General features: G+C 42.1%; 18 protein-coding genes and 2 long non-coding RNA genes across 28 annotated transcripts in view; 7 read left to right on the top strand and 13 right to left on the bottom strand.

Moving 5' to 3' along the window:
• Positions 1–279, bottom strand: part of LOC139220387 (uncharacterized) — a 922-nt gene extending 643 nt beyond the window's left edge. Inside the window, exon 1 of the long non-coding RNA XR_011585764.1 lies at positions 140–279. This is a non-coding gene — a long non-coding RNA (uncharacterized lncRNA). The remainder of the gene's footprint in view (positions 1–139) is intronic.
• Positions 280–7,189: 6,910 nt separating this feature from the next.
• On the bottom strand, positions 7,190–14,644 carry LOC139214776 (rac GTPase-activating protein 1-like). Its single transcript, XM_070845701.1, has 17 exons — positions 14,568–14,644; positions 14,122–14,230; positions 13,331–13,533; positions 12,966–13,117; positions 12,713–12,782; positions 12,529–12,582; positions 12,240–12,317; positions 11,906–12,020; positions 11,622–11,770; positions 11,313–11,477; positions 11,132–11,227; positions 10,750–10,948; positions 10,440–10,545; positions 10,133–10,265; positions 9,905–10,013; positions 9,583–9,691; positions 7,190–8,669 (listed from the first exon to the last, which is right to left on the bottom strand). The coding sequence occupies exons 2-17, from the start codon at positions 14,207–14,209 to the stop codon at positions 8,597–8,599; spliced, it is 1,899 nt and encodes a 632-aa protein (XP_070701802.1). The 5' UTR covers positions 14,210–14,230; positions 14,568–14,644; the 3' UTR covers positions 7,190–8,596.
• A 3,949-nt stretch (positions 14,645–18,593) lies between these two features.
• Positions 18,594–21,819, bottom strand: LOC139219963 (major intrinsically disordered Notch2-binding receptor 1-like). Its single transcript, XM_070851986.1, has 3 exons — positions 19,816–21,819; positions 19,129–19,347; positions 18,594–18,788 (listed from the first exon to the last, which is right to left on the bottom strand). Exons 1-3 carry the CDS (start codon positions 21,817–21,819, stop codon positions 18,594–18,596), a joined length of 2,418 nt encoding a protein of 805 aa, XP_070708087.1.
• A 2,045-nt stretch (positions 21,820–23,864) lies between these two features.
• Positions 23,865–31,818, bottom strand: LOC139215451 (evC complex member EVC). The gene is made up of 20 exons (XM_070846425.1): positions 31,601–31,818; positions 31,404–31,517; positions 31,078–31,164; positions 30,461–30,684; positions 30,282–30,366; positions 30,090–30,188; positions 29,859–29,987; positions 29,405–29,566; positions 29,090–29,306; positions 28,043–28,191; positions 27,656–27,754; positions 27,354–27,566; positions 27,103–27,212; positions 26,699–26,900; positions 26,335–26,559; positions 26,075–26,210; positions 25,569–25,671; positions 25,327–25,453; positions 25,124–25,217; positions 23,865–25,028 (listed from the first exon to the last, which is right to left on the bottom strand). The coding sequence occupies exons 1-20, from the start codon at positions 31,778–31,780 to the stop codon at positions 24,880–24,882; spliced, it is 2,904 nt and encodes a 967-aa protein (XP_070702526.1). The 5' UTR covers positions 31,781–31,818; the 3' UTR covers positions 23,865–24,879.
• Positions 31,819–33,582: 1,764 nt separating this feature from the next.
• On the top strand, positions 33,583–43,370 carry LOC139214448 (limbin-like). The gene is made up of 21 exons (XM_070845312.1): positions 33,583–33,759; positions 34,087–34,143; positions 34,304–34,490; positions 34,611–34,711; positions 34,887–34,952; positions 35,062–35,196; positions 35,458–35,597; positions 35,732–36,056; positions 36,134–36,373; positions 36,612–36,787; positions 37,310–37,469; positions 37,608–37,784; positions 37,915–38,225; positions 38,606–38,780; positions 39,706–39,849; positions 40,428–40,655; positions 40,808–41,025; positions 41,127–41,214; positions 41,304–41,479; positions 42,572–42,673; positions 42,913–43,370. Exons 1-21 carry the CDS (start codon positions 33,583–33,585, stop codon positions 43,331–43,333), a joined length of 3,804 nt encoding a protein of 1,267 aa, XP_070701413.1. The 3' UTR covers positions 43,334–43,370.
• Positions 43,371–44,163: 793 nt separating this feature from the next.
• On the top strand, positions 44,164–46,427 carry cytl1 (cytokine like 1). Its single transcript, XM_070847361.1, has 4 exons — positions 44,164–44,363; positions 44,473–44,517; positions 45,313–45,459; positions 45,555–46,427. The coding sequence occupies exons 1-4, from the start codon at positions 44,217–44,219 to the stop codon at positions 45,654–45,656; spliced, it is 441 nt and encodes a 146-aa protein (XP_070703462.1). The 5' UTR covers positions 44,164–44,216; the 3' UTR covers positions 45,657–46,427.
• A 9,294-nt stretch (positions 46,428–55,721) lies between these two features.
• msx1a (muscle segment homeobox 1a) lies at positions 55,722–56,861 on the bottom strand. The gene is made up of 2 exons (XM_070848742.1): positions 56,368–56,861; positions 55,722–56,210 (listed from the first exon to the last, which is right to left on the bottom strand). The coding sequence occupies exons 1-2, from the start codon at positions 56,798–56,800 to the stop codon at positions 55,792–55,794; spliced, it is 852 nt and encodes a 283-aa protein (XP_070704843.1). The 5' UTR covers positions 56,801–56,861; the 3' UTR covers positions 55,722–55,791.
• Positions 56,862–91,334: 34,473 nt separating this feature from the next.
• LOC139208437 (uncharacterized) lies at positions 91,335–94,053 on the top strand. Its single transcript, XR_011585182.1, has 3 exons — positions 91,335–91,475; positions 91,864–92,032; positions 93,938–94,053. It is a non-coding gene; the product is annotated as an uncharacterized lncRNA (long non-coding RNA).
• Positions 94,054–121,386: 27,333 nt separating this feature from the next.
• On the top strand, positions 121,387–140,828 carry stx18 (syntaxin 18). Its single transcript, XM_070843172.1, has 11 exons — positions 121,387–121,574; positions 131,820–131,887; positions 133,956–134,071; positions 134,582–134,659; positions 134,841–134,907; positions 135,004–135,098; positions 137,127–137,218; positions 139,184–139,242; positions 139,746–139,815; positions 139,902–139,982; positions 140,117–140,828. Exons 1-11 carry the CDS (start codon positions 121,422–121,424, stop codon positions 140,210–140,212), a joined length of 975 nt encoding a protein of 324 aa, XP_070699273.1. The 5' UTR covers positions 121,387–121,421; the 3' UTR covers positions 140,213–140,828.
• A 1,026-nt stretch (positions 140,829–141,854) lies between these two features.
• Positions 141,855–146,111, bottom strand: LOC139216322 (neuronal vesicle trafficking-associated protein 1-like). 2 transcript variants are annotated; one of them, XM_070847417.1, is made up of 5 exons: positions 145,933–146,111; positions 145,490–145,643; positions 145,081–145,197; positions 143,518–143,628; positions 141,855–142,625 (listed from the first exon to the last, which is right to left on the bottom strand). In XM_070847417.1, exons 2-5 carry the CDS (start codon positions 145,616–145,618, stop codon positions 142,425–142,427), a joined length of 558 nt encoding a protein of 185 aa, XP_070703518.1. In that variant the 5' UTR covers positions 145,619–145,643; positions 145,933–146,111; the 3' UTR covers positions 141,855–142,424. The 2 variants fall into 2 exon arrangements, with proteins under 2 accessions (XP_070703518.1, XP_070703526.1); XM_070847425.1 differs by having other exon boundaries at positions 145,490–145,623.
• Positions 146,112–150,677: 4,566 nt separating this feature from the next.
• LOC139212536 (transforming acidic coiled-coil-containing protein 1-like) lies at positions 150,678–249,320 on the top strand. Of its 4 annotated transcripts, none has more exons than XM_070843058.1 (14): positions 150,678–150,780; positions 156,085–156,164; positions 172,281–172,390; positions 174,558–175,953; positions 176,870–176,933; positions 177,554–177,743; positions 178,172–178,236; positions 178,839–178,970; positions 179,077–179,153; positions 179,260–179,303; positions 180,345–180,508; positions 180,606–180,712; positions 180,840–180,960; positions 182,122–183,757. In XM_070843058.1, the coding sequence occupies exons 4-14, from the start codon at positions 174,629–174,631 to the stop codon at positions 182,185–182,187; spliced, it is 2,355 nt and encodes a 784-aa protein (XP_070699159.1). In that variant the 5' UTR covers positions 150,678–150,780; positions 156,085–156,164; positions 172,281–172,390; positions 174,558–174,628; the 3' UTR covers positions 182,188–183,757. The 4 variants fall into 4 exon arrangements, 3 of the variants coding, with proteins under 3 accessions (XP_070699159.1, XP_070699158.1, XP_070699157.1); XR_011585366.1 differs by lacking the exons at positions 150,678–150,780; positions 156,085–156,164 and adding exons at positions 170,282–170,772; positions 249,307–249,320 and having other exon boundaries at positions 182,122–182,381; XM_070843057.1 differs by lacking the exons at positions 150,678–150,780; positions 156,085–156,164 and adding an exon at positions 157,341–157,421.
• Positions 155,864–164,204, bottom strand: aggf1 (angiogenic factor with G patch and FHA domains 1). Of its 3 annotated transcripts, XM_070843061.1 has the most exons (15): positions 164,019–164,204; positions 162,904–163,003; positions 162,602–162,810; positions 162,223–162,354; positions 161,890–162,090; positions 160,614–161,061; positions 160,317–160,428; positions 160,106–160,157; positions 159,903–160,004; positions 159,654–159,819; positions 159,400–159,479; positions 159,176–159,303; positions 158,878–158,977; positions 158,513–158,773; positions 155,864–156,350 (listed from the first exon to the last, which is right to left on the bottom strand). In XM_070843061.1, the coding sequence occupies exons 1-14, from the start codon at positions 164,202–164,204 to the stop codon at positions 158,519–158,521; spliced, it is 2,271 nt and encodes a 756-aa protein (XP_070699162.1). In that variant the 3' UTR covers positions 155,864–156,350; positions 158,513–158,518. The 3 variants fall into 3 exon arrangements, with proteins under 3 accessions (XP_070699162.1, XP_070699171.1, XP_070699161.1); XM_070843070.1 differs by lacking the exon at positions 160,614–161,061 and adding an exon at positions 161,634–161,703 and having other exon boundaries at positions 155,864–158,773; XM_070843060.1 differs by having other exon boundaries at positions 155,864–158,773.
• On the top strand, positions 185,665–215,848 carry loxl2a (lysyl oxidase-like 2a). Of its 2 annotated transcripts, XM_070837988.1 has the most exons (14): positions 185,665–185,686; positions 188,482–188,795; positions 191,814–191,989; positions 200,074–200,282; positions 202,181–202,397; positions 203,562–203,745; positions 206,059–206,210; positions 206,291–206,458; positions 209,534–209,699; positions 210,017–210,257; positions 210,486–210,601; positions 210,774–210,910; positions 212,262–212,373; positions 214,221–215,848. In XM_070837988.1, exons 2-14 carry the CDS (start codon positions 188,513–188,515, stop codon positions 214,289–214,291), a joined length of 2,232 nt encoding a protein of 743 aa, XP_070694089.1. In that variant the 5' UTR covers positions 185,665–185,686; positions 188,482–188,512; the 3' UTR covers positions 214,292–215,848. The 2 variants fall into 2 exon arrangements, with proteins under 2 accessions (XP_070694089.1, XP_070694098.1); XM_070837997.1 differs by lacking the exons at positions 185,665–185,686; positions 188,482–188,795 and adding an exon at positions 190,687–190,843.
• r3hcc1 (R3H domain and coiled-coil containing 1) lies at positions 212,745–220,834 on the bottom strand. The gene is made up of 8 exons (XM_070838010.1): positions 220,494–220,834; positions 219,672–219,809; positions 218,390–218,879; positions 217,656–217,831; positions 216,890–216,960; positions 216,692–216,787; positions 216,369–216,508; positions 212,745–213,709 (listed from the first exon to the last, which is right to left on the bottom strand). Exons 1-7 carry the CDS (start codon positions 220,589–220,591, stop codon positions 216,399–216,401), a joined length of 1,179 nt encoding a protein of 392 aa, XP_070694111.1. The 5' UTR covers positions 220,592–220,834; the 3' UTR covers positions 212,745–213,709; positions 216,369–216,398.
• On the bottom strand, positions 221,614–224,599 carry LOC139208360 (golgin subfamily A member 7-like). The gene is made up of 6 exons (XM_070838022.1): positions 224,555–224,599; positions 223,912–224,034; positions 223,676–223,828; positions 223,445–223,546; positions 222,772–222,830; positions 221,614–222,479 (listed from the first exon to the last, which is right to left on the bottom strand). The coding sequence occupies exons 1-5, from the start codon at positions 224,561–224,563 to the stop codon at positions 222,783–222,785; spliced, it is 435 nt and encodes a 144-aa protein (XP_070694123.1). The 5' UTR covers positions 224,564–224,599; the 3' UTR covers positions 221,614–222,479; positions 222,772–222,782.
• On the bottom strand, positions 225,823–228,482 carry rplp0 (ribosomal protein, large, P0). Of its 2 annotated transcripts, XM_070844862.1 has the most exons (8): positions 228,462–228,482; positions 228,067–228,173; positions 227,769–227,944; positions 227,444–227,531; positions 226,790–226,936; positions 226,469–226,654; positions 226,224–226,364; positions 225,823–226,044 (listed from the first exon to the last, which is right to left on the bottom strand). In XM_070844862.1, exons 2-8 carry the CDS (start codon positions 228,118–228,120, stop codon positions 225,892–225,894), a joined length of 945 nt encoding a protein of 314 aa, XP_070700963.1. In that variant the 5' UTR covers positions 228,121–228,173; positions 228,462–228,482; the 3' UTR covers positions 225,823–225,891. The 2 variants fall into 2 exon arrangements, with proteins under 2 accessions (XP_070700963.1, XP_070700971.1); XM_070844870.1 differs by lacking the exon at positions 228,462–228,482 and having other exon boundaries at positions 228,047–228,173.
• LOC139212604 (paxillin-like) lies at positions 232,167–265,971 on the bottom strand. The gene is made up of 11 exons (XM_070843079.1): positions 265,846–265,971; positions 245,991–246,172; positions 245,770–245,855; positions 245,095–245,234; positions 244,783–244,972; positions 243,900–244,047; positions 237,575–237,733; positions 236,440–236,613; positions 235,143–235,224; positions 234,888–235,036; positions 232,167–233,585 (listed from the first exon to the last, which is right to left on the bottom strand). The coding sequence occupies exons 1-11, from the start codon at positions 265,856–265,858 to the stop codon at positions 233,319–233,321; spliced, it is 1,590 nt and encodes a 529-aa protein (XP_070699180.1). The 5' UTR covers positions 265,859–265,971; the 3' UTR covers positions 232,167–233,318.
• LOC139219566 (uncharacterized) lies at positions 239,535–242,591 on the bottom strand. Its single transcript, XM_070851480.1, has 3 exons — positions 241,569–242,591; positions 240,329–240,598; positions 239,535–240,008 (listed from the first exon to the last, which is right to left on the bottom strand). Exons 1-3 carry the CDS (start codon positions 242,055–242,057, stop codon positions 239,535–239,537), a joined length of 1,233 nt encoding a protein of 410 aa, XP_070707581.1. The 5' UTR covers positions 242,058–242,591.
• A 2,380-nt stretch (positions 265,972–268,351) lies between the features above and the next one.
• Positions 268,352–276,692, top strand: LOC139220411 (coiled-coil domain-containing protein 63-like). Its single transcript, XM_070852514.1, has 9 exons — positions 268,352–269,041; positions 272,054–272,176; positions 273,108–273,289; positions 274,085–274,269; positions 274,434–274,645; positions 274,728–274,802; positions 275,427–275,574; positions 275,851–275,964; positions 276,625–276,692. The coding sequence occupies exons 1-9, from the start codon at positions 268,352–268,354 to the stop codon at positions 276,690–276,692; spliced, it is 1,797 nt and encodes a 598-aa protein (XP_070708615.1).
• A 1,990-nt stretch (positions 276,693–278,682) lies between these two features.
• Positions 278,683–281,513, bottom strand: myl2a (myosin, light chain 2a, regulatory, cardiac, slow). Its single transcript, XM_070838306.1, has 7 exons — positions 281,440–281,513; positions 280,620–280,712; positions 280,014–280,089; positions 279,723–279,827; positions 279,552–279,630; positions 279,297–279,345; positions 278,683–279,140 (listed from the first exon to the last, which is right to left on the bottom strand). The coding sequence occupies exons 1-7, from the start codon at positions 281,440–281,442 to the stop codon at positions 279,036–279,038; spliced, it is 510 nt and encodes a 169-aa protein (XP_070694407.1). The 5' UTR covers positions 281,443–281,513; the 3' UTR covers positions 278,683–279,035.
• Positions 281,514–284,127: the final 2,614 nt, after the last annotated feature.

Below are 284,127 nucleotides of genomic sequence, written 5' to 3'. Positions count from 1 at the left end.
TAAAATACTAAGGTGGTTAGAGTAGATTTTACAGAAAACACAAGCCATAAACATTGGTAAAATCCCTAAAGAACAAAGCTGTTTTGCTGTATCCTTAATTAATTATTCTTTTTTAATCTGTATTTACTTGTGCTCTTACCTGAGTGTTCAGTGTCACCGCTTCTTGTTTCAGTTTTCCCTAGGTCGTGTATAGTGGCGTAGTCAGAAAGCTCAAAATCTTGTGCCATGGTGATCCACCGTGAGAAACTCTGGGCTTAAATTCACAGTTATTCTGACAATGCTGAGAGTCTCTACACTGTCTGATATATATATAGTGGCTCTCTGGGGATTTTTCATGCCTCTAACAGGAAGGAAGTTGGTATTAGATTTGAGGAAACACATACTGTAAATGTAGAGTAAGATTTTGTTGTGAATCAGCCTCTGGAAAGACAAATTTTAGATGTATGAGAGACCCGATATCTGTACTTCATCTGTATTGTATCATTCTGCTTTCACTGTGTATAAAAACTAATTATGGGTCAATTTGGTTCACACTCTTCTCATAGAGATCTCAAAATACTCTTCATGAAAGTGAAAGGAGAAATAATTAATTAAAGCTTTAAACCAAATGGTCAAATCTTGTGGTAAATTGATTGGTAACACCGAGCATTCAATTTTATCTGGGGCTGCAATCAATGTTGTGACCCGACAGAAATCTTTCAGGGTACAATTTAGCTCTAACCAGTTAAAATGGGCATTTCACTCCATATTGCTTGTTTTTGACACTTTTGTCCAAGGAATGGCTAAATCTAAAGGGCAGGTTGCCATGAAATATAATAAACCTTTTCATTAATGACACTCCATGAGCTTTTGTCCACTGCTGCCCTGAGGCCATAGGTCAACATTTTACATGAGTTATTTCCAACTAACGTACAGCTGTTTGTCCGAACAAACAGACTTTATGTTTTTAATCTTGATGAATCTCTAAGAATGCCAACATTTCTATGGAGAGCTCACCCTTGGTCCCGTACTTAAAGCCTTTATTGCTAATTGAAAAGCAACAGGTGTTGGTGCCAATGTGAGGCGTCAGTGGTATAATGACTTAAGCATTCTGAATGGTGGACAAAACTATAGGTGGTGTTTCACAGACCTTTTGTTTTAATATACAGAATAACTCCCATGGTTTCAACGCATGGGAAAATGTTCCCATTGACCCTTTCAAACCTGCAAACACGCAATAACGTGACACTGAAAAATGTAGTTGTATGATTTTGTCATGAAACATTGCTCTATATTACCATTATCCAGCATAAAAAGGAGGAATAACCTCATGCACTGTAGCAATATTATGACAAAAAAAAACTTCTACTTGATTTCAGTAATCAATAATGCAACATATTTATGGGCCGTCTGTAAAATATGTGCTCATGTATCACAACAATCTGAACCCAACAGTGGAAACATAATTCATAAATATATTTCAACTAAATGGAATTATTACATTTGTTGAATGCTACAACACAGGACAGCACATTCAGAGCCCATTCTCAATTTAGCACATGCAGACACACTTTTGTTTGGCATTTTCAGTAAGAAAACGAGATCAAAAGAAAAGTGACAATAGTTGGCTGTGGTACATTTAGTGGCAGGTATCAACTAACACGTGTGATAAAAGGAGAATGCATGTGTATGCAAATGGATGTCGACCTTACAGATAAGATTAAACCATGAACATGTGAATTACACATGTGATAGGCACCTACATGCTCTGTTCAGCTGACATTTATGTATGAACTCTGATTCACCCAATTTAATATTTCCCTAGAGGTGAAATCCAGGGGAAGAAGATGTTAATACCTGTCACCTGAGCAGGCTGCCACAGTAAAAGCACAAGTTTATCACTTCAAATTAAAGCTTCAGTGGCGCAAATAATACAAATACTGACGATACTGTACCACTCCCATATCCTAACAACCACAGGGGAACCGTAGCCCACATGATAGAGCCGTGGAGATGGGTGAAATTAATGGGTGTGTTCGGCTAAAGGAGAGCCTCATGACACCGAGGTGGATTTCAGGGTGCAACAGTGCAATCTAGTGGCCAATAGGAAGACCACAGGAACCACTGAAGAATCTGCTCAGATGGAAATATTTTTTGTGGTTCTTTCATTGCTGGTTAGAGTTTTGAAAATTGTTTAAAAAACTGATTAAATTTTAAATGGTCTTAATATGTGGTACCACAGTGACCTGAGGGCTTTCCGATTCTAATGCTACAGGTTTGAATAGTGCTGGTTTGTGGGGACATCTGCCTTTTTGCTGTGGTGAACCATCATGACAGGAGCTCCAGATTATTTACCATTGCTGCAAAGGTTCAACTTCAGGTAACAACAAAAGCAGTTATGCGAGTGGTGTAGTGACACGGTACAAGTGAATTTAATGAACAGAGGCTTCAAAAGAGATGAGATGTGGGGTGTGCGGTTTGAGAAGATATGAGTATATCATATATAATAACTGTGTATACAGTATTTATAGCTGAGCCCATCCATGCAGAAAAAAACAATTCCTAACTCAGAGGCACACAAATACCTGCACACATGGTCACTGCACACATTCACTAGAAAACATTCAGCCATTCATGCACACAGCCCCTCTCACACTATTCCATACCATGCATCTGTGCCCACACAGTCACAATCAATTACATGAATTCAGATGCACTCATGCAGGAGGGCACACACAAACAACAAGCTGCATGCGTACAGGTATTTTAGGTGTGTGTGTGTGTGTGTGTGTGTGTGTGTGTGTGTGTGTGTGTGTGTGTGCAGTTACATGTGAGAGCTTGGTTTCTAAAAACAATACATAAATCATGGAAACAATGGCAGCAGTCAGTGGAGTGTGTGTGTGTGTGTGTGTGTGTGTGTGTGTGCGTATGAAGATGCACACACTAGTGGCATCAGTGTTGCCAACCAGGCCATGATGTCACTCTGCTGGCAGGAAACTTATCACTGAAGATTTTTATTTTCTTTGAAGATTTTTTTAGCTGCGCCGTCGGTGTGGCTTCAAGGGTGGCAATTTTGGCCTGTTGGTCAGTCCGCTCCTTTGATCGAGACTGAAATATCTCAACATCCAAACAGATATCCACAAAATTTTGAATTCATGGTTCCCTGAGGATGTATCGTCATGATCCCCTGACCTGGCCACTGGCGTTAGCAAGGCCAATTTTTAGTTTTGAGTGAAATGTCTCCGCAACTACTGCATGGATTGCCGTGACATTTAGATAGACAGATGTTATAATGCTAAATTAACAATAAGAAACAAATAAGAAGCATTATATTTGTTTAACATTAGCTCGTTAGCAGTCATTCTGAGCATGCTTGCATACTAATATCAGTATTTCCCTCAAAGCACTGCAGCCCTCAGTTAAATCAGCCCTTAACAACGTCCATTTTTTGCATTACATCACCTACTACAGCATGGTCAGCGTGCCGTGTTGTTTCTGAACACAGAGGCTTCAGACATTGCGCGCAGTTTTGTCTACATTAAACAAGATGACCAAAGATTCATCTTTTTAGGGGGAAATGAGCCAGATGTGGCATGTTGTTTCTCATTAGTGCCAAGCAGCTCGCTCTTTCCCCCGTTATAACAAATACGTTGCCTCGGCTGTGTGCGTGACAGCTGGAGATGAGTACTCAGTTAAGTGGAAGAAAATAAATCAAAGCACTTGCTATCTTTTTGTGATGATTTGTCTAATTTTTGTCTGATATGTCCGGGCAGGTGGGCGAGGGGGGGGTATGAGATGAAGAAGGAGTTGGGGGGTGGTGGTGGAAAGGGGGGAGAAACAGAGCAACTCAGAGAGAGAGACAGAGAGAAAGTGTGTGTTTGGACCAGCTGCACAGCAAATCTGTTTATTCTGCACAATTTGGCATCAAACACAACAGACTGCTGAGTGCTTGCTACTGCTTGTGGTGCCCCATTAAAATGGAATTTATTGCTGCCTTAAGAGCAAGCCCGAATTACACATTTTTTCCTCTCCGTTCCATCCTTCTCCCTCTCTTTCTCTCTCTCTCTCACTCTCATTTGCGCTTTTTCTTTTGCTCTGCCTGTAGTGATGGTGGTGGTCTGGGTTTTTTCCCCCCCCACTTCTTGCAGCAGCTGTCAGACAAGTCGTCAGAACGGCTCATTACAGACCCAACCAGGCAGGTTTGGCTGGCATGCCCACCTACCCGTCAGCCATCACTGCCATCTCCACTCTCACCTGAATGAGTGGCGCTCACACGACACATTGGAGAGAGCCTGCACTATCATTGAGTGTGGTGGCGTCACATGCCGCTATCACACAGTATACCCTTACAGATGCTAAACCATTTTTGTGTTTCATTGTCCTTCACTTCCCCCTCAGAGGCCAGTCACTTGGTTGAAAGGTGCGTCATATAAACAAGCAAGAAGACATTCGTGTCCTTTGCAGGCGGCCCACATTACATGGGTATTTTTAAACAGTCAGTGTCACATCTCCATTTCAGCTGCATCCAGGAGACTTATATTCCCTTAAATTCCCCGTTTAAGATTTTAGACACATATCATCACCCTGACCACATGTTGCCCATTTAATATGCACTTGCACCCAGGCTTTGAACTTATGCTGTAAAGACAATGTGAACTCGGAGGCCAGCATTTCGCTCCATAAATCTCCTCAGCCAATGATAAATTCATATTTAATGACCACAGCTATCGCCTAGGAAGGAGGAGCCTTCTTTCATTATTGCCTCTTTCCCCTGCTGCTTGGTCGAGATAATTGATTTCTCTGTGGTAACAAGGTATCGACCACGCATGGTAGCCGGCTAAGACGGCAGTTCGATTCAAAGGAGGGGTGGAGAGGGAGCAGAGGGCAGAAAAAAATAGAAGGAACGAGGGATGAAGCAGAGGAAGAGATAGAGAGAGCAAGAGCATTGAAAGCCAACAAGCGAGACAATTATTTGCAGTTAAGAAACTCGCTGGCTTTAGGTGGGTGTAGATTGGACAATGACTCTTGTCTTGTTTTCGGGGCTTTTATGAGAGCAGGACATAGTTTGGTATTTCAGAGTTGTATAGTTAATTCACCAAATGGAAAGCATATTGATCACACAATCTGTCACTGGAAACAGTGTCACAAACAGATCTGGAGGACCACGTTTCAAGCACATGCTCAGCCTGCTATGGGAGCGAGATATTGGTCCAGGTCTTCATGTTTAAAAATTTGCAGCATTACCCTTTTCTAAACCTGACCAACTGCTCCTTCTCCCCAGCCCATTTTTCCTGTAATGTCAAAAGCATTTCTGCATAACTCCAAAGCCAAATCCACCAGTAAATCTTCCACACTAGTGACGACATTCTACAACAACACAGCAAGAACATAGAAATGCCCCCGAGCCAAGTGGCAAAATATGTAGAACTCTGCATTTGATGTTACAAATGTAAGTAGTCGTGTACAACAAGCACAAGCACCATTTGTCTGGTGGTTAACTTGCCTTTTTACTTTAACAAATGTATTGATACATGATCAGATGGGTGGATTTGACTGGCAGTTATTGAGTCAACATCTCCGAGGTGCTGACATTATTGGCCCTGGCCTGAGGCAGGCAGCGCTGCAGACACTCGCTTCACGCTGCACAGCAAAAGCTTTTCAATCAGTCAATAACAGCGATAACTAAACATCATGAATTGAATAACGTATTGATTGTATTCAGCTTTCAGAGATAGTAATAGTTGCGCTGGTTCCTTCGGCATCACTGCCTGCAGCTCACTGTATAAATAGAGGAATTAAATAGTGCTGTTGTTGTTGTGTGTTTACCAGCTTACATTGTAATTTATTTAAGAGCTCTTAATTGGACTAGTTACTCATTTGGCCCTCGTTGGTCCCACAGCAGAGTGGAGCTCTATCACTGCACACTGGGGCATGCTGGGATATGGAGCTACAGAGACACACTGTACACAGCCAGCTGTTTGATGTCTGCAGCCGCCGAGCGTATGCCGCACCGTACAGCATAAATAAACACACAATCCCCCGATGAGAGGACAGATCGACACACAGGAGACCTTATTCCAGGCTAATGAACTATTAATGCTGATTTGAAATTCAAACACTTTTTTTGAGGGTCTTCTCTGCAGTCATTCATGGCTCTTTGTGTGTGTGTGTGCGTGTGTGTGTACATGTGTGTGTGAGAGAGAGAGAGTGAGCGAGGGTCAGTGAGAAAGAAAGGAATCGAGAACAAACTAATTTGGATGAACTCTGCACACCATGTTTTCATTTCTCCCCCCAACAGCTGGGCTTAAATCTCAAAGGGCCTCATGTGTTGTTGAAGCTCTGTATTGAATGGGGGCATGTGAAATGTATGTCAATGGGTTCAGCCTGGCTTAACACTCGCCACTGCAACTGTTAATGGAATAACTATAAGATGTATAAATGATCCCTGCTTTAATTCACAATAATGTTAGACCTCATCGCCTGCCCACTCAGCCCAATAGATTATGGAAATAGCTCTAATGACTATTGGAACAATGAGCCAAATTGCATTATCATTCCGCGCCACGTCGGCTTTGGAATAACTGGCGCTGTGCTTTTGCTCTTTCACTGGAGATGTGAAATGACAATGGCCAACACTTACACCAGAAATATGAAGATGGAGATTGTTAAACATGAATGGAGGGTCCAGGCTGCGTGAATTAGGCTCAATAACATACTCCAGGTGTCGGAGGTTTTTCTTTTATGTCGAGTTTCTGGTGATTAAACGCACACATCTTACGTGCCTGCCTCACATTCAACTTTGATAGTGAAAATTCATTTAAAAAAATTTTATCTCAAGACACTTTTCATGTAGAGCAGGTCAAGAACTCGCGTCGAGAATCCCCACGAGCAAACACATGGTGATGGTGGCGAGAGTAACTCCCCTTTCATGGGTAGAAACCTCAGACAGAACCTGGCTCAGAGGCGGGCAGCCATCTGCCTTGACCAGTCTGTCACAGACAGAAGTTTAACAATTATATTACTAATATTAGGCATATGACCAGCAGTGAATAGTAGGACTAATAATGGGTAACGAGTCACATGCTCTATGGCATCATTTCAGCTGAGTTCCTCACCACACGTGCACATCTCATGCATGAACATCCACCAAGACAAAAGAACCAGTCTTTTGATGTTTTATTTTGAGCTCAACCGTGGACTTATTTGAGCTTATTTGAGCCAAGACAAAGGAAAGAACATTAACATTCAGTCCATAAAATCTTGGGTGAAAGTAACTACATCAGTTAGACATTTGATTAGAGAAATATAACAATATAATGGAATAAATGTATAAGAAAGTATAAAATATAAAACAGTATTGCTGGAGTGGAATGCACATTCCTTAATTAGCAGGCAAAACATGGCTGGTTTTGGTTTAAATGACAAAATACTGTGAATCACTGGCAACATGAACATTTCTCCTCTAAACAATTAACACTTAAACCAGTGATGTCATCATCACGCCAAAATCTGGAGCCGTTAAAGGTGACAGTGAGAGAAAAGAGAGGAAGCAAACACTTCTTGTGCATTACTGATGATGTAACTGTACAAGAAAGCTACTGTGGATACAAATACTTAAAACCAAGCATGCATTTCACATTCGTAAATCAAAGAAGCTCCAGATTTTATTTTGTGATGATCACACGGATGTAAGTTTCAGATCTCAGGCTCATGAGAGAGAAAACACTGGCTTCACAGTCCTTAATCACAGGAATAGCTTGCAGTATTTCCAATGATGCACTGGTTGTGGTGGGTGTCAGTAATACTGACTGGTTGGTAGGCTTGCTAACCAAAAGTGGTGCAGCAGCAGCCTCTAGTGGTGGCGACTCCCAGGGAGCAAACACATTTACTCCAATTGTTGCACAGGTACAGTGCAAAATGCAACATTACCTCCGGTCACGATCAGTGTTTACATTGCAGTGTTTTTTTAAGTATAGAAATTGTCATGATTGGAATACGTCATAGCACACAATCAACATAAATATAAAGAAAAATGTTAACTCATAAAAACAAATAAGGTGTCAGTTTCAAGACAGTGACAAGGCAACCAAAGCTAAACGACAACGAGACACTGGCCAATAATCAATTTTTTTTCTCCCTCTTTGTTCAGTTCAGCTGTGCATTAGACGCGTGCCCGAGCACCCCTGTCGCTGTGGTTACAACCACGGGTTCAAAGATGGGCCAGCACCAGTCAACACACAGCTTTTGAACATCAAACCCAAGTGTTAAACACAAAGCAGCTCCATGAACTGGCTTCGAATGGTTGCTTGATCATTAAAGCCTTCAAACCCCATACAATCAAAAAGATGTTACCACAGTTTTGGTCAATAATAAATCATTAGTAATCAAGGATATAAAAACAAACGTAAACACTTGTGCAGGAATCTTTTCAAAGAAAAAAAAATCTGGTTAGAAAGTCTTGCATAAAATACTCGAATAGAGAGACTCAGTAATAAAACTGTTACATGCTAAAATTGCACAGTAGTCTTCCCACATGATTATATGAAAATACATATTCAGTTATTGCAGTAAGTAACCCAGAAGTACAATACAGGGGAACTAGTTCTCTCCCTTGCCTTTACTTGAGCCGTGGAGAAGCGAAGAAGCCCTGGCAGTTAGAGGCAGATGATGCTTTGCTCTTGCTCCCAAATCTAAGGTTGGGGAGGAGGGAGGTGAGGGGGGGGGGGGGGGGGGGGGGGGGCAGACAGACAGGAGAATTTTTATGAAGAGTCATTTTAGCAACCGAAATTGGCAAGACAACTGAGAAGACAAATGTTTAGAGGTGAAAAAAAATCCTAATTTTTATGTGGACAACTGAGTTAGCCTCATTTGCTTGTAGATTATTTGCCATGACCACTGGATCTTTTAGTTCACAGTTTGTGACACTATGCCTTGAGCTCAAGCCTGCAGAAGTTCAAGGCTTTTTAAAGTTGAATTTTGACTTTTTAAGTGCTTAACTGCTCTTCCAAGATAAGTTTAACCTGTATTTCTAAGAGTAAACACGTGCGAGCACCTTTTGCATTAAACCAGACCCTTGATTCCTCAGTATCAAGCTGTTTACATAAGACCCTGGTAAATGTCATGTCTCAGGCAAAGCTTAGGAATGAAAACGAGAAATATTTGTGAGCCTGAAAAGTTGCCCAGGATGAAATTTGTATGATGTATTATCAGTTTAAAACTGCCCTGTGCCTGAAATCAGGCGTGGTGCCTGAAATCTTTAGACTCTGAAAGTGTCCCGTGGATGGGAAGATTCCTTTGTTTTAGTGCCTAAATGGTGTTTGTGCTTTCGTTATTAAGATAACAGTCATATGAGTGACGATCATAGTTTTCACCAGCACACCCAGCAGTTATTAAAGATAACTTTATCCAGGATTAACAGATTCATTCCCAACTTGCTTTCACTGAACAAAAAGATAGCTGGGGGATCATTAACAAGATGATGTGTTGTTGCTAATGTCACTGGCTTGGATTAGGCTAAGTGACTTTTGAAAAATGTGGCCCTGTTTTTTCCTCTGGTTGCTATTAAAACACTGTAAGAAAGTGTGAGAGTGTGAGAGAGCTTACATGCTGGTGCTGGACAAGGTGTGCTTCATGCGCTGGGACAGCGAGCTGGAGGAAGGCGTTTTGGCCATCATCTGGTGCTCTGGAGTGGTCACCGGTCCCAAAATGCTCACTACAGATAAACAAAAGTTTAATACATCGTCAGTTTAACACAGCTAAATTTGACAAATGTAAATCAAAAGATCAGAGCACAAATCATAAAAGTCATTTCATGTTTACTATTTGCAAACAGTTTCTTAAAACACAATAGAACACACTGCATTATTCTCATGCGGAGGAACATTTATCCTTAGTTACCACCTGTAACCAACTGTCTGTGATTTACCTTTGTGGTCTGGAGTATCAGTGAGATGAGCCATGTCCATGCCCACATTATCTGGATAAGCAAACTGGCCCCAATAGCCTGTTGGAATGCTTAGCAACCGCTGTATAACCTAGAGAGACATCAAATAAATCCAATTATTGTGGTCAAAACCATTGTAAAGAACAGAAACACTCACCATAGCCATATGTTTTAACTACTTTAGACTTGATTCTTTCTCCTTTGCTTTACCCTTGGTTGTCTGCTGGTGTCATTCAGGATGGTCATAGGGTCTGGGTCTGGAACAGCATGACCCACAAGAGTAGGACCGAACACCCTGGCCAGGTTGTTTACGTCCATCTTGGTAGCCACACTCTGAGAGACCCTGGGAAAAGAGAGAGGTTGAAGATTTCATATAGTCTTAACTACAATGAAAGTTAATTTTTCCTGCAGAGACGTAGAGGGTTACAACATGCTCGCTGGTGCTTATCTCAAACCTTGGAAGGTAATGAGAGCAGATGGGTGTAAAAACAGATAAAACAAATTTAATGAAAATTACTTTTGCAGATGGATCATCAAGCAAGCCAGAGTGTCTCGGTTGGGTTGAGGCAGCTCACTGATGGTCTGATACAATATGGCGAGACTGTTGTCATCATCCTGGATTTCTGGAAAAAGAAAAAAAAAAAAAAAAAAAAAAAAAAGAATTAACACCAGTCATGTAATATTCATATATTCATGCACGTGCCTGTTCCCTCTAGCTCCCATGAAGCCCTTTAATTCACTCAATTTAAATACTTGCTCTTAAAAGAATAGAGCACAGCACCTACAGCAATCTTCTATAAGCGATTCTACACATCCCGCAGACTCACCGGCTGCTTCCATGAAGGCTTTGTTGAGGTGGAAGGTGAGCAGCGGCTCTGGAAGCTTTCTGAAGAAGTCTTTGAGGACACCTGTAATGACGTTGATGTCTTCTACTTTGTTAAGCGGAGGCAGAGTCTTTCCTCTAATCAGCTTCTCCTTCAGCTCTTTCACCAAGCGCTCGTGGCCAGACACTCTGTACAGGCCAACCTGGGGGCAAGAAAGAGATAAAAGAAACCCTCAGCTCTCAATTTCTGGCCGCCTGTGATACCATCCTGCTGACTGAAATTACTAATTAGATAGAATTTATCTACTATGATCGCTCAAGTGTTGGGATCAGAGCATCACACGGAGGTGAAAAGTAAACTAGGACTTAAATAAAGGCTGTCTCACCTCATGCAGGCCTCGGTGTTCAATCTCCTTAATGCAGTAGACAACCAATACCGGGATCATTGGGGAGGTGACTGGAGCAAAGTCAGCCAGGGTGGCCTGCTCAAAAAAATGCATCGTTTACTATGAAAGTAACATGAAAACAATAAAAAAAAAAAACGATGAAGCAATGAGACAAAAGTACCTCTATGTTCCTGATGGGAGTGCTAACAGCTGGGGGAATACAGGGCAGGGGACAGCAGTCACGACACTCTGGGTGGGTCACAACCCTGCAATCCTGGCAGCGAAGGAACATCTTGCCAAACTTTGTTCTTCTTCCACATGGTACGCAGAGCTCAGACTTGATCACCTTAGTGATAGAGGGAACACGGCCGAAGGTGAGGAGATGCTTCAGGTAGCACTACTTCAGCAAGGCTTGTAGTGTTGATGCAGATAGACGCACACGGTCTGAATCTGAAATGCTTCAATTCGACAACGATAAGTACAGTCTTACTGTTTTGGGGATGAAGTGGTGCTTCTTCCCTCCTCCATTAGCTCTCGGAGTTCGGAGATGAGGTGGGAAATCTGAGACTGGTGTGCTGGGAGCCTCACTGGCAGTCTCAGATTGGTCAGTAGTGGTTGTATCAGCCCATGCTGGAGCAACTGTAGACACAATCACATGTCGGTAAAATCCCCAAACCAGCGAACTCAATTTCATGTAGACACTGATATTGCAGTCCAATTAATTTAGTCATTTTGCATTTTAAGATTAGAAAAGGAGATCTACATAATTCTCACCGCTCTTTCTGCTGCGTGTCCAGTAAGGCACAGTTTCAATGGTGGACACGGCCTCAATAGCAACTCCATTCACAGGCATAGTGATGGTCGTTTTGGCCACTATAGACTCATTGATCTGAAACATAAAAGAGAAAGATGTTTAATGCTCAAACAAACTGATGGACATTAGAGTTGGTAATAAAAAAGCATAGTTGAGGTTTCCCTCTTTCCTTTATAGCCATTTTATGTCTTCCAATTTAATAAGCATTATCACCCAAAGCTGATTTACAGACGTTGATTGTTTTTTTAAATGTTAGTGTTATATAATACATTCATCTGCAGAGGTCAGCGTTACCCTATCTGATGTGCGTCCAGTGGAGCGAGGTTTTTTCACTGTCTGTGGAGGAACATCGGAGAGTTTTCTGGAGGAACGCTGTGGATTAAAATGTACAGCAACTTTCAAAAACACTTTCTCATGGACTGCTGTGTGGACAAAGCTGTGCTGATGTATAGCAACAAATGAATGGACCATGAATCAAACCACCAACTGCCTTTACACCTGACTGAAAAAAAAGTTATCAAAATTCATTATGAATGTACACAAACAGTGAGATATTTAAAATGTGACTGAAGATGCAACTCACTCGTTTCTGGCGTTTCCGAAGTCTCACAGTCTTCATCGCAGAGGAATCCCAGTCCTACATGAAAAGTGGAGACATGGCCTTACTGGCATTCACTGAACTTAACTTACTAAAGACTGTTGTCCCACTATCTGATCCACAACTCGGCATTTCTCCAAAAATATACAGTGAAAGTGCAACAACATACCAGAGAGTCGTCGGTTTGGTCATAGCTAATGTCTGACAGCAAAGAAGCCGATTCATCAATGGTAGTTAACCTGTGAAAAGGATTAAATTGATCATTTAATCTTCCTTCGTCCATGATCAGTTGGAGAATGACACGATGTCCTGGTAAACTGTACAAGGTTTAATATAAGAACTCATATTTCACTTATTGAATTAAGTGTACAGTATGTTGCACCTCTAGCTGTTTCATAAAAACCAGACAAGGAGGATCTGACCTTCGACTGGTGTTGGGGTTGCTTTTAGCTGCTTGCGCTGCCTGGGAGTGGGCACTGAGGAAGGCCAGGGCGGAGCGCTGCTCCTCATTCAGGTGGACGCTGTTGCCATTATCTGATATCAGCAGGTCCCGGATCAGCTGTAGCTGACGTTCCTGTTACACCCCCAAACCAGCAGTGTGACAGGGAAAGCACATGAAAAACACAAACAAATACAGAGGAATGCATTATTTAGTGATAATAAACAATCACCACAAAAATGATTCAGGTATCAAAACGACAGACACAGTAAGCTTTACAAAACAGGGATGACATTATCTACAGATTAACTTTTTACATGTAGATTTATACGTATTGTTTGCACCAACCAGCTTCTCATAGACCGCCTCAGCCTTCTGCCGTCGGCGGATTTCCACATCGACCTGATTGCGAGCATGCTTAAGTTTGACCTCCAGGGCTCCCTTCTCGGTCTCCGTTTTGGTCAGCACCTCTTTACAGGACACCAGCTCCTCACCTACCCGCAGCCACTTCTTTCGGCATTCCTCAAAGTTCACTGCCATCTGGAGGAACTCTGAATAAAACGACAGATAAGGAGATTGTTGAATTCCTGCTGTGCACACTAAACTACATTCCTATGCGGTGGTCACGTGTAATGGGCCTCCAATATTCCAGTGGTTGGTGGTGGAAATGATGCAAAATACCATTAGATGGAGGACAAAGGACTGAGTGCTCTGCTGTAAAATCACCAAATGATTAACTGTGCTTTACTGTTAGCTAAAATGGAAATGAATGGCATTATCAGGCCTATTGAAATGGAAATTTTTACTACACCCTGATAGCTACTTCACCCCCCCTTTTATGTCAGGGGCTAAATTATCAGTTTCCACAGCGTGGCTGTAGTCTTGGCCATGTCTGCCTTTATTTACCAAAGAGTGCCTCTGCTCTCATCGTCTGTGGCTGATAGATCACTGCACCACCTGACACATTTTAGGATGGAAATGCACCCCAAATCACTTCTTCTGAAGTTAGCACCAGCTTCACCGCACTAACGCTGCATGAGTAGTTACATTTCTGTGTGTTTCACCGACACACAAGTGAAACACACAGGAAACAGGGACAGAGGTGGCACATACCAGAGCAACGTGTGGAAATGACTTACGTGGTTCAATGCCCTCATTCAGACCGTCGACCTGGGCTCTCAGACTCTGAAACTGGTCGTACAGGTTCACCACAGTGGACTCCATCATGTGTCGGTGCAGCTGGGTTAGCTAGAGTCGACATGGACTTGTATTAGTGGAGAAAGACAGGCGAGGTGGATGGTAATGCTAGTTAGTGTTACTTTTAGTGTGTTCACGTTAAACGTTACATGACCAACACTTGTTAAATTCCACGCCAGTGTTTTAACCTTTAACCTTTAACAGGTGAAAAGAAACAAATAACTTTATATCGCTAAAGAAAAGAAATCTAACTCATTGCATGCTAAGCTTGTTAGCTAAATCAGTCACACCATGTTTAACGCATGCTAACGTTAGCAGGTCTGTGTCGACCTGCCTTCGCTAACTTACCTATCGCTACGTTGGTCAAAAGAAAGTTTAGAACTTTTACCTGAGCAATAAAGTCTCTGTGGTAGTGTGGCTGACATATAATGTAACAAGGTCCGATGTTAACAGCAGAGTTTAGATGGTTTATTCCCACAGCAGCGCCAGCGGAGCCACACCTGTCTGACAAAGTTTGCAGATTCTTCTTCAAAGTTCAAAATCAGCGCCGGTTTTCTTCTTCTTCGTCGGTTGCTGCTGCTGGAGGCGGGAGCGCTCTACCGCCCCCACACAGCCCAAGTGTGTAACTGCAGGCGGCGGTGGTGATACATTGACAGGAGCCTGATGGGTCCCAACATAACAAATATGACATAATGTGTTATATATGTATTAAGAAACATATCTATGATATTATGTGGCACCATTTCGGATGACACCAGGAGAGGAAATCTGCACAGCCAGCAGCATTAAATTAAACTTCATGATATAAACAGATATGAGCGTTTAAATATATATAGATTTTATAAATGTATATATAAGTACTAGAATAAGAGGGTCTGTTTTTAATTTTTTTTACATTTTTCGTCATCACACGTGCATACATTTTTTATTAACTTGACCCACTGTTTAGGTTATTCATATTCATTCATAAATTATTGTAGGTATATTAATATCTGTCTATTTTTTTCTTTTGTCCAATTCGAAGCAGTTCATTTACTGCATTCCTTTTTGAATTAAACATCAATTTGGTTAACACATTCATATGTAAAGTTTCTTTTTTATATCTGTCTATCTTTTTTATAGTGTTAAATTTATTATTAATTATAAATTTATTTATAACCATTTCAAGACATCAGAGGTCCCTCATAGCCTACATTAGAGTGGGACATGAGGGACATGCATAATACATTATATTGCTTATGATGACAAAGTGAATCTCGTCATCTACTGTATATTTTAGAAAGACAACGAATCACACACAGATGGGATTTCTGGGGCAAAATTGGGATGGATCTGTGGTTTTAAGGATTTCTGGAGGTTTCTGAAATGAGGTCTGAAATAACTTTCAAAAATATCTGCTTCTAACTTGTTAACTGTACCTAGTAAACTCGTCAATGATATCAGCATGGATATAGAAGTAATTCTAACACACAAAAAAATAGGGCAGTATTGCTCGAGGTGATTCGGTCCAGTATCTTGTGCCTCCTGGTTACATTACCGTGTATCAAAGTGTGCTGTACAGTGTGGTGAAATTATGTGTGAAATCATAAAATCCTTTGAAGCAGTGCTGTGTCCTGTTGTCGTGGACCTGGCACATGGGATGCACACAACAGCATCATTAATCAGCCACGGATGGCATATCTGGGTTCAGCAGAAGCTCTACTAGTTTAATGAGGGTAACACACACACACACACACACACACACACATGCGCGTGCACACACACACACACGTATGTGCCCGGACATTTTTAAACAACTTAGCATTAGACTGTAATTGATTTGTGTGTGCTTGTGTGTCTGATTTAGCATTACACTTGTGCCCAGAGCATTGTGTGTGTTCTGAGGACTGCATGCCCATTAGAGTTGATTTGAGATAATAGGATCTGTCAGTCAATATGCGCTCTCTGTCTTTATCAATTATTCATCTCTATATGTGTATTTCCTCCAGTCACGGATCATTTAACAGCCAGAATTTTCTTTTTTACACCAACACTCTCTGCCCTTTGTTAAACTGAGAGGACAATTATTGCGATTTGCAAGTGTAATCTGGCATCAGCCAAGAGAAAAAAAAATATTACATAATTAATTTTGCGGTGCAAAGCAGAGCCTTTTTTTCAACGTAGTGTTTTTAAATGTGCAATATGGTTATAACAAAATTTAATTCGGTCTTCATTTATTATTTATAAGATCAGACAACATACTGTAAAAGGCACGTTACCACTTTGCTGAGTTTATTCAGACAGGCAACATAAGTCAAAGTACACCCCCACGGTCAAATAAAGCATTGCACACCAGTAACTGGAACACCTGCACATAATATCTTTCATTTACAAGCCATTTTTAAGACAGAGTGTTTACCTGAATAATGAGTTCACAGATTATCAGCTGTCTGTCTAAAAGGTGCATGGATGTGACAACAAGAAGGTCCAAATTTCAAAAGTGCATCTCAGGCTGTGAAAAAGGTATCAGGAAGCTGTAATGCACGAAGTTTCAGAGGAAGCACCCGCAGATTGTGCTGACTACAGGGTTAGGCCTCTCCAGTGGCACCGTTGGAAGGGTAATGGATCCACAAACAGCCTCATGGGGAACACTTGGCAGATACACATCTACTTAAGAGGATGCATTGAAGCAGAATGCATCCTCTATACATCCTGTGCACATTTGTGCACACAAAGCAAAGTGAAGTTTAACAGTCTGGATACAGATAAAGAAAACAAGCATTTTGATATAATATCTTTTTTTAAATTATACTCATGGCTTCTGTCCATTTTGGTGTATGTATACCCCATAAAAAGAGAAAAGTGCTTATCCAATGTTGAAGAGAAATAAATTAATCTCTGTAATCACCTAGCAATGCAGAGGGAGTGGACAAAAACATAGAAGCATGTAGAAAATTAACGGCAATCCAATACATTCTCCCTGCAATAAAGTACTGAGATAGTGACAGGTGTTGAATTTCACTGTTTGATCATTTTGAGGCTGTGGTTTCTGATGGGGCTGTATTAGATTACAATGTAGTATAAAGTGTGTCTCTTATTTCAGCCAGACTGTAATGCACACTGTACGATGCAATACAGCCTTAGAGTTCAATCAACACTTCTCTGACAGAGCTTCAACAAAAAAGTGAACATTACAAGCTTCACATGTTGTTTTTATCGCAGAAATATTATGTTGGATTTCATTATATTTTAAAAGTGTACATATTTTGTGTCAAACCCCCACAGATTTTACAGTCTGGCACCAAACACTTTAAATATAACGTCTCCTGAGTCAACAGGATGTTTTTACAAAATGGAATGTCACTGGCAAAATTACTTAAATCATCTGTGAAAGGACGGCAGATGAATCTGTTGCTGCTAAGTGAGTGTGCAGGTATGTGGAGAAGCTCTGGCCAAGAGACTATAGTGAAGAGATAATGCGCATAGGTGCACTCCAAACATCCCATCAATTGAATTATAAGTGGAATATTCCTCTCAGAGAGTGTTTACGGGAAAAGGCTCTCTCTTCCTTCACGGCTTCAACAACAACAAGATTTTTATCTTCCATTTTTTTGAAACCTGACACTTGGTAAACACTCCCAAACACCCCAAACACATTCATAAGTGGATCAAACATTTTACAGTTTGAAAAATGGGAGGGAACTCTATAAAAATATTATTTTTATTGATTTAAGATTGTTTGAGCAGTATGTCTTGTTGCTTAAAGGAAGAATATTGAAAATAAAACCAAATAACAACGCTCCTGTCCACAGAATTGATGAATATGTGTAAACTGTAGATTATGTACTGATAAAACTATTATCTTACATATTAGTGAAATAAGCCCTGTAGTGTCCTCAAGGGAACAGCAAGAAAGAGTCGGGCAGTGCTCAAGGCTGAAGCTGACTCGCGATGCATTTGTAACAGTGAAAATAAAAAAAAAGAAATTGACTCTTTTGCATTGGCTCAGTATTACTAGTTTCAACATATCCTCTCAGAGCTATTATAAAACCTTTATCCTGACTTCCTTTTGCAGCCACCTGAAATGATTAAAAGCAAGCGTCATGACATGATGACAGTAAATGGGAGAACTTGACATGGGAGGTTACTTACAATTTGTGGTAACTGCACATGGGAACGACTCAGTGTGATAAAATAAGCGATGACTTGAATCCTCCTGCCGTTCTTAACTCATAAATAATGGTTCTGCATGCAGAGAAGTGTAAGGAGGTACTGAATGTTAACTGATCACCGATCCAGCTTTAGGGTCCTTGTGTCTCTCGTCTACTGATCTCCATGAGAATGGTGTGTAAGTTCCTGGGTACAGCACAAAGCTGCTGACAATAAATAAATAAAATGACAACAGGCAGCGGTGTGGGGCTTTCTGTGAGGGTCTTCACGACCCCACGGTGCAAATGGGAATGACGATGATGAGAATGATAGCCACTGCAGTGGTAATGAGTGCAATCAGCTTGCAGATCTTGGCCCGGCGGAGGTCAGCCTCCTTACGCCTGAGGAGAGCGTCGTAGCCTGGAGTGTAGATGTCGTCCATCCAGAACTCCATGTTGTTGGGGTTCAGAGACTCCTGGCCCTGAGGAACGGGATGCCAGGATTAAAGATTTTTGAAGCAGATATAAGCTCATGTGGGTGAAATACAACTCCTCAAACTAATCTAAAATGTTTTAAAAAATCAAATATTGTATAAACATTTGTGCTATGCTATCATTAGCTTGTGAGGACTTTTATTTCATAACACAGAGTTGTATTTTACTTGATTTGTCTTGAACCTGCATGATGTATTTATAAAAACAAATACTGTTTTTGTCATTTACGCACTACAACCACTGACTTTATCTAAGACACATGATATGAAAGAGAGTGTAATTTAATGTTATATAGCCTATTCAAAGTCTTAAAATCTTAAATCTTACCTGTAAGTCCAGAGGGGTGATTCGTGCCTCTCTGTCATCTACAGTCCATATGGGTCTTCCCCTCGCTTCAGCCAATCTGGGGTCCACAATCTTCCCAGAGGTCAGCCCACCGGTCAGACTGCTGTCTTTGTGGCGGAACAGGGACGAGTTAAAGACTTGCTCCACCAGGTTGGAGGACTTTTGGGAGAGTAAATTCGTTGTGCTGCCTGATTGATCTGCCTGGAAGGAAAACGGGCCAGACACAGAATTTATATATTCTGTATTTCCAACAATACCCATGGGAACCTTTAGAAATATGTGAAATTCAGGCAAAGTTGGCAATATTAGTTTAACTTAACACCACCACTACATATGCATCTCAATGGACGAGCTATGTTTCTTTGCAGCTCTGGCCAAACAGTGTAAAGGTTTAAACTAATACCCCACAAAGTGTGGTATTAGCTTGTAAAACAACCACATAATTACATGTGTCTACCTAACAGACCACAGGGCCACCTAATGGATTTTGTGGTCGCGCGGCATAGTTATACACATGGTGGAAACATTGTACTTATTGTATTTAATACTTCTGCCTTCAAAATGTACTAGAGATGAATTTATGTAAGAACAGATGCTCATGAAGAATAACCTGTCTCTCATCTTAGTTCTTCATGTATCATGGAAAAGCATAAAACAAAATTACTCTACCTGTCCAGTTTTTCCATGTGAACCTTTGCCGTTTTTCCTTTTCGAGAATGACACTGTCCAGTCTTTTGCAGAGGTAGAGACATTTATTTGTTTGGAATCAGATGCACTTTTCTCTTCAGGCTGGGTTTTGGAGGCACGACGAGACATTGCATCTTTCTTCCCTTCTTTCCCCCCTCTTGAATCGGCCTGACCTTTGCTGCTTTCTGTTTGCTCCCCGGGAGTGTTCCATCGGCTCCAGTCCAGACTACTGGTGCTGGTCCCAGGAAACAGATGCCCAGACGCAGACAGAGGCTGAGGCTCTGATGACTCAGAAGGGGTTATGGGTTGGCTCATAAAGGAAGAGACACCACTGAGAGGCTCCAGCCATCGCCCGCTGGACCCCTGTCCAGCACTACTGATAGGCTGCTGGATCTTTTCATCCAGTCGCTGCAGAGCAGACAGCACCTGGGAGATCTCAGCCTTTACATCGTTCAGTGAGTCCAATTGTCTTTCTATCTGGCTCATACGGAGCAGCAACTTACAAACACTGGCTTTGAGACCATCATCGCTGCTTTCAAGGGAGTGGAAAAGCCTTTGGAGTTGACCTAGGCGGCCACGTCTGGCCTCGGGGGTGTCCTGGTTAACGGCCCCTGATCCGTCACTGGGGTGCAGGACTCCTGTGGAGCCACACATGCTTATGTCATCTAAGAAACGAAAGATGGCACTGATGTCATCCTCACCAAACTCAGGGTCGTCTAATGAGGTCATGAAGGAGAGGCGATCAGCGTGCACCAGGCTGCGGAGGCGCCGGGTGTCCGGTGGGTCTGTCTGGGTTCCCTGAGCCTTGACATCGCTTCCACCTGGCAATCCACTATCGCCACTCTCACCTCCCGAGGACCCCCCCAAATGGCTGATAGCGGGCGTCGATCGTCTTGGAAGTTGCCCAACTTGTGATTCCATCCCCAATCCAACACTGCCCAGGCCTATCCGATCCTCCAGACTGTGACTCTTGTTGCTCCAGATGGGCCTCTGGTTCCTGGGAGGCTGAAGGTGCCGGGGGGACCACTCTGGGATCGATCCGGGTCCAAAGTAAGTTGAGTCCTGTAGGTCATCGAGGCTCTCGTGTTTGGTCCGCTGCTCTGGCGATTGGTGGACCGGTGTTGGTGAAGGGTAAGGATTTGGGATCATTTCAAAGCTGTGATTGTCAAAGCCTTTCTGCCCCTTGTTGGGACTGGGAGACTCACTGCTTATAGTCACCTGGGGTATCAGAGGCAGCTGGTTATGGAAGTCCTTTCTGAAGATGTTTCTTCTTTGGTCGACGGACGATCCCTGTTCAGGTTCAAACACCTCCACGGGCGCAGAATCTCCACTAGACTCACTGTCTGTCTCCAAAGGCAAGTAGATATTCTTCATGACCTCGTTGGGGATTTGACCACTAGGGTACAAAAGTGTGGTGTGAGGCAAGTCGAAAGAGACAGCCCTCGTCCTGACTGGGGGGGAGGACACAAGTGACAGTGGATCAGGGGGAAGACTATTTCGCTTGCGAGCTGAATAATTAGGTCTTGGAAACAGCAAGTGCTGGTCGACAGGCCTGCCACTGGACTCGGAGTAGAAACGTGCTCTCTCCTGACTAGAAATGTTCAGCTGGTGGATTCCTGGCAGACTGGGGCCTGGGGACTGATCAACAGGGAGGACCACCGGGGTTCTTATTGGTTGGCTGTCATCAAGGGCTCCACCCGTCATCTGAATAAGATTGAAGATTGTTACAATGTCAGCAGCGACGCCTATGGGCGATAGCCCCTGGCCTCTGGTGGAAACCCGGTCTCTGAAAAGTGTAGCTGGGAAACAGGGGTCCCGGCTGGCAGCAGCAAACAGCAAACTCCTGAGCTCGATGAGGTGCTCCAAGTCAAAGCGGGTGCTGACCATGCGACAGAGGTCCTGGAAAGTCAGCCATTGGCGCATGTTGGCCAGTTCCTCCAGGATCCCCAGAAGGACCCCAGGGTATTCCTGCTGTAGGTTGGCCATGGCTGCTCACCTGCGAGAAAAAACAAGGCAGTTAACAAAGAAAGGCCACTTCATTTTTATACCACCTCTAAAACAACAAGGTAATTGAAAGCCCACTGCAGAACACATAAAAAGCAACTGAGACAAGATATAAAAGAAACAACATAACTAGACACAAACATGTTTGCAGGTGGAATAGCCAACTTTTTCCAACATTTAATTGTAATGTAAAGTGTAATTATAAAAACAATATCATTAATAATACAGTGCGGGTGTAATATTGTTTATTACATGTTGATCACAATAATAAAGTGAGAACAAAACCCGATGGCAGGTGGAATATCAAACTTTTCCCAACATTTACCCAACATTACATGTCGATAAGAAAAATAAAGTGACAAACCATTGTTGATATTATGTATTACTAATGCATGTTACTATTTGTTTATGAATATATAACATTATTATGCATCATTATCAATAATTATATTATTTAGTAGTAAAAATACACTCACACTGTTCTGTATTAAATGTAGGCTAACTGGGTGTCTGCTCTCCACCAATTTTGTGTATTTTTAACTAAGTTTCACTTAGTTACAATATGAACACTGTTTCAGAGTTTTTACTGTTTCTCAGTCAGCATGTAATTAGTTCAAAATATGACAATCAAAGGAGACTTTTTCAGCTCGGACGGAAAAAGCCCTTTTAGAGGGGAAACTGGAAAGCGACCTTATTTTGAGGCCCTAAAATAGCCGATCATCTGATGTGATGACGCCGTCTCACTGCGCACATCTTTACCTCACCGGACGTTTTTATTCTTCTCATTTCCATTAACAGCTTGAGGACACACTCGGCTCTTTACTGGACAAATGTGGGATGAACCGATGAATGTACTAACATGCACTCAGTGACTTTATTCCAGGCACCTTTGAAAACGAAGACGAGGACAGGGCAGGACATTTTCTTGGGAAAAAAGCGCAACAATGTGTGCCGAGAGTCCCCTGTTGTGTTTGTGTATCAGCTGGAACAATATCAATGACATGTCAGTGTTGCAAATGCAATCTGGGTCGGAAACATCTCTCTTAAGGGTTAGGTTAAGCGGAGGTGATCCGGGGAGAAGCTCCACTTACCTGAATCTACTGAGAGAGAATCACAGTCACGCCTGCGTCCATTAAAAAAAAAAAAAAAAAAAAGACAAATAAAATCCAGTTTTACGCAAACAGCGAGGCCATGTTCCAAATAGATCCGGGACGGCTCATACTGTCACACTCCTTTCATGGGCTTCTCCGTTTGTAGCAGCGACTAGCCCACAGCTCAGGCAGGAGAGGAGAAAATTAGAAATCAGGTCATCTTCCCACAAGTCCCTGCAGTCCCCTAAGGGACCTCAAAATACATCCAAACGGTTTCCCCTCACCACAGATCAGCGACGACACATGCAAAGTCAACAGCACATTTCTAATTGATACACAGGAGGAGAGACACACTCTTGGCAGGACACTCCAATGTGTGTGCATGGGTCAGGTCCAGCAGCATATTTTCTCAGGGTGCCATGGCAGTAATTGGTTATGTGTGCATGTTGAGCATATGAATAAAGGACAGATTAAAAATTTATGTTTGCTAATTGACGCTCCTGAAAGTCCAAACTGACAGTAAACCATAAGGTCTGGGGTAAATTGCCTGCTAGATTGCTGCCTACACACAGGACTGTCTGGCAGACTTCAGCCGCTCGCAGACTGCTCACCATTACTCTGCATTATCATCCATAAAGGGTTGTACTTAAAACCCCATTAGAGCAAGAGAAGGGCCAAGCTTTCATCGCTGAGTAGCAGCACTCTGCTAAAATCAGAACGGACAACTCTAATTCATCTTACAACTCACCGAGCAGCACATCCATCATACCATGTACTCAGGGATCATTGGGAATCAATGCGGTGAATGTGCCGTGCAATGAAAAGCAATGTGGGTGTAGGTATGGGCCTGTAACATGGAAGTACAAAAGTTGAAAAATGCATTCAAAAGTTAATATTCCCTTCATTGCTACATTATTTGATAACACATGACAGAAAATATGGACTCATCAAGGATTAATGGATTGTTTTTGTCATTATTGCGACACTTCAGAAACCGACTTCAAGCACAACACTTCTAGAAACATAAAAAGTAGACTGGACAGTTCATTTACACATATAAATTATTTATGTCTATATAAATTGGGGACGGATTCCTCTTGCTTGAAGGATCACTCCATTATTAAAGCTGGGCATTTTTACTTATTATGGGTTCAAAGCGACTGGTAAGTACAAAACATTTTGGATTTGGTCCTGTAGGTCACCTCAACTGACAGTCGTGAACAGGCTATAATGGCTGTAATGTAATCCTTTGGGACAAGACTGCCAGTCAAAGTATGTCTTACAAAGGCTCAGATTGTTATTTGAAGCACCTGACAACTTTAAATTACACAGATTGTTTCAACAGAAACAGCAATTATATTGCTTTGTTCAGTGTCACCAAACTCCATTGACAAAAACAGTTATTTTACCTCACAGGACATGGAAGCCTCTAGTCTAGTTGCTGTGACTTTGGTGTTAGTTTGGATCTGAATTAACTCTTTAAAACTCAAAAGTCACACAATAACACCAACAAACAAGCCGCTCAAGGCAGCAGTAGACCAGTAACTCTTGTGTTCTGCAAGGAATATAACAGCTCGCTGTTGCTTAGCTGTTTCTGGTTAAACAAAAAGGATCTTACAGGTCTATCTCTGTAGCGATGCTTTCTGTAATCTTGTCAGACACTTAGAATAACAATCTGAGTGTGTCAGTGGCAAAAAAAAAACACTTCTCGTGGATGTACTCTGACTGGCACTGTTGCCCTGAAGGATTGCATTACAGCTATTGTAGCTCGTTTGCAGCCTGTTCATAGATGCTGGCTGATGTGATCTACTTACAATCAGATTTAATAAGTAGGCGTTATCCTGTAATGCAAACAATCCTGACAGTCCTCCCTAACACCAAAACAGGTACCAACAGACAAGTATTATTCTAGTACATTACTTGTATCGGTATGTAAGCATTTGTTAAGATTTCAGCTGTGATGAGATTCTTGTTCTCTTTTCTTCTTGGGTTTTGATTTCACCGCTGGAGTTACAACCGTAGGAGTCAGTGAAGGATTCAAGGCCGGATCTAATGCTGGGTTCAGAGAAAGCAGGTCCAGTATAGCGACACTCTCATTACCTGGTGAAATAGGGCATTGTGAGGAACGGAGACAGAGACAGAGACAGAGGAGTGATGTGTACATATTTTTACTGTCTGAGGCAAAAGGTGTTTACCAGCGTCCTCATCACCGCTGGGTTCTGGATCTGGACTGTGGAGAGAAACCCGGGCCAAGGCTGCGAGCTCGGTTATGAAGCTTTCTTCTGCCTCCTAATGGACACAGCAACACAGTGCTTACAGAAAATAACTATGCAAACATTGTACATCGAGTCATAGCCCTATCACCAGATAGAGAAGTACGGACATGAAACGCACTAACCAGCAGCTGCGCTTTGACCTTTTCCATGATCTGATCCTGGACTACTTTCTTCCGCCTCAGTTCCACACATGTCATTTCCTGTTCCAGATCACACTGCTCCAACATGCTCCTTTTGTGGAGTTCAACCCTGGCACACAAGAGGACAAAGAAACAACCCAATTTATTCTCATTTAATCATAATCTATTTAAGACCGACGAAAAACTGCAGTGCAGAACGGCAGTGTGGTGCGTGGTTGTTGTACCTCTGTTGAAACTCAGCAGAGGTGGGTTTCTTGCCCCAGTTCACCAGCTCCCTCAGCAGGGATCTGTTCAGCTGACTGCTGCTCTCAGGTTTCTCATTGACCTCTGAAGAAAAGGTTCACAATTATAAAATTAACACACAGTAGTCTTTGTAACTTGAAGTGTTTTATAAACTCAGAACTTTATCTACTTTATCTACATGCTGCCTTAACAGAGAATAATAAGGTTGGTCAGTTACAGCTCTTGAAAGATTAATATATATGTATGTTATTCGTCAGCTATGCTCCAAATCAAACATAATCCCAATAATCACTGATCAGTGAATATTTATCTGGTGACTTACTAATAAATGATTGTAAATGTAGCATCCATTTGTGTAACACTTCACATATGTTACAACCATTTTGTCTTGATAAGGAATAAGGGTGCAGCAGTTACAACGTCAGTGTCAGAGTTAATGCAGATGTGGACATGTTGATGTTTGTTGTGACTGTGATTGTCTTCTCACCCTGGTTTATGTTTGATTGATCCAGTTGGAATTTTTTGATGATGTCCTGTAGGTGGGAATAGTAGCTTTGGACCAGCGCAATGAGAGAATCTTTGGTCACATACACGCTCTCTGAGGCAGCCTCCGTCAGGTGGTGCTGATGAGAAAAACAAATGTTACTGTGATGTGCTTAGCAAACATACCTGAAGCAACAGAGAGTTGATTCTAATTCATTAGAGATTAATAACATAATCGTCATAGAGGATTAAACCAAACTCTACCTTCAAGCATTCGTCCTGTTTTGGGGACGTCTGTGACTCAGTGGCTTGGTTCTCCATCATCTGCTGGATGGCGTGGCTGAGGGTGTTGCCTAACGCCACCTGTGCGTGGCTCTGAAGGATCTCCGTCCCCGTTTCCAGCTCAGACAGGAATTCCTGCTGGAAGCTGTGGCCCACCAGCTGACTCTCTGGACCCAGATGCCTCTCTGCTAGGCTAGCGCTGCTATTCTGCGATTCACGAGGGACGACAACCAAGTTAAACCTGTTGTGAACTGGAGATGCACTGTGTTTTGCAGAAGTTTGTTTATTTGGTTTTGTTTTGAGGTGCTTAAATGAATGTATTAATAAAAGAATATATTTTTCTCACCTTGAGTGTTGAATTGACACAGGACTGGCTTTTACTGGGGTCTTCCATTAGCACAGCTCTAAAATCACTCTGAGAGAGTGCCTTCAGCTTGGACAGCCTCATCTCCTTCAGCATGTGCAGACAGAAGTGCCTGACCACAAAGTACCTCTGCACCGCTACCAACAGGTGCTCATGTTTCCTCTCTATCAACCTCCCCACTTGGCTGAGAAGAAGATTATATTGCATTATTTCCAAGTAACTAATAAAAATTGATTTAGACACTGTGGAAGTGGATGTGGCCACATAGAGGAAAGCTGTATTGTAAATCTGCTGTTAGTGCAGATGTATTTTTTGTTTACATCAGCCTTTCTCTCACTCTCTCAATACGCCATAAATATTTTCTGACGGAGATCTTCCGGTCTCACCTGTTGAGTGCGTAGCTCTGTCTGGCCACCATGGCTTGGAGGATCTTCATTTGTTGCTCACTGAGATGTTTGAGACAGGCCTGCACCAGAGCCATCTCCTCACTCCACACCTACAGAAAAACAAGCTTAGTTAGAAACAATGGAAAGCACTTAGTACAATTTAACTGAATGGATTTACATTTAAGAGAAGTGAAACGGTGTTGAAGAATGACGGTGGGATACTCATTGATGATCCACCAAATGTTGTCTACCTGTCCGTCTTTGCCCAGCTGAGCCCTCATGTCCTCCAGCTGCAGCTTGGCAGTGTGCTCAGCCTGCTGCAGCTGAACAACCAGCTCCTGCTCCAGGTCCACCCACAGCTTCTCACAGCGCTCAGCGGAGAGCTTTGACTGGGAAGGCACAGAGGTGAGAAAGACGTCCTTGGCGAGCTCGCCGAGCCTCTTTGACCAGGAGGTACGGAGTTTCTAAAGATACAAAAACACGCATAAAAATAACAGAAATACACTCTCCTGAGTATGCTCACAAATACAATTTATAGTATTCGTTCTTATACCTTCCAGTGGTCACAGAGGGTTTCAGCCGTCCTGGTGTCCTGCTGCTGCTCCAGGTCAGAAATCTGCTGTCTGTGTTTCATCAGCAGCTCCTGGTACACCTGGATGAAAAGTTACAGCTCAGATTTAGATAAAAGTGGATGTATCTTAGGCTTTTCTCCTTTGTCTTTTATTCTATCTATATCTATAATCACAAACAGCAAATCTAAGAGCACAGAAGAGACTTAACAACCAACAAAGACGAGTATGAAACAGGAAAGTCTTATAACTGCGTTGTCATACCTCCACATTAATTAACTGCAGGATTCTACAAGCTGTTGCTTGGCCTATTTATTATGCAACACTAATTCCTGATCTACGAATTGCGGTAAGAGCCTTGGTGTTCTGACCTTGGTGAGCTGCTGTAGGTCAGCATGAGTCTGTCTCAGTTCCAGGGCATGGCTCTTCTCTTTGGTCTGGCTCCTCAAAAGCTTCTTCCGCTTGGACTCCATTCTGCTGCACTTGTCGTTCATCAGCTCCTTTGTCTTTCTCGTGCACTCTGCAACATGATTCACCAACATTTGGATGAGCTGGACTAGTTGAACATTTCTGAAATGACTTCAGTTGGTAGAGACAGCTGGATCTAAATGTACAATAACATGGATTGTTTTTGTAATAAGTAGTATGTGAGCAAAGACATATTGAGAATTAACTATACAACTATTACTACATCAATCTGTGTTTTTAAAGCCTTCGAGGAGTTATGATGTGATGTTGAATTGCAATTTACTTTTTCAGTGTACTCACTTTCTGCCTGCCTCTAGATCAACATCCTATATACCTTCCAACATTTTGCAAAATAATAACAGTGATAAAGTAACATAGTTCAAAAGATTTTTCACCACAGCTGAAAAGTAAAAAAAAAAAAAACAGAAGATGAAGTGCTTGCCTAACTAATGCAAACACTGTTAATATAAACATACTTAAATATACTATACCTTCTATTACACAGCAGATCAGCAGAAACAATCTGTGTCAAGTGTGAAGATTGTGCATGAGAGTCTGGGATGCTGTAATAGGTATGGTATTCTGTGCTGTCCTGAAAGAACCTGACCTTGTTTAAGGAGCTAAAGAAAATTCCCAGAAAATGGTCTATTTTGAGAGAGTACGTCATTTCAGTTTGAAAAGTAGGCTAGACATTGTCCACAGCTACCTGCCACCAGAAACTAGTCGTGTAAAATGTGAGAAGATTACACACACATTTGGTCACCATTTGAAAAACTGTTACTACACTTGTTTTTTTTCATTTTTCACTTTTGCAGTCACCCTCCTTAACCCACAAAATGCTTGCTACATACTATAAAACAATCTTTTTTGCATTGTCTTTGGACCTGATAGTGTCTTGCAGTGAATTTCCTTAGCTGAAAACAAAACCACTTTCACTGTGCGGGTCTTACCCTCAGTGCACTGTTGAAGGCCTTCGCTCAGAGTGGCCTGAACCTCTGAAAGTATCTTTTCCATGTGGCTGAAGGTCAAGACGTCGTCGCTCGTCAGCTGCTCCAATGTTGATGCTATCAAGCCCTGCCTCAGAGACACTTCCCGCTTAAGTAAAGCAGGTTGGGACTGAAGAAGCCCCGTCAGCTCCTCCCACCACAACAACCTCTGCTGAATCCTCTAAGAGAAACAGAAACAGACATGTTCAAGGTTTTCTTTATGTTTATCCAGTTACTCACATAATGACACAAAGGAACCATTAGCTAGTACTGCTTCACCTTTAGATCAGCTACTTGTATGTTCATCATGTTGTTCTCTACTAACAGCAGAGCCTGGATGAGAGAGAGAATCACATCCTGGGCTTCATCAGGAGACAACACACTGGTCTTCTTCAGCAGATGCTGGGACAAGTCCTCCACCTGTTTGCTGAAACGTCTGGACTGTGAAGAGACATGGATATTATTTTTCTCTTCAGAACTGTCAGTGTAAATAAAGGTGGTCAGACAGAGTTATCAATCAATCTTTATTTATATAGCGCCAATTCATAACAGTGTTATCTCAAGACGCTTTACATGAAGAGCAGTTAAGACCAAACTCTTTAATTAAGAGAGAGACCCAACGACTCAGGAATTCAAAATTAAAGGATTCAAGAATCCCCACATGAGTTATATCATTAGTATTAATATAACTGTTAAATAATGTGCTTTCCAGGGTTTTCTATTCAGGTTTTACCACTTGCAGGCCACGCTCAAGAAGATCTTTCTGAGCTCTCTCTATTTCCTCCAAAGTGCAGGAAGCATCATCATTTTCCTTGCTGGCGGTGTGGCCTGTCGGTAACTGTTTCTTCAGCTCATTCAGTTCCTGAAATAACAAATGACAAAAACAAAAATAACAATTTTTTTCACAACAAAGAGCATAAGATGAGCACAGAAAAAATTGTAAATAAAATACACTTTGCTCTACCTTTTCTTGCATTTGAAGAATATTCTTGGAGAACTCAGCATCATTTTTGTCTTTTGGAAAACGACAGGTGAATATTACTTTCACCATTTGAAGAAAAATCTATAGCAGGGGAAAAGTAACACAGGAGAATAAAACAACTTTCTGATCTTTGACACATTTTATTAAATATACTTAAAAAAGACAAAAACTCACCAGATATTTTTCCTCTTGTAGCTGGGAACAATGTTGTTGTATATCTTGCAGGGCCAAACAGTAGAGGCTGATCCTTCCCTCAAAACTGCAGAGATAACAAGAGTATTATCTCTTCGAGAAAACTTCTAAGATTAAGGTGTATGGTTAGGGCTTAACGTTTACAGACTACTGGTTCCTACCCTGGTTGTATCAGTGTGTGAGGGTAGTGAGAGACCCTGGTGAAGCTCTGGTTCTGCAGGCTCTTGGGGACCAGCGAGGAGGAGATAAACTGACTGCTGTCGTCGTTGTCCTGCTCTTGACTCAGAGACTCTCCGTCCGTGGAGGAGCATGAATCCTCGTTAGGCATTGCTGGCAACTTGGAGTGCTCATGTAGAGATGGGTTGGACGCCCCGTCTGCTAAAGGCTGACAGATGCAGCAAAAGGTTTCAGGCCAATTTCTATGAAGTAACTGAAGTATCATCATTAACCAATACATCATATTATTCCTTACCGATGCTCACTCAAATATGAATTGTTTTGCAAAAGGTTAGTGTTTTCTGTTATGCTACCACTTCTGTTAAACAGCATTGTGAATTCTGTCAAACTTCTTCTCTAGTTTAATACCTTTTAGTCAGTTCAAAGTCAAACTATACATTAGATAATTACATCTGCTGCGCAAAAACATAGAAAGACCTTATGAAATCAGTGACTGGTCAAAACATTTAAGCTGATATTTCAGTAGCTTAGTAAGGAGTCTATTACCTTGTGTAGTTGTATTGCGATTAATTTAAATGTTTTATATTCACGATAGGCTTACTCTGTATTTTTGGTTGATCGGATAAACCACCTTTGCCCTGGAAGCAAATGCAGCCACATCATTGCTGATGGGTGGCTGCTTCTTCTCCTGGACAATGAGTACACAGATTTAACAGGTTAGTTAAGGAGGAGAGTTAATCAGTAAACATCAAAAACAGGTGACCCTGAATGAAGCATGAATAACATCCTGTGCAATTCTCAAACATCATTAGTTTCCAAGTATTTGACATCATTTTACCAGTATAGGTTTCATGTAACCATGACAAACACCTGTGTAAAGCTACATCTAGTGTGAGAAAGTGTCTTGGATGTTAAAGAGGATGATACTTTATCATTAGTGGTGCCACTTTGAGCCTCCTTCCTGCAGTTGCTGACACAGTCACTTTGGTTGTTGTCTAGTTCCCCATCGTCAGGTTCAAGCAGCCTCCTTGCATTGTAACCCTAAAGGGCTCACACATGAATACACATCCAGGAAAAACGAAATATAATGTAAGGTGATGGGAGTGAGGTTGCTGTTTGCTTACTTGTCTCGTCAACAACAAAGGCTTCAGGCAGAAGACGTACAGCAGAGCAGCAGCTAATATCCCTGACAGCCCTCCACACACTGTAGACACAGTCAGCAGCCCTGTGTAAATGTGCAGCGACTCGACGAAACTGACCAAGACATCAGTGCTGCACCCCGCTATCAGCTCCTGCTCTGCCATTTCTGGTCAAACTGTGGAGAAACTAGCGTTCAGAAGGATAACATGATGTCGGCGACATCCTGCTAGCTAACTTTAACAAAAACTTAAGTACTCGAGGAAAGCACTTAGCTGCTAGCTGGAGATTTAAAGCATTTTTACGCTAAAGATTAAACGTTTACAAACATTTGTAGCGTACGATTTGAAACAACATCTTCTGGCAAAACTTTTTTTCTTAATTCCAAAAATGGGTGGACGCAGATTTAGGAGGAGGACCAAGCTGTGTCAAGACGAGTAGAGCTATATAGAATGAGACCGGAAAACAGGTGAATCTGCCTTCAAAATTAAAGCATGACACTGTTCAGTGGTAGAAAGTAGCGGATTAACAACGTTGATGCCAACACAGGCGACATGTATTAATAACAAAAACGTATTCCTTTTGTTTGTTAGCATCTTTATGTAGTTTTGAAGTCAAATCACCACACGGGCTCCCCTATGTTGTTTTAATTTGAAAGCCACGACCGGAAACACATTCATGCACTTGTTATTTAAACCTTGTTTCTCGTTCTTCCAAACTTTTGGAAATGTTTTCTGAAAGTTGAGCAGCAGCAGCGGTGATTATGGAGCCTGTGCTCGCGTATAAATCTTTGAAACGGCAAATATAGGTCCTCTGGAAACACTATCTCATACGTAAGATGTTCTTGTTCGCCAGAAACGCTGCTACAGTTGAAGTTTGTCAGGAAAAAGCAGTGGAAATGTCTCCGTTGTCTTTTAGCAGGAGCAACATCCAGAAACAATGCAGCCCGTTAGCTAGCGGCTCTCCTCGGTGAGAGAGGCACATCGACGTACGAATGCGTCAGGTGTTAAACTTTATCGTGAACACGGTCACGATATGGTCGTTTATCTTGAATGTGCAGGTGTCGTGCTTGTTTCCACCTCCTTTACATCGCCGTTGGTGTCACAATGTAACCCGGCGAGAGACTCGTGTGTCGGAGGACGGAGCTGGACGGCAGCCTTGTAATGACGGTTCATGTCAGGATGCATCATGGCACACAACACTACCGCCTCCTCCTTTGTCGGAGAAACACGAGGTGAGTGGCATAATGGTACAGATAAATAGCACCGGCACTTTTCAATGTCCAGTACCCAGAACTGGTGTAACTGTCCTTTAATCTCTGCATGTTCTTCAACCTTACTGTATTGTATGTAGTCAGGCCTGTAACAGGGATGTCTTTGCATTGAACTGGTGTAACTGTCCTTTAATCTCTGCATGTTCTTCAACCTTACTGTATTGTATGTAGTCAGGCCTGTAACAGGGATGTCTTTGCATTGAACTGGTGTAACTGTCCTTTAATCTCTGCATATTCTTGAACCTTACTGTATTGTACGTAGTCAGGCCTGTAACAGGGAAGTCTTTGCATTTGAGATGTACCCTTGTTTATGCACGTACGTCACTGGATAAAGCCATTTAAGACTTGTTCATAGTAGCAGTTATCCTGTTAAATATCCAATGCTGAATGCTCCTTTTCCATTGCACAGAGCCTCTCCAGCATCTGTGCAATACAGCATGACCCTGGTGGGAAACCTGCAGAGCTGACATTGCTTAGGATGGACGGTTTGTTCTTTTCTTTTAGTTCTAGCCATTTAACAGCAAATGTCAAAAACATGATATGCATACTATTATAGTAGAGGTCCTTAGTGCACTAGTAAGTCTTAGTGTGTATGCATATATGTATTTAATTATTTATTTGTTGTCGATTTCAGCCTTTGTGACTGTGCTTTTACTCAGGCTGTTCAAACACCCTGTATTTAACCTGACAGGTACAATGGAAATCAATGGGCCCGTGGTGTTGGTTGCAGAGGGCCCACTGTCTTCCTCAGCTCCCGCCGGTCCGTGGGGACACTCCTTTTACGCTTCATTTACCTACATGTCAAACATCTTTCACCCCCGGAGCCGCAGAAGCACACTCACTAGATACAACCCGGGCCACACTTTGCCACAGGTGTGTTTCTATTTCTAAGGGATATTTAGGTTGCTGTAGTTTTTTGTACACTGATGTATATGCAGATGAAGTATTCAATTCACCTTTTCATTGAAGTGGTAATTAATAAAGTTGTTGATTTCTATAGTTCTGTAGTGTAGTTTTTCTCCTGTATACCTGCTGGATACTGGCTGTTTTAAAATAAGGTTTAATAAAATATGTATTTGTTGTCTCGTCACTCACATACCAAACAAACTGTTAGATTATTGCTTCGTATAACATCCAATTCCCATATGTATTTATAACATTGCTTTAGATTATTCAAAGAAGTGTTGAATGTTTCTGCAGGTTCAGAGTGTGGCCCCTCCCTCTGCATTTGGGGTCAGATTTCACAAGTGTGCACAGGTACATCAGTATTATTGTTTGAGTTCAGCCCATTTTATCTAAGTACGTTTAATTCCAACACAATTTGCCAGACCAATTATTTTTTATTTTTTCTTATAAGGCAAACTTTAAAAACCATCCAGTGACTCACACACTTCCTGCTTGATCATGTGGTCTCCAGGTGAAGCTCAACACCGATCCTCCTCAGCTGATCTTCTTCCTGTTGATTCACAACATGGGCCCAGTGGGTGGCACCAACCTGTCTCAGGTGGCTATCCGGGACTCCATCTCTGGAATAGCACCCCTAAAAACTGAAGGCAGGGTGGTGGAAAGGGGCTACCAGACGTTTGCCATTGATACATTGTCTGGTATGTCTGGGAGTCAAAATGACCCTACATGTCTGCTTTGGACTTTTAAAATGGAAAATATTTGAACTTGCTGCAGCTGCATCCTCAATAAATAACACAATATTGATTGTACTTCTTCAGCTGGATCCCATATTGTTGTCAATTATACTGCTCACATAAGGAGTCATAAGAGTGAAGTCCTGGACCTTCCAGCCTTTCTCACCTTCTCTAACGCCTCGCAGGTATTTTTTCTGCTTCCCTGTTTGTGCTGTTTCTAACTTGATAAGCAACTTCCCAAACTGACCATTTTACTGACCAAAATAGTTCATCTGTTATTTTTACATGTCAATATTTGCAGTATAATAAGAACATTTTCTGTTGTCTTACTCAGACTACTTTTCTATCTTGACTCCACAGAACGATGTCAGTATGTTTGGTCCATTAACAGCTAATCTAACTTTGAGGGTGAATTCCACAGACAGGGTAAGTTGTGGACGCGCCCTTAACTGGAAACAAACCTGTAGCTTCAAGCATTTGTTTGTTCATAATATTGATTCAATGAGAAGTCTGATGTTTCTATCCACCATTTTAGATTTATCCTAACCATGGGGTCCATTTTGCTGGATTTGTTGTGGGGTTCTTTGTCACGCTGGTGCTGCTGTCACTGGGGTTTCTGGCTGTGAACCTGATTGGTCCCAGAACCAGGCTGAACCTCCTTCAGCAGAGGGTATCACACATTTAAAAAAAATCCATGTGTTTGTTTTTGTATGTATATTTAATTTGTTGATTACATATGATATATATTTGTGTTTCCTAATGCTCTAAAAATGTTGTAGTTGTTTGTCGTCCATACAGCGTTTGGCAGTTTTATTGACCAGCCATGTTATTTTAAATAACTATTTTTTCACACTGATGTGAGTATGTGGTGTTAATAATTTTAGGTTTATGATTCAGTTCAGGTATATATTAATATATTGTCTTGCCTCAGAGAAACCGAGGTGATTCAGACCCAGAGTATGCAGACTGCAACATGAGTGAGACCGTGAAAGATGAGGCAACATTTGAGGACAAGATGGTTGACATCATGGTGCTGGAGGATCCCCAGAACATGTGCCAGGCTTTGGAGAAGTGAGTTGATCAGTCAAGAGCAAATTAAATATCTCTCTATAGATTTGGTGTGCTTAAATGGAACCAAAACAAATGTCATTGGCTTTTTGCAAAAAGCAGATTTACCCTGCTTACTCTACATTTCTCCCTGAAAGCCTTGAAATGTCTACACTGCTGCGTGCCACCAATAACCTGGAAGCCACCCGGATTCAGGTCTACAAGGACGTCATGTCCTCCCTTCTGGGTGCCCTGCGGCCACGGGGCCAGGCCAGCACCCAGGCCCAGCAGAGGCTGCTCAGTGTGCTCCACGGACAGCTGCTGGGTATGGAGGGCCGGCTGAAGGAGGAGCGAGGGGCCCGCATGGCCGCCCTGGCTGGCCGGTGTAACCTGGAGACTCGGGAAGAAATGGAAGCAGAGCACCGCAGAGAGGCTGCTGAGAAGGCCCAGGCCGAGCTGCTGTGTCAACATGCAGACCAACAGGTAATGATTTGTTAATTTTTTTACTTTTTAGGGAAGTAACCTTTCATTTAACTGACCTGATTTTGTTATGTTACTAGGAGCTCCTCCACTGTAGCGTCCTTCTGGAGAAGCTGCACAAGCTGAGCCAGAGTCAGCTCCAGCGCATCCTGTTGGTACGACATGAAGAAGCCTCAGCGAAGGTCCAGAGGGAGATTATCGAGTGGCGCAGGGTGGAGCTGCATAAGATTTTCTCAGAGGAACTGGAGGAGGCCACCAGGATGGGCGAGCTGGAGAAGAGTACAGCCAAGAGTCTTCAGCACGATTACTTTGCCTGTCAAGTGAGGAACCAAAATAAAAGCTGCAATGCACATAATTGTGTATAATATGTATGTGGTATTGATTATTTGAGATGCATACATGCAAAACTGACACCTGCACACATGGCCAAGAAAGCGTGTAAAACAGCATTTGACATTTATACATTTGCTTCATTTCAGTAACCTATATTTGTGAATATCAGTACATGAAGCAAAAAAATGAAAATACATAATGAGACATGTCCTCTTTTCTGTCCAGGATCAGCTGGAGGAGGTGCTAGATGTGGTCCTTGCCAACCAGCGCTATGTGCTGGCTGAACGCCATGCACAGAGGAAGTTCTTGGTTCACAGCCTTCACAGCCTCAACAGCCTGATTTCGGACACCTTCTCCAGCACCTCCAGCAATTTGGACAGCTGGTTTGCTCACATCAGGAGGTTGGTGCCTATTAAAGTTACCAGTGATGGCATCACGTGATGATCATTTGACATGTAGTTGTCTGTATGTTTGTTTGCTTTTCTGGCATTTTACAGAAAATACATACATGTTATCAGTTTTGTCACCAAATCAACCTTTTTAGGCAGCTCCTAGCAAAATAATTAAATGAACCAGAGTTGTTTTGTTTAGCTTTTTTTCGCCAAATATTCTTAGTTTTTCTTTTTGTGTAATTTCTTTCCTTATTAATACATTTAGTCATTCCTTAGCCCTATCCCTTCCCTACAACACATATATTCAGCATCCTCTCAAATTGTCATCGACACAATGAATTGATGAATATATTAATATGCAATGACAATTGATACATTCCATCATAGACTCAATTCACATACCAAATATCTGTATTTACAGAGATAACTGTCCCTCTTTTTTGTATATTTTTTTAGATTTCATTGTGTGCCCTATGTTGCCCTGTGCTGAGAGTTGTGTTTTAGCCTGGCATGCTTTCATCTCTCCACCAGAGGGAGCATCGTGCCTGCAGAGCAGATAGACCAGCTGCAGGAGAGGGCCCAGAAAGACTTGGTGTTGGTGAGGCAGAGACTGGATGAGGCTCTGATCCAAGAGAGGAGAGCTATGCGCTGTGGGCTGATTAAGAAGAGGCGGGAGCTCATCTCTGACATGGTGAGGAGATCGTGCATATTTAGGGGTTTATTTCAAACACCTTCATTCATTGTGGCTTGATATGACAAAACCTGTTCATCTCATTCCTTGATTAGTATACCTGTTTTAATCCTGCCTCCTGCCTCCTGCCTTCTCCAGCTGCGGGTCCATAAACAGAGACAGAAGGATCTGTCGAGCCTGTCCAGTGGTTTGGAGGGAAGGATAGATGTAGCCAGACACCTGCACTGTTGGCAGAACTTACTGACAGCTCACAGTTTGGAGCTAGCAGAGCTCATCAACAACCTTGACGAGGAGGCAACTGCTGACATCCGCAAGGTGCCACTCATACAGTACACATCAGGCACATTCATGACCCAATTACTTATATTATATATTAAAAACCCACACAAACATATTATTGAGCATGAGTTTACTCCCCGTCTTGCTTTCTGTACCTGTTCTATAGATGACCATGCGTGTGATCCAGGGTGCCATAACAGAAGTCAAAGCCATCCAGCCCTCTGCAACCCAGGCCCTGCTAACAGTCCTGCCTCCAGGAGCGCAACGCTCCCTGCTGCAGGTAGAACCAGATACAGGGCCAGCACAGGCCCAGGGGCAAGGAGCGGGTTCCCTCCTGCAGGGCCAGGAAAAGCTGCACCAGGAAGGCAAGGCAGCCTTACGCACCCTCAGCTGCACCAGGGAGGCTCTGCGGGAGGCCATGGAGAGGGAGCTGCAGGAGCAGAGTGAGATCAGGGCACACTGCAGAGCTTTCTTCAGGTTAGTGACATAATAACACCATAATTCATTTCAGAGGATTCAAATACAGAAAAAAAAACCTGAGTTTATATTTCCACTAGCCATGGAGAGCTAGAGAATGAAGAAAAACAAAATGTATGGGGAAATTTCAAGCACTTTCTGGATAATATATCTATTTTACAACTGGCTTTTTAAGTTCAGGGCATCATATTGGGATATTCCCAACAGCAGAAGGTGATAGATGCTAGAAAACCCTAGAAAACAAAAATAATACCGTTCAGGATTAATGTTCTTCCACATTTTCAGCTAATGAAAGTACCCCCAACACGGCCATGTAAAGAGGTCATGGTGGAACGCCGGTGTGTTTATCGGTCAGTCTTCCTTTTCTCCTCCTGTCCCAGTTGTTTGTGTTCGACGCAGTTGACTCTGTGTGAAGACGACAGGCTCAGGATGAAACTAGAGTTTCAGAAGTGTCTGTCTGTGATGGACCGGTGCCTGGTGATGCCCCACGCTGTCTCCAGAACCAAACTCCACACCGCTCTGGCAGCTTGGAGAAAAGAGAGCGAGCAGCAGATGGTGAACACATAATTACACATTATTAAATTCTGTGGTTTTATTCTTTCAAGCTTTGTGTGTAGGATTAGGAAAATACTGCAAGTGGTAGCATCCACTAAAAAGCCACAGTGACAGACACACTGCACACCTCATTACACCTTTTAGTGTAATACTTTTGCCTGTTTTATAGCTGAAAATAATTACCTTACCTTGCCTTTCTCACAAGTTTTAAAATGAAATCAGCAAGAGCTCATATTATCCACTCTATTTGATTGAAAATGCAGGTGGAACACTTTGAATTGCTCATGAAGTAAAAGGTCAAAATTATTTGAACTGAGCCAAACCAGACTGTAAAATAATATAACTTGTGTTTTTGCAGTGAATTTGTTTGATTGTGAACAATGTTCTGAATTTAAAATTGATTTAAATTATAAATTAAAAGGAACATAAGAGACAGTGATCTAAACCACACATCATTGTATCAGTGTCCGTATCAGAAATCCCCCATTTTCAACATCAGAATATATTCTGTATGTTTTTGGAATATATCTGAGCATTAAGAGCTCAGTTGACAGGATTAAAATGTTTCTCCTGTAATTTCTCCTTCTACCCGCTTCTTTTACCCTGCGCCAACTTTGATGATGTAGATACATTTTTGGTTTAAATTCCCTCATTATACAATTGTAAAGGTAATTCAAACTTGTGTTCAACTGCAACAGGATATGATGGTGATTTTAATGTTTTCTCAAATGAATAAGAAATGGAGAATGGCGACCACCAGTGCAAACCACACAGCAATTGGCCTCAATTGTGTGGCGGCTGGACTGCTGCACATTGTTATTGAGGAATAATAAAGGGCTCCGCAGAATGATTTCATTTCTAATCAACATAACAGCTTTCTGGAGTCATTTCCCAACCACCTTAATGGATAATGTGGTTTGTGCAGACAAATATGCAACCCAAGGGCAAAACCAGAGAGGCCAGACAGAAAACAGACACATCTGACCTGCTGCTATTCCAGAAAAGGCTGGAGGACCGAATCCAATTATTTGAGAAGGAAAAGGAGATGGAGAGTGGCGTCATGACCAAGGTAAAGCTTTTTTTTTTATTGATTTCTATACTGTAAGTAATTTTTAAGGGCAGCACTTTGGTGTGATGGTGATGTTGCTTCACAGCAAGAAGGTTCCAGGTTAGTGGTAGGAATGGGACCTTTCTGTGTGGAGTTTACATGTTCTCCCACGAGTTTGTGTTCTCTCAGAGTTCTCTGGATTCCTACATGCAGTTTAGACATGCTGATTAGGCTAAGTGGTCACTCAAAAATTGGCTGTAGTTGTGAGTGTGAGAATGAATGGGTGTCTGTCTCTGTGTCAGCCCTGTGATTTGACTTGGCGACCAGTCCAGGGTGTACCCAGCTTCTCTCCCAATGTCAGCTGGGATTGGGTTGACCCTTAAGGATAAGCGGTATAGACAACGACTGAATGAATGAAAGTCAATTTCATCACTGAAATGCAAGAAGGGATGAATGTGTTCATTTTATATGGCACAGAATCCTAAATGTTTTCAATAGCTGAAGCTATTCCCTTAAAGTAAGCAACTTTTGACTTCTGGTTTAAAGTTCAACATCTAGACCACAAAACGACTGAAATACATCCACTTAAATTCTGCCAGGTGATGGAGGAGATGCGGAGGGAGAGAGAGGATGACCTGCGCTCTCAGGCCGACAGCCTGGCGATGCAGATGGCCAACATCCACTACCAGAAGGCCGAGAGGAGGACCAAAGTCTTGGAGACGTCCAGAGCGATGCACACTCTGCACAGCCTGCTCATTCAGCAGCTCAGAGACAGAAAAAGCCTGGAGAGCCAAGACATGGCCCAAACAATACAAGACCACTGCTTGGTAGGCACTGCTTGACTCCAACTTAACCTTTGTGTGCTGTATCATCACATGGTTGGAGGGCTGCTCATGGGCTTTGGCTTTGCTCTCAGGCTTGTTTTCCCTAAATAAATCTATTAAACTTTTATTAAAGTGTAATTCGACTCATGTCACAGGGCCTAGAGGAAGCCGAACAACAGCTTCAGAAGGAGAGGATAGAGTTGGACGGCCTGCAAATGTCTCAGTCAAATCCAACAAAGAGAGAGGACTCTGAGGGAGAGGAGGAAAGCGAGGAGGGGAGACTTTTTCAGCTGCGGCAGGATTGCAGGATGACGTCCATCCTCCAGGAGGCACTCTACAAGTGTGAAGAGGTCATCACGCTGTTGGCTGAGAGGTTAGCTTTCATGTCAGTGTTATCTCTGGAGTAAGGAGGAATGTTGTGGATCCTCACAGGACATTAAATTTTATAGTACTGAAATTCTCTGGTGTTTTCAGGTTGCAAGAAATGACTGCCAACAGTCAAGCCATGGAAGACCTAAAAGAACAAATGGCGCTCAAGAGACTTTATGCAAACTGTGATCAGGTCTGACTGCTTTTTTCCAATGTTATATTTAATACAAACCGAGAAAACCTGTACTTAACGTGGCTCTACACCCTGTTCTTCATCTCCAGGATCTGGAGTTTGCGTCTCGGCTGGTGAAGCAGAGTCAGGTGTCTGCCGAGGCTCTCCTGGAGGCCCTGCGCCTCCTCCTCCCCACCCTGCCTGAAAGTGAACTCCTTTCCATCACTGACGCCCTCTGCCCCAAACAGCACCCTGTTTCATCATCTGCAGAGCAGGAACACTCGGGGTAAGAACAAGGTTCAGGATCTGCAAGTTTCACACAGTGTAAAGTCACAGTATGTGAATGTGTTTGACTGATGAGAGGTGAAAGTTATTGTTGGTCTAGTAGCTTTAAATATATCAATTTCAATTTGTACAAAATCTGTCTGGTTTTTCAAATATGCAAACAAGGCTTTGGGTTTGGTTACTGACTAATGTGCATAAGCCAACAAAAGCTTCTGCCATGCACTAGTATCTTAGTTCTGGTTATTTTCTTTCCCGACTTCTTCAAGGGAAAAAAACAATAGAACAACTCAAATATAGTGGAAACCTTTTTGCCTCCAGTGCGCCGCCAGAGTCACCGCGTTTTTAAATTCTGTGGTTTTAGAAAGCAGTTTTCTGAGTGAAGTCACCGATTAAATAAAAGTACATTTTAAACGCAGCAGCTGGCTAAAACAGATTCTAAATATGAAACACTGATTGAACACAATTCCACAAGGGTCCTTTTCCCTGAGCCAAGATGGAGAGATAAATGATTCTGCTCGTCGTTTAATTTCCCTCTCTTCCTGTTGCACTGGAACACTCATGTCTGGCCCCCGCTGAGTTTGGATTACTTTACTGATGAATAATGTCTCATGCATGAGGCTTCTTTGGATGGGAGGCTGTGTGGCCAAAGGACAACGGGATGAAAATGTTCTGTTTGGAACAATATTCTAGACATGTGTTTTTCTTTTCTTTTGCCTCTGCTTTTAGTTTGCAGAATAGAATTAGCCAATTCTTTAAAATTGTTTTAAATCTTAAAGTGAATTCAAGTAAACTAAGGCTGAAATATTACTGAGATATTATAAAAAATAGCCTTGTGTGATTTTGAATTTGTAATTATCCATATTTAATTATCAATTTGACAGGCCTAGCATGGTGAATCTTACTTAGAAAGATTATTGAATCTCTTGTACTTGAATGGAAAAGGTCACATAGCTCCCCCCTTAGAGCCAGTTAAAAAGATATTGCAGTGTGTCAGACAGCCAGGCATCCTTGACCACTTTTTAATCAAAGCCAACGCAGAGATTGTATCGCAGTGACTGTATTTATAATATATCGATGGCCTTTTTTTGACCAGGTGTGCCAGAGGTCTGAACAGACGACTTCTTGTCAAACTGAGAGAGGATGTGGTGCATAAAAATATTCTAAATACACCAAGCTGTGCTGTGGAAACAGAGCGGTGAGTTCAATGCGTTTCTGTTCTGCTACTAGCTGCTTTCTGAGGACTTGATGTTGCACTATCACCAAGACTAATTTGTAGTTTAGTGGTCCAGAACATCATTGCCAAAGCCTTTTGCTGGCGTGTGATATGCCTTTCATCAGTTGCATGGCTGGGCTGCAGCGACCACATGCATGAGGTAAGCACTGTAGCACTCCTATCCCGCTAACAACAGCTCCTTTGTCCTCCAAATCTCACAGACTCCAGGAAAAGAGGCAAAGCCTGATGGAAAAACTGCTACCCAGATCCCGGCTACCGGCTCCAAGAGATGTTGAACCACTAGTGGTTGAAGAGAAAGGAAAGGAGGGCAGCCTTACTAAAGCACAGCAGGCGGTGTATAACGCAGCCATGAGTGAAAACACAGGTACACAGCAGCACAGTGACACTGCTAAAGACAGGGTTGTGGACACGGTGAATGAAACATTACACAGAACGGCAGAGGAATACACGATGCCACCCTCTGCCAGCACTGCACTGGGTGTCCCCGCTGCTGGAGAAAGGTTGTTTGTGTTTCGGGATCCACCGGAATCATGTGACCGCTCGGATATCCCTAAAAGAAAAAGGAAAAAGAACTTCCTCAATCTGAAGAAAGGCTCAGTGGCTCCAACAAACCTACTTTGAGTCTTACGAAGTATTTTTAAAGTTTTTTTATTCTTTTTTTTATTTTTTATGATGATGGTACTTTATGATGATGTAGGATAATACTAAAATCCAAAATGAAACGGTAGGTTTTCTACATAGCACAAAGATCTAAATGTATGTAGCATATGGCTTTGTTTTTAAGTAAAGGCAGCTGAGTAACTGTTTCCAGTTTGATTTGCAAGGTAATCTTGTATCTTTTAAATGGTGGAGACGGTCCACTAAAGTGCAGACTTAGTAAAAAAAAAGGTTACACTTTGCAAATGGGTTTTGTGGAAAAGAACAGATGAACCATTCCTACAGTATTAGTGTGTACTCCTGAAGATTAATGTCAAAGACTCTACTGTTCTTGTTTAAAACTCCAGATATTACTCCAGTGTTTGTGGTCCGATGTGAGGACCCTGCACCTCCCTCCACTCAAGATGAGCAGGTACATGAAATGTTGAATCTTTCATGCGTAAAAGTTGAAACTCATTCTGTAAAATAAACATTTTTATGTCGCTGGAAACTCAAACTTCATTTCAACGATCATTAATAGCTGTCATGAACGACCTTGGTTTTACGAATCGACAAGCCACAACACGGGCCGAGAAGAAAGTTTGAAAATATTTGGCTGTGTCATCACCAGAGGAGCTAAATCACGCCTGGGACTTGGAGCGCATGAACACAGTTATTTCTAAACACAGCAGACCCCCCAAATGTTTTCCTCAGCCTCGCTGCGCTTCCACGTCATCGTCCATCGCTTTTTTTTTTTCCCCCCCTCTCCTGCCTCTGCTTCTCCATCCTCAAAACTGCTGCAAGTCCTCCTCTGCAGCTATTTGAAACAGCGACTGTCGCCGCAGCAGGAGCAGCGCATTAGTCCGACATGAGGCCGGGACTCGCCGCTCTCGTGTGCTTCTTCAGCTTCGTGTGGCTCTCGGACTGCGCGCCTCCGACCTGCTACTCCAGAGCGCTCGGCCTGAGCGAGGAAGTCATGGCTCTGCTGAACAAGATCCACACCTACCACCGCACGGTGAGCACCTGGACGTCGATGGTGTTGTTGAGGAAGCGTTAACCATTTCAGGCCCGGTGCTGTGTATCCTAATGACGGCGTTGTGTTTTTTTTTTTGTGGTTGTTGCAGAAAACGTGTGCTGAGGTTCTGCCGACGATCTTCATTGATGTGCATGTAAGTTTAAATCAATGTACACTGTGTGGGGATGTAGTGGGCTGCTGCACGTGGATTTGGGGGCTTTTCCTCCCACTAACAACCACTTTTATTCTCCTAATAACAATTTTCAGTCATTCCAGTTCAGTTAACCCTTTCAGTTCTAAAAAATGTTGTCCCCCCCCCCCCCTTATTTCTAGACTAATTTGAAGTGAATAGTTGCAGTCAGATTTATATATTCACGTAGAGTTTAGATTTCCCCAGAAATCTCTGCTACAAAATGTTTTCTGCCAGAGTTGTGAAGGCGTCAAATATGAGAGCTTGTTACAGAAAAGAGACCAAATCAATCAGTGCAATGTCTTTGAGCTCAGGAGGTCATTGTTAAAGGGCAACAACAAAGATTTACTGGACTAAAACAAAGCTTTCTGACTTTCTGAGGGGTCAAGGGTCAACAGCTAGAATATGAGCAGATCACTAAAGCATCATAATTAATAATACTGGCAACTATTCAGTGGCTGTTCAAGTGATCCTTGCTTTGCTGTAACAACATGAGCTGAGGGATTACAACTGAGTTAGATAGATAGATACCTGAGATAAATCAATGGCCAGCTTGTATGTTTAAGGGTTCATGAGAATATTTTAGAGCTCTAAGTGTCAAATCAAACGATCACTTGTCCTACAGGAGGCTGCAGTCTGTAAATACCGCTGTGCAAAAACTAAATCTCTGGTAAGAAACTCATGATGAGATTTGTGAGGAGTTCTAAGTGGTACACAGGTGGACGCTGGTTTTAAAAGAGTTGTTTTCCCTTTTTCCAGAACTCGTGCATCACGACCAAACTCCGCGACTTCCTCTACGTGGTGCTGAACCATCCGGACCAGTACTGCCGAACACGACCCAGAATGGTGCTGCTGAAACGTAAAATCCAGAACTTGTACTCCATCATCACTAGAATCTGTTATCGGGTAAGAACGAAATGCCTGCAGTGTTTTTCACCTTGAGATTCTTGTTTTCGAGCTTGAGGGGCTTGATCACATACATGTCTTTGTTTGGCTGGCAGGACCTGGTGTTCTTCACAGATGACTGTGAAGGTATTGACACTGGGCACAGCACCCCTTACTATGCAGAGGACAGGCTGCAGCTACTGCAAGAGGAGAGATGAGCACCACGCCGAGCAGATGACAGACGCTCATTGGTCTGTTACACTTCATAAAAACACACCAGCAATATGTAAAATGGTAAACGCATGTACTATACACACCACAGCCTGCACCGTATTAGATGCATCATAAGCCACACACACAGCGCAGTTTCATGTCGTACCCAGCTGGCTCTGCGTTAGCTGCAGACTCATGTTAGCGGACATGTGTGGCTGCATTCCAGCAAAGAGTGCAGAACTTTCCACAGGAAATTTGCTGAATGCCAGCCATGCCGATGAAAACCTTGAAATAATAAACCAATAAGCGATGCTTGTGAGCCGGGCTTAACCGCTGCTTACTTACCAGGGCTGATCAAATCTTCGTGTGTCATTAAGAGGAATATGTTGTGTTGCCATAACCCTTGGTCTGACTAACATGTCTAAAAGGAGCACTATACAACATCTCGTAAACATTTGGAGACTTGAACATGGTGGTCGAAAATGTTATGTAAGAAATAGATGTCCCAGGCGTTGCTTCCTCGTCCTGGGTTGCACGTTGTGTTCCTTCAGAATTCTCTCACATACAAAGTTTTTTTTTTTATTTTTTTTTTACTATTTTATACCAAAGAAGTCAGCCAAACAAATAAATACTTTCCTGACCTTAATCATAACAGATTAAAAGTAATAGAGCCATCAGTGTCATAGACATATTAGAAACTTGCCTGTTTTTATGTTTACTTAATGACAATCTATATATATCTCACATTATGTAATAAAACTTCTCTTTATGTATCAGCTTGTTTTGTTCTCTGAAGTTATTTCCAAACTGGCTGCCAGTTGATTCTGGGAAACACTACACAAAACTGGCCCGTATCCAGTCTGTGAATCAGCATGATGTCCTTTTCTAAAAGGATGTTATTTTCACTCGGAGTGACACTCTGTAAAGTTTTTGCTCAGCAAAGTTTTGTAGACACAGTTTTAGACTTCTTTTAACGTTAGTCATTAATGGACTAAAGCGCACTTCTATTTTAAGTAACCATGGATTTGGCACAAAAGCCTTTTCTCTCAGCAAAGAAAAATAAAATGGTGGTTGTGCCGATAAAACGTGACTGATGAACTGTGAGTGAAGCGCTGTGGCTTCTACCCAAACTACAGTCCCAGTCCTCTTGTATACAGTACAATACATGAAGTTCTGACTCATTACTTTGTCTTATTTCTCCACCAGTAGGGTTTTCTGGACAAATATTGGTGTACTACCATTATTTTTGATAAGTGTTGTTACTTGCTGGGTTTGGAAACAACTCTCTGATTTAACTTGCGGCCTCTGCTGCCCTCTGTTGGCCAGACCGTGATCTGCATACAGAAAGGCAGGCAGTTGATGAGTGTTGCATGGAGACACATTCAGTGTTTTTGAATGTGTGATATTTGGAGCATTTAGACCTTAAATGTATAAAAAAATGTCTTGTTGTTCTCACTTTTTTGCAATGGACAAAGTGTTTGATTATTACATGATATGTGCTGCTTTTTGCACGATTCTTGACGTCATGTAATCCATGTTTTGAATACCTGATTCTTGTTATGGTGTTCTTGTGAAGTATATTTCACTTGACTATAACAGTGTCAAGGATGCCTCAAGTCAGGCCCCCGCCGACGGTCAAAGGCCTCCTGCACAGCAGCCTCACCGGCCCTGGCAACAATCCCTCCTTCCTATGGAAGCCACTGACTTCCATTCATGTCAGTGCCATTTGAACACCTGCATGATATTAAATTGTCGGGACCTAAATTCACTTGCAACAGGTGATCGATCCCAGTTAACATTCAGCTGATTCTAGGACTCTCCAGCATGACGTGGCTGCCAAACGGTAATATATTTAATGCGTAAGTTTCCCAATGTGCACATCTGTGTCTGTGAACCATTTATCTTCTGAATTTGTCTTCCAGATAACATACAGCGGATCATTAATGAAAAGTTTTTGGCAACTCTCTCTCTCAGACTTATTGCATCACTGAAGATGCTTCTCAAGAAGGCATCTGTTCGCTTCTGCATTATGTCAAAATCACCTTCTTGATATGATTGATTGTCATTGCAAACAAGCATTTACACCTAGAATTCCTTCCTTGCATATTTGCTACTTTACCATAGTGAGCCACCGTTTCTATTGCTGCTTTTACACCTTGTAATAATACTTTATGGAGATTACACAAAGGGCAAAATGTACGGAAGCCCTGAAGGGCAAGTGAAGGGGAAAAAAACAATCTTGTGATGCATTTTCCAAGTCTTCAATTTCCAGCTTCTGTTATGTCAAAGTGCAAGACAAACTCTTGTGGCCGAAATGAGTATTACAACAGCAAACACATCCTGGGACAGCTAGTCTGCCAACACACAATATCTCATTTACTTTCTGATATATTTTTACTAAAAACATTTGGATTACATACCCGAGACACACAGAGAACACCACCATATAAATGATTAAATAACTTCAAATACATATTTTTAGTGGACATTTAAATCTTTAAGTGTCATGAAGTCTCTACTCACAAGTTTATAATACGGTACAGAGTTTCTTACAAGTCCTTTTTTCTTGGTCCAGTTCAGAGCTTCACTGGTCCACATCTGTCTGTCATGTTAAACACTAAGGACTCCATTTTTTTTTTTCACTTTTTATTGAAGATCCTTGTTGAATTCCCTGGTGGTTCGCCACATAAAATGACTGCACACGTATTTGTTTTCTTTACTGTCTGTTCTTTAGAGGGGAAAACACTTATTATATTAAACAACTATTTAGATAAAAGGGCTTTATTTTTTTAAATTCTAGATTCATGATTGGCTCTTTTATTCTCCCATTTCTGTGGTTCATCTTTTCTTTCCCTTGTCATCCATTTTTTTAACAGGTTTTATTACTTATGTGTATACTTAAAATCTTCTTATCATTTCTACCCTGAACATTAATTACAGGTTGGGTGTCATTCCTTCCAAACGAGACTCCCTCTGTTTTGTCGTGGTTTCGTTTTGCACCAAACATCTTTGTTCAGCTGGAGGTGTTCATTTATCATATCCAGTTCATTTTGAGTCTTAATTATAACAGTAATATCATCGGTTCTGTTGCCACGCAGCCTCGATTCTCTTCAGCAGTGGATTTCTTTGAGAAAATCTGGAAATAAGAAGGTGACAGCCTTGTTTGACATCTCTCTCTCTGTCCAGTTTTCTGTTCACATTAACCTGAACTGTGGATTAACTACAACAATACAATCTCGCCCAGACCGGTGAGCTTTTAACACCTCCACCAGGTATAAAACGAAAGGCTTTCGTGTGGTCTAAACCTCTGATAAAGAACTCATCCCGCTGTGGTATTAGTGGTTATAGCTCAGCATTCCTAAGATATCCCACATCAGCCTTCCTTTAACATCACTCGTCTCTTCTTCTTTAGTTCTTTTTTAATCTGCATTATTTAGTCACTGCTTTTCCAACAATTTTATAATCTGTATCAGTGAAACGTGCTTAAAATTGGTTACTTCATGTGCATCTCCACTCTTGTAAACGGCTGATTTAACCCCATGATCGAAGGAGCCGTGTAGTTTTACCTGCTTTTGACACTGAAGTGCTTTACCTTTATTCAACTCTGAATGCTTCAAGGTTTGTAATGGCCCCACCCAGCAAATGTAGGCCGACCTCGTGCATTACAGTGGGTTCAAGGAGTCCTCTTAACTTACACTCATTTGTATTCGCCTTTTCATGCATTTGTTTCCCACAGTTCCCTAACAGTTTCCCTTTCACTTCAACAGCAACAAACAATATTTTTTATTTAGTTTCTCTTTGTGCTGGTTCACCAAACTGTGAGTGTCACCAGGATTTGCTGGTTTCGTTTCCTTGTCCTGTCAGCGTTCCTGACATGTTCTGCATCACAGAGACGCCTTCGACGGGGTAACAGGACACTTCACATTCATCCTCGGTGCTTCTGGCTTTACTGATAGCATTGATAGCTCGTTGGGCCTTCTCTGTCTGATCTGTTAAGCCTGCAGCAAGGCTACATGACATGATGCAGGGAAGCTGAGAAACTGCTGGGGATGACTAGAGGTCACTTGCTTTCAGCGGTCTGGAGGATTGTTGTGACACCAGTCCCAGTCAGGACCAACACACACTTCTGGGGGCTGACTGAGAGGTGGGTTCCTCACAGATTTACTGTTTTGGTTATACTGCATGTTCAAGGTTTATCCTCAATGTGGCAGTGCCTTGATGTGTCACAAGGTGGCGCTGGTTGTCATATTTCCACAACAGATGAGGGTAGTTATCCATTATTTTATGCTGCTGACCGCAGTTTTACAGCCTTTAACAGCTCTGTGTGTTTTTTTTTTTTTTTGTGTTTCACAAACAGTAACAATTTCTAGATTTGCATTTCTAGGTTGAACTTGTCAGCAGAGATGTGCTGAAATGTTGAAACAGGAGTGAAACCTGCAGACATTTTGGTGAAAGGCATCCAGACTGTCACCTGCTGTGATTGACACCTGAGGAAGAGAGGTCAGTGACACAAAATGTGACATTAAATGGGAATTAAGCGAGAGCAAGTGGCTTCACATAGATTCTCAAGCTTGTGGTGATGTTGCAGCGTCTTATCCAACAAACAGAGTTATATTGTTGTGATATCATGATCCCCAGCTGTCATTTGATCGCTCCTCAGACTTTCACTGCTCCATCCTTCCTGTTGCAAAGACTGAATTAATCCTCCAACACATACTAATCATTTTATAATCATTAACAGCCTGTGGTTTAATTTGAGCTCGGCCCATATGTTGCAATAAGCATTTTTTTTTTTTTCTTTTCGTGCCAAGAATCGTGTCCTTGCACTTCTGAACCATCAGGTCTGAACCCCTCACTGCTAATTAACTAACCCTACAAAAATGAAAATGTTAGCAGCATGTGGCTTGTTAAGACATCAGCCCTCGGTGCGGTTATAAAGCTTAATTGCTGTGCTTGTTGATGATCATTAGAGGGCCGTGGAATCCACGTTATTTTCTATCATTAAGGCAAAACAAGAACAGAACATTTAAACCGCAGGCGGGCCAGGTGATTTAAAAATGTTAATGTTCTGTGACACTGCACCAAAAATGCTAAATGCTGCACAATAAAATAACAACTCAGCCGAAGGGTGACAGTAATCATTCTCTGCGTTGTTGAAATAAATTACCTTGTAAAGGACAGATCAGAAACCTATCGACATTAAAGGCTCGGTGATGCAGTTTGGGATCCAGTTTTGTTTATGGGGTTTTCAGGCAATTTTCCATCACATTTAGCACTTTTATTGCGTCTTAAAAGAAATGTTGCCTCATTAGTCCACATAAGAAAATGTTTCCCTCTTAATTTCCAATAGATGATTGGCACACACCATGCACACTATTGCAAATTACGCTGCTCAGTGAACTTGGCCGTGGATGGATTATAGTGCTCAACACAGTCAGATTCAAGATTCTCCCACACAGGCTATTAGACCACAAGCTTCCCCTCCTGTCAACAGTAAATGTACCTTACAAGCCAACAATTGTTCCATTTTATTTACACCTTGAAGTAATTATTTGGTGAGGGGGTCACCACAGGACCTCTGTTCATTGGGAGATTACTCTGCTGGTTTCTCACTGGTTAATAAATTCAGCCTTTTAGTGGAAGTGGCCAAAGTCTGCCGAGGCAATAAGACACCGCTGCCCTCTAGTGGACATTACAGGCCGCGCACGCAACAAAATAGGAGCTTTATAACATAATTCTTTATTAATACATCAGCTTTAGTTGTAGGTTCTGCTTGTATGCAACCGTTTTTATTAATAAGTCAAGCTGATAAGCAGATCAGAGTCAGAATAAATGAGAATAAATGACAAATGGAGTCAGAAATGTGGTTTATTATTCTGTTATTTATTATTATGGACAGGCCTGTTGGGTCCACGCCGTCCTGGAACTAAAAAGTCCAACTCAATAACATGTTAATGTCTTTCCCTTAACGTTGACTGTATGAATATGTGAAAGCTGGCTCCACGCTCAGCTTGGTGCATTTTTATTTAGAATAAATCATCGTTCTAATAATTCCTATATGAGCACATGTGTTTTTCTGCAGCTGAGTGACTTTATAGGTCTTTTTGTGCAAGCGGCCACAAGACATTGGTGATGATGGCCGTGTTTGCTGGTGGCTGATCTTTGATTTATAACGTTGTAGCTGCGCAGTAAACTTGAACACAGGCTGCCACAGTTCGGGGATGTTGGCATTATTTTTTTATTTTAAATGGCATTTGAAATTTTTACCGTTTTTCTGCGACCGAGCATCGTTCTCTTCACCCAGCCAAGCTTCCCTCTCATATCTAATAGGACTGCAATTGTGTTATTTATTTTTAAAAAAATATATGAGGAGTAATTTAATCGAAAACGTGCATTTTATTTGGCCTGAGATATTTTCATAATCAGACAACTAGACAAACAAGAAATGACATCATTATGATGAAGGTTGAATCACAGCATCCTCTTGTTCAAAGAGCCCAGTGACTCAGAGCTCCTCTTTAACTGCTTTTTGCCATAATAATTAAAAACAAAAACAAAAAAAACCTAATTATGATCTCATGGTTTATTCACTGACTGTCCACATTTGGTTTAAAAGGCCCAAAGCCAACATGTAGGCCTGTTCAGAGGAGATATAATATAGTTAGAAAGTAGATCCATTCAGGCTCGGCGCATGGATACAAGCGCAAAGATGATTTTATTCGGGTAGTTTTTAAGTTATCTGATGATTTTTTTTTAGTGATGTCAACGTTTCTGTTCTGTTACTCCGGCTCTGAACAGAAGGTGGTGGTGTGGTCTGAAAGAAAACACTTGTGCTTGTGTGTTTTCATAGATTTTGGTTTGACTTTCTCCACGCATTTCAAAAGGTTATGACGGACGTGTTTAGTGTTTTGTACGTGATTTAAAAAAAAAAAAAAACCTTTTATAAAAGCTTGTATTCACCCCTAAACCTGCCAAAACTTTATCTCAAATGTTCCATAAAAATGAATTAAAAGCTCCTGGTTATGAACCTTTGAACATCCGGGCCACCATACAGACTGCAATACATTAACACTTCATTTATCTCAATAATAGACAGACTATTATGAATGCAGACATTCATGGACGCAGCAGTGAATTTAAGATAAAATTCGTGCTTTAAAATAGCAAAAAGTTTCAAAGACCCAAATAACGTTGATGCATCTCTAATAGAAACTTCCATGATTTAACTCAAATCTTTGTATTTATGGTAAAAGCTTCATTAATAATCATACAGGTTAAATAGTGCGTTGATACATTTTTGGTGAATATAAATTTGTCATAAAAACAAAAATGTTGAAAATCAACTTGGGGCCCAGATTTATATTTTACTGGTTAAATATGTTGAAATAAAAGCGTTAAAACTTTAAATCACACACTAATTTATTTATCTAAAGTAATAAACAGATGCTTTCTTCACTAATCTGTATGAACTCAGTTCATAAAAAAAAGTGTCACAACACAGGAGAGAAAAAGAGACTAAAGAGGTTAAAGGTCTGTAAACACCCACAGACTCCTGCTTTAATATCATTTATCTAAGCTGTAGAGGCGACTCCTAATAACCCATTTTCTATTCTTGTGGGGATCAAGGGTTTTTTTCTTTTTTTTTTACTGCGGAGTCAAACAGCCTCCTGTGATCTTTTGGACGATATAAACTAGTGAGTTTTGTTTTCTCTTTTGCCCCTGGCGAGCCGGAGAGCCGGGGACAAAAGACTGAAAGGGGGCTGAGAGAATGGATGGATCCCCTTTGGTCCTATTGTGTCCACTTCTCTCTGCTGTTTTCAGACCGAGCGCTCATCCGTGTGATTTCACCTCATTGTCGAGAGATTCTCTATTAATTCGTGGCTCGGAGGAATAACACGCCAAATAAATAAAAACACTAATCTCTCCGAATTTAAATGGATTCTTCTAGACTTTTTTTTTTTTTTTTTTTTTTTAATATATAAGAAACGAATGAGGAATAACGTGTATGTCTGTGAGTAAATCCCGGCTGTCTGGGCCCTTGTTCAGGACAGGAGCTCGTCTCTGCTGAGGAGGAAATCACAGTGCACAGAGGAGAAGTGTTGCCCGTCCCAGTCCCCCGTTGACATTTTAGGAATGATAAAAGTTCCGCCTTGCCTGGAGCTACAGCCTCGCTGGAGCCGGCCTCCGTCTGCGGCAGATTGCCTTTGCTCATTACAGCAATTATTTTACTCCAATTTAACCCCTGCCTGAATGGCAGAGAACTCAAGAGAAAGCCTTTAAAGCTGCCGTGGAGTGGCCTGTAACCCCCCCCCCCCCCCCTACACACACACACACACACACACACACACACACACACACACACACACACACACCCTCCCCTATCTGATCCCTTGTTTTGTCATTTAAGTCTTCCTGGTGGCACAAAATGACTCAGGGACACAATATTTGCTTTATGTGCTCCAGTAAGCTAATATGTTTAAATGTGTCCTCTCCATAATGGAGTGTCACCGGGCTCGTTTTACACCCCAAACGCTCCGTAATGACCCCCCCCCCCTCCTCCTCCACCCCCCATCACCACCACCACCACCACAGTGGTTTGCTTACAAGCAATTTAGCCCGGAGAAGCAATCTCCAATATTTAGGCCCATCGGTGTGTTTTGAAGTCAGCACAACTGGTTGCAACCCCCCCCCCCCCCTCCTCCTCCTCCTCCTCCCACCACCTCACTCCTCCACCCTCCATCTCCACCCCCTAAACTCTACTGGCGCCAACAAAATCTGGGTTAGTTGTTTCAGAGCAATAGGCAACAGCTGTAGCAATACATTCCACCAAATAACATGACAAGTTTAAATTCACGGTGCGCAGCCAGGCTCAGTGAGAAAAAGGTCTAATCACCTGAGGAGAGGAGGACTGTCACTGTGCTCATGGTGTGGCTCACAAGAGCCTCTTAGCTCGGTCTTCAAGCTGATCAATATTCTATTTTAACACAGTTTAAGAGGCCTGGTAATAATAATCCATTCTGCTTTTGTCCCCAACTTTTACGTCTCAAGATGCAAAAAGTTGAAGGCCTCACAGCAGGCCTTAAACTGATCCTAAAAATAGATAAAGAATAATAAAGAATAACTATTATCTCAAGTTTTCATGCAATATTTTTCTTTTTCCAGCAGACTGTCTGTAAGATAGATGGCTGTGAAATGGGTCAAATGTCGGTGCTGCAGGCGCCACGAGTGTCAGGCAAAACCAACAAGTGCGTAATGAAAAAGAATAAACAATTTATTAAGTTATGTCACAAATATATTCATAATATAAATGAGGATATTCTTCAAATATACATTATTTTACAGTACACACATCCCTTCCGAAGGGAATCATTCCAACAACAGACAGTGCTGTTATAAAAACAAATGCTGTGGTTCTCCAAATTCACAAAGAGCATTTATTGACACTGGATTCACTAACCCACTGCAGTTCCGCATTGATATGAATGCAAAAAATAATAATAATAATAAATGGAAAAGTATGGGGGGTGGTTTTTTGCCGGGTGACAGCAGCCCAATGATGCGATGAGACACAGTTTAAGTTTTAGAGCTGCGCAAAAGTCTCTGACCACTGATGGAGGCTGTGGAGGAGCCTGTTTACCAGGCAGCATGGAGGCACAGCAGTGGGCTACCTGTGGCACAGCCTTGTGCCCATTCGTGGCCAAATGTGCTACATTGTTTCCCACCTCTGCGCCGCAAAAATGTCCAATCTTTTAGTCGTTTTAGTGTCACACTCAGATTATTGTCTCAAATCAGATTTTCTAGTGTCAATGCGTTCCGTTGTTATCTCAAAGTCCACTGACAAAAACACACCTAAGACTCGAGGTGGAATGACTAAGAAAGTTGGATTATTTTTGCAGTGTGTGAACTTACTGGCGAGGTCAAGAGAGGTGGATAAACTTCAAGGTCCTCAGAAGGGGGTCTGTTTGGAGGTCTTGGCCCCCTGACAAGCTGTGACACTGCGCTCATCGCCAGGACGCCTCTTTATTTAGCACAGTGTCACCTCGGCTGTCCGAAGCCTCCCCCCCTCTCGCTCGGGGCCCTCAGAAAGTAGTCTAAACCCCCTCGCGTCCCACAGCGTGTGCCCCTCGTCCTGCGTCCCTGTCAGGCGAGGTGGTACATGCTGTATCCGACGTGCGCGGCGTACAGTCCCACGGGGGAAACCGGCAGCGAGTGCCTCTGGAAAGGGTGCGACCCGGCGTAGGACGCGGGGACGTGCGCACCGAGAGGAAAGGAAATCCCGAAAGCTGGAGGCAGCATAGGCTTGGCTGCCATTTTCAGTTTTTCAAGTTCTGCCTCCTGCAGCCGCTTGGCTTTGGCTCTCCTGTTCTGAAACCAGATTTTGACCTGCGTCTCCGTCAAGTTGAGGGAACTGGAGAACTCTGCGCGCTCGGCGATGGAAAGGTACTGCTTCTGGCGGAACTTCCTCTCCAGGGCCAGCAGCTGGGACGTCGTGAAGGGGGTCCGGGGCTTTCTGTTGGTCTTGTGTTTTCGCAGTGGACAGGCAGGAGGACTCAACCTTCCTGTAAGAGGACAGCACGCTTTAATTTAAAACCTCGGGGATGCGTTGCGTAATGCCAAACCTACAAACTGTGAGTGGGTCTAAACATGTCTAAGAACGTCACGGTACACACATTTAACTCAGATATTATTTGTATGATCTAGTGACACCAAACTTACGTGGAGGCGTGGGAGAAAACCGAGGACTCTGTATCCATGAGGTCCTCTCCTGACTGTCCGGGCTCTCGGGTTTAATCAACACGTCCTCTGGCATGTTCATGATGTCGCCCACTGAGAACGAGGAGCTCATCGCTAAAGCAGGAACTGAAGTATCCAGACTACCGAAAGTTCCCATCCTTGCGCCCTTTCCCAGCGCCTGGGACGTTCCGGGAACGGACGTGGCATCCGGGGACGCCACCTCTCTGCTGGGCTTCCTATCAGCCATCAGTGCCTCGACGCTGAAGGGCAAAATAGCAACTTTGGGCTTCCCGGTCTCCTCCGCGGGGCTCAGGCTGGTCTGCATGTCGCCTCTGCCGACGAGAACCGAGCGGGGAGGAAGATCTTCGGTTTTCAAACCAGCGGTCAAAGCTGACATGGCGATCGATGGGGCCATACAGGTCCGGCCGGCACGGGTGAGGGGACTAGTCGACTCTCGTGGGTGTAGCTGAAAGAGTTACACAAAGTTACTGCGGTGCGCCCTGGGGTGACGGTATCCTCATGTTTATGTGACCAGATTGGAGCGCACGGCTGTAATAAGGCAGGCGTGGAGAGAGAGGCGGCCAATCAGAGGCCAGATGGGCTGGTCCCTGCCAGACTCTCAAGAAAAAAAAAAAAAAAAAAAAAAACTACAGTGGGAAAGTTAACAATAGTTACTACTTCTTCTTTTTTTTTTTTTTCCAAACAACCAACTTCAGATAAACACAAACACAACAAACTCTTAATGAGCCATAGTTTCATCCAGACTAAATCCCACAAAATGACGCTTTACCCCATAATTATATCCTACATTAAGTTATTGATATTCTATAATTGGGGCTATGGGCATTATTTCTATTATTGCTCACCATGTTTATCTTTAATAACCTCTCTGCCCCAAACGTTTTGACATTCAGACTCCTATGATGGCTGACTCTGACCATGTGCTAAACCTGCTGAAGGGAGCCTTGGATGTTGCACAACAGTTTACTGCGCCTCTTTATGTGATGAACCTCTTGCAGCGCGCTGTTTATTGATGGCTGCGGGGCTCTAATCAGATTGAAGCACACAGGCCTTCGCAGTCATTTAGGGGTAATTATCGGGCTTGGGGGAGGGATCACTAGGATTTTTTTCTCCCCCCCCCCCCCTCCTCCTTTTGACTACATCCATTAAAGTCAAAAATTATGTGGAGTCGGTGGGGGCAGAGGGGAGGAGGCAGCGTGGAGCCAGGGAGGGATTTAACCCAGGACTGTCATTGATTTACCTGGCCATACCTCATGTACCTTCTCATTATCTGCAGTCCATAAAAAGAGGGGGATTTTTTATTGCTTAGAGAAAATATGTCACTGGTTCTGTGTGCTATGCTTCTGATGAAAGGATGAAAAAGCACGCGTAAAAGTGTGATTTGATACCAAAAAAACGTGCTCTAAACTTGATAAAATCCACTTATCTCAGAGGAAAAACACGCAAATAGATGACATTTGTTGTGCTGTGCAGCCAGTTCTCAGGAAAGCGTCTGCGTTGCTAATTGCCAAGCATAAACAATCTGTCACGATTTGTCAGTCTCCCTAATGGGCAGACAAGTTATGTTGTTTTTAGGCGCCAGCAGCGCTCGGATCAAAGCGCTCGGCTTTAGGGAGACTATTGAAGAAGTTGAACCCGCACCGAGAGCGCAGCACCGCCTCCTCCTTCACCCGCCCTAGCCCAGGGACACTGAGCCATTCAGCCTGAAAAATTAGCTTTTTCTCAGCCGATCGCACGCCATTTCCATCTATTCAAATGAGCGCTACGGTCGGTGTGATAGCAGAAGAAAGCGGTCAGCGTCCACTGGTTGCTCCCAGAGTCCCTCACCGACGAGGATTCCTCGGTGCGTGTGTTTCCCAAGATACATTATTTACACCGCAGATCCTTGTCTGGGGAGCTCTTATGGCTTTGTCCAGTGTGTGTGTGTGTGTGTGCGTAAACACAGCGTGGATCGTTAGACCTAAAAACCAACCCTCCTCTTAATCTACCTGTCACTGTGCCATCGCGTTATATGGAGGGAAATTAAAAGTAGTTCCAAGAAGCAGCGCCTCATAAAACCTGTTGTGGTGTCTTGGCTGAAACAGCTGACGGCTTCCTTCACTTGAATCGCAATTAGCATTCAAGGTGACTCAGTGGTTTACCTGTTTTGCATGTTTGGGCCATGAAGATGACAGATATGGTAAATAATTTGCTATTAGCTGAGGCCATTGTTAGGCTAATATAAGAAATGTGCCGTGAGGTCTTTTATTTTGGTAATTCAAGAAATAAAAGGAAATGAGGCCTGGAAGTTTTATCACTTTATAGATTGGATTTAAAATAATGTTAAAGGTAACAGAATAATAACGTTTTTCAAGTCATTTCTTGAACCACAGGTGGGCCTACACACACTTCCGGTTCATTCACATTTAAAAACGCAGCCTCAGGTGTTTTGTCTTGTATTTTACAACAGATCACCTGGTTCCAGTCGGATCATATTAAAAAGAGAAACGTAACACACAAATCTTAATCTGTCTCCTGCTCAGCAGCACATCCTGTGTGCGCGTGCGTGTGCAGGTAGCAGGCTCCTCTGCGCAGCTGCGGTGCGTTTGGAAACACTTAAAGCCTCCAAACGGGCGGCGTTGTTCCGGCAGCTTTGAAGTCACCGGAGTCTCCGGGCTCCCACGTCCGTCTCAAGCCCCCTCTGCTCGGGGCTCAAACACTTAACCCGTCCCCCCAAGCCGGAGTCGTTAAACGGGTCTGCGTAAACACTCACCGGCACACGTGAGACGCATTAAAGCGCGCGGTGCTGCTTGAGGTGCATCATCATTTCTTTTTCTGCCACTGATGTGTGCACGTAAATCAGGTTTGATTGCAGGTCTGTGATTAGATTATTATTCCCACTGCATTTCCCCCATGTTGGACACATGGGTTTGATGACCACAGTCTGATCTGATGTGAGGTGATGAGAGCAAAACCACCCTTTTGTCACTCCTCAGCTGCTTGATGGATTTATTTATGATCTCGCCTAAAAGTGGATCTGATTTAACATCAATTTAACCTTATTGTGGGCTTTTGGTTGCTGTCCTCGGCTCCAGTTTATTTGTCTTGTGAACAGAGGTGCTGGAAAACAATGTTGCTGGTAATTAGCATCCCAAACACTGGCCTTTGAAGAAGACTGATAGTCCGTGGAGAGGACGATTACCATACCGTTTTATTTAAATCCAGAGGCAACAAATGAGGGCCGAGCTGAAGTACAAAACAACTGTAAGGCTCATCGGGCCTTTATTTAACTTTCTAAACTACTTTGATTCCCAGTCAGGAGGCAGTGGCTTCAGACAAAGGCCCATTGTTGCCTCCTCTGAAAGTTGTCTTAACCCTTTTCATGCAAGGTCTGTCAATTTAGACTGTAAAGACATTAAAGGGAGGATCGGTGTTAAAAGGCGTTTTTCAGGCAAAATATTTGCACTTGCTGCACTAAAAGACTCTACTGGTGGACAATGACATCGCCCATGTGAGTATAACTCAAAAGATTTAGATTTATAGTGAGCTCTGCGCCTGCGCATTGGAGATACTGTCTGACGAAGTTAACTTTATTAGTCCAAATTTCTGATCATCTGAGCAACATTTTTGGTGATTTTGAGTTAATTTGAGAGACTTTACGACGCACCTCAGAGAGATGAAACACACCAGCCGGCAGTCCAACCCCAAAGTCTCCATAATTATACATAATGTATCCTATTTCAAAGCAATTAGCGCAATCAGGCGGATCGGGGCACTTTGCTGCCAGTGCGTAACAATGCCTCACGGTCATTTAAGCTTCAGGATGCCACTCACACACTGTGGCTCACAGGTCCGCCTGCAGACTGAAGCGCCTCAGTCAGGCCGAGCAGGTGTATGTGTGTCCACAGTCAGCACCTGGTTTCCCAAGGAGCCGGTTTAGAAAACAACGCTTGTAATACCTGTTAATACAAATGCATACAGGTCTGCTTCAGTTTTGACATACAGCAGCCCGGATGGGACATAGCAGGGGATTATAGACTTCGCTTAAAAAAAAAAATTAGAAATAAATCCTGAATCCAGAGGTGTGTGGCAGTTTTAAAATGTATGAAATATACTATGAAGCCTGGTACTGTAGCTTTTTAAAAAACATATCAGGCCCTACATTAATAATAATTTTATATAATAGGTCATATTTATTATTATTGTCATACCCACTTATCACACCTTACTGTAGATCACAAGTTAAATATAACTCTAATTTTTAAAAACTATTTAGCAGCACTTATTTTTATTTCTAGCTTCTGATGTTTGAGGGAGAATCAGCCTAAAGCAGCTCGATGTGAGTCCTCCAAACCTGAGCAGGGAAGCAGCAGCTCGCAGGGAGACGGAGGCGCTCCGGATGACGGTGATGAATTCATCTGAAGCTCCGGCGATTAAAGCGCTTCATACGGGACCCAGAGAAAGAGGAGGAGGAGGAGGAGAAATAGATGTTTCTCTCTCTCTTTACCCCCCCACCCCCCCCTTCCAATTATTAACTCTGCGAGTCACTCAGATCCACCGCTTAGTGAACTTTATTCCTCATTCATCTCCCTCACCTTTCCCCCGGCTGACAGGCGGGATGAATGTGTCCCACGGTGATGATAAAAACCCTCTCGCTGTTCAGGAGGGAAAAAAAAGCGCCGTCGCCAGCCTAGCGGGGGGGGGGGGGGGGGGGGGCATATTGTTAGAGGAGAGACATATTTGCCCGGCATCGCCTCAAAATCACACGGAAATGATGCAGGATGGTTGTTAGAGAAAGTACCGACATCCCGACTCTGATATAAACCAGCTGAAGACCGGAAATATTGTCTACTGTCCCCTTTTTTTCTCCTTTTGGTTTTATAAGGAGCGCGTTTTGGTAAGAAGTTTAGTTTTTAGACACGTCTCCTGTCTGTGAACCGGGTCCGATGCTCGCCTCTGATTGGCTGTCAAAACCGCAGCAGCACTTTAACAAACACCTGTGACCGCATCACTGTTTGTTTAAATATTAATGCGCTAATTGAAAAGCACCACCGTTACTGCAGTGACACTGAGCTTGTCTAAGGACTATCATGTCTGTCGGAGGAATATCATTCAAAGTAATTAACCGAGTAGGTAATTAGGCTCTTGAATAAATACATTAAATAAATATGGCAACTTATTAATAGTATATTTAATATCGGTACAATAGAGAGTTTAATTAATCTTAACTCTTGTAAATTGGTTGTGTGTTTTAGCATTTTCAATCTGCATCCAAAAATCAAGACATTTATCTAAAAAAGCACGTGGAACTTGCACAATATAATTTCCGGTTATTATACATTAATATTAGGGCCTATTGTAATACAGTCTCACTCATGTGCACTTCTTAAAAGAAAAAAAAAATACAATTAAATATTTTGTTCGTTTGATAACATTTAAAAATAAGATAAAAAGCACACATCAGCCTGTCATTGACTACATATTCAAATTATGCCTATCATTATTATTAGTAGCAGTAGCAGTGGTATTTTTCAAGGCCCTTATTTCCTAAGTTCCTTTCAAAAGGATAAAAAATAAATGTATTTTATTTATCATATATTTTTTTAAAATCATACAGGCTAAGATAAAAATGTTAATAGAATTATTAGATTAGTTGGTCGACAGTTTCTTCTTGAATGGAAAGCAGTCTGAACCCACACACACACCCACACACACACACACACACACACACACACACACACACCCTCAGTCAGATAGGATCACTTCCCCTCACACCCTGACCTCTGCATGACTTTAAAATCAAAATATTTTCATCATGTGAGCGGCGGTATCAGTTTCGGTGCCTGCCGTTCATTCCTCTGTAAAACTTAGATAAAACTGCGGCTTTTAAATTTACAACATTCCGCCGTTCAATCAAAGACATCTCAATTACCCGAGGTATTGGTGTGAAATTGAATTATCGCTCCTTTATTTCTTTCAGGCCATTAAACAGGAAGCATACTAAAATCATTTGCAAATCACTGGCCTGGGTAATATGATATAGTTCATCTAAATGAACTGATTAACTAATGACAAATCGTGGGATTTAGTTTGATAAGTCGATCATGTGGGCTTTTCAAACGCCGAGTGCGCTTGTTGATTAGAAACTAAATAGAGTCCTAAATGAAATGCTTAATAAGCGCATAACAAGCAATAGTTCTGAGCAACAAATCATTTCTCTAATCGGGTATTAAAAAGATGCTTAATGATGATGTAAATGATGTGGAGCATCAAAACGCTGCCCTCCATATTTCCCAGCGCTCAAAACAAATTGCAGGAATAAAGAATACATATTCAGTCTTATTTTAGAGATTTATTTTGGAAATACTGCTGCAACCACTATTTATGATACTGCTGTTATTATTATTATTATTATTATTGTTATTATCATTGTTACACAGTAATCTACTATTCGCTAAAAAGCCAATATCATGCTGTTCATAATAATAATAATAGTAATATTAACGATGATAATGTAAGCTTCAAATTGAGTGATTTTTATTTTAAAAGATGTGTTTATATCTTTTTTTTTTACAGTGCATACATTATACAATTCTTTTCTGCAATTTGAATAAAATCATTAAATATGAGAATTTTAGTGTTGCAATGGAAGAAAAGAAAAAAAGATAAAGATGACAGCACCCTTAATGTGTAAAACCAGTAGGTATTCTGTTTTTATTTGACAGTAGTAAGCATGATATTAACTAAATGTCAAATGATTACAAGTTGTTATGATTAATATTTCCTCCGAAGATACCATCAATAAATTCCATCTCCAGTAAATCACTTTTCCTTTACAAAACCATAATCATTTCCCATTTTCATCAAGATAGGCGAGAGTAATAACTGTACGTAATTTAGTTGGAAATTAATTCTGTGGGAACTGACATCAGATAAAAAAATTGGTTTTGAAATGTAATCATGAGGATTTATACAGTGGTGTGTGGTTCAGCCGTTTTAAAATATCACTGCAAAATCTCTGCCTTGGCCTTCCAGTGACACCATGTACATAAACTGTCCTTCACAAAAACATTAAGCCCGTCATTTTGTGCTGTTCCCTCCCGTGTCAGATCTGACCAAATTAAAGCAAACCAAAACAACAAAGGGGGGGCAGAATCAGGGGCTTTGTCTGGGAAGCTGTGTTGTGGACGGCGAGCCGCTGTGTGCCCTGTCCCTCAGATCACGGCGTAGCAGACTTGGCTCCATCCTAATCTCACAAGTCTCAACAGTCTGCAACTCAAGTTTATCCAGAGGGGGTTGAGCCTCTCGTAGCCCCCCATCACCATCCCATTTAACCCGCCCCTGTCCTCCTCCGCCTGCCTCCGCCCAGAGGAACACTCTGTCAGTGACCCCTTGCTGACTCTAGCTGCCTAATCCTTTAAATGTGGGCAAAGCCTGAAATGATGAGGAGTTGGGATTTTTTATACAGGTGACGTCCTTTGCCTCTCCGTGCTTCCCTGTGGCAGCAGGATCAGCCTACAGACACATCCTCTGGTTGTACTGGGTCAGACCGCAAACCGCACAGCGAGCCGACTGCAGCGGGAATGTATTTGTGCCACATTCAGCCATGTAGGCCACTACTGTGGGGTACTGTGAGGTACTGTAGGGTAATGTAGGGCACTGTGGGGTACTGTGAGGTACTGTAGGGTAATGTAGGGCACTGTGGGGTACTGTGAGGTACTATAGGGTAATGTAGGACACTGTGGGGTACTGTGAGGTACTATAGGGTAATGTAGGACACTGTGGGGTACTGTGAGGTACTGTAGGGTAATGTAGGACACTGTGGGGTACTGTGAGGTACTGTAGGGTAATGTAGGACACTGTGGGGTACTGTGAGGTACTATAGGGTAATGTAGGGCACTGTGGGGTACTGTAGGGTAATGTAGGGTACTGTGAGGTACTGTGGGGTAATGTAGGGCACTGTTGGGTACTGTGGGGTAATGTAGGGTACTGTGAGGTACTGTGGGGTAATGTAGGGTACTGTTGGGTACTGTGGGGTAATGTAGAACTCTGTGAGGTACTATTGGGCACTGTGGGGTACTGTGGGGTACTGTGGGGTATTGTAGGGTCATTCACTTCTGTAGGGTACTGTGGGGTGATGTAGGGCACTGTAGTTTAGTGGGGTACTGTTGAGTACTCTAAGGTCATACACTACTACTACTACTGTGGGGTGATGTAGGGCACTGTTGGGGTACTGTAGAGTACTGTAAGTTAGTGGGGTACTGTATGGTACTATAAGGTCAGACACTACTGTGGGGTACTGTAGGGTTGATCACTACTGTAGGACACTGTGGGGTACTGTAGGGTTGATCACTACTGTAGGACACTGTGGGGTACTGTAGGGTTGATCACTACTGTAGGGCACTGTGGGGTACTGTAGGGTTGATCACTACTGTAGGGCACTGTGGGGTACTGTAGGGTCGATCACTACTGTAGGACACTGTGGGGTACTGTAGGGTTGATCACTACTGTAGGACATTGTGGGGTAGTGTAGGGTTGATCACTACTGTGGGGTACTGTAGGGTTGATCACTACTGTAGGACATTGTGGGGTACTGTAGGGTTGATCACTACTGTGGGGTACTGTAGGGTCGATCACTACTGTAGGACACTGTGGGGTACTGTAGGGTCGATCACTACTGTAGGACACTGTGGGGTACTGTAGGGTTGATCACTACTGTAGGGCACTGCGACACTTTATCCAGTTAAAGGGAATCCCTCCTTACAATGAAGTCTGATCAGGTTTCATTCTGTTTGCTGGGTTCTTGGTGAGATATAACGGACACTGTGGTGTATTGAGGCCAATGAGGCCGTGCTGCTGGAGATAAATCTGCCCTGCAAATGGCCGAATGACTGAGATCACTAACATTAAAAACACACTGAAGCTCGATGCCTAACTTCACTTAAAAAGGAACCAAATGCATTCAGATTTTTTTATGCGTTATTAAATGTGGGTGCAGTGAATGAGTGCAAACAGCCTCCTCAAGTTCAAATTGCGTTGTGCTGCCTGTAGTTTGGCTTGACAGTTAAAAATCTGGTCATTTAAAGAATAGGGTGTTGCAACATCTTGCTAATCTATGCTGTTTGTATTCAGAGGTCAGGAGGCATTTGATCTAATTTAAAAAGACACTTCAGGGTGTTGTCACACACACACACACACACACACACACACACACTACAGTCACAGCTCTTCAAACAGTGAGCTCACTCCACTTGTACCCACCTCCTTCCACCACCCCACCCCTGTCCTATGGGAGACATATTTAATTTAATTAAGGCCTGTCAACGCTATTGATTTTGGCACTTTCAATTATGGCCCAGCCGTTTATGGGCTCCAAGGGCTGTGGATCTACTGATCTGTGATGAGGGGGGCCCTATCAGCGCGGGACCACATGGACGAGGAGCCTCTCTGTCTTCCTTATGGCCCTGCGCTGTCTGCAGGGACACTGACATATGGCTGTTGCCTCGGTCCCACTCCCCTCCTGCTACCCATAATTAATCCCTCATTAGACAGGTCTTTATTGTTTAATTTGTGCCGTTCGTAATCAAATTGGGCAGATTAATTGCTACAGAATTTAGAAACGGGGGTGAAAAATAACCACTTTTAATTGCCTTCAGGTTTTATGACGCCCGGGGCTCTTTAGTGAGCCATCACTGGACATGGTGAAATATCTCACACCCCCAAGAATCTTTCTACATCAGTTTTTGAGTGATAAACGGTTATTGGGCTGCTCTTTTTAGAAAGCACGGCTGCTTAGCAGAAGCTCATTAAAATGTTTCTCTGAGATATATTTCCCCTTGCAGTCCTAATTGCAAAAGTCAACCTTACAAATTCTTGTGTTTATTTATGGTCATGGCCTTTTGCTTATGTTCTGTTTGCCAGTGCTGGCTGGTCAGTGTTTTGCGTGTGTGTGCGAGAGAGAGAAGGAGTGAGGTTGAGTAAAGTCTTTGAAGGAGGTGTATAAATGTGCATGAGAGAGATAAAGTGTTTATGTGTGTGTATAAGGAAAATATTCATATATACAACTTAACAACTGGAACTCTCATATTGTAGTTTCTTCGTAGCACAGAGGGGAAAAGGGATTTGGATGAATAGTGTTAGGTGTGACAATAAAACTGTAACAAGCTATTTGCTTGACACATTTTTACAGCATATATTTAAGTGGTGACTAAAACACCAGTAGCTCCTAACACTTAATAAAGAAATACTTTTGTACGCTTTGCACAGGCACCTTGTAAATGCAGTTCTAAGACAGATTTAAGTGAAAGCAGAAATGAATGTTACAGTCAGTTTGTGTGGGTTATGGTTCACAGAGTTGACTGAAAAATTAAAGGTTAACCTTTGTTCTATGTGCCGAATCTATAAAATGCTTGAGTTTTGTAATTGCAAAGTGAGACACCTGCACAATTTAAAGCCGCACTGAGTCTGAAGCTCATTTAATTTTATTTAAAATAAGAAAAAAATTAAGTTTTTTTTTTTTTTTTACCTGAACTACTTCAATATTAGTGATCTTACTGCATAAAGAAGTTAAAATATGACTACTAATTGTACATAATTGCAAAGTTGAATACATGACTAAAGTCGTTTCAGTAGAAAACTTGAATGCAACAATAAATACGCAGACTGTGCGTACTGTGCATATGTAATGCAAGACAGGCTGGGTGTGTGTGTGTATGCAAAGTGTCATGTTTCAATGACATCATTTAATGAGAGCACTGATGTCAAAAGTGGGTTAATTGCGTCGGCTGTCGTGTCACCATACACCTTAGCAATTATAGCGTCACTCAGCGATTATGGTTCATTATCTCTCTGAGAGGCCGGCAGTCCAAACAATGAAGTCGCACAAACTTATGTACTAATTGCTTGCAGACACAACCAGACGTGTGGAGCCGGCTGAAGTGGAATATATTTAGCTTCTGTTGAGTGCGTGGGAATTATGAGGGCGAGTTACACAAATATGATTATTAAATTTCACCTGATGGACAGATGAGCATAGTGAGAAGTACAAGTGTGCTATTTAGTGATGGATCTAGGTGGTAACTATGGTGTAGGAGGACAGGATTGGATGGCTTAGTGGAAAATACTAAGCGCCACTTCAATGGCGGAATTAAGGATAATTCAGGGAGGGATATCGACTCTTGTGCTGACCCTTTTTTAGAAAGAAAAGTTGAAGAAAAGTTGGCTCTGCTTTGAATCATTAAATCCAGAGTGGACACAAGTGATCTACTCATATTGGAATTTCTGCGGGATGTGATGTTATTTATCAAACTAATCTTAGTCCACACCGTAATCCACATTTGTAGGTAAAAGTTTTCCTGTGGATGAGCTGGTACTGTCCACCATTTTGTGCCCTCACTAACCACTTTGCCCTCTCTGCACCACTTGAGACCTTATAAGGCAGCGTGGATTCCTCCGGCTTGCATGCTTCACATTATCTTCACATCCCCCTTACTCAATATCTCTGATGATTATCTTTGTTGAAGTTGAGGGCCATGACCAGGAGCCTCGGTCCTTTTATGCACAACTGGATCTCGGTTTATATTTTCTGTGTCACAGTGTAACAGTTGTGTAACTGCTTTTGTTTCCAGCAGATGGTTGTTCACTGTTATTGTGAACTAACTCTGAAGTGATTGTTTGGAGACTTTTGCAGATTTAGTTACAATTTATTGTATCTTACTTCAGCAGGTTCAGATGTTTTACAGGAAGACGTGCTTTCAGAGTTATGATTGCACCGGCCAGGTGATGACAATCAAACACAGACAGCATTATTGAATAACTTTTATATAATTACACTTCAGCTCACTTGGCCTGAAACTCTTCTCAGAAGTTGAAAGCAGTTTAGCAAGTACCAAGCGGCAATGATCCAGGTCATGTTAGGCATGTTTTAAATTTTGCTGCACTTGCTAATCAACTCATGTATCAACAGTATTTTCCTGAATGAGTTACACTGAACAGTCTCTGTAGAAACATTTAAAAGTTCAGTCCTGGTTATTTGGTGAAACTTGTGGCTGCTGGTTGTGGCTTATTCTGGGAATTCATATATAATCAGCGTTTTTCCATCATCTTGCCGTGTGAAACCTCGATTTGAAGCTGCACGAGGCGCAGGTAGTTTTAGATAAAACAGCAGGATACAGTAAAAGTATTTGGTCATTTTGCTGAGAGGTTGGGAGGTGTGCAGCCTGTTGAATACAGCTCTTCAGCTTCACAGCTTCAGTTCACTGTGTTCAAATACTTCTTTCAATATTTCAAACCGATCCGCCGTCAGAAAATGCAAAAAATAACAGTTTTGTTTGTAGACGCATTGTCGTTAAAGGAAGCTATCCGCCGTAACCTCTGTGGCAAATACATTACATTTTCTGTGATGGCTTCCTGTATTTCGCTGGTTGAACACTTTTCATGTGAACCAGTAGGATGTATTCAGATTGCCTTCGCTAACTTAATACAGCTCTGATACAGCTGTAGGAAATGTAACAATATACAGCGAGGATGATATTAATGAGATAAGATTACAAATTGCAAAACTGGATTAGATGCATACATCATTTCTTTTGATTCACTTGCGTGATTTTAAACAAGTATTTTTTCAATAAGCACAGGAACGGCGGACCCTGCCACTCACAATGAACACTACTTAATCACAGAATGTAACTATAACAAATGGCCGCTGCAAAAAAATCAGATCATGAACTGTACTCAAAAATGTAATTTAATTTCTTGAAAATCTTAAAGATTATGAGTTTAATTTTAGATTCCAAAACACACACACAGGCAAACACGCACACTAGAAACAAATGTATATGTGCAGACTCATTGTGAGACAGGGTTGCATAGCTAATTATAGCTGTGATGGCGAGGCCCGCTCCTCGCTGTGTGGTGGAGCCACAGAGGCTGCACAAACATCTCCTCAGAGGCCCCGCTCCTTGTTTAATGAAACATCGCAGGGGCCTTGCGAATGCACACAGAGAGGCACTCCACAATCTGACGGACAGTGTCACCGGGGCCATGCCAATTATGTTTTCAGCAAAAGCTCACCAACCCCTCTCCCTCCTTCATCTGTACCCCCTCCCCATCCCACACCCCCCCCACCCCACCCCTCCCTGCCCAGACATAGAATAACAGGACAGAGATATGATTACTAATCTGCCCCCCAAAAGCTAAACACTAAAAATGTTGGGATTTGTTTGTTCAGTCATCAAGAAGTGTTTCAAACTGAAGTGTGGGTCTGGAGGGGTGATGGTGTAATGAGAGTTTGCAGCTTCAGATGTTTGTTTTTCTTCTGATTGGATTGCGTGAGGCTTTATGTGTCTCCGAGAGCTCACTGGTCTCGTTATTGCTGTAGCAATCTACTTTTAATAGCAGCAATTTGTTGGGTATACCAGTCATGGACTGTAAACAGGATCACAAAGACACACTTAGTTCTGGACAGGGTAATGTAACACAGTAATCACGTTTTCTGACTTGGTGGCATTGTGATGTATTGTATGTCATGTCTGCTGTTTGGGATAAATCACTGCAGGAGGATCTGAATGTCCTTCATCCACCTTGTGTGTCTCTGCTCACAGCTACATACAATAAGTTCGTCCTCTCTCCACCTCTGATTGTCTCCGCCGAGGGGGCCTCTGCTGCTCTTTCCACTTGGATGAGAATGTGATTAAGTACTTGTCTTATGGATTCATTCAATTTGCTGGCAAAGGTAGTACATTCACCTGACAAGAAAGCGTGGATATTTCATTCGTCAAATTCTATATTGAATAGAAAGGAGACATCACATGTGTAGCTGAACAGAGAGCAAGAGACAGGGGAATAGAAGAGAGAGCAGGTACAGAGGGGGGGCTTTGAAGGTGATTTAGCCTCTGGATTGAACGTTAATGTGATCAGAAGAATAGGTACCATGGGTTATTGTCTGCCAGAATAAGAGCCTTCTCTCTGTCAGTTAGACCTCCACATTCCTGAAATCATCAGCTCAGCATTTATGGGGTACTTGCAGTTGGACGAAAAAGTAATTGGAAAGGTCTTTTATTCATTTTTTCTATTTATATGTAACCATCTAATAGTAAAGAATATGACAAGTTTGGACAAAACAATGGCATTCATTCATATTATAGTCATATTTAATATTTTCACAAGGTATTTCGTGTGGAGCTAATACTAATTCTTTAAAGTACAGAGACTGACTTGGCTGTTTAAACACAAGAGATACAACCCTGTTTTCACTAAGGAGGTGAGCTTGTGGCTTCCCCTTTCTGTCTTTATTCTCTTGTGCAACGCAGCAGGGGAGCCACTCAACCAACAATGGCAGATAAACCTACATGTATACAAAGGCAAAAGGGCCTGTAAATGAACAGCGGAGGGCCTCGGAGTGAGAGACGTGGTCATGTCTTTATTTTTGCGAAACAGGATTAGCGAGCCAATGAAAGGGGATAGCACACAAAGTGACACGATTATGGTGTCAGTTTCACTTTACAGTTTGAAGAGTTCCCTCTTCTCCCTTCCAGGGGAGGAAGCTCAGCTGAGCCCTGCCCCCGGAGACGAGATCACCTCAGCCGCTCACTAACCCGTCAGACGGCGGGCTATGAGAGGCTGACACGAGGGCCTCTTCCACTTCTCCACCCCCTGCAGAACACAGCTCATTGGGCATAAGAAACACAATTAAATTCAGCTAAAGCACGACCACTGACTGCTCGGCTGTAGCCTAATAGGCTTAAGGGGGGAAAATAAATCTAATTGCGTGTTATTGGTCTGAAGTTAATCCCCCATGGTTTGACACTAGACTGAGTTTTGGCGGGTGTGCGAGGCATGCTATGTGGCTCTGCAGCAGCTCAGGATTGACTGAACGAGAAGAGTTTTGGCGGTAACAAAGCCAAAGGGCTGCACTTGACTTCTGACAAGGGCTGAAAACCTCTAAAAAGCTCCTTAAGTGGCCTGTAAGTCTTATCGAGTGCACACTCTTGTATGAAGTGAGCGCCTTGCGAGTCCACACACCAGTGAAATGACGATGTCAGGACCACAGTGCAGGGTGATTTCATGAGGGGTGAGGGGATTATGAAAGCTTGACAATGTTCCAGTGACTGCATGCGTGGGAGGTAAGAGGCAGCGTTATGAATTAATTGTTTCATTACACAGTTTTGAGACATATTAGATTGGATTAATATACAATTACTCTGTCCACCAATGACACCCGATCTGATTTCTAAGGGCTACGTTAAACGAACCGAAAGTTATATAAAACACTTAACTTGCTGCTTGGTTTCAGAAATGGTTTCCAGTCCTGAAGCAATCCTGTGAACAGATTGTATTTTCTCCAGTCCCACCATAATTGGAGCCTCACTTTTGCCCTTTTGTACATATTATTAAGTTGTTAAAACTATCAAGTCAGAGGCTGGGCATTTAACCACATAGCCACACGCATTGTTAATCCTTTCTGTTATTTCAACTCGACAAGATTTGGCCCCTCTCAAGGTTTTTCTGTAAGTGCACAATACCTTTCAGCTGTGTGTATGGTCATGGATGTGCTGGTGCAAGATGGCTAAATAGCTCGTGGTGCAAATAGGACCCAGACGATTGAGCTCCAAAGTGGATGGAAACAGTTTTCTTACTTATTTACTTTGGAACCATCAGGAAAACCACCTATTAACTTCCAAGCCCTTCTTCTTTGGAAGATATAAGTCTGTCTTTAATTTAGTAAGCACTTCAACAACTCACTTTTCACAATGAGTACTAATAGTTCTCTCTTGGATGGCAGCCCTGCGGCATGTGAGATTCGCAGCGTTGTGACGGCCTCCTTTGCCTCAAGCAAGCAACACGGAGACAAGTCAGTTAACCTGAGACGACATTGCATTCGGCTCTTTGCATGAAGGCCTCGACTTGTTCCCCCCCGCTGATTGGACACCATTGCCGGACACTGAAACTCCAACCAGGCTTACTGGTAACTCCCCAACAGTGGAACAGCAGTAACGAGCGGCCACTTCCAGTTTGTGGCCACTTCCAATATTTATCTTGGCCAAAGCTTATTGTGTGAAGACATGGAACTATCCATTAGAGTCTTAAAAGAAATCTTCAAAGGCTTTTTTAATTGTTAAGGTGGGAAAAAGTGAGCAAACCTGCCAAAGAAACAAAATATAAAACCTTATTCTTAGCTAGCAGAGAGGCCACTTGTGCCACCTGGACTGACTGATTGAGGTAATGCTCTTTAAGGGAAAAATAAAAAAGTGTTGACAGTCATAAGCACCCATTGCTTACTCAATACAACAAACTCCCAGAGAGCATTAGCCAAGCAATAGCCAAGATTCACTGGCCAGACCATCCAATCAGGTTTTCTCTTCTCTCATAAAATTACATGATAATATAACTAATCATTCACTTCTCACTTTCCTGTTCGCGGTGAGTTAGTAGCAGGCTGTGTTTTCTTTAGCTCGAGTCTTCAGTTTGTCATTTTATGGCACAAATAAAACTTTTTTTCTCTGTAAACAATATAGAGAAGTAAAAGTGCTCATGACTGAGTTTGCATCGGCTGAAAATGGCCAAAAACGAGTACTCAACATCACCATTAATGTAATGGGGCACTTCCAAATTCAGCATTCATTCAGCATTGTTATCATGTCTTATTGTAACTTCATGTTGGCTTTCACGTGTATGTTTAGATTGCATGTGATCACACACCATAGTATGATTCAGAAGCAGCATAAGGTCATTGGTCCTCCGCACAGACATTACACACAGAAAGAGCAGTAAGTGCTTATCTTGTTGAATGGGAGTTGGCAGTCGATAATTAGCACAATCAGCCGTGTTGTTCTAAAGGAAAGAATCTCCTTGGAAGTAATGCTGAGTCTTTGATCACAGCCTGATCACCTGTCTACTTATCTGGACTGTTCTACACATGAGGCCTCTGTTTAGTGTTCAGATAGCGTCTTTGTTAGCCGAGTGGCTTCTTCCTTTGTGTGGTCAAGCATGGAGCAGATGAGCCTTGAAGAGAGAGTGGCTGGACTTTTGCGGTGAATGCGCCGAGCATCGGTGAAACCTGAAGAGTGCATCAGGACACTGATAAAACCCAGATTTAGTGCCGCTCATAAAACACAAGGCAAATTGTGCGCTTATAGCTATCTACCTCAGGACCTGGTAATAGGGTCCACTAAATTTCCATCTCAAATACCACTGCCAACTGAGGTGGATTCCCTCACTTTTTCAACTCAGTGTGTGGGGGGGGGGTGGGAGTTTTGATCTTTATTATTCTTCCTAAAAGTGAAAACAATCCTGCCTTTTACACAAGCTTTTTATGAAAAAAAAACCCACTTAAAAACATACATTGTCTTGTAATCTCTACATGTTAATTGGCTGATAAGAAAAACGTGAAATGTTTAGACAAATTCTGCATCTGCATTATCTGCATTTCAGCTAATGCATATATAAGCTTCAATATTGAAAAGTACACACTTACATACTGCAAGACCAAAATATGCAAGCTAAGGGGTAATAAGTGTTATCATTGGATTAGCTGGTTCATAAGCCTCCTTTCCGCTCTCATAGCTCTGGAAGAAAAGTCCTTTCACACGCAATTGAACCCAAAGTTCATATCCTTACACATCACACCAATTATCTCAGTATCCGGTTATATAGAGCTTTTAAACTTGAGGAGCACGGCTAACTCTGAATCCAAACTCTTGGAGGAGTTCTTATTCTTCCCCCTCAGATGTTCATTGTGACAAGCTCAAATAAAGGAATTTAGATAAAATGAATAAAATAATTATTATTTTTCTATCATTGCTCTCTTTATGTGAAATGGATATGTGAAACACCAATCAACCCGTTTTATACATTCTAAAATACTAGCGTCATTAATTTTAATGATTAATTTCCATTCCTTGAAGAATAATATATTCTCCAGGTATGTTTGTCACCAGCAGCACATTTCTCATTGACATCTGTTTCTTCTAGCGTAGTCTAACACCATCATTTCTTAACCACAGTGCAACAGTAGCCCAGCAGTGATGGTGTGGAAACAAATGTGGCAACAGATTCAGCCTCGGGCTCAATTTATGGCTCACTGAAAGTACGGAGAGAAAAGACAGCTGCACTTCCTGCAATTCCCAATGAAGCCCCAAAGTAAGTTAATTATGATAATTACAACTTTCATCAATTCACCGCCGCAGCATTTGGATTTCCTTACTTTACCTCTATTTCTGAGACAGATTTCCTCCTCAGTCCACATTTTCCCCCTCTCCCACTCACCGTTTCTCCCCCACTCTCTTGTTTCACAAGAATAAGGGGAAACAAGAATATTATTACGAGTAGTCAAGCGGGTAACTGCAGCCACGTTTTTGAACAATAATGGGTACGATGCTTTGTCGTGACCCTTGAAAATAGCTTGCAGTAAAAAGTAAAGTGAAGGCGGAAAAAGGAAAATACCATTGGGGAGTTTTACATGCACACAATACATGTAAACATATCAGTTTATATTTTAGTCTTCATGTCTGTGTGTGTTTAACAGAAACAGAACTGCAGAGACCGGGGGAGAAAGCGAGTGAGGCTGAGTGAGAGAGAGCAGGAACGTCCTGTGGTATCTAAATGATTACAATGAGTCCCTTTCAAGCCGTATCGCCCATTGCTGTGACTTGATATGATTTTTATCAGATGCTGAAATGCTACATTACCAAGTGGGCAGTAAATTATGTCTAAACCAATTACAGAGGGACCCTGTGCGGCCCAACGGCCACAGAGGGCCAAGTGGGAGGGAATGAGGGAGGATGGAGGAAGGGGGGAGGCAGGAATGAGAGAAGGATATGATAGGGTGGGTTTTGGGGGGTGAGGGGCATGGCTGGAGTTTGTCTTGATTAGTGGAGTCTGGGGGCACATGAGAGTCTGGCGATAAGGCAGCTTGCAGGGAGTGTGTGTCCGTGTGTGTGTGTGTATGAGAGAAAATTGCAGAAGAAATGCACATAAACAAAGGTCAGCGTGTGTGTGTATGTTTCCTCGTATGTGCGTGGATAGGCGTAGATTTATGTGTGCGTTTAGGGAAGGTGTGTGTCTGTCAGAGGTCAGAGAAATCAAAGCAGAGAGTCATGGGAAAATGTGTTTCAAAGCTGCCCCTAATAAAGCAATAAATTAGCCCCAGTTGCCTAATGCTAGTGGAGTGAAACTGCTGAATTGGTTTCATATCTCTGGCCAGAGAATCAGTGCATATTCCCTTTTTTATCGTCTATAAAACGAACCTGAAATATATCAACAGAATGGCTGTGTTGCTGTAGTATTGTGACACTTAAGAAAAACACATTGAACATATTTGTCCCATGAATTCTGTAATATCTTCTGAAAGTCAAAACAGGCAGTTGAAAGTATTTGCACAACATTTAGATGTTATTTTTTTAACAGCTCACTGTCTTCACAGTTTAAGGTCAAACTGACATTAAAACTGTTTTTTGCTAAGAAATTGATATACATATTTATATCCTTGGTTTGGTTTGACTGTATTTATTTGATAGGAATCCAAGGGACAGGTATTTTTGGTTACGACTGACAATGTACAGGTAAGTTCATTGGTGGGATATTTATGTGGGAGGCATTAAAATGGTTCATTCCATCACTTTCCAACAGCCACACAGGCAATAATCCAGCTGGAGGATCAATGGTGTTAGCCGTTACTTTGTCCCATCTGCACTCCCTACGTTATAACCTCTAACTACCCCATGAGTTTGTTAGTTACTCAGTGTCGCACTTCTCCATGTCGGAAAGTGGAAGCTATCTGTTTAACTAACGTGAACGAAAAGTAACATCTAGTGGAAATCAGATCTTTGGCCTGTGTTAGGTAGCTACTTTAAGTGAAATACAAAGTTATCAGGGCTGAATGGACACACGTCTGAAATATATCGCTATATTACTAAAGCTTTGTTTGCTTGTTGAGAAAGGGGTGAAAAAAAAATTTTGCAGTAAGTTTTGACAGCTGGTCATTTGCCATCACTGTAACTGGACCCAAGAAAAAGAGGCAGCTGACACTAGCTAGCATTCTTGCGTGTTGAAAAAACATGATTGAAAAGTTACATTCAGTGAAAATCAGTGCAAACATTAGCTGCCAAATGTTTGATGTTGTAAGGGGGCACATTTTAAAGGGTCCTAAGTGGCTTATGGTTGCTTACTCACTATGTGTTACGTGCTAGACGTCATACATCAGTGTTAGCTACAGGGCTATCGTGAGCGCCTCCCTGCAATGCCGGCCCTAAAATGTCAACCACCGCCAGGAGAAACGGCCAATCAAAAGCATTTTGTTTCCACAAATATGTCCAAAAAAGGTTTTAAACCTCTTTTTAAAAGTGGAAAATTGTGTGCATTTGCTGCAGTTTCATTACGAATTACATGACCTTCTCAAAAAACAAGAGAATTTAAATTTAGGTTTAACTTTAAGTAATGCAATACCTCTGAACTTAGAGATGAAAAGGTGTGTGTGTGCGTGTGTGTGTGCATGCATGCGTGTGCATGTGTTTGCTTGTGTGTCTTATCCTGTCCATCTGCTCTAATTTGTTTATTCCCATCCTTTTCATAAACACCATTAGAGGGCAAATAGGTGATCATAAACTGGAATGACTCTCCCTCCCATTACGCCAACAATTAAGATAAAGTGAGGAGATTCAGCAGAACATCTTTATTGGCCTCCGCAGCTTTGAAGACAAATGGAATAACTTTCTCTGGTCTCTTCTGTGCCGCTGACTCTGCTGGACGGTGCAATGTGGCTCAGTGATTTATTCATTCAGTGGGTTTTGTTGTCATATGGGGAAGATCAGTTGCAAAGTTTTTATGCCAATGGTTGATAATAATAAGTCATAATAAACAATGAATAATCAGAAATTCCTGCAGCAACCATGTTAAAGTACTTGAGACTGTTGAGTCTGTTGTGATATACTTTACCCTTCATACTTTTAAGGCTGTTTATAAATTTTCTATTTGTGCACTTCATTTATTCCACTATAACGTTATTGGCCTGTCATGTTCAATTACATGTTCTATACACGATGAAGTGCAGTTTCCAGTTAACCGGCAGACAATAGTTCATATGATCAGAAAAATGAATTACTTTGTTGTTTAAAGCCACCTGAGTCATAGCAGAGAAGACAAGTCTTTCATCCTACAGCCAACATTAGTTTTTTCCTCTATTTTTGTGTCAATTTTCATTGTTAAAGCATGGGCTTTAAAACTGAAATGAAAATCCCCTTTCATTGTAATGTTTATTCTGCCTTTTCCCATATCCGCTCCCGCTCCGTCTATGGCCTCCCACCCCCGTTCACCATATTCCCGGATGCGAGCGGCTTGGAGCCAGCGATAGACTGCAGATGAAAGGAGAGAAAAAAGGGGGAAGATGGTAATGAAGCGGAGGGAAGAGACAAGACGTCCCTGTGGGGACTCTGATGCCTCTTGGGGCTTGTTTCGCTGTCAGACCACGCTGGCCCCCACGTCCACAGCTCCCTGTGGAGAAGATGTGTCAGAGGATGTTCTGGGTCAGCCATGGGAAGAGGCCATGTTTCAGCAGATAACGACTTTCCGCCAAATTACCGCTGATGCTTTTGATGTCGGGTGAGTAAATAAAAAGAGAATTAGCTACAACCAAAGACTAGAAACTGTTGAAATAGTCTGAATCCAACTAAGATTTGAGTAACTGAGCGCTCACACAAACACATACAGGCTTTGCTACTACAGCATGAGGAGATGAAAGGTTTATTAATTAATTAACAATGTCCTCCGAAGTCAGCAAGTCTTTTTCTGTGGTGTTAGCCTGACAGCTTCTGTGAGTGGCAGGCGGCACCATGCTACGTCATACTGTGCGCAGCTCTGCTTTTGCTCAACAATTTACCACTTTAAAAGGCCCAATGGCCAATCTGCAGACAATCGTCCCCTGTAACACTATCTGGGCCCTGCTGATAAAATGCAGATGTGGCTCCTCTCAATGTGAATTTGTGACCCATTAAGTAGAGCCCCTCCTCTTTCCTCACCACTCCATCCCTCCTCTTGGCAAAGACTCCAGACCGCCTTTTCACATGCATTCCCCAAAAGCAGGTATGTGGATAGTATCAGGCTAACGAGTCACAATGGTGAATTTGTTCAACAAGGAGCACCGCATTACTTAAATCCAAGTGTGGCTCTCCCTCTCTTTGAGATCTGCGGACCAGATTGGCACGGTCTCCCCAGCGTCTCGTTTAGGGACGGACAAAAGGTGAATTCAAGCGCTCCCTTTGAGGTTCACAAGACCTGACTCTGGTCTATTGATGTCAAGTCTCCCCTTAGTCTCCCAAAATGTCTCCATTGGTCAGCCGTCGCTCCTGTGTCTCAGACAAGCTCTGCAGCAGTCTGGTTGTATTTCAGTTATAAGAACTACGAAAGAATCAGGAACAAATTGCATCATATTGATAGAATGACTCAAATCCACGTGTGCAAACCGGTGTCATGTTCAACTGGTTGAACGTGTGGTAACTTTCCCCACAATTATCCACCTTTATCACTTTGATCTTGGTCATAACCACCCTCTGCTCTGCTCTGTGTTCGACGGTGTACACGCTGTGTCTGTTTGTTTTGGGCGATTGGATTTTAATTGCAGAGTCATTTAGAGCCAACAATAGGACAAGTTTCACAAGGTTGCACAACGAGCCCGGTGTTAGTGGCTTTCTGTATAGCCAAGAACTGTACTCTCTGTTGGGAATAAATGGTAATGTTTTCTATGACATCGCCATTATGAGATGCCTAATGGTGTGATGGATTGGAGAGAGCAAACAAAATAGAAAATACATTGATTTTTATTTTAAGTTAAGTGTATAAATACATGCTTAACACATTACATCATGTGGAGTTGTAGTGATGGTAGCCACACACAGCTTTGATTTGTCTTCTGTACTTTCAATTTAATCAAAAATCTTGTGAATTTGCTATACTAAGCTATTTATCATCCTTCAAATTCAAAACAAGGGAGCTAGTCATTTTGGCTCCCACTGAGACAATAAAACATGATCGGGGGCGGATGAGCAGTAGATTCATGGGTTTGAAGAGTTATCAGACTCCAAAACATGGCGCAGTTCTTTATAATACCATGAATAAAGACTTTAAATCCCTGTAAAATCACCACAGCAAAAATAATTTAATCTTTTATCACAATGATCGGAAGGGAAATAGTACAATTACTCCACTTACATTACAATGTGATCTACCAGGAATGTGCCCTTGCATATGTTTGACTGATCATTGCAATGTGTTGGCAAATTAAATTCTTGTGTTTCAGATAAATTTGAGCCTCTTAAATTTACATTGATTCATTGAAATGAATGAGAATTTTTCACACAGTGCAGACACAGTCTGTCTGAATATGGCCTACAGGCCTCTGTAAGCTGCTGTTTGAATTTGTGTCAGGGAATCTTTTGGGCATCTGGTGGGGGGGGCAATTTTTGTAACTTTCCAGCAATCATGTTGCACAGCGGTTGGACAGGTATGCAGAGGTTAGAAAGTATTCAAGATTTAAACGTCACTCTGAAGCAATTTTTTTTTTTTTTATTCGTCACTGTTTGAATGCCTTTGAGGACAATCTGTGTGAAAATGTGCATCTTCATCTGTTTTATTTGTTTGATTCATCATGTCTCACCCCTCTTTTGCCATTAGATGCAGTCAGAGGAGACTTTATGCAAACTATTTCTTTTTAGCCGGCAGTTTGAGCTCAGTAGTAAAATCGCTGACTACCTGGATTACTTGTGTCTTTTCAATGGAGCTACGAGCTAGCAGCAGGGGTGAAGCAGGGTTGTGGCTGCCGTTGAGCTAACTAACTGTATCAAAATAAAGTCAGACCCATTTAAGCTAAATGAGTCACATAAAGTCACACATATACACACTGGGTTCTAGTGGAGTGCAGCTATCACACTAGGTATGCTATGAGTTTCTTTCTATATTCATAAGTAGTAAATTGCATTTCATGACTTCCATATAATTCCAGTAAATTTTGTTTTGACCACCCTGACCGCTTCTGATTTGAAAGCAGCCAAATAACAGTGTCTCAAACTGTTTATACTGACCTCATTGTTCAATTTGTAAAGATCCCCCCTCATCTGTGGCTTGGCCCAGCGCTGCCTCTGGCTATGCTTTTACATACTCTCTGATCTAGCTCATTGCACCACTTCACTGTGAATAGAGAGAGTTAAAGTCGAGCTCCGGGGTAACAGAGGAGAGCATTATGGATGAGCAGCCTGTGAAAAAGGCCCTTTGAAAAAAGGCCTTTGACAGTTTAATTGGCCAAATTAGTCACGATATTCAAATCGCCTCTGTTGACCAGCCAATGACTGAAGTGTGTACTACTGCCGGCTGAGCCAACCACAAAACTCTGTCCAGATTGCAAACGAGACACATTAGGCTTTCCCCTCTTGCCAGCAGTCCAGTGGCACAGCACTTTCAGCCAGTGCAGCTCCTTCAAAAAGTTTCATTGCTACTTTCTGGCTACATGGAAAACATTGAAAACTCCTTTATAATATCTGTCAGCTCCCCCAGTCTCCAACATAAACAGGTGTTCCACCCAAGTCAGTGTATTTACTTATGTCAAAGCAGTGCTTACATATACAGACACTCAACACACTTTTAACATTCTCCTCAACGCTACAGTCGAGCAGCACTTGGCATCAGCGTCTGCGGCCGGCTACACTGTTTCAAGAGGACAAATTAAAGCCATATAATTTGCCTGCTGAAAGACTCGCTCTGTATCGCAGGTGTCGAGGCCCAAAGCAGGCGTTAACTCCCTCCAGCCCCTCAGACACACACATGCGGTGCGTGCTTACACTAACATGTATGTAAGACAGCTACAAAAAATATTTCAAGCAGTCACTTAAGTCCCCATAGCATGGTTAACGTGGTTGTAAAACATGCTGGTCTGCACATGGCTCCAGCTTGTAATAACTGGTGATGACAGTAATATGAGTTTGTGTGTGTGTGTAGATGATGTGTGTGTGATTGTGAAAAATCTGTATGAATGTGTCGTTGCAAAGAAAAAGATGACAGCTTGTAGCCTACACGTTTTAAATACATACTTTGAATTAAAGATTCGTTTGTTTCCATTTTTTTAAATTTCCAATGGAAGTCCAATACTCACTCTCCTTTTAATTCTATTTCTGGTCTCTACCAACTCCCAGGAGAATAAATGTCTGCCATTTGATGCTGGGCAGGTATTGTACAGTTAGTTTGCTAAAAGCTGAAAGGAGAGTGGACCAGAACAGAGAAGTTGTACATAAACAGGAATGTAACAACGACCATTTGAGATCTTATATGAGGTCATGTTATAACTTTTTATTGGTCATAACCAGGTTTGAAACACTCAAAGCCTGTGCTTGCTGACCATATCTGGTAGAGCCGGCCTGGATGCTTCAAAGCTTCGAAACTTCTACCATGGCCACGGTAATCAATGAGTATTCGCATGGTTCTTACCTGACTGGATTTTTCTGCATTACTGTAATTCGTCGCTAGTGAAGGGCTGGTGCTGGTTTGAAGGGAGTGACCGATGTGAAAGTGCACAAAAAGAAGAGCAAGGAGCAGAAGAAAGAAAACGAGTGTGTTGACAGTACAGTGAATGAATTAGCGGGATAAGTCCATTCTTAAACACCCCCCACCCCTGTCAAAGCTTCAGATATTCACGTCTAAATCTCAGTGGAGCTTCAAAACCCCAAAATTGGTATTCAGGACAGCCTTGATATCTAGCAACCCACGCTGTAGCCACAGACAGCAGAGGAAAGAGGGCATGTGGAGCTCAGACCAGTCTTTGTGCTAAGCTAGGCTCAGCACACGCTGGCTGCAGCACCTTAAGAGGGCTGGATAGTATCCTCCAAGATGCCTCCATCTCTTTCCAATGAAAGCTGCACACCAGCCAAGCCAGGAGAGTTCCTGTCAGCTCTGCTCTGAGCACACATTAATGACGCTACAAAAGTTTACTGATATGGCTGTTAGAGGCTTCTTAATTTTTATTGGATCTAATAAATTATTATATTTCAAAGAGTTGCCTTGGAGTTTTAGTGCTGCTCAGAAAAAATAATTCATAATTTCCTTATGATTATATATAGAAAAAGTATTTTTGTGCTTATGGGCACCACGTGACCTGCAATTCTCACTGTGTCCACAACACCAGACAGCCCAGAGTTCATTCGGATTTTATTTATATAGCCCAGAATTACATTTCACAATTTGCCTCATGAGTTTTATAATCTGTACAGTGTACAACACCCTCTGCCCTTTGACCCTCAAATAAAAACTCCCCAACAAAACAGGGAAACAATTGGGAGAAGCCTCTGGAGGAGCAGCAGTGGAGGGACCCCCCCCCCAGGACAGACAGGCATGCAATATATGTCATGTGCTGCTCCTGGGGGCTTTTCTCCAACTCCCTACTAAGCACATGGACACAAGATTAATATGGATCCTCTTATCTCTGTCTCAGAAATAAAAAAGGAAAATGAGCGTAGTCGCTAAAATGTTGAACTATTCCTTTAAGAAGAAAGCTTGGGGGAGAAAAAGTGGATCCAGCAGGGAGGGAAGAGGAGAGGATGAGAGAGAGAAGAAGGGGAGGAAAAGCGATAGAGCACCGAAATGCCTAAAGTAATAACCCTTATGAGACAAAGGCGAGCGCTCCCCGGTGTTCGTATGTGTGATAATGTGGCTTGGCCTTCAGCCACCGCCAACAGTTGAAGAAAGCACTCGAGAGGAGAACAGAGGCTGTCCCTTCCACTTACCTCCCCCCACCTCCCTCTCTGACTCTCTCTATATAAATGCTTGGCAGTTTTACGCATGGCTGGGAGCAATTTCCCACAATGTGTAAATTAGTCAATCTCCCAAGTCAGTAAAGTGGCCTTTGATGGGGAGGACATTAATGAAGTGTACCATTAGGCCTCACATTTGTATTCTTAGGGGCTCTCCAAGCTTTTGATGTCGCGGGGCCCCATGGCTGATTATCCACATGCCAGCGCTGCATGCCTCTGTTACTTAGACGAGAGGGAGGGAGGGGAAGAGAGCGAGAAAGCAAAAGATGCTGGATGTTTAATGTTCTCTCTCTTCTTTCGCTGCCCCGCCGGACTGTCCACACTGTCCTGCTGTCCATTTGAAATTGGCAAGAGAAAGAAAGAGAACGAGGGAAGGCGTGGAGAGAGGGTGAGCGGTCCAAGAAGTGCAGTCTAGGAGCTGGACTTCTCCCTGACACTTCAAAGAGCTGTCTGGAGTAAATTGCTGTGGACCGCTTCATTCAGAGTAGAAGGGCTTTCCCTTCGCGGATGACAGTTGCATGGTGACAAAGTTCAATTGGCACTGGTAGGAGTGGAGGAGGAGGGAGGGGAGGGGGGTCCAGATCAAAGCGGGACCATTGTAATGGTTTTGTTCCGTGGAAAATCGCTTTTTGTCCCCGGCCTTTTCAAGCCAACTCCTGGCTCCAGTCAGGGTAAATGGGATTTTTAACTCCCTTGTGTGGGTGGAAGGGCGAGGGGAGGTGGAAGAGCAGAGGGAGGGGAGATTCGTAGCCTCAGGGTAAGGAACTCAAGACCCCCCCAACTCCCCAGCCCTTCCCTCCTGCTCCTCCTTTAACCCCCCCATCCGCCCTCTGACAATGCAAGGCCAACTATGTTGACGTTATTGAGCCTTTCATCTGAACTCGGCATCATAATCTTCACAGAGAAAGTTTAGCAGAGCAATTGTGCAATTACCTTTATTGTGATTACCAGAATTGGACAATGACTTATGTCCTGAAACAGCTCTCTGTGGTGCTCTCATCTGCACTTCTTTGTTCACACACACACACACACACACACACAAATTCTCTCTGTCCACCTTCATGTCTGTCTTTCTTCCTTCCTTTCTCTCTCTCGTTGACAGCCTTACACACAACATCTCATTTTTTGTGGAACCTGAAGACGTCGATCTCAAATAAACAATCAGCATCTATCTCTGAGCTCCATCTCCTCCTCCTCCTCCTCCTCCTCCTCCTCCTCCCACGCTCCCTTTGCTCTCATCTGTGCTTTCCTAAAACAGGAGATGTGAAGTCTCTGTCGTCAACTTGCTTTGAGTCGGTACAAAGGAACACATCAACATCAGAACTGTGACGTGGGAAATGATATTGTTTATTTGTCCTCATGGGCACGTTTTTAAAGTCAAACTAGTGGCAACGCTTTAGGGATTTTCATAGGATTTCATTGACCTGTTGGTTGCTCTGCTGCTTTGATCCAAACTGAAATATCTCAACAAGAACTGGATGCATTGTCATGGAATTTTGTGCAGACATTGACTCGATCCATTGACTATTACACTATATCTGCTTAACATCAGCGTTTTATAGCATCGTCAATGTGAACACGTTAGCGAGCTGATGTTAGCATTTAACTCAAAGCACTGCTGTGCATATGTACAGCCTCAGAGGACTGCTAGCATGGCTGTAGACTCTTGTTTCTACCTCTTATTCCCTCTAATTTGCGCACCTATTTCTACATTTTTAATGTCTGCTTACTAAATTAAAGCAATTAGCAGATTTTGCATCAAATCTTCAGATTTCCTTAAAGCACATCACTGACAGTGACTTTTTGACTGACTCTAGACTGAGTACCAAAAAGTGTGTGTGTGCGTCTGTATGCCTCCGCACACACAAGGTATGAGGATATTTTAGTAGCCAAGTGCGTCAGACAGAGCTTGAGCTCGGTCTGTGTGATTGACTGTATGAGTTGCTGGCCAAATGTCTCCATTTTTTCCCTTGAGCTTGGGGAGAAAAGTGTTATTTCTTCAAAAGCCCCATTTGAGAAACCCCGCAAGCCTGTAATTGCAAGGGAAAAGGCCGGACAACCTGCCAAGCCAAACACTTGAGAGGGAATTGGAAATATTGTAAACAGTAGAGTAACCCACTCACAGTCGAGACCGAGACCGGGGGGGGGGGGGGGGGACGTGGGGGCGTTGGAGGGCTGGAGGGTGGTTGCAGATGAAACATAGAGTGTGCAAAAGAGAACTGCGTACAGATTTTTATGCATCAACGATGACAACAGCTCACTGTCTCCTTTGAAGCTCCACCACAAGGGGCACCTCTATTGAATCAAAAATAGGCCCGATGAACAGTATTTCCTCTACAAACTAAACATGAAGATAGCCGACGGCCACACTTTCTGCAAAACCTGAAATCAAAAACGTCTTATTCTTCTTATAGCTGTCAATTCAGCGACGCCTCCCCCTCCCCACACTTTTTGAACAGTGAATGTAGTTTATGATCACCAGTAACCTCTTTTATGCGTTGACACAACATTTTTCTTGTGCTGTCAAATAAAAGCGAGGGATTATTTTTCTAGCGCGACCCCATTTTCCCGTCTTAATGACCCGAGCTATGCTCTCCTGGAGTAGCAACCATTAAAACCCAGTTTGGGTTCATTGCAACTCGGCAGTTCTGCGGGCTTATTTTTTTCCCCCTCCCTGCTTTCTTCACTCCCTTTTTTTTTTTTTTAACCTTCCCCTTTTAAAAACCAAAATCCCCCGACACCAATTAGAAGGCAAAAACGGAAATCTTCGACCAAACATGACATTTACAGGCTAGAACTCAAGACTTTTAACAGCTCCCCCCCGCCCTCACTCTCAGACACATATTATGCAGGGGCTCATGTGCAACACACACACATTGGATTTGTTGTAGCTGTTGAGCTATCAAAATGCCAAATCACTTCATTTTTATGAGTTATATCCTCATGTTTATTGTTCGATGTTCAGAAAAGAGTCGGTGACTTACAAGAAAAAGGCTGGCAGGTTTTTCAACCTTATTGAACCCAAAGGTAGCACCTTGTATTTCGTTTCTCTGCAGCTCAGCAAATTAATTCTCCTTTCACTCATTTCTTCTCATGTCAGACTGCCACCCTCAGCGTCCATCTGTGTCAGTCTCCACAAAATTACATCTACATGTGTCTGTATGCCTGCACTTTGAGCAGACTGGACCACAGGATTAAATAAGATGGAAACACATCATTAACTCAGACCTCCCACTCCTCCCCCCCACCCCTCCATTCTCCTCCCATACCCAGGACTACAGAGCGTACACAAAAACAGTCGGGTAATTACTGATAATTAAATCAATTACAGGCAGTCTCTGCCTCGCCAGCTCTGGATGGCGGCAGCCGTGTCAGAGCGCTCCAAAACATTTGAACAGCACAATCCAAATATTCTCTGCAAGCTGTTTTCACTGCGGAGCAAATCATCCACCAGCCTCGCTCTGACAGCAGCAGTCAGCGTGGCCGTGTGGGCAGTGCCAGCAGGCGGCAAGGCCCTGATGAGCTTCAGCATTAATGATGAGGTGATTACTCTGCTTTTCCTTCCTGCGGAAGAGGCTCTGCAATTTCATCCCAATCATAGTTCGCTTTGAAAGGTTTTTGGACGACTGTAAAAAAATTGTGGGGGCAATTAAATTGTTTTTACTCTTTTTTTTTTCAGATCACTATCTGGTGCTCTTGCAGTCATGGTTGACAGAAAAGAGATAAAATGGACCATTTACTGCCTCCTTTGGGGGTGGGCTCAGGCAGGGAGAGGGAGACGCTGCAGGGCTGGGGAACAGGATGCTCTGCTTCTCCCTTTCAGAGCCTCTGAGGGTCAAATTTTCTTTCACATGCAGAATTTTGTCTTGAATTTGACAAAAATTTATTTTTGTTTATTGTTAAAAAATCTTGTGAGTACAAGTAAATAAACAACAAGTAAATAGAAACACAAATGTTCGCAGTACCAAGAGGAAAGATTGTGCCAGCTGTCTTTTAGTTGGCTTTACAATTGCTATTTACGACGAAAGCTGATTTATGGAACGCGTTGATTTTAACAGGAGTTGAAACAAGTTATGCAATGTTGAATCATTTTCTGTGGCCTGTGGTGCCAGTGTAAGCAGCATTTTACTCACCAGTCTTGTGTGGCATTATTAGCTGTGTCTGATGTGGAGCAGTGGGGTAAGGAGGAGGGGGGGTGGGTTTATCAGATGCAGATTTGGTGGGTAAAGGCAGCCACAGTGGGGAGTGGCCACCAATGTCTCTGTGTGGTTTTGATAAAGATAGAGATTTATGCTCTTCCAGTGTTTATGGGTCTGGGCCATTGTGGCGATGCCGACTCAGACCTGCCGCCACTTCCGTCTCGACAAGCCGGGAGGGAAGCGGATATTGTTAACGGCTCCCTTTCCTCGTACCCCACCTCTTCCACTCTATCACCCCCATCATGCCAACTGAGGGACAAACAGTGACAGGATGTTGGCTCGGTGACTTGTCACATTCATACAGTGACCCCACTGATAAAGCTTTTACCGTGAAGAGGTTAAGATGTGACAGCTGCAGAGAGGATTTCCCCTGGGTGTCTCTATCAGATCACTGTCTGTTTTAAGGCTATCACATCAAACTCAGACATCAATTTCAGAGTTAATCATGAAGGCCTCATTCACATTCAAAGGTCAGTGGAAGGGGAAAATGAAACATCGGGTCTTGCACATCTCTCTTTCTGTGGATGATGGAAAGGAAAAGGGAAAGATTTTGCAGAAATGCTGATTTTTAAAGAAACAATTCCAGTATAATAAATCTGTATTGTGGAAATTTTTTATCAAATTCATTGGGATTTTATCATACGGGTCAGCATAGGGACAACCCTCATTTTTGAAAGAATGCAACATGTTAGTGGTTAAAATGTCAGAGTGAAGCATTTCTCCATAGCGGATCTGTCCTTAGCGGAAGCCTTTTGCACTGCAGACTGACATTTGTTGCAGATAGCCCACAGAGGCTTCAGTCGGAAGAGCGAGGGCGCAGAGGGCAGGAGGGGGAAGCAGTGTGCCGCTGCGCTTGTCCCCCCTGGCTTATTGAATTACCTAAATGAGCAGAGGAGACCAGGCTGGGGCTCTTAGTCGTTTGAAGTTTACAAATCATCCTGACTGCTCTGGGGCTTGAGGGGGACGTCGAGAGGGAGGGAGCGGGTGGGGGGTGTCTTTTGATGCCTTAAATAAAAACATCAGGGAAACAAACAAACAAGGGAGAGAAAGGGGATAAAGATGAAGACGGTGCAGAGGTGGTAAGGAAACACCACGTTACCCATGGAAACTTGGGAACGGTGATGGTTGAGAAACCACTTCCTGTATATGATGGGAAAATTGCATAAGTTCAATGTTGATGTCTGGGCAGACTGGGGACTCAGTGTGTGTGTGCGTGTGCGTGTGTGTGTGTGTGAAAATATAAGGGTAAGTAAGTACATGAGTAATAGTGTATGAGTAGTAGTTTGAAGTTTTTTGAAAAACACTTATTCACGTTCTCGCTGTGAGTTACATGAGAAGACTAATACCGTTCTCATGTCTTAACAGTAAATTTACATCCAGCAGTTATCTTAGCTTAGCATAAAGACTGGAAACAGGGAAACAGCTGCTCCAGTTCTGTGCAAACGTAACAAAATCTGCCTTCCAGCACCTCTAAAGCTAATGAACATGTTATATCTTGTTTGCTTCGTCTAAATAAGTGTAAAAATGGCCCTGTGTGGGCTCATAGTGGGTTATATGCCAGAGTATTTCTTTGCTGGGTGCAGTGACTCTCTAGGGTCTCCACTTGCCTGACAACATCATGGTGACGACACCGTCATGTTGGTGGACTTTGTTGCCTTTGAAAGAGCCTGGCTAACACTTGACCCCAGTTTTCAGTCAGTCTTCATGCTAAGCTAAGCCAATTAGCTGCTGGCAGTAGCTTCATAATTACAGTACGTGAATAATTGTGGTATCAAACTTCTGATCTCACTCTCTTCAAGAATGCAAGTAAACATATTTCCAAAAATGTCAGACTATTCCTTTAAAGCACATAGGGGTCAGAAACAGTTTGGTTGTTTGTTTTTTTCCCTGTGCATTTGTAACTTGACTGGTGCTTTGTTCTGCGCATCAGTAGCCCGTAGAGAATTTTGCTTTAAGATCTATTTTTGTCTATTCGTACAAAACAGATGGGAAGAAATTCCGTGCATTTCATTCTAGTGTGAATCCAGACTGAAAACTCGCCGTCAAAAACAGAACAGCCGAATAAACTCACATGAAACATTTTTAAACCTACAATGTGGAACTTGAGTCTTCCCCCTCCTGCAGTGAGAGTAATTACATAAACACTGTCCATGTGATCTTATGACGTATGCCAAAATATGGAGATATTTTATGTATCCAAGACAATAATCCATCATGTATTTAGAGTAAATGTGATAACTACACAGCTTACTCCAACTATCCAAACTTTTCTTTGACACTTCCCCCACCATATCTTTGCTAGTTGACCTAAAATGCATCACTACTTATGCGCAAGTGCAGGAATGTCAGCGTAGACACCAGATTTAAAAACTGCGCTATACTGTGAAATACAGAGAGATTTAGAGGCTTAACCATCATAGTACGAACTCGGTTGGCGAGGGCGTGAAAGTAATGGAGGTTTATTTATAAGTACAACTCCTGATCTCCAGCCTTATGTTCTGATATCAGTTAGAAATGAAATGGAGAAAATATGTATATTTTATACATAATTTGTCTTTCCTATTACAAATTCAGCGTTTTGAGATAAAAATGTCACTTTGAAGTGGATTTTCGCCCCCTAGCAATGCTGACCACTGTGATTGTTCTGTAAAAACCAATCAATAATTGATTGTGCCTGGACATGATGAAGAAAAGACAGCATGTTGTTTGTACAATCAGGGGCCTTTTCCAAGCTATTAAGTGGAACTAATTAATTATGGCATGGAAATGCGTTAAAATGTCTCTCTCCCACTGAAGACAACATCCATTTTAAGAATGGAAAACCCTGAAATGTAATTAGTTACATAATCATGGCAAAATAAGGTTGACTTGATTCAAACCATATTGTTCACATTGCATGTCCCCATTTCCCATTTCCATTCCTCAAAGCACCCGTAATACAGTATTTTGTTTTCAAAAGATATTTACCGTTCTCTCTGGCTGTCCCATTTGCAGTTGATTTTTTTAGATTCATGAGGCCGGCTCATTTATGTAAAACACATGCACACACGCTCATGACCAAAAAATGACAACGGGGAAAGAGTGATTTTAGCATACAGATTACCAGGAGGTCAATCAACAGCTGTCTGGGGACTGCAGGAATCCATTTCAACTTTGTGACCTGTTGGCTCCGAGTCTCTGCAACCACGCGACTCTGCTCTAATTGGACGACACAATGTCTGGGAGCTCTGAGGCTGGACAGAACTCACGGCAAATTACCGCTCACTTCCTGTTCAATCTGAGCGGGCACTCCAGCCGTCAAGGGAGCTGTTGGACTTTGAAATGTGTTTGCTTAGCTTAGCAACACCGGTAACCGTGACCCCTGTTGTAATGAAGAATAATTCACCATTTTGGAAAGTTCATTTTTCTGCATGCCTTATTTACAACAGCAACATCCCAGCTGTGCATGGAAGTGATCCAGTAATGTGAACGGGTAAACTGAAATGGCACTTATGAGATTTAGTGCTTGAAATGATCTTTTTTAGCTTAGCAGAACGGAAATGTTTAAAAATGTTTAATGATCTCTCTTTACATTGAAAGATATAGTTATAATAAGTATACTTATATAGTAGTTGTTTAACAGGGACAATAAACATAGGGGGAAAAAATAAACATATGTTATTGCTAGCTAAGGCTAATTTGCAGCTTCTGTTTTTTTTTTTTTTTAATTCAGAGTAAAACAACTAAACAAATAAATGAATGAAACATATCCAGGATAAAAAAAAGAGGTGCATGTATATGTGGTATGTCTATGTTTGTATGTGGATGTGCATGACCGTATGAATAGATGTGTTACACTAAAGTGTCTTTTATTGAGAAATTACAGTTCATCATTTAAAGTAGAAGTTACAGGTAATGCATGTGAATAAAAGTGGATCTCGCTCAGTCTTTATTTTTGTTCCGTGCCACCGCGTTGGCTCCTGCAGGCTCCGTGTCTCCGTGCTGCTGCCTGGTGAAAGCAGCGTCCAGTGGAAGAGGATTGGTAGTGACATCTGGCAGTTTGATAAAGTGGATTTGGTTTCTTAGGGGCAATTCCAGGCTGCTCTCCCCGGGCGCCAGGCCTACTCTGGTTAGTATATGACTTACATGTGTAGGCTGCTGAGAGGGGAGGACTGGTGTGTGTTTGTGTGTGTATGTGTGAGAGAGAGAGTGTCAGCATGTACAGTATACAGTATATCTAAGCAGGTATGTGTGTTTGTGTGTGTGTGTGTGTGTGTGTGTGTGTGCGGTTTGGTGTATTGAGCAGAGGGGAAGCGGTTAGTTCAAATGGAAAACAGCAGTCCCTCCACCATTGACATTAATGCAAGCCTTTCATCACCAGCTCCCCTAAAGCATGGCCTCTCTCCTTCTAATTTACTTTAAACACACACATTAGTCTCATCACTAAACGCTAATGGCTCTTTATGAAACAGAGGTCTATTTCCCATTTTTCTAATGAAGGCCCTATTTCCCTGCAGAGCCTCCGAGTCCGGTCTAATCCATTGCTGAGATGGCTGATCCGTCCTTCCATAACATCCTCCACCAGAGTGAAGACAACAAACAACATGCAGGCATGTCCAAATACAGAGGCCAGCGCTCGCTAACATGTAGCCGTTCTTCCTTCACGACACATGGTATACATAGACGGTAATACACACTCTCAGTATCCTCTTAAGGCTAACTCCTCTTGTCAGCTTTTTTCTTAAGAATTTGAAGTTTTACGGGACTTACCCAGTTTTTCCCACAATTTTCCAAATGCCATGATCTTCTGGTATTAATATGATACATAAACAAAAGCCTAAATCATCTTCATATCTGCTGGCATGAAGCTGCTTTTGTGACTTTGTCTAACTGGATAAGAGGGCTTCTGTTACAGAGCCAGAAGAGCTAAACAGATAACTATAAAGATGAAAGCACCCCTGAAAATGATATGTCAATGCAGCACTCAACAAAACAATATGTACTGAGTGGAATCTGCAGTCTCCCTAAATAGCAGCACCGAAATAGGAGTTCATAGAGCAACTGATTTAAATTGCAAAATATCCTTTTTTTTTTTTACTGTATTTTGTTCTTTATGTGGCTTCAAAACTGACTGATTATCCCTGCATCTGTCCTGAGCGACTGATTTATGAACATGTTGTGGGTTCCGAGGTTTGCTTTAGCATTGGGCCACATGAAAGCCGAGGTGAAGGTCAATAGCACAGGCCCACTGTGGCTATGAAAACATCACGGGTGTTTTCTCGCCAGGGCTCACACGAACACGCTGGGCTCAAGGACAGACCACGTATTCTGCAGTGCCACCATCAAAAGGAGAGTTCGCCCCAAAAATGTAAATAGGATTTTTCATCACCAGGCAATTTCACGAGCACCTTAAAGCAGGAATACAATCCACGACGTGACTGTGCGTCTTTCACACAGCCGACATGCTGAAGAGGCTGATCTTAAAATATTCTGTCAGTTCACATCAGAGCTGCTGATTTAAAAAAAAAAAAGTTATTGTTTATTTTTTCTTGTTAATCATATAATCACTTTACAAAGTAAAAGTCCTGCATTTAAAATTTTAAGCACAAATACAAAAGTATTAACAGAAAATAAGTGTTTAAAATATCAAAATAAAAAGAGTATATTTTTGTTAAAGTGTTATGTTATTGGATAATTATTACTCTGGGATGAGTAACATTTTAATATTGCAACTTTTAAATGGTGAGTGGTTTTATATTATATATTTTTTAGAGTTGTTTTATCAGGAGCATTAAAATCTTAATCTACAAAGTTACTAATAACTTTTGCTGTCAAATAAACATAGACGGTGGTGGAAGAAGTACTCAAATAAGTCTGTGTATGCAAGCAAGTTAACTAATAGCTGCAGCTGTCAGATAAATGTAGTGGAGAAAACATGTATTTCCACAGATATGTAGTGGTACAAGACTATGAAGTAGCATTGAGTTGAATCATTTAGTGCAATCTGTCTGACAAATGCTGTGTTTGAGTATAATTAAGTCCTAAGGTGAGCAGTGGCTGTAACATGAAACCGTAATTACTTTGTAGGTTACAAAGAGGCTGACAGTCAATAGGCTCTGTGAAAAATGTATTTATTAAGCAGAAAGCGTGATCACTCGGCCAATATCTTACAGGAAATTAAGCAAATGTTAAATGTTTCAGTGTTACAAAGATTGCTGGAGGAACTTATAGTCCACAGTTTCTTACCTTCTTAACATTTCCTTGCATAATTATGAAAAAGACGTCTTTAAATCCCGTTTGAAAATGCCACACTAAAAGTAAAAAAAAGCCAGAATATAAATGTATGATACACGTGTAGTGGTTACAGAGGAGTTTACATCCTAGAAAGGTTTTGATTTGTAAAATCTGAAGCTTGACATTGTTATGAATTTCTTTCATCTCCTGTCCTGTCCACTTCAAAAAATATGTTTCACTTACTCACCCATTTCTCTCTCTGTGTCTCTCTCTCTCTCTCTCTCTCTCTCTTCCTCTCTCTCTCTCTCTCTCTCTCTCTCTCTCTCTCTCTCTCTCTGTGTCTCTCTGAGGGATCAGGAGGAAAAGGATCTCCAGTCAGGCCTTACCTCACCCGTGGCATTGGAGGGGGAATTAAAGGGCTTAGTTCTCTCAACTTGACCCCACTCCTAATTACTTGTCGGATAAGTCTTTTGGCTCCTAGCAGAGTGTTGTCCTAACCTCCACTTGTCTGCTGTGTGTCCAAACATGGAGAAAGGAAAACACGTTCCAGTGGAACAGGGAGCTTAGCCTCCACGCCGCGTTCTCACAGAGCCAAACACCCCACCGCAGGCTCCCAGGGACCCACACAGGTTAGACTGAGGACTCCTGCTTACCTCGGCTCCTCTACTCTGAGGATGAATGAGTGGTGGGAAAAAGTACGAGTTCTGTGTCTAGGATTTTATTTTGAAATGTGACGATAGCTCTTTGTATTTTTGCAACCTATAAATGTAGAAATGTAAAATTCTACTTTTTCTTCTAGAATAAAAAAAAAAATGATTCCCCTCTATGAAGCAGAATAAAAGAAGCAGCAGAGTTGCGACAGATAAACTGTACAATGGAGGCAGCTGGCTGACCTATAGGGAGCATTTTGAAGCACCGTTCTCCTTTTAAAAAAAAAAAAATCTGTGACAGGCACCAGTGAGTGGAGGCAACCTGCAGCGAATTTGTCTTCGTCAGACCATATTGTCTCAGACATTTCAAAACCTTTTTTGGCAGCCTCCCCTGTAATTATGGCCTCTTCAAAGACGATGATCAGTGCAACAACTTAGTGTGTAATAGACGCTAATGGTGGATAATAACACTGGCATAGAGAGAGAGAGAACTCCTCTTTTAGGCGTTTCTGACGTGACTTTACACTCAGCCGGAATGTGCTGCGTTTTTGTTCTTTTTAGGAGTGATTTATAACAGTGAGACATATCACTTTTAATTCCTTCGCTTCGCAGTGAGTCACGAAGCACTTTCTGCTTAAATTAGCACACAAACACGCAGCAATTATAATAAACTAAGGCTGTGGAGGTTCATCATTTTTACCAAAAGAGAAAATTAAAAAGCCCCAAATCCTCAGTTTAGTTACTGATGGTATCTCCTCAAGTAAACCCCCCCCCCATCCTGCTCTAACCCTGGGAAAGCGCTCTCTGAGATTACCATACTTTCAATCATAACTCAAAACAGGGATTATCGGGCTCAGAGATTAGTTTTTAAATAAGAGCTCCCCAAACCTTTTAAGGTATGTCATCAATTCTTTCCAAATACAAAGCGATAAGGAACTTCAGTGGAAAAGGACAATCCTCCAGGGACTGGATAAGTTAAAGGAGGGGAGTTTATTCCATTATTGTCTAATAGCTTCCATAACCATCACCCTTTACCCCCGATAAAGTCTCATTGGCCTGAGGATTGGGTCTGGATTACATGGTAGCTCTGCTAATAATGTCAAACACATGAAGAGGCCTGACCCTGAAACTCACCCATCACCACAGCGAGCAGAAGGTTACCGTTTCACCTGAGCGTTAAGTGTAACACACTGTGGTAATGGGAATATAAATAGCATAAGGATGTAGCCTTCTCAAAGGTTTTAGAAATGTGTCATGCATCAGTAATATGTTATGCACAGTATGTGAAACATGTTTTTACAGCATATTATATCATAGAGTAATTGACATTTTATGGCTTTGACAGAGTCGTGCCTAAACAGAGACAAGATATCAAGAAAGAACAACCTGAAGAGCCTCTGCCTTTTCTTACACTGTTCTACTGTGTGTGTGTGTGTGTGTGTGTGTGTGTGTGTGTGTGTGTGTGTGTGTGTGTGTGTGTGTGTGTGTGTGTGTGTGTGTGTGTGTGTGTGTGTGTGTGTGTGTGTGTGTGTGTGTGTGTGTGTGTGTGTGCGCATACCTCAGTTCGTGGGCTACAGCGCTGTACAGCTCCCCCCGGGGCTACACTGAGAGGCTGGTGCCAGAGAGTCTCACCTTGTCAGGTGAGCCTGGGAACATGCTCATACTGCAGGCATTTCTTCCACTTACTCACACACACACACACTCGTGCACTCACATGTGTGTATGCACACAATGCTACCCACATCATAAGCTAATGAGCCATTATATTGTCATTAGTGTTTTATTTGCACCACCCTGTCTCTCAGCAATCTTTCACCATTCACATGCCGATGACTCAGAAACTAAACAGTTTTTGCGGATTTGAGTGCATGTGCGCGTGTGTGTGTGTGTGTGTGTGTGTGTGTGTGCTTTCCGACTCTCATGTGCACAACACTTGTCCTATTGTGCAGGTCTGCATGCTGCACATTTGTTGTCCTGTTTGTGTGCGTGTGATTGAGGGCTCCTGTCTTTTTTCATCGGTATGTGTATGTTCTTGGCATGTTATCTGTTTCCATTTGTCAAAAACAGACAAACTGTGAATCCATCATGGTGTCCACTGTGAATCCAGCTCAAGCTGATGTTTCCCGCAGGGCCTCAGAAATCATACATGATTTAAGTAGACTTGAAATTTGTTTGGGGAACATCTACTACATAGAGCATGTGTTTATGTACATAGCACGTCATTATCTGTGCATCTTGATTAGATTCTCCAGCGTTTCTCATGTTTGTACACCTAAATAAGAGAATATGATGGCAGGACCACCCAAACAGAGCAATCACACATGTAAAATCAGAAAAGGGATGCTCATTATGTGGCAGACAGTGTGACGCTCTCTCAGTTTGCATTTGGAAAAAAAATGAATATGCTGTAAATACAGTAAAGATTTAATGAGGAATAAATGCCATAACTCAGGTAAGTGATTTATCTTTTCACATATAAGAGTTCACAAGAAGGTTATATGTTTGATCATCTGTCAACATCATCTCCTGACAGCTGCTGCTGTGCTAATTTCTCATAATGCTGTCTGTGTTTGTTTCCAAATGATCCCACGCTTTTAAGGTACGATATTGTAAGTTAATAATCTTGTCATAACAAACAAATGAAACCACAGCGTGATTGCTGTTGCACCTGGAGGGGAGGATGAGGGAAGCCGACGCTCACACCGAGCAGACGAGCTCTCCCCAGCGTCCACACTGAGGAATGCAGCCTTTCCTCGCAGTGTTGACAATAGCACTCAGTGTAACCTCGATTCCTCCCACACGCCAAAACACACATCCACAAGCTGCCATATATTCATCAGTGTTAATCGTTGTTGAGACTGGTTTAATCTCCGTATAAACTTCACATGCAAAAATACATTTTAGCTGTTTAAACAGCTAAAATGTTGATATGATGAGAACAGCCACACATGTACCGATGGTTTACATGGAGCATTTAAAAGACGCATGCAGAAAAGGTTGCTCATCAATTTGAAGCATGCCTCATCAAAACTACTGCATGTATGAGTTCCCATCACCTTTGCTGGGAGTCCATTTCCACATCTAGACTGAGCTGCGTTTAGCACTAAACTGGAATAATCTGCAAAAGCTTTTAACCCTCTTTTTCGGTGTTGTGTTTATATCCAGTTAAAACCTCCTGTGATTTTATTTTATGCCTTAACTCATCTTAAATACATAACTGACAAACGCTGGGCTTGAGAAATAAGTGATTATTCAGATTAACATTTGTTTGTGATTACTGTCACAAGAGCTGAGATACATCCTGCAGTGATTTTTTTTTTTGTGGAGAGTCATGTGGCTAATCCTGAGTTGTCAGGGAATGATTCAGCATTAAGCAACAAGGTAATAATGCTCCTTTCGTGCCAACAGGCCACTCTCTCTGCTCATGACACATTGTTTTTTCCCCAAAAAATTCTCCTTCATCCTGCCCTCCACTAGCAAAGGCTGATTTTCCCTCCGTTTAGAATCCACATAAGATATTGCCCAGTGTTTCTTTTGTGACAATACTAAAGCAATAATTATGAGACCAACACAGTATTTTCATCATTAAAGTGCAGCTGTGATGGATGTGGCTGTTTCAGAATTTGAGTTTAGCCTTTAATTACCTTTGAGTGATTGGTTTCCTCGAACAAAGCACAATGATGCTGTTGAGGAAGACATAATTAAATAGCAATTCTAATTACAAAAAGCAGCGCATGTGATTCTGTTGTTCCCTCCTAAAAAGGTTCCTTGGTTAGAGTCAGCTCATGTAAAAAAGTCCAGGAAGCATTTATGAATATAGTTTATATTTAGCTTCATTCAAAGCTGGCCCGGCTCTCATAGCCAGCACCCCTGTGAGTCACAGTTTCAACATTACCTGAAGAAAACTTGGCAGAGCTGCTCAGCAAGCGATGGAAAATTAAAAAGCCCAGTCAGTGCCTATGGGTGAGAAACAATTATGGGTTTGTGTTCATTACAATGATGTACAAAGGGAATGAAAATTCCTGAGCTAAGGCTTTTACCATCAAAATGCCAAGAGTAAAATGAATGTAATTAAGCCCACAAATACCTCCGGCTTTTGTAACAAAGCTGTTTTACTGCCTTTAGCAGCATGCGAGTACTTTGCTTAACACTAAGTGGTCAATGCAAGAGCTTTGGCTGGGAGAGATCCGTCATGCACAATACAACATGTTATTGCATCTCGTTGGATGTTTGTTTACCAGTCCTGAGATATCGGTAATTTAGATACTATAATGAATTTAAGTCTCCATAAACAGAAGATTTGTGTTTATACATCTCTTCCATTATACAGCAGTGTTGTGTCACCGTGTAGGAATCACAGATTCCCTCGTTTGTTACAACATCTATAACAATGTCTTTTTGTCTCTCTGACAGAGAGAGGGAGAGTGAATGTTACAAAAAATGTGTATTAATACACATTGAGAGATGTCCACTGCTTTCATGAGGGTGAATACACAGTGAGGTTTAATGATTCCCCTTATTAAATCAATAGTAGAAATTCATTTATTCATTTATGCACAAATTCAATGAGAGATTTTGATCTGATTCATGTAAAAAAAAAAAAGAATCATAAAAGCTAAATATACTGTCAACTATTGCTGAATAGAACTTAAATGGGGGGTTTACATGCGTTTGTTTGTATGTCTATGCAGGCTCAGACGCCCGCCTGCAGTGCACACAGCCAAACCTGTTCCCTCAAACCATAAGGGCTTCGGAGTCTCTGATCACGGCAAAACTTTTTCAAAAAACACTTTCTGTTCTTTGCTCAGAAGATTTAATGTGTCAATAGTTTAAGTTCTAATCTCTGTAATACACTAACAGGCAAAGCTAACAGGCAAAAATCAGAGTGAACCAACCGCAGCATGACGTATGAGTACATTTATCATATACAAATTAGATTTGCATAATAGTAAAATGTGCTAATGAAATAATACAACCAGAAATTACACAAAGTCACGAGGGTAATTTACTCAGTGAAATTAATGAAAGTTAATGACAATATAAAGGAGAAGATGTCAATATCCCACTGATATACGAGACCACGGTAGCAGATCGTTTACTTTAATTTAAATCAGTGGGACGCAATATAGAATGATTCAAATCACTGAAGCAGAGGGACAAGTTTTTTTATTCCTCCTATTTCTTCTTCTTCCTTGTTAAAACCTGGTTACTACATTACTCATGATGCAACTCGCCCGCCAACAGTTTGCTGTAAGATTCAAGTGTGTTATGCTGATACTAGCTAATGAAGCCTTGGAGGGAAGCGGGCCGTGGAGGTCTGGTAAGCGCACTTCTTTCTCAGATTTTTCTTTTTACTTTTCATGCTTTTCATTGTTCATTTTTCAAACTTGTAGTCTTCCGTCCTTGCTGACGCTGCCTTAAGTGAAGGAGCCACAAATAGGCTTTATATGATTATTTTCACAGATGCAGTGGTACTACCCAACACCTGTAAAGAGGCTTTGGTGTGGAGAATCGGTACAGCTCTCCAGTAAGCACTGAGCATCTTTTAAGAGTTTATGAACAATGACACTAACCTGTCAGATAAGATGATATAATATGCTGAATATTTAAAGAGGTGGATGGAGAACACTTATCACACACTCAAAAGAATGAAGGGATAACTACCATCTCTTTTTTCAGTGTTCCCGAACAGTTGTTTCAGTGTAAACAGCAGATGTTTGCACTGACTATGTTACACACACAGTTTGTTATGTCTGGTGGATATCAGGAGGTCACAATGAAAATAAAGCACCAGCGTACCATCCATATCACCCTCGGGATATTTGGACACAGTTTAAACTTTGCTGCTTAGGCCTGAGCACTCGTGTGAAAACAGAAACTCAGCTGAATGTATGAAACAGGGGAGGAAGCTCTGAAGTAGCTGTGTGTGTGTGTGTGTGTGTGTGTGTGTGTGTAGCGCCTTTTGTTGAGCATGGGTGTGTGCTTATCTGTAAACATTACTAGCATTTTGTATCTGTTGAGGTGGAGTATTAATAAGCTGATATCAGAGCGGCAGTAATGGAGAAGGAAACCACTTTTGAGTTGGAACAACAGATATCTCCAAGCCTCATAGACACAGCATGCTTTATTTCATGTGGACTTTATCAAACCCACACTGAAGCGTGCCCTTATATCTGAGCTCTACATTTCCCCCAATTGAAGCTCTATTTCGATCTGATTTTCCTCTCTTTGATGTTATGTTCATATTCTTCCTCCTCCCCGGCAACATGTGTCCCTCGTTACATCACGTCATGCCAACGAACAATCAGTTTGTCAAAACACATCTCCAGGCTCCCCGAGAAGGGACGAGAAAAGCTAGTGAGGGGAAGAATGGCTGGAAACAGAGGGGACTGTCGGGAGTATTATTAAAGCAGTAACAGATAGGTGCTCTAAGCATCGCACGGCCAGGGGCTCCAGGGCCTCGCCCCTAGCACCTTCTCCTTGATGTTAGCACCGGGCCGCTGTGGGACCGGATCGGGGCGGCTCATTGAGTGACAGCTTCAATAAGGCTAATTACAGTGGGCTGCAGGGCCCAGTTATGTTGTCTGGCGACTCCACCCACCGTGGAGCCAGAGCGACTGTGTTAACTATGGTGATAGACCAAGGTAGGCATCAGTCAGCCACTGCTGGACCTCACAGCAGTAAACACACACACACACACACACACATTCAGGCGCAGAGGAGTACACACAGGCTTGTTCATCACCTCAGTCATAAAAACATAAACAGACACTTTTATTATAACATAAGTGACCCTCACTAATTTCTACATGTTCACACCTCTACACACACAGGCTGTTTTTACTCAAAAAGATGCTAATTTTCGTTTTAATGATTCACATTATGGACAGAAGAACAGACAATGTTTCATTTCAATGTGAAACTTTTAAAAACCCTATGAGAACAATATTTGGTACATGTGCTCTACTTGAGTATTTTCGATTAATGCGACTTACAGTTCTGAGGGACATATTGTACTCCACTACAATTATTTAGACAGCTTTAGTGACTTTATTGAGGTTTTTTATTTATGGCCTTTTAATTTATTTGACAGTGATTGTAGAGAGAGAGAGAGAGAGAGAGACAGAGGGGAAAGGCAGGTGAGAGAGAAGCAGTGACATGCAGCAAAGAGGTGAGGCTCGACCAGGTGATCTACTGAGGCGCCCTGGTAGTTTAAAGATTGATTTAAGGTTCTACATACAAAACATACGATGAGCTTATAAAATACTATTAAAGATTAAACTACACAAGTCTATATTTGCACATGTAGCTTACACATTTAATGCATTAGTAAGACTACTCTATTAATATATAATAGCACAGTCACAGGGGGGCATGTGTCTTCATTATGAGCACTTTTACCCTCAACATTTTTTCTCTTTTCCCTTGAATATTAATCTTTTATTTCATAAAAGTGAGAAGTTTCTTTATAATGTTATCAAACGTGGTGTTTATTTCAAGGTTGCCCACCTCTGTAATAAAACACTGTGAGGAATAATTGTGGGTATAATTTTGCAGCACTGAGGGAGATTCAGGCAGTTTAAGCTTTATCCTGGCTACAGCAGTCATTTTGTATGATCGGTGTGTGCATGTGTGTGTTACACATGCCAAACTAAAGACTAAAGAATACAGTGTTTATATATCTGAGTGTCATTGGTTTGGCGTGTTTGCAGTGTGTTGCTGTGTGCGTGCTCATCTCTCCTCACAGTTATCTGAGAAATCTCCACGTCCTGTTTCTGTATTCAGAGCTATCGCTGATTTGCCAAACACAACATTTTCTTAGATATGTTGTGACATTTTTAGGAGATAAAACTCCTCATAGCCAGAAGCCAAACTGCTTTGCTTCCCGTAAGTCTTGCCTGTTTATATAAAACCTGGAAATTATGCTTAATTAGAATTCTGCTTAATGACTGTCATTAAGGCATATTGTAATTCATTATGGTACGTTGTAATTATTGGTTGCTCATCACAATAATCACGGCAGCATGTCGTTTCATCCATCATTACGTGGAGTTTTAGTTTAATCAAGAACCTGATGTTTTTCTGGTGCCGCGGTCGGACCACCTGAACTAGTCTGGCTCTTTGAAGAGGATTTAAAAAGTTCTGAAAATGAAATTGGCTCATTCGTGAGAGACATTCATGTTTTGACAGTTTCACTTCACCCGTCAAACTAACCTGGGATGCTACATGACACCTCAGCAGGTTGAAGATGTTCAGCCAATGTGGCAACAGCCAGCAGGAAAGTGATGTTTGTGAAGTTTGTAGGCCACTGTGGGAGGCTCATTCCACAGTGGAGCCAGGAGTGTTTAGAGGCCTGTTGTGTCTGGAGTCTCTCAGGTCACTTTAATATCAGCCCAAGGCCTTGAATTGGCCCCCATGTCGCTCCAGCAATTACAGGAGGATCCCCCTCGTCCTTCCTCCTCCCTCGGCTGCTCTTCCTCACCCTGTTGCTTCAGCCTGCCATTTTGTTGTGTCTACTCAAATTCCTCCTCTTTCACTTTGTTCTCTGGTTCTCCATCATTTTTTAGTCCAACATTAAACATAACTGATGCTTAACACAGAGTATGACATACTCTGCCCAAAATCTTAATTACTGGGCCTCCAAACATTTAGCATCTTTGCATTTGCACAGAAGATTTGAGCGAGAACTGTTAACCCCGAGTCCATCATCAACCTTTTCAACCATCTCTCTCTTAACTCAGTGTTTACTCAATCACTGATCTGCCAGTAAACCAAGTTCCTGTCTGTGTATTTGTGTTTGAGTGCACACAAGCCATCCCCGTGAGCTTGCGTGTATACAATAATGCTTTTAGGGGATTGGGCCCTGCGTTGGGCCTTTTAACTTCAGTCAGCGCTGCATCCTGATATCCCGGTGTGACTGGTTTGAGGGGGTAATTCACTCCACCAGAAACACAGGCTTTTAGAGGTTCCACATGTGCCTTGGCACCAGACAGAAGAGAGGCCAGTAGGTTTCATTAATTGTGGCAGCATTCCTGTAGCGTTGTCAGGCGGTTTTATTAGTATTAGCTTTGCCCGCAGGCTGTCATTATGCCTCATTTAGAGGCAGAGCCCTTCCCATGGCTGTCAGCTCATAACTGTTTGAGAATATTGTTAACCACTAACAACTTAATCATTAAATCAATAAAACCAGTTTAATATTGTGAACTAATTGATCCAATCAGCCAAACTTAAAAGAAACCACTGGATAGATTAGAGTGAAATCATTTTCAGGAATACCTGCAACAAGCTGCTCTAATTTTCCCTTGAGAAAAAACAATTAAAAAAGATCTCACTGTCTCAAAGTTTGGAGAAAAAAACACAAGAATCAACCGTCACAAATTGCAAATGAGGATTTTAAAAAGCCAAACTATGCATGCCTAATGTGCTCTTTTACAGAGATGGAGTGACAAAAATATTTGCAAGTTTTCCTTGTCAATCATCCCAGAAGAAATGTCAAATGCTCCTTTAATCCAGGCAGCTCACTGGGTGGATTCATCGGCGCAATCATCCTAATAACAGTAAATCCACAATAATTGACATGTCAAAATTACTTGCAAAAATTGACTTTTTTTTCCTTTGACAGACTGAGATGATCCAGCAGGCTGGAAATGAAAAGCAGATTGATTGTTCCAGCAGGCATTAACCTCACCTCAGGTCAGGCCCAGCTACTGAAACAGCCGCGCTGCTGACTGGTTTGATCTGAGCCTGCTGACAAGGTCAGCTGTAACTGGCTGAGAGGTTGTCATGACTGACTGCAAAGCGCTCCTGACTCATCTGTGCAATCATTTGTCAGCATGTCTTGTTGCTCAAATGTGAGGGTTGGTTGAAAAAGGGCCAAAAATAACTGAAGATGACATCTGATAGTCTTTTGTTGGCAAACAGAGCAATTTATAATCCTCAACAAATTGTTTTCAGAAATACTGAAAATGATTAAACTTTTACTTTGGTTGAAAAGAAAGCATCGAAGGCTTGTGTCTGCACTTTACAAATATTCAATCTACTTTTTGATTTTCTCATTTCTGGGATTTGACTTCTAACCAACATCATGTGACTTATTCAAGCAAAGAAATGTGACTAGTTAGTAGTGCTTATTGTGGTCGTCTGGACATGATTTGTTTGCACCAATAAAAGCGGGCAGGAATTGTTTGTTTTTAATGACCATGTTATCCACCATGGAAGCATGAAATTTTATGTCTTTTTTCCGCTGAGACCTCCAGAATCACCTCAGGATGAGATGATGAAGCTGAATTACATTTTATTAGAAATATATTTTGTTGTTTCAGCGTATGAGTAAACATTTGACTTTGATCGAGTGTGTTTATGTGTTCATTGCATGCGAGCGCACGCATGATCTGTTTGTTTTTGCAGAACTCTCAGCCACTTCCAGAAGAAACTCATGAAATCCTTATCCTATATCATTATGGGTCAGAGGACGATCACTGCAAACCTGCATGGACACATCATGCTGTAAGTGGCTGCTAATTCACATTTTGTGTGTGTGTGTGTGTGTGTGTGTGTGTGTGTGTGTGTGTGTGTGTGTGTGTGTGTGTGTGTGTGTGTGTGTGTGTGTGTGTGTGTCTGTGTGTCTGTGGGATGGGGGGTGAGTCCAGGCTCCCTGCTCACCCGGTGGTTTGCTGTCTCTCTGCATGGAGCTGAGATGTGAGGAGTGAACGAGGAGAACTGCCGCCTTCCCACTGCAGATCAAATGCACATCAGGCGGCGCGAGGACGACAAACAGTCAAAACAGAACCTGATCTCGGGGGCAATTACCAGTGTTTGCTTAATCTTTGAAACATGCTGTCGAAAAACCAGGGTCAATGACACTGTTTGACTCTCCCTTTTTCAGCTGGGGCGAGAATTGGGATTATTACTCATTAGGACTTCACAGTTTGGTGTTTGGAGATGTGGAGTTAAAGGGGGAGTTTTTGTGTGTAGGGGGGTGAGTGTCAAGGCATGATTCACCCTGTCAAACACACAGAAGAGAGCAGAGTGGGTTGACTGAGCGGTGTGTGTGTTTGTGTGTGTGTGTGTGTGTGTGTGTGTGTGTGTGTGTGTGTGTGTGAAGGGCAAAAAAGAAAGGAAAAGGGGATAAAAGGACAAAAGGTTCATAAGATGCTCAAGTTAAAGCATGAATTGGTCCCAGTGGACAACAATTAAATCACAAACTCAGTTCAGTTTCTTAATTTTCTTGTCTGCTTTCAAAGTTGTGACACTGACACTCTTTCACTACTTTTTATCGTTAACCCGCCGGCTGTCCTTTCCCACCGATTCTGTTACCTGTTTGTTACCTCAGCATCAATTAAAGCTATTTGAAACCTCAAATCCCCGCAGGCTACTGCACCATACAATTAAGGTGGCGTGAGACCTGGGTTTGCTCCACACTAATTCCACACTGCATTTAAATGATGGTGTCGAGGGCCCTTGAGGGTTGTGTGAATGGTTTTATTGGATAGTTGAGGATTTATAATTGCCTGAAAAAGTAATTACAACTAATTCCACCCAGCCTTCAGGATATTAGCTAATGCGGTATTTAGCTGAAAGCTGAAGTGTTCAGTGAAAAGAGTTGAGGGATGGGGATGAAGTGTCTTTGAATTCATGTTTGAAACAGTGACAATGTGATATGTGGATGTGACCTTTGGGACCATTTTTATTCATTAATCCACCCATTATCACAACAAAGTGACTTTGGGTTAAGTTCGTGCACTCACAATACCCACAATAACCGGTCGTTGCAGGAAAACTGGATATGCACACATAACTATGACAAGCGGGACAGGCTGGGATCATTTTTATTAATGCAGGCTGGGAATCTGACTTCAGCCCAGGACGACCTCTGTAAGTAGTGTTGAAATATTTTCTCCTCAGGTATCTTTATATTTCAGTTTTTGGATGCTTCAAATAGCAACCTGAGGCTATCATGTCTTTTGTTTTTTTTATTTTCACCATCCTCCAAAGCTGCCTCTCATCTCTACTGTTTCTCTTTCTCTTGTCCCCCATCTCATCTGCGCTGTCCACTTTGGTCTGATCGTCCGACTTTTCATGTTTCACGTCCAGTCTGGCATTTTTAGGGATGTGTCTGCATTCCCAAAACCACAGCAATTAGGCTGATAAATAGAAATGTATAATTGCCAACAGAAATGATGGCCAAAGCTGCAAAAATAACAGGCCGCCCGAAGTCACCTGCCAGCCTGCTAGCTAGCTGCTGTCCCGCTAGCTTCTGTAACTCAGTGGTATCTGTCACTCAGTCTGGAGATTTAGTATCATATCCTATTCTAGGTTACATTTTTTGTGATTTTAACAAAGTTAAAACATTTTTTAATTGTTAGCACACAAGAAACTACAACTCCCATGACTCCCATGACTCCCACTCCTTAAACGTAATTTTCACAGCTTTCTAGCCACACTTCTCAGCCTGAGACTCGCCACTTCTGTCGAGCTGGTAAAGTTTAACACGCCTTGGTCTAGGGCTTATGGGAATTAGTGTTTGTTAAAGGCCACCAACATTATTAAATAAAGTATGATTGTAGATGGTTTTCAGATGTTTAGCATCAGTTTGTAGACATGTGGAGTGAAGCACACAGCAAACCGCTGAGAGAGTTTATGTACCATGGCTGGATTTTTAGTAATTTGAGTTATTATGAATGTTAATGTGATTTTGAATGAGGTTTTCCTATTTTGGAACAGAACACATAAGTTCGGTTTCACTTTGGCTTTCTGTGCGCCAGAATTATTTTATACCCGCTTACTAAATTCAGGAAATGTGCAGACTTTTCTTTAGCCTGTTTTTACTGTTCCTTCTTCCTGCTGCAGAGGAACTTACTCACACACTCACACACACACACACACACACACACACACACACACACACACACACAAACATCTTGTGGTCATGTAGTGACTAACCCGGGGGATGAGAAGAGGCTTCATGCTGACAGGATGTCAGTGCTCAGCGGGAGATGGCTAACTAGTGGGAGCATCAAAGAACGGCTAAATCAGCTCCCTTCCACCGCAGCACAGTCACCGCATTCCTCCAAGGTGCAGATATGAAAGAGAGCGTGTGCTTTGTAGACTCAAAAACAGAACAAATTCAATTGTGAGATAAGATTTTAGTGTCTCTGGCAATAAAAGTTCAAAACTCTCCATTTTTATCAATGATTTTCTCCTCAAACTTTCCATAATTCTCGACCCCTTGATACATTTTGCAACACCGTACATGTATCAGTACTTACCAATACTGCGTCTAACAGTGCAGCTGTCTTCACTTTGTAGTTTACTGTTGGCTCTTTTCATTACTGTGGCAGCAGTAATACAGTAACCACCATCCTAAAGAAAAGCCCATATACCACTCAGCGCACACACCGAGGGGCCCTGTGCGTGTATACTTCCACCAGTGTGGAACGGTAAAAGTCGTTGGAAAGGAAAGGGAATATAATGAGACATTTATTTGGTGACAGCTTCACTCACTGCGCCTCTGTTTCACACCCGTATAAAGAGATGCCATAAATGACAAAATGGAAGTTGTGAACATGGACAGCACTTTGATTTTAGAAGCAGAAACTCTCAGTCTGAGCTCTCTGTGGGGTGGAAGTATTTAAGGAAATGTTATTTTTTGTCCTAAAAAAAAAAATGGATAAATGTGTTTTTCATGTTTGTTTGCATTCATACAAGTAACGGGTCACTTTTATAACCCTCCCTCCCTTTTTTAACACAGAGCAACTGTGAAGTGAGTCAACATTGACTTTATTTCATCCAAAGTGGGTTTTTCCCCTCTGCGCTTCATAGCCTCACTATTGTGTTCTCGCTATTCTCATTCATCCCAAACTGCCGCCTCGACCCCGGCTCTCCCCTGCCAAGCCCGTCACACAGCCAAACAGGACCTGCTTTGACTGCCACTTAATTACACACCGTTTTACTCCACAGTTTACCAGTCAAAAGGAGGGGCCGGCTGGGGGTATGTGTGGAGGGGTGGAGGGAGCTGGGTTGGGGGCTACGGGGGCCCAGAGTGTCCTCTCCATCAATGTCAGCGGCCCCCACAAAGGCCCTCATGACAGAGGATGAGTAGTTATAATGCCGTGGCCTTGCCTGCCGCTCAAAGTCACCCCATTCCTAATTGCCCTCAGAGATGGCAGATAATGGAGGGGCTTTGAAGTGAAAATGGCCCCTAATGAGCGAGAGAGAGGGAGAGAGAAAGCGAGGGAGAGAGGTAGGGAGGATGGGGGACAGCAAGGGTCTGTATACGTGTCCACTTGTTTATATGAAAGAGAAAGTGCAGAAAATGTGAGGGAGATGTAGAAAATAAGATGTAGAGGAATAAGGGAGGATGTGTGATCGGGAGCTGCTGTGCTCGGCCTCGGTCTCTCCCACTGTGCTCACAGGAGCGCAGAGGAGTCCGAGACAGGAGTCTGAGACGGACACTCAGCAGGGGTCTGCTTCATCCATCTTCCTGGCTCGCCTCCTCCTCACCCCTCTGTCTCCAGCGTAGCCTCCAGGCACCTGTCTCCCCCTGATGGTTTGTTTCGTAGCTCCTCTCTCCATCTTCTCTGTCCTTGCATCATGCTCTCCTTCCTTTCATCCTTTTTTTTGTCCTCTGTCTGTCTGCCGATCCCTCCCTTTGTTCCCATCCCGCCCTCCTTCTCTGTGTTTCTGATGGACAAACTGACAAAGGCCCCGCCGCTCGGTCTGGCGTCAGGACCTTCCCATACCGGCAAATGCCTGGGATTCTTTGCACGGTCTTGCATACTTTCACATGACGCCAAGGAGACTCAAATGATTTACATACAAAGCATTTTTCTTTTTACTACATGCTCCTTTTGTCATGCTCTTTGGTACTGTCTCTTGATTACCTTTTCTTTGTTATTGTGATGAAGCTCTCTCACCCTTTACCTCTGACTTTGTCAGCAGGCTATAAAGTCAGTTTACTCTCCAGGCCCACGGTACCTTTACAAACAGTAAAGTAAATCAGAGCTGCTCACATTTAATAACTGCACAAGAAGGAAAAACATAGTGTGTACAGTAGCTAATGATGAATATCTAACTTCTAATTTAAACAATATGTATCCAAGATATAAAAATCAGATGTCATGGCTGCGAGTAGAAATGTGTTTGTTGCCCAAGTTTGTTTTTCTCTTTTATTCTCACCTTCAAATCACAGAGCTTCATGTCCAGTTTTCCTTAAAAAAAAAAAAAAGTACACCCATCGATCTTTTTAAAACACAGGTTGTTCAGCAACATTTAATAACATTTCCAGACCATTTGGATGAAAATTTGGTCCTGCTGCTCAATAGTAAAATATTTTTGACATATTTAAAGATGGTGGCCAGAAATGATACATTCGCTTGCTCAGTTTGTGCAACGTGAGCCAACGTTTTACTTGTGTTTTTACACAAAGAGGAAGGCGATATGTCGTTTCTGGCCTCAGTGCCTGGAAATACAGACGCAACTTGAAACTAAATAAAATGTAGACATTATACATATATATCTTTACATACTCAGATGTATTGCCACACACTGGGGCTACATGTCATGTGAAAACAATGCGCTATGGCAGCGGTCTACTTACATTTAGTTTTATTCTTCCACAGTTTCATAAATCTCAACCATTTCTTAACATTTGCAATTATCGGCGCCCTCTCCTTAAACTCAGTGCCGTGACACCGGGCAATCCTTGCGCCCTGTGTCATGACCCAACCTAATAAAACACAACCCGCTCGGCTGATGAAATGGCCAGTTAACTGTAATCTGCCTTTATCAGGCCCCATCAGCCATTGTGATACTCCCTTTAGCCTTTGTCTCCACCTCAAACTGGTGGTGTTTTTGGTATGGCCTGCCATTTCAAAGGGGGGCCCTCTGTTCTCGACAAAGACCAGAGCCAGTAGGGCTCTTCTGAATGACAATACTTTGAGGAATCAGTTGGTATTTACTGCTGAAGAGGTGGAGTGCATTAAGCCAGAGAGACTGATTGTTGTTGTGTTTGCCTTTACTAATTGGCTGGAAGGCAGTGAGCTGCTGATACAATTCAGAGGGAAAACAGTGATCAGAGGAGGAGACGGGAGGGAAAAAAGGAAAGGAGGAGTGGAAACTGCAGATTAAAAAAATGTATGGTTGGTTGACTCTCTGAGGCCTGATGAGAACATTAAGATTATAAGGACATGCCAGACACTGACATGCGGTCAAACCTTGTTTATTCACAACTAAATTATACAGTGTGTATTCCCACATGCTGAATGAGGTCATGACCCACTTTATCAGTGACTTTGCGTACAATTATAATGTCTGCATAACACATATTAACCACCACAGTCGTGACTGATTAAAGGCGGGTTTATTTTAGGACCAATCCAGTGAGGTCCCCTTGTCCTTCACAGAAACCTCAGAGACTGTCACAGCGAAATGTGAAGGAGGGGAAACGAGGACCAGAGAGACCTGGTTCCATCTAACCATGGGTACTTGTCTACTTAGTAATCAGGACAAGCTGTGGGGAGACTTGGCCTAAACTTTCAACCGCAATTTCTTCCTCCGCAGTGGAAGAAGACGAGGAGGAATAACAGAGGGGGGGAACGGTGAGCGAACGTTTTTGCTGGACGAGCAGAAAAGTAGCCATCCCTGTGATGTGTTGTGAAGAACGCAGGCAAGCCGCAGGTCTAAAAGGCAAGCACTGTATATTTGTGAGTGTGTTTTTGTGTGTGTGTGGGCATGCGCGTGCAAGTTTGTGTGTGTCACAAGTGGACCGAAGGCATGCATCAGATCATTTTTTGCTGACAAGAGCTCCCCCGAAAACAGAGACGCTACTCATCAACTTTTAGGTCACAGGAAGCCCAAATTGAGTGTGTGACATACACCCTAGAGGGAGACAGGAGAAGGAGGAGGGGGGGCCGAAATCAATGCGAGAGCCAAAAAGTTGGGCTCTCAAATGGTCATGGTTGAAACCAGTATTCACAGTGAATTTCCGGCCGCAGTGCCATGCCTAAGTCCCCTTGATTATTTTCTGGTTCAGGGGTTGCCGCATTTCAAAGCCTCCCCTCTGCCCACGTCTGTGATTCGGTCTCGTTGCGAGGCCTATATTTCAGCTGAGAAACGCGCAGAAAGCTTTAAGCAAAATTAAAAGTGACTATCAATCATACAGAGTTCTCAGTCTTCCATTTAGGGTGTGGTGTCACGGACCTGGACGCTCAGCTGCGTAACCCTGCGACGCTGAGTGGGCTGATATTTGAGTGTGAGTGTGTTTTTGAGCTTTTGGAGGTTAAATTTAACAGTGAGACTGGGAAACACTCGACCCCTCTTAACGCAGGGAGCCGCAAAGTTCAGCTGCTTCGACAGTGAGTAGGTCTTTGTCCTCTGTGAAGATGCTTCAGTGGAAATGCACAATCACCCTCTGTCGAATGCAGAAGACCCAAATCAAATGAACATGATGTGAGTCAGAGCTTCTGCACTGAAGATGATGCTTTTTGAGTTAACTCTGAAAGTGATCCAGAATCAGATATCGACAAAATGCAACAGGCAGACGTGACTTCTTGCATCTCATTCGAAATATTTTTTTGATTTGTGCACACTAAAAGAAAAGGTCTGTGGTGAGGCTTTCAGAGTCTTATCCTCCTTGTATCTACTACATGCACATTGCCATTGTTAGCATGCACACAAAAAAAAACACGTGGGATTTCTTTTAGATTCAATTTTAAAGGGGCTTTCCACCAATTTTACACAGTAGGTTCAGTTTACTCGTCACGATGAAAACTACGCAGCCTGTGTGATTATTCCTATAATGTCTTCAGTGGCTCTGGAGCAAGCTGTCCAAAGTTTAAAGAAATAACCCCCACTGATGTCATCGGGGTCATGTCAGCTTGGGCACGAGACGTAAAATGCCTAACAGAAAGCCTGTGTTTCCGTTCTTCAAACACGTTCTTCAAACTGGAGGAGTGGAATTTTAAAGCACAGAGCATTTAGGAGGCAGAGAGGGTCTAATGAACATTAAGTTAATACTGAGTTGTATTATGGGAAATGTAGGAGCCAATGTTTTTGCTGCTGCTTCCTTTTTTTTAATCTGTCAATTCTGAGTCCTACATCTTAATGAAAGTGGAAAAACCAAAATGCCCTTTAAATCGGCATCACACTGTTTTAGAGCTGCCGCTATGAATTATTTTAACTTTGCTGATCAGTTCAGATATTAGAAGATATTTAATTCACAAAGATATAAACAAAACAAAGCAACAAATGCCCATGATTGAAAAGCTGAAAGCTGACATTTTTTTTATTAAAAAAAAAGTAATCGACTAAATGTTGCCTGATTATTCTGAATAGTTGTATTAGTTCTGACAGTGTTTTGAAATATTTCGATACTCAGCCTTTTATGGCCTATACGTTTGTAGTAAATAAAAGTCATGACAGGCAAGTGCCATTAGTTGTGTGTGAAGGCCGACCCATCAAATCTTGACAGAAAATAATTGTCCACGGGCTCAACTCCGGCAGGACACAAAAGGAAAAAATGGAAGCATTCAGATGAGGAGCCGAGTATCTGTTTCACATAGTCCCTGTCGCTGTCCACGACGCTCCCCCCTCATCCCACTTTTCATAAGACATGAAAGAGCGAACCTCATAATAAAATGGAATAAACCATCCTCCAAGGTTGAATTATTGTAATTACGTGTAATTGAGTGTTTGGCGGCAAAACCATTTCCTCCTTAGATCCCACATGTACTTTTTGAAAATCACGATCACTTTGTTCTTGGCCCCAGCCACCGATCGACCTTCTCCAATTGCAGCCCTTCCTGAACGGCTGTGACATGAGACAGAGTGGGACTTGGGGGTGAGGGGGACTGGGAGGTAGTGGGGAGCTGCGTGCCGTGTTGTCACAAGATGAGTTACTCTCCATCAGTTCCATATGGTTCCAGTCATCTGTTGGGCTCATTTCTCTCTTTCCTCTTTTCTCTCTGCCTATTTATAAATACATGAAGCCGCTTGCGACGTTCTGGCCTTGGCCAGAGCCTGGGGTTAAGAATGGGAGAAACCACCGAGACACAAATTAGTTCATGTTTCATTCCAGTGTCTCTGAGGAGGTTGGTTTGTTCTGGGGCAGAAGTATGTGCCTTTACAGTAGACATGCCTGAGGATGCATAATAGTGGCCATTGTTTTAGGGTTATGCTGGTCAGCCAACAGTCTCTCAGCAGAAGAGCGCGAGTTTAATTGACCTCAACTGGTCAATTGTCGTCCCGGAAGAGTTTGCCTTTTGTGTGTTGTGGGTCAAAAAAGATTACACAAAAATTACAGACTGCTATATTGATGGAGGGGAAAATTGCAGCATACTGTATGTTACCTATGCTACCACAGTATAGCATTCTCACCATAAAATAGATTTTTTCAGTGAACCCGCTGACTTGTGCTAACGCCCATAATTCCCCGAGTCATTTCAAACTCACTATTACATTTTCAGCATTACAGCCGTCCAGTGAGGATGAGGCAATGGGGCGACCAGTGACCGGCTCTGTAAATGCTTCCATAGAGTATTTTAGCCCCTCAAAGACCTTTGTGTCAGAGTGAATGTACTCGTCTGTGTCAGCTCTGTCAAGTCGTAAGAGGGTGACTCGGTGAATCCCCAACAAATGTGTTTAATTTTAGATCAGAGGTCGAAGCAATGTAGCTGTATGGACAGCTGTGTCAAAGCAACGTGATTAATTCTGACCTGCACAACTTGCAGTAAGCCTGTTTATATGTTTGGTAAGACTTATACATTTCTGCTGTAACAGGATGTGACTTTTAGTCCAGCCCAAGGTATTTTTTCTTTGGTCAATAGCAAAATAAATATCATTTATTTTGTTAGACGAATGACTGAAACCGTGGGATCACTCATAGTTGATATTAAGGTCATAAATTTCAGTTCAACCACTACAAAGAGAGAAGCTTCATATTGGAAAATATTCATTTATTGCATTTATTATAAGTGGTCCCCTGACTTTGTGATAGTGTTTGGATAATATGGACGGTTTATGTCACACACAGATTCATTAACTAACATTTCTCAGGGTTCACTGAAAAAAGTAATTACTTGAACCAATAAGAAGTAAAGAGACAATTACATACATTTGACTTTTGGTGGATCAAGTTGAAATATCACTTTGATCTTACGAATAAAACATTCCATGAGTTATAATAGTGAAATTGTAATTCTAGTATTCATAGTCGATTTGTCAGTGGGTATCATGCACTCCCCGTTGATTACATGGACTCCAGCTCAAAAGTAAGTTGCGATTGGGAACGTCAGGTTGCCATTTTCTTATGATTGGCTGATGAAAGGTATAATTTGGGACTGCCAAGACAGCAACTTCAAAAGCTTCCAATGCCATATTAGGCTGGAATGTGAAAGCTGTCCAGGCAAAAAATGATCCAATTTTCTACTGGCTTTAATTACAAAGAGGATCCCCTTTCATTGGCGGGGCAATTGCTGTCCATTTCTGAAGACCATTGTGGAAAATGATCAAGTCAAGCATATCCAGAATGCTTGAGTCTGGAGTGTCTTAGTGTGGCCATGGCATGATCATATCATATTTGAAACTCACATGTCCACAGTCTCTGTAAAACAACCCCCAAACTGATGGTAACAAAGAACCAAGAGACGTTTTTGTGCCAGACAAGACACAATGATAACACCGATGGCCGTGGTCCAATCACTCAATGTCCAAATAAAAGTTTCTTTAATAACCATTTTGTTTGTGTTTGTGGTGAAGGGTAAGACAAAATAAAATGCTGGTAAAGGGTAATTTTCCCTGTAACCGTGTCTTTTTAGAAAGTTTCCCCTCCTTGGCTGTCACCACGCCAGCAAAATAAAAGCATAAATTGTGGTTAATCCCCTGAGCAGAGACATTGTGCCTGAAGCCTGTTGGTAATGGGCAATGCCCTTTCTAATCTAAATAAAGTTAAGCATTTGTAACAGCGACCGCATTATGGAAAATCCAATTTGTGATTGCACCATCTGTACTTAACCTATGGGTACTTCTTTGTTGGTCCAAGCAGCTAAGCTGCATGTCTTTTCCGTGATTAGTTTCCCAGGAAACTTACATGTACATGACCTTGCATGCAATGCCTATGATTCATATTCAGAATCTGGGTCCTGCTTATTATAGTGGTAAAAACAAATTAACATCTAAATATTCTCAGACATGCAAACCCACGCACAGAGAACAGAATCCAGAGATACTGTATATGCACAAAAGCACTTTTCTCACACAGCCTACACTCAAATAATGTTGATGGTGAAAGACGCTATTTGCTCAACATTTGTTTGACAATACATAATACATATTTATTGTTAATTAAATGAACATGACGTCATGAGGCAAAGAAAAAAACTCGGATGTTTAGGACCTGAGTCAAACATTTATCCTGGCACCAGCTCAAAATATCTTAAAAGCCTTCTTCTATTTGTTTCGTTGACATGCTGCCAACCAAAGCAAACTGGATGAGTTAATTCACCGTCTTGGCCAGCGCTTCCCTCTCTACCCCCACCTGTCAAATCTTGTCAGGGCAAATGTCACGAGGAGAAGGACACGAAGAAAAGGGACCATTCTCACACGTTTGGGACGTGTCCAGAGGCTTATTTGTAAGCCTGCAGGGTGTGGCAGGTAAGCTTCCACCTCAAAGGCAGCAGCTCCCTCCCAAGTAATTGCCCTTCATCAGATCAAGCTGCATGACATTCCTTCAGAGTGTTTCAAGCGTCCTCTGCCAAGAGACAGAAAGTTAACTGCCATCAAAGGGAACTATCTCCAATCTGGTCGATCAGTGGTGGTTGATGGGATATCACTGTGTCATTAGCTCAGGTTTCAAACTACACGCGTTAATAAACCATGCAATCCGAAAATACAACACATTTAAGGGCTCAACCAAGCAAAATACAACAGGAAAACATGAGGCTAATAAGCCAGCAACATGCAAAAAAAAGCCCTTACACAAAGCAGTGTTATTCACCCCAATAAGAGACCCTCTTATCAGAGCTGGGGCCATTCTAGCGAGGCAGAGGAAGGATGCATCCTCAGGCAAAGCAGAGATAAGGGCCTTTGAAAGAATTAAGCCAACGTCAAACAGGCAGTAGATGAGTTCTGTGAAGATAGAGCAGCCAGGACTGACAGGTCTGATAATAGTCCAAACAAAGAGAAAGTGGAGATTAAGGGGTTCCTTTTCAGGCAGTTAAGTGGGCTGCCCAGAGGACACTCCAAAACATGGCTCATCTGTCAGGGATGGGAGGAATGGATACCATCACTGACGCTTCATCCAGGGGACTGATAGCATCTAGGAATGCCTGTAAGGAATGCTTAGTCTGTTGTACTGTACAGTTCATTTTTTAGGGTATCAACAGTTCTCTACTTTATCAGCATGTTTGCATTTTACAATAAATGAATAGATGCAGTTTCCAAACAAACTAAACCAAAGTATGAAGGTCAAAGGGCAGACAATTCTCTCTGCTTGACAACAAAGCAACTATGAGTGAAGTTCAAGAAACCAGTTCCTAACCAGGGTACCAATACCTAAGTGGGTTGTTAGAGGGTATGGAAATCTCACCTAACTCAACTGAACTCAAGTGAAAAATGGAAACTATGATTTGATTTTAAAAGAAAAACATCCACATGTTTGAGTTAAAGAGGGAAATAAACAACCAAACAGGATTACAAATTGTAATTTACAGTAACCAGTAAGCTGCCACATAAGCATTAAGTGTTGCAATAGAGAGTGTGTGAAAGCAAGCAGAGAAGCCGAAATAGCTTGAAAACAGCTCTGACTAGTAAATAAACAGCTGAAATATTTAAAAGTGATGGATAAACAGAAATGGTTTGTGAGCAAAACCTGAAAATTAGTGGAAATTGTAAAGTAAAGGATAAATGGTCATTTGTGGGTTGTATGAAAATATATTGTATTTTAATGCTATCCGGTTCTGTATAATGAACAGTGTTAAAGAACATCCACTTTCATGAGAACGTGTTTGAGAGGTGCAGATGAAGGAGTTGAGCTAATCTAAAAGGGCTGGGATGATACATCAGACCAAACAGATACTGTATAGGAGCGTAAGCTTGATGTGAGAGGAGATTCATGAAGACACAAACTGCGACTCTATGAAACATATTTAGATAAAATCAGCTGTCGAAGTAGCAGCCTGTCATCCTTTTTTCCGCTCTGGCCCACTGCAGTACATGCTCGCAGCAAGCTCAATTAGTGTGTCTTATCCTGTGGTGAGATAAAAGTTAGGAAACTTTAATGCTCCGTTAGTCTCCTTACATCAACACATTAGGTATCTGTGCCCGTAACCTTGGCCCTTGAAAAGCTGCACTCTCTCCACAGCCAAAGCTAAAAGAGTGAATGAAAAAAAAAAAAATGACGAGAAGTTAGTGCTGAGGCGGCAGAAAGGGAGAGACAGTCACAGCACTCGGTTGTAACACAGTCTGGCACAACACTAACAAAGGAAATGAGCAAACCACACAGCAAATAACAGACTTTTATTCAACACTCTGGGCCCCACTGCTTACATCTGGGTGCCAACCTCAGTCACTTACAAATAAACGGATTTATGAGAAATATTACGCACAAATTACTACATTTGTCTAGACAGGAGGACATTATTTTAGCTTTACTTACATTGGCGTGACCAAGTTAAATTTTCATAAAAATGTATATTGGTATATGTCAAACATTTGCAGCTTCTAAATTCGCACTTTGGAGTAAATGGCATGAATCAGCAAATAAACTGAATTTCTCACAGTGTAAAACTACATAGATGAGTTGGAACTCGCTGCTAAACTAAAGGCCTAGACTTCCTGTAAGGGATACATTTTATTTCCAAGAGTTTGAGAATAGTTGCAATTCCACAGTTATATGGCACATTGTTTCCACCTGGGAAAATATTTCAGTTTCATGTGCACTCTTTTTAATGTGTCGTTTGTTCTCTTTGTACTCATAAGAACAAACTATTCCCTAATTATTGTGTGACAATGACTGTCAGCTATCATCACAATCTAATTATTGTTTTCAGTCCACAACAATATATGGATTCGAAGCAGCAAATGATTTACACGGGACCAAGATTTCCCCCTGGATCGGTCAAAAAGTTGCAGCTGAAAACAAATGCAATATGTCATTATGGTTTTCATTTTTTACTACAGTGCAGTGATTTATCCATCGTTCATTGTGAGACTCTGAAGTGGTAACAAGGAAATGTGAGTCACCAAACATGATGAATTCCCTCATTTTCACTGTCACACACAAGAAAAGCAGAAATCTATCTGATGACAGAACTTACTTGACAATCTTAACATTTACGTGCACCGGACAAGCTTTTTTAAACTTAAAATGCACCTTAATGACACTTTATTAAGTGTATAAGAGCAAAGAAACTGCAACGACAAGCTCCCTATTGCAGCAATTACAGTACAGTACAAAGAATCCAGTAATGAGTATAATTAAGTAGAACACCAAACAGTATTTCAGGTTTTCATGCACGACAGTGATGTTTTAAAGTCTAGCAGTATGGATGTGTGGTCCAGACGACAGTGCTGAGCGTAGACAGATATGCCCACGCAAACAATAAAATACTGAAGACGCTGACAAACCCACAAACTTTTCATCATTCAGATGACAATACAAGCTAGCAGGCAGACAGTGGAGACCAGAGTGTCTTGCTGCTTCAGTCTGTCACAGGAGTGACAGGCTGTGAATGCACTGAAAAAGTATAGGAAACAACCCAAAATGTCACATGGTCCATATCGTCTGTATCATGTTGGTTACCTTTACTGTCCTGCCATAAGGCCAGCAGTAAACCCCAAAATAATCTAATAAATCTGGTGTGTTCTCAGGGGGACATTGTGGGCGTGTAATCGAACAGAGGCACCAGAGAGTAACAACATTAAATCAGTCTCTCAAAAACACACCTTTAGTGTCATTAGGAGTTCTAGTGATTAGAGACTATAATCAAAGCTGCAGCGTGTAACTTCCTACCTGATCAAACTTCAGCACAGTGTTGGTGAAGCCAAGTTCAGTTCCCAGCAACAGGCCCTCCAGCTTGGTCCTGCATTGCAATGAACACAATTCACCTTGTTGCAGGTGGGAAGCCATTGAGGGATCATGTTATCTCACTAGGAAACAGGAACTGGAGCCACTGCATGCATTACACACTCATGGTGAACTGGCGAGACCTCATAAAACCTGATTAATATTTCTTGATGGTAGAATATTGAATCAAACAAAGTGTGTAAACACACACACCAGCACACCAGATTTCGCTTCCATGAAGATTTATTTGCACCATATAGTGTTTCGGGCACAAGCTGTCACTAAATTAAACCTGTTGTTTCTAGTGTTTCTCTACACTTGACTATACAAAAAAAAAAAACATTACAGATTACAGTCTTAACACAAACAAATAATAACACGACTTAAATTTACGTTCACTTGAATGGTCACGTCACAGGAAATCACAGTTCACAGGTGCAACCCACAGGTTGTTCTCTACAACTACTTCAGTCCTTCAGAAGTGGCTCTTCCATTTGCTTTCTCATCAGCTTAATTTTCAGTGTGTAATACTCCTCTTGCAGCCTGAGGACGGCTTCTTGTCTTCTCAGCACGCACATTTCCAAATCCATTCGCTCTTGCAGAGTTGTGCAGTGCGCCGAGGGTGGAGAAGAGGAGCAGGAAGAGTGTAGTTGTTCCACAGAAGCAGTAAAGCCAGCAGCATGTGGAGAGCTAAAGTGCACTGCCAGTGGTTTGGGGATGTTAGTAAAACCAGACATTTTTTGCTCTGCAGGAGAAGTGGAAGGATCTGGATATGTAGGGAGCTCAAGCTCTGTCAGAGGATGATTGTTCATGAATCTTTCATCTATTGGATGGTCACTTCCGTCTTGATCACAGCTGAAAAATAAAGCTTGTTTATGAATATGTCAGATAACAATTTGCATTTCATCCTTACGGGTCAGTTCGTCCAAATTACAAAAACAAAAGACCCCAATTGCAGACATGCATTTCAATAAATAACTGTACAGAATTACCCTTGATACAGTCGCAGTCGGTACGCTCACGAGAGAAGCTAAATAAAAAAATGTAATACCTGTTTTGTTGAGTGTCCACCAACTCTGAAGAGTCTTCTCTATCCCTTTGCAGCATGTCTGAGAGGTTCATCACAGAAATCACTCCTTGAGTCACAGTACTGAGCTGTTCAAGGCACAGGCCTGTGAAAAATCACGATATTAATAAGTAATATTAATAATAAATGCAATACAATAATTTCATTAGAAACAGTGATATGGATTTTCTTATTTTTTCTTTCAATCCAAAGTGTTTTTCTGCAGCCACCCCCACATCCACCCTCAAGGTCCTAGAGATTGTAAAATTTAATTATACTAATTATAAGACTTTTTATTGCAGATTTTCTTCACCTGTGGCCGCTTGCCTTTTCTGTCTTTTGATCTCCTCCCTTGACTTTGCCAGCAGGTTTTCCCACTTTTTGTTACAGTCAGAAACTGTACGCTGGATCTGTGGGAAGGCAGTATTGATGGCATGGGCTATTTCCTCCCAGGCTTGTCTTTTATCCTGTATTGAAACTCCAGAGCTGCACTTCCCTCTGATTATGCTTTTCCTCTCCTGCATTAACTGAGCAAGAAGAAGACACTCCTGGTCTGTCCAGTTGGGTCTTCGCTTCCTGCTGCTGGACATCCCTTCTGTAAGTTGTAGGGGCATTTTTTTTTTTCCTGAAAGAGGGAGAGACACACAGATTGATTACATGATCATCTATTAAGGCAAAACACATGCACACTGTACAGAAAATTCAACATAACTAAATTCAATTACACCATTAAACACAATTATATTAGGCTACTGAAAGGTAAAGCCTTCCACTTAAGTCTCTTTAAACTTAAGTTATTATATTTAAGAGGTTTTTGAAATTTTAAGATTTTTGCTACCTGTAACTCAATTAAGGTGAAGACTAACTTGAGAGCAGGACAGACGCGTGCAGGGTGTAAACACTGTGAGGTACAGTGCCCGCTATAATAAATAATTGCTGATAAAACCTTAAGGTGAAATGTAAGGCTTTCTTCTCCGTCTCAGGGAAAATTCACTGCGTCGCAGGATGATGACGTCGTCACTTGGTGACGTGTCCGTTTGTTTACAGCTCCGCCGCAGCACAGACATGGCTGTGGATATAACTCTGCTTTTCAAAGCCAGCGTCAAGACGGTGAAAACCAGGAACAAGGCCATAGGAATCGGCTTTGACTCTACCAAAGATGACATTTTCAAGAGGAGCAGACCAAAGAGTGGCTTCTCTCCGAAGGCGAAAGAAGTGGTGAGTGTTTTCCTCAAGCTAACTTTATGCTAGCAGGGCTAGCATCGACACACACCGACTGACCATGACATGACAGCTAAACTCTGCACTGTTCCCGCACACACTGTCGCTCATATTGTATTGTAGAAGCAGCAGTAAGCTTAGGAAATGTGTACAGAAAGTTACGCAATTCTCCGGCATGCTGGGTCCTGTCAAACTTAAACTAAAGGGTGTAGAGTTTAGTGCAGTGTGCACCAGCTGTTCATGGTTAGCAAGGCCTCTCTCAGCTGTGCACAAGTTATGTGATTCATCATACAACTTTACTGGACGCAGCATGAGTTAAATAGTTAGTTAAGAGTGGGCAATATCGATTGAATCATCCAGTACAATCTGTATGTTGTTTTGAATGATGGTATAGTAAATTTTATAGAAAATGAGTCGATACATTGTTGATAACCAGGCAACAATGTGTGTTTTATAAGAAACTAGTAAGTGAACTATCTTACAAATCAAGGCACCTCACCACATTAGTACTAAAATCCATAAAGCAGTTATTTTAACCTGTGGTGGCCTTGTGAGGGACAGCAAATATATTTCAGATTTCTATGATCCTATTTGTGCTAAAGAAATAATTTCACATCTTTATACAGGAGAATTATTAACCTTATGGTCTTGATTATGTAAACTTTAATAATCATGAGGGCACTCATTCCAACCAGAAACCATAATCATGCTGCTCAGTGAGTCAGCGTTTTGTTTTCCTCCTGTGATTATGTTAGTTATTTACCACTCCTCAAAAACTTTTCTTTTAACTGTATTAGTAATGTCCTGGTTTTCTTGAAGCCTAAATTAAATGTTGCAGCTCACAGGATGCGTCAGTCATTATACTCAAAACAAAGTAGCTTCCCACAGAGCCGTTACCAACACAACAGCCTTTCTTTATCCGTCTTTCACTGCATCGTTCTTACCAGTGAGGCTGGATCGTTATGTCTGCTTTTAATACACTCTGCCGTCAAGGTGCACATGTCGCTAGCAAAATGAATGATTCAAGAATCCCCACATGAGCAAGCATAAGCATTAGGCAACAGTGGCAAGGAAAAACTCCCCTTGATCTAATGTGTACCCCTTTGGCACTCATTTCAGATTCAGATACATTCTTTTTTTGTCCTCCATAGAGGAAATAGGTTAAATAAATAACATTCAAAACAAGGTATAAGCAGCAGAAAACACTACAACAACACAAGTCTGTTACAGTAAACTGAGGCTACTTAAAGCCTTTATAGCTGAGGGCACAGACACTTCTCAAAGTGTGTTTTTTGTAGATCATTGTCTGTATCTGCAACCAGAGAGGATGGGGGAGGGTTTGTGTGCTATGGTTAGTGCTCTGTGAGTGGTGGCCATGTCAGTTTATTCATATTTATACATCTTTGATGCAAGTTTTGCTCTTAATTGGTCAACAGACCAGTGATTCATGTGTTGCTCATCTTTTGTGAGCAGTGCTGCTTGTATAGACCCTCTCTAACTCACTCACAAAGCATGGATGCTTTGATGTTGTTAAATAATGATAATGATAATATTAATAGTTCAGTAGTTCAAATAATAGTTCAAACTAAATTGTGTGTCTCAGACAAGGCTGTGTCCTCTGCCTCTGTTCCCTGCTAGCCTGCTTTTTGACACACCTTCTTGACCATTATATTCTAGAAAGAGGTGAACATAGGATAGCCAGCAGTTATTATTTATTATTTTCGAGTTGACATCAATAAATATGGACTAAAGACAGCAAAGAACATTACAGTCATTTAACTTAAATCAGTCTACTTCCTTCTGAAGATAAATCACTTCCAAAATGTCATCTATTGTACACAAAGAAATAAAGATTACTGAAATAACACAGCACATAGCCACCGTTTTTACTTGAACCACAGTCAGACTACAGGAATTTTCAAATTCTTCCCAGTGTGGGCTGTTCAGAGTAAATGACTGCTCTGCGGAGATCTGGGAAGACAAAAGTGAAGTTGTTTGGGAAAAAAAGAATCACATTGGGCCAGTTGGCCAGACTCAGCAGCTTTGAGCCCAAATTTTGCGCCAACTGTCAGGTCCAAGTGCCGCTCCTCCCCCAACGCTGACGGGCCTGGATTCTGGGCTTTGAACTGACCCAGAACATTGTCCAATGTGACCTACACTTATGGCTGCAGAAGCCAAAACAATACTTGTAAAAATAGTGAAGCATCCTCCTAATTTTAGTCATAGGAAATTTTCTCATAATGCCCTCAGCAAATTAAAAAAGGAGTTCAATCTTAGACAAGTGTTCAACTTAAGGTTGTAATTACATTGTCAGCTAGGAAATTTTGATTTCATTGCATCTGTTGAAAGACCTCTGTGTCATAATCCTGATTTAACTGTAGGAAAATTTCACATAGCCTTAAATCTATTGGTGAAAATAAGTTGTTTGAACCTCTTGTCATGGGAGGCTGACCTTAAAAAGTTGGCAGGAAGGGCAACATTGGCGTATAATTAGGAAAATTATCATCAGAAAACTTCACAAAACATTTCAGATTTCATTCTTCCATTGAGCTATGGAGACATCGTCAATGGTTGGCAGCGGGAGGTGGATCATTGGCAGCTAAAAGGCTTCACTTCATGTCACGAGTGTTGCCTATACAGCCAGAAGTCTTTGGCCTGGCATGAATATCATGAACACAAACCTCTTCAAAGGCACCTTGAAGAACCACTTTACGTTTCCCGAGGGGAGTCAGGACTTTAAGTTGTACCTGATGTCTCCAACCATCAGTCTGAGGCAAATATGAGCCCGGTCACAGCAGCTCCGCACAACCAGGTTTTTGTTATGTTCTGTTACATTGATATTAGAAATGGTGGTTTAATAAAAGCAAGTGGTGCTGATTCAAAGAAACCCAAACCTATCCTGTGGTGCCTGCCCTCTGCTCTCCTCCCCCCTACCGCTGTCTCCCTCTCGCTGCAGATATAATCTCAAACCATCTCAGTGAAGCAGCTTTTGTAGAAATTGAAATTGCGAGTATGGAATGTCCTGACTGCTTACAGTTATTTTGCGGTTTTCACCCACAACTCAGCTATCCATTCTTCTCTGTACACCCTGACATAGGCAGCGTTTTTTGTGCAAGTCTCCTCTTCACATGTATGATTCCATAAACATGCTGCAATAACATTTTCTTTCGGCTCTCGAACAATTTCTCGGGGAAAGCCGATCCTCCCAAGAGCCAGTGATTAAAGGTGGAAGATCAAAACAGAGAACATATTAAATTAGGTCCCCAGTAACAATGTTGACGGCCGGCACCTAATGCACAACAGATGTGGGTGCCCTTCAAGACATGCATAACTCTCCAAGTTCCCACTGAAGCTTCACAAAAATAGAAAGAAAACATCAAAGTTGACAAATACACAGTGGTCCTATGAGGCTTTCTCCCACTCAAAAAGCAGCTCACAGAGAAAGGAAATGTAGTTTCTTTCAAGGCAGTGCAAAAAAAGGCTTGATGGGCTAATAAGAGGGCCAGTGTTTACAGGGTGGGGTTTGGTCAGGGGAATCTTTTACCTCATAGGGGTCGGTTTGGGGCACTGTGATCTCCATTTCACCGCTCACCTCACGTCTCTCCGCAGCATGCTGCCCTTCTCGAGTTTAAATGGAGGAGGTCACTTTAAAATTGGTAAATTGTGTGTAGAAAATAGCGCTTGGCTCCCCACTGTGCTTTTAGTATTTGTATTCCAAAATTGGCTCCTTCTCACAGTGTTTTCTTAGAAACCTTTAAAAGTGTGGCCATCAGCCAGCACTTAAAGGTATGTTGTGCTGTTTGAGGGGGGGGTGCTCTTCCTTATGATAACTTTTACACTGACATAGTCTGCTCATGTTTTCTCAAAACAGTTTGAATTGTAAGAGTCTGGTTTACTCAAACTTTCTGTTAGTGGTGATCAAGTTTCAAAGTCCAAAATGTTTTTTTAAGCACTTGAAATTTCATCAAAGTTGTTTTTTGGGGGGATATTCTGCACAATATATCAGCCCAAATAATGTCACATTAAGAACATGAAAGTAAAATATCTTCCAAATGCATTGCACTGGGATATGTTAAATCAGTAAAGGGCAAATTTCAAAGAGACCAGACTTTGAAATTGTTTGTCGGATGATTTTTACGATTCTATTGGTGCTGTCATTCAGATACAGGAAACAGGACTAATATTTTGCAGCTCTTGTGTGTTTGACACGTCATGTCGGGCAGATGGTGTACAGCCACAGCAGCAGATGGTATACAGCAGTGACATTTAAGAGTTGTCACTCACCATTTAGGTAATTAAGTGCACAAACGCGGAATTCTACCTTTTTGTCTTAAATTATTTGTCAAGTGTCTTCCTGAAATGTAAGTAATTGTTGGTTCAAGTTCAGACTTTTATAGTGAAAGCACAAAGCCTGTGATGTACTGTAGCTAAAATGTACATATTTGGATATTGAAAAAGTTCACATCAGATAAATATCTGAAAAATGTAAATTGTATAGAAGTTTGCAATCTTTACATTTATGTAACATTATTTACAAAAACACGACTGAGTGGAATAATCTTTCCAACCCCAGACACTTAAAAACGTTCCCTCTTTCATCTCTGCACTCACCAGGTCTCAAACTATGTTGGCACACATGTAAAAACATGCTCACATACAGCTGTCGAAGCCGAGACTTTACTCAGTCACAGCTTCAGCCATGGGGAAGTGATTTGCAGGGATCAGTCTAAGATGAACGTGCTGCTAAATGGTCTCTTTACCAGTTGGCCTAATCTGTGCACTGTTTTCCCATGAAAGCCAGGCAAATTGAATTTTGAGGCATCTGCTGTCAGGCCCGAGCACAATCTTGATTTTGTTTCACTGCGTGCAACAAAATGTTTTCGCATGATTCATGAAAAGGAAAATAAAAGAGGAAAAAGTGGTGAAACGTAGATTTACAGACGTCAAACTTGAAATCGCGAGATGGACACCAGATACTCTGCAAACTAAATGGTTTAAGCAGAGCACAAGTAATGTTGAGCTCAATCGACAAGGCTCATTTTAAACACTTAAACATGGAGCAGAACTGAAGTAGCAGCTGTGGACGCTTTTGAAGAATGTTGTCAAGCTTTGTCATTAGACCATCTTAGCTTTTGTGATTTACAATCACTGAAATACTACAAATACAGATGACAGCAGGCTGCATACTTGACCCTGACACTCCAAAACACCATGAAACTACAACAGATGTGTCCTCTGACAGCTCGAGAGGAGAGAGTGTTCTTTTTTTCTTAGATTAAGACGTTGGTGCAATAAGACATGGGGCAGTAATTATCAAGTGTCATTTTTTTTCACGTTGATATTGAATGCATCAGTGAAACTAAAGCAGATAATGCTGTTTAACCAACAGTAAACACATTGTTTACTTTTCATTTTCATTCAGCTACTATAGATGAATGACGACCTTTTGTTTAAGGCAAAGGTCAACAGAAAAAGATCTTTTTTTCAAAGGTGGGCTGAGTTACTCCGGTTGCTCCCCCAGAGGCTCTATAGGTCTTGTTTACATGATTTTAATGAGACCTGAGTATTACGGTGAGGTTAGAATTTGTCAGCCACACAGTTGAAATGTTCTGTCTTTATTCCTTGATTGATATGGCTTCATTCTATTAATCAATCACACACTGTCAGATGTGGTTGATATTAGAAATGGTGGTTTAGAGCAGTGGTTTGTCTTCAGTGCGAACCATCACTTTTTAAAACCAAATTTGAAATGCAGAATCACCACAGAAAAGGTGTTTTCCTTTTCAGAAGTTCCCTCACAAATTCAGCACTTTACCACCTTTGATATAGAGAAGGAAAGTTGTCACTTGTTTACACATAATTTCTTACACATTTTATACTCCACAAGATGAAATGAGATCACCAGGATTGCCATGCATCCTGTTTTTTCCGTTCTCGTCTTTGTCAGATCATAAGTCACGGCAGATGTATTAAATTTTGTGGGACACAAAATGTTTTATTAAAGAATAGCTAGCATCAGATGTTTTGCTCATTATCGTGAATTAAATTTGATAGTAAATGGCAGAGACAGGGGAAAATAGCAGTTACATATCTGCCAGTTTCCACTTTTGACGTTTTCCATATTACCACAATACCCATATTTATTGTTTAGCATATTTAAAGCATGTAATAATTTTTTATCTTTACTTTGGTCCAAGGAGGTAAAGCGGAGCTCAAACTGCCGTCCTGAAACACGCCACTCACTTGAATGCACACACAGTTCAAATGACAGAAATCAAAAACAATGTGGGCGATGATTCGTTGGCAAAGCTCCAGAAGGCATGTTCCCAGTGCAATTATGGATTTCACACTTTGAAAGAGGAAGCGAGGCTTGTTGTGAGTCGCAATGGTAATACAACCAGGCTCTGGTGAATCTGACTCAATACTACTGAAACAGAAACACTGAGTAGGGAGAGAGGCAGCCTGTTATTTTACCTGTTTAACAGAAAAACGTGACTCTTAAGACATGTTTTAGAAATATAAAGCAGGAATCATAAACAGGACTATCACAGATGGCAATTCATAGTCTCTGATGGTCACTTGGAGTCACACATGCCCTTCAACATCACCTCTGTTTTTATTCATTTATTTTGTTGACTGTGGTGTCAGTGTTTTCCGTGAGTTAAACGTGACAGCCCCGGCCAATGCATCTGTTTCTGGTGAAATTGATTGCTGAAGCGTGCTTTAGTTGCTTCAAAATGCTGCAGTGTAGTTTCCACTGAATTTTGCCCAAAACAGACTTTTAAAAAAAAGACAACCTGTCTTAGTGGTGATGTGAGCAAACTCCAGCTAGATCTCAGATTGTGATTGACAAAGGTGCTTCTTAAACACTTTCACTTCGCTGTAAACAGGAGAGGATATAGAGAGTTTTGCAGCACAGTGGCACTTATGTATTTTTCTCAGCTTTATACTCTGTACAACAAACAATGTCTCCAGTGTTTTGGTTTTTTTAAGTTGATATTTTACAGCGGCTTTAAATCTAAATGCATTATCCAGTAAAAATCAGAGCGCATTAATACAACTCATCGTACTAAAAAGGTCAAAGACTCTGTTCATAAATAATCTGTTTCCTTTGATGGTACGTTTTGTTTGTTTATACGCCTGACTGATGCGCTGTAGCTGTGAATAGACACAAAGACAGAACTGAACCCATTAGAGAGTCAGACATAAACATCATAATAAAATCAACATGCGGCAGAGTCTTCTCCGCCGAAGCATCCTCTCTGTATCAAGCCCACATACCTAAACACAACCCAGCACGGCGTCAGTACAGATCGCCCTCGGTCAGGACACACAGGGACTTAAACCAAAGCAGGGCGGTCATCATCAAATTCTGTCAGTTACCTGGATTTAACAAAACAAAGAGCCATCCAAGCTCTTTAGAAATCTGCCAGCTAAGCCTTTTCTCTTTTCTTCCTCATAATAATCCCCCCTGATGGTTTGTTTGGGCTCAATCGGGGCTGGAGGGAAGCTGGGGGAAGGAGAAAGTGAGGAGGTAAAGTGGGGGTCTTTGATGATGACGAGATTAGATGTAGCCCGGCAGACTGTCTCCTTCTGCCTGCGCTGTGAGCTCTGCCACACACACACACACACACACACACACACACACACCTATGGCGGTTGCACATATACGCGCGCACACACTTGCATATTGCTACACACACACATGTATACGGTGAGCCACATGCACAAGGCCACCCCCTTCCTCATTGTTGAGGAATTACTTGCTCTTTAGGGTCTTAAGTTACAAGAGCAATTGATCCCTCTGACCCCCTGCAAACCCTTGAGGTTGTGCTGGGAATCTGAGCTCCAATGTATACACACAGGAGACAGCTCAACCCCCAGAGCAGCAGTCTTGACACTCCCCGGCACCCCTACAACACACACACACACACACACACACACACACACACACACACTTCCTCCTCGTCTGTTGTCTGTGTGGACAGGTTTTAATACTGTGGATTTAGCACTGCCTGCTGGTCAAAAGGCTGCAGTGCCGTGGACAGAGCTCTGCAGGCAAATATGGTTTGTAAATAAATCAAAGGCTGAGGCCAAGTGCTAATTGCAAGCAGAAAATATAGTTTATAGTGAAAGATAAATTGGTCATGCCATGTTAGATGTTATATTTTCCACTTTGTGGCCGGCCACGGATAGTCCAGAAAACTGAGAATCACTGAAATTCAAAAACGTGCTTCCACAGTGGTTTGCACGGCTATGAATAACAGTTTTACCACCAGAGCTGGTTTAACTTGAGGTAGTGGAGTCAGAGGCTTAATGGGATCACATAAAGATAATCATGCCACATCTTCAGCTCTCAAGGGTCTGGAAAAGATTTGGGCTCCACTGACATGAGTTTCACAAGGTTATGGAAAACAGCTATTTTCCTTGTCCTTTAATCTACAAATCATTGTGTATTTTAATTGATTAATTGTTAATAAAAAAGTTAGAAAATAGCAAAAAATGGCCATCGTAAGTTCCCAGAGCTCAAAGCCATAAGATGTCTTGACGAATGCCAAAAATATCAGTAGCAGACAAAGAAAAAGAAACCCAGAAAATGTTCACATTTGAGGGGCTAGAGCCATTGATTTTGTTTGCCTTTTGGCTCTAAACATCAAAATGTTGCAGATTATTTTTTGTTTGATTGACTAATTAATATATCAAAATGATAGTTTTAACTCTCGACGACATTAAATACTTGATATCATCCTTGAGTGTTTCATTTTGGTGGTGAGATATAGTTACCAGTGTCGGATGAAACGAAGCACAAATGAAGCACAAACTAAGACGCCACATCTAACAACTTACACTCAGTAAAACAAACAAAATTTTTGAATGAAAAACCCTGCAACAAATTTGTTATTTCTCTGGACTGTGAGATCCAAATTGAAATGGCTGGGGAAAAAAAGATAGCCCAGTCTTTCCAACCATCAAGATCACCCAACACATTATAAAAAGCAGCTGAATCATTGGAGGTTTTATGGCTGCAGTTTTGAAAATCCTGCCAATCTCTCTTCAAAGCTTCGTCTTCATTCACTGAGACGCGACAACACGGTCAATGTTTTGAAAGACTTTGAACCATAAGAAAGGTTCTCTTCTCCCCTGACCCCCCCCCCCTAAGCTCAGCTGCACTGAACAACAATTAACTCTTGACCTCAAATAATTGTATTATTACAGGGGTCAGCTTGCCCTAACAGCCCCTGCCTGAGTTAGTGCCCCACAGCAGTGTCACACGTCACTGAATTACCGTCTGAACCAGAGAAGGAGTTCTAGGTTTCTAACAAATTACTCGGCTCTGTTTATCTTGACACCTTCTTTCTGCAATGGAAAAACTTGTCATTTTTCAAATGTCAGCTCAAATAAAACACTGCTTCAGGTCACCGTGACGCTAGGAATGAATGTTTAGAGACATTATTAGACGGCTGGTGCCGGGTTACCTCTTACGGCCAAGGCAATTTGATAATTGAGGTTGTTAGAGTGAGAAAGCTGAAGGTCGAAGACAGCGTCGTTATGCTATCAAAATAATCTCCCACGCTCTGGGGTCGCTGTCACAGTCAAACTCATTGTGTCATTTTTCAATCCTGAGCTTGTCTGAGTTCTGTCTTCTTCTGGATCTAACAGAGCCTGCTGTGTGCGTATTCACACCCACTTGTATGCTGCCAGCAGAGCTCTGTGGACAGGGAAGCAATTTGGTCTTTTTAATATTTGACCGAATTACAGGAGCAAATATTGGATTGAACCAAGTTTCCTCTGGTTTGCCTGTGCACACATACACTTGGACATTTTCTCGGCGATAAATAGTAACAGATCGTGAATTTAAAGCTTATTAGAGATCGCTCTGTCAGTGCTCTGTATGCAACCGCTCATGGTTTTATTTGTGAGAGCTGTTTGACGAGGAAATTGCAGGTTTGATTTTTGTATGTCCCAGACTTGATGAATTGTCAAAAGCAAATATTGAGAATTCACAGAGATAGACAGACATTGGTTGGCTGTCACATCCAATAAACACAAAATTATACATTTACTCTGGCTCTGTCTAAATGTAGCTGAGAGAAAATAGTTTCCTGGTACACGTCTGAAAACTCTTCCTTAAGCCGTGTTGACATTTTTGAAGGAAGCAACTCATGCAAAGCATTTTAGGGAGAGTCATTGACATGAAGGTAATGCAGTCAAATAATGCTTCTTTTCACTTTATCTTGGCAGATCACAAACATCACCAAGCTCAAAGACTTTCTGCTACAACACAGGAAAGATTATGTGAGCGCCGGGAGGTAAGCCTTTCCAAACAGTCGCAGTAATCCACCACAATCAACAACAGCAGCGGCAAAAACCCTTCAAGGCCGCAGGGGAGGCCGGAGAGCTGACGAACACTTTGATTCTGACAAAATTCAGAAGAGGTCAGGAGTCAGGGCTACTTGAAGGAACCATCAAATATGTCTCCAGCGTGCATGTGTGTGCTGTAGGGGCTGTCTGCTGGCACAAGGTCAGCAGCGAGTAGGGTGGTCTGCAGCGGCAGGCTCCAGTCTAATTGCCTGGAATAATTGAGCTGCAACCAAGTGAAGAACAAATCACGCCCAGGGACTAATCCAGACCTTCCTCCCTTCAAGGCCCCCTCTGTGTTTTGTAGGTTTGGGTGTGTGGAATAGCCCTATGCTTTGTTAGGTTTGTTGATAAAGCCTCAACAGAACACATTAACTAAACATTAGAGATGTCAATGGGTGGAGTTCAGCAGTATTCAGTGGTGGGAAAAATCCATCAAGAAGCCATCAGTGGTATGCATGCAAGTCTCATCTACTTCAGCCTTGGCATTAGCCGTTCCTGTCTACCAATTTTCTTATCAACTCCCTTTTTCCTCCACACTTTGCCTGACAGAATAATTATGGACCGCAGATTATACTGAACTCAGTTTAAAAGTTTATAGAATTAATGTTGCAGGTCATGATTTAAGACCGAGCATAGCTAAGGTTAATGTAAAAGCCTGAGTGATGGTGTCCTTGGATCAAATAGAATTAATTTTCTAACTTGTTATGACTGTATCTCAAACAAACTAAAACTCCTCTAGGTTACCACAAGTATGATAAAGTGGGACTTTGTGCTGCATCACTGTTTGTTTTATTTAAAGGCTGCTACAAATAGTTCATCATTAATTCATCTGTGGATTATTTTCTCTGTAAGGTGTCAGAAAAAAGTGACCACCTCAATTTTCCACAGCCCATTTAACGTATTTAAATAAATTATTTTGTACAACCAACAGTCCAAAACCCAACAATATAAAGGTGTAGCAGATGAAGAGATAAAGGCATACTTTGCCAATTTTCCGGTTCTTGCTCCCTGCTCATTTGCCAGCAAAAGTCCTGAACCACAGATTGTACTTTTACTTTTTTTTTTGTGTGCCCGCCGTGAGAAAACTATTAACGTAGTTTAATGTGAGAATTGGATATACGGGGGCTACTTGTATAAGAAAGAATACAGTTCAGAGGAATTACCGTGTCTGAAGGAGAAAGACTACCAGCTGGTGAGGATAGCGGTGCAGTGCATTCTGGTTGTTGTCTTTTGAGCAAAAGGGAATACCAAAGCTGTTTTTCTCTTTTTTTCTCTGGTCATGTGGCACCAATTTCAAAAATATTTACGCCTTTTAACTGTATAAGCAGCCCAGTTTTATGAGACGACCATCTTTCCAGCTGTGAAATATGTCTGTAAACGATCTAAATAGAGTGATTTTCTGTCAGTCGACTAATTGTTTCAGCTCTTGTCTTATTCTGTATTAATTTCAAGTTGTGCATTATTACTGGTAGTTTTTGCAAAAATAGATGCGATAAAACCAGTCAAGCTAATTCCAATAGAAACGATCAAAAATCCACCAAGAATAAAATCATGACTATTCCTATTTATGTTTTATCTAAGTAGAGTCATTGTGTCCTAGAAGTCCACCAGAGGGAGACATTAAATCTCATCTACACTCCTGACAGCAGGAGGGGTCGTCAGTATGTTAGAGTCACAAATATGGTCAATTCTGTGGGAGTTCACATGTTCCCCTTATGTTTGTGCAGGTCTCCTCAGATTGTTTCAGTTTTCTCTCAGCATGAGCTCGGGTGAATTGGAAACCCTTAACTCACCCATTTGTTGCTTGTTCAATGAATTGCTGCCATCTGCCCAGTGCATGGTGGGATAGGCCGCACGTCATGCTGAATGCAGAGATAAGTAGAGGGTAACACGGAGGAGGAAGGCATGTGTCAGCGTTTGGGTCACCTGTAATAAAGCTGTTCTCTAAAGAGTGTGTGTTTGGATATCAGTGAAACGCCCACGAAATATTTACACTTACTCTTGTGTGTTTTGCAGTCTCATTTCATCAGATCTTACCCGCATGACGGACAACGAACGAGACCAGATTGACCAGGATGCTCAGATCTTCATGAGGACCTGCTCTGAGGCCATCAAGCAGCTGCGCAATGACGGTGTGTGTTCGTTTTACTCACTTGTACAGGCTGGCGTTTTTATTTTACTTGTTGCTCAACTCCTATTGGTTTTATTTGTCTTGCAATTTTGTTTCCTTTTCGTGCCCCTGTTTCTGTTTCGTATTGTATTTTAATTGCTGTTACTGCTGTTCGTTTATATATTTTATTATGACCAAAGAAGCACTTTGTAACTGTCATTTTAAAAAGTGCTATATAAATAAAGTTTATTTATTATTATCATTATTAACATTTTACTGTTCCTCAGACTTCCAGATATGTTACTGTGCAGGACATTAACTAGTTAAACAAATCTTATTAGAAATGTGCTTCTCAGGTGATGCTAGTTTTGTCTTGCATGATACATAATATTAAACTCAGATTTGAGTTCTGTACTGTGTTGGCTTTTAAAACATCAACAGGGTGCTGAGAGGAAGCCAGTGAGTTAGTCTTTAATATGTCAACATAAATGCATACACCGTTGTTGCTAATGTTTTATTACTGTCACCCTAGCGGAGAAGCAGGTGACATCAGCCCAGATAAAGGAGCACAGAGGGGCTGTGCTGGACCTCATTGAAACGTATCTGAGAGGTGAGCTCATGCTACTCAGCTCAGACAGCATGTATTTATACCTTGTCCTCTATTGACTGTTTTGTATGCATCCATTGGTTTATCTTTGGGACATTTACTGACTCAGGGAGTAGTAGTAGCAGTAGTAGTAGAGGTAGTAAGGCTGCGTGGTAACATCATGTATATCTTGATTGTGTTTAAGGAGTGTGTAAGGTGTACTCTGAGCAGAGAGCAATCAGAGTCAAGAGAATGGTGGACAAGAAGAGGCTGTGAGTATTTATAAAAATCAGCATCTCCTTTTCTGACTGCAGCATTTTTTTTTTTAAAACCCCTGATCCACATGACCTGGTCCTTTGTGGTTTCAGGTCAAGACTGGCCCCAGAACATCACAGCCGGGTGGAGAAAACGGTGGATGTGGAGCCGACGGAGGAGAAGCCTGTCAAGGAGGAAAGTGGTTCTGGTAAGTCAGTGAGTCCCCTGAGACACTGGACTCAATTTCTGTGATTGCACAAAAGCTGGTACGTGGTCCACTGCTGGTTTGGTATTTTAGCTTTTTCTGTGCCCTGTGAAGTGCATGCTTCCTTACATTCTGTGCAGGTCAAGAAAATATGGGACTATTAACAGAAATGCTCAGTAACTATTTAAATATAAAAAGAAACGTATTTCCCTTCTTTTTTTACATTTCTACAGTCATCAGTCAATTTTCAGTTGCAATTACATTTGCTAATGGTTTCATTCAATTCAATTCAATTCAATTCAATTTTATTTGTATAGCCCAATATCACAACAGAGTGTCTCATAGTGCTTTACAAAGTTCACTGAAATAAACAAGTGTAAGCAAACAAGCAATCTAATAAAGAGTCCAGCAGTCGATGAGGCCAGTGGATCAGTCCGATGGATCAGTCCGAGGCATCACCTGCCCTTTATGACCCTCCTTCTTCGGGAAGGAAAAACTCAAAAAACCCAGTGGGAAAAGAGAAACCTCCGGGAGCACCACAGTGAAGGAGAGATCCAGCTCCCAAGGACGGACAGGCTGTAGCCTTGGACAGACGCACATCCATTGGCTGGTGGAGAACCACATCAGCGGGGCCAGGACCAGGATCCATACGAACCAGGGAACCACATCAGCAGAACCAGGACCAGGATCCACAGGAACCAGAGAACCACATCAGCGGGACCGGGACCAGGACCCGCAGGAACCAGAGAACCACATCAGCAGGGCCAGGACCAGGATCCACAGGATCCACAGGAACCTGAGAGATGAGAAAGCACAGAAACGCTCCGGGGAAGATAGCAAGTTAGAGGCAGACATTTGACTGACATGAGACATAACGATGGAGAGGAAGAGGAGGAGAGAGAATAGAGGAGCTCAGTGCACCATAGGAGTCCCCCGGCAGTCTGAACCTATAGCAGCATAACTAGGGGCTGGTCTAAGGCCTGATCCAGCCCTTAAATATATGCTTTGTCAAAAAGGAAGGTTTTTAGTCTACTCTTAAATGTAGAGAGGGTGTCTGCCCCCCGAACCCAAACTGGAAGGAGATTCCACAGGAGAGGAGCCTGATAGCTGAAAGCTCTGGCTCCTGAACTACTTTTGGAGACTTTAGGAACCACCAGTAGACCTGCATTCTGGGAGCGCAGTGCTCTAGTGGGGTAGTACGGTACTATAAGATCTTTAAGATATGATGGGGCCTGACCCTTAAGAGCCTTGTAGGTAAGGAGAAGGATTTTAAACTCTATTCTAGATTTTACTGGAAGCCAATGAAGAGAAGCCAGTACAGGAGAAATGTGGTCTCTTCTTTTAGTTCTCATCAGAACACGAGCAGCAGCGTTCTGGACCAACTGGAGAGTCTTTAACGACTTATTGGGGCAGCCTGATAGTAAGGAGTTACAATAGTCCAACCTAGAAGTGACAAATGCATGGACCAATTTTTCTGCATCATCAGTGGATATGATGGGCCTGATTTTGGCATTGTGTGTTTCCAACTAACATTGTGTGTGTGAGAAAACTTGGTAACTGGAGTTTTAAGCATCTCTACAAAGTCAACATAAAAAGGCTCATCATTCACCTTTGGCAGCATAATCTTTGTACTGAATATTGTCACCTTGCCACTGAACCTCCAAGGCATCAATAATATTTCTGTGCTTGGAGAAGTCATTTTCATCAAGCACCACTGAGAGTGAACAGCCAAGGTTTGAGGAGAGTATGGTCTCAGGGTAATTATTAATCACAGCTCCCCTACAATTTATATTACATCTACTCTCACTCAGTGCTTCAGCATTTCAACAATGCCGTTGTTGCTCTGCTCTCACGGCCGAGGCGGTGAAATATAAAGTGAATAATCAACTAAATAAATTCATCTAAATAACTACACTGGATTCGGTTTTTCCTGTCAAAGGGAGATTTAGCAACTACATGAGTGATTTAGATACACATGATGATGATGGAATGAGTGTTGGTCAATAAGTGAAGACTTATTCTTTCCTGCAGAGAGGAGTGGATCAGAGGTCCTGGGCAACCCTGTGAACCTGTGGGAGGAGGGCAGAGTGGAGGACGAGCTCTCTCCTGAGGAGATCCAGATGGTGTGGCACCTCAGACATCATCATCATTCACTATTCATGTCAGTGTTTCCCCTGTGTGCATTCAACAGCGTCGCCGCATATGTATGTATGGATGTATAGATGCATGCACCAGCGCTGCTGTATAAAAATTACTTCAAAGCAGTACATTTGCTATCTCTACTTTAGGCAGCCAGAAGCGGGGCCGAGCGAGGATTATAAGTCAAACACACAGAATCCGCCGCGGCACGCTGTGCATCCGTGCGTGCTGATAACACTGTGCTTACAACTTGTCTGCCCATGCGCTGCTGGTGTCTGCTTTAAGTAGTAACAACAAAGCTCACCAGAGTGAAAGCATCTCATGCAGGGAAGTCTCTACACGGATGGACAAACTCCGTATCGCAAGTGGGATTCACATCCTGTGCAGCTCCCACAATTCAGCTCTGTGCATAAACTCAAAACTTTAAAATGATCCGGGGTTTGAATCTGAATGTTTTGTGTCATTCATCTGACTTTGAATACAGGAAAGCATTCATTCGGTTTTATTAATACTATTGATGCACTTTCTTTCTGCGTTTGCATATAGTACAGTATGTTATATTCAACTCATTTAAACAGTCCATTAATTTTCCATTTGTTTCTTAATCTAATCGTTTAATTCATCCAGTGTCAGGAGGGAAAGACAAACTCGGTGTGCTGATAGTCTCTATAAATACAACTCTCAACATTTAAGGACAATAATTATCTGGTATGGATTTGATGGATATTTGCGACAGTTTAACTCCACCGACATCTAATCAGCCTGCAAATGAGAGCTTTATTACAGTCCAGCAGACAGGCCATCGTCTGATGACAGCATTATGCTGCAATAGTGTGTCATGGTCAATAGCTTAATTTGGCAGCCAAGGTGTCAGAGGATGAACTGCATTTGTGATCTTATAAGTAGATATGTGTGTGAAAGCACCTCTGAAATAATCAATAAGGAAAATATGACAAATCCAAACAAAATAGTTCATTTAAGAACTCTGTCCCTCTCTTCCATTTTAGGCCGACTTCCTAGTTTAATAAAATCTAGTTTGTTTGTTTTCTGGATAAAATGATCCAGTGGATCCACTGGCTTTAAACAATATGCATTTCTTGATTTACTTTTCAATCCATGTTACTGTTTGTACATGTAGCTCCTTGCCAACCCTTCAGATTGTCCTTAGAGTCTATTTCTAAATGCCGACTTACCCCTCGTCCTCTCAACTCCACAGTTTTGACCTCATAAATTCACTAAACGGCAGGAAAACAGTCTCTGAAACAGTTTTCGAGGGGAAGTTCCCCGCATACCCTGCTTAGGTTTGGTCTCCTGATTTTGGCATTTATGCTGATCAACCACACATATTTATCTTTCTCTGTGATTATTGACTCAGTTTTTCATCTATAAATGCTTTAAATTGTGAATTTGCCTGCTGAACTTTTTAAACAAACGCCCTGGGGGTTGATGAGTGACTTTCTGAACCCTGTACTGGGTAATGCCCTTGTCTTAACATAATTCGACATCTACAACTGTGTACAAATATGCGTCTAAAGCCCTTCTCGTGTCAGTGGATGCGCTAAATATTTTCAGATGGCGGAAAATAAAAATTACTCACTGAAGCACTTGGGGAAACACTGCATGTCACACCATTGCATAATTGATCTGTGTCTCATGAATGTAACATCTAAATGCAGAGGGATTCAGTGAAGCTTGCACTCATTGCTTTACTTTATCAAATAACAGACTAATTTGGACTTTGGAGCTATTATGAATTTGTCATTATAAGAATAACTCGCAGTCATTCAAGTGTAACAGAAGTGAAGACTTGAGTTTTGCTAGATAGACCTCTTTGAGGCTTTGTGGTTCAGACAATACAGCATTTCCCATACGACTAGTCACACTGAGTTAAGGTCTGACATCTGCATCAGCATGATGAAGATGTCTTATTATTGTGTGTTTTTGTCTAGTTTGAGCAGGAGAACCAGAGGTTGGTGAGTGAGATGAGCAGCCTGGTGGATGAAGTGAGGTGAGTCTCGCTCGGCACACGTTGCTTTCCCTTTTTAGTAAGTCTGAACAACGTGGCTTTTACCAGGGGATGTCAGTAATTTCATTCTGTTCACACACCAGTGTTGTGAATCAGTGATGTGAACAGTAAAATTATTTACTGGAATAGTCCAGAGGCGCTCTTGTGTGAATGTGTTAGACAATGTCACGTCCTCCTGCACTGAATCACGTCTCCCCAGTGACTGAATTGCCTGGTGAGCAAGACAACAATTATGTGGAATACCAGATGTTGATACAGACCAGATTAAAATGACCCAAGGTCATAGTTTTTTGCAGATGACATTGTTACCGTGGCAGCCAAAGAAAATCAGACGTTTGTACCAGATGGCACAAAATGTTCCTGGGGTGAAAATTACCGAACACCATACCTGCGTCTTTAATACTAATGTCATCTGGAAGGACTTAAACATGCAGGGCACACTACTTTTCATGCAATATGTCATCCGTTCTGTCTGTGTGCGACAGGCAAATTGAGGGGAAGGTGGTCGAGATCTCTCGACTGCAGGAGATCTTCGCTGAGAAAGTCCTGCAACAAGTGAGCTGAGTCCCTTTTCTTAAATGTCCTATATTGTGAGGAGAAGTTGTACATAAACTGAATTTACGTCTCACTTTCTGTGACAGGAAACCGATATAGACAGTATTCATCAGCTGGTCGTCGGCGCTACAGAAAACGTCAAAGAAGGCAATGAAGATATACGAGAGGTAACATTCACTAAATGGAAACGACCAGCCCATCTATTCTGCATGTGTTATTCATGTGTAATTTTATGTTTTCCTTTGGGTCCCTTTGATAAATCAGATCAGTAAAATGTCGTTTTGTTTACTTCTGTCACAAGGCAATCAAAAACAATGCTGGCTTCCGGGTTTGGATCCTGTTCTTCCTGGTCATGTGCTCTTTCTCTCTCCTCTTCTTGGACTGGTACGACAGCTAACACTAATAACCAACATGGACTCTATACAACAAGAAACCGTCTGGCTCCAGGACACATAAAGAAGCATTGACAGCACTGAGACTAAACGGACAGTCTACCACACTGGACCTGGTGTACGAAGTAAAAAAAACAAACAAACAGTGAAGTGAATCTTCGTGATGATTCTGTGTTCAAGTGGAGATAGCAGGTCGTTCTTCCCTGATGCCAACTGTCTATTAGTATTTATCCAGCGCTTTCAAGGCAGCTTCAGTGTTTAAAAGCACTTCTGTGGAGGCGAGCTTTGTGTGCAGCACTGTGTCCACTTTAAGTGTGCGTGCGGTTGGACAGTCAGTCTTTCTCCACCACTAAAAGCAGTGATAATGATTTGATTGGCAGCAGCTATTCTTGTCTGACTTACTGTTTTCTGTTGAGCTGACTGACATTACATTGACTTTGCTGTCTCATGTAGACTATTTGAATAAACTCGTGTGCCTCAATGATACAAATTATACTTCACTGTCAGATGCTGAGAATGTTTTCCTTTCTAGGCAATTATGAGCAGCAGAACAATTTGTCTGATATCTATCACACCATAACTGTACTGACACATCACTCACTCTCTAGTAAAACTGCGCAATACTCTTAAATACATTCTGCATCTTCTTTCTTTACTTCAGGATATCGCTTTACAGGAGAAATGCATTTCATGTTCATGTCAAGATTTCAGACGACATCAAGGGCAGCAGAGAGCCGCAGTCCGACTCAGTTCATGTCTGCTAAAGAAGCTGTTGACAGGAGGTTTGATTCACGCAGTCCCCTGATATTTCCGCTAATCTGTTTATTAGGATTAACCTATATTCTTGTTGAGGCATTACAGCGCTTAGAAAATTTCCTTTGATCTCAACTCAGGGGAACTGGAGCTGTGAACTGTTATTTATTTTCTGCACGGAGGGAGTTTGAGCATTACTGACAAGATTTCCTCTTCAAATAGCTCATGAGAATGCTCTTATTTATATATGGACTGCACTTGGACGTTGGTGTGAAATGTGGGCACTTTATTTCAGTTTTTCATTTAACATTTTTATGTAGCAAATGCACTTCGATGGTATTCATTACATTGTTTGAAAAAGGTACATAATTTGTGTTACAGTTTAAGTTAAATGACAAATACAGAAAAAAGCAACAGGACAAGCGACTACTGTCAGATTGTTCCACTACATCAACCTAAGTCTAGTATCTGTGATGGCTACCAACAGCCATCTGTGGTGACATTAATCAATGCAAAGCATTGCACAATACAGTGTCTTCACTAGCAATGCAAAAACATTCAATAAAGTAGCATAAAATGTATGCTAGAAAAAGTAACCATCAACAAAGTCTCGTGTAGCCAGCAAAGAAAAGCACATGGTGTTCACAAAGAGTTCAAATGAATGGGGACAATCATTAATGCTGGTTAAAAAGATCCGATGCATCGAATACTAAAAAGCTCCTAACAGCACGATATGCAGAGAGCAGTATGGGCTGCGTTAAAACAACACAATTAAAATAGTTTGTTTTTTTTATCGCTGGTTAAAAGGTTTCCTTCAGGTCAAACCTCATTTATTCACAATATGACAGTAAAATATTTCGACACCGATGACCTCGGTGGCAAATATGCTGCAGACTTTAACGCTTCATGAGAAATGTATCATTTGCTGGACCTCATGAGGTCAGACATGCGCAATCAGTACTCAATATATCTGAAAGGAAAGAGGTTCAAAGCAAACTAATTATTTTTTCTTTAGAGTCGTGCGTGCGTGTGTGTTGAAACAAGCGACGCAGACATGAGATGGTTCACAGTAATTTCACAATGTGAGTACTAAAGTGAGTTCTGTTACATATGTGTATGTACAAAGACAGTGAGTGTGTGTCTGTGTTTGTATCTCTGTGGCTTTTTCTACACGTTTGCCACTCTGTTTTGAAGTGTAAATAAATAACAACATATGCAATTCAAACAAACCATGAATCCACCCAACTGTAAGGCTTGCTTTGCTGAAAACATGTTTAAAATTTCCACAGACTTCCTGCTACAGTGCACATCAGCTGACCAAACTACATCAACAGGGCAGCCGAGCACCTGAGAAGCTGATTCACCCGCAGAAAGCCACAGGACTCTGAGGTTTGCTTGAATGGCACGACCATATTATTTATTTTTTCCTGCAGCAGGTGAGGCTACCTCCTGATCCCAGGTTGGTTAAGCCAGTTTCTGGGCAGTCTCCGTCTCCTGCTGGGTGACCTTCTCCTCAGACATGATGGTCATCCATGGCGATACTGACCGGGTGATGGTCTGCTTGGCTATGTTGTAGTGGTTGATGAGGGTAAAGAGGCGCCCGCGGCCCCCGGGGCCCTGAGGGGGGTAGCTGCCATACATTCCAGCCGGCATGCAGCGACCTTGCTGCTCCAAAGATGATACGGAGTGAAAAGATAAGAAAAACAACACACAGGGAGACAAAGTTATGATTCAGCAAAGTAGAATGGATTCTAAGAGTTTAAAGTAGCAAAGAACAGAGAAAATGTTAGATGACAGTGAATGGCAGTTTAGCGCCACAGCAAATGATCACACTTCAAATGAAAAACAGAACACACAAGCTTCAAAAGTGAAAATGCAAAGCCACCGGAACAGTAACACAAGCGGAAGAGAGTAACTCAATTATTACTCACTAATGTCCATTACACAGCAACATTTATCTATAGTTTGCTAACATTAGCCATCAAACTGGTCATACCAGACCAAATAAGGCTGTATCTGCAAAACCCCTGAGTACACTGAACTGGGCAGTGGTGTGTTTTATGGCTTATTAAGTCAACTTTTCATTCGTAAGAGGAAGGTTTCTTATTTTCTTATCTTGAACGTTATACAGTCTCGTTTCAAGTTAATTTAAAAAGAAACCAAATGGTGATAACGTGGGGGGTGTAGTGAAATTATATATTTATATCCAAACACAGCTCTCAAATAGGAAATTATTCTTTTACAGATCATGCCTCCAAACGTATTAAATGCTTCCAAAGTCATCTAATGAATGGCAGAGAGATGGAGGGTATATAGTGATATAAAGGGTCGATTTGAGGGTAAATCTCACTTGAATTTATTGTATCGTGTCAATATTTAGCTTCATTGCAGCACATTGTAACATGGACACCATCTGGCTGTCTATATGGTTTATCTATGTGCCAAACTGTATAATACACCTAATTTATGTATCACTTCTCGGTCACAACAATGACAAAGAGCAATGGTTAACTCCGATATCAACACATGACTGTCAGGCAGGTTCATAAGTGTTTACCGTGTAAACAAAGCTGTCGGGGCAAGGCTGCTCGTACTGGTAGACCTTGTAGACGACCAGGAACACCACACACACCAGGAAGGCCAGGGCACAAATCACCAGCAAGGTCACCTAAAGGAGACACACACAGCAGCTCCATCAGCAGCAGAACAAGACCTGTGTGACAGCTCCGCTAGAGGACACCACTGTTTTTAGGTTATTGTCTCTTTTCTTTATGTCACAGGTTAAACATCAGAGCGAGGCTGCAGCATTGACATAAAAAATACCTATGGAAGAGTTGGCTACAGCAGGCGAAGTTGAAAACCTAAAATCCGTGGATGTACACTGCACATAGCAGTAACTACCAGCCAATCAGGACTACAGGATATTCTGCATAAACTAAATCAACAGGAAAATGGCTTGTGAGACCATCTGTACAGCCCAGCTCTCACCTCTCAGGGGAGTTATGTAACGGCTACTAGTGTTTCTAGGAAGTGGGAGAGGGATAAGACGAGGTTTGGGAGAAATCGCCTCATTATTGCAGAAGATGTTTCACCCTGAGGTGTGGGCAGGTTAGTTTTATGAGTCGATACAACTGGATATGTTATTTTACTTGTGGAGAAACCGGATTATTGCAAGAATATTCTTTTTCTACACAGGTTATAAGGTGCCATCCATCCACGGATGTTTTTGTGCTGTTCCCCAGTATGTTTTGGCAGAGGTTTGATAGGACATCAGTAGGAATAAAATGATATTTTCTCCGTCTGTCTGTACGAATTCTGCAGCTGCACGGCAGAGTAGACAGTACAACGTGTACAAAGCAAAGCAACAGGAGATTATGAAAGAGACTGTCTGCGATGAAAGGGCTGTCTGCAGCATTTCAAAGCTCCGGTGTGAGGAACGTGAGCTGTGTTCTCTGAGACGGTTGTGTCCCTCTTTGCCTTTCAGATGTTTCGGAATTAAAGCGCTGTTACTAAAGGAAGCCTGACACAGTTCACAGAGGATTTCATCTGTTGCTTTTGAATGTGGAGAGAGTATTTTGTGGTCTGCATGCAGACCACAAGTAGTTTTATGAATTCTAAAGTATGCAAGCAAGTCTTTTACATGCGCATTTCAGACACCCAGCTCAAATTTGGAGTGTGTTTTATGTCTTTTTTTTTTTTTTGCAGAGGCATATGTTTGAATCACTCTATAGGGTGTGAACAGTTAAACACATCTGTCAGCCACGGGGGGCGTTGAGGGAGGTGGGAGAGATGCTGCCGTTTGGAGGCCATCGCCATGGCAGCAGCTGAATTAATGAGAGTTTCAGGGCGGGGTTAAGTGAATCATTGTGCATTATGTCTCCCTGTGTAGCCCAGCAAGATGACGAGGCTGCACAGGACACAGGAGATGAAGGTGGCCTCACCAGAGAAGCCACAGAGACTAACTTGGACCGGAGAGGGAAAATTATGACGGCTGTGACAAATGTCCTAAGCTGCAGGAAGACAGCTGCCTGCTCTCCGGCACGTGTAGGTGGAGTGTGTGAGATACAGGAAATGGGATGATGTATGAAACGGAGACAACAGCAGCGGCTTTTATTCTTACTTTGAGTCGCTCAGATACGCCTTCAATGATGCTTATGGAGAACTCTGCGATTTTGGGAGATCGTAGCTTTCCCTTCTTGCTCTCACCATCATAGTCTGCCTTTGTCTTCACCACCACCTGGCACAAACACACAAAACACACACATTTGTACATGGGAGAAGGTCCAATCAGATTACAGATTAAGCTTCAGGGCAAAATGTGAGTTCACAGGATGGGTCACATTATTTGCATTGTTCTACAGAGATAATAGACCTTTAACAATTAACAGTGGCTACCCAGAGAAGAATCAGTTTTTCAGCATTTTGAATAGCTTAATTGGACCAATTGGAATAACAGAGATACAGACATGACGGCCCCTCAATGTGACTCCCCAAATATATGGAAAAACATCAAATAAAATAAATCTTACCTTATCTGGTGGAGGAAACTGCAGCTGACTGGCATCTAATGGTGTTATGAGAGGGATGGTGTCAAACCCGTCTTCAGAAACCACCTTCCCGTTATTTTTCTCGCTGAAATTATTCCCCAGTTTAACCATTTTCCCTGCACGAAAAAACACCAACCTGAGGGGGGTAAACAAGCGTTTATTACTCCTAAGCGAAAAGCATCAACGATTATTCTCTGCTCCTGCGTTAACTGTGATTTTTTTTTTTTTTTTTTTTTTTACACATGCAGAAATCAAACAAAACGATGTGCATGATGTGAGGCTCTTTGTGGGCCACGAGAAAAGCCTGTTAACCACAAAAGCGCAGGAGGGGACACGCAAGGCTTCGACATAATGAGACTGATGCATCACCGTGGACACACAAAAAAAAAAAAAAAAAACAGGATTTACCGCATCCAAACACTCACCAGCTCAGCAGAGTAGCGTTTTAAAACGGCGTTTTCTTCCTGGTGGGGGGACTTTCTTGCTCCGGAGCAGCTTTATGTCTTTTTTAGGTGTGACGCAGCCGATTTGCGGAGAGCTGGTGCACAATATGGCCAGCTGGGTTTGTGAGCCGCGTTACCTCCGAGCTGGATGCTGCTGCTGGCGTCTGGCTGCACTGCAAGTGATGTAACATCCTCACCACATCCATCCACACACACAGCTGATCAGTAAACCTGGAGCTGGAGCCTCATCATCAGCTCACACTCAGAGAAACGATCTGAATGTGCTAAATGTTTCTATTGTGTTCAGTGATTAAGGGATTGTGGTTAAAAAAAAAAAAAATAGGGATTTTATGTTCTAGTGTGCATCTGGAACATATTAATTTATGGCATTACAGGCAGACAGGCAGCTGATGGAAAGTATTTCCTACAGGATGCACAGATCATCTTTGCATTCATTGTGATTGTTACAGTAGATTTTATGGACATGCATTCATAAAGAAAATGAAGCTTTATGAAGAAGAGGCATCTGAAAGTAGTTTTCTAAAAAAAATATTGATCCATTGTGTGGGGATGCTTGGCTGCCTGAACTTCACTTTAACTTTTAAAGCTGCTACAATTGATATTTTTTATGATAAAACTGTGTCAAATGTGACCACGTGAAAGCTGTCACTCATTGCGGTGAAGCTATAGAGAATTTCCACCTGAACCTGCAGCTTCCCTAAGCTTCTAAAGGGGTTTCAGCTCATTGTTTAGCTGTTCGACACGCATCTTTGCTGCTTTGCTTCACTCTCATCATTTCGGGCCACAGCTGGCAGCTTTTTTCAGTGAAAAAAGGCCTTAAAAACCTGTTGTACGCCACCTGCTCAGCACCAAACAGCAGGCAGACACAGCTAACTAGGTGGGGAGCACATTAGAGCATTTAGCAGCTAAAGAGCCTGATATTTCCCTCCGGAGACCAAATAAAACAGAGATATCAAGAGAGTAGATACTGGGCTTAACATTCGGCAGGTGGCCGCGAACACGACTCCAAATGACTGATAATGTTGTTCCATAATTGCTGGATGTGTGGCCTAAATAAGCAGCTATCTGTTGTTCACAATATGAACTTAAAAGGCGATGATATGTTCATGTTCAGAACTGGGCCCCAGATGGCCAACAAAATCAGTAACTGTGGTTGAAACATGGTGGCCTGTCTCAGCTCTGGTTGGGGGTGGTGTTTGTTTGCTCTTTGGAGCTCCTGAAAACTTGACTTCAAGTTAATAATCAATTAAGTCAAGTCAAAGTATTTGTACAGTCCAAAATCACAGATCACAGTTTGCCTCAGGGGGCTTTACAATCTGTACAGCAAACAACACCCTCTGTTCTTAGACCCTCAATTCAGATGAGCACAAACTTCCCAAACGACCTGTTTAACTGGGAAAAAATGGAAGAAACCAGGACAGACGGACACGCATTAGATGTCACGTGTACAGAACAGACTACAGAAAAACATCACAGCTACTTATTACAACATGTAGATTGTAAAACAAATGTGAGAGATGTGGATCCAGGAGGACGCTGAGCAGCAGATAAGACCAGAGCCACACGACCTCCTCTCCACCATGGAGACCTGGAAGAGGACAGAACACACAAAGACGGAGGAGGTGAGAGAGAATATCACACAAATCAAGTATTTCTTTATAACATTCACAATGCATGATTAAATAAGCAACCACAAAAGTTTTAAGAAGGTGTTAGGAAATAGAAAATGTGCAGACACGCTTATGTTAATACATTTTTATGTTTTTATGTTAGTACATTTATGCTTTATTATCATGAAGTTTTAGCCTGATGCAGGACTGTGTGATAGTTGCTGTGACCCTTACACAGACCAAAGAGATGTGTGTTGGTGTAGGATGTATCAGACTGCGCTTGCATTCTTGAGATAAAGAAGAGTTCGAGAAGGCCTTGAACAGTGAGAAGTCAGCGTACCTGCGTTTCTCACCAACCGCCCCTGCAAGGAGGAGAGGGAGCAGGGTGCGGTGGACGACTGCTGAGAGGAGGAACTTTGCTCATACATGTTACATATATGCTTGAAAGACACTGAGACCGCTCAGTGCAGATGTAGATCTTTGCCTGTACTCTTTACTTGCAACAAGCCTTAAATGCATTAAATGCATATCTGATGGGCTGATATGAACCTTCATGAGGACCTACAGCAATATTAAGGGCAAACATGATGTCATGACCTAGGAGGTTCACAGGACAGTTAGGAGCATAGACCAATGGTCGTGTGATTGTTAGTCCAGTCACTGGGTCAGTCACAACAGTTGGAATTGTCAGGTGTGATCTGTCCAGCTCCCCGTTAGCGCTCCTAATTGAGATAGCGTCACAAGACAGCTTTACCTTTGGAGGGAGGTTTTAAAAAAACATCTTAAGGCATCAGTTACTCACAGGTACTGACAGTAACATGATTGATCAGGACATGTGCAGGGTGTTATATGTCTCACAGTTCGTGATCTTATTAAGTGAAATAACCAAAGACTGTTTTAACTTGGGCAGAAAATGGTGTGTTCAGGATCCCGTCACTTACAGTAAAAAGCTGCTTGAGAAATGTTTTCAAGGCCTTTAAGTGACAGGAGATCACTTTATTGAATGGTTCTGTTGTGACTGGCTATTGTCTTCTATACAGACATCACACTGCATGTCTGTTTATGCATCATGGCTATTTCATAGATTCCCATGTATGAGATTTGGTCTGTAGCCTATGGAAAGAAAAAAATATATCATGGTAGGAATATACACAGACCGCTATGGGAACCTTAGAAATGTCGGGATCCACCAGGCTTAAATAATCACCTTTAATTATTAAGAAAATTCCCAGCATACAGCACATAATCCTGGTTAAAATCCATGACATTTTGATCTTTACTAAGCCCTTTATGACTCCTCATCACGTACCTAGAAATGGTGAAATGAAGCTGTGTCTGTGCATATTATCCAGGAGCTTGTTGCCAGGCTACAGAGAAAGAAAAGGGGGTAAGGACAGGATGCATGAAAGAGCAAGTCCAGCCTGTTAATCCATAGTGAGGAGGAAGTAGCACTGGAGAAAATGACAGCAATGTCACCACATATTGAGATAGAAACCACAGCTCTGTGGTGGGCCGTTAGCTCGGCCTGGTGGCAGTGACAGCTGCAGCGGCTCAGCGTGATGCATCTTCATCATTAACAAGTCAAATGTAGTCAGAGATTTAGAAAATCATGAATGTCTGCTGCTGTTTTGGTACATTTGATTAACCTTAATTTCTTTTAGCTATCATTATATTATGTGGATAAAATCACTAGTCAGTCACCTGTGCATGTTGCAGTGCAGGTAAACGGGGGTGTTTTTAACACTTCAGCCTGAACACCTGCTATAAACTCAGCAGGTCGTTGATGCTGTTTCTCATTTATAGCTTTCACACATACAGTCTAAAAGCATGTATTACAATGACACAGGTAAGTTACAATCTTAAATGATGAAGCGGACATGCTCCTCGCTGTATTTATTTGTTTGTTTTTCAGCTGTACGCTGGCTGATGTGCAGAGCAGCAGGGGGATGTGTTAGCAGGGCCTTGTGCTGCAGCTGCCTTCTCAGGTAAGGCCACTAGAGGGAGACACCAGCTCACTTATTTACAGCTCATGGCTGTTAGCATGTTAAGTAGTGTGATCATATCCATCACTGTCATTGAAAAAACTATGAAATCCTGTGAATTCTGTGTTGTTCCTTTAAGCAGCAAGTAAAAAAACTGGTTCATGACAACTGCGCAGATGTTTCCTTTCTATCTATCTATCTTTTTGTTTTATTGTTTATCTAGACTGGACATTTAAATCTCATTTTCAGTGGAACTTTGATTGCAAAAATCACAGATTTGATAATGAGTTTGTCCTTTCTCAGAACAGTGGAGGAGGAATTACTCTGATCTTTAATTTAGTTTAGTAACAGTACCACAGTGTAGAAATACTCTGTAATAAGCAAAAGTTATGCATTCAAAAGTTTGCTTAAGTAAAAATACAAAGGTATTATTAGCTAAATGTATTTAAAATACCAAAAGTAAAAATACTCAGTATGCAGAAAGGCCCATTTTAGAATAAGATTAGATTATATAACTGGGTTATTGATGCATTAGTGTGTTCATCACAGCTTTAAATTCTTAGGCTAATCAATGATAATATACAATAATGTTTTTATTGATTGTAATTTGTATTATCACTCTGAAGTAAAGCAAATCAAAGAAACATAGTGGAGTAGAAAGTAGAATATTTCCCTTTCACATGCACCTGAATCATAAAACTACTAGATACTACTAACTACTACTACTAAACTAGTTTCTGTTTCTGATACAAAGGAGCTTTTAATAGAGATCTCAGCCTCTAAAGTAGCCAGTTTGAAGCAATGATATTAGTTTATATTTAGATGATGTGAGTCTTTGTAGTCTATTGAATTGCTAAATACTCATTAAAGCTTAAGTAGAACAACTACACATAGTTTTCAGAAATAATCTCATGAGTATTCATGAGATTGATAAATGCAGCAGCTAAAAATGTACTGAACCTTACACAGCACTGAAAACTGCTGTGTCTTTAAAACCCACTCTGCTCTTGGCTCTTTGCCCAGAAAGTTCATTTCCCATTTCCCATCCAGCCACATGGACCAAGCTCCGCCACGCAGAGAGAGAACAAGTATTTATACTCAGACGGCGGCTCCTCCGACAGCAGCCAGAGCACAGACTCCCCAAAGGACCTCTGTCACCGATCGAGGACTTCCACATCGGTGTGTTGTGAAGGACGTCAGTCCTCAGAGGAGCCGAGGTATGATTTACACACTGGACCTCACAGGGTGACAGCCTGTTTGCCTGTCAGGTGCACCGTTATTCATATCACTGTGTGCTCTGAGTGCGGGGTATGTTTGCTCTAGTGAGCTGTGTGTTTTCTGTTATTGAGCTGCTGACTTTTGACAGTAGCTCTGTCAGATGACTCATTGAATGTGCTGTGTCTGGGCTAAAAAGTGCTGCTGCCATGTGGGAGCTATTGTCTTTTGCATGAACACAAAGCCTCTTTTCATGAATGTATAATTCCCCGCACTACTCGACCCAGCAGTTAGAGGTGGGTGTGATGTACAGAGCTGTGAAGTACTTCTGTTCATTAATGCTGCTCTCGTGAGGATTTACAGCAAAAGGCAGATTACTCAAAGTTTGCTCACATGAGATTTTTTTTACCCTTGAGGAAGAATTAGTCGCACAGATCTGAGCTTTAGCAACAATAAGGTTCAGACTGAAAGTTTGGTTTGTTCAAGTTGTTGCAGCAGGCAGCAGTAACCAGGTAGTATAAACAGGATGCGAGTCAGCACACACACACACACACACACACAGACTTTGGTTGAATGAACAGGCTGAGGGAACCAGCACCGCCATCAGTGCTGTTGATGTAAGAAGCAAAGTGAGGTGTTTTCTGTCTAAACTGACCGGTTTGTTGTTGTGGACAACTTGCATCATGTGAGCGACTGAGCTGCTGAGGTTTCCGGAGGGGTTTCTGGGAAGATGAGGTCACAGGGAGACACACCCTGAGGCTCGGGCTCCAAGCAGGAAAGGCCAGGGGTGGAAGGCGTTCAATAGCAGCTCCGACTGAGTCACTTGCCGGGAGGAAGCCGCAGTTGTTTCCATTCAGTTTGGAGCAGAGGAATTTCAGTCTGGATTTGGTATTTACACTGAGACACATGGCATGACAAACATGGGGCCTCAAAGCTCCCATACTCTGCTCATTGTCTAGCTCATATTTGTATTTGGACGTCCAACTAGAACAGATTTACTTGATTTAATGTTTAGAAAACACATCACTTTCCTCATAGCAGATGTAGCTGCTGCAGCCTCTGTCTGAACGCTCCGTTTTAGAAGAACAGAACTGTTTACAAGCTTCGCTCTCGCCTTCGACATCTTCATGTTGCCGCAAGCAGGTGTTAGCGAGGTCAACGGCAGCGGACAGCGAGGTGGATTCAGGAGGTTTTCAGGTGGGGGACGGCCAACCTGCTGAAGGGCTGGAGGAGGTCACATGATCAACAGATCTCCTTATGACATCATAAAGCGAGCTAAATTAAAACTGTGTGTTTTCACACACTCTTACTGAAGGATGGAGCAGGAGAAACAGAGAGAGGACGGCCTTTTGTCATAGTTTAGCGATCTGTAGGCACACTGGGGACACATTTATGATGAAAAAACATTAAAAATTGCATTTTGCATGAAATGGGGCATTTAAATATACAAACAGAAGCCTTTAATATGATTATAATAGGCACTTTATTTTTAAATTTAGATTTTATTTCAAACATTTTAGTGAAAAAGATAGATAGATAGATATGTAAGAAGACAAAACAAGATAACCAATAAATTTAACAGCAAATTCACAATAAACAACAAACATTTTTTATGTTTCATGACCTAAAAGGAGTAGTGAACACTTATCAGGTCCTACTCCTCTTTCTATATACAAAAGTTAATTTAGTAAAAGGTTTCTCTCTCTCTTTCCAGTGTAATCTAATTTCCAAACATGAAAAGGACCATTTTGAAAGAGCGTGCTTCTTGGAGTAAAAGCCATATTCACGCAGGAATGTGGTTGGAATGAGGACCATTTCCTCTCAGCCAAAAAGATCAAGTTGGATGACCTGTGAACTTTTAGAAGCATTTAAAACCCCCCACTTCCTGACATCTCCTCTCCTCACACAAGTGTGTTTTCTGTGCCAGAGTCTCATTTGACTGCCTCAAGAGGAAGTTTTAAAATAGTGTAATCAGCTGCAATGTTTTCAGCCGGTTCTGATTTACAGAGGCTCAGTCGCCGGTGTGGACGGACGTGGCTGGGAGGGCTGACCGAGCCGGAAGTGAAGTGAAGTGGTGGCGGGGGGGGGGGCGGGGGGTGGTTGAGTCAACACAGGACTATTTCTCAGACTTGTGTCGCTTCTGGTCTCATGCCTCTCAATGGAATCACAAGCACAGACTGAGATTGCAATAACACAGAGTTACAGACACGGGCGGACGGACGTGGTCTGGCTAAAATGAAATGAAAAGTGTGCTGGCTGGCTGTGAGTCTGGCTGGGAAGGCTGATTCTCTGCCTCTGTCTGGATCAGAGTTTGTAATGTGACTGTGCAACTGCAACAGATTTCATAAACATTATTAATCAGGGCTCCTGCGCCTTCACCAAAGTCAAATTCAAGCACTTTTAAAGCATTTTCAAGCTTTTCAAGCACCTTACAGCTGAGGTAAATTAAATATACTCAGACCAATCATGCTTCTTTTTTACTTGATCTAAAAAGCCAACTATTAAGTCAGACAACAATTTATATTAATGCAATTTTTAAAGCATTTTCAAAGGTTTTATCCCTTATCAATGCTTTGTTCAAAACATGTTGGGTGATTACAATCAAAAACATGCAACCATTGTGTTAAATATCACTTATCCACATTTTTTTCATGCTATACTATACACAGTATCTCCCCATTTATGTCCTGATCTCCGCAGCACATTTATGCAACCCCCTTGGCTGTGGTGAAACTTTACATACTATATAGTGTAGTATGAAGAGAGGGCTCTTTTGTGGCTGTGATTCCTCACGTGACTCCCACGTCTGTTTATGTGCACACTGTATGTTGAATGATGATGAACACATTGCGAGTGGCGTTTCAAATCACAACAAGCTGCGGTCAGCTCTGAGAGGCGCATTACGCTAGGCAAGCTCTAAACACACACAACTGCGCTTCAAGTCTCTTAAATAGTGAAACCCTTGTGACGTTTTCCTCACTGAGCTCTATTTCTGAGGCTTATTTTCCAAAATTACAGACTCCAGTGAGCAATGCTGGCAGTCCAGCCCAGCCCAGCCCAGCCCTTGACCATGATGGATAGAAATGAATGACGTGCTGTCCCGTGTGGGGAAACCGATGATGATGAAGGACCTGCTCACTTACTATAACTGTGTGGTCGCTTTGATACACAGCAGAGAAAGTCTGCAGACTCTGGTAGTGTTCATAGTCTACCAGTGGATGTCAGGCTGAGGCTTCACCTGATGACAGAACAGGATAACATGCACGTCTGGACAGCTTTTTCTCCCCACCCTCCTTCCACTGGGGGGCAGAGCTGTGTGAGATCTCATAACACTGTAGATCCAAACATTTTTGGCTTGAGACCTCTTAAAACAGAACAAAGTCTTACTTCTGATCCCTGAGCGGCCCAACCAAAGAGCTCCTTCTCAGATCATTTGATCTGAGGATCGACACTTATTCATAAAACATCCTGAGGATAAAAGTAGCACCAGAGGGGGAGTCAGGGGGAGTCCAGAAAACTCCAAAGTCACTAAGATCTGCTCACAGTCAGTCAGCTGATACAGGTACTGTGCCACAAGTGTTGGTGTAATGGAAAATTACAACAATAATTAAGTCTTAAAAGCGTATTTTGATAACTTTGGTGACTTAAAGCAACTTTATACAACTATTTTACTTTAACTTTTACAGCTTCAACATCACTTTGTTGGTTCATTGACTTGTAAATGGGGCTTCTGTCATTCCCACTCCTCAGCTGTTCTTTCACCATGGAGTTACACCTCCCAGCACTACATCACACACCACCATCTTTGGCTCCGAGAGTCTAACTGCTGTGTGTGCAGATGTTTTCTGTTTCCCTTTGCTGTGTCCGGCCTGGTTCTGTGCAAAGAAGCTAAAAAAGAGGGAAGAATCATGACATCTTCATACCAACGTCCTGGTGCCAGTTCTATTGAAGTCTATGGGAGATGCATGTAGAAACACACTAACACCCAACTCGTTTGTGTCGTATTACACTACCTTGACGAAATAAACAATTTTTCCAAACTAATTTTATTATTATTTATTTGCTGTTGGTCTCCTTGGAAAGTGAAAACAGAAGGTTTATTATAAAACTGTAGCGCATGAATGTACATTGGTGCCACAATTCAAAGTCTGACTTAGTCTGAGCCCTCTAAGGTATTCCTATAATCATGTGGGGATACTATTTGGAGACCAACAGCAGATAAATAAATGCACATATTTGGAAAAATCAGTCAGTGTTTTGTTTTCTTTAGCGTATTCTTTTATGTGGTACAGGCATTTCTTCATCGAAGGTCATACCACATAGATATGTTGGGTTTTGGAGTGTTTCTACATGCATCTCCCAAAGACTTCAGTAGAACTGGAACCAAAGTCTGGCACCAAGCAGAGCATTAGGATGCTGGTATGATATTGTCATGTTTCTTCCCTCTGTTTTAGTTCCCCTGTGAATATTTCTGCTCTTGTTAGAATGGTGCAGTACCTTTCATCACTTACATATCCAGGCTACTCTGGTATGTGTTGTGTTGCCAGGTTAACTTCAAGTCTGTCCATTTACATGTAGAAAGTTAAGTTTGCTTCATTTAGCATTCTTGGCTAACAAGAGATGAGTCTGACATGAAACGTCACACAACTGTATCCATAAATACAGGATGTGGTGTTTCACACTGGTTGTAACTTCGGTATTTCCGTTTATTTCCTTTTAGAAATTTTCATGAACCGCCTCATGTATTGTTCACTCCTTCAGGGAGCAGCGGCCACAGGCTGCCATGTCTGACATTCACTGGTTGCCAGCATAGACAGTATATAAGACGTGCTTTTGGTGAAGCAGCTCAAAATACCCAAGAATACATTAAATACAAGGCCTGTCATCAAAAGGCCTCAGGCTCAGTCGCCACTGTGTCAACTCATCTGGCGACAGATGACATCGTTTAACTGAATATTTAAATTCAAATATTTCAAATTAAACTAGTTTAATTCAAGGCACTGAAATTTCATTGGTTTTTGACTTTAATGTAATTGAAAGTAGTTCATTTTCACACTCACTTGTATTGATAAATACTGTATTTTATTTCACATTCAATAACACTGACCATTCACCTGGCATCCACAGCAACAGCTCAGTAAAAGTTGTTCTCAGCATCTTAAAAATCTTAGTGTCTATTCACTGAATGTAACATAACCATTGCATTTCATGAATGACAGAATGTGATACTAAATACGATAGATCTTTAACTCTTACACATTGCATGGAAAAATGTAAGTTATGACAAGATACTTTTCTTTCATCAGTGACTTCTGACTCATCTCAACAAGATCAAGATTGGGAGAGAGAACGTCAACGTCAACTAAATACCTGTCAGCACACAGAGGTAGGAACATACTTCTGTTATCTGCAGAGCTGCCTTTGTCTTTGTTTAATCTTACTTCAAAATGCAGCACACGGCAGGGTTTTTTGCAAGTCTGTGTGACTTACTGGTTGTACGTCTGTGATGGGATGTGTGGTGTGAAATGACCTCTTCTTGCTACTTGACCTTTGACCTTTGAGTAGCTCAAACCTAGGAGGTGTGGAAAACAAGGTGTCATTAGAGACGGACATTGCCATGGCAAGTTTTAGCGACAGTGTAAATATTGTGGTTGGTTTTAAACTCTCATCAAGCCTGTGGCTTCTCTAATTTTCCAATTCACTTGGTATTGTACTGATTTGTTGAATGGCTCTCCAGGCTGAAATTAATCTGAAACAGTCACAAGGACTACGAACGCAGCTTCTTGTCCGTCGCATAACACAAATTCTGTTTCAGCTCTAAACTTTGAGAGAACTTGTTTCCACACGTCTGTGAATACAATCCAGAGGAAAAACGGCCGCCTCAGGAACAGTCACATTTTCTAACTGTCAGAGAAGTGAATTGTCTCAGCAAGATGATATTAATATGCACCAGAACCGCTTTTGCTGCGCCGATTTCACTGCCTGCGTGTACTCCAGTGAAAAATGCTCTTCAGCAGGGCCAGAAAAACAGAAGCGATTCAGTTACTGGGATGTAGGCCACGAATACAACACAAATCAGCTGATTTTGCCCTGAAGGACTTGGAATCACTTCTTCCCTTTACATGGCTAAACTGCATTATGAATAGCCTGCACAAAAAGAACAGTAGTCCAGTGTTCCTCTGAACGCTCTTGCGGCATCAGAAACTGGTCAAGCCAGATCTCTGAAGAGCCCTGAGCCACATCCTCACCCAAGAATGAATCCCTTACTTTATCTCATGACTCACAACATCTTTTTATGGTGGAGACTTTCTACCCAAATACAACTGAGCACAGAGCCGGTCCCTCCCAGTTTTATTACACTACAGTATCAGCTGCTGAATGTTTACCTCCAGTAGTGCAGTTAAGTTGAGGGAGGAGACTCGAGGGGGGAGGGACAGGAGAGGAAGCGGCTCGCCAAGACAGGAGGAGAAGAAAGCTGACAGCAGAGCAGCGCTGCTACCTGTTCAACGGTCTCAGAGGAGCGCAGGAGAGTATGCTTAGTAGCACACTGGTGTCTGACAGGGAAGATCACAATGGGCGGAAATATAAGTCAGAAGAAAGGCAGCAAGCGAGGCAGCTCAAGGAGTCACGCCAACAGTGTTACGTGAGTTAAATCACTCACTTTCAGTACAGTATAGACTTCACTATCACTTTAAATCGTTGACTTACAACTTGTGCTCACAGCTGAATCTACGACCAGTTCAAATTTGAGAAGTTGTATGCAGAATACAGTAGCAGTGAGAATATACTATAACGTATATATATTGCGTGTTTTTTTTTTTTTTTTATACCAGTCGTATAACTAGACTTGCATTCTTTCTCCATTTGGTGCAACAGGGGCCTCTGTTCCATTGTACACTTGCACACACATGCAAATATTCACACACCCTCAAAATGAACCCAAAGATAAGTCTGCACACAGTTGGACAGTTAAACGTGTTTGCTCACTGGCCTTAAACGTGCGTGGATGTGTGCGTCTCTGTGCTTATGAGCAAACACGCCAATAACAATAAAACAGGATCTCATGACATGTATAAAAGGCAATGAATCAAAGAAATCAGAAAGGTTGACCATGTTCAAAATTCATTGTGCAGCACTTTAAAAATGAAAAAGTTGGATGGGACAGCAAAGCAGGGGCTGGTTTAGCATGATCAGTGATGGGGCTGTTTAAACAGATCAACATTTGTCTCATCGTGGCATGATCTCATTGTGAGCAATATAGCTTCACTGTGTCAATATTAGCTTGGGGCGATTCAAGCTTGTTCTGGTAGGCACTGCAGGCAGCTCTGGCCCTCTGTAGGTCAGACTACAGGCACCTTTTGGGCCGTGAAACACCCACTGACGTTCTCCTTTTTGGTCTGTAAACTTCCCACACATTTAACTTCTGGAGAACTACACGGTCTACAACCACAGCTGGTGACTTGTACAAACTCTGTTGATGAGTGTCTGACAGAAAAATCACAGTTGCATTCTGTCTCTTCGGCACAGTCACATCAAGAGAAACCAGCTCAGATTTAATTGGTTGCTGGGTTTTCAGCGTTGTTTCCTCATGCTGAAGGCTGATTGAAGACGAACTGAGTAAAATGACACCGTTTTACTAATTAAATAAACAGTAAGAAAGTAGGGAGACTCCCTTTACTCATACACATCAAACCACCCAGGTTTTAAATCCACAATAAATGTACACACCCTCACCTATTCCTAACTTTGTCCATCCGTGTCAAAACCTGTGTGTGTGTTTGTTGCCTCAGTCTCTTCTGCTTTGACCCAGACTTTGGGTGATCTGTTAGTCTGTGTTTTAGCTGACGGCGTATCAGGCTGGCACGAATCAGCAAATCTCTCGCGCGCTTTCTCCCAGTTCTTCTGGGACTTTGATGCGGTCACGGAGACGTTGTCCAGCGACATGGCAGCACCAGCTCCCAAACCCGACTGGGACTTTCTGATTTTCAGTTGAATCTGCGGAGAAAAGAATGAAAAAGAAAAGAAAATTGTTTTGTTGCCTCATAATACATTTTAGCGAGAAGAGAATCTGTTGACAGAGCGTTGCCTGACAGTCTTACCGGGTCTTTCATTCCAGTTCCCTCTTTACCCAAACCTTCTCCTTTCTTCCAGCCCATCTTTTCCAGCATTTTCCGTCCTTTATTAACTTCGCTGATCTCCCTTTAAGAAGTGAAAAATATATAATAATTAAAAAGTGTAAAATAAATAAAATTAACAATAAAAATGTAAAACAAATCAATAAAAAATAATAACAGAAATAAATGAAATAAAAATAGTTAAATAAGAAGACAATTAAGTCACAATACATGAATACCTCCCCCCTCCTTTAACAATAACAGTAAATGACAATATACTTACTCATGAACAGAAGCGGGTGCATCGTCTCGTTGGAAAACCCCCTCGCTGCCCACCGTCTGTCGTCGAGACTCTGCTCGGTCCTTGTATTTGGGGTTCCTCAGGGCTTTGGCCTCCTCATACTCACTGGTCTGTTTACAGAAAAGCACAGAAGTGATTGGCTGCATAATGACAAGGAGAGGGTTTAAACGTCAACTAGCTGCTTCAGTAGTCCCTAGAACACTCACCTGCAGGCCATATTTGGCCTTCATCTGCTTCAGCTCCTTTTGTCTCAACGCTTCTTTATCCTCTTTGGTGAGAGCAGGGCCTTTAGGAAATACAGAGTAAAGCTAAATGTCCACTCAAACCATTATCTTGAGATGATAGTGACAGCAATCTCACATAAATCCTTTGTTTGAGGAACATTTTTAAACAAGTTCAGGGCAGTATGTCACTGCTGTTTCATGAATCCGTGGATGCGTTTTCTCTTGAGGTGGCTCACCCGTCTTCTCCTCTCTCTTGTGCTTGCTGAGGTGAGCCATCACCTGACCAGGCTCACAGCCGTCACAGGTGTCGGTCCCCGAGTGGATGTGGAAGGACAGCACAGTCTCTCCCATCTTCACCTCATCACCGTGCATCAGCGGATGTGGCTCACACGTGATTTTGGGCTGCAGAAGAAAGATTCATTGATAACATCGTTGATCTTTTCAGTGCTTTATTTTGAAGCAACAGACTGAGACAAAATGCTGACCTGTAAGATCCTGTTGCCGTTGATGACTGTTCCGTTCTGGCTTCCCTGGTCCACCAGCATGTAGCTCTGATGCTCCTGGTCGAAGTACACCTCTGCGTGGAACTGAAACCAAACCCACTTCACAGTTAGAAACATCTCGTGACCCTGCAATACTCAGATTAATCAGGCTATCCCCAGAAAATAAGGAAAGCTGAGAGGGTTACCTTGCTGACTCCCATTTCTGGTATCCGGATTGCATGGTCCATATCTTTCTCTCTGCAACAGACAGACGGCAGCTTGTCTTCACGTAGTTTTCTGGGCTGTTTTTATGATTTACTGAGATCAACTACTTGACACTACTTGTGGTCACAAAAGAGGGGCTATTTCTCAGTCTCAGTCTCCTGCTGACACGACAGGAGGGAAAACAGCACAAACCTGCCGATGGTGGCTGGAGAGTCGGCTGTGATGATGAACAGAGTGCCCACCTGCAGCACTGGAGATCTGACCACTGTCACTCTTACACAGGGCGGCCAAATGTCTTTGTTGACTGCGAAAAAAAAAAAATTACATTGTCACACAATCATGGCAGCCCGAGAAAGCAACAGTGTTAGGAACACACAACAGGTGATGATCCAACTACTTACTTACTACCAGAAAAAAAACAAATTTAACCAAGAGCTAGTAGTGACGATGACCTGAACAAGCTCTGGATTCGGCTTGTTTTTCTCTCACCTTCCTGACTCTGAGTCTCCATTTCTGAATCTGAGCTCTCCACGGTGGGCAGGCTAGAGGAAGACGAGTGCGAGGGCGTGGACTCCCACTCCTCTTTCTCCGACTCTGTGATCTCGCCCTCTTCCAGTTCGCTGTTCCGCTCTGAGTCATCGCTCCGAGCTGAACTCTTTTTTTCTTTCTTCTTCGATTTTTTTGATTTGGATTTCTTTCTTTTCTTCCTTGAGCTACTCTTTTCATCGCAGTGTGAACCGTTTTTCTGCCTCTTCCTCTTTGATGAAGATTTGTCGCTCTCCTCCCGGCGTTTAGAAGAGTCTTTTCTTCGCGGAGCCACATCTGGACTGCAAGACCTTCGCTTCAGTTTTCGTGATTCAGCAGCTCTCTTGGCTGTCTGCTGTTCGACCCACTCAGTTTCTTCTTCTTCCAACTTAATCTCGTCAAATATGAGTTCCTGCCATCAGACGGTCAACAGTGAGATTACTCTCCAGTGATGTTTACTGACAGCAGGCAAGCTGGCTTTGTAGATCCCATGTTCGATGCCATGTCTGGCTGTGTTCATTTCATGGTTTCAGTCTTCAAAAGTCATTTCACCATAAACCCTCACCAAATAACAGGATTAACAGGGAAATATAAATATTACTCTGCACCCAAATTTATAAGCCCTGGTGACCAAATCCTCTTATCCTTCAGTTTATTTATGGTTAATGACACCGTACAAACTACTGAGCACTTCAAATACACAAACTGATACACAAAGAACTGTTTTTGATATCCCATGATATGAAATGACTGAATGCTTTACTACCTTCCACTTAGGCCAAAATAAAATAAACATCACATTAGATATTTTAAGGTCTTGCTTGTGTGAATGAGAACCTGCCATCTTCACTGTAACTGTGTAAGAGATTTATGACTCTTTTTTTCATCCTTTGTGAAGGAAAAGCTACTGAATTAAGGTCCAGGTTTAAAATATCTAATCGTATTCTTTAGAATTGCTTTGCGTGTTGGTATTAGAAGGCGTACCTCTGCAGGAAGCAGTATTCCAGTTAGAAGAAATCTTCATTTTAGCCAATGTGTTTGTCACCTCTTGCACCTGGGTAAGAGGATAATCTTTTAGTTAACTAGCCTCAAATTCATACAAAATGAAAAAAAGCAAGCATTTGAAGACTGAAACCGATTTAATGATGAGGATTTTTAAGGGGAACTACAAAGTCAAAAGCCAGCTGTCAGCCACCAAGTTTAAAATATATCTATGTCATGTGTCCCTAGTGTTACGTACCCTGTCGTCCTGGTGTGAGGTTTTCTTTATGCCTTTCTTAGACTTTCTGTTCTTCTTTTCACCTGTGCTCTTGTCTAGGCAAGGCTCTGCAGCAGTTTGTGCAGCAGGCACCTCGATCTTGGAGTGAAATTGGTATCGTCCACTCTCCGCATCGTAGTAGTAGTAAATGCCTGTGTTGGCATCGTAGTACAACTGACTGACCTGAGGAAGACAAAACCTGTGTGAGATCAAAAGACTGGCACAAAATATTTGTCCAAGAACACAACCTAAATTGCTGCTAAATTAATTCTGCTACAGACAGTCTAATTGTGCTGAAAGGGGTGTTAGACGAACCGAGTCGTAGTAAAAGCCTGTGCTGTGGTCGTAGTACATCCCAGTGGTCTCATCAAAGACAAACCCAGTCTGGGTCATAGCCTCTTCAGCAGTGGCCCTCAACATGTCAGCTATAGATCCTCCATCACCATCCTGAAAGAGACAATGCCATTAATTGGTCATAATATAAACTGCTAGTTATGAATTCAACTCATCCATCTATACCAACATCTTCTTATTTCAATATTTGGGATTGGTGTTGATATAATAAGCCAATTGATTGATTAGTTGAATAAATTCCAATTCTGATTTTCATAAAAATATAATGCAAATTTTGATTTTCTTCTATTTGAAGTAATATTTTAATTCAACAAATAACTAGCATTTTAAAAACACAAACCTCTGTTGTAACTACAACACTGCTGTCAGGTTGACCTGACTCATCTGTAGCTGCTGCTTCATTTATTGTATTTACTGCTGAACCCTCTGTTGCCGCACTGCCATCCACTGCATCCACTGCATCCACTGCTGCTTCTGCCTTCAGGCCCTCCTGGGTGTCTGAAGCCTCTGGGTTATGACTGCAGCCTCCATAGTAGTAGTTGTAATAATCTGAAAAAGAATATTGAAATAACAGTTTACTCACTTTGTGAGGAACTGAAAAGGTCATCTAATCTAATAAATGTACACGTGAAGGTAACGCACCAGTTTCTGTCCATACGTATTCTTCAGTCTGAGTTTCACTGGCGACTCTGTCTTTATCTTTCTTCTTCCGTGCATGAATCTCTGCACTCAGCTGGTCAACCTAGAACAGTATGAAATTTAATTGGACGACATTCTTGAAACACATGATGGGACTGTAACGGATCACAAACGCAGACTGAGGCTGCATCCACACAACATATGCTTACGTCTAACGTCCACACTACTCCAACATTTTGGAATCCCTAAAACTGAGACTTTTGAAAACGCTGCTGACCCTGTTTTAGTTTCAAAGCAGAGACTATTGGAAAAAATGACACTGGCACCCACTTTCACTTCCTGTTTGGGTCTTACCAGTCTCGACATGTGCTTCTCTTTACTGCCTTTACTCAGTAATAGTTCCACCTCGTCGTCAGTCCAAGAAAAGAAATCTCTGGTCTTACTTTTCTTCCTCCATAGTATTTTCTGCAACTAAGTAACCAACTGCAGTGAGTATAAAATCTACACTGTGGCCCGAGTTAATTCAGGTTCAGTGTTTCATAGTAAATGACCAACTCGACTATAATAAAGATCACCTACACTTATATCATGATAATTAACACTTCAAATAAACCATTAACAATTAGAGAGCAAGAGCAGAGACTCTACTTCACACAGCAAATACGCCAGATGTCAGCATTATTAGATAACAAGGCTTTCATCTACCAACTAAAGTGATCATGAGATATGTGTTGGAACTGGGCAGCTAACCACAACTCACAACCTTTGCTCAATAGTTTCCTGCAGGAAACACCGCAATATTTGACAACAGTGTCATGCCAAAACACATTTTACAGGGCTAATAGGGAGTGAATTAGTGTGACAGCATATCGAGCACTTGGGGAATAATTAATTACCTCTGAGTGAGTTACAGTATATCTCCTATCTCATTTTTATTTATTCAATACCCATTTTTGAAGCATTTGAGACACAATGAAAAAGGAGTTTTGACAGACCCGTTAAGGGTATCTGTAGCTGCCTGTATGAAGTGTAAATACATGCATGCATGTGTTGATATAATCAGGAGATATTTATCGCCTATGAATTGGCTGAACTGCTGAGTGTTGGTGTGCACCGACCTGTTTCCTCAGGTCTTCGTTGTAGCTCTCTGTGCTCCTCTGCAGCCTCTCGGACTGGCTCAGCTGCTTCTGTAACTTGACCAGCTCGGCTCTGCACTCGTGGAGCTCCTGCTTCAACGACTCTACTCTCAGACGGAGCTCAGTCTCTTCAGACTCCGTGTCCTTCTCTCCATCTTCCTTCTCCATTATTTTTAGGTCAACTGGTGGAGACATTAACATTCAAGTGTGTGACTCGTGCAGGAGAGTCGCTTCAGAATATTAGCCACAGTTAACGGATGCTAGCTCGTCTATCTGGAGGAAGAATAAACATGATTACATCAATACCTGTAGATTGTTCAACACAGCACAGACGCTAAATTAGCACACAAATAACGCCGAACATAACGGTGCTATCTTAGCTTTAACTGTAATAAAACTACCGTCAGTTAATGTTAGCTATGACATGTGTATGTGTAACTTCTTACCGTTTCCACCGTTTTCGCCTCTTCGTCAGTGAATTTCCAATCAGCGCGGCACAACAACCGACCTGAAAGTTGAAAATAAACATTTTGTAACTACTCCGTATTTCCGACACAGTCGAGTACATGTTTTGATGATAATTAGACAGTCAGTTACACTTATAACCGTGGTATTGTTTACTGTCCACCCGGTTCGCAACCGCCATTAACTACTGGCTAATTACGTCACAGCGGAAGTACTTCTTCTTCGTGTTTGGCGGACTTCCTCCCTCTGTAATCTGACACGTCTCTTTGTGCTGTACTGCCACCCATCGAGGAACTATTTTCAGAGTTTAAAAATAAGTCTGGTACGTTTATCTTGTATCTTTTACCTTTAAACAGCCTTGTATTGACCTCCTCATAGTGTCTAATCTGTGTTTTTGACAGCAATCATATTAAACTACGGGGCCCCGTAAGTGTCAGAAAGCATCATACAGCATATATGTAGGATGCGCTGATTTCCTCCAGCTGACTCTGGAGAGCAGATGACATTTTAAAAAAGTCTCTCCTGCAGATATGCTGATTAACTTAATTTCAGTGCAGTTAAGAATCTTAAAAATGGCACTGACCTCACAATGTTTGTTTTTAGATTCTTGTTATGAAGTGTCTTAATGAATTTTCAAGTGCAGTATCTATAATAATTGCTGATTATAAATTCAAGGGGAGTAATTTAGGCTCCAGGGGCCCCCTAAAGCTTCAGGCTTATCCAAATGGTTTTCTGGCAATTTAATTGAAAAGTTGTTTGGGAATATCCACTGCTAAAACCTAAAATTAACTGACATGAAGAAGTTTTAATTTTGATCTTGAAGAGGATCCTAAAAATGTAGTTTTTAGATCTTTGGTATTTCAGTTCTATGTTCGCATATTCCCGAGTTGTTTAGTCTGGCTGTGGCTCAGAAGTAGAGCATGGTGTTCATCAACTGGAAGATTGATGGTTGGATCCCTGGTTCCCTCAGTCCACATTTTGAAGTGTCGATTGGGCACTGAACTCCCACTTGCTCCTTTAGCATAGTTTTGATGTGTGTGAAAGAGTAGTCTCCTCCAGCTTAGATTCCTTCTGTATGATTGATGTGTGAATGGGTGAATGTGGATGTAGTTTAAAAGTTCTTTGAGTGGTCAAAATGACTAGAAAGGTGCTATACAAGTACACACCATTCACCATTTAATTAAATTTACTGGTGACTTATAAAAGTCGCTCTCTGGTTAGCCTTTGTTTTCTTCAAATGGACATATTTATATACAGTACTAAGTAGTAAAGTACTGGTCAGGAAGCAAAACTCAAGGCAAAACAGTGGCTATATAGTTTTTTACTTAATAATAGTAATAATAGTCCCTATTAGTCTACATATACATAAACAGGGTCACAAAGACGGGCATGTATGGCTCTTCAGAAAGAAATTGCCTTCTTAACATAACGATAAAATCCAGTCAGCGCCACCAACAAAGCACACCTCGTCAAACGGAGACACCCCAAGGTCTTCTTAATCTCCTCTGACGTCAAAGAGTACATAAAGGTTGTGATGACCCTTTTGAACATTGTCAGCAGACATATGCAGTCATTTTCCTCCACATTAAGACACTGCAGATGTGGGACAAGCTTAGAAACCCTCAAGCCCAGCAGGAGTTTAGGAGGTGAGCCTTTCTTGTTTATGGTGGACTTGTGTGCAGTACAGAGCGTTTTGAAATTTGACTGTGCTGCTTGTAATAGGGGGTATACCCCGCCTCTCACCCAAAGTCAGCTGGGATTGGCTCCAGCTTCCCTGCGACCCTGATGGATAAGCAGTATAGATAATGGATGGATGGATAGTTTAAGTACAAGAAAGTGTGCAGTAGTTGACACTATGAATGAAGTATGCATTCTGAGTTCTATAGAAATGAATTGACCTCTGTATACTGTGATTCATTATATGATTCATAAACTAAACATTTTATACAGTTTATTAGTGTGCAATAATGAACATCTTTGAACTGTATACAGGTGTGTCATGTAATAGATGTCATGTGCTAATTTTAGGTTTGTGCATGAACTTAATTGTTAATTGTAATATTGAAATTAATTATGTCTATCACTACCAGAATACGTAAAGAGCATTTTCAGGAATGGTTATTTCTTATTTCTTTTTAAGAGGGTGCACAGTTTGGGTGTCCTTGTTCGCTTTCACCACCAGATGTCGCTGCAACACACTGATTCTGCTACTTGACGGCTCAGAATGAAACCAAATGGAAAACAACTTTAGTACTTTTATGGCCTAAGAAAGTATCTGACAGGATGTGGTCACAACTTAGTCAAAGCTAAATGTTTTCTGGTAGCTGCCAGTTGGTGAGTATTTATCTCACACGGTTCAGTTTGCATCACTTGTAGCTGTCTTTATTTGTTGTTTTCTGGCTGAGATTTCAGGTTCCCTCACAGTACTGATAAGGCAAAAGTCAAATTGTTGCACACATTATCTTTGTCAATGGCCTTTACTCCATTTGTCCTTCCTCTTCTACCTCTGTTCCTCAAACACAAACAAAACGTCTCTTCTGTTTCATTCACTTCCTTCCTCTCTGTGTGTGTCTACACTAATTCAGGCTGATCACGTGGCTACATTACTGTCCTCTAAAAATGAACACACAGTCTCTATTTATGGGTATAGCAAAGTTAAAGTATTAAGCTGGAGACAGTGTTTATGTGCAACTATTATCTCTGCATTCTTTCAGACACCTGAGCTGTGAAGTAACAGCAGAGCACGATAATATTGTTGCTGGTGTGGAGGTTAAACATTTAACTTTTACAGACATTCAGAATTTGAGTTGCCTTCACAAACTTCAGAATAGAGAATAGAGAGGCCAGAATTGTTTTCCTTTTAGTGACTTTTGTTTTCTCAAAACTGCCTTCAGGGTTCGTCCCACTGTGTTTGAAATCTGAGCTCTTTTGAGTTGTGTTTGGATTTTGGTGGAGCGTCAGACTCCTTGGCAGGAGCTCGGGTGGCTGTGGTGGTGGTGGTGGTGGTAGAATGGGGTGGTCTTTTATCTAGAGACACACACAGCTGCCTCACGCTACCTACTGATGTTTATTGATGCCATTTTTAGACCAGAAAAACAGAGCTGTCATCTGTGAGCACGGCTGGTTGGCTCTGAAAGGAGTGGGAAAGATGGCAGCATTCGGTTCAGAACGTTTCTTAAAAGAATGGCATCAAATAGTCTTGATTTTATGCTAGGAATGGTAATAGGAACCTTGCCGTTACGTAACCTACTTATCCCTGGCTACCATGAGTCTTTACTGGCCTCTCACCGCTGGTGCAGGGAACAATTTAGATGGAAATAGAGTGTAATGTTTTTTCCACTTACGGCCATCAATTTATTGTATAAAATAACCTCCGCAGATGCAGAAAAAATACCATGCTCACGCCTTGCCTTCACGGTTTCCCATGTGTCTATTAATCAGATATGGCATGACAGCGTTTATCAAGGATTATTTACATTGTCGCTCAAGTGTGGGAACACAATAATCTTTTCTTCAAACAGGCCCGAGCTACTGAGGGTCTCCAGTGAGGCTCAGTGACTTCAAAAATAGGAAGGCCTGGTGCTCCGGTGATAACTCTTTGTACTATCCCTTAATTAGGACTTGCACATGATCAATGCCTCGCCCTCACCTCAGCCTAAAGCTCCACCAGACCCAGACAGTAATGAGTGAGCAGGGGACAAACTCCACCCTTTCTGGTCCAATGTGGAAACTGTGAGCCTGACTGAGGCACGTGTGTCTCTGCTCCTCCACTGGAATTTGGGAGGAGTTTAGTTGCTGCATGGCCAAGTCAAACCCTGGAAGAGATTCTGGAGGGGGAGTACAATATTAGAAAATAATGCACAGATGGACGCATTGGCATGTTCAGTGACAAGTCTCATGAAACAAAAAGAACATCACATATACCATGCAGGAGTTCATGAGAAAGTATCTAAATTACCATTGCAGACGTTGCTGCAAAGGTGGGTCATTTTAACATTCACTCTCTCACCCATATGTATGAACATGAAGACATCCCTGTCTTATGTAATTTTAAGGTTGATATTGATATTTGTGAGTTTTAAAAAATAGTACTAGATAGATGTGTTTTATTGATATAAACACATGACATAAACAGTCAGTCAAACAGAAATGTACTGAGCAGGACATACTCTTCAGCCGACATATACACCAATACAAACTTCAGCAGTCTGATTTAGTTAAAAGAGTGGGCTTCCTCCAAAGTTGCAGCCAAATTAGTGAAGAGTTCCCTTTCTCTATTTAATCTGTTTAGTGTTTCCTTGCTTAGCTCCAGAGGAGGTACAGTTGGAAAAAAAATAAGCTCCTGAAGATAAACACTTGATATTGACTAACTGCTACTGCTGAAGACTCATATTTGCTTTGGTTAAACCTCAGAATGCATTTTTGAGGACCATGGATTTTGTTGCTCATTTCCTACATTGGAAAAGCATTAGGAGGGGCCTTCTGCACAGCCACTATAGACAGTAAAAATGATTACATTGAACTATGATTTCACCAATGATGAATTCTTTTAAAGAACATACAGGCAAGAGCTTTGTTTTCAGGCTGACTTGTGTCAAAGTGGAGGTTTTTGCACTTTTCAAATGAGTGCACAAAGTGCTTTGTGTGGGAACTTCAGGATAAAACAATTCAGCACAATAGGATTAAATGCAGATATTTCTGATTTACTTTCATTTAGCTGGAGGGAGTTTTGGGACATCAAGCACTGACAGACAATACATTAAGGGGTGCCTTCTTCACTGGTATTTAGTGGGACATTGATCTGACTGACTAATTTTCTCTATCTATAACAATGATAATGAAGGTTGCGTTTGCAGAGTGTGTGTCAAAGTGATAGGAACTTGTATATAGAGAACAACAGGGGACAAAGGACAGAGCCTTGGGGAACACCACCGGTCAGATCAGGCATCACCAACCACTGCTGAAAATGTTTTGTTTTACATGTACAATTTAAACCAGTCTATCCCTGAGACCACCAGCATCAGCTCAGTAATAGATCATTTGCAGCACTGTTTCTGATTGTGATTACATTGCTTGGAGAGTCCTCTGTGTATATTAGGAATGGCTTTGGATGTTTTCTCAGCATCAGTTTGCAGAGAACAGTTTCTTAAACTGTATTTCTTGAGCAATGTCATGCTCTCTTTCCTTTCCTTTTCCCTAACGATATTCAGCAATATATACCTGTGCTACAGTCCATTAATGAGTGCATTGAAGACAGTGGCTCCCTGTCAGTGCAGTGCTCTGAACTGGTACCTCAGCCAAAATTGAATCCAGCCAGGTAGATCTCCTGGGGCTATTCGACAGAACTGGTTCCTCTGGTCATGCATGCGTGCCACTGGATGGGAGAAACAGTTAACTGTTAACAGCCTGGGGGAGCAAAGGAGGCATAAAGATCCAGCCCCACATTCCTAACCTCTCTCTGGGCTATAAAATGTGGAGCCCCATCAGTTCGGCTCCACCTCCTTCTCCTCCACCACCACCTCCTCCTCCTCCTCCTCCTCCTGTGTTTGTTTTCTGACTCCCTCCTTCTGCTTCAGAGAGGAAGAACGGCCTGACAGGGACATACCATTCTCCAGCCACAGGGGAACTCTTCTAGTTGAAGAAGAGAAACTGCATTCATTCTTAGAGCTTCAAGCTTCCTGCCTCCCCCGCTGAGTTCTTCGTTAGTGGGCTGGCCCGAGGTGGAGGGGAACGTTGGAGGGGGGTTCAGAAGAGGAGAGTGTGAGTCCAGCATTTTGAAACCCAGCTGATCAGAGCTGTGGTATTCTGCCACAGAGGCAGAGGGAGAAGGAGCGTGACAGGAAAAAAGAAAAGAGAAGATAGAGAAAGCAACTGAAATCTTTGTGACTTTAAGACTGAGAATGTACAAATAGATGATTGGAAAAGAAATGTCTCCTTCCTTTCATGGGAAACTGGGCAGTCAAGTGAAGAGAGAGGCTCTGTGGAAAGATGTGAGAGCCGTTGGCAGGGTGGGAATCTGAAGAAGAAACACAGAAAAGGATAAGCCAGGCTCTGGAAACCAGCCCAGTGAACCTTTTGAGTCGGCAGAGAGTCGAAGAACTCCTGTGGAAAGAGGTGGGATGTCTTGGCTGTCACCCGTGTCATGGGCCAAATGGACGTGGACGGCGGTGCGAGGGGGAGAGGGAGAGGAGGATGAAGAGGGGCAGGGAGCCAGCGAGGAGAGGGAGCAACGTGGAGAGGAAGAGGAGGAGGAGAGATCTCAAGGCTGCAGGCAAGTGTTGAGCCAAAGCCCTGAGACCACTGAGACTGTGATTCACACTGTCTGAACATGTGTGATCATGAGTGTGTCCACCTGTCAGTTTGAGGAAATACATGAAGCTTAGACGAAAAGGGCAGAGATAAAAAAAAACATATCTGTTATCTTCTCTGCATTAACAGTCTTTATGTTTACATGCAGAAATGTCAGAGGTGTTGTGTTGTCGTGCAGCACTGACTCAGTTCTGGCGTGGCCGTGGTTTAGACTGTGACTGTGTTTGAGCTGATTGTTTTGCACAGCCTTACTGGTACATCGTCATTTCTGTGGCCTCACAAAAATAACCCACAATCCAACACTGCAGTCAGGTACAACTTAATGATGTAATCATTGCTCACAAACATGACACATGCTCAATGCATCATGATCTTAATGCCTCTGCTCCTCGTTATTCCTCATTATTTTAGCCATTCTTCCAAGCAAATACAAAGATTCTCTACTACTTTTTTGCACCGACATCCACACTTCTACACTTTGACATTTCAACACAAGATAATGTATCACTACTCTGGACTATTAAGCCATTAGATGCCAAAATCCATGTTTCTTTCCTATCTCAGCAGACCAGCAGTTATCTAACCAGAGTCACATCGATATCTAACTACACTGTGATGAGGCTTCCTGGAGTGATCGCATCAAATTAAACGTTGCTGGATCGCATCAAATTAAACGTTGCTGCTCTTCAACGTTAGTCACAAGTCGGTGTTGAAAAGGTTCCACATATTGTGCCAAACGTTATTTAGCTGATTTTAAAATAGATACATTTATATAGTTTGTATGCTGCGCTCTCATGTCTCATGCTGTATAGATGTGGCAGGAAAGAAGTGGGCTGCCCTATTTCCTCTTTCTTCACTCTTGTACGCAATCTTTTATTTTCTCGCTATCACAGCCAAAGCTCAATACAAGTAAGGTATCATTTTAACAGTAGATGGATTGTGGACAGTAAATACTTGTGAGGGCAGTTCAAAGTGCAAGTAACAATGACAAGTAACTTTGTCAAACAGAACAACGTTACAGTACAAAGAAGCATCACTGATTGCTGAACTGCAGCCTGCAGAGTGGTTCACCTTCGAGGATCACAAGCTAACGAGGTTGCAAAACACTGATTTAGATAATGATGCCATAAATCCAACAGTATTTATCCAACTCATACACAGATATTATCAAATCATACATGTGTCTGAGTGAATAGATATGGGAAGGAGTAGAAATTAAGAGTATCATTTGTCCTTATACTTGCACATATTGCACATTTTAATGCTGTTAGTGCAGTTCTGTTTATGCAAGCCGTCTTTACGGCTCAGATTGCTGATTCAACCTTTTGTTTTTGAGTATACAAAGTTCCACAATTTATAATGCTTCCACTACTCCTCAGTTATATCAATCGAAGGATCTTTCTGTCCTCCTACTGTCTCAGGCTGTGGATGTTTGGGAGGTTCATACTCTCTTCCTCTGTTTCTCCACAGCTCTGACTCAGAGGGTAATTTTGACACTCCTGAAGCAGCAACTCCTGTCCACTCCCCTCCGACCATCCCAGGAGAGCTGGAGAACAACAACACTGATGCAGACAAAACAGGTGAGGCCACTGCTGAGCAAATAACAGACAGACGGAGAGAGAGAGAGAGAGAGAGAGAGAGAGATGAGGAGAGGCAGAGCCGGCATTCTGTCCAAGACGTAAACACACTCCAGTAAGGCCTCGGGGAAGCTGAAGGTTCTCATGAACGTTACAAATATTAAACAGATCGGAGGAAATCAGAGACACATATTGTAGACAGAGTTTCCCTACTTGGAGTTGCCATGGAAACAAGAGTCTTTTGATGTTCAGACATCACATGTGTGTGCATATGTCTGTCTTGATAGCCAACAAAAGAAAAAACATTTCTACAGTGTGCCAATTAAGTCAGTTTTATGCGTTAAAATAACTACTTTAAATAGCACATTTGGGAATATATAAATTCCACTACTGGGTCTGAGCTGTGCGCATGATGGCGTATCAGGTTCACCATGCCAGAGTAATTGGATACATATGGAGTCTGACTGTTTCAGGAATGTATCCAGCTACTGCATTTTAGCTTTAAATTGGCCTATACCTGTACATGTCATTGAATTTAGGTGTTTTAGTTCAGCCACCTAAGATTATTAATACTTGTGCAATGAAACATGTCCTGCATGCTTGGTATGTCAGCTGGTTTTCAAAGTGAGTTTGGATTTTGGGTGGGTTTTGGGTGTGATGACGGTGGAAGCGCTGTCATTGTCATTTGAATCACTAAGAGGAGGAGCCTATAGCAGGCTGTGGGAATGGCCTTTGCTCTGGAATTCAACAGGTTCAACAAAAGCTTTGGTTCTCCCTGTTTTGTATTGGTGACTGATAGAGGTCACAATGAAGGGAGTGACTGAACAAAGTTTGTTATCAGGCTGAAGCCATCACATAGCTTGATTTTTAAGGAGGTTTGTAGGAGATTGTGCGTTTATGTAAGGTAGATGCCGTTGAGGTGGGAATAAACCCTTCCTGTAAAACAGCTCCAACAGCATTTTCCAGAAATGTATGTTGTAAAGGTCAACCAGTAAGGAGCGAGGGGGAGTTCACTTTTGTTTCAACTACAAACATCCCTTCCTGCAGCTGTGAATGAGGAAGCTTGAATCCTGGCATGCGGGAGTTGAAGTGCCTCTAGAAACTTCTTTGAATGTAAACACACTGCTGGCTGTGTTTGTCTGCGCCCATTCAAAGGCTCCATCTCTACATCAGCATCACTCTATACATGGTGACAGTTTATAAATATTTAATAGATCGTTGAAGACTTTGTTAAAGCCAAATAGGCACCTGACATTAGCAGATGCATACTTGAAGGTTACTTTGCATGTCTCCTGTGGTAAAATGCAAGATAAACTAACATTTGACTTGAGTTAATCCATGTGCAGTTCATGATCGATGTTATTTCACAATTTCTGGCATTAAAACACTGGAACAATTACTTTAAATTCAAGATTAGCATTGATATTATGTAGATATGAGCAGATACATACAATAGTACTTTTAAGATACTCACAATACATTTATTAATCAAATTAGACCACATTACTTGCATGTTATTGCAAACAGGCACTGCAGCGGAGTGAGATTCATCCCTGCTGTGACATGTTCGGCCTTTAAAAACACAAGAATGAGAGAACAAAAAGGAAATCCTATACTTTTCTGTTGAATATGCAAGCAGATTCGGATGAGGATGTTTGCATGGGCATGTTGGACTGCATAAATACTTTGAAAATGAGACTCTAGTGACGCTCTCATGTGAATGGAAGTAGGTAGAAACACGGCGGGCTGTGCCAGTCTCCTAGCAACATAATATTACAGGAATATGGCGAGTGTGACAGGCGCACTGAAATATGTTGATGTGTCAAAAGGCTCGCTGGAGGCAATAATTACACAACAGCCCCTGTTCCTGTTGACCTCAGCATGCAGCACAAAATATATCAGAGCACCCTTTTTCCTCTTTCTCAGTATTTTTCAATGTGTTAGTTGGTTAAATATCACGGCCCACATAGAAAGACATCACCATGGCAACAGCAGCAATTGGACCAGTCGGCTGGCTTGTAACCAATCAGAAGTCACCTACATCGAAGTTTAGATTTGATTGGAGATAATATTATAGGCAGAAGAGGTGTGCATGCTGTTTTAGTTAGTGCATTTCAAATATGTTTTTATGGTTAATTCTGATGATTTATTTCTCTTATTTCCTCTTAAGATGTGGATCAGGAGGAGCACCTGATAGTGACTGCTCCTGCTTGGGATCAGGATATTTCTCTCAGCCACAACATGGGTCAGGATGAGCCTGCAGACTCCATGGGTGGCCCATTGGAAGTACACATTCAGACCCTGGAAGAAGAACAAACAGAGAATCTTCCAGAAGCGTTGGGCTCTGTGCCCGAGACTGCTTCATCTTCAGTGAAGGAAACGGCTGAAGGATTCAAATGCACAGTGTCATGCCCTGAAACATCCCAGGCCACAGTCCCCGTCCTAGATCCTGTCCCGGATGTCCTAGATCCTGCCCCAGATGTTACTCCAGCTCTAGCTTTAGCTCCCGCTCTAACTCCAGAACCAAACTCGGTCCAGAACAATGAACCACCTGAAGCCAGCAAAGCTCCAGCACCCACTGAGCAGAAACCTCTTGCTGAACCAGAACCTGAATGCAACGGGTTCAACCAGACAGAGCCCCCTCAAAAGACTAAAACCAGCAAGTCCAAGAATCCATCCCTGAAGGTAATGGCCTCGCTGAATGAGCTTGCCCAAATAAATGAGGAACAAGAACTCCCTGTTCCCAATGCCACTTACAACTTTGACCCTGACGTGATGGACGACAGCTTTAACCCCTTCAACTGCGGCGGATCCAAAATCCAGAACTCTCCCCCACCATGTGATCCAAGCTCTCTCCCCAGACTCGAGCCAATTGGTGGCTCATGTCCTGTAGGTGAGATCACCTCAGCGGCTCCAGAGGAAGTGGAGAAGATGGTGCCGCCGTCAGAGACGAAGCCTGTGATGCTGGAGTTCGGCCTTGACGAGGAGACAGTCAGCAAGCCACCTCAGAGGAAATTAGGTAGTAAAAAGACAATCAGCAAACTGGCAGCTAAGAAGCAGAAGCCCAAAGGATCAGAGGCTTCCTGCAAACCTGCGCCAGAACCCACAGCGTCAGAACCAGATTCTCTGCCAGCGCCAGAACCAGATTCTCAACCAGCATCAGAACCAGTTTCAGATCCTCTTCCAGAAACTGCTTTGCCAGTCTCAGACTCTGCTGCACCACTGAACCTTGATGAAATTCCTATTCCTAAGAAGGGAACATATAATTTTGATCCCAGTAAGTGGGACGATCCCAATTTCAACCCGTTTGGTAGCAATAGCACAATGAGCAGCTCTCCAGTGGTCCCGAAGGGCTCCTACAGCTTTGACCCAGACAATTTTGATGACTCTGTGGACCCTTTTAAATCCTCGTCCAAAACCATGAGCACCGAGGACTCGTCAAGTAGCGCCCCTCAGCCGGAGAAAAAAGTAAAAGTAAAAGATGGAGGCAAACAGAAAACAGGGCCCCCCGCGGAGGAGAAGAAAGTGAGGCAGATTCCCAAGAAAAGCAAAGAGAGGACAATCAAGTAAGTCTACAGCCAAATGAAAACTTTTTGAGGCTGTAAAATTATCAGAAATGCAGATTTCAATTTGAATAATTCATACTCATTCATATAAGTTAGATTCACTCCACAGAGTTTGCTCTTTCTCCTAGTGGATGCCAGCTTTTACATCCACCAGTGGTTGGATACATACCAAACAATGCTTTGAACACATGTCAGTCACTTAACACTACATACTGACTGTACTTATAAGTGCTTATAGCTGCAGTGATTTGGACTAGTCTCAGCTTTTCCAGGTCTGTTGGCATCTCGTGTTTATGCTCAAACTTGAAACTAGCTGCTGAGTATCTAACATGCTGAGCTGGACGCCTTTAGTCGCTCACACGCTCTCCTTTGTCTCTTCTTCCCGCTCTGTTCTTCATTCCCTTAATCAATATCCCCTTCATCCTTCATCCTTCCTCTTCTTGTCTGTCACGCAACCCCCAACCTCTGCTTTCGTCCACTTCTCTTGGCCCTCAGGACATCTGAACAAGTCAAGTTTCTCTGTTTTCTGTTGTAAGTACTCTCACTATCGACGCTCTCTTTTCCTCCATGCACGCTGGCTTCCCATTTTACTCCCATCGTGGCAGAACGGACTGTTGAGGGAGCATGTGAGGTCAATAAATGTCTTCCTGAGTTTCACCCACAAGGCCATCCCCTGTTACATCAGCAAGTTAATTTGTCCCGTATCGTGATCCCTCCAGAAGTTGGGCAGCACAAGCATGTTACTAGCTGTATGTATGTTGCTGTACCTCATTCAATGTGGGGCTCCAAAGGCAACAAAATGCTTGCAGCTCCATGGTTGTAGAAACAGGAGGACGAGGCATTAAAATGTTTAAGGATCACTATTTCTGGATCTACATATTCTGACTGTATTGTCATTATTTGCTTGGTTTTGTAGGAATTCCTGTAAAGTTCAGAAATATGATGAGAGCCAGTCGTTGGTGCTCGACGTGTGCAATCAGGTAATGTGTGTTTTTCTCTGTAAGTGTTGTGTCAGCCCAAAATGTTTCACCTTACTGCAGTGACACTGCAATGGCCATTATTCAGCAGCTGTCGAACCTCTTGGCCTCACCTCTTCACACACACACACACACACACACACACACACACACACACACACACACACACACCTATACATACACAGTGACACGAGCTGACAGGAGCATCAGCAGTGTCTCTGCAGTGCTGGCTTGGCACTGTGACAGATCTGTGACTTATCTCTCTGCAGTCAAATATTAGTCTGCTCCCTTGTGCCCTCAATGTTATCACCTCCTCCATCCTTAAGAGATGTTATGTAACATCAGAGTCTCTAAGAGAAGTCGTTGTAACACAGTTTGTCTAGGCCCCCTAATGTTACTTTACATAATGTAACTTCCCCTGCATAATGCAGTTATATTCACGGGTCATCAATCCACAACAACACATATACAAAGTTTTTATTACTTTGCTACCAGAACGCCTTTCTTATGTTTTCATGGAAACAATATAATCTATTTTGTTCAGAATATATTTAACCCTAGATATCTAGATATGGAATCGATCCCATTGTAATGTGGCTTCTGTCTTGCTCCTTTGTCTCCAGGAGGAGGATGAGGTGGTGGTTCGGACACCGGAGATCACTCAGCGAGTCCATCACGCCACTGATGAGGAGAAGCTCGCCTCCACTGCCATCAAGGGCCAGACGACAGACAGCCAGGAGGAGAGAGGAGAACCTGAGTGCAATAAAGCCCCTGCGAAGAAACAGCCAATCAGTGATAAATCTGTTATGGATGGTATGTTCCTCCTCCTCTGTGTGTTTGGAGTCAAAGTGAACAATTTATGTTGAACTTTTTAGCTCCACAGATTGAGACTCAGTCACAATATTTTCTCTGTTGCAGTATTGGAGGCTGCAAAGCCCCAAGACTGTGTCAAACTTTATGAAGCAAAAAAAATGGAGCATGCATCCTCAGCAAAAGCCTGTCCTGGATATAAGAAAGTTATAAATATTACACTGGGGAGCAAATGCTCTTCACAGTTGTGCATTAAACCCAGTCTGTGTCGGTGGTGCTAGCATCACACAACCTTTAATATTCTTAATGCTAAGGTTCAGGACAGTTCTTGATGATGAGTATAAGTAGGCTACTGTGTGGATTTGCTTCTTTTTTTGTCATTTAGATACAGGTAATTAATTCATTGAATTGTGTGTTGTTTCTCCTCGCAGGTCCTGAGGCTAAGATTGCAGATCACCTGGAGGAGAAGGACACCTGCAGTCTGAAAGATGATATCGTAAGTATGGAATCACAGAGAGGGAGCAGCATGAATATTTAAACATGGCTGACTCGTTTAGCACCAACTGTCCTTTATTTCAGAAGGGAAGAAGAAGACGGTTTAGACATAACTGGAGTCCTGCTTTAGTTAGTTAGTACATTATAGTAGTAGTTAGATTATAAGACACCATCACTTTACAAAACATACATCTTCCAGTACCACATTAACACGATACAGAAAAAAACAATAAAATATGCTCATATTCTTTTAAATAACATTCGAAATTACACATTTCAAATAAATAAAAAAAATTGTTTTTATCTGAATAAAGAAAATATTGTGCTGTTCCCATTAAAAAGGAAAAAAAACAAACAAATTGAAATTCATTTTCTGTCTCAGCACATTGAGCAGATCTGCTTTTCTTCCTCCAGACTGATAAACCATCTAGTTCCAATTCTAATAATCACATCGAATCGTTTTCACCATGTGATCAGAAATGGAGAGTTTAACACAGTAGAAGTGGTGATCTGTGGCATCCCGTAAGCGACCTGTGAGGCTCGTGGATGTTTATTGTCAGACCTTAAACTGAGCACACAGAATGTTTTCTGATTGCTCCACAGTGTGATATGTCCATAAGCCAAACAATAAAGGCGGCCAGCAGTGAGAGCCCAGACACAGCAGCCCTGTCCCAGGACAACATACCTCTGAGCGAGATGGACAAGGCCGCAGTGCTCACCCTGATCAGAGAAGAGGTACACACACACTCACACACCCTCAGACAGACAGCACTCATTTCATTAACTGAATCTGCTTATGGTTCATTTTTTACATTTTATTTATTTTTTCTCTTCCAATCAGATCATCACCAAAGAGATTGAGGTTAATGAGTGGAAGAGAAAATATGAGGAGAGCAGAGCTGAGGTTCTGGAGATGAGGTATTCACATACAGAAATAATTCTTAAAATGTATAAAAAATATCTAGAAAACAATTTGGAGAAACAAAGCTGACAAAATGTGTACTTTCTATTCTTATTTTGACAGGAAAATAGTTGCAGAATATGAGAAAACAGTAGCACAAATGATTGGTAAGTTGCTGCCACCTGGTGGTTGTGTATTCTAAGTTTTTTCTTCATTTTACTTTTTTATGTAAGAGGCGTAGCACTTGTTGTACTATGCACTTAATGTCTGCTTGCACTATAATTGTATGTGGTTTTACGTGGCAGCCGTTATGTCCAAGACAAATGTCCATAGGGACAAATAATTGTGCTTTATTCTGAGTAGCATCTGACTGCTTCCCCAAAACTGTGACTCCTCCACAATACGTTAAACTTAAAGATACATTACATAAGGATACAGAACCCTTGAAATGTGTATAGGAAAGTCAGATAGTATAGTACGTTTTTCTGCTGGGTCTGCTGCAGTGCAAAGGAATAAAATGAACCGATGATAATGAGTTTAAAGTGTCAACTCTCTATATTCTGAAAGTGTTTCCAACCACATCAGAGGAAGTTTCTAGTCATTGTAGCTCATTTTTATGCATAATGTTAGTGAACATAAACTACTTGGATTATACTGACTTAAACTTAATAAAGTTATGGTATTTAATATTTGCTGATCTTTTGTAGCAGCAGACACTCTGTAGCCCGCTGTGCCACCATGTGGCCTTAAGAGAGTGAAACACACGACTAGTTGTACTGAGGTCCCTGATCTGTTTAGTCAACTATATTCCACTACAGTTTGGTCACAGACCTGTTGCTTTAAAATTAAGATTTGAGAACTACTAGTATATATAAAAAGGCCTTAAAAGATGCTGATAGTTAAGGCTGATATTTGGCATCAGTCTTGTAGTCAACAATGAAGGAAAACATCCCACTGCTCAGATACAGAGTGATATGCAGGGGTTAAATTGGGCCAGAACAGTGTTCAGAGTTTAGACTTTTACTTTAAATGAAATTAAAAAGTCACGACAGATTAGGATCCCAGGACTCTGCTGCTTTGCTCCAAAAGATAAACTTGTGATCTCTGTGTTGTTGTTTCATCTGCTGTTTCTGTTCAGCTCTTAAAACGTTTGAACTGTAGCCTTTAAACTTTTAAACCTTATATTTTGTTCCTCTGTTTGTTTGCAGAGGACGAGCAGCAGCAGAAAACCCTGTCCTGCAGTAAGACTGTCAGGCAGCTGACCATGGAGAGGGATCAGGCCATTGCCGACCTCAACTCCGTGGAGCGCTCCTTCGCCGACCTCTTCAGGAGGTACGAGAACATGAAGGGAGTCTTGGAGGGCTTCAAGAAGGTCAGTAGAGCTTCAGTGTGAATCTCATGAGATGCTATCCAGCCCGCTACTGTATTATAGCCAGATCACTGAATATTCTCTCCACGTATCTCTCCAGAACGAGGAGGTGCTGAAGAAGTGTGCGCAGGACTACCTGATGCGGATCAAGCAGGAGGAGCAGCGATACCAAACCCTCAAGTTGCACGCAGAGGAGAAACTGGACAAGTAAGCTTCCACATCAGCAGTGTGTGACTCCAGGATTCAATCATTAGACACGTTTTCAAACCTGAAAACCCATTTGCATTGCGAGGCTGGACAGAGTCAACATTTCTCGTCTCCTCCTATCTGTCAGGGCTAACGAGGAGATAGCGCAGGTACGCACCAAGGCCAACGCAGAGGGTGTCGCAATGAGCGCCAGCCTGAGGAAGGAGCAGATGAAGGTGGAGTCTCTTGAAAGAGCTGTCCTTCAAAAGGTAGGACGCCTGCAAACGTGATTAAAATGGATTCAATGTGTTTAACTGTGTGAGGGCAAAGCAGGGCAACACTCTGGATAATTGAGGTTAAAAACATTTGAGAGTGTTCTGTTTGTCTGTTGTCTTCCCTTTAAAGTCTGGTTCAGAGCACTAAATAAGGCGAGTTTAAACATCGGTTAGTTATTGTCAAATTAATAGCGGTACGTGCATGTGCAGACGTTGAGCACAGGTTTTATAAACACACTGGCATGATGTCTCTACTAGGGGGCAGTGTTTCATTTACTAAAACCAGAGTCTGGTGCAGATTGAAAAGAAACATAGACACAGACCTTATTTATCAGTGTCTGATGATAAATAAGTACATAAGAGATGAAAAATAAATAGAGGGAGAAACAAAGTTGTCCCTCTCTGCTCAGATCAGTCAATGTCAGCGGTGGAGGAAGTATTCACATACTTTACTTAAGGAAAAGCAGAAATAGTCCTGCTTTCAAAATTTCACTCGATTAAATCCACTTATTTACGTAAAATAACATACACATGTTTTATCAGCAAAATATACTTAAAGTGCCAAAAAATACTAAAAGCAAAGATTATGAAGGGTGGCTCCTTTTTAAAATGTGATAATATACACTGTTGCCCATAAAGTTGGAATAATTGTTCAATACCCCCAATTTTGTTAAAGCCTGAATACACAGTTTGCAAAGGTTAATCGTGGTTTAAGTTTTACAGTGACATGTTTGGAAGAGTTTGATCAATAAAGTTGAGAAGATATACACTTTATTTATCAAGAATAAATCACAATCATTTCACGAGAAGACGTAAAAAAACATTTTATTCCAACTTTATGGGCAACAGTGTATTAGTCTTATTTATCATCAACAAATGCATCTAACAGTGTATTTTATTTTAATGTGGAGTCAACGAAGATACTTTCCTTTCATATAAGTATATCATGTGTTTAATATATATTTAATATAAAAACTAACCAGTAACATGAAGTATCAGATAAATGTAGTGGAGTAAAAAGTACAACAGGGTATTTCTGTGTACAGATTCTTCTACAGACTTCCATCGTACCTGTGCAGCGTCGTGTTGCTGTCCTGACATTTTAGCTTCATCCCCCCAGTCTCTAAACAGTCTTCCTCTCTCTGTCTCTCACAGAATCAAGAGATCGAGGAGCTCACCAAGATCTGCGATGAACTGATCGCCAAACTGGGAACAGAATAAGAGGCCTTTAAATCAAACTCTGATGTAAATCCTGTAAATGATCAATCGTAAGCACAGGTTGACCTTTCTTTCTCTCTGCTCACATTTTTTTTTTTAATAATTAAGTGGTTGCACTTGCTCTCTTGTTATTTTTTTTCAAGCTGAAATATAAAACCGACACAGTAATGGACATTTGTTTTAATTACATCATGGCAGTTGAAGAAGCACAAAGTTATCATGAGGTATATTTTATTTTGAAGGAGAAGCGCCATGAGTTATCGATCTTTGGTTGAGGATTTACACTAAAGGCTCATTTTATGGTTCACCAGTTTTTTAACTGTTCTCTTCTTTCAGATGTGTGTGTGTGCATCCGTTCGCTGTATTACAAATGATTATCATTGACTGTTTTATATAGCATGTTTAACAGGAAATAATGTGGGAGCAAAGGGAAAGACGACGTGGCCACACAGCACAGACATGTTTTACCGCAGTGAGTCATTCAGAAAGGACGAATCTCTCTACTGAGTGCCTAAACTGATCATACTGTATTTGTTTTCTGGCCTATAAATATTTCTTGCTGCCATTTGTTTTGGGACGCAGACAGTTTAGTTCGGCCGGACGCCTTCTTTCATCAGCAAATGTGCTGTAAGTAATATTACAGAGTATTTCTTCAGTTGCCTTTGAGTTTATTTGCCTTCGTTTCGCAGGGTAACTTAAACCAGGCGTGATCAAGTTGTGCAGAGTTTACACATTGTGTACATTACGCCCTCCGACAAATCTCTGGGATTGTTGAATATGAAGAGCACTTAAGGGAATCATATCTTAAACTCTGTGATATCTTATTCATCTGAAGATGGTTTGACAGTGATGGGTGGAAACTAAAGTTTAGTTTGAAGCTTAAATAATAAAAATGTTGCTCTCGTTATGCTGTAATATAAAACCACGTGCCATGTTTGAGTTTCTCACTCTGAGTGTGGAAAAGCTACAAGCACATTCTGCAGCTGTCATGTAGATGTTTTTTTTTACTGTATTCATATTTTACCAAATGTTGCTGGTGTGCCTTTCATTTGTAAAAGGCAGGTTTTTGTTTTTTTGAGTTCAAGCAGTCGTTTCCAAACTCTGTCGCCAAAGTACGATCAAAGCCTGAGCATCCACTTATAAAGGGTTTGCAGTTTTAATGCTTTACCTGCAGCAGATTAATGAGTGCACAAGGCGAGGTTCATCATGTGATAAAATCCTCTTCATCAGCATTTTTTTGGTCTGGCTGAACCTGAAGGAGCACACAAGAGCATTTTTGGTCAGATGTGTTTCATACAAAAAGGACACGCTCCTCTTGTCACTGTACAATAAGATGGTTTCAGTGTGACTCTGTGTCCTGTTGTAACTGTGGTGGTGTTACATTAGTCTGAAGGTGCTTTTTAATTCAAATCCATTGTTACAGCTCAACATGTGTAAATTTTATACTTTATGAAAAGAGTATTCTGAATTTTGTTCCTGATATTTGTAAAATTGAAGAATTGAGTATACTCAGATTGTATGTCTACTGCTATATTTTGTGCATTCCTGAATAAATGGTTAAGATTTAATATTACGCAAGTTTCCCCCTTTTCCTGAATTTAGATTTAAACTGAGCACACGATCAGAAACATCTAACGTCTTTGTGGGTCCTGAGTCCATTATCACACAGCAGAAACACACGCAGGCCCGGCCGTTGTTTATTCCTACAGGGAAGGAAGCCAGAAGCCAGATTTCATCACTGTTTTTACGCTCTTCTGCAGCCAGTCGCTTCTTACAAACATGTCATTTAGTGGCATTTTGTTTGGGAGTCGAGATCCGGCAGTGTGATTTAAAAATTATAACGATGCAGTCATAAATGGATCAACAAAACAGTCTCAGGTCAGTGGCTTTACAGGGAATTGTCAGTTTTGCTGCCCATTTTTTTAACCATTTTAATGTTCATTTACAAACTGAAATGAAAATTTGAAAATTTGAAAAATCACAAGTAAGATACTCTGGTCTCTGGGTAGATAGATAGATAGATAGATAGATAGATAGATAGATAGATAGATAGATAGATAGATAGATAGATAGATAGATAGATAGATAGATAGATAGATAGATTTAATGAGTGCAGATTCTGTTTAGATATCTAATTTGTTGTTAATAATTTTGAGCTCAAATAACACACACTAAAACTATAAAGAAATTAAATATCAATATAAACACCACTCTCCACTGTAAACCTGCCTCATCCATCCATGCCTGACCCACCAGCCATCAGATTTAGTCTCTCATAGTTGGAATAATTCATATAAATGTAAAACATTTTCAGGCCAAATTGAGTCATTTCTTTGTTTCTTTTCTGTAAATTAGATTATGACTAAAAACTGTGTTGATTACTTGCACACTATGGACATATTTGTCCATTTAGCGTATCCTGTCACAGACTCAGTCCTGCAGCACTTTGTCACCACATGGTGGTGTCCTTAAACGCATCACTACCACAATGACAGGGTTGGTTGATTGGTCACAACCGTTTATCAAGGCTGGACAAAGAGGAGACTAAGAGTGGCACGTTACAACGCTTGACAAATAACTTTCATAAGGTGAAATTTAGCTCCTCCTCCCCTTTATGAATATTTTTGAGACTTTTTTTGTGAGCTCATGTAATGTGAGGCAGTGACACTAAATCAGTGTGTCTCTTTGTCAGGCGTAAACCTCAGGTATTAATTTCAAGTCACTGCTTCACATTATACGGACGCCATGTTTAAAAAGATCAGGAATTATCCATAAATACTTAAATCTAGTTCGAGGAGGTGTACAGAAGTCTGTCAATACCTTTTGGTATTGATTTGGAGTTGAGGCGTGGTATTCTATGTAAGCGTGGTATTACTATGGAAGTACAGTTTGAGGAGATGAGCCCTGTTTGTCCAGTGCAGTGATACACTTTAGAGTTTGGGATGATTTAAACCTTCCACATTACATGGAAGCTATTTTTTCTTAAAATCATTTTATTTTTCTACCAAAACATTAAAGCGCTGATATGAAGATGCTTCCTGTCTGTCTGTAGTAGTTTCAGGTACTGATTTAGTCAGTGGGTCACAAATAAACTTGCTTAGATTAAGATTTGAATCCTAATTTTCACTAATATCAGCATGAATGTGTGTTAACACGTGTTTCATGTGAGCTGAACAGTAACTTTTTCCTGGTCCCCAGTCAGCCTCCAGGCTCCCACAGCGGGACTGACTGACTGTCCGTGGATGTTTCCACGGTAAAACGGACCCCACGGCGGGTCCGTGATGTTTCCGTGTTTTTGTAACCCTGGTGACCGGACCGGAGGGGGCGGGGCCAGGATGCTGAGGCGGCCTCTGATTGGCTGCTCCGCGCCGTGAAGGGAGAGGAGGAAACGACCGGGAGAGTACTAAAGGGACGAAGAGCTGCTGCTCCTCATCCTCCTCCTCCGGCAGGTCAGAAGCCACAGTCTGCGGGTCTGGGAAGAGCTGCTCGGTCGTCTGTCTGGGTGAGTGCTGCCTCATCTTGTTTTAGAAGCTGCCTCGCGCTGGTCTGCCACTGATGGGAAGCACGTGCAGAAATGTGTGAAACTTTGGGATGGTGTCGTGTTTTGTCTTTAATCTTCTCTTGTGAGACTTTAAACAGCTTCTAACTTTGCATTTTCTCATTTTAAGCTTATTCTACATCCCATATTACTCCCATGTTCTCTGTTAAGTTGGTTTAATCAGAATATGGGCCACCACGGGCTGCTGCATTGTTTAATACATAAATGATAAACCTAAAATGAATCAGCATCACTAATAGTATAGGCTACCTTTTTTTTTTTTTAAATATCTGGAGATCTGGATCTGTGCTGACCAGGGCTTTGCAGGCACTTGATGGTTGGTTTGAGCTTTTCTCAGATGAACAAAAGACTTCACAAAAGCTCCCTGGCTTTCACTGAGAGAGCAATAGATTCAGCATGTGGGATCTTGGGTTTTTCCAGCTGACTTGACGGTCCTTGGCTCTCACTTTTTGTTCTTATGCAAGACTTCAAGATTTTAAATGTTCTGCAATGTCGAGCTCTCCGTTCACAATCAGCTGAAAATGGAGGTGAAGCCTCTGAGCCGGTTTTAAAGTGAGGATATTCTTCAGTGGGCAGTGGGTGTGTCTCCACTGGTTTTGTAAGGCAGTGTTATCTAAAACGGTGGTTCCCAACCAGTCAGACGTCCCCTCACAGCCCGGAGAGAACAGAGAGAACTCAGTTACCCCTTTACTGACAGTTACACAACATTCATTTGGATTCATTTTAAACCAGATATTTAACTATGGATGTAATGGATATTATGACATTGTATTGAACTGTTGCATTTGTACTAAAGTGCCACAGGCAGAAGCTGGATGTTTCCATTTACCATTGGCCATTTATTCATCCATTACATGAAACTCTTTCAGTTGATCCATCACTGATTCAGTGATCTATTCCAGCTGTTTATCCATGACGTTGGACTAATTTAATGTTTATTTATCACTTTAAACTGGTGTCTCCTGGATCTGGAGGTCCATTGCCCTCTTAGATGTTTCCCTGCTCCACCGAGCCTGACTCCAATGTATCGGTCTTTATTTGGGCTCCTGCTGAGCTTGATGACGAGCTGATCATCAGTCGGGTGTGTTGGAGCAGCGAACGTCTAAATTATGTAGGGCAGTGGACCTCCAGGATTGGAAACATTGCTTTAAACTCAACATCATTCGATGTGTGGACATTTTCTTCATCTAATTGAAATCTGTTTTAGGATGAGTGGTTATTCCATAATCTTTCTACGAACCCTCTGGTGACTGTAGAAGTGCCCTAGTTGGGAATCCCTGATCCAAAACCTACAAATATTTAAGAATGTTCCATGACTGAGTGTGTGGAGTTGACATGTGGTGACTGATGTTCGGTCACTCAGGAGTTCAGAGGTGCTGTCTGGACTAATTTAAAGCTTGATGCTGATTCTGTGGCTCTTAACCGTTGTGAAAGGAGATGCTCTGAATAATAAAAGGCCAAATTAAAGTAGCGCCTTCCTCGTTCCTTTCATGTGGAAAATAAACCAGATGTTTCAGATGATCACCAGGTGATGTCTCACGCAGTCTGACAATTTATTGACTGTGTACTCCAGGGGTGTTTTTTCCTAAGCCTGTTCTCTCCACAGTTTGTTTGCCTGTTGCTATGACGTCAGGTCGGAAAGCGATCCCACTCCCCTTCCCCACACTGAAGACGGGGAGGTCTCCTTACTTTCACTGTCTCTCACCCCCCCTCCCCCCCCCCCCAGGGGCTTTTGGTCACTGCTGTTGACACTTTCACGGTTTGCTATGAAATATCGAGGCGGAGTCAACTTTCCCTCTGAACCTGCAGCCTGCAGGCACGGATCAGCAGATAGATGAGGGGCTTCACCCACCCTGCAGGAGCCCACATTTGCTCTCCATTAAACTGTCAGATTGAGAAAAATGGAGAGGAATCCTCATGTCAGCAACAAACTCCACTCACCCAAACCCTCACAAATTCTCCTCCTCTGTTACTGATAAATGTATTTTCAGTGTCATGTGTACTATAAAACTGAATTCTACTGGTGATTCACAAGCGTATACTTGTGGTGGTATAGAGGCCAGTGAGGGGTCTCTGCAAGTCTGACAGCCAAACCAAACTGTTGCTGCACAAGACTTCATGCTAAAACTGCTCACTCGCTCAAATTATGGACAAAACTTCCACACACCACAAATTACAGTCTGCTCCTGCCTGTCTCCAGAATCGATCAGCCCTCCATTTTTTTTAACTCTTTGTTTAACTCGTTACTTTTCAAGTCCATTTAATTCAGAAATGTTGAAGAAGGCAGACTGTCGTATAAAGGCAGGGAGCAACAAATACAAAAGCAGTGAAGAAAAGATTCCAAGTCTTCAGGCTGGACAACAAACCGTAAACAACAATAGAGGAATAGAATAAATGGAAAACCCACAAAATCGCATCCTTAAACTCTGCCTTTTGAATAATCTAAACCCAAACTGCAGTGTCCACTGTTCTTTCTGCTTTATCAGTTTTAACTTTAGTTTTCTTTACACAGGTAGCTTAACACTTAACCACCAAATCACATGGATATCATATATCAATCATGGATAACCAAAATGTCAATGATGCATGTCGAAGTTAATACAGGTTTTGAACTGTGTTTTGACCAAATATGTTGTGGTATTCGAAGATAGTTGCGTTATGGTAGTCCAGTTTAGTGTTCTACAGGTTAAAACGGCTTCTAATACTGATGCTTAGTCTTTTGTCTCCTCTCCACCTAGAATACTGCCTTGTCCTCGCTCATCCTGCATCATGCTTCGCCCAGTTGCCATCCACTGTCTCTTGTCCACCTTACTGTGCATGTGGGCACAGTGTGACACCCAGTCAGTCTCTGACACCCCTGTAATCCAGCTGCGTCTAGCCGGGGAGAAAAGGAAGCATTACGAGGGCCGGGTGGAGGTTTTCTACAATGGAGTGTGGGGGACGGTGTGCGATGATGACTTCAACATCTACACTGCCCAAGTGGTGTGCAGAGAGCTTGGCTTCGTGGGCGCCGACTCGTGGTCGCCCTCGGCCAAGTACGGAAAAGGAGAAGGTAAGAAAACTAGCAGGGAGTTTATTGGATGTGTCTGGTTTCCAGGATTTGGTCTGGACTTTGTTATCTAATCAAAACTCTCCAGAAAGTCGTCTCACTTGCTTGTTGGTCAGCTGTCAAAGAGCGGAGGTGACGGTTATAGGGTGTTAATCTCTGCAAACATCAACCTAACCACACACATTTAAAGGCGGTATCTCTTCATACAGTATCATATGTTCCATGGAAATCCTTGACTGAGGTACACGTTTCCTCCGTCTGCCTGCTAATACACTCAAGCACTGGTTTCCCCATTAAAAGAGAACTGAGACGCAGCAATCAGTTCTGAGTATTGAGGGGGGGGGCAGACTGGAAACACTGGGTGTGCAAACCAGACACGCATATTCAGACGTAATCTCATCTCTCACTTTGTCGTATGAATATCCTCCATCACTGTAAGATTCACAGCTCTGTAAAAGCGATAGCTGCTGGCTGCTGGTGGTAAATGTCAGTTTGCAGCTGTTAATCAAGTCTGTGTCCCTTGTTAAAGGTGCATGTTTTCCCACATGGTCGGGCCTCATCCAGCCTGCCACTTCAAAACTGAAGTAATTAACTTGCTTGCCTCCCAAAGCACCAGTTATGTAGCAGTTTCAAGAGTGGCATACATGAAGTAATGCACCACATGCATATGTTGCAGTTGTATGTGTTAAGAGGCAATTAACCCCAAATGAGGCCTCATGCCCTAAAGTCATAAGCTCTTCCATTTGGGTATGTCAAATGGGTGTAAACTCCAAAAAAGGATGGAAGTTAAGAAAAGAACAGAACTTCATTTGACCTCAAGTGGGTTTTAAGAGGTAAACAAGCAGTTTGATGTATATTTTTGCACTGGTTGTGCAGACATAACTGTTTGCACTGCCTTTTTAGCTGTGGTTTAGATATAAAGATGGGGAGCCGTTTCCCTGCAATGTTTCTAAAAGATGCTTTGGGTGTTCATAACAGGAGGGACAGGAATTTTAACTTTCAACATTAACTGTGGGCAGAAAGCATTTTGCCAGCATCTTTAGGAAATGAGGGTTCCTCTTTTACTGGCACATGGATGCTTAGGTTGTAGGAGAATCATTTATGCGTGAGTAAATGGAAACTACTTTTATCTGTTTTCATGTTGAGACACATGGCTATAAAAGTGATCAGAACATTTTCCATTTCCCATCATGATGACTTATGCACTATTGAAAGAAACCACCAAATGTTTATAATTGAAGACATGACTCCATAATGACCATAAAGACATCTTTTTGGACCGTTTTTCCTGCAGGGAAGCTTAAATCACTTCCTCAGCTGCCTTTTACCAAACTATTAATAATACAAATGCGTGATGTGTAACAAATATCAAACAGGGTGAAAGGCTGCACAGCTTCAGGCTACAACTTGAAACAAATTTGAAAATGCACAAATCCATTTTATTTAGCGCTTTTTAGGAACACTGTGCTCAATCCAGTTGTGATTATTTTATTTTTTTGAGTTGAGGCTGTGTGGCTGGCTTAAAGTGCCAATAAAACCTCAATCAGAAAATTCACAACTCCCTGTACACTGCACTCTCCCCTCTTTTCACTGGCTTGTGAAATTATGTTCCCATAAGGCCTGTGAATGGCAGTTTTAACACAGCAGATTTATCACAACTGGCACTGCTGAATATTTGTTTAGACGAAGGTGTGCTGAGGCCAAGCCGGTTCTCGCTCGGAAACCCGTCTGTGTTTCGGCTCCAGAGGACTTGGCTCTCATAAAAATGTTCCAGAGTTGATCATCACTCTGCCAGGAGGAGGCTACGTGACCGAATAACATGAGGTCACGTTCCTGGTATGATCAGGATGTTCCTCGGCAACATGTTGAGACTGTCAGAGTGACGAGTAGTCCGTCGGTGGTTTGCATGGCTACAGCTATGTGGTTTCCCTCTCGGCTGACTCAGAACAGCCAGCTGGACAGCAGATGATCCTCTTCAGCCATGGCAACATTTATTGGGCACGTTTTGGCTGAAAGAATGCGTCAGTTTATTCTGGAGAAAACATCTCCACGTGAGTAGTTTTACTGTATCTGATTAGACTTCAGTGGAAATGCTGAAATAGACGGCAAAAGGGAGCAGCAGCACAGAACTTAAGCTGTTATGGCACAATGTTGTAACCACTCTGTGGCTTGTATATTCATTAATCCCTTTTATTTAAGAGTTACCAGAATTGAAGGTTATGGCTTCATGTAGCTCAGTGGGAAGAGTGACATGAACCCTGTAATTGGAAAGGGTTTGATTTGTGATGGCAACCACACATTTGATTAAATGTCAGAAACCACAGCACATTAGATTATCTACTACTAACTTTAAACCAGGTTATACATAAAAGTCCTGCACAAAATAAAAGGTCATTCAGTCGGTCCATTCCATTCATAAACATGATTAAACACTTGGTGTATATAATAGTTCTCTCAATCTATTTTTAGGTATCAAATTTAACTTTAACACTAATTTTCCTTTGGCATTAAAATAGGTCTGGCAAAGTGGTATTTTGTACCTCTAGCTATTGTATCTTAATACATTTCAACCAAATAATTTTGACTAACCACCACACTTCTTTTTTGTTTTATAGTTACATTTTTGCTGTACCCTCTGCAGGTTTAAAAACAAGAGAATATTTCAGAGTAATCTAAACTTTTTAAAACTTTAGACTCCACTGAATTGTGCTAGTTTGCTGATTTGGGGCTGGTGTTCAGAATTACTTGAACCTGTTCTTATATTCATGGTAGATGTCTCAGAATCAAGAAAAACGAATGCTATTGTGTCTGTGTCCCCCTGCAGTTCAGAACTAGCGCCACTACTGCCCAACTCTGCTATTTGACAAAGTAAAACGGCAGTAGTAAAATGAGCATGCTCGTCAGCTTCATCCACTCAAAACTAAAAGCACAAACGTTTTAACTGGATCTGCTGCAAGAGAATATTTATCTGCACCACAACATATGTCCATTGGCTCATGTCTTTGCCTCTCGGTATTCCAGGCCAGATCTGGCTAGACAATGTGCACTGCACTGGTGGAGAGAAGAGTCTGGCTCAGTGTCAGTCCAACGGCTTTGGGGTGTCTGACTGCAAACATTCAGAAGATGTCGGAGTCGTGTGCACGCAGAAACGCATTCCAGGCTTCAAGTTCATTCGGAACCAGGCCAACAGCGGGGAGGTAGGTTCCCATGAAGCAACACACACCTAAACCTGCAGTCTTATAGTAAGTAGATATGTGCCTTCACACAAATGTAAAAACCAGGATGGGGTTGTTTAATCACAATTTATAACTCTCAAGTGGCATCCACACATGGTTCAAGGACACACATGAAACCTGAGCAGATGTTCAGTCGTATTAAAGAAAGCTTCAAAGTAGCTTGAAGTATTTTCCTCAAATCCTTCAGACTTTTCAGACTGAGCCAAACACACCAGTGGATGTATTGATTATGTCCCATTACCACTCTTCACGCTAAATATATCAGCAAGCTAACATTGGAGTCATCAGCTTTCAAGCTAGATAAGTTACACCTGGAAGTTTGTTCCATTTAAATTATGTACAAACAGTGTGTGACACTTTTTTTAATTTAGGGATGTATACATTTCCCCACAGTAAACTTTCATTATAATGAGACTTGGTTAATAAGAAGTCATGAACAGCTTGTGCAGCTGGCTGCAGTATTTTATACTCTGTATGATTAAATGGATACAAGCTAGTAATCAAAATAATGGCCTAATTGTTGTTAAATGACCAAGTCTGGACGAAACGATACATTTCCATGTAGTTATTCACATCTGCCATGTTGACGTGAAGCCAGTGAAATAATGCCGTTCCAGCGTTTGCATTAATGACTTTGCCAGGCTCCCATTAGTCTGTCCCTGCCCACACTGGACCCCCAGTCTGCAGCCTGCAGGAGCTTTTGGAGATGACTCAGAGGGGGAAGACCATCCTGTTTGGCTGCAGAGAACGCCTCTGTACCAGATGGAAAATCAGTGTGGGTCTGAGGACGTGACGGGAGAAAGGGAGGGAGAGAGAGGAGAATAGAGGCGTTCTTCAGTTGGTCTGAGAATGAGTTATGAAAAGACTCGTCCAAGGATGGAGTTTCCCTGTTAGATAGAGCCAGACTGATGGAGGTGAAACAACAATCTTTGGCAGCTTAGAAGACAGTTGATGCTTTAACACTGTATGACTGCATTCATACCAGTGTTTTGTTTGCTCGTACTGAGTCGGCTGGGAGGTTTGGCTGGGTTACCAGACTCTCTACAACAGCCAGAACAGTGAACTGTGATTTTACTGGCTTCAGTTAAGACAACACGCCTGAGGAGAGCATCTGAAATCCCTGTGTATCTTTCTCATGGTTAGTTGAGTCATGGGAATGGAGGAATAGAAAATCTTTAATCATGGACTACTGAACCCTGTTGACTAGGTTTATGTTTAGAGCTTGTGTATGTAAGCAGCACCCTCTTCTTCCCTATTTGTCTTGTGTATTTAGCGTCTCTGGGGTGTGACTGCAGTTCTGTCCCCCTTCCTGTAAATATTTCCTCGACTTGGCCGTAGCCTTTGAAGTCGCAGGGGAGAGGAGTTGGAAAAGGTGTAGCTACACTTCTTTAACCACGCTTGAGCTGACGTCAGCAATGGGCAGCAACGGTTCTTCAATCTGTTCATTCACAGCATGAATTGAGATTCTGTGCTCAATCCGGAAAGTTAACACCCTGACCGGGTGTGCACTAAAGTCCAAGTAGAGGTCAGTGCTCAAAGGGTGGGGCAGCTGCCATTTTTGCTTCTGTGTGAATGCTTTCCAGCTTTCAAGATGATAAATATTTGATTAAAATCTGAGTGCAGTGTACCAGCACATGTTCTACTTAAGACTATTAACTTATAATGTCAGTGGTGTTTCTGTTCACATTTGATTACCAGCAGTTTCTTCAAACAATTATTTTCCAGTATTGCATTTCAGGGCAAATCTACTGGTCACAAAATTGCTTCAAACAGTAAGTGATGATGATGAGTGATGCTTCATGAGACTACTTTACAGTATATGGGGAAAATGTGAAGATAAGACCATAAAATCTCCCTCTGGCAAGTACAGCTTTGACCACTAATAATAGTCTAGTGCACATATCAGTCTGTCATTAATGAAACAGCAGCTTCCACTGGCACGGGTCACAATCAAAGACATGCTGTCCTATAAGCAGAACAAATATCATGGCATTAGTGTTTATGAAATATCAAGTTTTGCTGATCTTCCCTCTGAAGACGACAGCCGGATCTCTTACCTTCACAACCTCTGTCCTAACACAACAGAACATACATTCCTGAGTGGCTGAATCATCGTCATGCATAATGTTGATAATTTTAACGTGCAGCATCTAAAGCCCAACACCACTGACAATGCGAACTTTTGCTATCGTCTTATTGATCTGTCGAACCAGACACGGCTGCTTTATGTTTTGTGTATATGAGGTCTTTCCGTCGGGAAGGATTAAATTTGTCAACAGAACCAAATACTGAGATGGCAGGAAACTTTGTTTATCATGTGTTAGTGGGGACTTTCAAACAAACTCTCTCACATTTTGGTGGTTCACATGTGAATAGTGCGCTGCACGTGACATCTGTGTCCAAAGGATCGTTGCTAAATACATCCCCTCAATGAGAAGACGTCTAAGATTTCAGTCTGTATATGTTAGATGTTTATGAGTGTGTCATTTAAAGATAAAAATGGGTTCATGGTTAAGTTTGGTGGGAATTATTCCAGGATTTTCTTTGCTGTTTTCCAAAAACTTGGCATTGCTACATGTTGCATAATACATTGTCGAGAGAAATTTCCAGTGGGAATTGTTGAGCTTGAATCACGTGTGTGTGTGTGTGTGTATTGTAATGCAATCCCTCAGGGCAACTTTGACCAAAGTGTGTCCACTTAGTACTTGGTTTTTGCCACAGACTAGCTCAGATCCCTACAGAGACCTGTAGGTCCTGTTGAACAAAGTTCATTTCAGCTCTATTTGTGACAGTTCTACAACAGTAACAGACAGTGGTAGGCTCCAACCCACACTTAATTGACTTACAAACAAGCTGTCAGCAGCTGAGACCAATTCCATAAATGTAATTTGTACCTACGAATCACTTTGTATCCAAAATTGGTATTTTAATCTGTCCACCATTTTTAACGAGTTATCATGTAAGAAAATTACAGAAATCACGCACTACTGCTTACAGAGCCTCATACATCATCAGAAATCGATTACAAGTCTTGATGATTCAGCCTCTGAAGAAACATGAAGTCCTCCTGAAGTGATTAGAAACAAATGGGCACCAAAAACAGCTGCAGTTGCCCACAACACCACTTGGTGTGTTCACTCCAAACACTCACGTCCAGAATCAACACAAAGACGTCAGAAACCAGTTGTAATAACAGAATGCAGCGGTTAAAAGCTTTTGAGTCTTTGCACATCTACACAGGCCAAAGGTTGCACATCTCCATCAGGCGTGACGGTGTCCGCTTACAAGAATTTCAGTTGTCAACAGTCGCTGTTGTACAACTAAAGGAAACCCGAGCCAAAGTTGGATTCGCCTCTGGGATGTATGGAAGAGACTTGGGAGGAGGGGAGTGATCGAGGGGAGAAAAGGTTGAAGTGCGTCAGGAGGCTGAAGCCAGATGGAGAAGCAGACGGAGCTACCACATGTTCAACAGCTGGATCCTGCGGTAGCTGTAGCTCTCCTTTGGGCTGCAGAGTGCCCAAAGTCCAGACTTTTGTTATTTCTAGTCTGCACTTCATGGTTTAATAGTCTCACACTGTGCTGACTCGGTAAATATGAATTATTATATTTACAGGGCTCATATACATCAAGACTAAAGTTTCACATATTAATAAAATTTGTCACATAGTGGAGTGGAAACAAGTGTTTCAGTGGTTGAATGCAAACAATTTAAAGTTAAAGGAATAGTTTGAAGTTATATGCTTTCTTGCTGAGAGTTAATGAGAGGACTGATACCACTCGTGTCTGTCCAAAGGTAACAATCTGCCTTCTAGCACCACCAAAGCTTATTAACTCATCTTGTGTGTTTAATCAGCTTAAACCCTGATCAGTACAAATGCCGAATAAACGGCCAGATGTGGTTTAATGGGAGGGTTGGGTTCCAGACCAGCTGTGAGCTGGTTCCCAACATGGATGTATCATAAGACCCGGATACCACACTAACTCTGGGGTTACTTCCGGGTTATGTGGCCCAATGAATATATGTGTAGTGTTAATCCCATCGTGCCTCTGGCCCAGCCGGGCTGGTGAATGGCTCATACCAAGGTGCTGACATAATTCAGGAAAAGTTTTTTTTCTGGGTTTTGAGAAAGTTTGACAATAATTAAACCCTCATGGGTCAAACATATACAATACAAAGAGTAATAATTGACCATGTTTGTAGCTGGAGGTGTCCGATCAGCAGGTTTAGAGACGTCCCTTTTAAGTGAGGGTCTCACTCGTGGGGATTCTTGAGTCCTTCATTTTGAATTCTTGAATTGTTGATTTCTGTTTACATGTTGTGCATCAATCAACAGCTTGGGTTTATAAAAGCTGTGTTATAAAGTTAATTTATGCTCTAATCAATTTCTGAATGTGGTGTAAAGGAAAGTTTTCATTTTGTTCTAATATGAACGATACTAAAATAACCATTTATTTTAATAAATAGGTCATGATTATAGTGTAGTATGGCTTATATTTTATCTAATATTTCCAACACAGCCAATTATGCAGATAACCAGGTCTAAACATTTCATTTATGAACTGTTGACCATTTTTAAATGTTTACACTGAATTTAAGCCCAGTTTGAGATAAGGTGTTTGTGTGTGTGTGTGTGTGTGTGCACGTACGTCTAGTCTACCAAGATTAATGATTCATTTCCTTTTCATCGCTAGAGCACTCACTGATGGATATTCCAGATGCAAAACACACACACACACACACTCAGTGAGGCAAACTGGGGGCCAGTGAGGCAGAAAGTGGGGTGGGGCAGCTGTGAAAGTCATTTCAAAGAGCCTTGCTGTTCTCCTGCTTTTCATCTAAACTGTGGCGTGATTATCATCAATACTTGCCATGTTTTGTAAGGTGGGGCGGGGGTGGACGGGTGGACGGGTGGGTGTGTGTGGGGGGGCACGTGTAGATAAACGTGCGGCGGGGCAGGAAGGCTGAATAAAGGGGAAGAAATGCACAGTAGTGGAAGCTTTAGTCAGACGCTGGCTAGACCGCAGTCTCATGTTCACACATCTATTTGCTGGGGGGGGACCCAGGCACAAAAACAAGTCTGCTCTCCAGTCAGAAATAGTTAAGTAATGGTTAAAGCTCACCTCAGAGACCTGTAATGAATACAGCTAAATGAAGAATGTTTTCTGTTTGGTAACTCACCATTTAAAAACAAGACCAGGAATACCTGACTACGTCTGAGCAATATTCCAAATGTAGTCTGTGCTGTAGTCAAGTCAAACTAATCCAGTCTAAACATTTTAGTCATGAAATATTGGCCATTTGTGAATTATTACTTTAAACAGAATAGGAGCACTTCTGGAGAAAGATGAGTCAACCTCATAGAAATGTCCAGTGGAGAATTAGCCTCAGCGTGACCTGCACACATTACATGTTCCTCCATCACACGTCTAAGCTGAAAGATATCCATTCACACTTCCTATGCTTCAAGGATTAGTTTGATTTTTTTGGGGGGGGGATATGAGTCAGATGAGAAGATTGATCTCTCTCTTGTCTGCACCCCAAATATGAAGCTATATGAAGTTGTCTAGTTTCCCAAATTGATATCATGAGCTTTTGAATCCATGCTCCTCTTTGTGCTGTATAGTGCCGCGTTTTTCTACAAGGAGAGTTAAAAAAGTGACCACTGTGTAGATTTGGGCCTGGGCCAGGCAGGATTATGCTGAGTTTATGTCTGGTGGTCTGGGTCTGGAGGGGGAAACGGCTGGGCTGATCCTAGCGGACTCACGCGTTCAGACGGCCAGTTTCCTGTGTCTGTGCCAAATGCAACACTGGTCGGACCCATCTCAGTGCCCCATTTCAAACCCCCCTCGTCTGGTATGTTTGTCGTCACACCTGGCTTCACTGTGATTACTCACCTTTTCCATTTGATTTCATGTCTTCTATCAGACTACAGTTAAGTAATTTATAAGTACGGTTTTCACATTTTTCATCCTTGTTCCTTTTTGTTGTCACTTTTTTTAATTGGCTTCATGTTTTTATGCCATTATAAATAACCTCTACATCTTTCTCACCTTCCTTTTTTATTTTGAAGTAAAGTAACCCAAAGCACTAAAAGCGGTTTTTAAATCGAAGACACCACATCCCTGATCATGATCACGTATCCTCACCTTCTCATCCTCCCAGGCATAGACGGAAAACACTCTGTCATGCTATGGCCAGCAAGAATCTCTTCATGAAAGAGTGGTTTTTACCCGCTCTAACCACTGCGGTCAGTGGGAGGACTGGGGTCACGGTAGAAACAGTCTGACTTGGTCGTGGCTCCTCCTCCTTTGCAGTCTTTAGTGTTTACAGACCCTGAAGCCTTGAACATTCCCTCAGGCTGACGCCATCTCAGGAAACCACCCTCTGGGCAAACGATGAATATTTCTGGGAGACATGCCTGGATGTTGGTTTTCTTTTTGCAGAGCTAAAGAAGCGGGCTGTTACGAAATTACTGAGCTCAGCATTTGCATACCTCAGAGCAGCTCAGAGTTTTGGCTCTTTTTGGCTCCTGTGGTGCAAAATCACAGCCAGTCAGAAGCTGCAGAACTTGGCTCAAGGGGGGCAAATGAACAATGGCAGATAATAGGTAGCAGTTTTCTCATGAAGCTCTGGAGGTCAAAGGTCGCCATTCCTCCCTGGTTTAGGAGAGTTCAGGACACACAATGCTGGCTGTGGTTGGTGATCCCCGCGTCTTTGTAGCGTGGACCACCCGCACACACTTTCCCAGCCTGAAGTCTGCCACCACAGCTTCTGTCTTTAAAATCTCGATTTACAATTAGAGTTTCACCGTTAACATTTTTGTTTTTTAACTTCTCTCTGTTTTCTGATCATCCAAGAAATTACAGATACAAGGTGAGAAGTGTTTGAGGAGACATTTGGCCGATATTCCTCCACACTTCCCTGTAGGGAAAAAGACTAGTGTTTCTCCTTTTGTTCCGTGTCTTGGCTCATTGTTAGTGAGAATAATGACACAGATATATTACGTGTCATGTGAAGACCTACTTACTTTTTAGCATGGACACAACGCTAGCAAGTTGCTTGTTATTCCCTCTATGTTTTTTGTGGGGAAACCAGAACAGTTTGCTGGTTTCAACAGATCTGTGCTGCCATGTTTGATGTATATGTTGAACATGTTCACTCCCTACGGGCTCCATACATTTGAAGATATAACAAAGATGGAGAAAACATTCCATACATTCATCCACCCTCTGAAGGCCTCTCTGCCGCACTTAACAAGTTTAAACAAAGATTTCATCTTCAGATTTTTCATCTTGACTTGTTGAGTTTCCAAGCATATGTGTAAGATGTGCAGTGTTGTATTGTATTTACACTATCTGACAGTACATGTGTGGTCCAGAGTACAAACAGCTAGCAGTTCATATGAGATTCTGGTTACTTTTCTGATTATATAACCATGTTTATTAACCAATGTCAGTATATGGAATATGGAAACATGATTTAGAGGGAAATTTGAAAATCTCCTACGCTTATGTTATTTCAGGCATCTAATCAAAAGCAGATTCAAAAAACGCGCTTCGAGACGAGGGAACAGAAATCATTTCTGGGTCTATTACAGTTCATCCTGTGAGGGACTTGAATCTCAGTTTCATAGCAATCCACCCTCAGACATTCATGGTTCCTCTGGGGACCACGAACGTCTGCAAGCAAACTTTCACAGCAAACTTGTAGTTCGATCAACTTTAACATCCATAGAGCGATGTAGCTAGCAAAAATAAGATGCGTAATGGGCATAAAGTTTTTAAAAATGCACTGAAACATCAATCATTATTCTGTAGTTGCATTCAGGTCATTGGCCAGTGGTTGAGTGATGCTGGTATCTGATGTTATGAATAAAAGTGACTCTAAACAAAAGGAATATTCTGCCCGATAAAACTCTTAAAGTCAATATCTAGCACAGTCGTCTCCAAATGGACTAAAATCTCCTTTCAGAGGTCAATGTTTCTGCACTTTACCTGCAATATGGAAGGCAGCGACGAAACATCTGCTCTGCTGTGTTTCTCAGGATTTGACGGTGCAGGTGGAGGATGTGAGGATCAGGGCCACTTACTCTCACAGGAAAAGGATTCCCATCACTGACGGCTTTTTGGAGGTGAAAGACGGAGGCAAGTGGAGACAGATCTGTAACGAGGGGTGGACGGAGATGAACACCAGGGTCATCTGTGGCATGTACGGCTTCCCCGGGGAGAAACGCGTGAATACCCGACCCTACAAGTGAGTAATGGTCCCGGGGCCAGCAGCAGGCTTTAAGTAAGGCCAATTAGACATAATGACAGTCCTCACATGAGTTGAACTCTGACATCAAGATTTAGCTTTTAGTTGACATAGTAAAAGTTGTGGGAATTTGGAGAATTTCATTGTTGGAGTATAAATTATTTAATTCTAAATTATTAAAGTGTTGCATTCTTCAAAGGTAATTTAAGCTTTCTGAGCTGTTGATTCAGTCTGATGATGTTACCACCAGATTAGGAGTGATGTTAGGAAACGTTGCGTAACCACGTTTGTTTACACTAGTCATCACTCAACCCTCCCTCCATTTTCACACTGAGATTAAACAGACTTCAGCCTGGAGATTCTTGACAAGCAGCCAAACACAGCCAGAGGAAGTTTCAGGGGATGAAGGATGAGGATTTCTGGGAAACGACTGAGTGCAGTTCACTGTAAAACAGTGGCTCTTGCTGCCCTTCTGAAGTGTCATTTCAATATGTAGCCTAACACAAAGCCATATATTTCCCAGAACGTTGCGTCACATAATTTTTATCTGCTATCATGGGATCTGAATTTCAAAACAAAACAGATGCTTGCTGCACACAAGCGAATAACCACATGAGCGTATCTCCTGATCTGGTAGCTGCATGAAAGAGAATAACATATTTCTCTCTTAAACAGTCCGGCCTGAGGTTTAAATCCAAGAATCAAATGTGTTTTAGAAAGAAATGTGGCTGCCTGCCCTCCGAGAAGAACATGGCTGGGTTGGTTTGGTCCTCAGTGAAGTTTACACAGATACAAACGGGCCTGAGTTTATGTGTTCATATGTTCATCTAATCAACTTGTTATGCACATCCAGGCAGTGTTGGTCACAGAACACAAATCAGGACCCAAGAAACATCAGAAACACATTTACTCACCGAGTCAACGGGATGATAATTTATAACGTGGTCACATTAATGTTTCTGTCTGTGTTACGTACAGTTTCAGACAAAGTGCGTGATCTCCTCTGATTTGATGCTTATCTTAGATGTGGATGCATTTTAACTGGAGGAAATATGAGACGCAAAGAACACAGTGTTTTTTCACAAAGCTTGTGTGGTTTTACAGCGTGTGATGCTGCTGTGGTTTCACATGGTTCACTGTTTTACGGAGGTGAAACGTCCCATTCAATCAGTCTTTTATTTTACAGCAACAATGGATCGTTCTATTCACCAAACGTGCCAATAACAGCCCAACAAAGTTAAAAACTCTTTATCAAATTTGTCATTTCTTCAAATTTCACAGCCTCAAATCTTGTATTAGAACCGACTTGGAGCTACTTTGTGTTTACAGTATCTGGATAATCTGTAAGAACTGAAAGGCTGTACAAAAAAAAATAAAAAATAGCTCATGCTGGTTTCATTACATGGTCCACTTCTTCCAAAACCTGCCTCAAGGTCCGCCATTGTTGGGTTCCTCAGTGACCCTCGGTTTATGACCTCCATTCATGTAAGGGGGTCATGAGAGTGTCAAGGTATTCTCACAACAATACCCCCATTGTGGGATGGGAAGTGTTGAATTCCTCACACTAGATTCCCACTTCTCATACAGCTCCTTTTAATATTTTAGAAGTTTTTTCTCTTTTCTTTTTGTACCTGCAATTCTACTATGGTATGAAATCAATTTTTTTGCAACTTATTTGTTATAGAAAGTTCTTCACATCCATGAATCACCGTTGTTTGGTAACAGCGGACAGACTGACTCGATGTTCACTTGAATAGATTGCCTTTCTGAAGCAAGTTTCAAGTGTGCAGGTGGCATGACCTGCCTCCCTTGGCTGCCTGGAAGTGGAAGATGTTGATATGAACAGAAAAAGCATACAGCAGCATTTGTAATAGTTTGTATAATTCCTTCCTTCTCAGACTGCTGGCCAAGCGCCGCAAGAAGAACTACTGGGGTTTCTCCGTCAACTGCACGGGCAACGAGGCCGACCTGTCCGACTGTAAGCTGGGCCGGGAGATTGAGCTGAAGGGCAACCACACCTGCGAGCAGGGCATGCCCGTCGTGGTCAGCTGTGTGCCTGGGCGGGCCTTCGCTCCCAGCGTCAGCACCGGCTTCAGGAAGGCCTACAGGGTGGAGGTAGGTCAGATCAGTGGCATCACAGTCTCTGAAACTCGGCTGTCGTCTCCTCTTTTTGTGAAGTTTGAATGTTGTTTCGGTTTAGCGGGACCTCCAACTCTTAATGTGTGCGACACTTCATTAAAATGTTTTAAATGTACAGGAATCTTAAAACAGTACATAATGAAATAATCAGACAGAAAAGAAAACTTAAACACATACTATAGACTGGATTTTAACTCTTGATGAATCACTGTGTGAATGTAGGCAGCATGTCATGCAAAGGAAAGTAGTTAAGGTCAATAATTGTATTGGATTTTGGTGATTCTTTTTAGACTGAGCAGAATCAGATGCGTGGAGGGGAAACAGTCATGTATTCTTTAAAGAGTAATCCCATCTGGAGGACTGAGTTTTCCCCACGATTACTAGAACAACTTTAAAGTGAAAAATATCAACAGCCTCTGACACTTCAGCAAGCCACTTTATGGGAACCATGTGGCTGACATTTGTCTCAGACGCTGCAGATGTTTGTGACATTTTTTGAATAACTTCTTGAAAATTCTGAGTGAAATCCGAGTGTCCAGTTCAAATTTGCTGTCCAGATGTATGGCTGCGTTTTTATTATATTATAAGAATCAACACGTTTTTAACGTAAACACAGAGTTGAGTAAAGTGAAAAATACGATACACTGTTCTATGTGATCAGTTGTTGATATGAGTCCAGCCTTGATTACAACATTCACAACCTATTAATCAGGCTGTTCTGTAGTCAAGCATCTGGAAACATTTGAATGGATGAACGCTAAACATCTGTCATGTATACAATCAAGTTATCAGTATTTCCACTTGGTGTTTACTGTTTATTTGTTAATGTTTTACCAAGGTAACCACTATTTTCTCTCCAGCCTTCAAAATAAGGAGCAATGGAAATCCAACATGGTGCAAATGAAGTCACGAGTCAATTATTTTCATAATTGCAGGGTGTTTTTTTTGTTTTTACATCTCTAATGCAATTAAGAGCAAACTGTTGGATCCACATATTACACTGAAGTTGTCAAAGACTCCACCTTTGCTCGTCACACTTTGCAGCAAATTTGTTTGCACATGTCAAAATTAAAAGAGCTGACTGACTAAAGTAAATAACTATTTTCACTAATTTTGGTTTTTGGTGGACTGTTTCCGTAGCAACCCTTGGTGCGTCTAAGAGGCGGCGCCATGATCGGCGAGGGGCGAGTGGAGGTGTTGAAGAACGGCGAGTGGGGGACAGTGTGTGACGACAACTGGAACATCCGAGCTGCCACCGTGGTGTGTCGAGAGCTGGGCTTCGGCAGTGCCAAAGAGGCCTTGACTGGCGCCCGACTGGGACAAGGTATGATTAGTCGGCATACGGTGTTACTCTGGTATGAAGTCTGATGGCTGCCGGAATAAAACAATAATAATGAAAAACCTAAAAGTAAAAAGATAAAAAAAATTCTAATTTATTATCATTTTAATGTATACATTTAGATAGAAACTGCAATGAATCGACTTTTAATATGTTTGAATAACTCAAAGTGATATTTAATGTTAAATTACACTGTAAACAAGGAAACAAATTTGGGTTATGGGTGTTTACAGCACATAATATCTGCTGCTGGTCTGTTGCAGACATCAAATGACATCATGTATAATCTTTAAAAAATTGGAGCTGGACTGAAAGAATTGCTGCACAGAAAAGTCAAAGATGTGTTTGAGGTGATTCAGAAATTCAATTATTACATAGTTCAGAGCAAAACTTACAGTTCTTTAATTTCCACATTTAAAGGATCCTGATCAAATATGTTCATGTCATGAGTTTATTAAAAAACTCCATTTAAAAAAATCAATCAGACTTGATATTATTATCAGTGTTTTTTTAAACCCGGCCTCAAAAGTCCAGCTTTCACTCTTTAGAAGAAATCTACTAATTATTCTGGTCACAGCTCTCACCCGTAAACGGTAACATCTCCTCCTCACATTCAGGGAGCATCTTGGGTCAGCTTGTATTGAATTTAACAGTTTGCAGGCTTTTAGCTTTAATCCAGCAACAGGAGCAGAAGTTGAAACAGAGCTCATTCCCAGCTGAGAAAATGAAAGATGTGGACTGAATCCAGACACGTCCACCTCCACCTTATCTTCAGCCTCTTTATCGCCTGTTTCTGTCCCACTTCAGGCGATCTAGACCTTCAGTCAGCATATAAAGGCGGTGGGAAGTGTATGGAGCGGCACATTAATGTTTATACCTTGACCCAGAGTCTGATTCTGCGAAATGTAATATACCACAGCGTTATAAGAATCATATGTGCGCTGGAACAGTTGTCTCCTCCTCCGCCTTATTCTCACAGCAAAACACAAGAGTGCACAAAATGTTCCAGCAAAGAAAGTGGCCTCTATGGGCTTCAGCGGAGGAATTCTTTGTTGGAGAGCATGCAAGGTTATTTGAGGGATTTTTTATGGGCTGGTCACTGGATCAAAAAATGGTGCCACACACAGACTGTAGACGGTAGAAATCACTGATTGTGTTTGTTTTCAGAAGTCAGTGAAGTGCGATAAACAATAAAACTAAAGCAGGAAGAAGTGACTTTTATGGGAGACTAGTTTTTAGGCTTTAGGAGTTCATACACAGTCTGTGTATTTATATCAATGGGATTTTTTGGATTTTTCACTTATTTTTAGCTGATAAAGGACACACATACACACAAACAGCAACAAAACACACTTGTAGCAATAATAATAACAACAACACACACACCTACAACATCAGCACACATACAAACAACAACACACATACTCACACTCCTACATAACACACAAACACATGCACGCATGCACATGTGCACACAAATAACAATAACAGCACACAATCATACACCAACAACATTAACACACACACCAACAACAACACATCCGTGTGCACACACATGCACAAGAACACACACAGCATGTGTTCATTTTTTGAATTGATGCAAACTAATGTTGAGAGTAAAGTTTTGTGTCTTGCATTTGATAAGTAGGATAAATATTTAGTCACCTGTCAGATGAGGAAACCGATCAGCTCTGTGTGCTTCCCGTTGTGAGTTTATTTTTCTCCTCTGTCCGTCACCGTCTCCATCTCCGTCTCCGGCTGCAGTTTTAAAGCTCGCATCACTGCAGACATTCCTGCTCAGTCACATGGGAAAAAGCAGCATGGAGGGAGCACTCACACATGTTGTTGAGGAAAAACTGAAACATTGGGATTTTTTTTACCAGAACACAAGATGCAGAGAGAGAATTTTTTTTTTTTTACAAGCCTCAAGTGTCTCATTGTCATTTGGCATAGATGGCTGCATGTTTCCTTCGCAATTTAATTCTAGGGGACAGGAAATCTTACATCTGTCTTAAAACTGACTTGTTGTTCTGACAAAACACAAAACCAGGCCAGGCTGCTGCTGTCGTACTTACCAGGCAGCAGAGGCTCATGTTCCCTAAAATCATTGTGTAACCCAAAGATCGGCTCGCTTTTTTTCCTGTAAAGGGAACAGATGACAGTTCCTCTGAACTCATTATTGAACTTATTCTGTGATGCACATTATTTAAAGCTCCACCTGGAGTCCAGTTGTTAGTCACAGTGAGTTGAGTCACAAGTTCAACAGAATAAAGTGTGCGTGTGTGTGTTTCCCTGCAGGGATGGGGCCGGTTCACATGAACGAGGTGGAGTGCTCTGGCTTTGAAAAGTCGCTGACTGAGTGCTACTTCAACCGTGAATCTGTGGGCTGCAGCCACGAGGAAGACGCAGCGGTCAGGTGTAACGTCCCCGCCATGGGCTTCCACAACAGAGTGAGTACCTGTTCCTGTCGTATAAACAAATGGAGGTTTTTACAGAACTGGAGGTCACGCCTGTTTGTTTCTGCCCTCAGCTTCGGTTAAATGGTGGCCGCAATCCCTACGAGGGCCGTGTGGAGGTCCTGGCAGAGAGGAACGGCTCTCTGGTTTGGGGCACAGTGTGCAGTGAGAGCTGGGGGACCATGGAGGCCATGGTGGTGTGCAGACAGCTCGGCCTGGGATTCGCCAGCCACGCTTTCCAGGTGAGGTCTCTAGAGCGACAGCTGCTCTCCACGTGGACACTAACAAATCATTTTTAAGATGAGATTATCTTTACTTTCAGCGTAAAGGAGCTGGTTTTGGGTTTAGTTTGGGTTTTTTGAAATGAATTTCTATATTTTTCTTCTTGTATTTGTACACATGGCAATTTTACATCCATTTAGAGGGAAACCCCTCATAAAGTTGTCTTGTGTGACTAAACCTGCAGACACAGAGGTCTCAACAACAGCAGGACACGTATCAGGCTGAATAATTCAATGTTTATCCAAGCCAACTGGGACAGTAGTAATAACCTCACTGTTTGTTGATGATAAACTATACGACATTATTCATATTTAGTTGTCATTTACAAAAAAAAAATGAAAGAAGTGAAACAGACGAGTCAGAAGGCTTATACTTTGGACCTCTTCAATATTAACAACGAGGGAAAACTAACAGAAAAAACACAAATTAGCTGAATAAAATAGACACAGTGGGAAGTCTGAGATTGAAAATCTCTATATTTTCACGTAAATCGGGAAATAATAAATTTTGAGGATTCAGAAACACAAACACAAGACTATGACCAGATTCTGCACTGTTTTATATTTAAGCAAATTTGTGGCACTGACAAACTTAACTCCTTTGAATGGACAGGAAACAACTGAAGGGAATCTGAGCTTTTGAACAAAGGAGTTTTCTCACTACTGCAAAATATGTCAACAATATGTCAGAATCCTAAATATTTATTGAATGTAAATATTTATTTGTTTCTGAATCCTCAAACAACAACATTTCTGATTATTTCTTGGTTTATGTGAAATGTTTTGATATTTTCAGTGTGGGCTTCAGATGTTTGGACCTCACTGTCTGACATATGTACGTATAATCTCACGTGAAGGTCCATTTAGTGGCTGTTCTGGAGCTTTTGATCATATCACATGATCATCCTGAGAGTAAAAGTTACAGCCATGTGTAATATGGACGAGATGAACCCCCGCGTAGTGACGTGTTTAATGTCCATCTGTGTGTTTACGTGTGTGTCGGTGGATGTCGTTAACTCTCACTCTAATGAGCTCGAGCTTTATTGATCCCAGAGGGCAAAACAAGGAGGTCACTCTCTTAGAAACATCAAAAACACACAGTGAGTGCAGAGACTGTGAAGCTGTGCCTCAGATCAGCTTTAAACTCCTCGCCGGGGGTGACGGGGAAAGCCTTCGTCTTCCCGTTTGAAGTTTTAGTGGAGTTTCCACCACTAAAGTCTGTGGCATCACTCTGCAGCGTCACAGTCCCGTCCTGCTGACGTTTCCCTTTCTGCCATTTAATGGAGACCCCAATGCTCCCGTTATGTCATGAGAGGCTGCTGAAGTCAAGGCCCCCCCTCCTGTGCTCTCCATGTATTTCAATTATAAGGCTGAAACCAGTGTGGTATTTGTGGTCTGCGATGATATAGGACTGGAAAGTATGTGTGAATCACAAGGACTTGTGTTGATAACAGCAGGGGTTTTATGAGGGGAACTTGGATGGAATCTGTTGGAGGCTGTTTGTCTCACTCAAGTGTGTTTAGGACAATTATGTGAAATGCACTTCTAATGGAGCAACAGGTAAACACGTCCTCATTTGTTTGTGGTCACTGCTCCAGCACTTGCCCTTTAGTCAAGGACACGTCTACATCAGTGTGAAATAAGGAGTCCGGTTGCGACAAGTAGCTGTTTTGCTTTATGAAAACGAATACTCTGTGCCAGGGCTAATAATCAGGTGAGCATATCTTAATAATATGTCCCTTTAGTTGCACCTACTCTAAGTTTCCATTCCATAAGAGTTCTCATGTCGACGGCAGCCTTAAGAGTGCTGGATCTCTGCTCTTTGTTATCACAAAGGAGCAGGGGCTCAGACCCTCGGCAGACTCTTTCCTGTCTGACTTTTAAACACTTCTGCAGACGAACCTCAACCACCAGATGGAACAAATGACACAGAGCTTAAACTATACTGCTGTATGTCTGTCCACCTCAACCCACCAGCGTGCACTCCCACGTCCATATCCCTCAGCTCAATTCCTCTCCCATGAATCCCCCGCTTCCTAGGAAGATGACGGAAAGTATGAGGTTTTTTTTCTGAACAGGTCGTGTCCCTGCGGTCTGCCAGCTGCTGTAATAAGGCTGAGTCAGGGCCATGACGACGACCAAGCCCCCCACGCTGGGTTCATGATGTGTGATAGACTCTTTGATTCGATCTGCCTTTTGGGACATCTGGGATGAAATGTCTGCAAATTAAATACAGGAGGAAAATTGAGACAATGTTTCTGCTGAAAACGGCCCCATAAATTTCCAAAACAACACGATCTTCAGCCGTTTGAGTCCAGCTGACTCTGATCAAGTCAGATTTAAAGGATTCATCTGAATTTTGGAAAGTCACTTTCTCACAGAGTTGGATGAGAAGGTTGATACCACCCTCATGTGGTATCAATCTGTGTGCCACACTTTTAAAAAGTTCCTCTGGTGTCATTAGAGGACAAAATGTGCTCATCACAAAGCCACCATGAAAACATGATATTTATTTTTTAATACTAAATTTTTTAATAAAAAAATATATATATTTTGAGTTTACTAAATGTTAGTGGGATCTTCTCTTTTCTCTTTTCACTGTCTGCGTTGTCATTAAGTCACAAAAATGAGGAGTTAAGACTGGACTTGTCTCACTTAAGGCCTGACTGCCTAAAGGCTTGACGAGTCTCCAGATCTGAGAGCAAAAACTTGAAAGTGTCTCTGACCGGGAAATCCCAGAACAATAAAAATAATATAGACAGCGACAGACAGACGGGCCTCACATGGCCACACACCTTGAATATTTACTCACTAGACCTGCGCATTGGAGGGACTTTGTCTCCTTTGTCTTCATGTAATGATATTTTAATAGTCAGCATTCAGAGACCTGGAACATTTACAGTACACCTTGTGATTTGCTTATAAAGACCTCAGCTTGACCCTAATTTCTTGTGCACAACCCTTCGTTTTTTGGGGGTTTTTCCCAACAACCGCGAGGCTGAACCCCGTCCTTTTTCTGTGCATCTCTTTTATCAGGAAACATGGTACTGGCAGGGAGACTCCTCAGCTGACGAGATCGTGATGAGCGGAGTGAGATGTTCGGGGACTGAGCTGACTCTGGATCAGTGTCTCCATCACGGGAAACACACTCAGTGTCCCAGAGGAGGCGGACGCTTCTCCGCCGGGGTCTCCTGCACTCAGAGTAAGTTTTAGTTAGTTTGGTAAATGCAAAATATCCTAATGTTTAGTGTTGTTTTTTTTTCCTTAGGTTCAGTTTTGATTGATATTTCAGTTAAATGAACGTAGTTTATTTTTAGTTTTGTTTCAGTTAGCAACAACAACCTCTAAAACCTAGAAAACCAACCTAAAAAACAAGCTTTGAAATTGACTCACTGTAATGTGGATTTGGAGCTTATGAAGCTCTGGTAGTGAGGAATAATTCTTTTGAATATTTTATCAAAGACTGTCTCTGTTGGCACATGCAGCTCTTAACCTCCACCTCCCTCATTTCCCCCCCAGCTGCCCCAGACCTGGTCCTAAATGCCCATGTTGTGGAGCAGACCACCTACCTGGAGGACAGACCCATGTATGCTCTGCAGTGTGCCCAGGAGGAGCACTGTCTGTCCAGTACTGCCGACAAAGCCGACTCCACCTCCTACCGCCGCCTCCTCCGCTTCTCCTCCCAGATCCACAACAACGGCCAGTCAGACTTCAGGCCGCGGGCGGCACACCACTCCTGGATTTGGCACGAGTGTCACAGGTGAGACATCAGCGACACCTACAGTTTGTAGCTTAATGCTGCTTTACTCTCAAATTATCACACTGCTAATAAAACTGTATACTCTATTGTACTCCAGCTGTAAATACTGTCTGTGGTGGGTCATGGATAAGAGGATGTATCTTATTGTGGAGTTGGAAAATAAAGGTGTGTATGTGTGTGTGTGTGTGTGGGATGTTTCAACATTGTGTTTTTCCTTGTGCGATGCAGACATTACCACAGTATGGAGGTTTTCACCCACTATGACCTGCTGAGTCTAAACGGCAGTAAAGTGGCAGAAGGACACAAAGCCAGCTTCTGTCTGGAGGACACTCATTGTGATGAGGGTAAACAATTTTATTACACACCGTGGCTTTGTGTAGGATGACTACTCATTTCTCTTTTAACTTGAGAGAATACATAAAAACATATTTGAATCTGTCATTTTTTAAAAATGATTTCACTAAAATATCTGGATAAAGGGAGTTCTGACACTAAAGCCGCTCTAATTGCTGACAGGTATCCAGAAGAGGTACGAGTGTGCAAACTTCGGGTCACAGGGCATCACAGTTGGCTGCTGGGATACCTACAGACACGACATTGACTGTCAGTGGATCGACATCACGGACGTGAAGCCCGGCGACTACATCTTCCAGGTAAAACATCTGGTCTGCCGGTCTAGCCGTAGAAGATAAAGCACATCTGCTGCTGGAAAGTTTGTCTCATCTCCAGCCAGCTTAGTCTTATAGACCAAACAGATACCAAGACTTTCCACGTCTCTGCATCTGCTTGTGTTTGGCGTTCAGCCCGAGTATTCGCTCTTATTCAGACTTAAACAAGCGAGCAGAGGTTGTTGAAGGACACAGAGAACTTTCTGATGGACACTTTGGCTGCTGCAGAAACTAAATTTACAATCTCTCTCCACTTGAAAACACACGCTCTGAATGAGCTGCAGTGATTAAACTTGTAACTTGTCCTGAAACAGAGTGACCATCTGAAAAACAAGAGCTTTGTGTTTTTTTAAACCTAGGGTGTATTTGTAAATATTTTCGGTTTGAAATTACTGGGAGGTACAAAAAGTTTTGGAATTGGTCCAGTAGATCGCCTCAGCTGACAGCTGCTAACATGCGAGTGAGCTGTAATGTAATCCTTTGGGACAACCGCTCCTAATCAAAGAACATCCATTATAAGTATTTGTTTCTGCCACTAACAGGCTCAGATTGTTATTTGAAGTGTCTGAAAACATCATGGAAAGGATCACTACAGAAAATAGACCTGTATGGTCCTTTTTGCTTATCCCGAAACAGACATCATATCACTCGGTTCAAAGTCACCAAACTCCATTGACAAAAACAGTGATTTTACCTTACAGAATATGGATGTTGTTGGTCTACTGCTGCCTCAATCTGTTAGGTCATCTGTAACTTTAGTATTTTTAACATGTTAGTTTTGATCCAAACAGAGTCTTTAAACCACCAAAGTCACAGCAACTGGACTAGGAACTCTGATGTTTTGTGAGGTAAAATTGCTGTTTTTCTCAATGGAGTCTGGTGGCTTAGAGTCGAACGATAGAACAGCTGTTTCTGGTAAAACAAAAAGGATGTTACAGGTCTATCTCTGTAGTGATCCTTTCTGTAATGGTGCCAGACACTTGGAATAACAGTCTGAGTCTGTCAGTGGCAAAAACAAGCACTTTTAGAAGAAGTACTTTCATGGGGGAGGTTGCATCAAAAGAATTACGTTACAGCCACTGCAGCTTGTTTGTGGCTGCCAGCTGAGGCTTCTACTGGAGCAATTCCAAAACGTTTTGTACCTGCCAGTAATTTTGAACCAAAAACACATAATAATAGGCCCCAGGTTTAAAAATACCAGAGTTACCCTTTAAGTCATCCTGCTAATCATTGAATCTGTATTTAGTGTTAAGTGATACTAAAAAACAACTTTCTACTTGTACATGAAAGGCAGCGTTGCTTTCAGATGTTTAACGCTGTTTTTTTGCTCTCCCAGGTTGTTATAAACCCCAACTATGAGGTTGCAGAGTCAGACTACACCAACAACATTATGAAGTGCCGCTCCCGCTACGATGGACATCGGATATGGACGTACAACTGTCATATAGGTGAGACGCTAATCTCATAAGGATCATAACCTCCTCTGCATTAGCGGAAAACTAATTACACTAACTTAAGTGGAAAATGAGGCGGCATTAAAATCCGATTTGTATTTTTCATGAAAGCAAAATTCACCATAAAATGAAATGTGTTTTGCACAGTTTAGTCATGGGGTTTATCAAATTCTTTGTAGTAAAATAAAATATTAAATATGATCTTTTTTTGTTTTTATCGTCTTCACAGGATTTAGATGTAAACAGCCTTACATTCAAGGCTACAGTCAGATTTTACACCACTGAAACATGAAGTTGATGTATAGTTTTCATATCTTTATGGGATTGTGCAGCATCTAATGCTACCATCAAAACACAGCACAACAAAAAAATAAAATACTCTTTTTAATCTTTTACTGAATACAAACTTATACAGTTCCCTCAGTGGCATTTGAGCACCCCATTTAAGAGGTAAGATCAGTGTGAAGTTAATAACAAAAGACGTAACAGTACAGTCAGAGGTACGGAGACTCCAACAGTCCGAGTCTCCAAAGCACAAACTTTTGTTAATCAAACACTTCTGAAAGATTCTAGTTTTCTCAAATGAACACATGAACACTTTAACTCTGCAGCAACAATCCTACGGTGGTTTTACATTATATAGAGGGAGAAAAATAAATATTAAAAAGAACATCTTTAACAACTTGGTTAAAATAAAATAACTTTTAAAGTGAACTAAAACATCTTGTAGAGTCCTGTATGACGTTGCTGCTACACGTGTTTCCTTACAAATGTGACGTTCAATTGAAATGTTTGTTCTAAAACAATATTTAGTGTTTAGGTCAGATTCTGTTAATGGATCGGATTTACATTTGTCAGGCTGAGACTACAGGGCTAAATGTAAAAGACTTCTACCAACTCCTGAGAATTTATCAGTGGAGAAACTTCACATCAAATTAGAAAAGAAGTACAACGTAAAGTTATGCAACCAATCCTGCCTGGAAATGTAACAGCCTTGAAACGCACTTTAGTTTAAAGCCTACATGCACTCAAAATCAAAACGAGCTAAGAGCTCAAGTTTCCTCCAGCGCCTCTTCCGTTAGAGATCCCCGTCTGCTTCGGACCCGCTCGCGCTCACACCAGTAACACCCGAAGGGGCCAGGGTCTACGACAGAACAGTAACATGGAGGCAGATGGTGGCTCAGTGTCTTGCTCAGGGACACTTCGGCAGTCCGCTCTCAGCACTCTCCTCCTCCTCCACCACCACCACACAAACGAGCAGTCGCACCCATAATGATCAGTCCGCTGTTTGTGTGGAGCCTCTACTGACAGCCAGAGAGGGGAGCCAGACCTCCGAAAAAAAAAAAAAAAAAATTACATTTAGATTTGATTGTTAGATTACATTTAAAAAGTCACATCCCCACATGGAACAAAATGGGGTCATCCAGCTTTTTAAGAGTAGAATTCAAGCACTTTCAAGGATAAACCAATTTCCAGACTCATGAAACCTTTATCATAAAATCTTAATTGATATTAAAAATGCAACTGCCAAAAACAAAGTTTATAGAATTAATTTATACCCACAGCAATCAATGCATGTTTGAAATGAGATTACGTTGAAAATCAAGCAAACACTGAATCCAAACATATTCCAAATCTTAAACAGTTAAAAAGTTTGATGACTTTGTACAAATCCTGCTGGTCACATCACATCAGGGTTCGTCCAGACTTTATGCATATATATTTTTAATCACTGGTATTAGCTTAAGTTTAGATCTGTTCGACAAGGGGCTTTTCTGCATTTGATTTGTATGACTTTGTTGCTCATCTTCCTCATCATCATCCTCTGTCTGACTTCACAGGTGGCTCTCTGAGCTCAGAAACAGAGGACACGTTCCCCGGACTGCTGACCAACCAGCTGTCACACAGGTAGACCGAAGACGGACAACACGGACGGATGTTAAGAACGTGTATATTAATATCTGACAACCACTAGAGGGGGCTGTACGGTTTAGCTTCCTTGGAGCAGTGCCAGGCTGCTGCTGCGATCAGCTGGTACCATGGACATTAATTCAAGGGGAAAATGAACTGCTTGCTTGCTGCATCTATTAACCACATTCAGCTGGACCAAAGTGTCTACATGTCTTAGTGCCTTCATTGTCAGATAAGTGAAGGTTTTGACTTGGTGCTTATTGGAAGAGGTGTCGGGGGGTCGAAGCCAAATAATTTATTAAATTAACTGCCAAAAGTCGTCTTCTCAGCCAAAGAGTTTGGGAAAAGCCTCAAACCAAAAACCCTTAGATTAGACTTTAACTTTGTTGAGTTTGCCTGGATGGAAATAGTCTGCTGCTCAGTCTGGTGCTACAACTGAATCTTGCACTGTACGTTTTTCCCCAAAACGAGGAGGGGGGTGTTTAAGTCATATTTGCCTCCAAAGAATTGGATAGTTAAAGGTCCCATATTATGCAAAGTCTATTTAACATGAACGTGTGTCTACAGACCGCCAAACTGTGAGAATAGACCATCCTCTCTCTGTTTCTCCTGCTGCTCCTTTCAGTAAACATGTCAAAATGCTCAGTTTACATCTGGCTCCCTTTATGATGTCACAAGAGGATCTGTTGATCATGTGACCTTCAGCAGGCCGACTGTCCCCCGTCGTTTTTTGCTCCCTAATGCCAAAGATGTCGAAGGTGAGAACAAAGCAGGTAAACTGCTCTGTTCTTCTTAAACGGAGGGTTCAGACAGAGGCAGAAAACAGCTGCAGCAGCCACGTCTGCTATTAGGAAAATAATGATGCTTTGAACATTAAACCAAGTAAATCTGTTCTCACAGGACCTCCAGATACAAGTAGGAGCTTTTAAATTAGCAGAATATGGGACCTTTAAAAGGCTTGAACAACACAAACAATTCCTGTTTTTATAAACTATTTAACTTTCTACAAAGGATGACAACTTGTAACCAAAACTGTAACATTGGCTACCAAAGGTTGGATTTATTCTTACATTTCCTGTCAGGGCCCTCCCGTGCTGAATACAGTAGATTCATTTATGAAAACAGTTGCTTCAATTTGTTGCTAGTTAAGTTTTTCAGTCCTGAATTGTCAGAATTAAGCTGAGTGGCAAAGTGTTTTTATTTTCTTCCAAGATTTTATCTTCCACATACTTGAGCTAACTTGTGAAAATATTTTATTTATTAATTGTTTTGTTCTTGGTTGCAACAGTAAACACATTTTCATCTTCATGATCTGTGCATCCCCTCAGCTTCTTTCTCAGTGTCTGAGTTGTTTTGCATTATTACTGTCAGGGACTATGGTAACATTGCGGATGTTCTGTAAAAGCCACAGATATGTGAAAACTGCTTTGTAAATTAGTTTTTTTAATGGAACAAATTGAAGGATCCTTCATTTTAAAAGGGTACTTGTTAACTGACTGACTGTTCTTATTGTGTATGCATGGGTGAATGTAGAAAAGCATTACATTTTGAAATAAAAAAAAAAGTCAAAGAAGATCCCAATTTATATGACGATATGTTTTTTTTTTTTATATATAATTTCAGTGTTTAGAGATCTGTTCAAATGAAACCAGGATTTAAATGAAGAGGCGCGTTGCAGTAAAATGACAACTACGAACTCCTGTGCTCTGAAAGATAAAATTACTGTTTTTGTCAAAAGGAGTCTGGTGGCTTTAAAGAGAGCGATATAACGGCTTGAGTCCCCTGTTGCTAAGAGCTGTGAGACAGCAAGGTAAAGCAGTGAAACTACTCTAAAATATAGCATACACTTAGACTTCTATTAATGTTTTTAGGTGGCTCTAGACTGGGGGCATGCTGACCACAATGTACTGTAAGTAATACAATGACTATGGATAAGAAACTCATACAATCTCACTTCAACAAATCCTGTGACGCATGGCCAATTTTTTCTTTGCCCACAACAAGAGAATCATGGTAACAGTGGAACACAGGCTGTGTGGACTCAGAATAGCTAAAACTTCTTGTGTCGGTCTGTTCACCTGTATTAGCCAACAGCGTAGAAATAATCTTCAATATCGCTGCACTCTGCCTCGTCCCTGCAGCCCCAGGGCTCTGGTCACCATCCGCTGGGCAACTGCACAGTCCGTCCTCGGGCGTTCCTTCACCGGCTGGAGAAACTCTGGAGGACGACACAGGAAAAAAAACCATCTGACCGACATCATCCAGTGCTAAAACAGAAAATAACTTCCAGACTAAATACTAGAAACCACAGAGGGGTTCCAAGATATTAACAAAATATTCATATTATAGCATAGGATTTGCAGTAGCTACATGGCTCAAATAAGCTCAGGTAATCACTTACCTGCCTGTCTAAACACCTTTCCTTTGGCTTTTTTACTTCCCTCAGCCAGTGCTCTTGTCTTCAGCAGTGGATGTTCGATGGAGAGGGCGCGAAGTGCTGCGTATGACATTGCTAAGCGTTAGTAAATAATCAATCATTTTCATCCATGTTTTAACCTCAACCCCAGCACCGCATTTATCGTGCAGTGAGGACTCTCACCTGCCGAATCACTGGAGAAAACCCCCAGGGCGTGTGTGTTGTCGATCCACTTGATCTTCATCCCACCATCACTGAAACAGACAGGAAAGCACTTTAGCAGCTGAATCAGTTATGTGAAATCATCTTGATTTATTTAGCGTGAACACAAAGGAGGTTTTTCCTTTAAAAGGTTCAGTGTTCAGGATTTAGGGGAAGAATTGAATATGGTAGTTTCAATGATGCTTTCAGTAATGTACAATCACCTGAATCTAAGATCTGTTGTGTATCCGTTGGCTACAAAGGGAGCAGCTCCTCTTTCAATGGAATCTGCCACGTTGTATCGGCATGTTTCTACAGTGGCCCAGAATGGACAAACAGGGACTTTCATATTTTCTATACGCTACAAGTTACAGCTTGAATGTCATACCACAGATCCAGTGGTTGGAAGAAGCAAAAGAAGGAAGAAGAGGAATACCATTTGTGTTGTGACAAATGGAGGATAATACTTATAATTTAGCATAGCTCCTCATCAGCCACCGTAGCTTTTCTACACACTTGGAAAGGGAGAAGTGAGCCAAGGGGTGAACTGAGAGGGTATTCAGTTAGCTGCAATCTGCAACCTCACCACTAGATGCCACTAAATCCTACAAACTGCACCATAAGTCTGAAACAACAGAAAATACAGAAAATCTCTGAGCCACACATTAGGAAATTTAAAAATTGTGTAAACTTAAATCCAGAGGACAGATGTGTGGCGAGGTTAAGGATCCAAACTCTCTGCTCTCACCTGTACTCTGTGAAAGCATCCAGGAGGTCATCTGTTTTGAACATAGGTGGGAAGTTATAAATCTCGATCACATGGCGAAACTCATCCGGGTTGATGAACACATTCTCATACATGGAGTAGTCATTGTGCACGTGCTTAATGGAAAAAGTCGCCGCGTCTTTCAGATGGGCCTTGATCTGACAGGACAAACATGAAATAAGTGGTTACAAACTCTGATGCTGACGTGGCCTCAACATTAAAGAGGTTAATCCAAAAAACACTGAGTACAGAGCAACGGAAAATAACAGTAATAGGAGATGGTGATTATATTAATTCATGTATATCAGAGCATCAACAATTAATCTATTAATCAGTTAGTTTTCTAGGAAATTAACCAACTATTTTAACAATCCATCGATTAAAGTGTAAGTACAAAATATGTAAATTCTCTGATTCCAGCCTAAATGTGAATATTTTCTGGTTTCTTTATTCGTCTGTGACAGTCAACTGAATGTCTTTGGGTTGTGGACAAAACAAGACATTTAAGGACGTCATCTTGGGTTTTGAGAAATATTTTTCACCACATTCTGACATTTTATGAACCAAACAACTTATTGGTTAATCAAGAAAATAATCTACAGATTATTCAAGCATTAAAATAATTGTTAGTTGCAGCCCTAGTGTATATCAGTAAGACATATAAGTGAAGCATTGATTAAAAAAAACAATCACCATCAAAACTCAGTGTAGTTTACCTCTGCAGTTACGTCGCTGAGGTCCTTGTCCTTCTCATCCTCCTCCAGACTCATGGCAGCGATGCGGGACACAGTCTGGTCCCACACTAGAGGATCAGCTTCGTTCAGCGTCAGCACCTGAGGACAAGGCGATGAACTGTCGGCATCATGGTTGAGGATATTGTCCGCTACACTGGGGAAAGAGTCCAGTCTGGATGTGGATGACGACTGTGTGTTTTCTGTGGTTTCAGGACAGGAACAAGAGTCACATGAACTGCTGATGCAGCCACAGTGACGTGAGGCTGGACTGGGCAAATCCTGGTCCCCTGAGGGTCCATGTGAGTTTTGTAAGGAAAGTCTCTCCCGAGCAGCTCGTGGCATGTAAAGGGGTTTGTCCGGCCTCTTAGGTCCTCGGCTTCGCAGCGGGATCGAAGCTTTGGGCTTGGCATTGGCCTCCCTCTCACACAGGTTGTTGTTGCTCTCCAAGTCACTGTCATCCTCTACGTCACCCCTACAGAAAAATACAAATGTCTTTAATAAGAACTCCCATTTAATCTCCTATTTTTTTTTTTTGAAATAACTAAATGGAAGAATAAGGGATTTAGGAAAACAAACCATGAATATGAAGCAAAAGTCAAAAAAGCCCCATCTTTTATGTTACATCACTGACAAAGTGCAGATACTAACAGAGCCTCAATACACATATTCTGGTCTTCTCAATCAGATAGTGAGCTGCTATCTGATGTTTTTAAATGGTTAGTTCATTGATCGAGGCTGCGGTTGCACAATGAACTCCCGTGTTCTGTGAGGTTTTTATGAATGGAGTCTGGTGGCTGTGATGGGAGTAATAAGAATAACTTCAGTTCCCCATTGAAAGGGCCGTCTGACCGCAGTGTAAAGCAGTGAAAATATTCTAAATACAGTGCACATTCAAACTGATATTAACTATTTTAGGTGTCCCTTTGTTAGGTGGCTAAAATTAATTTCTCTGCTGCCCAGTGCCACAGCAAATAATGCAAAGTATCATTGTAAAACCCTACCTTGAATTTGACATCAATTAGTTTGCTAAAGTTAAATTTAAAGTGTCAGGCTCCAAAGAAACAAGCTGAGATTTCTTTCCATCTCATCAGAGAAAACTGTTCAATATACTAATGATAAATTCAGTCTCTAACAACTCTGACAAGTCTCAATTATAGTTATCAGCTGTGTCACCCCACCTGATCAGAGCAAGTCTGCAAAAGTTCAAAGATTTAAGTTTGGCCAACAATGTGCATATAATCTACTGTCAGTTTATATTCAGTACCGGAGCTCTGAATGGCAGACCACCACCCGACGCTGCCAGCTTTCCCCTACTGAGAAGGTGGTGAGCTCCGGCTGGTCCTCTATGGTCTTGTGGATCAGGTATCGCAGTCTGCTGGGTAGAGGTGGGAACAGGAGCACACTGGACAGGAACACAGAGGGTCAGACAACAGAAAAAGACAGTAAGGCCAAAATTTCTTTGCTGTTGAGTCTTTAATATCAGTGAGAAGAAACACAAGAACCACAGCAGCACGGCAGTACAGCACTTTAAAAACAATCACAAAAAGCCCCAAATCAACTGTTTAAATCCATTCATAAGGTTCAACTTCAACATTTAAAGCCCTTTGTAAATAATTAAAATATACAGTGCAAAGTACAGTATCAAGAGTCCAAGAACAGTCCTTAGATCTGGTCAGATGAACAGTTTTAAATCTGACAGCAGGTGTTACTGAGGCAGCTTTTCTATAGTACAGTTATTAATAAAGATGAGGTTGTGTTGTGTAGGTGCCTCTCCTCATATTGCTGATGAGGTCCTGGCCTACCTTTTCATAAATGGCACAGTGATGACAATGGTTTTCCTGTCCTCAAGAGAAACAGGTGCTTTATTCCGATCTAAGAACTCTGATTTTATCTTCAGTTTCTGTGCCAGATGTTTCACATGAGGTTCAAAAGTAAGACTGTCTATCATCTTAAATTCTTTAGGAGGATGCACAATAGAAATATGGGTCCAGAGGAATAAAACACACCTTGTCTGGCCAGTAAATGCCTGTAACAAAGTCTTTATTAGTAGCACTGGTTTTCTTAATGGTTGTAACTAAAGCCTTACCTCTTGCGGTTGCTCTTCTGCAGGTGTGTTTCCAGCTCCTCCTTGACATTATGCACGAATTGACATTCTTGCTCTGGGGAAAAACCGCAAAATGCCATCGAGAGAAGGAACACGCCAGGGTTCACGGAGAAGGACGGATCCCGTGTTTACAAAGGTTGGTTCAAAGTAATTGAACCTTCGTTAGTTAAAGCTGAGTAGATCAGAAAGCTAGCTAGTCATGCTGTGGCTACGATGTCCCCTACACCAAAACAATGCTAACCGGTTAGCTTCGGGCTAACTTTGGCTAACCCTGAGGAAACCGTCAGATTACCGGACGTTAGCTAAAAGTTGCACTAACTCGAGTGGGTTTACCGGGCAGTTATGGTTAAAGTCTACAATTTGTCCTTTTAATGAGACGTGACTACAATTAAAGTCAGAGTTAGCGGTGGTTCAGTAGCTAGCTAGCATCATGTAGCTTCCGGAAGCAGATGTTGTCTTTCTATAAACTGTTACCTCATATATCCGGTCTGACTCTTTCAAAATAAAAGCGACGTTCCTGCAAATCCAACTAAACAAGACTGTAAAAAAATGCAAATATATGATGTACTTTTTGTGGTCATACTTATCTAGAACAAATACCGGATGAGTTACCCACTCCCAACACATAATAGTACAGGAACAATTTTTTCCCACAGGTAAAGTGGGGAAGTTAATCAGTGAACATGCACCTTGCCCACATTTTCCATATATATATATATATTTGTGTGTATACATACAGTTTACATGTAAATATTCTCAAATGTAAATTTAAGTGTACTGTATATATTGTACACATGCTGTCATATCCACCTACCTCATGTATATCATCTGTTACATTATTCCAGCATTGTTGCACTCCATTGAGCCAGTTAATAATTTTTGTTGTTTTGTATTTATATTCTTTTTTATGAACTTTAAATTGCATATCTAGACATAGTAAAGTGTTTGTTTACCTTGGTTGTCTACTCTGTTTACTTCTGTCTAATTACAGAGTTAAATTTCTTGTAAATACTTTGCCAATAAAGCTGATTTTGTGCTCCTTCTCTTATAAAGCCTTATGCAGACGTGCATTTAAAAGAATGCAAAACACAGGGACCACAAGTTTCAGGAAAAGGCTATTTATTTAGATAAAACAGAACAATATTTATAAGAAAAGTACACCAGTTGTATCAAACACCAATTATAGCAATCATCTGTGGAGTGTTTAAGGTTTCTGTGGTGTCTGGTGATCATGAAAAAAGGGGGGATGAGACTCGCCATATAGATGGTGACACTTATGAGAAACATGTCACAAGACTGTTGAATGTGATTTGGGAGATTTAGTGCAGGATCACATTAGTATTTTGTGATAACAGTAAACATGCTCCATCTTTGAAGTCACAAAAAAAAAAAAAAAAAAAAAATCTCCAGTTGAGAAGCTCTGACGTGTGTGTTTCACATGACATGATTTCCCTCCCAAAAAAAAAAATCACATTCTTGCACGGATGAGAAAACATTTGCCTCAACAAAGGCTACAACCTCCGTGTTAATACTGTGGAGCACTGCCCATAACAGAATTACTGTGTACAGACTTTACCAACAACTCCGTCCTGATCCATTTCTTTAACCGTTCTTGGTGCTTACACATTATTAGTAATGTATTATTATTATTATACACTTTGTATTATTTGCAAAACATTACCCAAGTTAAATCACTTATATTTACCATGGTCAGAAAGTTGCATTTAGCACAATGGCACTATTCTTAATGACCAACCATGATCAACTACAACACGATTTATACTTTGCTGCGTGTATAAAAACACATGAAAACACATTTAATAACATAGATGGACAGGCAGACTGTAGAGTAGTTATAAATAATAGAGAAAGGGATCAGATCAAAATTATATACATCCATTTAGGTGACGCAGATGTCTGAATGTGTGTCGCCAGACAGAAGAAGAGTATCTGGTCGGAATCATCAGCCTACATAGAGAGGTAGAAAGGAAGACGACAGATAGAGTGGATACAGTAAATGGAGATGTCAGGGATATGGCTTATTTTATGTTTAGATTAAATGGTAGTAAATGTCCTGCTAATTTATCGGGCCTTATTAGGAAATGGACTTAAAAGAGAACAATTTGGCCAAATTATACTCTTAAAAAAACAAGCTTCATGTCGGACATTTTGGGAAAACTCCCTCATAAATGTTGCTACTGGCAAAAATGTGAATTTGGATCCAACTCTTGATTTAAAATACATCAGAAGGGCTCCATACCACAAGGTTCTTTATCTTCCAGATCCGATACTTCTGTCTTCAAAGATGGTAATTTCAACCTAGAAGATGGCAAGTTAAAGGAAATATACGGCGCTATATGCAGAAATGATAAACAACAATTTACTTCTCTTAGTTTACACAAAGTTCCACCAGCTATGTTAACACTTTCATTTCTGAAAGTTAAGTCACATCCTCTCGCCCAATGCCAGCCCCCTCACAACCCTTGAGCATAAGCAGTGTAGACACTGGATGGATGGAAGTCAAGTTTCATGTCCCCCCTAAGGGTGAATAGGGAGCAGTTGGTTTAGAGGTGGTGCATAAAGTTACGTGCACATCAAATAATAACCCTGCCAAGCATGTACATTTAAATATTTATGGTCTGGCCAGAAAACTTCACCAAAACCTACAGGAAAGCCTAATTTTGCATCTGTATAATTTCAATACTTTTCTACCCCATTGTCTATTGTTGTATATCGACACGCTGTGTATCCAGCTTGAAGACTGATACTGAGCAATTACAGCAGTTATTTCAGGAGATAAGTCATTAGTACAGCTGTTAGCAGATCAGCCTCATTGTATCACAGTGTGGACATGGTGATGCTGCTCTCTAGGGGAAAAAATAGACATGAGCAGCCTATTGTAATATCTGTGACATTAGCCAGGTGAAGGATACGACTCTGAGGCCTCTCTCTATGGGGTCAGTCAACAGCAAGCCCCTGGGAGCGTATACCTTCTCGTTCTGGTCCTTAATGTATTTGGCGATCTTCTTCAACACCTGCACACACCGAGACAGACAGTAGCACACACATTTAAGATATACAATGATATGTCGATCTGTCCAACACACCTAGAGACAAACATATGGGCTGATGATATACACAGCGTAATAGTGAGGCAGTTTTACCTTTTCATAATGTGTCTCCATACAGAGGAAGATTGTGTAGGCAGTTACACAAGCCAGGCAGCCCTCCAGGTACGACTTCCCCCCTAGTTTCTCTGCCTCTGCATACATGTTGTTTAGAGTCTGGATGGTTGCCTCAAACTGCTGCTTATCAAGCTGAAACCACACAACAGTTTGGACATTATTCACAGTACATTCAGTCAACAATCAAAACATCAGTGCAAAAACACTGCACATACCCTGGACTCCAGGTCGGACGGGAACTTGGTCTGGAACCTGCAGATGGTTCCTGAGCTGTAGTCCCTCTGGACAAACACCTTGGAGGAGACAGCTGGCTGCTGAAGGTCCTGCAAGCTGTGGGTCTGGACGAAGAAACAAACTTTAGACGGCTGTCTGTCATGAAAAGAGTCTGTCTGAAAGGTTGGAGCAGGAGCAGCTACAGCACAGCACAGCTAGCTACACACAAACTGGGGGAAATCTGGACGCTCGTACTATTATTTATCAGCTAAGTTAAGAGACAAGCTAATAGCTAACAGGTGTCGCTAGTACAGCTAATTTCTGGGCGCATACGTTTCTAATCCAAAGACAACTACCATCTATGTCATATTGACACTGCTGCTGTTGACTGCTGTAGGAAATTATAAATCATAAAATAAAATTAAATACTACGATCCGCTTGTGACATGGATATCGTTAGCTAGCTAGCTAACTAGCTAATAACACGTTAGCTTACGTTTGTTGGCCCATCAACGAAGCGGGAATTATGTCAGTGTTAGCATTCATTATCACCCAAATCGATAAATCAGTGTAACCATGTTAAATATTCAGGCAGTCAATAACACGTTAGTCGATAAAAACGAATAAAAAAAACAAATTCTTTACCTCAGCCATGGTGAGGCTGCTTCGCTTCAATGTTCCACTTCCGGCCCAGTGTTTTTCAGAATAAAAGCAACTTTTGCACAGAGGTATTGATACGTTAAAAGCAATAATACATGACAGATTTTAAATCGATATGTTTTTACAGGTGCTCTCGCCGGAATAGTTTGGACTCGAGTACATTACCACTTAATTACACGTCTACATTAACACCCATGAAGTTAACTCAAGTATCTCAAATTTCAAGTCAAGATCTGTGAGCAAAACTTTGGCAAATTTTGGTTGTTGGTTTACAAAACATCAGGGTGGTGAAATCATGGCCATTCAAGTTCCCATTAGCACTGAAGTTAAAGAGAAAAACTTGAATAAGCACCGAAATGCTTTGGTGAGTATAAACAGTGAATAAAATGCCAGAGTGTATTGAGTTACCATTTCTCAACCCATCTGAACACCTACAGAAGATTTTGGACCAAAGTGTAAACTAATGCTCTCCGCGTTTTGTTTCTGCACTTTTTCTTGCTCCTGACTCTCTGCTGCTGTAACAAGTGAATTTCCCCAGTGAGGGATAAATACAGTCTCATCTCATCTCCCACAAGTAATCAAATGTAAAATTTCATCTTCAAATCTATTTAGTGATGCCACTCATGCTATGTATCCTTTTATGTCGGGCTTTTTCTGTTTTGTCTGCTGTAGGCCTACTTTGGTTTCACTTGCAAAAGATCTTCATTGCATAGAGATTCTGATACAATTGTTATGCAAATGTGGTAAGGTGTTGAGGACATTTCCATACTTGGCCATGAGCACACGCTGCACTCAGGTTTTATTTTGAAGGTAGACACACCCAAACAGGAAGTCCTTTGTGCTCAATTTCCTGTGAAAATGTTTGACGTAATACTAAACGTCATTTAGGCCTTAATCACCCAGCTGACTCAAACATGTTTCTCTTGTTGAATTCAGTCTGAACATAAAATCACCACCTCAGGTAAACAAAAATGTGAACACACTGCTATAGATACATTTCAGACAGATTAGCCCACAGCAGCAATAGAATAAAATCAGATAAGATACCAGCATGTTGAATCCTGTTCTGGAGATTAAATAGAAAAACTGCTTTATGCATCCATTTTAACAGCTAAACCCCATTTAAAAAAAAAAAACCTTAAGTACTTGTTCCCTGTGTAGTTTCCACAGAATAGTTTACCAACTGAAGCAATACAGATGAGTAGTTATACCACCCACAATCTCAGATAACTGTAAAGTAAACACAAAGCACATGGAGTTTAAGTGTTTTATTGAATCTTGGTGTTATTTGACTCTTATTTGGTTCTGTTCGCTGTATGAGTTTAGTCGAACAGACCGAAGCCCATGTCGTCATCTGATTCCTCAGACTCCTCCTTAGCCTCCTCCTTGGCAGCAGCCGGAGCTGCAGCAGTCTCAGCAGCTGCTGCAGGTGCTGCGACAGCAAAGGCAGATGGATCAGCCAGGAAAGCCTTGACCTGTGGGGGAAGGAGGCAAAATGTTATTTTTCCATTTACACTAGTAAAGAAGTTCAGTTAGAAACTACAAACTCTTACAGATTAAAGCATTCTCGTAAAGTGTAATCTGAGACCCTGACTGAACAAAAGTGATTCTCTGAAGGTGATCCAGCAGCACCACCACCAGTTAATTAGCATACCTTATCTGCCAGGGGGAAGGAGTAGTCAGTCTCCACAGCGACAGCCAGGACTCTCTTGTAGCCATTGATGACGGAGTGGGGGACAGAGGCCAAAGTGGGGTAGCCAATCTCCAGACACACGCTAGCAATGTTCCTCACACCCTAAAAATGAGATTTTCAATGAGACAACTTGCAGGTACACATTCCAGACCTGATTAAACAAGTGATCTTGAGTGAGATTAGGTTTTAGTTGCACTGCGTCTCACCTCCAGGAATCTGCCATGCAGAGAAGCCTCTGTGATGTCGAGCACCTCAGGGCTGTAAACACTGCCGTTGTCATAAACCTGCTGGATGATGAGTCCGAAGGAGAAGGGCGAGATGTTCAGCATGTTGAGCAGTGTGGCCTCGCTGGCACCAACCTTGTCGCTGGTCTTGATCAGGTTAACATCACTCTGGGGAGAGAAAGAGAGGTTAGTTCAACATCCACCTGTACTACTGAATAAGTCTGACATTTTCAATGTGAGGACAAATGCGCCATGTCATGCAGACATAGATTTAAACTACCACAATGTACTTTTCAAACTCACCAAGATTTCAATGGTTCCCCTGGAGATCTTGGTGGTGATACCCAGAGCCTGGAAGAAGGAGGTCTTCTCAGGACCCAGACCAGTATTCTGGGCAGGCACAGTTACATCACAAGGGGCGATGGCTCCAGCACGGGCAGCTGCAGGCACCTGGGTCATTGGAGTGCAATAGTTTAGTATTCTGTTTCGCTAGCGTTGAACTGAAATCGTTCAAGACTGGTATGAATATTAATGGCTCAACACAAGTTATTGATTTAGCTTTTGGTTCAGTGTCTGAAACCTTACGTGCCTGGCAATCGAAGGATGTCAACAGCCAGGTATAGCGAGGAAACAGATTATTGTTTGCAGGGGGAACGACAATACAGTACCACACAAGCTGCATTGTAACTAATCCTGCATGCTGAGAGGGTTGACTGCTGGTGCTAGGCTTTAACTAGACAACCTCTTCTGGTGTTGCTGATTGCAGCTGGCCATGACATTGTGCCTTCAAAAGCCATTTGCCAGCATTAACTGCAGAAGATTAAGGGCCATTTTATTTGATATTCAAGAGGTCACGAATCACAAGAGTTCAGCAGCAATCTAGAGCCAAAAGTTGTATGGTGTGTACAACTACATGAACCCACAGTGCTTGTCAGTAGTCAGATTGAGGAATCTCACCTTGTTGGCCAGCAGCAGGTCCCTGACCTCAGCCAGATCCTCCTTGGTGAAGACAAAGCCCACATTTCCTTTAATGTGGGGCAGGAGCCTGTCAAATCACATGGGCTGTTAGATACACAAACAGGTGGACATTTCTACTAATGGGAAGTATGTTAGGTGTCTGAGACCTTGCGTCCCTGGTTGTCGGGGACGTAGACAAACAGGGATAGCTGGAGACAGGTTAATGTTTGCAGGGGGAACGACAAAGCAGTACTGCACAAGCTGCATTGTAACTTATCCTGCTAGGCAAGAACAGGGGACAAAAGTAGGGGGACAGCAGACCTACTTCTCCAAGGCGGGATTGTTCTCCAGATGCCCACGGATGGCTTTGCGCATCATGGTGTTTTTGCCCATCAGCACCACAGCCTTCTCACGCAGAGACAGACGGATGGTCTGCATCTGCTTGGAGCCCACATTGTCTGCACCCACGATGAAGCATTTTGGGTAGTCATCCAGGAGTTGCTAAAAAAATTCAAGACAAAGTACGTCAACACACGAGTCTCATTACAAGGATCCAAATAAACACGTCAGAAATAAGATTAGATTGCGTAAATATTAACTTACGTAAGCCAAGTCCTACTTACGATGATTTTCATAAAATAGTTGGACTTCCACGTGGCCCTGTCTTCCCTGGGCATCTTTGCAGTGCTTCCAAGGATCGCTTAAGAGCTGGTTTAAAGACGAGGGGTATCTACAGACAAACACCACACGTTAGTATGTGTATTTTAGAAACAGTAACAACACATTCAACATGGTACAGCGACATGTGGTCGACAGCTAACGTTAGCCGGCTAACAGCTAGCTAGCTAAAATCTGCAAAGGCCGCGCCGAGTTAAACCACCCTACCGCGTTTTTAATAGGACAAAACACCTTTAAGTACAGCAAATAAGACGTTTATCTAAGCAATCAAACAACCCACTATAGTAAAATCTCAATATACATTCATTTTACGTTTAAAGGAGCAGGAAAAAGTCCTTACCAGGCGTACGAGGGTCGCGTGAAAGAAAGAGGAAGAGGAAAGCCGCGTGAGGAATATATAGAAGAAACGCTAGCCAATCACAATAGAGTATGGGCGTCAGCTACACAACCATTGGATGACTGTTCTGTCAATCACCTCTGTTGCCACGCAATGACCAATAAGAATCCTCCTCCAGTCAACGCTTCACTAAGTAAGTTCCGGATCAACTTCAAGTAACTAATGTGGTGTAAATAATTATGTTTCTCCCCATCGAACAGGGATTATACTGAAGAGTAAAACCACAGACATGCACAGTGTGTATATAATGTTAACATAGTGTATATGTAGGATTGAGACGATGGCTCACGCGGCTCTACAGCTTCCGTCGGAGGTGTGGAACCACGTTTTTGGGTATCTGTCAACGGCGGACAAGTTCAGCGTCCGGGAGTCCTGCAAGTACTTCAAAAATCTTGTTGACCACGGATCTCTTTGGAAAGACTGGTCAGCAGTTCTGAGCTTCCCAAATGGCGCATATAATAGGGGGTTCTGGGCTTCTCTTCGGCGCAGAAAAGTCACCAGTGTGATGGTGAAGAGCACCAAAGCTAAGGACTGGAGACAGCTCGCCCTCTTTCTACCTGCTCTCACCACTGTGGTTATGGACCAAAGCTCCAAAGCGGGCCTCGACTGCTTAAAGGACTTTCCGCATTTGAAGCGTCTGGCTATTAGAAGATCTTCTCTTTCGCTAGATGCTTTCACAGTATCTCAACCCCAGCAGCTGACCCACCTCAGCATCTGTGATGTTAGATTTCCCACTCCAGCACAGGGTAGCTTCATATCTGCTGTCTCCCAGTTTGTAAACCTTAGATCTTTGGTCTGTCATCACATGGGGATCTTGGGAGAAACTATGTGGGTGATCCACTCCATACTTACCTGCCTGCCTAAGCTGAAGCATCTCTCATTGTCCAGTGTGCATATGCAGTTCGTTAGTCACTGTATTCCCAAACCCAGTCCAGGTCCAACTGGTGCCTCAGAGCTGTCCAGTTTGGAGCTCATCGACTGCTCGGATCATTCATTGCCAGAGGACGCCATGAGGATGATGCCTGGCCTGAAAAGCCTTGCTGTTTTCTTCAGTGATTCATATATGGAGATGGCAGAGAGCTGGTCATCACCTGTGTGCCACCTGAAAACATGGCTGAGGGACCTCCCTCAACTGTCATCCCTGCTCGTCGCCAAGGGCCCACCTGTTAAGAAGTATGTCAGGTCCATTCCAGCCACGGTGACCAGCCTCACGCTGTGTGTTGCAGGATTATCCTCTAAAGACATGGCAGACGTAGCAGCACAGGTACCAAATCTCCTGCACCTTCACATAGACATCTGGCCCTCACATCTGAGAGCTCACACAGCTCAAATCCCAAAACTTTTCCCAAGGCTCAGACGCCTCAAACTTCGCCATGAGCATGTGCCAGAAAAAGATTTCTTACACCTCCACCAGCTGCAGGACCTGGAGCACCTGGAGATTCTGGATAACCGCCCGCACCTCTCCAAGCTCACTGACAAGCTCCGAGCGCTCGCAAAGTACAGACTTCAGGTCACAACGTCTCCTCGCCAGAGAGATGTGATGTTTTGTCCTTGTGTTTGTCAGGTGTACTGAACTACTGTACTTTATCAGGCCAGCAGGATTGTTAACATATTGTTGTTTGAACGTATTGGGATCAAATGAATGTCTGGGGCTTTGATTTTCAAAATTTGTACACACTTTTACTTAAAACTCACCCACAAAATCACACAGATCTCACTGAGATTTATTATATAGTTTATTTTATGCTCACATTCGGATTTTGGAGTCTGTCGTGCTTTTTGTACAGTGGTTTCCAGCTTGGAGGTCAAACCCTGACAGAGGACACACAAAATAAAAGTAAGGGAGGCATGAGGTAATTAAGGAGATCAGAAAGAAGATTGTTTCTGCAGCACAAAATGAAGTTAATTTTATCAGTTTATTTTTTTCAGATTATGTCCTGAATTTTATTTATACATGAAGTGCACTTTTTTTTCATATTTTTTCTTATTTTGTACCTTTATGTAAACAGACTGCTTTTGTGGGGCTCGACTTAATATTGTTATGCATCACACTGAGAAAGGTAACACCTCATGACTGAAATGAATGTTTTGTAGACTTTGCTTATTTCTTACACTCTGATCTGGTTTAATGTAGAACACTGAATTGTAAAAGCATTGATGAAAAGACAAACAAACACAAAAATAAAAATCACTTTTCAGACAAACAAATGCCAGAAATAAAGGACTTGTTTTATTTGCAGCAGTTATAATAATCAATCAGGAATCAGGACCCGCAGAGGCTTACACCCCACCCAAACAAAGAGCCAGCAAAATGTGCGACTCATGAGAAAATTCAAATGGTAAAAGATCACATGAATGTCTCCATTTACAGAGCAAAGTTCACTTAATCTCATTAACAGTAAAAGGCTTAGATTTTTAAAAAAATGAATTCTTTGACAGAAGCAGAAACTATAAGGCAGTATACTGTAAGCAGATAAACATACATGGGGCAACATTAACTCACTATTCCTGTTCATTTTCCCCTACTTCTTCCTGTAAATCTGAATCGGCTACAAGTGCTCACTACACTTTCTGCTGTCTGACTCAGTACAGGAGGTTTTTCTTCTTGCCTCGTCTTTTACAGTGTAAACTTTTGGGTATTCGGAGTTAAGATGCACCACAGCAGACAAAGCCTCTCCCACACTTTAACCCGCAAAGAGTCAAATCGAAGGAAAGGCCGAGAACTCCACAGTGTATAAGACCTTATTGCATTGACACATTTGGCACAAGAGCAAACATCTTCTCAAGGTAACAATAATCTGAATGTGGATACTGTGTATTCACCCTCTGCACACTTACTGTAGTCAGTAACGTTAAAGACAAGTAGTATTAAAATTAAAATGCAAAAGAAGAGTTTGTGGCAGCACGCACATCCAAACACAACAGATCCTCGGTGCTGGTCAGAATAAATATGAAAAATAGAGTCACGTGGTGGCAATAAGTGTTCACGGGAGCATGATCTAGTGTGCAGACTCTATTTTTCTATTTAAAAAAAATCAAACATTGTCTCATCTATGTGGCAAAACAAAACAGAGCTACAAGTAAAATAAATCTGAAATGAGTCATTACATAGATTTGCTAAAGGCTCGGCCCTGGCTCGGTGTTGTATTCAGATTCCTGACCAGCTGACGCTAACGTCCAGCCTCCACCTGGAAGCCAAGCGCTGACATCACCTCAGACAGCAGGATCTTAGTTCGCCACTCGTAATAAAAATACTAAAAGGGCTGCGTCTCCTTCCAAGTCCAACAGAAGCTGGCAGGTGTTGTGTGTGTGAGAGCGGGGGGAAACTATTGTTAGCCTACTTGCCAATAGAGCCAGCTCTTTGCATATCAGTGTGAGCCCAAACAGCTCAAAAATATATATATTTTCATCAAAACGGCGACAAAACACAGTTCTGTCACAAAGTTGAGCACATTACACGTATAGAAATTTAGGTTTTGATTGTAACAGCAGCTGGCAGGTGGTGCTGATAAACCTCCAGATAAAAGAAAGCATGCTTTTCTACTCCAAATGCACAACCATATTTTACATGTTTACCAGCCTCATTAATAGAATTTAATACAGTGATAAAGTCCTAACAGTAGCAACAGTAAAACGTGGAAGAAATGCTGAACTGAAACATTATTTATTCTGAATGTAATTCTGTGTTGGTACATACAGCAGTAAAATCTCCACGTCTAAACTGGAGTAAAGACAATCGACTTTCTTTTGGCTTGATTTAAATTGCACTGTAAGTTAAACATTAATAACCGTTGTACATATATCAATCTTATTTATCTACTCTGTTTAAATTTAATTGAACATTATTAACGTGAATGACACAACACACACTTTGCAGTAGTAAAAACGAAGCTCTGAGTTGCTACAGGGGGACAAAAAAAAAAGTTAAATGTGGTTACTTTCTAATGTTTGACTGAAGTTACAAGAGCACACGAATGTGGATGTGATGTCCACTGAAAATGAGAAAACATCTGGGTTCATTTTCAATATTAAAACAGTAGAAAAATAAGGAGCCAATATCCTGTAAAATGCACCTTAAGACGGTCTCATCAAGAGATCTGTGTTTGGAGTGTGCAAAGAGTCTGAACGGGTATTTTAAAGACGTGAAGAAGAAGGAGGAGGAGGAGTTCAGTGTGTGTCTGTGTGCACGATCATGTTTTCAAGATTGGTTTAAATGGCACCTCAATAGTTTACTAGAAAAATACATCTTTTTCATGGATCATTCCGACACTCATCGGCCAAGCACTGGGTATTCACCACTCAGCATATTCTAAACCTGCTTCAGTCAGCTCTCTGTGGTCCATGCATAAAACAGCCGTACGGTGCAGGGTCTCGCCCTGCACTGGGGGAATAAACTCATTTACAAATACAGACTCCGAAGAAGTCTTAATTCGACGCTCATATGCTTTATACATGTACACACGCACAAGGGGAAATTAACGTATTTTCTTTGCTGGACACAGGAATAAAACTCCAAATAAAAATCTCTTTGGGCTCTGTTAAAAATGTCTTTAGCAAAAGTGTGAAACGCTGAGCCTGAGAGGTTGGACAGCCGGGGAAGTCCCTGCAGTGTCAGGGGTCAAAGAGTCGGACACATTTCTCACCCTCATGATGTCATCCACCAGCGCACCAACGCCCTCAGTCTAAAAAAAAACCACCTCACTGACTCACACATGCTGTTCATGTGAGCGCACACGCATACACACGTGCATTCAGACATGTAAATAAATGTGCAGACGCGTTTACACACAGACACACACCCTAACTGAAGAGTTTAATGAAGCAGCCTTGGCAGTAGGGCTTGTCGTTCTGCTCCTTGAAGGTGCCTTTGTTGAGCTGCTTGAGGCAGAAAGCGCACACAAAGTGCTCCGGGTGGAACTTTTTGCCCATGGCTGTGATGCAGCGGCCGGTGATGGGCTTCTGGCAGCCGGAGCACAGCGAGCCGCGCCGCTCGTGGTAGTGCGCCTCACAGTACGGCTGGCCGTCATGGTCAAAGAAGCTGCCGTTTACGAATGGTGTGAAGCACTCCTGGAAAATCAGAAGAGATAGAACTTATTATGATGAATTAACACAAACTATCCACCTTCACTGAAGGTGTAGCCACCAGATGTGCTCGGGCTCCTGCATTTGCAGATGACGTTACACATTATGACATTAAGATTGGCTGTGTGTTCTGTATTTGATTCTGTACTGTGCATAAATCTCTTGCTGAAATCTGAGGTTAGTGTTTATTAAAACCAATATTCATTTGTTTCAGTGTAGACATTCTCCATTATCTATGGCCCAACCCAGCTAACATTGTACAGGTTGCCAGCCAATCACAGGGCCAACACATAAGAGACAAACAACCATTCACACTCACACTCATTAATTTACAATTACCAATTAACCATGCAAACTCCACACAGAAAGGTACAGGGCTCAAACACTGCACCACCATGCTGCCCTAATCTGAAAATCACATAAATGCTGATATAATATCATGTAAAATTAACATACTATGAAAATGAATCCTCTTTTCACAGTCAAACAAACTGAACTCACGGCATAACGATTATTTAATTTAAAGGGTGTCTCCAGTATTTTTAAACCTGGGCCTTATTTCTACATGTCAACAGATTGTTACAGCTATTTTGTAATCCCTTGAGGCAATTGCCCCAAAACAAAGTACGTCCATCAAGAGTGCTTGTTTTTTCCACTGACAGGTTCAGATTGTTATTCCTAGTGTCTGGCAACATTACAGAAAGGATCCCCACAGAAGTAGACCTGGAAGATACTTTTTGTTTACCCAGAAAAAGCTGTTGTATTGCGCTATTCACAACCACCAGACTCCATTGACAAAAGCAGTAATGTTACCTTGTAGAACACAGGAGTGACTAGACTACTGCTGCCTCAGGCGGTTAGTTTGTTTGTATTATTGTGTGTTGCACAAATATTGTCTTGTATCTGAACTAACCCTTAAAAACACCAAAGTCACACTAAAATACAAACAACTTGACCAATCGGTGCAGCGGGAGACTCTCATGTAAAATTACTATTTTTGTCAAACGAGTCTGGTAGCTTTGAGGGTTATAACAGCTGATTCTTGTTAAACTAGGAGGTTCTTAAAGGTTTATCTTTGGAGGGATCCTTTCTGTAATATTGTCAGACACTTCCTGCCTGCCACTTGTTCTCAGCTGCCGACACATCTATCATTCATTTTGAAACCAAAATATGTAAAAAAAAAAATAGGCTGTAGCTTTATTTTGAATGATCTCATAATGTGTAACGTCATCTGTAAATGCAGGATGTGGCAGGCCGAGCACACCTGGTACATGTCAAGACACTCACCCTGCAGACGAAGCATTCGGGGTGCCACAGTGAGTTGAGAGCTGAGATGTAGTTCTCCAGGATGGCCCGAGCACAGCCACCACATTTAGGGGCAAACATGTCAAAGTAGTCCTTTCTGCAGAACGCCTTTCCATCCTTCTCATGGAAACCTAGAGGGCAGCAGAGACACACAGTCACTCACTCCGCATGCTTCTTTTGATCATAAAAATTCACACCAGCCAGGTGCTGCGTTATTAATTGATGAGCAGTCGGTACCTTCTGGTCCAAAGAAAGCTCCACACTGAGCACAGAAGAAGTGCTCTGGATGCCAGGTCTTGTTCAAAGCAGTCACCACTTTCTGTGAAACACACCACAACCAAATGATCAGTCAGAGTTTGCTTAAAGATGACCCACAAACAAAAACAGGGTGGTTTTCTATGTCGATGTATGAGAAAGTCAGCAAACAGTATGAACATGCACATTTGTCTTTAGGAGAGAGACTAACACATCAGAATTTCAGAGGCCAGGAGAGGGTAGCCAAAGTCCACAGAGGCAGATGGGAGGTGCTGAAGAGCTACGACTGATACCTCATGTTTTCCAGGCCTGGCAGACCTTCAGTAGCTTCAGCTGGAAGCAGCAGATACTGTCCATGTAAAACAAGCTTTCAAAACATCCACAACTGCTACGTTTCTGCAGCAGGGCAACAATCACTGACAGCAAGCCACTAAGAAAAACCCCCGTTTATGATTAAGCGCACATGTGATTCTTAGTTTTGCCAGCAGAGGGTGCAAAATTGAAAAAGAGGGTTTTTTTATAGAGGGACGTGGAGGGGGGGGGGGGGGCTGACATAATTCATTATCTGTATATGGAGATGCAGAGCAACTAAACCTAAAGCATAACAACAGGGTACAAAAACACTGCATGTACATTGTGCATCATCAAAGCAAATCAAAAAACTGAGCAAATCAGATGAACTTTAACACAATTAAATGTGTTAAATGAATTAATTTAAACACATTTTTCATTATTTTATTCATTTAGAAATTCAAATTGAAACTGAAAAAAAAGAAGTGAATGAGGAAATCTATGCAGCTGTTACTCATGCTGGTATTTCCCCAGGTTAATGTCTACTGTCTACTTCACTTCCACTACCTCTGGCAGTGTGTGTGTGTGTGTGTGTGTGTGTGTGTGTGTGTGTGTGTGTGTGTGTGTGTGTCTGTAAGCAAAGGCTAAAGACCCCCGACGGGAGTGTGTCTCTCTGAGGATAAAACAGAGCCCTAACAAGTGAGAGGGAAGAGCAGCGAGATGTGAGTTGGTCAGTCTGCATGCACAAGACAACTTCAAGTCCCCCCACCTCCACTGCTGCCTGCCTGAGTGTGTGTGTGCGTCATCAACTGAAAATGTCTTCTGGCTTGAGAAATAAAGACAATTTCCAACATGTAGTAATTTTTCCAGTAAGGCCTGAATCCATTAAGTTATGAATAAATAAATATCATTATCCACCCTATCCATGGTAAACTGCCTGTGTGTGTGTGTGTGTGTGTGTGTGTGTTTTAATGCATGCATTACTAACATCCAGTATGGGTCCATTACAGTAGTGGCATCGTGGTGAGAACAGGCTGTGGTAGTCTTTCTCACAGTAAGGCTGCCCCTCGCGCTCAAAGAAGTTCCTGGAGCCTATCTCCTCCTGGCAGTGGGTGCACACAAAGTGCTCAGGGTGCCACGTTCTGCCCATGGCGGTCACCACCTGGCGTGGGGAGACACAGTGCATTAAATTGAAATGAGCTTCAAAGGGAAAGACCTGGCTCAGCAGAGATAATCGCTGCAGCCTTGCATGCAAGAAGCAAAGGGGATGTTGCCAACAGCAGCAGATGCAGATCTCAATGTTTAAAAAATGAATTTGAAAAATTTATTTATTTATGGTTGTATATGCAAAGTAGCCCCCGTCCATTTCAGTAAGATGATATTCACAAAAAATTAAAGTCTCAAAGTAAGCAGGCAGGTAGGTATATGTTAAAACACAGAAGAAAAGCTTCAAGTTATATACTGTTACACTTACTGGTTGCCAATTAAATAACAGCTGAGCTTAAAGCTGAATTGATAAATTGACTGGCTGGGACCTTAAGAGGATTACTCCAGTATTTTAAAACTGTTTTTTTCATATTTTGGGTTCAGAATGACTGATAAGCACAACAAGCTTTGGAATTGATCCAGTAGGTCGTCTCAGCCGGGAAACAAGCTGAAATGGCTGTATCGTAATCCATTCGGCAAATGAAATCATCAAAATATATCCACGAAAAGTGCTTGTTTTTACCACTGACACACTGTTATTCAAAGTGTCTGACAACATTATGGAAAGGATCCCTACAGAGATAATAATAATTTAATAATTTCAAGCATCAAAGTAACACTATAACAATCAAGTTAACGGATCGAGGCAGCAATAGACCAGTAACTCATTTATTCTGTAGTAATTTATACTGTTTCTCTCAGTGGAGTCTGGTGCAATTCAACAGCTTCCTCTTAACCACATTCTTGACTAAATGCTATGATGATGTTTTATAAGCCTATTTGCTTTTGTAAATTATACCACATAAATCATAAGTCTATCTAAAACCAGGCAGTTTAAATTCAATATGTGCACCAACCGAAGTCTTAATTGAACGTGTTCTGACTTGTGTGTGTGTGTGATTCAGTGTTATCACCACCTGTCCAACAATGGGTTTCTTGCAGGCTCCGCAGACGCCTTTCGCCACCGTCTGGACTCCGAGTCTGTTGAGGTCGGACTGCAGGCTTCCCAGCATGTTGTCCAGCTTGTTGGCTGGTTTGGGGGGACCGGTGGGAGACGTCTTACCCTGGGACTGGATCTGTCGGCGATGGAGGAGACAAAGTGGTTTCACTATACCATTCATTGTAGAATCAGAGCCATGGTCCAAGTTTTGCAGTCATTGGTTGTAAGGTCATTGTTTGTGCACGTCTGTACTAATTCAGTGCTCATGTGTTCGGCATATGTCCTCATCGCTTTAGATCATGATGTTTTTAACTTACCTCCTTGTCGTATTACATAATTTAAACCTAATACAACTCTTTCATGTTATTGTCTTTGTAATCGTCATTACTAAAGTCGCCATCCTGAATCGCTGACGGTACAACAAGAGAACAATCTAGATGCACAACTGCAGCACCTGAACGTGACGTCACCCGCAGTCCATCTCAATACTTTCACTCTCAACAGTCTGCAGCACGATACACTAAACCGGCTACTGTGTCAAAGTAGCCACAGGAACCACATTTTGTCATCAGTGCTCGTGCTGTTAAAGTTAGCGATGGAGACGGCGATGGAGCCAGAAAGTGAGGCAACTAAGAAAAGTAGAGATCAGCACCATAAAACTGACAAGTAGGAGAAGTTATGCTGATGTAGAACAAATTGATAATCATTGTTACCACCACCAAAGACCAACAACAACAACAACAATAATAATCACAGTTTGCTCCCATAACTACCAAAGTGAAAAGCTCTCTCTCTCTGTCTGTCTCTGCTCAGCAGCATTCACACTAATAAATTAATTTTAAGAATTATTATCTTTTATGTTTACATTTTTTGCCGTCACTCAATTAAATTGGCTCCTTAAATTGGCACTTGGTCGCCAAAACTGTGAGAACCCCTGATCTAGATGGTGGTTATCCGTCTGTCTCGTCTGAAAAAGCCATGTGCAAATTAACCCACGATAAAATAAAATCCCATCAGCCCTCATCCATTTGCAGTTTGCAGGCTGTGATGGTGACTCTCTAATATCAGTATTGTGTGTATGAATGTGTGTCTGGCGACTGTAATGTAAGCAAACACAGACCCTCTCAGATGTTGTGGTTATTGGAGCTTCATGACTCTTACGTTCCACTGGGAGAGAAAATAGCATCTCTGCTCACACACACACACACACACACACACACACACACACACACACACACACACACACACACACACACACACACACACACACACACACACACACACACACACACACACACACACACACACACACACACACACACACACACACACACACTAAAAGGGCATCTCACTGGGCCTTTGACCTGAATGCTATTACACTCTCATACCTCCTACTCCTACAAATCTTGACTAAAACTACTTCTGTAATGACACCATGGACTCTAAAAGATGTGATGTACATGATATTCGACTTCAACATGCTGGTATTTAAAGTGTTGCTGGCCCTGTTGACGGAAGTCCTGTGGGAGAGTGGGAGATGCTATAACTGTGGTGGTAACTCTGTTGTCATGTGGCAGATTAGGTTTCAGTTGCACCGCAAGTCTACCATTCCTGCGCATGGAAGGACAGTTAGTGTAACGCGAACATGTGGGGGGGGGGTTACACTCCTCTTGCCTCTAAGCTCTTCAAGTCTCCACTCTGCTTTGACCACACATCCCTTGGCGCCGTCAGATGTCAGAATTAGAAAAGGGGCTCAGTCTCTCTAGCCTGAATGTCAGCGCCCCTCATAACCCACACCGACTGGATTTCAGACAAAGCTTTATAGAGGCTACCTGTTGCAACTTGGCATGAGTGGTCGGCAGGGGTCAAAAACAGAGACGATTACAGAGCTCACATGATTATGGAGGCGCTACCGCTACCTGGTGAAGTAAAACAACTCAAGGTGTAGAAGAAAGCGGCTGAAAGAAAGAGTGGAAAGAGAGGATGAGGTCAGAGAAAAAGGAGAGGGAGAGATGAAGAGAGGGGATCCGTGCCTGCATTGGTGGGAAGATGGGGTCGTACTCGGTCTGACAGCCCACTGATACAAAGACCTTGGGAGGCGGAGGTGGCGTGACGGGCTTGGGAGGGGGGCTGGGTGATGGTGGGGGCTGGATGGGAGGAGGCGTGGGCTCCCTGGGGGGAGGAGGTGTGGGCTCTTTGGGGGGAGGAGGGGTGGGCTCCTTGGGGGGAGGAGGGGTTGGCTCCTTGGGGGGAGGAGGGGTTGGCTCTCTGGGAGGGGGAGGGGTCGGTGGCGGGGGAGGTAGTGGCGGAGGAGTCTGCTTGACTGGGGGTGGCTTTTTGGGTGCTGGGGGAGATTGCAGAGGGGGGAGGACTTTTCTCTGGGGGGCAGGTGATTCTGGAGGGATGACGATCTGGGGGGAAAGAAGGAAACAGCAAAGAGAGAGGAGAGCAAACAGATAACACACAAAAACAGGAGTCAGAATAGAAAAAGGAAAAGAGAATAGAAACAAAATAAGCACCACAAACTAAACTGTTTAAAGTGACTGCCAAAGACAAAATCAATAAATGTTTATGACAATGATGAAACATTAATATGTGCCAGCTAATTTCTTGACCATAAGCCAAACAAGCATAATCTAAACAATCAGAGGGACGAATCATATCCAACTTTTGGTAAACCGTTGTCCCAGAATACCAGTGAACAGCACTGACTCCTGCTGCACGCCTCTACCTTATCCACGGACGGATGGGCCCATTCTTCCCGTGTCCGCTGTGGGTTGGACATGACGATGACCCCCTCTGTCAGCCAATCATCTGGCTGATGTTTACGCTTGGGCTCCGTACGCCCAATTCCGAGTTTACCCTGCAGCTCCTGAATGAGCCGGTCTTGTGAGTTGCTCTTATTCACAATGATCGGCCCCATTTTGCGTCGCAACATTCCCTCCCTGTACATTGGATGCACGTTGGAGGTCTCTTTGGTGCGGCGGATAACCGACTTGAGCTGAAAAGCAGATGATACAAGGAGGTGTGGGAAACTAATGCTGTGCCATTCACCAGAAAAGTCCGTGCTGGGTTGGCAAACACAAGCAGGACAGGCCGAGCACAGGATCTCTCATTCAAGCGGTAAAAATGCTCAAGCACCGGCTCCAGAATATCTTTTTGTCAAAATGGAGGTTTTGTCTGGCACTCCAATCAAACTTGCCTGCAGAAGCAAAGCACATCCTTCCAAAACATTCAAATGCATGTCAGATCTACTTAAAGCTACTTGGACATCTGTGGCACAGCATGCTGGATAGGTGGAGTGGAGCCAACACACATCTGTCACAAAATGCTTGCACATAAGTCTGCACGTGCCAAAGCAACGCCAAAGATCAACAAAGCAACGTTCTTGTATGTTTTCTATTTACATGTGCACATTCCTGGTGCCTATACGCATTAGCAAAGAAGAAAAATATCCACCCTGCTGTTTCTGTGTTGACGCCATCACTGATCTAACACACATTTCTTTGCATCATCCTCTCCAACATGACAGGCCAGGCCCTGTGACTAACACAGTAATGTCGATTGAGGCAAGTAGGGGCGTGCGGAAAAATCCTTTCAGCAAAGCTTTCAACATCAGCCACAAATAGTCTCTACAGGGAGATTTCTCCCCCAAGACATTTTGCAATTGCAATACAATGACACCACATGCATCACACCACATAGATGGAGAAGTTTGTCTTCAACAAGACGTTTTAGTGGTGTTATCGTTGTTGCACAGCTCCTTGAGTATTTGTTGGAGCTGCTCTCCCAAAATAAGCTATTTCAGCAACCAGAGGTACACTCTGCTTGAACAATTATGACACAGCCGTCCTGCCATTACTGCCAGACATAACTAATATCTTAATAACAGAGAGACCACGTGAGGTACGAAAGCCTCTCTAGCTTTAAGCCAGCAGCTTATTTTGGGAGAGTCAGGTGGAGCGTCCTACTTGGCCAGAAGCAGATAGTCGCTCGACGGCAGAGGGCTGCTGTGTGGGCAGTTCCATCGTTGCATCGGGTGTCCCGGGGCAGGTGGAGGGGGTGAAACACTCATCCATCCAGCTGGACTCAGTCATGGGTGTCAGGGTTCCCTCTCGGCTGAGATCAGGGTAAATTCCGTCTTCCTCCTCCCAGGATCTGTCTTCATCTCCGGGCATTATGTAGGCAGGTGGCTGGTTCTGATGTGCTAGGATGGAGTCTGGGGCCAAGAGTTTGTTTAAAGTATCCTCCAGTAAAGGCTCTCGGCACGGCCATGTTAAATCCAGTGTTTCCTCTCCCTGCTTGTCTGTAGGAGGGGAAGGTGGGCTATTTGATGGCACAGCAGCAAGAGGAACTGGTGAAGCCCTGGGACTGCTAGTGCCTGCAACTGTGTACGTCTTTCTGGTGACTACAGCAGGGCTCTTTGGAACCGTTACTGGACTTGAAATCCGCGGCAGCATTATTGGGGAGGCAGTCTTTGGCAATGTTTCAGGACTAAGAGTCTTGGGTACACTTGGTGAGCTACAGAGATTAGGGACTGTCACAGGACTGGATATCTTTGGAACTGGACTTGAAAGTCTTGGAATTGACACCGGACTAGCACACTTTGGGATCGGACCAGAGATGTTAGGGACTGTCACTGGACTTGCTCTCTGTGGAACTGGACTTGAAAGCCTTGGGGCCGGGATCGGACTAGCAGACTTTGCAGTTGCTTCTGGACTATGACTTACAGGAACTGGACTGTAGCTTTTCGGGACTGGGCTTGGGCTCTTGTATGACTCGCCTTGATTGGAAGATTTCAAATCAGGTGGACGAGGGCTCTTGGCTCTAAGAATGGGACTTGGGTTTATGGACACAGTAACAGGACTCTGGCTCTTGGAAACAACTACTGGACTGGAGCTCCTGGCAGCTGGTGCTGGTCTAGGACTTTGTGTTGGGCTGACTTCAGTTAGACTGGAAGGTTTTATGGTACTGGAGATACTGAGGCTCTCCACATGTGAGATCTCAGAGTTGACACCGCCTCCATCATCTATATGCTGGATCTGGGAGTACTGAAGACTCTTGGATGATGAAACCACTATAGTGGACCCAGCTGAAGCTGGAGGGGCTGAACAACCATCTTCATCTATATGGAGCTCCAGAGGAAGAGGGGTGGAGGAGGGAGTAGTGTAACTAGAAAGTAGAAGAGCATCTACTGAACCAACTTTGGGATTTATAGATGGGGCAGTTACTGCTTGGATAACTGGTGAACCAGCTACCAACGACGGATCTGTTGCCTCCTGATTCACGGACGACTGAGAGCCGGACTGAATCAGGAGCAATGACGTAATGATCATAGTGTTTTAAGACAAGACAAACACAGTGGTAGAGAAAAGAGAAAGAGATCGGGGAAAGGCACATTGAGAATAAAGGGAATGAACAGAAAGGGTAGAGTACACTCAACTGTCTTATAGTAACTGTTCCTGTTGGCAGAGATAGTTTTCTCATGCGCCGGCCAATTATGAGATTTAGGAGTGTTTTACCCCCATAACATGTCTTCTTTCAGACAAGTAGAAAGAAAACAGTAACAATCCACATTTAAAGGCTGTTATATCAAAATGAGTTTTTTCTTCTTCTTCTCCACTTTAGCAGCTTTTACATAAACTAAACTTTCCAGTTTTATTCTATCTATATTCTGAAGGTTTTTACAGAGGAGTGTGTTCATATATAATTCAGAGCCAAAAACATGGCCAAAATTGTTTTCTATGGCCATTGATAGTGCTTTCTGATATATGGAGTGATGAAAAGAGATGTCCAAATTTTCTTCTGTAAAAACCTTTGGTTCAAATATGCCATTAGTATGTGTGTGTTAATGGGCTTTCATGGGAAAGTATATTGAATTGTATTATATGTTGTCAACGTATGTTGATTTTGCATCTGGTGTCTGGTGTTTTAAAGTTAAGTTTGAGTTAAAGCTGATCGTTACTTATTAGTCTGTTCTATAATCTTTTGTTCACACAAACATAGGTTGGTATAAAATAAACATCAGATTAGAAAAAGAAACACAAAAATAAAAGCAGCAACCCCTACATTTAGGTCTTTAGGTGTAAAGTGAAATCTATGGAAAAACAGTAAAACAGTAAAATATCTGTTGTAGTAAAACTTAACCGTTTCTAATGTGAAACACAGCCAGCAGCAGGAATCACAAAACAAAAGAGTGAACTAAATCAATCTGCTCCAATGTGTCTCTGCAATGAATTTAACTGTGGTGAATATCAGTTACACAACGCCGAACCTGAGCGAACCTGGTGGACCAAACTCACATTGCTTTGGACTTTGAAGTCGGACAGGGAGGCCATCAGCTCGTCCAGCTCCCGTGTGGCAGAGAAGGCCGAAATCCTGGCCTGCTGCTGCGCTGGTGTTTCCTCTTGTCCATCTGTTTGTTCGTCTGACACAACCAATGGTGTGGGACTGAGGACGGAAAACAACACAGTCAACTAAATCTATTGGCGTTTCACATTGAATGTTTTTATTAAACCTTTATCATAGCAGGAATGTCCTGGCCAAGATGGCAGCATAAAAAGTTTCTTGAAACAATGAATTGTCAGTGTTCAGTAACAGGGCCTGTGCACTCTGGGGTCAAATATTCCTTAATCCTGTTTTTATAATCTTCCACATCTATAAAATCTCTGCACAACTCAAAACAAGATGAGGGTGCAAAAACTTTAAAAGCATTTTCACCAAAGACGGAGCGGACTTGAGGAATGACCTACATCATGTGTCCGCATGAACGGAGGGAGCAGCTACTGAAAGTTTTAGGAGCGGTGAGGAGGGAACGAGTGCTTTTCATGCTCCTTTTTTTTTTTTTTTTAACTGTACTTCTACTCTTCACACAAGCACATTTTTGAGCCAGTAATCTACTTTTTAAATGTAGCATTTACTTACACCTTTATTTGACGGATCAGATTTTGTTGATTTGGTAATTTTTGTCTGTTTTAGTTGATTTATTAAAATATAATTTTTAGTTTTGGGTTATTTTTTACAGTAGTAATTGGACTTTCACTTGAGTAAAGATTTTCAGTGGTCTATGCACCACTGGAGAACATAAATAAGAAGGCAGTTCATGTAATAGACAGAATATAACGTTCTTGAACAACTGCAGGCAATGGCATAGGCTCTGTGTTGTGTTAATAAGGTGCTGCTTACATGGGTGAGGGCACAGAACTTTCCAGCTCATGCAGAAGGCTCTCTACACTTGGTCGTACATCCTCTATTCCTCGAACGCTGCGTTTGGGCTTCTCCAGTACAGGCGGAGCGACCTTGCCTGCAGTGGAGACTCCGTTCTCATGGATGTGGTGGATGACGCTGCTGGCTGGCAGCGGGGGAGCCGCTTCCTCTGTTACAAAAAACATAAATGCTGAATGAATCTGCTTCACGGAAACCACAAGAGTCAAATTTAGATAGTAACATAGAGAGACATAAGTATGATGTTAACTGTAAAGTAGTCTCTGTGTGTACCTTCTGTGGGGAACGCAGGGGTGCTTTGCTGGACAACGTTGAGCTCCAACAGCAGGCGGTCCAGTTCAGACAGGTTGCTGCCCAAAGACGAGTTCATGGCGACACCTGATGACTCAGTGCTCTTCTGCTTATTAGGGAAGCTGTGCAGAGCGGAGAGAAGAAGAAGCATTCATCAGCAAGAGAGCTACAGACGGAGAATGTGGCTAAATTCTGACACAGGCATCATCTGAACAGCGTTTCAGGCTCCACAATGTGTCAAAAGCCAAAATCAAAAAAGGAGATCTCCAGTTTAATGGTTTCACTTATGTGTCAAAATGAAATTGTGAAATAGAGACATCATGTTCCAACTTTTAATGGCCTCCCCATAACTGGCACAATGTGGAGGATTTTCACAGCAGAGGCACCAAGTAAAGTTACGTACACTCCCAAAGAGTTTCCTCACTTTTGAGGGTTCAAGTTTACAAAGTTTCTAACTAAGTTTACTGGTTTCAACCAGTCATACATGTCTCGTTAAATTTACACTTTACATGTGATGTATGTAGCGCCTGTGTTAAGACTCTTGTGACTGGTTGAAGCGCTGGGACATGGCAAAAACACAATGCAGCTCACAAGTAGAGCCGCAGATTACTTAAAGACCTTTGAAAACTGGATTTAAGACAGTTTTAGACCTTTTACCTGTACACGTGGTCCTCTTCACCAATGGGCTGGGTTGGGCTGCTACTATCTCTGGACCAGGGACTTTTCTGAGCTGAGCTGACGGACTGAGGAGAGGAAGTGAAGTCATTATTCATTACACCCTTTATCTCAAACAAACTCACATGATTAGATCATACATAAACTATGTTTTTAATAGAATAATTCATCTTACACAGCAGCATGTGTGTGTGTGTGTTTACCTCTGTCTCATCTAGTCCGTTTGGGGTTTGCTCAGAGGGAGTGGGTGGGACTTGGGGTGGAGAGCAGAGGTCTTGCTGGGTCTGACCCCCAACGGGGAGGGAGTAGGCGGTCTCGTCAGACAGGAAGAGCGGGCGCTTGGAAATGTGGGATGTTGTGGACTCAAGGTCCGCCAACAAAGCATCTGCAGACACACAAAAACAAAGATTTAATCACACAGGTCTGAAGCTTCTTACATGCTCAGACAGGGTGAGGAGGAGGAACGTGTCAACTGGTTCAATGATTACTGCTATAATGAGATCTGTTTAATATCTCTTGCCACTGTTGCAAATCAATAAGCATATTGCTTTTTGGCAACATTACATTTACTTTTTTTTTTTGCACCAATGGGATGAAGTCACTTTTGTTTTCATGTATCTAATTCACTGCATCACATTATTGCATTACTAATAAAATCAGGGTTGGTACAACTTTCTAAGAGCAAAATTCAAGCACTTTTCAAGCACTTTCAAGGTACCTAAACCAAAAATGTCAAGATTCTTGAAATCTTTATTATCACATATGAATTGTTACTACAAATATAAGAAGAATTCCTTCATATCACCAGAAATCAGTGTATATTGTCTCTTTTTTTATTTTACGAACTGTTCATATTAACTTTAATTTTATGTTTTGATGAGGATTAATATCGGACACCAGGAGACACAAACAAATACGACTATGAGATCATTTCATTTCAAATATTAAAAGATTTTTTTGTCTACATGAGTGATTGTGGAGATGAAACTCCAGATTATGTTGAAAATCAAAAATCAAATTTGAATTCATTCAATCAAAGAAATTAAATCAAAGTTAAACATTTTCCAAACTTTGAAGACTCTGTACAAGCCACGCTGGTCATATCACACTGGGGGTGACATTTCTTTTGTAATCACTGGTAGCGTCTGAAGTTTGAATGCCGACGGTTTATTTCATTTCAAATATTAAAAGATTTTTCATTTACATGGGTGGTTGTGTGGATGAAAAACTAGATTATGTTGAAAATAAAGCATTTTCTTTTCAAGACTTTGTACGAATCCTGTTCAATTATACCAAAGTTATTGTATATATCTTAATAATCATCAGTATATAAATACATACTAATATATATAATTACCCCCATTGTTTCCAGGATTCACTCCTACATATGTAGTGTTCAGCCCTGCAAAACGTCTAACAAGTCATCATTGCTTCTGTTTGCATGAACACGTGATTAAATAATAACAGCGTCTTTCGCAATCGGTCAAAAGCCCATGTGCACTGACATCACAGGAGGCGTAGTTGTAAAAGTTGAATCATGCAGACTGTCACAGCCACTCCTTTGGTTACTCATTGAACCTCGTCTTCCTGGAGTCTTGACATGTCTAAACTCCCAGAGTCATGCGACCAGGTCATCCGTGCTCATATTTACCACCTACACGGCAACAGGTCCCGTCCCTGCATGGAGGGGTCATTTAGTATTTTGTAAAGAACACGGGCCAAGAAAACAGCCACTTATTTAGCAGCGCTAACCACTAGGTAGAGGGACACGTAGCATTATAGGGGATTTAATGAAGAGTGCAGACTGTATTACTGGATACCTGGGCTTATTTTAGCGCCCTCACTCACCACAGCAGGGTTTAGTTTCTCTTGCAGAATTTCACAAGTGCTAAAAAATAAAACCCTAAATTTAACAAACTTGCTCTGGCAAGAAAGGCCTCATATGAATAAACTATTACTACAAACGTTTTCTTTTTAAAAAGTACGTATTTTACCAATGTATTTGAGACAACAGTGTTGTCAATATGAAGTTCATAAACCCTATAGCGTAAAATTTTAAAAATGATAATCAACCATAAATGAACCAAACAAACCAAATCATAGATCAAGTAAAATCTAATTTTATTCTTAATCGCAGAAAAGCTTATCGAGAATAATTGAAACTGCACCTAACTGTGAGGTTTGTAATATTTTATAAGTAATACTTTGATATTTCCAGTATTGCTAAGATGCACCGAACACCAACGACTGCAAAGTTGCATCCTAAAATAAATCAGTGGGGCAGGAAAGACAAAAACAAAGCTACAGGAACACGGAGATGAGACGTACCTTAGAAAAAGATAAGACGTTACGCCCAGGGAAGTGAAGAGGAGATAACACAGAGAAAGAAGAAGAAGAAGAAGAAGAAGTGGAGGAGGAAGAGGGCAACCCAAACAGTCTGTCTGCCAGGCAGGAACTGCCTTTCTTAACTCTACCATCAGCATAAGAGAGCAAGAGGAGGAGGAGGAGAGGGTCAGGGTAGAGCGGTGAAGGGGGAGTTAAACTTAATGACAGCAGGGTTAGGTTCACCTCCCAGTGCGCACGCACACACACACACACACACACACACACACACACACACACACACACTGCTATGCCAGCTTCAACTGAGCTGCCTGAGAGCTCAAGTAAGAGACACAACTCACGCTAATGACGGCCGGCTGAAAAGAGTCTCTGAGGACGGAGCTGTCTGACTTCAGCAGGCTGAGCACGTTACAGCAGATGAGGGAGCGGACGCCGTTGTGAAATGAGGGGAAGTTGAGAGCAAGTGGGGCTCTTATCTACAGGGGCATGGCCAGCAAAGGGAGTGGTATCACCAAGGTATATAAAGGTGTAATCCGCCCCTCCTTCACACTGACAGCGCAAACTCCGCTGACACTACTCATGACTCACTTTCACCACAGTTTAATATTATATGTTACATCACATTTAGTATTCAAGTGCATTATGGATCAGATTATTAAGATATGATTTATTTTGCAATGTCCAGATACAACAAGACTTCCCCAGGAGATGAACTACATTTGTATACTTGAACCTGAAAATGAATGCCAGGTACAGTATACCATTGTACTGGGCTAAAACGTATTATTCTTAATTTAACAATTAATCTGTTGATTGTTTACTCTGTTAAACAATCAGTTGTGAAAATATTAATCAGTGTTTCCCAAAGCCCAAGATGACGTTCTCAGATGTCTTGTTTTGTCCACAAACCAAAAATATTCAGTTTATTGTCATAAAGGAGAAAGAAACCAGAAATTACTCACAGTTAGAGGATAAGTCCTCTATCTTTACGGCCTGGGCTCTTTTTCTCTCATATATTCTAGCGTTGAAATGACTGGTAAGTACAAAAACTTGGTCCAGCAGCTGAAAACTGGCAGCAAATGAGCCACAATGGCTGTAATGTAGTCCGTCGGGGGAGTTGAGACAGATCAACGTATGTGCACTAAAAGTGCTTGTTTGTGCCACTGACAGGCTCAGATTGTTATCATAAGTGTTTGAGAACATTATGGAAAGGATCCCTAAAGAGATAGACCCGTAAGATCCTTTTTATTTTAACAGCCGTTAAGTCGCTCAGGTCAAAGACACCAAACTCCAGAAAAACATTTTAAACAGGAGTGATCTTTTAAAAAGCTTCAATTAGAGATTTTTCACTTTTTGTTCTTAAAAAATTACTCAAACTCACAAATAGATCACAATGATTGACAATAAATTCATGACCATCGATTGATCAGTTAATCATGTACAGTACAGAAGTACAGAAGTCACTTGGACAGCAATGTTTCCCAGACTGAGAGGAGACACAACAGAAGCAGAGCCAGATCAATAGCAGATCCACTTGGCCCACCTTCGCATTAGCGTGGTTAGCGTGATTAGCATGGCTAACATGCCAGGTGACTGGGTTTCAAGGCAGAGACTCCGTTCTGGACGCAGAGGCCTGAGCACATTCCTCAGAGCTTCATTATGGCTACAGCACAGCCCGCTGTTTACACTACCGCAGCCAGCTCCGTGCTCGCTGCTCACAAAAACACACCCATAGAAGTAAAGAAGGAGAAACAGCACCACTGTCAATCTCAAGAGTTTGAGCCAATGTGGCATATAATAAAAAACCCACAATTCAAAAGATGTTTGTAACCAGCTAACAGACAGGTGCAGCCTCTTGGCTCTACGTCAGCCCCAATAAGACGGGAAGTCAGCAAGATGGTAAACTAATTCTTTGAGGTTTTCCTGTGTTTTAAACATACATGGTAAGGCCTCTTCTTCTTTGCAACTTTTCCCACGATGCAGCAGCTTTTATCATGACGACATCACCCACAACGCAGAGAGAAAGGGTGAGAAGGTCTGCACAGTCCTTCTCTCTAATCTTCATTACAGTTCACAAGTACATTAAGATGTAGAAAACTAAAGAAAACAACTAAATCGGTCCAAACTTTCATCTAAGATGAAGTGAAAACAGGCCAAAACATAATTTAGATTTCATCAGATTCCTGACAATTTGATCGCAAAGTTCAAAGCAAAAAAAACTTTAACTGAAGAGAGAAATTTCTGTTCCTAGGCTGGATTTTGTACGATGTACCTGTTGTCCCTTGTCTGTTTTTGACAAGCTCTAATTTCTAACTTGTGTAACTCTGTGATGATGTGCTGTCTCGGCCAGGTCTTCCCCGTAAAAGAGATTTTAATCTCAAGGGAATCTCTGATTAAATAAAATAAACAAAATACTGTAGAAATAACACTTGGGCTTCTCCGAAGGCCTCGGTACATTTCTGCTGCTGATGTCAGAGCAAAGCTTTCCTGCAGCTGGTGGAGACGTCGGTCAACAGATGTTGGTCCAGATGGTTTACACAAGAGATGTTAATCAACTTAGCTCTGGAGCTGAACTGGCTTTAACCCTGGTTATAAAGAATCTGCTGCTTCAAAACAGAATTACACTAAAACACGAGCCCCCAAGCTATATGAAATACATGTTCTGCCAGGCTTGTGGGAGATCGGTACACTGACTTTAAGGTCTAAGGCATCAAAATGTCGAGTTAACTCAAACTTCCCTCAACAAAGTGGCTGAAATCCAGACGTGTAATTTAGAGGATTCAGGCTAAACATAAAATATAGAAACCAGCAGCTTATGGGCTGCCTTTGTTCAGTGAACACGGTGTGTTAGGCATGCTCCGGCCCATCCACAAACTACACAAACACACTGAGGTGTGTCAGCCTCCTCTGCCAAGGGAACATACCGTGACACACAGACTCGAGTGCAAAGCACAGACTAGTTCCCCAGTGACCAAAAATGGAACTACAATAAAATGAGGAACTCATAAGACACATCCAAGTGCTCAGTCTTAAAGATCAGCCTCCTGAATCCTTCTAATCCTTTGTAAGGAGAGGCAAGAGTGTTGGCGATGACTTTATTTGAGCTTACTTTAGTTATATATTTTTGGGAAATGCATGTAAGAAGGGAATCCCCTGAATTATTTCTACTCTGAATAAAAACACGATTGATGTGTTTTAAGGACGAGGCTGTAAAAACCACGAGAGACCTGAGTTCCTGGGAAGCAGGCAGCTGTGAGCGAGGGTGACGGATCTACTCCTGCCTAAAATAGGCTGAATCCAGATCTAAAAAACTGCCTACATCAATTAAACACAGACCGGCCTCTTTATTCACAGCTGACGAACACAGAGAAACACCAGCTTTCTGTTGGCTTCCATGTCCACAGCACTAAATGTGACATGGCAGGGCACAGCTGGGCTCAAACAATGAGGAATGGCAGTGGGAGTGGCGACGGGAGATAGCGAGTGTTGGGAAGTGTGTGTGTGTGTGTGTGTGTGTGTGTGTGTGTGTGCGTGTGTGTGGTGCAGCAAGCAAAATCCTCAGAGGCTAAAATGTGGGTTGACGCAGATTAAGGAGACTCCCTTCCTCCCAGATGAATGGTGTGCATTTTAATTACACAAACGCTGCTCCGCATGAGGCTCATTACAGGAAAAGAGAGAGGGACAGAAGCAGAGAGAGAGATAAAAGAAAAAAAAAGGGGGGGGGACTGGGAGGACTGGGGTGGCGGAAGAAGGGATGAAAAGGGCAGGAAAATTGGAAATGAAGGGAAGGGGATGCAGGAAAACGAGGATATGGAAAGGAAACCATTTGAAGAGTCAAGTATGCTAACAGCAGAGGGAAGGACAGATGTTTGGCACTTAAAATGAGAGCTTTTACAGTAAAGACTCAGCTGAAAACACGAACAGAACTGAGCCAAAGCAATCCTGGAGCACTACTTTTACTCTCTGAGCTTTGATCAATATAAGACGCCAACAGAAGCAAGCCTCCATTATCCCTGACAGGACATCCTGCCTGTTTGACACTGCACACACTCTGCTGGAGCCACTATCAGCGCAGACCACTGCACAGAGTCAATCAATGCCGTCCTCAACACATCTCCTGTTTATTTAGCCCTGCTGGTAGCGGCTCATTTCGGGGAGTAGCGGCTCATTTCAGGAATGTGAATGCAAGAAAACACAGCCTTTCACGGCCTGCAGGGGGGGATGTCGAGTCGTGCGAGAGCCGAGCACACTCCAGGCGTTTTCCTTCTGAGGGCTGGTGCACAGAGCAGGCTTTATCTGCCAGGTTCATAAATGCCAGGGCACTTACTGAGACATGAGCTGACACCAAAGTGAAACTAACAGGATGAATGTCGGCTGCGAGGTTCTGTCTGTGCGGCGACTTTACCTGTGTTCTCTGACCTCCTTTCCGCGTCTCCCTGCACCCTCATTCCTATAATTTCTTCCCTCTGTATCTGATGTGTTGCAAGGTGCGCGCTGGCTGATATGAATTCCTAACGTGCCGCAGCTCGTCTTCAAAATACAAGAGGAAGAGGGAGAGATGCGAGGCGCACACCAGCAGAACAAGAACAGTTAGATAAGACGGAAGAAGAGGGACTGAAGGCGAGATAGGAGAGATGAAAGACAAGTAAATGTCAGCTGTTAGACAAAGACATCTTGCATATAATCTAGTTTCAGTTTGAAAAGGAGAGTCTGGGTGTAATACTGTAAAAATGAGCATGTAAAAAACAATCTGCGTTGTCAGGAGCCACCTTGAGTTGCAAGTGAAGTGACAGCCTTTCATGTTCTGTTGTGGGAGAGATGGCCTCTCACTGTGACACGAGCTGACAGACCATCATGACATGATGAATCCTCTCTTTGCTTCCACCAGAAGGGGAAAAAAAAATAAAAAAAATCAGGACAAGATGGGCGCACACACGCACTTACACTGTACTCCCCTCTGGGCTGGTGTGAGAAAGCAGAAGGCCTGTGCCTGCGTTCATCCGCAGCGCTTCAGCGGGCACACAAGTGCAAAATTAATAACAACACACAGGCACACACAGGTGCAGCAGTAGGACAACAACAGCGCACACAGGTGCCTCTCAGCCAGGCTGCCTCCACATACCGAAGACAGACTGAGGCACCCAGGCCCACTATAAATACCTCCCCGCCCGGCCCTGACCTGTGAGAGCAGAGACATGCAGCATATGATGGATGGCTGAGCCGGTCAAAGCAACAGTAGGACATTACAGACCACCCAACGAGCCTGTGCTGCATATTACATTACATTTGCTGCCCTGCATGGATCAACAATAAGGCTCACTTGCTCGAGCGGGCAAGTGGTTAAGGTGGCTGAGGAGAGAGTGCCATTTTGGGAACCAACTCGTCACTTATATTAGATCCGTGTTGGTAGTTTCCCTGTTTGTGCAGTGGTTAATACTGGTGGTTCAAACCAGCCAACCAGCTGAAACCTTCCTGTGTGGAGTTTGTTTTCCTCCTGCTCCATGTTGGTGACTGGTGACTCTAAATTGCCCGAAGGTGTGAGTGTGAGCGTGAAGGGTTGTCTGTCTCCATGTGTTGGCCCAGACCAGGGTGTACTCCGCCTCTCGCCTACTGTCAGCAGCCTCCCGTGGTTTGTATGTTTTTAGGGGGCAGATAACTGGTGCACACTCCAACGACTTACTTAAAGATTAAACATTTAAACATGACAATTAAATTAACATTAGTCTAGTTGTTATTTGATAACCACCAATAACTAGAGCAATTTGTGTTAAGTAAAAATTGACTTTGGGCAACCAGATTTCTGACCCACTTGCCCAAGTGAAAAAAAGCAGCTTAATGTTGAAGCCTGTTCTGTCTCACACGCTGGTACGTGGTGAAAATAAGAGCCAGGTTTCCTTATGTTAAGATCAATGAAGTGCTTCTGCTACAAATGGCATTAAATTATAATGGCACCACAGTTATGACTGCTTGCACAGCAGCTTGTACTCCACTCTAAACTATTCAATACAATTACAGGAAGTCCTTTTAGACACAAACACTCTAAAACTTAATACCACACTCAGGCCAGGAGAACGTCTGCTAAATGAACGCAAACTGACTGAAACCTCTGTTAAGCAGAGACTCGTGATTCATGATGAAAGACACACAGTTAGTGGTTTTGTGAATATGGTTAAATTATTATGCCGTAAAAGTACAGTGTGACCTCACGCTGCCTCAGGATGACAACTTTCAAATGAAGAAAAATGACATTTCTGTGAGCGTAGTGAAAGAGGACGTGTGCACACAGAGCAAGATGACACACATTTTCCGCTTATCACAGATGCTGCAACAACAAAAAAAACTCATCAATTTAAAGGATACCTCTCGTATTTTTAAAGCTGAGCTATATTTTCACATATTTTGGGTTCAAAATGACTGTTTGATGCTAAATATTTTGCGAATCGGTCCAGTACATCACCTCAACAGCCATTATATTGCTCTCTTCAAAGCTACCAGACTCCATCCACAAAAACAGCTATTTTACCTCTCAGAGCCTGTGAGCTGCTGGTCTACAGCTGTCTCAGTCTGTTAGCTTGTTTGTGTTATTGTGTGTTACAAAAACACTGTGTTGGATCTGAACTAACCCTTTAAAAAACCAAAGTCACACAATCGCACAAAAAAGACATACTGATCTAAACAACAATAGCCCAGCAAATACTTTGTAAAATTTGTGTTTTAATCAATGGAGTCTGGTGGCCTCCCTTACACTGCAGCCAGTGAAGTCTATTTCAAAGCTGCTGGCTGAGGCGATCTACTGATACAACTCCAAAACTTTAGCCCTTAGTAATTTAGAAACCAAAATACCTAAAACTGGAGGCCAAGTTTAAAACTACTGGAGATATCCTTCAAACAAAGGAGATACAACATATTAATAATTAGTGAGCTTGAAATGTGTTAGCAGTCTTATTTTTGAAATCTAGGAGGAGGAAGACAGAAGCTCTCAAGACTGGAGCAATAGTCACGAGTTTAACAGCTCATCTCTGTTCATCTCCACCCAGAAAGTAACACCTTTTCAGCCTACTGGTGAGTCTGCTTTACCAAAATTGACCTCAACAGATATGTAGAAGAGAGCTGCAGTCAACAAGGTGCCAGAGGACGGTTCAGATACCCTCCTCTAGGTTGTAGGCCGAATCAATAAACCCCAATAAGAACCTTAAAATCAAAAGATGCCTTGTAATGAGATAGAAAGTTAATTCCCTTGTCCCCTCAAATTCCTCCACTTTATTATTTCAAGTAATTAACAGAACAGAACAAGAATTAACTCCTCGGTAAAGATCCATTTATGTAACTGATGCGTCTCAAGAGCATCATTCATGTCTCTCCTCGGTCTCATCTTTTGATACTATTCATCCGATACTACTTTTGTTCTCTTTAGCACATCCCCATTACTCTGCACATTTCATTTTTTTCTGCTGTTCAACACTTTCAGAATCTTTTCATGCAGGTGAAAAACTGGATCCTCTAAGCTGGTCTTGTCTAACAACGGATCTAAAGCCACACTGCACCTCTATAGTGCCTAAAATGGCATAGCATAAGTTTCTGGATCATTTCTTAATCCATATTTTAATGTTTTCATGGAGTTCTCTTTTTCCCTCTGAACTGAATCATCACAACTGAGCGAAGTCATTAATTAAAAGGTTGTTTAAATGTCTGAATAATGTATGAACCTCTACATATCAGTAGAAGATCTGAAGGGGAAAAAAAAAAAACGAGACAAGAGTATCTGTGACTAAAACCTGTCAGGAGATAAAACACACTCATCTCTGGACGACTCCCACCCACCCCCCCACTCTCTTATTCCCCACAGTGAGCCGCTTACAGACGAACACAGAGGTGGTTTGTGGGCGCAGAAGCTTTCCTGTGGTTTACACTTCACCCGTGTGGTTATTTTCAGCATCTGTGTTCATGCAGTGGTGAAAGCACTTCAAAAAATGTTCGAGCAGTAGATTGGGAGGGTCCATTTATTAAAAGACAGCGTGAACCATCGCTTATTTGGAGCGTTTTTCTGGTTTGCAAACAAATGCAAAATGTGTTTTGGTATTTTGCTTTTGGCTGAAAATAAACTCGTGCACACACTACAGAGCAACTTTTAAGTTTTACAATAGCCAGTGGAAGTAAACACATCATCTGAGCTATCATTGTGAAATTGAAGACATTTTCATATTCATCAGCAGCATTGTCAAACAGGAAATCCTCAGCATCTGTCCTGTGGTGATGCCACTCAGCCGACTGAAAGATGATTTCTACTGCTAGTGATTGAGGCCAAACTACAGGACGACGTACTGTTTACACCAACTGAAGCCTTCTGTGTACATGGGGCACTAATCTTTGAGGCCATCAAAGAAAGTTCAGCCTCTGGGGGAAAGGACCAAAGTTTCAGTGAATGAAAAAAAAAAGGCTAGTAAAAAGCCAAATTGTCTTAAGATGGTAGCCGATGACCATCGCTATCCACACACACTGGTGCTCAAATGTGACCGGTCAATACCACTCAGACTACAAATGGAAATCAAAAACACTCCTGATACCAAAATCTTCTTCTTTGTCAAATGCTGATATCTTTTTATGTCTGTTAAAAAATTTGATTGCAAATTCTCTTTATCATGAATTGAATGCATTTGGAGGTAATGTGGCGATCAGCGCCTTTAAGGACACACACCCACATCACATACACACACAACGGCACAACGGCCTAACAACCGGGGGACGTGAGGTTCACACAGATAGACTACTTCCTGGTGCGGCATGTAATGTAAATAAAGTATAAAACAAAAGATATCTGTTTAAAGAGATTCAGTTGTAGCCGAAGTGAATTGTGCTTTTGAACATATTTTATCTTTAATTCTCTGCATTCATCTCCAAAATATAACAAAGAAAGAAAATATATATCAAAATGAATTTTTAAGACCCTTGTTTTATACAGGTAATGATTCACTTACTGATAAATATTCAGGAATACCGTAAGGATTAGAGATAATATGCAACTTAGCCACGTGACTAATGGTTGTAAAGTGGCATTAATTAAATTTTTGTATAGGCTTTGATCTGGGTAACAAAAAACACACAACATATTTTCATGCTTCTGTAATGTCTTTTTCTTATCTAAAAGTCAATTTACTGCTCTTTCAACTCTGCATACTCCATCTGTTAATTAGGACTGTGGGATGTGGTTGAAAGCTCTGGAAGAAAAAGTATTTAAGAGGATTTTGTGTTCAGATTGTTTTGGCATATCTCTATTCCCAAAGTCAAGAATGCACTTAGTGTTTGAGCTACTTTGCTTAGCTCGCTATGATCATAACCCAGACACTGATAAGTGGCAGAAAATAGAATGGATGGATGGATGGATAGATAGATAGATGGATAGATGGACGGACGGCCGGGCAATCTTTCGCCCTTCCTCTAATCAGTTCTGTCTGGTTCTGTCTTTTCTGGGTTGAAGTAGGTCACAGCACCAGAAACAGGCTGCTCTTTGTCCCCCTCCGGCAGGACAAGGACAGAGGGAAGAGGATGGAGAGGAGGGTTTGTGAGGTCGGCAAAGCAGGCCAAATCATTCCACTGGAAAACAGTCAGCTGAGAGCCCGCCAGAGCCCGCATGTGTGTGTGTGTGTGTGTGTCTGTGTGCGTGCATGTGTGTGTGTGTTAAGCCCATGTAAAGCCAACACCCCTGTAAACCTGACCAAAGCATCACTGATGCTGTCATTAACCCGAGTGGGGTCTAGATCAGGCTTCCTGCGTGATCCTCTTTAACAAGCCAGATGCTGATTGTAAATCCAACTAAAGCATAAACAATCTGAAACACACACACACACACACACACACACTCACTTGTCCTCCACCCTCTCCAACTTCCCAGTTCATCAAAGGCCTTCATTGTGGTGGTTTTATGTCCCAAATAGGGCAGCACCAGCAGTGTGTTACTGACTATTTAAACCTGCACCAGGGCCAGAGGAAACCTGCTGGCTGCAGACCCATTTCCTAATAAAACAGCAACGCGTTATCTCAGCCTGCAGCCCTGCCAGCCACACAGCCTCTTAGAAAAATGACATTTAGGAGCCAATTAGAGGAAAGCCTGAAAAACCATGCAGGTGTATTTGAAAGGATCATCTGACATTGTAAGAGCTCGATTTCATACGACACTGAACTGAAAGGACAGCCATCTTAACAGCAGTTTCCCCTCGAAACCCTTTTCACATTCTAAAATCACTGTGGCATCTTTATCCTCAATGCAAAACTGTTACACCAGCTGTTTTCCTCTTCCAGCTGCCGTCAGAGGATCAGCAGCATCGCATCAAACAAACTGTCAGTCACTGTCAGACCGAGTGTCTGACAGAGAACCTCACAAAGTCAGCAGGAAACTCAAACTATCCGAGCGCAGCAGGACAGTGGAGACCTGATAACAGCTATGGTGTATGCACATATAGAGTATGCGCAATACATACAAAATGAGTTATAACTGCACCTTATTTTCCCCATTTTTGCTTCATTTATTCATTGACAACATGCTACGTCAAGCTAATGAGCTGTTCTTGTTGCCTGGAAACAAAATGGAAAACAGCAAATACAGTAACACCAAAAGTAAAACACCTCCATCTCCTCATATTAAGGAAGTCACCAAAAATAGGGCCGGATGAGGCACATCCACAGCTCAGTATGACTAACACGGTGTCCGAGACTGACAGTGGGGTATTGTGTTGGTTAGCTACAAAGAATCCTCCTGACCGCCTTGGCAACGGAGAGGTCACTAAGGACACTTCCTGTCCTGAAATGTGTGTCTGGACAAGAAACGACCCAAAAAAACAGGGCTCACTGAGCTCCACTGACAACAAGCAGGAAATAGCAATAGTTTGCAAACACGAAATTGGGAATACCAATAGAGGGGAGGTGTGCATAAGCCAGTCCTTCTGAATACTGAGTGACATGCAGGTCTACAGTTTAAACAACACAAATCCTAACCAAAGTTAGATTATAGTTGAATCCCTGTGAGCCCAAATATGTTTTTTGGCTTAAGGACTTATTTGCGCATAAACTGTGGTTCCACAAACCGACAGTAGCTGTTTGGATATCGACCCTGCGGGCTGTTGTTGTGGTGCTCTGGGCTCCAGAGAGATGACATGACGGTTGGCTGCGTGAAGAGCTGTCGCTGCTTAGTCAGCTTCCCCTTCAGAGCTGCCTGTCCACACCAGCAGTCTGTGATCAGGAGCGTGTGTAAGTGGTTTGTGTGTGTGTGTGTGTGTGTGTGTGTGTGTTTCTTGTGTGTGTGCATGTGTATGCCATATGTTTCAAAGCCCTGCAGCTTTTACATTGTAAAATCAAACAGATGGACAAATGCTGGAGGAGATACAGGGGATTCTCTCAAGCTTTCAGACGCTTCATTGATTCTGTGTGTGATTTATATGCATGTGTCACACATAAGAGACTTATCATCTAGTGCAGGCTTGCTTCTTGTTGCATTTAAGCCGAGTGTTACCAAAGATGCTATTTGCAACAACAACTCATCAGCTTTTTCAGCTCAAGTAAAGAGGAAGTTAGCTGAAGGAGGATTTTTATTAATGGAAACTTTCAAGTCCGGACTGATTTAACTGACTTAAGAGTACTTCAGTGATTCGGAGCTGCATTTCCATAAAGTTGGGGAACTTGCAGGATACAGATTTTAAAAAAAAACTTGTCATAGTTGAAGCAGCGCAGGCAGAGATATCCTAACTTTAAGTCCCCAATATGGGTCAAGCTCCAAACCCCACTTCTTTTAAAAATCCACACCTGCAGTTTGAAACTCAAGCTTTCTGTTAAACATATGTAGAAGGCCTGGGGACGTCTACACTAGCTAGTAACTAGTACAAATACAAAGACATAAATATGTAGAAGCTTACCTTCAGTCAACATTTTGGAAAATACACTTCTTTCTTGGTAAGGACATTAATACCACTCTTGTTTCTGTTTGCTAAATCTGTAGCTGGTGCCAGTTGTCCATTTAGCCTAGCTTAGCATAAAGACTGGAAACAAGGGGAAACAGTTAGCCTGGCTCTGTCCAAAGATAACAAAATTCATCTTGCAGGACCTCTAAAGATCACTGATTAACCCGGCACATCTAATCGGTACATATCACCAACATTGAGTGTTGGACTATTCCTTGGTGAGGGAAGTGACTTCCTTCAGTCATCTCCCTAACAAACAATCTGAGGCTTGAGAGCAGGGGCCCAGATACTAAATAGACAGTATCCATAATATATGTTTACGAACACATTATCAAAATTTAAAACACGCATTCAAAAGTAACATTTACAACTTACAAAATGCCTAAGACGAACCAAAAACCCTATAATATTACAAAACTAGACGTAAAACCTAAACCTAAACATTCCTCCATCAGCTAAACAGGTAAGATACAACAAACAAAACAATCTAATGGATTTCATAGTAGAGTAACTGGGTAAGTAACTTTAGAAATACCCCAGCCGCTTAGGACCTTCAGGGCATCTGGTCTTGGTCAAAGAGTAGCCCAGCACATAACCCCCGTAAACAGCAAATTGTTGTTTTAACAGCTGGTAGGCAGCTTTTGTTACCTTAGGACAGAGCCAGGCCTGCTGCAGCCCCACCGCTGTTTCCTGTCTTTATGCTTAGCTAAGCTAACCAGCTACTGCTTAATATTTAGCAAACAGACGTGAACGTGGTATCATCTTCCCCAAAGAAGGTTGACCAGCGTTGAAAACAACCATTGCTGACAAGGCTGTGCTGCCAGTGGGCAAAGGCGAAATTAGGTTATTTATATGCACTGTGTCCCCGATGGAGTGAAAAACTACCAACCGGGCATAAATGACATCCGTGTCACAGTCAAACACAAAGTAGAGGAACAGTCAAAAGTCCACATGTGAGCTGACTGATGTCTCTTTTGGTGTATAAACAAAGACCAAACCTAAATTTAGACTCTGTTGAGAATCTAGGCTACATTAGATCTCATTTGGAGTTTGCAAAGGAACGTCGTCGCCCACGCCCACTCCATGAGTGACACTTCCAACACTGCAGCTGCTGTGCCGACATGGCTCTGGGGAATCACTCCACTTCAAAAGACGCCACCAAAGTGACAATACGACAAACCAGCGAGAGAGAAACAGAGCAGTTACTGTATATGCAGACAGAAAAGGAAATACTGAAATACTGCGGCTCAAAGTCAGTAAGAGGAAGTTAACTTTGGAGGCTATTTGACATTCATGTCTTGTTGGTGCAAGCCCAGAGCAGCGAAGCAAAGAGCAACGCCTGGCAGCGCTGATAGCTGACGAGGGAGGTCAATGAAAGTTTGCCTCAGAACATGCCACGGCATCTAAACTGCAGAGATTGCATTTAAATAAGAGGAGACACAACCTACATAAATCCATGTCCGACATAATGAAAATAAGCGTTTGCATCTACTTTCTAATACTGGCTTCAATTACTGGCTGGAGTTAAAGAAAATGATGACTGCCAACGATCAGGAATGACAAATCTGATCTGATTCAGGGCGAGAAATGAAACTTTTGAAATGATCTTGTACGGCGCACAGGGCAGAAGGGCCTAGGGGTGTGATCTGAGTAATGAGGAGTGGTTAAAAATACTATCAAATACTGGGAAATATATGAAGGAGGCCTGAGGGAAATTTACTCAGTATAAGTTAATACGGAAGGTTTTATTTGCCTCACTCTAAGCTCCACTGGGTGGGTTTGCTGACGAATAATTTATGTCTAAAAATGTCAGACAGAAACAGGAACATTTCTACATGCAATTTGGGAGTGTAAACTTGTTTATCCATCTTAGGAAAAAGTACTACAATACATAAGGGAGAGGGGGGGTGGGGTTTGACGGTATCTGTATGGGCAAGAATATAATAACTGGTGGACCAAAGTGTACTGTCCAACAAAATATGACTTTGCAGTGATAAGCTTCAGGGTCGACGGGGGCCGTCTGAGTGATCCTCAGATTATGGAAAAGTACATCCTTATCAGATTTTAAACAACGGATGGAATCCACGTCAGAAGTAAAATCATATAAAGACACGTTAGCTTGTGTCTATGATGAAGGTGAGAGCGTTAAGAGGTCATGTCTGGGACATCATTTCTGGGACGCTGTGATGCTTTAACGGCTAAATGTTAATCTTGGTTGCTCCACATATCTTGTAACTCACAGTAATAATACTGTCTGTTTGCGTATAGTTGAACAAATGAATAAAAACTTTGATAAAAAAAAAAAAAAACAAATCACAGTGTGCCTTCATCCAAATCTTCCTAAAAGCTAATCTGCTCTCCTGCAAACTCAGCCAGCTTTAAACTGTCAATAGATTGCAGCCTGCAGCTTCCTATGTGGTTCACCACAGGAATGGTGGGGAGTGAGGGGGGAGGAGAGGGAGAGAGGGAGGGTGGGGCAGTGCAGTGTTTAAGCAGGATAAATTCTGGCTCAGGCCCAATCCCTGCATGTGGGCCTGATCCGGCCCGACGCCCTGCCTGCGAGCAGCGCTACTCCGCTCCCACGGCTGGTGCTGGAGGGAGCAGGAGGATACAACAAGCTGAGTGTGAGCACATGTGCAGATCACAGAAAAAGATGCTTTTAGGGAGAAGGCTAAGCAGCCAGCCGGAGTCACTGCTGTCACGTCACCGGTGTTGGGGCAACACGGGAAGACTGTTGTAAATGGATGATAACGGTGAGGGGAAAGGGGGGAAAAGGGAGGCGTCTTCTGGTCGGTGGAGGCTTTTTAGGCGCTGCTGGCTCAGCACTTGAGAAGAAGGAGTCCTCTTCTAAAAATACATATAGGTTTCGTTGTCCTCTCTGGGGTCCGAGGTGGATGACTCCCCGCGCTGCCTCACTTCAGCTCTTTGGAAGGTGCTTCTTTAGATCACCAACTGCATATAAATCGTTTTAAAACTCCCAACACTTTCAGCTTTCACGTACAGATCCAGAGGAGAGATTTGACTCCACTCGTACAGAGCAGACAGCAAATAACGATGGACAGCTGAGTCAAGTCTCTGCAGCCTGAATTTCTTTAAGTTTGAGTGCAACAATTATACAGGTCTCTGCTAAAACGATGACAGAATTTACAACCCTGTGACATGGTAATTACTCTGGGTTGTGTAACGCTCTTTTTTAAGCAGCCACTTTAAGGAAAGCCCTTCACCCATGTAAGCTGAGAGGGTATCCATAAATATTGACTGGGTATAGGATGACCAATATTCTTGGTACGCTCTCACTCTCACCACCAAGACGGCAACCAGAGAGCTGTGATTTAACCCCAATTAGATGTGTTATAATTACACCAATATAAAACTATATAAATCAATATCTATCATTACGTCATTATCTAATGTAACGTTATGCAAATTTGCAAAACGGAGCCAATCTGAATAGCACTGCTCTGCCTGGAGCGAGACTGATATGTTTACATGCCGTAGAACTGAGCTGTGTCTCCTCCACCTGCAGCTCACAGAGGGTGGTAATACTTTTTGGATGGCTTTTGCAAGACATTTATCATCTTTGACTTTATGAATGCATTCGAGTGCTTTTTTAGCATCCAATGAACCCGACTCCTTCGATGCTTTTCACGGATGTCCTGCTAAACTTAACCGTACAGTTGCCGGGGTAAAACTCAAGGCCTCGTAAACACAAACTGCACACTCGACGCGTGTAAATGAATTTAAAAAAAAGAAAAGAAAAAAAAGCCCTCTGATCCTGCTACTGCAAGCTGCATTACTTCCGCGGTTTCCTTCTGTTTTTAATTATGCTGCTTACTTCTCTATCACTGAAGGGGGTCTGCATAGCTGCTTGTATAAATCACTCTACAATACTGAAAAAAACTTGTGAAAGATCCCACAAGGGCAGCAGCAGCCTTATCATAACCACTAAGTGCATTGCTACGATAAGAGTATTTGACTCGTTGCAAGAATTTTAAAATTATAGCAAAGGCGCCGCCACAGAGGGAGTCCAGAAACCAGGATATCATGTGCGTGAGGAGCATCACGTTGAGCTCGGCACACCATCTCTGTCACCACAACCTGCCCTCGGGGCATTACGCCTCTGCCGTCACCAAGTGTGCCATAATTCACTGAGTTTAGTTCGAGCGGCAGCACGCCTCTCCAGGATTCATCTGCTGCTGAGTATTAAAATCACAATCACCATTAAGTTTAAGTTTTCACATATAAGCTATTTGTCTTGTGTGTTTGTGTATAACACAAAAGTAGTAAGAGAAAATAAGGGGAAAAAAAGCAAGTACAGTGGGGTCCAAGAGTCTGAGAGCAGTGAAAATCTAAAATATTTTCATGTAAACCTGGAAATAATCAGAAAAGTTTGTGGATTCAGAAACACTTAAAACAAATGAGAAATATTTTACAAATTTGTGACACTGACCAACTTAACTTCTTTGTACAAAAGGGGAAGTAGATCAAATCCACGTCACCTGAATGCTTCAGAGGAAGTCAAGTCAGAGGAATCAGACTTTTTGGACAAAGACGTTAAGTTGGTCAGTGCCACCAAGTCGCTTAAATCTAATTGCTAAAAATAGTGCAGGATAGTAAGTATTTCTTTTTCACTTTACATCATTAAGTCCTATGTTGCTAAATGTTCCTAAATACTCGATTATATCGATTATTATCAGGTTTACATGAAAATATGTGAGATTTTTAGGGTCATCTCAGACCTCCTCTGTAGATGTGAGCAAATGCAGCACTATTGTGCCGTGTGGCTGAAACCAGGGCTGAATTCATGCTTTTAATGAGCTGCAGACGCTCTGATCAATGAATGTGACCACTCTCTCAATAATGATGATTACTTTTATCAGCTGTTCACCTTCAAAACGCAGAATAAACAAAAAAAAAAAAACATGGTTTAAGCACTTTGCTGAAGTCAGACACTTTTACATCACATATTTGTATAATTTATTATTTCTTATACCTATAACACGTCCTGTGTCTTGTGTTTTTGTGTTGGAAATGCATCACTTGAGCATCACTACCAATTTTGCCCTATCTTTAAACGATTGATTTCTGATCATCACCTGCAGCAGAGGCAGCTTGTAATCCTCACACTCGCCGGGAGGGGCTCGATAGGTCCAGTGTCTCACCAGATGTCAAATAACCACAGCTCTAATCTACACATTTCTGTTAGTGTTGATCATTATAAAAGTTAGAGGAGCCCTGCAGCAGCGCACCATGCCTCGTTAAGTGATATGAGACTACCACCTCGCCTACTAACACTTCCAGTGCAACCAGCCAGAGCACCGTGTCCTCTCAAACACGCTTTTTACAGTGTAAAAAGCTTTTTACAGTATAAATACACAATAATGTGGCTGATTATTGCAGCCAGGGCTTACAGGGCTTCCTTGTGTCTGCATGCGAGGCCTTTATATTTGCATGTAACCTCGTGCAGAGCTCAGCTGAACCCGCATAACTTAACCCACCTGGACACACACACGGACACACACAAACAAACAAACACACACACACTCACACACAAACACACAAACAGACACGCGCACACAGCTGATACCAACAAACCGCTACAGTCGACAACCTCCGCGAAAAAACCTTCGTCTGACTGAGTGTGTGCCTCCGATGTGTGTGTGTGTGTGTGTGTGTGTGTGTGTGTTTGCGCTAACAGTACACAAACACACACACATACGCACGCACGCTGTGTGAATGTTGCGTTCACGGCCAGCAGCGAACTTACCTAAATCATCCATGTTGGCCGGAAATCGTTCCGAGGCTGAGACCCGGACCCGGTCCTCCTCTGTCGATCACAGCTGGACTGAAGCAGCCGATTCAGCTCCCAGTCACCAAATCCACAAACACAACCCTCCCTCTTTCCCTCTCTCTTCCTCCCTCTTTCTCTCTCTCTCTTTCTCTGTGAAGCTGAAGGCGGTGAAGTTTTCAAGTTCCCCTGCTGCTCGACGAGCCTCAGCCGCACTCCCAAACGCACACATACCCTGCTGCCCCCCCTCCGGAGTCTCCGGTAGTCCACATCCAGCCCCCTGCCTGCCCACTAGCCCTTACACACGGGGACCAGCGCCATCTACCGGCACTCAGCACACACTACAGTTCATCTGATGCTGTAATTGGCTGCAGCTCCACCACATGAACAAAGGAGATGAGATGGGTTTTTTTTAAACTTCATAATATAGGACAGCAATCGGACTCACACAGCCTATATTTGTACCAAAACATGCACATTATTTATGGCAGATGCTATTTGCCCCCAGGTGTCAGTCGTCAAAAACACCATATGCACCCCAGTGTATGTTGGCAAGAAGATATTTTGTGTTTAATGCACCCTGACTTTTATATTTGTGTTTGACTTATTATTTTAACCCAAAGGATGATGTTTTCCTACACATAACCAAGTGGTTTTGGTGCCTAAACCTAATCACACTGCGACTGAAAACTGATAATAATAAAGGAAAACAGTTAACATATAAATCAGTGTGAGTCACTGTTGGACTCATGCAGAGTTTTAACACGATTCTTCAAAGTGAAAGTCCTGTAGTTTAACCATTTACCCACTTCACTGTTCTTTAAAGTGAGTGACCGGGCCGAGTGTATAAATGTCTGAGTTGCAGCTCCTCGGGTACAAACACACACCCTGTTTATTTATACAGTCAAAGCACTTATAATGTACAGTATATGTATGTCTATGATGTATAAAAATATCATTTTCACCCTTATTTTGAATTACACCATGGTCTGGATGAATACTTGGGTCTGATTGGCTGCTGGGTGTGCGTTAAACAGTGATAATGGACTGGCGGGAGTAACCATAGCAACAGGGATGTGGACTGAGCCTCTGTTTACAATTTGTTGCAACACCCTACCAAGCTACCTTATTCCTGCCAGTGAGTGTGACACTGGTCCTTCGGCGTCTCGTCCTCTGAACACCACAGGGTGGAGAGTGTAACACACCAGCAGCAGGAAGTAGACTGATCCCCATCTGAATCCTGAGACTGGATCTCATCATCACTCTGTGATCGCGTCCCTGAACAATTTACACTTTAATGATCACCGCTCACAGGATTATCTATTTATATTGAATCTTACTAGCATATCGTTAGCTTTCTGGCAAGCAGCTGAGCCAAAGGGGTCTATGAGCTGCCACGTTGCATCTACGATCTGTCCTATTTCCTGGAGTAATGAACAACGTTTCCAGTGCATAAGAACAGAATGGGATGGTAATGATTGTTCCACGTATTAGGTGTTACCAGAGAAATGGAGGTGTGCTTTGTGAACATTAGATTTTGGCTGCAAAACACATGGAAATAAAAAAGAATGGTCTTTTTGGCAAATGACCATGATATAAGCAGGATAATGGTGTCCATAATTAGGAATGAATGGCTTCCACATAGTCCATTAGTTCCCGATAATGGACACCTCCTCTGGCATTGTCCCTTACATATGTACATCAACAACAAAAACAACCTGTGCAATTAAATTCAGTCCCTCAAAGAAGTGGCTTCAGCACGTAAATTGAGCGTGAAAAACATTTGTTTCTGAGTTTTGATAGATTATAATTATGTGAAAATTGAAAAATGAATAGATAAAAGAAACACATTGAAAAGCTATAACATACATGTTACTGCAGATTATTCAAGAGTTAATCCACAATCCATTTGGTGCTTACTCTTATGTGTGAGGAGAGAAATATTAGAGAGCATAAGAGGAGTTTAACCAAGAGGAGACCACTGATGTGTGAAGAGATTTTGGTGACACTGTATAAGAGGGAAGTTATTGAATATTTTTTGTAGTATCTCTTTTCGTTGTTGCATTTGTGGACGGCCCCTGCTCTCACACCATGTTATTGGTCTGGCTCGCTGTGCTGAAAACTGCAGCTCGTTGTCACAGTTAGCACAGAAGTGATTATATTTCCAATATAAGTCCAACTTTTATCGCGATATCGTGATTTGCAGTTTTTTTTTTTATCCGTTGCCATGGTGACGCGTATCGGCGTCCACATTTGAAGTCAAGGACGAGAACATCCTGACGTAATGACTCTGCTGCAACATTCCATGTGTGGCTTTGATGCGTCACATTCGGCTTGTATGTAAATACAGCTGTCAGGGTATGAGGGAGTTTGTTATCCAAGCCTGCCCACACCTTCCTGTTAGCTTTCCAGTTAGCTTTGTAGCTGATAGAATAACCCCCATTAACTGACAGCGTTAGTCACAGAAAATCAGTAGATGATCGAGATGGCCTCCTCAGAAATAGAAGATTTTCCCAGCCAGACTTCTACCAGTGTTTCTGAAACAACAGGGGCCACACTGCCTATTGTGTACTCAACCGATCTCGCCATCGATGAGGAATGGGAGACTGTGCACCCTGGCATAAGGAACCTGGAAAATAATGAGGAGACGGTGAGTCTTGCTAAAATTAATGAGACGGGGCTGCAGCCCTTAAGCATATGGCACGAGGTGATGGATGTCAACATGCAACTACTCCTGGAAAAAGAGGCCTTACAGGCAGAAAAAATGAAACTGGAGCAGGAGATCTCCATTTTCAAAAAAGAAAAGTGTGAGATTGAGGAAAAGCAGGCCTTGGAGGCAGAAAACAGGAGACTGCAGCAGGAGATGACCGTTCTCGCACAACAGAAGTGTAGGGCTGAGGAGAAGGAGAGACAGGCCTTGCAAGTCAATGAAGCTCTTCAGGAAGAAGTCCAGGAGCTTCAGGCTTTGGTCCAAAAGCAAAAGCAGCTGAGCGACAAGCTGGAGGAGGCAGAAGCAGTCCACAGCTTTGATGAGCTGCTTGTGGAGGATCTTAAAGAGCAGGTGAGCAGCCTCCAGGAAAAAATAAGAGAGCTTGAGCAGCAGGTGGAGAGCAAGGAGAGCTCCATCCTTGGTAATGAGAACCTGGGGAGTGAACCCAATAGGCTTCCATGGAGGGTAAGGTTTGTCAGGCTCTTCATTCCAGGATGGAGGAGGCGCTACTCGAGCGACGACACTGTGGGGTATGCAGAGCCAGTGGAGCAAAGCGAAAGGAGCAGGCGTGCCAACATCTGCTGTTGCGGGTTTAGGTGGAGGTGGAGGCGGAGGACGTAGAAGGTGGTAAGTATACTGGAGGTAAGTATGCAGATGGTGCCATTCCAGAAATTGGGCAAAAATAAACAAGTATACTGGAGGTAAGTATGCTGATGGTGCTAATTGGGCAAAAATAAACAAATAAAACAAAAGAATAGAAATAACGCTAATGTGTGTGCAGTAATTATTGATCCATAATGATCCATACAACATCTCTCTACTGTAGTTTCACTCTATAATCTCAGTTTTTACAGTGTAGCAAAACTGTATCAACATTCACCAGCTCAGGGGCCGTTTTTCAGAGGTAAGTGCCTGCCCACATTATTTATGTAACAAGCTCCAGTTAAAAGCATTTACACTCACACCACTGTAACACATTAATTAATCCCCAGTTTATATGCTGACAACAACAATGGAAGAATACAGCTTCAAACTGCGATTCGCCAACCAACTACAGGCGCACTGGATGTGAGGAATAGTTGGCATTACAATAATCTATGAGCAGTTTGTGAAGCTGAACTGACTGAGTTGTGTTAAAGTCGGGGTACGCAGTTTATTTTTGATGTAATTTGGCAAAAAAAAAATCCATAACAACCTTTCGGCATGTTGTAATTCAAGTGGTTTGTGAGACAAGTAGCAGCCCTACTATTGGTTGGTGGAATCACAGTCACAGGACAAGATTGCAAAGAAAACAGGACAGTAATTAGATAGATAGATAGATAGATAGATAGATAGATAGATAGATAGATAGATAGATTTCTATGTAGGCGTTTTTTGCAGGTGGCTAAAATATGGTTTTCTGCTGCCCCCGTCCACAGCAGTACATCGCTCAGCATCTGTGCCAGGACTCCTGCCTGAGGAGTGAAAACTGAGTGTGCAGATTGCAGTCTACAGTTGATAATACACTAACTATGGACATGTACCTCATACAAAGCACATCCCAGAATACAAAGTCAATGGGATACAAAATACATACTACTATAACACTAATAAACAGGAAGAGAAATGACTCTTCTGAGCACAAATCGACAGTTCTCACAGAAAATTCAGCCATTATTTCTCAATGGTGGAAACTACATGGCACTTAAGAATCGCATTAAATCTCAACACAAACCTCTGTGAGACAGCATTAATTGCAACCTCAGCACACTGTAAAATGCCCCCCCACCCCCCACGATCAATGATGGCTGTAATTTTCCTGTAATACTCTTAAAGGGACTCACAGTAGTGCTCAGCAGTGAGATTATAGTGACCTTATTGTGGCTTTACAGTGGTTATTATGGATTTCATGTCATCTCAGCAAGATTTCTGTAGACAATATCGTTTTTTATCTTGCTGCATGATGATTCACAGGTTTGCCTTTGAGGAATTAATTGAGTTTAGGATTCATTAGGCCTGTAAATTTGACTTTTCACAGGCGTATGTTGTGGAGACTGTGAGCATTGCAGCCATTGTTTATCATTATGGATGTCCCTTTGATTTATTCCATCTTTTATTTTCCTCACTGGCCTCTAGAGGGTGTTCATGTACAAATTTATACAGACATTCACTTCATCCCCATCTCATCCTATCATACATTTACATGAGGAAAAAAAGGTCGTTATCAGGATAAATTATAGGCACGTAGCAACTCTTTCTAGTGAGCAATTTATTTGAAATTTGTCATTTTAAATGTTATTTGAAAGAATGTGGCCGTACTTTACGATGTAGTGGTTTTTCTTTTGTATATATGAGTTACCAGAGGACGTCTGTTTTGTACAGTGACCAGATGTGGCGTGACACAGACATAAAACTAAGCTAAACTATTATATGTCAAACTATTATATAAATATATGATATTAATACTTCAACAGTAAATAAACACTGACTCTTTCAGAATGTTTATTTTTGAATATGAGAAATGCTGCAGCCTCCAGTCTGGTTACTACAGTAAAATGTAGCTCTGTAAACAGACTATGAAAATAATTCTCCTCTAAGTGAGACTTCCCTCCAACTGAATTTATTTTAATTGAGGATTTTACTTCACATTTGGTAGGTAGGTCATTGTCCTTTGTAAATGTTAATGCCCAAACGTTATAGTATATGGATATTTGCCAAAAAAAAAGCCACTTAGTTACTAATGAATCTTGTCAAGTCTTTAGATCAAAATGGCAACAGATGATACAGAGCAATACAACAAACTGCGGGAGGGAAATGACCAATATAAGAAGCTCATCGACCAGCAGAAGGATCACATGGACGCTCTGGATACAGAGGTAAACTAACGCTGCCACAGACAAACTTTCACTCAGTTTATTATTATTCCTGTTGCAGTTGAGGTTATTTTTAACTCTAATGTGGGCTATGGTGTATTATACGTTATACTATAAGCTCTGTTGCATAATTAAAATCTATTCTCCATTCAGTAAATCAAAGTTTAGTGATTTAAAACTAAATTAGATCGAGTTTAATGAACATGCAAATGCATGCCAAAAAGCAGCATCATAAAATTTAGTCTGTCCTTTCTCATTATTTGACTCCTTAAGTGTGAGTTTGAAGTTAAAACTGGACCACAGTTGGACGTTTTGGTGCCACACAATTAAATTTAATTAACACAACTGATGCTTTAAAAGAGGTTTAAATGTAATCTTTCTAAATTTTAAGCTAGTACTGAAGTTTGGTGCAATGTAATTTAAGGTTAAAACTTAAATTAATCAAATCAATCCTTGTTGGTGCAATCCAACTTTAAAGCTGAAAATCAGCACTTTAAATTTATAGTCAGGGTTTTATATTAAATGGAATCTTCTACAGCCAACGACAAAGAAAAGGTCTTCCTGTCAGAATAGTTACAGGCTGCGTTGTGTGTTTTATCGTGTCGTCTTTCCTGTGTGGCTCCAGATAATTGCGGCAAAGAGCAGGATTCAAGAGAAGTTAACAGTGCCAGGCGGCATCCTCAAACATGAAGGGAAACAAAAACATGACCTGAGACTCATCCGTATCTTAGAAAACAAGCTCAACCAGGTACTAACGCTAATAAAACTGCATCATGTTGACCCTGACTGTACTCTAAACGTGCACCTTCATGCTGCAATGTCAGCTTCATTCACGTCCCTACAGGAAGAATAATTTGTTAATTTGGGAAACACACTTATTTGCTTTGCTGCTGAGCGTTACGCATGAAGATTGACATCACTCTTGTGTGTTTATTAGCTTAGCTTAGCATAAAGACTGAAAGCATGTAGAGTTATTTTTATATACAACTGACGTTATCTTAATAGACAATGCTTTTTGGATGAAAAACTACGTTTATTTAGGGCTGTGGAGGTGTTCAGGGTGGATGGTGGGTGTAGGAAGTGTAGGACTGTCAGATTTCATGGCATTTTCTCTGGTCTGTGGTTTAAACAACAAAAGCACACAAAAAGTTAAGGCCTGTGCGTCCAAGCCCCGAGCTGAAGCCAAATTTACATAGTGGTCAAACCGTGTAATTGCAACAATGGCGTCCATCACGTGATGCCATAAGGCCCAAAAAGACTTTTGTCATAGACTTGCATCATTTTATTCCCTTTGAAGTTAGTGGAGGGCTCACCGGACATTAGCCTGCTCGTCAGGCCCAAGGCACTAGTACGCCCTGTTGTATGGGCGCAACAATATGGAAGATCCGGGTACTTTTATCCAGAGGAGGTTTAACTTTTTCTCCCCATCATGCAGCGTTAGGTTTCAAGTTTGTAGCCACATGTCGCTGAAATCCTTTGAGAACAACTTGTATGACAACACTTTATTGGTTGTACTGAGAATACAGCGTTAGTTTAAAATGATGTCCCTCATCGTGACTGCTAAACAAGAACTTTGTCTATAACTTGACCAAATATGAATTTTATGCAGCTTTGAATGCTGAAATCTATAAAAAGTCCTGAATTTAACCTGGACTCCAATTCTTCCTTGTGTTCTATAGGACACTATGAAGTTTGATGAGCTGCTGTGTGGAAACATGGATTACCGAGAAGACATTCCCCACCTGCTGCAGCAGAAAGGCATCGCATGCAACATCGAGAAGAAGTTTAACAGACAGTTGGCTGAACAGCAAAACATGATTGAGGAAATGGGGGAGAGGTCCACCTTCGCTTTGAATCAGAGGTAAAGTCACATGTATGTGTGCCTGTGGTCTGGAGTAATGATGGGGCTGAGCCACGCCATATTTGATGTGTGCTTTTGTTGTAGTGATGTGTCGGTCGCGAACGATCTGGTTCTTAGAGCCGGCTCTTTGAAATGAACGACGGGAGCCGACTCCTGATTGGGAGCCGATATGTTTGTTTTTCTCGTCTTTTTTCTGCTAAAGCCGCACGTGATTGATCAAGATGTGTTGTGGTGTCTATGTCTCCACACTGAGCGTAGTAAAATTTGGACACATTTTAATACAATTGATAGTTCGAGGGCAGAGTGCAGACTTTGCAAAATTAAAATTTCATATCGGGCAGGCTCCACAAACAACCTGCACAGACATGTGCGTACTGTTCACCCATCAATTCAGTTAGAGGAGAAAAGACAAGCAAGGGAACCTGCTGTTAATGAAGGTGCCAGTGTGTCTACTGCAACAGTTGCTGCTCCTACAATGTCTACAGCAATGTCTACATCCAGGACAACACCACAGACACCAAGACCTACAGCCCAGAGCTCTATGACCCCAGTAAAACTAAATAATTTACAATTAATAAAGCAATATAAACAATAAATATTCTATATAATGTGTTTTTTACATTAGTAATTCATTTTACACATAATTTGGTAATACATTTAATGAAGCAACCAAAAAATCTGAGGAGCCACTTGGGAGCCGAAAGAGCCGGCTCTTTTTAGGGAGCCGAGCCAAAAGAACCAGCTCTCCAAAAAGAGCCGAATTTCCCATCACTATTTTGTTGTGTTGTGCTACAGTTTAGAGGCCAAGGCCCAAATGCAGGAGGTGAAAGAGCGCATGCAGGTGGAGACGGCTCAGTTCACCAAGAGGCGGATGCAGCTCAAGACTGTGATCGCCCATGAGGCCAAACGACACTCGTTCATGGGGAGGAAGCTCCAGGAAATTATTCTTCTGGAGGACAATGAATACTCCAAGAAGAAAAGTATAATAGTCCACAAGAAATCGCAGAAAATCACTGCACATCAGAAAATAGCTTCTTAATCAAGGCTTAAACTGCCTTAAGCTTAAAGTGACAGATATAATTACATGTTTCTCAGATGTAATTGGATTAGTTAATAGTCTATAACCTTTATTTATTTGTTCCAGAGAAACAGCAGCAATATGAGGATGGAGCTAAGAGGCTGGAGATGTACATGCAGGGACACAGCACGCTGGTGGGGGTCACTGGGGAGAGAGACGTCCGTCAGATAGGCCGCATATTTATTCGGACCGAACAGAAGAATTTTGCTCACATTAACTTCATCAACGAGCTGCACAACAGGAGGAACATGCTGTCGAACTGCACAAGCAAGATCAAGGCACGTGCATATACGTCCTGCCAGCACGATCACAGCTTAACCTGGCGTACGCTTTATTCATGTGCATGTGTTTGTCCTGCAGAGAGATATTCTGATTCTGGAGCAAGAGAAAAAATGGGACGATGAGAAGAGAAAGAGCCAGCTTAAGGATCTAGAGGTGAGCCTCACCGTGCGACAGTACACATACAGATTTCTCAAACACAGTGGAGATATTATACCTGGGCCCTGATTTATTTCCTGCTTGTGTTTGCTAATGTCTGTAGCTGAGAGGGATTATAATTACATATAATTATCGTATAATGCTAGGTTGCTACGAGGTGTTTCCTAGCAACACGTTTTCCATTTCTGACATTATGCCGTCCACTTTGAGCGCAGGAGAGTGGGGAGCGCTCTCGAGCCACGGGCTTACAGAAAAACCTGAAAATCTCCATATATAGAGACACACACTGAGGGTTCTACTGAACAGCAGTGATGTGCAGTCTGTCTGTCTGCAAACATCACTGTTGGTTCAGCTATCTTCAGTTTCTACGTCACTGAGTCACATATCCATAAATACGGAATCTCCTTTCTTCTTTCCTGACAAACAAAGATGTATGTTCAACATCTTAAACTCGTTTTACACAATAACTTCAAAAAACTGTTTTTATCTTTTTTTTTATTGTTTTGAAAAGTGCTCTAAAAATAACATTATATATTATTATCATGGCATGATAATAATGTGGTTCTTAAAACCAGATAAAGCCGTACTGTCTTTCTCTTCCTGTTTCTCTCTGCGCTGCAGGCTGAGCTGGAGAAATACAGCTGTCTGGTCGACTTCCTGGAAAATCAGTGCGCTGTGTTTCAGAGGAGTCTGGAGCAGCTCAGGACGGCCAACAATGAACTTCTAGAAGCTGTCAGTGTCACTTCTGACAACATGACAGACTTCACTAGTAGGTGGAAACCCTCAAACTCCTACACTTGGCCCTGAATATACTAAGGATTAATACACCTTCTCCAAAATTAAATTAAATATATCAGACAGGTCTTTATTTTAGTTTATTATCTAAAAACTATTCTGTCAAATAGTGATTTATTATATAAATGCAGTTGGAATTTCAAGCATTTTATTCAAAATCAAAGCACTTCTCAGACCTTTAAAACACAACATTTTCAAAGACTTCCAGCACCCTGTATACTGCACATGTGTCACCTTCTCTCCACTCCAGGTGTCCTTGAGGACAGTGTTAGTAACCTACTGATCCAGGCCAACAATGTGGAGGACGAGCAGACGGAGTTTCCTCCACAGAACCTGCTGCTGGCTAACTCCGAGTTACTACCAGGTATGAAACACCTTTAAAGCTGCATGCTAATGGCGCGTTTCCACTAGCACTACTTGGCCCTACTCGACTCGACTCGACTCGACTCGACTCGACTCGACTCGGCTCGGTTTGGTTGTGTTTCCATTCCAGTAGCGTTCCACTTCAAAGTGGGCGGGGTCATCAGAGCAAGGCGGGCCAAAACTCCGGTAGCGTAATTTGTATACGGCACAAACAATCACAACTAAGGACGTGGAGTGTTTGGTTTGTGTGTGTATCCGTTCACCTCGTTCACAGAAATAATAAAAACGCTCGGTCTGTTTCCGGGGTTTTAAAAACAGCGGGTTTGATTCTTGTGACTCATCATGTGACGCCGCTCCCTGGCCAATCAGTGGCCTGCAGTATGTTGACGTCACATTCACAGCTCGACTCAGCTCGCTTGGAACCCCGGCAGAGGAGGGACTAAAATGGTACCTGGTACCTGGTACCAGGTACTAGGGCTGGTGGAAATGCAACCAAACCGTGCCGAGTCGAGTCGTGCTGGTGGAAACGCGGCTTAAGACTTCAAAGAAGCCAAGTGTGATCCTCCTCTTGTCCAAAACTAATAATAATGTATGTAAATGTATGTATTTAAATTAGACCCTTTCAAACAGAAACTGTATACTGTGTGTGCACTTGTTACAGAATGTCAGGTCATGGTGGTGGAAATGGAGCGCGGCCGGACTCCTTCACGCTCGCTCAAGTCTTCCTGATCAGACAGGAAGTGGTGCCGTCAGGGTCTTTCTCTTTCAGTAAAACCAACTCTTACGTACTTCTGATGGCAATAAACACACAGCATCATATCCTGGTTGTTTACTGTATGTAGCATGCAGCATTTCTGTATTCACAATTACATGCAGTGAGTTTTACTAAAGATAAAAGATCCATTTCAATTACACAAGTCATACCGAGACAGTCTGTGTAAGGATAACTTGACATTTAGCATATGAAACAGCTTGTTGAGTTGATATGAATCATGTCTTAGCAAACAGTTCTCACATCCAGCAGATACGGAGCAACATTAGCATGAATTAAATACCAATATTTACTCACTTTTTAAATGACCAATTTGCAGGATTTAGGGGCATCTGATGGTGAGATCTGCCTTTATTTTCCAAGCGTGTAGGCGAAGCTACGGTGGCCAACAAGGAAACAACAAACAATGGTATTTCTCTTCGGTGTTCTTCATTTTTTTCCAATCTGTGCATTTGCACCAACAAATTCAAGCTGCCACTTCAGTGTAAAAATGCGAAAAGCCCTGTTTGTCTGCTCCGGGCTCCTGGATGTAGATATAAAGGGCTCGTTCTGAGGTAATGAAAACACAACAGCTCTTTCAGGTGATCATTTCAGGTTTCAAATTTCAGGTTTCATTTCAGGTCATAATTATGAATATCAGATTGCATTTTTACCAATAGATCCGCTTAAATCCTACAAACTGAACCTTTAGCTCTGTTTTTGGTCTCCACCAACTCCTGAGGGAAATATTTGACTCTTTAGCTGCTAAATGCTCCACTATGTTCACCAGCTCTTTGCTAAATGCGTGGGTTTGCCGTTTGTTGCTGGATTTGTACAGTGGGTTTATCTATTGTTGGCCGAAAACAAACGCCTACTGCTGCTGGAAACGAGGTTAATAAGAACAAGACCTAAACAATGAGATAAAACAATAAAACAATTTTTGTAGAGCTGAGAGAAGTTTGTCAGTACAAATACAAAAATACGCATTACTCATAGTTATTTCATACATTGTTAATATTAAGAATATTGATTAGTGCAGCTTTAAGCAGCTTTATGCAGTGCAGATTTATTTTATTGCTTGTTTTTATACCTGTTTTATCTATTATATTGTATGTTTTATTTGTATTCTGTACGGCGACCTTGTGAGCTTTGAAAGGCGCCCTAAAAATAAAATGTATTATTATTATTATTAAGATAACTGTCATTCATTTGTGCCAGAAGTTACAACCTGGGTTAAAAGGACAAAGTGCTATTTCCCCCCACGGCCCAAGTTTCCTCCTTCAGTGGCTACAGTCTGTTCCTGGAGGCTTCGCCGCGTGACGTGAGCTCAAATGTCCGAGTTGATCCGAGCACTTATCTCTCACCATTCCCTTCATGTGTGCTCCCCAGAAGACAATACTTCAGTCTTTGGTTGACGAGTACTCTCCCCACCCCCCATAGACCTCCAGCTGGAGCAACCGGGGATTTTCACCCTCTCTGCATCACCCCACCAAGGTCTGGCAAGTGGGATAGGTGAGGGTGGTAAGGATCACTCGGTGGCCTCCTGCCGTGTGGCTGCCGCCCAAACTCCACAGCGTAGCATTACCCTCACATCATCACAGCCCTAAAATAACAGCAGGGCTTTATCTCCCTAAAGTCCTCTGTTTCAGTAGCCAAACATTGTACAGCACACACACACATCCTACACCTTGTGCACGCAAATACACACACACAAACAAAGCCACACAAGTGTTTTGGTTTAATCCCTTGGGGATTTCAGAGGACCACCAACCGCACATCCGCTACTCTCAAGTACACACATTCACTACCTAATATGGAATTAAATGACTAGCTGGTATAGACGTGGGTTCAAGCTGTAATCCGATTATCCCATAAACATACTGTATGAGCACCACTCACAGGAAAATAACCTTTTGAATAGTCTCTGCTGTTTCCCTCACTGTCTTTAAAAAATGAGACCGAGAAGGCTTGTGTCTTTGAAAACTTTTATTAGACGAACATGCACAGACCTAACAAATGATTTTTTTTCCTATGAAAAATAAAGTCAGGTGGTTTTGAGTGTATAAAATGATATGGAAAAACAATTTAATTCGTCTTGGGTGAGTGTGAAATGGAGCTTGACCGCTCACTATGCTGAAGCTGTCAGTAGTCCGTTTTTTTTTTTCTAGAGGTGAACATTTTGTCGTGAGACAAAGCAGCCAACACACTGATACACAAATACACCACAGTCCGTATCTCCTTCAAGGGCAGCGGGTCACTTTCAAGTCATGTGCGGGGCTGAAGACGCTCTTTCTATGTGGTGAACATGACGACAGAGAGGTTCACTCCTGGTCCTTTTCCTCTCCGTGGGTAATGATGTGAACCAGGTTCTTGTAGTCCAGGTTTCCTGCCACATCTGGGGGGAAGGCAGTGAACATCTGCTCCATCTAACCAACAATAAAAACACACATTACCATCCCTTTTATCAACACCATAGCTGAGTGTGGACGAAAAGGTGACGGTGGCGTTTGTCGTCCCCTTGTACTTTTTGGGACTTACCCATGTGGACAAAAGCAACCTGACATAAAAGGACCTCAACGTACCTCTTCAGGGGTGAATCGGTCTGCTTGTGTTGTCAACATCTGTGTCACGCTGAGCAGGAAGTAAGAGAAAAGAAAAAGACATGAGGGGACGAGGCCAGAGGGAAACATGGAGAACATGGCAGCTCTGCTCATTGTGGAGCTGCACTGGGATGAATGATTGCAGTCGTAAATTGCAAGCGAAAGCTTACGCAGCAATCCTTTCAGGGAATTTGCATATCGCTAATTGAGTGGAGGGCAGAGCGTTGAGTCACTTACTAGTCCTTCCTCAGCACGCCTTTCCCCTCAGGGTCGAAGACTTTAAACGCGTTGAGGATGGTCTCCTCTGGATCAGCACCTGGACACAATCACACAGTCAGTACAAAATGCCCCTCAAATAACATTAATACTCTACTTTTAGTTTTTGTGATTGATTTGAATCATTCTTACCTTTCAGCTTCTCACCAAACATGGTGAGGAAGACGGTAAAGTTGATTGGGCCGGGAGCCTCTTTGAGCATCTCGTCAATCTCTTCCTGTTTCACATTGAGGCGTCCTACAGCAGCAAACATTCAACATGAGCAAGAACAACATGCTGCGTATCGAGAAAACGCATCTGTTTTTGCTCCATTTTAAGGATCACTCCTCTGAGGCCGCCATCTTTGACCTGCAGCCACTCTGAAGACACTAAAAAACAAATCCAACGTCTTGTAAGGCTGAATGTGGGTGGTGTCAAACGTACCGAGAGCAGCAAAAGTGTCCCTCAGATCGTTCTTGTCGATGAAGCCGTCTCTGTTCTGGTCCATGATGGTGAAGGCCTGAGGTCAGAGCACATACATGAGTCTCCGCCTTGCAAACAGACTGCAGCTGCATGCTTTCAGCCCACTTACAATCCAATCACAATGTTTTAGATTCTCTTTCTTTCTTCCCTTGAATGCTTTGTGTGCCATCTTTATAGGTGAACACTGTCAAGTATTTATAACCTGCGAGCCCCCCAGGGTTTAGCCCGGCATCCAGGGCATGCCCAGCAGTTTATCTGCAGCCTAATCACTGATGACACAGTCTGGATGTCTGGGCACCACTGACCCTCATACCAGCATACCTCAGGCCTCTCTGCTGCCAAGCGCGGGACAGGAAAATAGACAGGTGGACATACTACACCGATGAACAATGGAAACAGAAAGACAGACGAGGATGTGGAGGGAGGAAGACGCAGAGACCTCTGCATGTGTCGCCTTATATTCAGACCGAAAACCCTTTGAGTCATGTTGCTTGACATAGTGAGCTAACATGCATATTCATACGTTCTCGTGCCACTCTCGGCCAAATGCAAATCAGCAGCTCTCACCTCTTTAAATTCCTGGATCTGAGCCTGCTCGAACATGGAGAACACATTGGAGTTGGCTCCCTCTGCTGTCCTCTTCTTGGCTTTCTTGGGGGCCTTTTGGCACAAAGAGAGGAGGAGGAGGAGGAGGAGGAGGAGGAGAGATGAGGCAGACGCTAGACTACATGTCAGTTCAGGTAAACCTACACGTCAGCCAGCAGCAATAAACTTCAACCAATAAACACATATCTAAATATTGCCACCTTATTTGTGTCATGTAATGTGTTTTTGTCATAGATGTTGTTGCTGCTGTGATTTCAAGTTATTTGTTGGATGCTGTTAGTTGGCAGTTAAAAAGAGGTTTTAATCTCAATGTGACTTCCTAGTTGAATAAAGGTTCTTTATGAATGGGGCAGGAACGGCGTAATAATAACGGAAAATGCAGTTTATAAATGGTGGAAAATTGCTGCATTGAGGATCCCAACCTGCAGAGGTGAGTTGACTGTTGACACGTATCATTCAAGTACCTCAAACACTGATTATTCTCCCCTTTAAATCATTTAACAATCATTAAATGCAGCCAGTGCAAAGCAACACATTCAATGTCCGGTGAAAAGTTGGTAAAAATTAAACTTGAAAATGTTGAAATATTAAATCTATACTGTAGATGATATAAATATACAGATCAGAGTATTAAACCACTGCACTCATCTGTACAAAATAAAGTTTGGCATCTTTGAAGCTTAGAAAACCTGTCCCATAGCTGTCCCTGCACCATCGAACAACACTAACACGCACGCACTCACACACACACACACACACACACACACACACAGTGACTTACCATGGCTGAGCAGCTGGGGGGTCAGACCAACAATGATGCCAGTGAACAATGGGGAGATTGTGGGTAGCCTTTTGTAGCCCCAACCCTCAGCTCTACTGGACGATATTTATAAACTATGTCCTCTTTAGGAAGTGACAGGTAAATGATGCTTCATACAGCACATACAGTATGCTCGCATAAAACACACACACACACACACACACCCCTGTGTATTGGCCCTTTTGTTGTGATTGACATTGGACGAAGACAGTGGAATAACTGGTTTAGAATATCAAGAGCAGACTGAAGGTTAAAGCACTTAATCACTTTAAAGTGCCCTTTGTCTTCACCGTAGCTTCGCCTCAGAACGCCGTGATATCGACTCAGAGAAAGTGACGACACAACGACAAGACCAGAGACAGAGAGAGAAACCTGCTGCGATGGTTTTAAAGAAGCCAAGCCTGACATCCAACACATTTCAGATATAGTCACAGAATTGTTCTGAATTTGGCAGAAATTCAGCAGTTTTCTTCCTTTTTTGGACATAAATTCAGAAATCTAAAAATTCAGTAACTGGGTATTTTGAAACAGTCCGAGGTGATATTAAAGGATGTGAAGACAAGTCTGCCCCCATCTAACACATTGAATATAACTGTGATGTAACTGGTGTTAATGTGGGTGAAACACATTACACATTTATTTAATAAATACCTCAAACAGGACCTTGGATTAATTAATAAATAAGTATATAAATAAGTGGATATAATGTCTTATTTTTCATTCAATCTTAGTCTAAATTGATAATTTTATGGATGCATTTAATTATCTGTATATGTAACATGTAACATGAAGGAACTACATCCACACATCTGTTATGAAATGACAAATAAATTACAGATACTTAAATAAATGTAAAATAAAAGTAAAAATAGATGTTAAAACATATTAACATCTTAAGGTCTATTTGAAGAAACTGATCTACTTTCAGTTTTTGATTTAATATTCTGATCATTTCTTGTCCTCATTGGATAAAAGAACGTGACAAGAGTGTGTGGAAATCACCAGCTCATTGAGTGTAATTTACTGACCTGTCAGGACGGCGCTCAGGCCAACCTGAGTCACATTTCTCACATGCTTCTTCACGTGATTGGCGCCTACAAAGTCACAGTACAGCACGCGTGGCACACACTATTTATTTATGGAACCTCATTTATTCTACAAAGGTAAACGCGCTGACGATCATACCGATGAAATATCTGACCGTCTCGCCTCCACAACTAATTATATTTTCATTGTCGATTAATGTTTTGATTATTTTCTCGAATAATCGATTAGTTGTTTAAGATGTCGATCAGTGTTTCTCAAAGCCCAAGATGTGAGGTCAGTTTACTGTCATAGAGGAATAAAGAAACCAGAAAATATTCACATTTAAGAAGCTGGTATCAAAGAATTTTGACTTTTCTTTAAAAAAAATTACTCAAACCGTTGTTCTCTCTGCACCTTGTGATGTGAAGACTATTCCTTATGTTAATAACTGATAAATAATCCACTTCACAGACACTACACTGCGATTCCTGGTCTCTTTTTGTATGTTTGTCTGCTTTAAATAAGAAAAAGGAAGCCATATATGCATATATACCGATACGCCATATATGTGGATGATATGGCTCTTCACAATAAAAATACTTGCATCAAAAAGTTACTCAAAGTGATTAGAATAGTTGACTAAACTAATCAATTAATCGCTGCAGCTGTCCATGGCTCAAATTGTTCCTCGTGTTCTTTTTATTAAAAGGTGTCTTCGACCCACTTTGCACACTGCTGCTGGCTTTACAGAGCTTGTGAAACTAAGCCCAGTGTTGTCAACAGCAGTAGGTGCGACATACTCAAGTGGGACGGCGCTGACACTGAGCACGTCCTTACAATGTGCCGCGGCCCTCTGCGCCATTAACAACTCGTCCGGTGTCACTTGTGGCTCCCAGGTCAAGAAAAGTGACAGTCTGTGAAAATGAGCTGAGTGGGCCGGGGTCAGGCGGCGAGGCCACAGAGGGAGGCCGATCTATATAAAGAGAGGCGTTGAAAGGCCCCCGCCCTGCGCTCACTGTCACATAAAATGCTGTTGATGAACCAACAGCAGATGTCAGTGGTGTCGTCTCACCAGTGTGCACAAGGAGGTCAGAATTAGGAGAGTTATTGTTAACCGACAGCGCAGATGCTATTGTTGAAAACTTTTCTCCTTCAGCTCCTCTCGGTTTCTGATCCGAGCAGCCGCTGCAGCTACTGTGACTGGAATGGCAGGCCATCGTCGCGTTGGCTGAGCGCCGGGATCAAACCCCTATAAATAGACTAACCTCTTCTAACACAATGGACGTGGACAAATGGTTGTTTCACAGGCAGCCTCAAGAGTGAAACCACAAGGGGGGAAAAAGAGGGGCTTCAAATAAGCCCAGTTTTCTCTTCTTGTGTGTAGTTTGTAAGGACAAAACAATTAAAGCTGCAGTTGGTAACAGAGGGAAGACAGTGGACCAACGTTGTGTTGGTGATGAGAGAGAAAGCTACAAAATGATCAAGTGGCTGCTACATTGTCGTTGAAGCACTTGTCGACGTGCACCATATTAATGCAGGATGGTCTTTAACGGCTAGTAAACATGATTTAGTAGCAATACACGGATGCTAACGTTAGCTAGCATAGCGTCCTTTGTCTGTATT

The sequence above is a fragment of the Pempheris klunzingeri genome, chromosome 2 (assembly GCF_042242105.1).
Source record: "Pempheris klunzingeri isolate RE-2024b chromosome 2, fPemKlu1.hap1, whole genome shotgun sequence".
Classification (NCBI taxonomy): Eukaryota; Metazoa; Chordata; class Actinopteri; order Acropomatiformes; family Pempheridae; genus Pempheris; species Pempheris klunzingeri.
The sequence above is the reverse complement of the archived record's forward strand: the minus strand, read 5'-3'. Positions and strand labels throughout refer to the sequence as shown.

Bases quoted from the DNA above. Each gene is read 5' to 3' on its own strand.
- LOC139212536 (XM_070843056.1), top strand. From the start codon at position 170,621: ATGTCTTGGCTGTCACCCGTGTCATGGGCCAAATGGACGTGGACGGCG. The intron at 178,971-179,076 runs GTACACACACAC...TCTTCCAATCAG, and splicing joins TCACCCTGATCAGAGAAGAG to ATCATCACCAAAGAGATTGA. The intron at 180,713-180,839 runs GTAAGCTTCCAC...CCTATCTGTCAG, and splicing joins GCAGAGGAGAAACTGGACAA to GGCTAACGAGGAGATAGCGC.
- LOC139220411 (XM_070852514.1), top strand. From the start codon at position 268,352: ATGGCCTCCTCAGAAATAGAAGATTTTCCCAGCCAGACTTCTACCAGT. The intron at 273,290-274,084 runs GTAAAGTCACAT...GTTGTGCTACAG, and splicing joins ACCTTCGCTTTGAATCAGAG to TTTAGAGGCCAAGGCCCAAA. The intron at 275,575-275,850 runs GTAGGTGGAAAC...TCTCCACTCCAG, and splicing joins CAACATGACAGACTTCACTA to GTGTCCTTGAGGACAGTGTT.
- LOC139215451 (XM_070846425.1), bottom strand. From the start codon at position 31,780: ATGGCAGAGCAGGAGCTGATAGCGGGGTGCAGCACTGATGTCTTGGTC. The intron at 29,307-29,404 runs GTGAAGCAGTAC...TGTTTCTCTTAG, and splicing joins TACAAGTAGCTGATCTAAAG to AGGATTCAGCAGAGGTTGTT. The intron at 26,901-27,102 runs GTGAGACCGGAA...TCTTCTTCTCAG, and splicing joins CAGAGCTACGCACTCAACAG to CCAAGTGGGGAGGTTGATAG.
- LOC139212604 (XM_070843079.1), bottom strand. The intron at 235,225-236,439 runs GTTAGTAATGCA...TGTGTTTCACAG, and splicing joins GTAATGGACCCATACTGGAT to AAAGTGGTGACTGCTTTGAA. The intron at 233,586-234,887 runs GTGAGTGTCTTG...CTGATTTTCCAG, and splicing joins CCGAATGCTTCGTCTGCAGG to GAGTGCTTCACACCATTCGT.
- LOC139208360 (XM_070838022.1), bottom strand. The intron at 223,829-223,911 runs GTATGTGCAGTG...GTGTGGTTTCAG, and splicing joins CGTCCGACCTGGAGTCCAGG to CTTGATAAGCAGCAGTTTGA. The intron at 223,547-223,675 runs GTAAAACTGCCT...CGGTGTGTGCAG, and splicing joins TGGAGACACATTATGAAAAG to GTGTTGAAGAAGATCGCCAA.
- LOC139219566 (XM_070851480.1), bottom strand. From the start codon at position 242,057: ATGCTGCCGCGGATTTCAAGTCCAGTAACGGTTCCAAAGAGCCCTGCT. The intron at 240,599-241,568 runs GTAGGACGCTCC...TCTGCTTTTCAG, and splicing joins GACTATCTGCTTCTGGCCAA to CTCAAGTCGGTTATCCGCCG. The intron at 240,009-240,328 runs GTAGAGGCGTGC...CTTTCCCCCCAG, and splicing joins CCCATCCGTCCGTGGATAAG to ATCGTCATCCCTCCAGAATC.
- loxl2a (XM_070837988.1), top strand. From the start codon at position 188,513: ATGCTTCGCCCAGTTGCCATCCACTGTCTCTTGTCCACCTTACTGTGC. The intron at 200,283-202,180 runs GTGAGTAATGGT...CTTCCTTCTCAG, and splicing joins GTGAATACCCGACCCTACAA to ACTGCTGGCCAAGCGCCGCA. The intron at 206,211-206,290 runs GTGAGTACCTGT...TTCTGCCCTCAG, and splicing joins CCATGGGCTTCCACAACAGA to CTTCGGTTAAATGGTGGCCG.
- LOC139214448 (XM_070845312.1), top strand. From the start codon at position 33,583: ATGGAAATCAATGGGCCCGTGGTGTTGGTTGCAGAGGGCCCACTGTCT. The intron at 34,953-35,061 runs GTAAGTTGTGGA...CCACCATTTTAG, and splicing joins GGGTGAATTCCACAGACAGG to ATTTATCCTAACCATGGGGT. The intron at 35,598-35,731 runs GTGAGTTGATCA...TCTCCCTGAAAG, and splicing joins ATGTGCCAGGCTTTGGAGAA to CCTTGAAATGTCTACACTGC.
- r3hcc1 (XM_070838010.1), bottom strand. From the start codon at position 220,591: ATGGCATTTTGCGGTTTTTCCCCAGAGCAAGAATGTCAATTCGTGCAT. The intron at 216,788-216,889 runs GTGAGAGTCCTC...TGTCATACGCAG, and splicing joins TTTCTCCAGTGATTCGGCAG to CACTTCGCGCCCTCTCCATC. The intron at 216,509-216,691 runs GTAAGTGATTAC...GTCGTCCTCCAG, and splicing joins AAAGGTGTTTAGACAGGCAG to AGTTTCTCCAGCCGGTGAAG.
- LOC139214776 (XM_070845701.1), bottom strand. From the start codon at position 14,209: ATGATGGAGTCCACTGTGGTGAACCTGTACGACCAGTTTCAGAGTCTG. The intron at 12,583-12,712 runs GTATGTTGTTGC...CTTTTCATGTAG, and splicing joins ACCAAACCGACGACTCTCTG to GACTGGGATTCCTCTGCGAT. The intron at 12,021-12,239 runs GTAACGCTGACC...TTTATGTTTCAG, and splicing joins CTGGACGCACATCAGATAGG to ATCAATGAGTCTATAGTGGC.
- rplp0 (XM_070844862.1), bottom strand. From the start codon at position 228,120: ATGCCCAGGGAAGACAGGGCCACGTGGAAGTCCAACTATTTTATGAAA. The intron at 227,945-228,066 runs GTAAGTAGGACT...GAATTTTTTTAG, and splicing joins ACTATTTTATGAAAATCATC to CAACTCCTGGATGACTACCC. The intron at 227,532-227,768 runs GTAGGTCTGCTG...GTGATTTGACAG, and splicing joins AACAATCCCGCCTTGGAGAA to GCTCCTGCCCCACATTAAAG.
- LOC139219963 (XM_070851986.1), bottom strand. From the start codon at position 21,819: ATGGCCAACCTACAGCAGGAATACCCTGGGGTCCTTCTGGGGATCCTG. The intron at 19,348-19,815 runs GTAGAGTAATTT...TTTTCCTTCCAG, and splicing joins CACATGGAAAAACTGGACAG to GCAGATCAATCAGGCAGCAC. The intron at 18,789-19,128 runs GTAAGATTTAAG...CCCGTTCCTCAG, and splicing joins TCACCCCTCTGGACTTACAG to GGCCAGGAGTCTCTGAACCC.
- stx18 (XM_070843172.1), top strand. From the start codon at position 121,422: ATGGCTGTGGATATAACTCTGCTTTTCAAAGCCAGCGTCAAGACGGTG. The intron at 121,575-131,819 runs GTGAGTGTTTTC...TTATCTTGGCAG, and splicing joins CTCCGAAGGCGAAAGAAGTG to ATCACAAACATCACCAAGCT. The intron at 135,099-137,126 runs GTAAGTCAGTGA...TCTTTCCTGCAG, and splicing joins CAAGGAGGAAAGTGGTTCTG to AGAGGAGTGGATCAGAGGTC.
- LOC139216322 (XM_070847417.1), bottom strand. From the start codon at position 145,618: ATGGTTAAACTGGGGAATAATTTCAGCGAGAAAAATAACGGGAAGGTG. The intron at 143,629-145,080 runs GTAAGAATAAAA...TGTCTCCTTTAG, and splicing joins GCGTATCTGAGCGACTCAAA to GTGACCTTGCTGGTGATTTG. The intron at 142,626-143,517 runs GTAAACACTTAT...TCTTTGGAGCAG, and splicing joins CCGACAGCTTTGTTTACACG to CAAGGTCGCTGCATGCCGGC.
- cytl1 (XM_070847361.1), top strand. From the start codon at position 44,217: ATGAGGCCGGGACTCGCCGCTCTCGTGTGCTTCTTCAGCTTCGTGTGG. The intron at 44,364-44,472 runs GTGAGCACCTGG...TGGTTGTTGCAG, and splicing joins TCCACACCTACCACCGCACG to AAAACGTGTGCTGAGGTTCT. The intron at 44,518-45,312 runs GTAAGTTTAAAT...CCCTTTTTCCAG, and splicing joins CGATCTTCATTGATGTGCAT to AACTCGTGCATCACGACCAA.
- myl2a (XM_070838306.1), bottom strand. The intron at 280,090-280,619 runs GTGAGAGCTGCT...CTCTGACCTCAG, and splicing joins AGATCCAGGAATTTAAAGAG to GCCTTCACCATCATGGACCA. The intron at 279,346-279,551 runs GTAAGTGACTCA...CTTCCTGCTCAG, and splicing joins GGCGTGCTGAGGAAGGACTA to CGTGACACAGATGTTGACAA.
- msx1a (XM_070848742.1), bottom strand. From the start codon at position 56,800: ATGGCCCCATCGATCGCCATGTCAGCTTTGACCGCTGGTTTGAAAACC. The intron at 56,211-56,367 runs GTAAGTTTGGTG...GTCCTCTTACAG, and splicing joins GTTTTCTCCCACGCCTCCAC to GAAGGTTGAGTCCTCCTGCC.
- aggf1 (XM_070843060.1), bottom strand. From the start codon at position 164,204: ATGGAGAAGGAAGATGGAGAGAAGGACACGGAGTCTGAAGAGACTGAG. The intron at 160,158-160,316 runs GTTTGTGCTGTT...TGTCTGTTGCAG, and splicing joins TCTCCAGCCACCATCGGCAG to AGAGAAAGATATGGACCATG. The intron at 158,774-158,877 runs GTAAGACTGTCA...TTTTCTCCGCAG, and splicing joins GAACTGGAATGAAAGACCCG to ATTCAACTGAAAATCAGAAA.